The sequence below is a fragment of the Pelobates fuscus genome, chromosome 3 (genome assembly GCF_036172605.1).
Source record: "Pelobates fuscus isolate aPelFus1 chromosome 3, aPelFus1.pri, whole genome shotgun sequence".
In the NCBI taxonomy this organism is placed as follows: domain Eukaryota; kingdom Metazoa; phylum Chordata; class Amphibia; order Anura; family Pelobatidae; genus Pelobates; species Pelobates fuscus.
The window spans coordinates 295,099,260-295,343,304 of record NC_086319.1 but is presented as its reverse complement, the minus strand read 5'-3'; the positions used below and the strand labels follow the sequence as shown (position 1 = coordinate 295,343,304).

General features: G+C 41.6%; 3 protein-coding genes and 1 pseudogene across 4 annotated transcripts; 1 reads left to right on the top strand and 3 right to left on the bottom strand.

Moving 5' to 3' along the window:
• Positions 1-2,973: 2,973 nt before the first annotated feature.
• WDR76 (WD repeat domain 76) lies at positions 2,974-17,537 on the bottom strand. Its single transcript, XM_063448697.1, has 13 exons — positions 17,397-17,537; positions 15,855-16,157; positions 15,160-15,249; positions 13,502-13,560; positions 10,048-10,177; positions 8,854-8,955; positions 8,698-8,744; positions 8,195-8,348; positions 7,247-7,405; positions 5,689-5,906; positions 4,484-4,636; positions 3,975-4,028; positions 2,974-3,590 (listed from the first exon to the last, which is right to left on the bottom strand). The coding sequence occupies exons 1-13, from the start codon at positions 17,463-17,465 to the stop codon at positions 3,335-3,337; spliced, it is 1,794 nt and encodes a 597-aa protein (XP_063304767.1). The 5' UTR covers positions 17,466-17,537; the 3' UTR covers positions 2,974-3,334.
• Positions 17,538-30,069: 12,532 nt separating this feature from the next.
• Positions 30,070-77,715, bottom strand: BLM (BLM RecQ like helicase). The gene is made up of 22 exons (XM_063448696.1): positions 77,630-77,715; positions 75,203-75,300; positions 74,268-74,866; positions 64,874-65,024; positions 64,570-64,652; positions 63,719-63,848; positions 62,731-63,338; positions 58,543-58,731; positions 56,233-56,351; positions 52,795-52,908; positions 52,598-52,696; positions 52,361-52,509; positions 50,608-50,714; positions 50,220-50,380; positions 49,355-49,550; positions 48,563-48,753; positions 45,900-46,038; positions 43,949-44,148; positions 43,243-43,441; positions 42,461-42,583; positions 41,393-41,585; positions 30,070-30,226 (listed from the first exon to the last, which is right to left on the bottom strand). The coding sequence occupies exons 2-22, from the start codon at positions 75,295-75,297 to the stop codon at positions 30,085-30,087; spliced, it is 3,987 nt and encodes a 1,328-aa protein (XP_063304766.1). The 5' UTR covers positions 75,298-75,300; positions 77,630-77,715; the 3' UTR covers positions 30,070-30,084.
• Positions 76,087-105,204, top strand: LOC134601782 (uncharacterized; annotated as a pseudogene).
• Positions 104,166-180,678, bottom strand: RASGRF1 (Ras protein specific guanine nucleotide releasing factor 1). Of its 2 annotated transcripts, XM_063448694.1 has the most exons (27): positions 180,376-180,678; positions 170,600-170,706; positions 167,165-167,312; positions 155,986-156,075; positions 147,241-147,494; positions 146,692-146,771; positions 146,273-146,466; positions 145,968-146,077; positions 145,493-145,611; positions 141,657-141,817; positions 123,660-123,717; positions 123,308-123,444; positions 122,164-122,246; positions 121,544-121,792; positions 120,386-120,756; positions 120,140-120,262; positions 119,670-119,840; positions 118,770-118,876; positions 118,343-118,455; positions 114,508-114,568; positions 114,208-114,317; positions 113,614-113,698; positions 113,214-113,411; positions 112,272-112,351; positions 110,326-110,443; positions 108,787-108,855; positions 104,166-105,581 (listed from the first exon to the last, which is right to left on the bottom strand). In XM_063448694.1, the coding sequence occupies exons 1-27, from the start codon at positions 180,622-180,624 to the stop codon at positions 105,489-105,491; spliced, it is 3,738 nt and encodes a 1,245-aa protein (XP_063304764.1). In that variant the 5' UTR covers positions 180,625-180,678; the 3' UTR covers positions 104,166-105,488. The 2 variants fall into 2 exon arrangements, with proteins under 2 accessions (XP_063304764.1, XP_063304765.1); XM_063448695.1 differs by lacking the exons at positions 146,692-146,771; positions 155,986-156,075; positions 167,165-167,312; positions 170,600-170,706; positions 180,376-180,678 and having other exon boundaries at positions 147,241-147,321.
• Between the last annotated feature and the right edge of the window lie 63,367 nt (positions 180,679-244,045).

Below are 244,045 nucleotides of genomic sequence, written 5' to 3'. Positions count from 1 at the left end.
TGAAGGTACAAACCAAAAAACAAGGAACCCTGTCAATGATCCCAGCACCTTTCAGACTAAAGTGGAGGTTCTGTCCATAGGCTGATGGTGGCACAAAGGTAATTGATACCATTTTTCACTACACATTGTTCTGCCTTTGGGACTGATATTGTATGTATCGTTATTGTAACTCCTTAATCACGCTGGCTGCCCGGGCCACATAATGTCTAACCCAACTTTTACAGCAACCAGCACATACTTCCACAAAGACTCAGTAAATGATAAAGTGTGTTAAATATGTATATTATATGACCAAGAGATAGATGGAAAACAACTGCAAAAAAAAAAACTAAAAAAAAAAACTTACTCAACACATAAATCTAGGTGAAGATTTAAATAAGGCAAACAAATGAAGGATAGTAGGTACCACCTGTGGCACTGTAACTAGGAAATCGCGTCCAATATTTGAATAAAAACACAATGCATTAATGAACTGAGGAACACCTTGAAAAAAAAAAGTAGAAACCCAGAGAATATGCAAGTTTCGTTTACTAAAAGAATCTATGAGAACGCTCCCTTAGTCTCATGTTTCAGTAGTAATTTATACACTTAACTCAGGTGGAAGTATAACTGCTGGATATCAAAGGTCCCTCCAGGTAAGAAATACAATTCATTGCACTAGCATAATATATTGATGAAACCGGTTTGAAAATGTGACAGGACAGACTTATGCGTACAGTAACCACCATATACGGTTACGCTAAAATATCATTGCAGCAGATGGTACAAAGATTAAATGAAATGTTCTATAAATGGTCACTGTGTCGCACTTGCAGGACTTGTACTTACTTAAATGCAATGACACACTTAGATTGGCAATGGTAAATTCCAAGATCCTGTACATTTATTTTTGAGACCGCAGGTTGGTATGTTTTTTTGTTTTTTTTAAAGCACTTTTTTTTTTTTTTTTTTAAACAATTACAACAGGTAGTTAACCCTCATAACAAACCATATATTAAAGGAAAAATAGAGGCATTTGCTTTAACATCAGTTACTCCCTAAGATTTGTAGCATGCTTTAAACTACATTCACATTATACAAAGTAATGTAATAGAAATGAGCAGCTGTCAATTAATTTTTATCGACCTTTTGTTTTCCAAGTGCAAACATATATTAATGGATCAGGAAAGGTTCATACTTTCACCCAAGTTTAGGAATATAAACATGATAATCTTAGTTACCGTATATACTCGAGTATAAGCCGACCCGAATATAAGCAGAGGCCCCTAATTTTACCCCAAAAAACTGGGAAAACGTATTGACTCGAGTATAAGACTAGGGTGGGAAATGCAGCAGCTACTGGTAAATTTCTAAATAAAATTAGATCCTAAAAAAATTATATTAATTTAATGTTTATTTGCAGTGTGTGTATATAATGAATGCAGTGTGTGTGTGTGTGTGTGTGTGTGTGTGTGTGTGTGTATGAGTGCGTGTATGAATGCAGTGTAGGGATCGACCGATATTGATTTTTTAGAGCCGATACCGATATTCTGTACATTTACCATTTTGGAAAATAAAAACTATTTCTAAAGGTAAATGCACAAAATATACATGCCATGTGTAGTGAATGCAGTGTGTTTAGACAGGGGAGCTGTGTGTGTTTGTGTAGTGTGTGTGTTGTGGATGCAGTGTGTGTTTGTGTAGTGTGTGTGTTGTGGATGCAGTGTGTGTTTGTGTAGTGTGTGTGTTGTGGATGCAGTGTGTGTTTGTGTAGTGTGTGTGTTGTGGATGCAGTGTGTGTGTAGTGTGTTTAAATAATGCAGTGTGTTTATATAATCACACTGCATTATATACACACACTATACAAACACACAGTGTGTTTGTGAAGTGTATGTGTATATAATGGAGTGTGTATGAGGGGGCATTTTTTATTAAATATTTTTTTATATATAAAATTATTATTATTTTTTTATATTTAATTATCATTTATTTTTGTTTCCCTCCCTGCTTGTTGCCTGGCCAGGGAGGGGGGATATAGCAGTCCCTGGTGGTCCAGTGGCATTAGCTGAACTGTGGGGGGGCGGGCAGCAAGCGCTGACTTACCTTGCCTCCAGCTCCCCAGTGTAAGTCTCGCGGCCAGTGTAACGCTCTCTGGCCGCGGGTCTCGCGAGATTTACACAGGGGAGCTGCTGGCAAGGTAAGTCAGCGCTTGCTGCCCGCCCCCCCAGGACCGCCGGGCTTGTTATGAGCCTGGCGGTCCTAGGAGGTATTATCGACAATATCGGTATCTGAATTGGCCGATACCGATATTGCCGAAAATACCGAATATCGGCCGATTATATCGGTAAAACCGATAATCGGTCGATCCCTAATGCAGTGTGTGTGTATGAATGCAGTGTGTGTGTGTGTGTGTGTGTGTGTGTGTGTGTGTGTTGCAGAGCCATGGTGGGAGGTGGGACATTTTATTATTATTTTTTTTAATTATTTTAATAAATTTGTTTTTATTATTATTATTAAAATATTTATTTTAATTTTATTATTATTTAAATGTTTTTTTTTTTTTTCATCCCCCCTCCCTGCTTGATACATGGCAGGGAGGGGGGCTCTCACTCCCTGGTGGTCCAGTGGTGTGCACTGTGTAGGAGGGGGCTGGCAAAGAGTTTACTTACCTCTCCTGAAGCTCCTGTCAGCTCCCTCCTCCTCCGCGCCGGTCCGGTCAGCACCTCTGTCAGCTCCCAGTGTAAATCTCGCGAGAGCCGCACTATGACCCCGCGGCTCTCGCGAGACTTACACTGGGAGCTGGCAGAGGTGCTGCACGGACCGGCGCGGAGGAGGAGGGAGCTGACAGAAGCTGCAGGAGAGGTAAGCACTCGCTGCCAGCCTCCAGTCTGTATTATGGCAATAATACAGACACTGACTCGAGTATAAGCCGAGTTGGGGTTTTTCAGCATGTGCTGAAAAACTCGGCTTATTCTCGAGTATATACGGTAAAAGGAACACACCCTGATGGATTTTTTTTTTTTTTTTTATCATTAAAACACCGCTTGGCATTTTATTTATGAATTAAAACACAAAATCTTTATCCAGGAACATCCACTAAAACTATATATCAGCAAGCATAAAACGGTATGCTTTTTATGGTTTAACATGTAAAATAAAAGAATAGGCAGGGCTAAAAGTAAGGGAGCACCCTACAACATTTTTCGCTCTTACAGTTATGAATACCTGTCTACGAGTTATTTCTGGATAGTTATTTAAGGTTTATTTACACCAGACAAGCTCATAAAAAGCAAACTTGGTGTGTATTCATCTTGATGGAATAAGGATTAATGTGAAAAAAATAAAGTTTCTTGTGTCAGTCACAGAAGATATGCAGTCTGCCACTGCTGTTTCCTCCAACTAACAAATTCCTAGTGGGATGCATGGCATTGATAGAGCACACAGAGCCAAGGTATTCAGAGTCCTGGAAGGAGTGTAGAAGGTTCCCATTCTCATGGAAAACCGGAATCTGCCTGGGCCTTAACATGCTGCCAATTACAAAGCAGTCTTCCTGCTTGGGATCCCATACTGCTCGGAAACGGGTCAGCCAGCGTCCTGTATTGTTGTTATGCCTGGAGGAGATATGAAGGTTGATCAAAATTGATCTTAAAGGAGCTTTAGGCTGCCAAAGCTCCGGGGGATATGTCAATGCTTACAATAGTTTACCAAATACTGTGAAGGGGGCTTAGTTAGTGACAATTGATTAGTGGTGCTCAATGGCCCCTGGAGCTTTTAACATAATTATTCTCTTTTCTTATCATTCTATGTTGAACCAATGATTGAACTAACAATCTGGTCTGAAACGTGAAGGCTGCTCACTTAGAAACAACGTAGGGATGTTAACACTAATAAAAGACTATCAATGCTGGCATAAGGTCTTTATAAACTGAATTGTGATTCTAGAATAATATGCTATACATGTGCTCTCAGAACTTGTAAATGGTAGTACACCTTACCTGAGTGAAGTAAAAGGAAGAGCCACTGAGCTCAGACTGGAACTGTCATACACCCTGCAGAGAAAAAAACAAAATCAGACTGCTGGTTAATAAACCTTGTGTATGGCACCGAATGATCGAGGATGGGACAGGAGCAGTGTAATCAGAAAACCACACGATTTCCTTCTTTCTTGTATTAATCACTTCTTCCCTATGCCCAGTACCCTCCCACATTCACAGGCTAGGTCAATGGTCCTGTTCGCTGTATGACCTTGGTTCACCACCCGCCTCCACAGTTAACTGGATTTGGCTAAGCCTTCATACTTTATATTATATTGTTACACAAATTGTTTTCTTTCTTGATGATATTTAGTTTATTCTCTACATCTGCCATTAATTTATTATCACATTTATAAAACAAAAAAGCACTTGTATGGATCTACAGTACCGGCCTAATCCACAGGTAATAACCACAATTAATAAACACCAAGATTATTGCTCCTGATTCAAAAAAAAAAAATTGCCATTACCGTATTAAATCATCGGCACACGTGGTCAAAATTCGGTTGCCCGTCACGGGAGAGAAATATGCAGATGCTACACTTCTTGTGTGACCAATCAATGAGAGCACTGGCTGTGTCGTCTTCTTGTTGAGCTTTCGGACATCATAAATACAAACATCACTACGAAAAAAGAAAAAAAAAATCACTGTCTACAAGATCCAACATTGGGGGCAAATAATCAGTGCAGCTGCATAGTCTGCAGTAAAATGTTTCAACTTATATTACAATAAAATGTCACAGATTTCACAGATAGATGCCTATACTAAATCTGGCCTTGGCAAATAAAAGATTGTGCACACTCAGCAGAGAAGGATTGTTGTATACAGTTACCAGCTGGAACTTCCTGAAGGGCACTGTGTATGTAAAATTGGAATGATTACGGGATTGGAATCAGGTTACTGTCTCGATGCTGCTGCCAATTGCTTATGTGACGTGTGCACAAGCCAGACAGACCTCCACTTCAACAGGCAAATGTGTCTTGCATTACACTTTACACCCCCATACTTAATCTGAATTTACACAGCGATCTAATAAGTAGCATCAGAGAAAGAGATCATACTTCTAACAGGGTCTCTTAATAATCAGAACAGCCACGGTGTTGTCAGTAATGAACAGAAGTAATCACAGAACTAAAATAATCAGAAAGGACACTGAGGAAATGGAAGGATATTACAGTTAATACTAAAACAAGGTAATAGAGTTTGCCAAGTCACTATTATTCCGTCAGTTTGGTCGTGCTTCAGACTTATAATAAAAATAACCTAGATTGCGTTAACTGTATTAGCACTGCCAACGTCATGGTTCAGTTACAAGCTGTGAAGAAATACTAAGAAATAAACTGAAAAATCTGTGCAATGCATCCAAAGCTGCTGCTCTACACAGAAGAGTTCAGTGTATGAAAAAAAATATAATTCTACTCTACAATCCTCTATGTATGCATGCATCTTTCTATAACTGGTGCCCTGCATTCTGCCCAATATTTGCCACCCCACTTTATGATTTCTGAGGAGCCCACAAACAGCTCTCCAACATCAAAGATGGGTGATTATACACAAGAACAGCTCTGAAAGTTTAAAGTGGACTTAATTATCTATTTTCTTGGCTTCTATAAAAATAGTGTTAAGTTTAGAGACTCTTTAAAGACCTGTTGAGAATTAAACAGCCATTCTTACCATGCCCCTGCTACAACACAAATGTTTCTGTTTACAGGATGCACATTCACAGTGCGGGCACTCTTCATTCCTAGGCTTGTTCGATGTTCATAGGATGTTCCTGGCGTTCTACTATCCACAAGCGATAAATGTGCATCCCAATGACTGACCAACAAGACAGAGGCATCTGGTGACAGGAAATCAAATGAAGAAAAAGAGTCTTCTGCATCTCGGTAAATCTAGAAAATAAGATAGTAAATCTTAAGCAAGAGAATCAAGTTCTGTTTAAACATATTAAGGATTCTCGATTCCCATCGCTGTAATAACGCAGCTTTGTCGACATGGCTGTCTTCTCTGGTATTTGCTTGTTGGATTGAAAGAGATTTTGTATTAATTTGGTTATTAATGGATTGCACCACAGTCCATTCATTTAACTCCCTGCAAGCCTTGCAGCTCAATAAATCTTTCTGTATATTCAACTGAAACACTTCATACAACACCTGTCTGTCTATGTCCATATTTACTCTTTGATTTTATATAAACATCCTACACTGCCTGCCTGTACTCAGATACTCCACACACGATGCACTTTAGCATGTTACTTGTGACAGTTTATACAAGTGCTCCGGCACAAAGGCTTCTCAAAATGAAGAATTTCCTGGCACAGATGAAAAGTGTGTGCCAGAGAAAGAGGGGAAGACTTGCACAGGCTGTACACACCAAGTCTACATCTTTTGCACACAGTTATTTTTCCCCCATGTAAGAAAAAAATAAATGAATAAATGCATGCATGTTTTCATTGTGGTACATCTACTACATAGATACATAGTTATTTTGTCATCCAAGAGACACCCAAGTATTAAGAAGGAAAGATAATTGTTCATCTAGAGATCATACAAGATGCTAACATCACAAGCCTTGTGTGACTGGGAAGGTCTGACACCATGCACTTGCCACCTCCAACATCCATTCAGACATGTGTTGTTTGGGGGAGGTAGTTTTAACTTCATTTTCTCGGTCAAAGCCCCCTCCTGTGTTGCAGAAGAGGGTAAAAACCCTATTCAGTCACTTACCTGTGTAGGAAAGCATTATTCAATGCTTTCCTAATGGAGTTTTGGATGACAATGAACATCCCCATGCATAGCGTGAGGACTTCTAGGTGGACCTTTGGTCGCTTAACTGACACTGCAAGTCCTTCTAGGTGGGGTTAAACCCTAGCAGCTAATTATTGCATTTTCTAAAAAAAAAAACTGCAATTATTACCTGCTTAGGGTTAAGGGACCTGGGACAGTGCACCCAGACCGCTTCAATGAGCTGAAGTGATCTGGGTGCTTATAGTGTCCCTTTAACCTCAAAAAACAAACACAGGTTTGAAAAGACTTTTATGCTTCCTCATTTTCCAATTATAATATACTTTACTATTTTAAATTTAGTGAACAGTTGCACATTTAAAAAAAGAATTAGAAGATCCTAGAAAAATCTAAAGGATTAGATAAACGTGAATCAGACGTTTATGGAAGTTTGTTTCCACTGTGAATCATGTAGCAGGCTATTCTGAACACAAGGTAAGTGATCTTACCTCTTCAAAGACCAAGCGGTTTGCGTCTCCACAGCGTACTGTGCCATCATAACTGAGTGAAAGCAGGTGTGCTGAATTTGAAGGGGAAAAGTACATGCAGCAAACGGGTCGGGAATGAGGGGTAAATGCATACGCTCCATCATCATGAGACTGGTGATTCTGCAATGAAAATTAATATGGGCATTATGCAGTGTTGGCAACAGTGAGGATGGAACACATGCACATTTTGTGAATCAGAAAAGATTTGCAGGACACAGGAAGCTGATAAGTGATTACAAAGTTCATGGAACACTAGACATAATATATGATGACATTTCTGCAATGTAAAGGCTGCTAGAACTAATGAAAAATGCATGCACTGAAAAATAATCTTAAAAATATTGTAATAAAAATATTTGGTGACACTGTGTAAGAGAAGGTGTTCAAATATTTCCACCACACAAGAATGAGAATATATTACTATTTTGCCTAAGATAAGGAGGTCATAATTATGTGCTAGTAGAAATTTGAACATTAGTCAGTGTGGAATGAAGGTGTCTTGAACTAGTCATGTAATCAATGGGACTGGCTTGAATAGGAGGACAGATATAGCTGTAAACTGGCCTAACCAATGCAAATGTCTTCTGAAGATTTTCTTCCAACATTTACTGGACTTAAGTTCCCATGATTTTTTTATTTTATCTGTAATATTGTTTTATATTTATTATATGGTCTTGTAATTTGTTATATGTGTTTTGGATAATATAAATACTGTAATGCACAACATTTCTAATCCAAAGTGGTCTTTAGGCTCTAGTATCCAAATCAAACCTTTAATGACCTGGTCTATTAAACCTTTCATGCTCACACTCTCCCCACTGTCGCAGCTTGGCAAAAAGTTTTTTCCATGACAATTATCAATTGGTATCACTTATTAAAGTCATAAAGTGCTGTGGAAAAAATACTCACTGGGTTCCAAAGCCCAACTTGACCCCATTTGTCTCCAGCTGCTACAAGAATTTGGCTTTCAGATGGATGCACAGCCACAGAAAAAATACGGTCGCGAACAACCTTTGCAACTCCATTATCTAATAGGGACATGCTCTTCAAACCAGATACGTATCTGACGGACCAAAAAGAAGGAACCATGTAAAAAGGCAAAAATCAAACATATTTAGTAATGTTTGCCTGTTTCTGGTACGCTGGCTGCTAAATGTTCCCATTAGGTTGAACACCACAAAACCCAAGTAACGTTAAAGCCGATTAGAATATAAATGCATTTTCTGATTCCTCTTAACTCAACACAGATACTAATACTTGCAGTTTAATAAATTAAATGTGAATAGGCAATATGACAACATAATGTTGAAGGATTACTAGAAATGTAACAGTGTGCAATTCACAGTTATTTCTTTTTTTCTATTTGTAGTCTTTTGCAGGTTAAACCATGCTATAATAAATCATATTCCCACCTTTTAAAGTCTGCAGATTGTGTTGTCTTGGAACTGCCAGTGACCTCCTGCTTGATTAAACACAAATGTATTATGCTTAGATGATTGTAGTATGCACAAAACCAGAGATAACTGTTAACAAACAGAACAATACAATTAGAGTAAGTAAGAAATAACCTGACTGATAGAGTCCCATGTCTTCACAAAGTTCTCAAATGTGCCACTGCCCTCCACGAAATTGATTGGCATCATCTCGAGTGGACCAGGAGGCTTCATAGGCTTAACAGATGGTAAACAGAAAAAAAAAGGAATTAGATAGAATGCCCAGCATATATAGAAACAAACATGGAGAGAATTGACAGGAATTCACAGTGAATTTCAAATTTCAAGTGGCACTGTAACATTAGGATTACAAACAGTGTTCTAGAGTTCTCACTATTTAGGCATCATGCACTCCGGTAAGGGGTTAAATAGATGCAGTTTACTTACATTAAACCACACAGCACGCTGGTGCCCCACGGCTGCCATGCTTGTGCACAGTAAATTGCCACGCTTCACCAATCAAATACACTCTATGAGATGAAGTGGACTGGGTATCTTTAGTGTCCCTTTAAGGCCAAAATTGCCAAATTTCCAGTTCAACTATATTGATCTCACATGTGAAATTCTCTTTGATAATTTTCACTTTAGTGAATAACCCTGAATATATGATCGCAAAGTGCATACAATAATATACATTTTGTTAAAATGCTGTGCAATTGGCCAACTAGTTTTATCATATTGCAAGATATCAAGAACACTTAGGTCCCTTCTTCAGACGTAATACTATACAAATTCCCTGAAGCATTAAGTACATATGCACATTGCCAGCAGACATAAAAAAAATAAACAAAAAGAAAAAATATAATTCACGGTTGTCCTAGTCAGATGTGAAGACCATTTATCATTACAGGCCAAAAGTAAGCCACACTATAGAAAGCCAGTTTTTATAGCACTGCATTGTTGCCCTAACTATTTTGTCCTAATAGAAGTCTACATTTTATTCAGCTGGATGTCCTGAAGTGGTGATGATTCTCTTTTGGTCATTATTTAATAAACTTCTGCAATGCGGAGTGATATGCAACCTAATAAAATACTCAGATTACTCCTACCAATCAATATATGAAATTTGCAAGCTTATCAATCACAATGCATTTGCAGCACACAGACGCCAAGTTATCAATGTGCCATAAACCTAAAAGACAACTGTGTCGCTACACTGCAGTCGACAATACCTTGTAAAAGCACTCACATGTAGTGATGTTACAGCGCCCTCTAAAGGGTATTATGATAATACTACCTTATTCAGTCTTACAGTGTACTGTTACTCACATGTTCTTCCAATAATACCGGCTCTGGCATCTTTGACTGCTCTGTGTTATTAGTAAGTGGATTATTAATTCCTTGCAGTCTTGTGGAGCGGCGTCTTGCTGATTCCTCTATTATTTTTACCTTTTTCTCCCTATAAAAAAAATAATAATTTAATGGATTTCATAGATTCCACCAACATACCTATCTTTACCCATTGACTGCTTCCCTCCTCCCCAAAGTGGGCTCTGTGGGTGCATACCTGCCACTTACATTTGCCCTGTGGAGCGAACAGAATCAGTAAGAAAACCTCCTTAGCTCTCTGACAGACAGTCAGGGTGGTGCTTTTGAATTTAGTTATAAAAGTGTTGATTTTATATAATAATCAGTATCTTTATAAACGGCAATTAAGAGCTGATGCTCCTGGCACAAAGCACTTCAGCAAGCTTGAGTACTTTATGTTATGGAGTATCCCTTTAAATGTCTTGATACTTTTGTACAACTTTCTCATAGGACAAACATGCAAAGAATATCAGAGAAGTGTGTGTTAAATATTTAAACTAAAGTAACGAAGTTGGAGAACAAAACTAATACTTTAGAATAATTGATTCTTCCTCAAGATGCCCTGTGAATTCAGACTACAGCTAACAGATGGAATTTGAAAAAAGGTCTTCCAGGTACTATTTAGCAAACAAGAAACCCAAGCATTTTATAACAATACCAGCCTTTATAAAAAGGGACACGTAGCACTATATTACTTTAGCTTAATTAGTTTTGGTGTTTGGATCGTGCCCACGCAGTGTCACAGGTCACTTCTCTGCCACTTAGGAGTTAACTAACTATGCTTATGCAGTCATCGCCACACCTCCCCTCGTTGTGACACACAGCCTACTCCTACACACTTCCTGGCAAAAAAGTCTAGTTTTTGTTTAGTTTCTCTTACTGCAGTGTGTTTAATTTGCAATTTCTTGTTCCCTGCTAGAGCCTACAGCAGACTTTAGTGTGATCAAAGTTCAATTACTAGTGGAGAAGAGAGGAACTATAGTAAATACACTATGCTGTAACTTGCCTGCTAAGCCAAGTGAGGTTGAGCAGCAGCTAGACAGTCTGACCCAATATGGCTGTTCAGCCGGGGGGGAGAAAATCAATATACATAATTGTAAAATGTATAATCAATTTTCATTAAATTTAATAAAACCTACAAAAAAAGTGAACATTTGATGAGTTTTCTTTTTAGAAGGAGTTTATTGGACAACTCCTCTTGCAAATGCACTTGAACATAAATTAGTCTTGCTCTGGGGGGGCGGGGCCTGACAGCAGAGCGGAGCGGACGCATGTTGCCGATGCTCCTGCAACTTCACACAAATAACGCCAAATCCCACTAATCTGAACCAGCGATCCGACTTCTACCGGTTTCCAAGCGACTCAGGACACCAAGACCTACGGGATGATGCCTCTCCCGAGGTCATACACCCGAGTCCCGACCATACTGCCGCTGAGGCCTACACATGAGGTGGACGCGGGGGAGACGGCCGCTCTCCCGCCGCCCCAAAGCACCGCAAGGCACAGGCGAAATCCCTGTTTCCCCCCCCCCTATGGACCGGCGGGGGTCATCCCGGTCCCCACCAAGCTAAGACCACCACCATACATTATACCTGTCGAGCAGAGCCGCAGGGTGCAATCCGGATGGCAGAGGGTATAACGAATCCCACGCCAGTAGACCACCTAGCGATCACGCAAGCAAAGCTAGACCTGATCTTCAACAGATTTTGGGCGCAACTTGCAGCGCGACAAGCGAGTGCACTAACCTCAAACCAGCACACGACAAACCCAGCACCTACCCAGACCAGCCCGTGTGAACCCGCGGACCGCCCCAAGCTACCGAACACCCAGACAAACCTGCTACAACGCAAGAGACCGCGGGGACCACGCAGACTGATCACCCTGCAGAAGATCGCTAAAGCCAGTGGTAAGCACAAAGCGGGGAGACCCCACAAGCAGAGGGTGCACCAAACACATACCAAACCACCTCACACAAGCAGCAGAGTCCTGACCAGACCCAAAGATGCGCCTCACGGTCCAGAGCTTTGCCCACAACGACGGGGACGCGGTACTGAGGGCCGCCCACAATGCCTTCCCAGGCCGAAGACCACATGGAGTCAGACTCCAAGGCACCGACCACACCGCCGGAGGCTTACCCGCCGCTGGCGGCGGCAGAACATCCGAGCCCCACATGGCGCCCGAAGAAGGGACGACCCGGCCTCTCTGAGCAACCGAGTCGGTGGAATACAGGTGAAGGCCTTCACAGGGGCCTGGAGCTGGCAGACAGCTGCCACCAGTCTGCACCAAGTCGTACCCCTGTGGAATTTACCAGTTGCCGAGGCCGTCTTTCCCACCCCTCAGACACGCACGACGGCTCTACCCAGCAGCGGGATAGGCTGAACTAACCCCGCTAACAGACTGTCTCACTACCACCACCCCTGGTTAAGGACTGTTGGGACATAACCTGTTCGGCTACACAACCTCCCTTGGCTGGACTTCCGTTTGTAACCTCACTTCTAAGTTACCTGTTGGTTTTAGTAATTAGCTATAGCATGCATATAGATAAAGCGACTAGACGAAGCGTAATGTTGAAACCTTATTGCTCAACGGTAGGCGAATGGACAAGCTCTTTATTTTATTATATTTCACTTTCTCTTAGCGTATGGCAGACTTTTAAATGACACCCAGCATTATTGAATGGCAGGGCATGTAGACTGACGATTGCTTGCATAGTTTCACTAGCTATGTAGAAACTTGTGCCTAGTATATAGCATCTAGTATTTTCACATACACGTGCAACGAGTTATATATCAATGGCTACGTATTACTTTCATGTGTTCACATTAACCGCTCTGCCACCTGCTTAACTTGCATTTACTGTTAAGTGTGTTTAGTCAGTCATGTAGGCCTAATTGTTTCTCTTAATTTGCTCCCCTTATGTAACAAACGTGTACCGCTAGTTAACCAGTTTAGTGAATCTCGCATGCAGTGATATTTATGTTTAGATCAATGTATATTGCCTGCCTTACTCACGTGTGACTCGTAACACTTGACTTGTATCCTGCTTTCCATTAACTGTTTAGTTCGCAAACTTAACATATCCACTGTCGTCACACTTGCATAGACAACGTATTACTGCTTAGCTAAGATTCATATCACTGTCTGGGATAATGTGCCTGAGTTTGTGGAGCTTACCAACCTTGCTATTTATTTATTTTTACTGTTTTACTTAAAAAACAAAAATGAGGCTGTCGTACACTGGAGTTGATGTACCATTGCAGATGTATATGTCATGTGCTTACTCTCTAACACTCCTTTCTCTTCTGTATTGTACCTTTATTGCCTCAATAAAAGAAAGATTGACAAAAAAAAAAAATGAGTCTTGCTCTATTCGCTCTGTGGTACAAACATTAAACAGTATTAAAACAAAACATACCTTTTGATTCCACTAGTCTTTCTTCGATTGTTTGGGGAAGAACGGAGAACTGAAGCAGACTAGAAAAGATTAAAAACTAAATAAATAAAATGCAAATCAATGTTATACAATTAATGAATTTGTGCCCTTATACCAGAAATTGGATACAGATTTACTGGTCAAAGCAAGGAAACGATTTTAAAAATAAATAAACTCAATATCCTGATTGACACATGGAACAGTGATGGGGAACATTTGGAACTCGTGCCAAAACGTGGATGCAGAGGCCTCTTTGCAGTCACATGAATCAAAGGTATGCCACATTGAGAGTAATCAGGACTGGCTCTCCTGTAAAGGCCCATCAGCTGGGTGGGAGCAGTGTGAGGCCCATCAGCTGGGTGAGAATACAGTTAGTTACACTGATTGCCCGATAAGGTGTGGGCAGCACTATTTATACTAATTTCAGTTTTTACATTGTCCTTCTGCAATGATAGGAGGGGCTACCCTTTAGGTAATGCTATCATGGTTGTCAATCACAAATAGAAAATACATTTCCATATTCATACTCAGCAGTGCCAATGAAAGAAGCCCTGTTTTATATTTGCTTAAAAATGTACACTATGACCAGATTATATCTCTGATTATTCTACATAGTATGTGAACTTTAGGTCATTATATCTGAAGCATGTCCAATAAGCCAACAATCAAAATAATCTCTGTATATTCTGTTTACATTGAATCCACCACTCACTTTGGTCACGTGAGTTAAATAGGCGAAAAGAGACTTGCGTCCATAAAGTTCAGCCTTCCTCACATTTGTTTTTTGCAGTTGATCCAAAAGAATGCAAAAAAAAAAAAACAGTTTGAAGCACTTCCAATTTTGCAACCTAGGAAACAAATTCCTTCTTGACCCCAGAATGGCAGTCAGATTTATCCTTGGATCAAGCAGTTATTACTCTACAATGAAAGAGTATATCCTTGAATATTCTGTTTTTGCAAGTATGCATCTAGTAGCTGTTTGAACATCTGTAGGGACTCTGATAAAACTTCAACATCTGTATTGTTCTTACAGTAAAAAAATTTTCCTTTGCCTTAGACGAAATCTTCTTTCTTCCAGTCTAAACGCATGACCTTGTGTCCTATGTAAAGTAAGGTTTGTGAATAGATTTCCACACAATGGTTTGTATTGGCTCCGCATATATTTGTATTATGTTATAATATCCCCTCTCAGGCAATGTTTTTCTAAACTAAATAGGTTTAAATTTGTTAACCTTTTTTCATAGCTGATATGTTCCATTCCTTTTATTAAATTTTGTAGCCCGCCTCTGCACTTTTTTTAGTTTCTACACTCCGGGAGGTTAATCACTGAACACCAAATTATGGGAAATTCAAACTGTTAAAAGTCATGCTTGGGTTTTTAAAACTGAGTTTCCGATATATCATAGCTCTGTGTTTAATCAATTAAGTCCTAGGTGACAGGGCAACAGAGCCAGAGAAAAGATATGGCCTCAGGAACTTTAAGAAACTGAATGTCAAGCACTCATTGTACTATGTTACACCATTCCTTAATTTACATTGTTTGGAGATTGGAATGGCATATATGTATTTCTCCACTTCACCCCAGATTCTCAAATAGAACGATACTTAAAAAGAAGTTGAACAAAATATGAAATACAAACCTCAAGCAGTTTTAAAGAATTTAAAAACTTGGCATTTTCCTTAATGTTTTTCAGCCTTTTAACTTCATATGGAGAAAGGCCTAGCAGCTCCTGTAAAGACAAAACTAAAGTATAATTACATGGGAGGAAACAAAAGCCATCATATATGCACTCACCTGATCATGCATACATTATAAGGGTGCTGCTTGGGCCAATTCATACAACATTCAAGATCCATGGGTTACACGGACGTTGTGGCAGGCTTATGCAACGTATGATCATACACTGTAACTAAACCCTCATTATTTTTTGCTTCGGTTAGGTGTTTTTAACAAAACTAAGCTATGAAATTGCAGTTTAGTGAATGAGTGAGTGCACTGGATCTTGTATGTTGTATACACACACGGAATGTTTTTTTTTGCTTTTTTTTTTATGGTTTTGCTCCCTGCTCTGAAATGCACTTCAACTAGGAAGTGGTTGTGATATCTTAGTTAATCCATAGTCTTGGTTGTGATATCTTAGTTAATCCATAGTCTTTCTGAAACACGGATGACGCACTGCACAATCATGAGAACAACCCTCCATACGAATGAGTGAGTGATGGTTATAGTGCAGCCACTTTCATTTGGTAGCATTTGCTCAAATCACACATTTTTCTCATGCAGAAGAAATGAATGTGGATTGGGAATGCTTGACTGAGAGGTAGCAGCGTTTACCTGATCAGACTGTTTATCATCATTAGTTTCCTGCGTGTGATCAGAGTGCTCATCACTGCTTCTTTCTACTGTGTGTGGAGTTGTGTTGGCTGAGGACTCTATTGCTACTCGAGTCAGCATCACAATTGGGTGCGCTCTTGCAAAACACTGTTTCTTCTCTGGGATGTCTTCCTCTTGACACTCTAAATGCCGACTTCGTTTTTGCCTATAATTCCATTTTTTAGGAGGTGATAATGCACTGCTTTCACAGTTTGATTCCTGGGATGCATGCTCAGAGATTTTTCTGTCAACTGGTGTAGTTTCCTATAAACACAGTAACATTTAAATAAATAAAAAATACTCTTAATTCTGCACGAGATTGGATTATTACCATCTCGTATTACCATTACATAGGTATAAGAATATAGCATGTATAATATTCAACTGGCAAACTGCACGCGATTGCTTTATAGAGACATTTCTGGAAAGAATGTATTTTTCTTTATAATTCAATATAGTAAAACATTACATTTGGCACTCTATTTCGAGTCTCCGTTCCAAAGTTTGTCAAATTTCAGAGCAACTTAAAATCACTTACTAGAATAGCTCTTTAAGCGTTATAGGATGAGACTTAAAGCTGCAGCAATTTCTGTAAATTAATTTGACAGTGAGAACAGGGTACTGTCTGCTCATACCCTGTGCAGTGATGATAACCTAATATGATGACCCTTTAAAGCCGAGTATTAAAGTGAAGAATAGGTGACAGCCGTTAGACCAGATACAATACCCACTATTACTAAACCTACCCCAGACATCCCCGCACCCCAGAAATGCCTGACTCTAACCCCCGCACCCCAGAAATGCCTGACTAACCCCCGCACCCCAGAAATGCCTGACTCTAACCCCCGCACCCCAGAAATGCCTGACTCTAACCCCCGCACCCCAGAAATGCCTGACTCTAACCCCCGCACCCCAGAAATGCCTGACTCTAACCCCCGCACCCCAGAAAGTCCTGACTCTAACCCCTGCACCCCAGAAATGCCTGACTCTAACCCCCGCACCCCAGAAATGCCTGACTCTAACCCCCGCACCCCAGAAAGTCCTGACTCTAACCCCTGCACCCCAGAAAGTCCTGACTCTAACCCCTGCACCCCAGAAAGTCCTGACTCTAACCCCTGCACCCCAGAAAGTCCTGACTCTAACCCCTGCACCCCAGAAAGTCCTGACTCTAACCCCTGCACCCCAGAAAGTCCTGACTCTAACCCCTGCACCCCAGAAAGTCCTGACTCTAACCCCTGCACCCCAGAAAGTCCTGACTCTAACCCCTGCACCCCAGCAAGTCCTGACTCTAACCCCTGCACCCCAGAAATGCCTGACTCTAACCCCTGCACCCCAGAAATCCCTGACATTTAGGACAATGTCTCCGCTAATAAATACGCTGTGACACTATGCCTGTCAATACATAACACTGATACACAGCTTTACCCTGATGTAGGTACACAGTCAGTCTATAGACAGGGCAATGCAGAGCCCTGTGAGTTATATCCCCACGGTCTCCTTTACCTGCTGCTCCTGTAAGGTCTTCTTTCTCCTACCCATCCTGTCCTGCGGTGGGGTACAGCTGGCACTCATGACAAGTGACGGTATTCCAAACTCTCAGCACAAACCTTTTTCGCGCCACACTGCTTGCATAACAGCGCTAGTTCGGGCGGATGTGACGTCAGAAGCCTGCCTGGGCAGGAAGAGTATTGGCGGAAGAGAGTGTTAGGTAACAGTCATAGACATAGAATACTATAGAATACTGTGTCTATGGTAACAGTGCCAGAAGAGAGGGAATGGTTACAGCTCAGGAATAACTAACCAGCACTGACACTGACAGAACTAGTACTTGCCAGCTTGTTTACAGCATATCAATTATACATACAGCTGTTATCATGTGTTCCCAATCAGTAAATATAAATTATATGTGACCAGTGGAGGATCTGGCAATCATATCAGGATTATTTACTAATGTATGAATTGTTGGAACTTCCTTAAAGCGTATCATTATATAAAGAGGTTCAGGTCACATGTTCACTTCCATAGGGTGACTTGTAATTTGAACATTTCTTATTTTTGCTAGGTATTTAGGGCTCAAACTTGACTGGGTTGACTATTATGGCTTACAGTGGCTAGTAACTTTTAAGGCCTGGCTAGTAGTATAGAACTACAAATTTCCAGCCTTGATAAATTAATAAAGGAATATATTTCTTCTAAGTATATAATAAGCAAAATATAGCTTGCACTACAGTATTTACCAGCTTGTGTGTACATACCTGCATCATATATTATAACATTACTGCTATTAGTGTATGTATACAGGTCAAATTTACTGTCAGTGTGTTATTGTCAGCCTCATATGACATAGCATAATTTTTTATTGCAGTGTCTTCCACCAACATTGGCACACTTGGTAAATGTGAGCAAAAAAAGCTGTGAAAATGTGTCTTTATTGTTTAGCCTTTTGATCTTTTGTTCAAAAAATACACAAAATACCCTGTTCTCATGGATATAAAACAATTGCAAAAACAACACAGGTTTAAAAAAAAAAAAAAAACTTTGTAAAATATGTGTGTCACAATTAATGGCACACATATGAATTCATATGAGAATAAATATTTGAATTATATTCCCATTGATATAATTTTTTAGTACACATGGGTGACCAGGAACTGGAAATTGTTCAACCATGACTTCCTGTTTCACATGGGTTTAAATACCCAAAGGCCAAATTGTGCGGTAACACAAAGGCCAAATTGCTTTAGTCATTCATCACAATGGGCAAGACCAATGGAATATGGCTGTGATGTGCGGGAAAAGGTTGTCGAGCTTCACAAAAAAGCAAGAGCATTGAAAATGCGTTTTTCCACAATCATGGAAAACATTAAGAAGTTTAAATACTTTCCTAGTGGTCAAAAATAACATCATCATAAATAACCGCTATTTGCAGGGCAAATATTTATAAAACTATATATTTTATATCATTATAAAAGTCAATTGTTTTATAAATATATTATTATTATTATTATTTTATTATTTTATTATTTATATAGCGCCAACAAATTCTGTAGCGCTGTACAATGGGTGGAATAACAGACACATAATTGAGATCAGACCACTGGACGTACAGGAACAGAGGGGGTTGAGGACACACATATATATTTAGTGTTCAAGTAGAGATTGTAGCCTTATTAGTCCAGTGATGTAGATGTAAAAAACAGATAACATTTGTATTAAAAAGGTATCACAAGATACAAATTTTATCTGTTTTTTTATCTACATATATATTTTCTATTATATGTATATATATATATATATATACCAGCCAACATTTGTAATGCAAAAGAAAATTTTATTATAAAGCTGAATAAAGAACACTTCTGCCAAAGGCAGAACTAGAAGCTCTGGCAACATCCAACCGGTAGTGATGAATAAATGTATTAAAGTACATCCAGGTTGCTGCCGAACAAATGCGGTCAGGGAAAACATTGGCTGCAGCTGCCCAAGAGGAGGCTAGAGCTCTAGTGGAGTGAGCCCGAAGACCCAAAGGGATAGGAACTCCAGATGCCTGGTAAGCCTGGGGGATGGCTGATATGATCCAACGCCCAATGGAAGAGGTGGAAGACGCTTGTCCCAACTTGTGTCCTGATGGAATGTCCTGATGTAATAACAAAAAGTCTGAGGATTTTCTGATATCAGAATTACGTTGTATATAAGTAGATAAACAACACACTAAATTCAGGCAATGCCATCTTTCCTCTATTTCTGATTAAGGATTGGGAAAAAAGACTGGAAGAACAATGTCCTGATTGACGTGGAAGGAAGAAACAACTTTAGGTCCAAAGACTGGAATAGTCCATAGAATGACCCTATCTTCTTGAAAAATCGTCTTTAAAGTCAATATAGCCATAGAAATTCCTTTCAGAGGTTCAAAGGGAGGAATTGATAAAGCCTGAAGAACCAGAGTCACATCCCAGGGAGGTGCTGAGGACTTAATATCAGGATCAAAGGTCAGTTTCTTGTCCAAAAGAATGGAGAGAGCAGAGATCTGAACTCTTAAAGAACTCATACTTAGACCTTTATCAAATCCATCCTGTAGGAACTGCAGAATGTTGCTCATATTTGGAGTTTGAAAAAGGAACTTTGTGACAAGTACACCACTCACAGAATATACCCCAATGATAAGCTGACGAAGTAGACGAAGGGTATCCGTGACAGAGGCAGAAAACCCCTTGTCTAAGAGTCGTTGCCTCTCAATTTCCATGCCATCAATCTCAACAATTAGGATGCGGCATGGAATACCAGACCTTGATGAAGCAGCTGAGAATGACCCGACAGATCCAAAGGAGGTTCCTGGGATAGCTTCTTCAGAAGTGGAAACCATGGACGTCTTGGCCAATGGGAATGATCACAATGATGATCACTGGTTCTAGATGAATCCTCTTTAATAGAGGAAAAATCAGAGGGGTTGGGGGAAACACATATCCCTGGCTGAACCTCCATTTGCAGGGCAGGGCATCCCTGTCTTCTGCCAAAGAGTCGAAGAACCGCGAATAGAACCTTGTTACCTTGTTGTTCAGGTTAGTTGCCATGAGGTCTACTTGAGTGAGTTCCCAATGTTGAATGATGCTCTGGAAAACCTTTGAAGAGAGGGACCATTCTGTTCAATTCAGGGTTACTCTGCTGAGGAAGTCTGCAATTTGATTCATTTTCCCTGGTAGATAAACCGCCTTCAAGCCTTCCAGGTTCCTTTCTGCCCAAGCCATCAGAGGAGAAATCCTGAGAATCCTCATCAACTGTTTGCTTCTTGTTCCCCCTGATGATTGAGATAAGCCACCACCGAAGTATTGTCTACCCTGACCTTGACCCATTGGAGATTCAGAGAGGGGAATCTGAGAAAGGCTTGGAACACTGCTTTCATTTCCAGGACATTGGAGGGGACATTGACTGTGACTCCAAAGGCCCTGAATGTGAAGAGAACCCAGGTGTGCACCCCAACCCGATCTGACAGGCAACTGTAGTAATTGTTATCCAATGAATGTGGCCCGAAGGAAAACTGAGGAAGAGATTTTGATCTTCTAGCCACCAAGCTAGTTCTTTCTTTACCTTTGAGGAAATTAGGATCTTCTGGTTAAGATCTTTGTTTAAGAATTAACACCCTGACACTAGCAAACCGTTCATATCAGAGGTAGAAGCTTCTGAGACAGGGGTAGAGGCTGTCCTTTCTCAGAGGGAGAGTCAGGATACCTTTTTGCATCCTTGTGGGTTCTTTTCTAGAAAGTTGTCGCCAGCAGAGCGTAACTATGATATTGGTAACAGTTAGTGTGACGGACCACCTGGCACCCGACTGGGTACCTCTGTCAATCACTGCTTCCTAGTACTTGCGAGCACCATAAGCACCGTACTGGAGCACCATAACCACTGCAAACCCCACAAACCGCCTCAGCTTGGTTGGGGTCTCGCTGTCCTCCACTCACCCTGGTCCCAAGACCAGGATTCAGCTAGACCTCTCCTAGTCCAGAGAGCAAAGCAGGCTGCTCTTACAAGAGCAATCGTTGTGATCCAAGGGACTATAGTGATTATAGCAATCCCCAGAGTGAATATAGCTCTCCAATCCCCGAAACATGAGCCTAGACTTCATGAAGGATAAAACTAATCTCTTTAATGGCAGACACAACTGGCCTTTTATGCAGGTCCCCATGCAAGGGGCACTCCCCTTGGACCTGAGAGTAGACTACAGTAAAAACATATACACATACACAATTACATTGGCTGTCAGGTCCAGGAACTCCCATACAAAATAGGTCAATCCCTCCCCTATGCCTGGGAGATAATTGAGTCAAGCACTGTATTAAACTCAATTATCTCCAGGAACAAAAAACACATTTTTACAAAACCTCAAAAATACATTAAAACACACAAAGTCCCCACAAGTTACATCCCCTGATAGCCCTGATCTTGGTGACCAACATAGATCAGTTCAGGGGTTCAGGAATTTCCTGGAAGTCATAATTTGACCAACCCGCCCGCCCGCCCAAAACAGTTCCAGAGAATCAGGGCTTGCGGTCAGTCTAGTTTGGAAGTTTAAAAAAAACAAACAAACAAAAAAAACTACCGAACAGAGTCATTAGTCTTACCCTGGACCTTGCTCCCCTTGTTCGTGGGAACGTTTCCACCGAAAGGCACCTTTATAAGTGTTGTAGAAACTAACGCAGGCGATGCTGAAAGTCCACCGGTGTTCGGGAGTTTCTGTGTCCATTTTCAGTTCCATGAGATTTATGCCCAAACACCGCTGCCTGCGTTGGCGGGAACAAGATGGCCACCACCTTGTGGTCGTCCGTAGGAATTGTGGCCACCCAGACGAACACTTAGAACACTGCGGTGGAAATTGCTACAAAGTAGCAATTAGGCTCAACAAGCTCCAGGGTGGTCTCCGGTTCGTGCAGCTGTTCGGTTCCCGAACCAAATATAAAATTCCACGAACCAAGCCTATTCACAAAAACGTGGCATACATTGGTGATGCTAAAAGGCTATCTTCTAGACTAGTTAGATGGTCATTGTTCTTGTAACGGTTTAACTTTATTATCACGTACAGACTAGTTCCTAAGAATGTTAATGCTGACGCCCTATCTAGGCAATTTGACTTAGAGGCAGCACAAGAACAAGAGACCTCTTCCATTATACCACCTGAATGTATCATTGCCTCCATGGTTCTTTCCTTGTCTTCTCCTCTCCTTTGTGCTATAATGGCAGCCCAGACTCAAGCAGATAGTGATAAACCTCAAGATAGGTTGTTTATAACATTACTGGAAAGAAAGGAGGTGTATTAATAAAATGGTGTCCGCTGTCTCTAGATCATTTTGGTGGCCATCTCTTAGAAAGGACATCAGAGGATGTGGAGTCGTGTACTATTTGTGCGGTTTCTAAGGGTCCCCATAAACTACCTTGTCTATAACACCATCCTAATGATTGTTGACTGCTTTTCTAAAATGGCACACTTTGTTTCGCTCAATAAAATACCTTCTTCCCAAGAGCTGGTTCATATTTTTATACGCGAAATAGTCATATAACATGGTATTCAGCTAAATATTGTGTCAGACAGACAGTTCCCAATTTGTGTCACGATTTTGGAGAGCATTTTCTAAACATTTGGGTATATAATTATCGTTTTCATCTTCATACCATCCACAAACCAATGGTGCGGCTGAGCTAGCTAATCAATCGTTGGAACAATATTTGAGATGTTTAATTAATGGCACTCGGGAAAACTGGTCGGATTTGTTACTATGGGCTGAATTCGCCAGAAATAATGCTACCCACTCATCTGGACATAGTCCATATTTTGTTAACAGCGGTCGTCATCCTACTGTCCTCCCTGCGGTGTTCTCTGACACTGCTATTCCCACTCAGGATGACCATCTCACATGTATTTGTAAGACAGCGGTCTCCCTTCATTCCGGTCCAGTCCCAATCTCTCTAAAACTGAGCTCCTTGTCTTTCCTCCTCCTAATACTGATCCTCCTCTTTTGCTCTCCCTTCAAGTCCATTCTTGCAAGTGTGCTGTCTTGGCGTCATACTTGATTCTAGGCTCACATCCAGTATGTTGCCAAATCCTGTAGATTCAAACTTAAAAACATAGCCCGCATCTGCCCCTTTCTTACAAAAGATGCTACCAAGGAGCTTGTCCATGCTCTAGTAATTTCCTGCATGGATTATTGTAACCCTCTCCTGATTGGTCTTCCCAACAGCCGTATTGCACCGCTACAGTCTGTAATGAATGCTGCCGCTAGACTGATTTTCCTCTCTAGTCGGTTCTCTCACACCTCACCCCTCTGTCAGTCCTTACACTGGCTTCCTGTATCCTATAGGAGTCAATTCAAAGTACTAATTCACACCTATAAAGTACTGTACAATTCTAGCCCCGCTTATATCTCTTCACAGATCGATAGGTATGCCCCTTCTTGGTCTCTCTGCTCTGCCCGTGACCTTCTCCTGTCCATTGTTCGCACCCGTACGGCCAACTGACGCTTGCAGGACTTCTCACGGGCGGCTCCCTTCCTATGGAATAGCCTGCCTACCGCCATCAGACTCTCCCCTAGTCTTCACTCCTTTAAAAAAAATGCCTTCAAACCCATCTCTTTAGGAAAGCTTATGGCCTCCCAGAGTAACCTCTACCTTACATACCTGTCTCTTGCACTCTCCTAAAGGGCAGCACTCTATTCTCTCCTCCAGATCTGCTTCACTCTCACCTTATTTGATTGTTATTTCCTGTCCTAATGTGTTTTACACTCCACCTCCTATAGAGTGTAAGCTTGTTTAAGCAGGATCCTCTTCAACCTATTGTTCCTGTAAGTTTTCTTGTAATTGTCCTATTTATAGTTAAATCCCCCCTCTCATAATTTTGTAAAGCGCTACGGAATCTGTTGGCTCTATATAAATAATAAAATAATAATAATAACTGGAACTGTTATGAATCAACCTGGAAGAGGATATGTGTCTACATTGTCTCCATGCACTGTGAAGAGGATGGCTTGAGTAGCCAAAAAAAAATGTCCAAAGATGACAGCTGGAGAATTGCAGAAGTTAGTTGCCTCTTGTAGTCAGAAAGTCTACAAACCAGAAAGTCTACAAGTCTTGTGGTCAGAAAGTCTACAAACCAACATCACCACAATTTTTTTGGAAGGGTTTCAAGAAAAAAAGTATCTACTCTCATCCAAAAACAAACTCAAGCATAATCAGTTTGCCAGATACTACTGAAACTTCAAATGGGTTCGGGTTCTACACAAAAAAGAGATTTGTGGCAATAAATACCAGAGATGGGTTTGGCGCACGCATAGAGGTAACCATATAGAAAAGTACCTTATGCCCATGGTTAACCATGGTTAACCTTTTTCTGCCAGCGGGCCTGGACATTTTGTTAGGATATACAACTTCATGGACTCTATCAAATATCAACATATAAAAATGAACACCTGACTGCCTCTGCCAGAAAGTTTAAAATGGGCTGTGGGTGGATCTATCAGCAGGACAATGATCTAAATCATACATCAACATCCACACAGTAAAGGCTTACTGACCACAAAATGAAGGTCCTGCCATGGCCATCCCAGTCCCCTGACTTGAACCCCATAGCAAACCTGTGGGGTGAACTGAAGAGGAGAGTCCACCGGCATCTACCTTAAGATTTGAAGGACCCTGAGAGATACTGTATGGATGAATGGCCTCAGATCCCTTTACATGTGTTCTCCAACCTTATCAAGTATCGTAGGAGAAGACTCAGAGCTAGCACAAAAGGGAACTAGGACTAAAAGGGTGCTGATAATTGTGCCACACATATTTCAGAAATATTTTTTTCTTAATAAACCTCTTTTGAATTTGCAGTTGTTTTATATCCATGAGAGTTGAGCTTTGGTGTATTATTTTTTACTGTCATATTGTGGCTGTACCAGAGTGATGTACTAACTACAAGTGGACAGGTAGCCTCTTAAATACAAAATGAGTATGTACCTCCCATCATACTTTAAATTGACCCAAAGTCCTGCAACAACTACAAAAAACACTCAGAGCCAAGATATAAAAAATCTTTATTAATATAAGGAGGGAAGTCTGTACTGCCGCTATTCAAAGAAAAAAAATAATTCACGGTAAGTAAGAATTTCTGCTTTTTCTGTCTTATAGCGGCAGTACAGGAGGAATTAAGCAAGATCCCTTAGACAAAACAGGATGAGTCTAATCAAGCAAAGGCCTCTTAAAGCAACTTCTCCCCAAACATACCTCCTAACAGGTTCCGTCTATAAATCCGAACAGGTGGGAAAAGTTTAAAGGGAGTGTTGCCAGCAGTGGGAGCTGTGTCATTAGTGACACCCACAATGGGTGGGGTCACTCAAAAGAGAGTGATAGCCAAAAAAGGGACTGCCTGTCACCTCACAAGCAACCTGACCAGCAGCAGGACCATGCAGGGAGTGCTTCTGAAGCACACTACACGGTTCTAGTCCCGCTGCACAGCTTGAGCACGTCTAATGATGAGCTAGTGCTGTGCTTCCCGGGGACAGTCCCCTGTCTCCAGATGCAGGACACCTTGGAACTAAAGCGAATCGTGGGACTTTCCTGCGGGGCAGTTAGGTTGTCGTGCCCAAATGATGCTTCAGCTGAGAAGATATCTAGCCTGTAGTGCCGTAAGACGGTGTTAAATGAAAACCACATAGCTACCCTGCAGATATCCTCTGGAGATGCTATTGCCCTTGTGCAAGAAACCTTAATGTGTGAAGATTATAGTGGACCTTTTGAGTTGTAGGTCATGCTAATGGTGTATTTTAACCACCTAGCAATAGTAGCTTTAGAGCTTCCTTGCTTTTATTAGAACATTGGAAATGAATAAGAAGATGATCTCATCTGATGGTCTGTACTCCGCCATCTTGGTAAGGTAGATGTCTAGTGCTCTTATGACATCCAGCAGGTAAAACAAGCTTATTTAGGAGGAGGAGGAGGAGACTGGCATATTGTAGGAAGCACAGATTGAAAAATATGGACTTCAGGCAAGGCTGAAAGTGTACCCCACAGTCCTTTTTGTCAATGTTATTGCAATAGGAATGGCTGTTTTTAAAGACACCATGTAACGAGAGACTTTTTCCACACGGCGAATCACATGCATTGAGCATTAGAGGCAAATGCTATGTAGGAGAAATAAATCTATCATGCTCTTCCCCCCATACCTTCCCCCCCCCCCCCCCCCCGCTAAAAATCAACCTTGCAGTCTCCATTATGTTAATCAAGTGCTCTCAGGGTTTCTGTTCAAATTCTCTTGTTTTCGAGGATCTGTTTTGCAAGTATTAGCTCCCAAAAGCTTCCTCTTGCCATCAGCTTTAGTTCCTGAAAACAAACCTTGATTGGCTCTATACAGTATAATGGTTATCACTGCTATCTCTGTTCTCATCTTTTGCAGGATTCTTGGCACCAATGCTATTGAAGGGTAGAAATATGGAAGAGCCTCGAAATGGAAGTGAATCATTCTCCTTCCTGCCTTGATAGCAGATCTTGTGATTTTTCTTGATACAGTAACCATGGGCACATGTATGTAAGCATCTTATAAATCTAAGGTGGCCATATAATCTCCCTTCTATAGCATCAATGACTGACCTGATAGTCTCCACCCGAATTCTTGATATTGAATGCATTAGTTTATTTTTTATTTTATTTTTATCCAGAACCGGTTGAAAGGTCTTTTCTGGTTTCTGTCCACAGGAACTGAACATTTAATTGGGAGGTATAGGTGGAGTTAAAAAAACTGGGAAGCAAAATACGTGACGGAACGTGACAGACTAGCGACAACCTCAAGGCAGGAAACGGACACTACACTCTCACTAATTATACTTAGAAACCGGATGTTGAGCTATACAGATATCTTTCGGTTAAATGGGAAATAGCATTGGCTTCCTCCCCACATGGGTTCAGGAACCTAGAACACTAGCCAAAGTGAAACTAAAGCCAAACCTGTATTAAATACCAAAGAGATGAACACCTTCAAAATTAGATATCTCAGTGTCTATACTCACCAGCCTGCATACAACTTATGTAAAACCGTACATTGTAACTGTTACCTCTTGTTCACAAGATTTATTATTACCTACACCTATGCTTTCTGTCATCACAAAATAAAGAATAAAAAAAAAAAAAAACTGGGAAGCTGGTTTTCATAAGAACATTATTTTGTAACCATTTCTTATGACGCTCCAACCACTATTACGATTTCAGTGATTTGTGAAGTGGTCATGATGGTAGGAGTCTAGATGTACAGCAACATTGTACATCCATAAATATATTACCTTTTGTGCAGGGGCTAGTTACACTCCCAGCACAGATAACTTTGGCAGATTTGAACTCTGTTCATATTTTACATCGGTTGCCAGTGCATACAACTTCACCTGGCAATGAAATGCATGTAAGTAAAACACTTGCCTACAAATTCCATTAGGGTATAATGAGGTAAAAAAAACAAAAACAAAAAAAAAACCCTCATGATTAAAAAGGTTTATAGTAACTCTTTAAGACACAAAGGTTTTAAGTTGTCTGTTCTCAATGTTGAATGAAGGCTTGTAGTCTTCCTCCCACCTTCATTTTGGCATTGTAATGTTCTGAGCGTCTGCTTTGTAGCTGAAGTGCATAGGTCTATGGGTCTAGTATGTTATTGCTGCCTATGAAAGTTACGAAACTGATAATTGTACGGATTGATCTTTGCGAACAAGGAAAAAAAAAAAAACTCTTGTTCTACCTGCTCCTTATGTGATGTGGTAAAGCCTTCTTTGTCTCTGACATTTTCTTGATGAGATTTTTTAAGTGCAGCACTAAATAGCTTATTTATTTCAAAGGGAAGCTCATATAAGGCAGTTTTAGATTCTGTGTTGGTTACTCTTGACTTGGCTATACAGGATGTCTTGTTACTGATGAAGGGACACTAAAACTTGCACACAGTTTTAGTGCTTTGTCTGTCATATCACATAAAAATTAATTAGCCATTCTGATGTTTTTCAATAACTGCCCAGAATCTTTCTCTAAGTCTCCAGTTAAGAATTCGTCAAGAGACTGGAGCCAAGCATTCTCGGCCTCAGCTATAGAGGCCCCTGAAATAAGGGTTCTGTTGAAATGACTGGAATACCCTTCTGCATGATGTTTCTACCATGGGATCTCTGAGACCTGACACTTATCCAATGGGGAGAGAAGTTGTGTTATCATCACATCCACTTTTGGCAGCTCCTCCTAGGCCTCAGAAGCCTGTAGCTTAAAACAATTGCTGAAATTATTTTGAAGCAAACTCTTTTTTTCATTCTCTACTAATTAGGCTCAAGAATTTAAGATGAGTAGGGAAGCCATTTCCCTTTTTGCCTCACCTTCTACCACAACCAAAACTACTTTTCGTAAACTTGCTAATTTCTTCAGAAAATCAGTATCAGAATCCTTACTGGATACTGATGTAATATCACTGTGAGAACATTCACCCAATGAAAGCTCTGAAGGCGAGGGAGACCTACTTCTTTTTCTACCTTCATAAAACTACGAAATAGAGACAGTTTCTAGTTAAGGAATGAGTGCATATACTTTTGTTTAGAGTTCTCCAAGGCTTCTGCAGATTACTAGCAACATACTTTCTTCTTACAACTGTAATTTAATTGTTGATTGAGGTCTGGTAACAGGAGGATGCAACCAAAAGAATGAATCAGCACACCTATGTATTGCAGACCTCAGTGTAACCAGACCTGGGCCCCTAATCCATGCAGTAGACAACAGTATAGGCCAGGCACGCAGCATTGGTGCTGATTGGCTGAGAGCGGTCAGTCAGTGACTTCGCATTCATTAAACTGGCTTGAAAAGATATGTACCTTTTTCAACAACCTCTAGGTAGTGGTATGCGTCAAGGTAACATCCACATGAATGCCAGGACCAAAGGTTTCCAGCAGAACATTGCCCAGAGCATTAAACTGCTTCCTTGCTATAGTGCACCCTGTTGCAATGTCTTGCCCAAGTAATCAAAGTACACACCTAGGACATCCACCTTATCTAAAAGAAAAAGTTATTCATCATGCCAGGCAACCTCCTTCCATTGCTCTTTGATCCGGTTCTGACGATTATGGTGGTGGACAAGGATCATCATGGGCACTCTGACTGGTCTGCGCCTATGCAGCCCCATCTGCAATGTACTGTGTGATTGGGCCAAACAGTCTAGTCTTTGCTCCCCATGTGCATCAATGAGCCTTACCACTGTTGCTCTGTTTTTTCTTCCTTGCATAACCTTTTGGTAGGCATACCAGGAAAACCCCCCACAAGACTTGACGTTTTGGAGATGCTCTGAACCGTCTTGTAGCCATCATCATTTGGCCCTTGTCAAAGTAATTCAGATGTTTTTCGCTTGCCCATTATTCCTGCTTCCAACACATGAAATTGAAGAACTGACTCTTCAATTGCTGCCTGATATATGCCTGATGTATCCCACCCCTTGACAGGTGCCACTGTAACGATATATTCAATATTATTCACTTCACCTGTTAATGGTATTAATGTTGTGGCTTATCAGTGTATGTTAAACATACACACCTTGTGAGAGTACTCAGGAAGTAACTTTATTTAATTAGATGTAGCTTATTTATTTATATAATCTGTAAAAATTAACACTATTTAATACAACAACAAAAAAATGTACAGTATAGGAAAATATGCAATGCTATAACAAGGAATAAGCAGGTTTTAGAAAACGGCGATTGTTCTGAGGCATCGGGGGTGCCATAAACCCAGGTCTTTTCACTGCTACTGGCTTTGTTCCGTTGTAAGATCCATTAAATGAATTGTTCCTGTTTGAAGTGGTGCTACCAAAACAGAAAGAAGGATTAGAACAGTTTTACCTTGAGAATACTTAGACTTCTGATCAATACATAAACAGGTTTATTAACCTCTTAGGGACAAAGCTTCAATTTACTTGTTTTGTACTTAAAGGGACACTAGTCCCCAAAACAACATTAGCTTAATGCAGCAGTATTGGTGTATAGAACATACCCCTGCAGTCTCACTGCTCAAATCTCTGCCATTTAGGACTTAAACCCCTTTGTTTATGCAGCCCTAGTCAAACCTCCCTGCATGTGACTTACAAAGCCTTCCTAAACACTTCCTGTAAGAGTCATCAAATCTTTACACTTCCAACATTGCAAATTTTGTTTAATTTAGAATTTCATATCTCCTGCTCTGCTAATAGCTTGCTAGAACCTGCAAAAGTCTCCTGTATGTAATTAAAGTTTAATTTACAGAGCAGCAATACATCTAATTGAAAATGAAACCACTTCTTTTCATGCAGGCGATGTCCGTCACAGCCAGGGGAGGTGTGGCTAGGGCTGCATAAAGAGAAACAAAAATGATGTAACTCCTAAATGTCAGTGAATTGGGCATAATCTATACACAAAAACTGCTTTATTAAGCTTACCGTATATACTCGAGTATAAGCCGACCCGAATATAAGCCGAGGCCCCTAATTTTACCCCAAAAAACTGGGAAAACTTATTGACTCGAGTATAAGACTAGGGTGGGAAATGCAGCAGCTGCTGGTAAATTTCTAAATAAAATTAGATCCTTAAAAAATTATATTAATTGAATATTTATTTACAGTGTGTGTATGAGAATGCAGTGTGTGTGTATGAGAATGCAGTGTGTGTGTATGAGAATGCTGTGTGTATGAATGCAGTGTGTGTGTGTGTATGAATGCTGTGTGTGTATGAATGCTGTGTGTGTATGAATGCTGTGTGTGTATGAATGCTGTGTGTATGAGTGCAGTGTGTGTGTATGAGAATGCTGTGTGTATGAATGCAGTGTGTGTGTATGAGTGCAGTGTGTGTGTGTATGAGTGCAGTGTGTGTGTATGAGAATGCTGTGTGTATGAATGCTGTGTGTGTATGAGTGCAGTGTGTGTGTGTATGAGTGCAGTGTGTGTGTATGAATGCTGTGTGTGTATGAATGCTGTGTGTGTATGAATGCAGTGTGTGTGTATGAGTGCAGTGTGTGTATGAATGCAGTGTGTGTGTATGAATGCTGTGTGTGTGTATGAGTGCAGTGTGTGTATGAGAATGCTGTGTGTATGAGTGCTGTGTGTGTGTATGAGTGCAGTGTGTGTATGTGTGTGTGTAATGCAGAGTGTGATGCAGAGCCTTGGTGGGGGGTGGGCATTTTTATTTTTTAATTATTTTAATATTTTTTTTGTTTCATTACATTTTTTTATTATTATTATTTTTTATTTTATTATTATTTTATTATTTTTTTATTTTAATTTTTTTTATTATTATTAATATATATACATTTTTTCGTCCCCCCTCCCTGCTTGCTAGCTGGCCAGGGAGGGGGGCTCTCCTTCCCTGGTGGTCCAGTGGATGGGCACTGTGTAGGAGGGGGCTGTGGGGGCTGCAGAGAGATGTTACTTACCTTTCCTGCAGCTCCTGTCAGCTCTCTCCTCCTCCGCCGGTCCGTTCAGCACCTCGGTCAGCTCCCAGTGTAAATCTCGCGAGAGCCGCGGCTCTCGCGAGATTTACACTGTGAGCTGACAGAAGAGCTGAACGGACCGGCGGAGGAGGAGAGAGCTGACAGGAGCTGCAGGAAAGGTAAGTAACATCTCTCTGCAGCCCCCACAGCCCCCAGTCTGTATTATGGCAATGCAAATTGCCATAATACAGACAATTGACTCGAGTATAAGCCGAGTTGGGGTTTTTCAGCACAAAAAATGTGCTGAAAAACTCTGCTTATACTCGAGTATATACGGTAAGTTGTTTTGGTGACTATAGTGTCCCTTTAAGGACACAAGCACATTTTTTGCTGTGTGTATCAAACTGAAATTTCCACATTTCTCACTTATTGCACCAAACATATCATATACCATTTAAATAATAAAAAAGGGATTTCATTTGATATGACATACACATATATACATTTTCTTTATTTTAGAAAAAAATATATTTTTTCACAGTTTTGGCAATAATAATATTTGTATATTTAGTGCAGCTTAAGAAAATTAGTTAAAAGTAAATGCATTTATTTGTCCTGATTTCCAGAGTACATCATATGTCTAGGATTTAAGTGTATTCTGTTAGTGACAGGTCATAAAATGTGGAGATTTTACAATTTGGAATGTTTGTCTTTTAGGTTTAATAATCATTCCATAAAACAAGATCGCCACGCAAAGAATATATTTATATATAGTAGACATCAGACTTTTTACCGGATGGTAGTTTGACACTTCCTAAGTAGCAATTTAACTGCCAATCTCTGCTGCTCTCTGATTTTTAACATACATACAACAAGTATTAATGTGTATTTTGTAAATCTGCTGTTTGCTACTCCAGTACATATCCCTATACTATGTTCAGCTATGTATCAATGTATGTTTTGGCCACTATCCTGTGGAGCTACATGCCATATAAGAGACCTGACCATTTGAGTTTTACAAATAGAATTTTGACGGATTTGATGGGCCAATGTCTCATTGTGACGCACTATAGCAGTTTGTTTAAATTAACTCACACAGGCCAATCATTTGTGAAAGTAGATAGAACAGGGTATCTCATATGGTGTATATTGTGCCTTAACACACTGCAATCTTTTCACCAGTTTATGTAAAACATTTTTTCCCATAGACATTTCTTTGCCGGCATTTTGCAAAGAAATCTGGTATGTGCCACTGATCAAACCCCCCCAAAATATGCCCCGCAATTAATTTGAATAAAACATGCTACAAATGTATGCCTTTGCCACCGTCTTGTGAAGTTACAGTGCTATATGAGACCTGACTATTTCAGCTTTTACAGCTAGGATTTTGATGGTCTTATTTTGATTAGACCAGTCTGACAGTTTAAATTAGCCAATAAATGCATACCATTTGTAAAAGTAGACACCACAGGGTATGTCATATGTCATTTTTTTTTTTTTTTGCAGTGCAGGATTATGTATACATTTTTAATAAACATTGTAAATGTTAAACCAAGATAAAGCAGTGGTTTGTCATACAATATCAGGAAATAGTGCACTGTTTTTTTTTATATATACGTGACATGGTAGATCGGTATGTGCCAAACGGTTAGTCATATGAACTAATTACAATTAGATTGAGTCTAGTGACAACATTATAGTTGAATGAGAATGTGGTACCCACAAGAAATATTAATCCTAAATATTGAGCAGGCTAGATGACTGGCTGGGTGTAAAAATTAATTAAACAAAAAGTATGCATGCTGAGTAGGTCAAGGTACAGGTAACTGCTAGCTGTAACAGCAATAGTTGTGATTACAGTCAATTACTTAACTGACCTGACTGGCTACGATGCAAGCGTGTTTGGTTACTAGTATGTTAGGTCAAGTGAGCATTCAAAATAACTGTGAAGGTTAACGTCAGCTTTTGGGAGTCTATTAGTAACAGGAGTCCACCACTTTAAATGTGGTTTATAGAGTCCTCTGTACCAGCGGTGACACGTTAGGGCGTCTGCAGGCAGTTCGGGTCTTCGCCTTCTCTCATCCGATGCCCAGTCTGTGGGGTGGTCGCTGATCATGTTGGAGCAGACCGTCTTTCTGCTGCGAGCTGTTTTCTGTGGGAGTGTAGGGCTGTTCTGCATTTGGGAGCCATGTGGCGTCTCTGCTCGATGTTCCGCCATCTTGCGGGGCTGAATGTGTCTGGTTTCTGTTAGTTTGGGCACCGTCCTCTCTTTCCCTTGCTGCTTGCTTATCGCAGTATATTCCCTACTTCCGTGGGACGGCCGGCGTGCATTTCTTCGTGTGCGCCGCTTCTTGCGGGGGCGTTGCTTTTTACGCCCTGCCGCCCCGTGGTGTCGGGTGTTTGGTAGGTCTACGGGAGCTGGTTTGTGGCGTTGCCGGTTCAGCTGCGGGCCGGACAGGCTCTGATGTGCCCTTTTGCCGTGTTGCCAGTGTAGCCCAGAATCTGGCGAAGATGTGGTCAAGTCTTGCCTGGGATGCTGCAAGATAGGCCTCTATTGTGGTGCTGCTCGTGTTTCCCGCCATCTTGGGTGCCGCTTCGTTGCGCTGCCTGGTAGGCATCGAGTGCAGAGGTGGGTAGCCTCCTGGGACCGGGATAACCCCCGCCGGTCCATGGAGGGGGAGGGGTGGGGGTAGGTAGAAGTCTGCAATGCTTAGTGGTTACCAGCGCTGGGGAGCGGCCGTCTCTCCAGCGTCTGGCGCGCTTGTAGGCCGCAAAGGGTCCCAACGGGCTCCGAGTTTGGTATCATTCAGATCCTCTCGGTCTCCCCCTTGTAGCTGGCTAGTTTGCCGGTAGATTCCACAGCGTGGCTGCATGTAAGTGGTTTTTTTTTGGAAGATGGGTCTATGGTGCATTTTGAGTCATTTTAGAATCTTATATATTTAAATTACTCCATGAATGGAAACCATTTGCAAATGTGGAGATCCGTCAAGTGGACTTTCACATGGTGTATTTTGAGCTTTATTGAGCCATTTTTTATTTTATTTTTGAAAGTTCGTAATAATTTTTTTTTACATACACATTGTATTTTTTGCTGCTTTTTTTTAAATTTCTTTATTTTTGCGGTCAGTGTTGGCAAAGTATAATATTACAATTGTAAAGCGTAAATCATCAATGCATACAGGGTGGTACAACATTCACTCCAAAAGTATAAATACAACCTTTTTGTTATATATATATATATATATATATCATTTTCAAGTCCCTGCGTGTCAGTGTAAATAACCCTAACAGTGAGTCAGGGGGGTAGGTACACGGCTTTGTGTGCCTGCGGCTTGACAGAATAATGTGCTGACTGCATGTTATGCATGTGGCACTGGTTTGGTATCAGTTTTTGTATAAAAGCTTAGCAGAACTTATATCTGCGGCCGACTCCGGCCAGGAGGGTATGTAATAAGGTTCAGGACTTAGGTTGAACGTGTGCTGAAGCATGTACGTCTGTAAAGGGGCAACTTAACACAGTCAAACTGGCTTGTGGGGGGGTGGTTACTAACTAGATCAATGTGCAAGTTAGATGCTTGCGGAGCCAGGGTGTGTGGGAGACATAGTCTAAAGTTTAACTATGTAGAGGTAAAACAATAATGCGTTTGGCAATACTACAAGCCGCCCTAGACATCAGGTAGGAGAGTCAGTGGTCTCTGGTGCTGCCCTCCTGGACACAAAGGGAGTAATTTTTTCCACTGTCCAAGATGGTGTCGCGTTCGTCTTAGCGGTCTCTGTTGGTTAACCTAAGGAGTGGAGGAAGGTCGGTGCTTTCGAGATGTGTATCAGGAGGTGCGTCCTGTCGTTTCTTTCCGTTATCAGGTGGTGCTGGCCCCTGTTGGGGATGGAGTGTTCTTGCAGTAGTTATGTAACTGGTTTGAGCGCCCTTCGCCAGGCAAGGGTAGTTCTGGAGAGGTCTCTGTAAAAGGCTAGGTGAGCTCCCTCAAAGGATACCGTGGGAGAGCTTTTAACGGCACCCATAAGGGTCCCTCGGTCTGAGTCCTTTGTAAATTTTAGCAATATATCCGTAGTTGCGTCCTTGGGTGCTGTGGTAGCCTTTAGTAGCCGGAAGCAGGTATCTAGCACCATCTGTTTGGCCTGTTTTGGCGGCAGGAGTGTGGCGATGCGTCGCCTGCAGTAATGGGATAATTCTGTATTTGAGATGGTGTCAGGGACACCACGTATTCTCACACTGCGTGCCTTAGCCCTGTCTTCCATGTTAGCCAGTTGTGCGGTCAGATCGTCACATTTCTTTTGTACTGAGCCAAGAGCAGCATCTGTGGCAGATTGTGCCAGTTTGGTGCCTCCCATGTCTCCCTCCACTGCTTCCACTCTGCTGGTAAGTGTGGTGACTTCTTCCCTGATTAGGGCCATATCTGCCTGGAACATGGCTTTGATGTCCTGCCTCAAGGCTTGTATGTCTGCCTTAGTGGAGGGGGCAGAATCCCCCTCCCCCAGAGATGCCCGGGGCACGGAGCGTACTTGGGATGCATTGGGAGGCAGATCCTGGTGGCTGTCGTCGTCTGACAATGCTGTGGAATAGGCCCCAGCCGGCGCCATCTTGGAAGCAGTTGGCCACGCTTTTTATTTTTCTTCCCCATTTGTGGAGGAGTCCAGGGAGCTCCACTGGGTCCTTTTAGGTAAGGTAGCGGCAGGGAATAGCCGCGTTAGTCGGGGCAAGCTCTCGGAGCTCCACTTGGACACGTCCGGCTCGATCGGACGCTGGCTCCGCCCCCCCCCCTTTTTTAAATCTCATGCGTGCCATTGTAGTACATTCTCTTAAAGCGGCACTGTCATGCCGAACTTACCTTTCCTCAATCTCTTCCTCTTCTCCCCCTCTCTCAGGATCTGTTATTCTTTTCTTCCATTCTTCTTTAGTTTTCTTTAAAATCATAAGACAAAGTAGGGACTCTGTCTTATGGAGGATTCCTCCGCTTGACCAGCTCTGACCAGCGGAGGAGCAAAGTGTGCTTCATTTCCGCTGGTCAGAGAAATTTTCCCATGATCCCTAGCTTTCCTCCCAGTTCCCACAATGCTTCCTGTCAGTATTGCCGAAAGTCCTGTCACTTAGACAGAACGCCGGCAAAACTGCCGAATTGCATCCTAACAGAATGAGAACAGTTTCTCCATTGGTGTTAGGATGCAATTCGGTACTTTGTTCGTATCGGAATTTCATTCTAATGAATGAAACTCCGATCCTATTCATTGCTGTGGCTGCATCTTGCAGCCGCTTAGTAGATAACTCCCTAATTCCCACGGTATCAGGGAGCTATCTACTAAAAGGCTGAAAGACCTGAATTGGTCCTGAAGCCAAATGTACTAATACTAAGTAAATATTACTTAGTATTAGTAAATAATATGCCCCTACTCGCTATACCGCGAGTAGGGGCATGTCTAGTAAGCAGTGAAAAAAAAAAAAAAAACACCTAATAACCCCCCCCCACCCCCCTGCGCGGGGGTTAAAGATGGGGGGACCTACTGTCCTCCCCCCTGGCCCCCACCCCTGCGCGGTGGGTGGGGCCCTAATAAAATAATAAGGGGGGGGACCTACTGTCCTCCCCCCCTGGCCCCCACCCCTGCGCTGTGGGTGGGGGCCCTAATAAAATAATAAGGGGGGGGACCTACTGTCCTCCCCCCCTGGCCCCCACCCCTGCGCTGTGGGTGGGGGCCCTAATAAAATAATAAGGGGGGGGACCTACTGTCCTCCCCCCCTGGCCCCCACCCCTGCGCTGTGGGTGGGGGCCCTAATAAAATAATAGGGGGGGGACCTACTGTCCTCCCCCCCCTGGCCCCCACCCCTGCGCGGTGGGTGGGGGCCCTAGTAAAATAATAAGGGGGGGGACCTACTGTCCTCCCCCCCTGGCCCCCACCCCTGCGCTGTGGGTGGGGGCCCTAATAAAATAATAGGGGGGGGACCTACTGTCCTCCCCCCCTGGCCCCCACCCCTGCGCGGTGGGTGGGGGCCCTAATAAAATAATAAGGGGGGGGGGGACCTACTGTCCTCCCCCCCTGGCCCCCACCCCTGCGCTGTGGGTGGGGGCCCTAATAAAATAATAAGGGGGGGGGGACCTACTGTCCTCCCCCCCCTGGCCCCCACCCCTGAGCGGTGGGTGGGGGCCCTAAATGAACCCCCCCCCCCATCAAGGTGACTAGGGGTCCCAAGCCCCTAGTCACCCCCCCCACCCAAAACATTCTATCCCCTACCTACCCCCCTCACCCTAAAAATAGTGAGGGGGGAATAAAATAACTAACCTGTAAAAAAAAAAAAATTAAACTTACCATTTGACGTCTTCTTTTTTCTAAATTCTTCTTTCTTCAGCCCCCAAAAAAGCCAAATAAAAATCCATCATACCCGTCGCACTTTAAAAAAAAAAAAAAAAAAACGAGCGCAAAAAAAAAATTAATCCATGTTCACCCATGGAGGGCACGCCGCGTACTGAGCTCCGCAGGGCGGATCAAGGCTTATATAGCCTTGCCCCGCCCTGCAATTAGGCTTAGAACACACTGATTGGTTGGTTTAAGCAAATCAGAGTGCTCTGTGTCATTTTACACAGCGTGGGAAAATTCAAAAGAACTTTCCCACGCTTGTAAAATGACACAGAGCACTGTGATAGGATGGATTTCAAGCCATCCAATCACAGTGCTCTGTGTCATTTTACAAGCGTGGGAAAATTCCAAAGAACTTTCCCAAGCTTGTAAAATTACACAGAGCACTGTGATTGGATGGCTTGAAAACCATCCTATCACAGTGCTCTGTGTCATTTTACAAGCGTGGGAAAGTTCTTTGGAATTTTCCCACGCTTGTAAAATGACACAGAGCACTCTGATTGGCTTAAACCAACCAATCAGTGTGTTCTAAGCCTAATTGCAGGGCGGGGCAAGGCTATATAAGCCTTGACCCGCCCTGCGGAGCTAAGTACGCGGCGTGCCCTCCATGGGTGAACATGGATTAATTTTTTTTTTGCGCTCGTTTTTTTTTTTTTTTTTTAAAGTGCGACGGGTATGATGGATTTTTATTTGGCCTTTTTGGGGGCTGAAGAAAGAAGAATTTAGAAAAAAGAAGACGTCAAATGGTAAGTATAATTATTTTTTTTACAGGTTAGTTATTTTATTCCCCCCTCACTATTTTTAGGGTGAGGGGGGTAGGTAGGGGATAGAATGTTTTGGGTGGGGGGGGGTGACTAGGGGCTTGGGACCCCTAGTCACCTTGATGGGGGGGGTTCATTTAGGGCCCCCACCCACCGCTCAGGGGTGGGGGCCAGGGGGGGGAGGACAGTAGGTCCCCCCCCTTATTATTTTATTAGGGCCCCCACCCACAGCGCAGGGGTGGGGGCCAGGGGGGGAGGACAGTAGGTCCCCCCCCCTTATTATTTTATTAGGGCCCCCACCCACCGCGCAGGGGTGGGGGCCAGGGGGGGAGGACAGTAGGTCCCCCCCCTATTATTTTATTAGGGCCCCCACCCACCGCGCAGGGGTGGGGGCCGGGGTGGGGGCCAGGGGGGAGGACAGTAGGTCCCCCCCCTATCTTAATTTAGGGCCCCCACCCACCGCGCAGGGGTGGGGGCCAGGGGGGAGGACAGTAGGTCCCCCCCCTATCTTTATTTAGGGCCCCCACCCAGCGCTCAGGGGTGGGGGCCAGGGGGGAGGACAGTAGGTCCCCCCCCCTTATTATTTTATTAGGGCCCCCACCCACCGCGCAGGGGTGGGGGCCAGGGGGGGGAGGACAGTAGGTCCCCCCCCTTATTATTTTATTAGGGCCCCCACCCACCGCGCAGGGGTGGGGGCCGGGGGGGAGGACAGTAGGTCCCCCCCCCTTATTATTTTATTAGGGCCCCCACCCACCGCGCAGGGGTGGGGGCCGGGGGGGGAGGACAGTAGGTCCCCCCCCCTTATTGTTTTATTAGGGCCCCCACCCACCACGCAGGGGTGGGGGCCGGGGGGAGGACAGTAGGTCCCCCCCCTTATTGTTTAATTAGGGCCCCCACCCACCGCGCAGGGGTGGGGGCCGGGGGGGAGGACAGTAGGTCCCCCCCCTTATTATTTTATTAGTGCCCCCACCCACCGCGCAGGGGTGGGGGCCAGTAGGTCCCCCCCCCCCTCCTTATTACCATTTATGTTTTTACAGTGAGCAGCCACAGGCTGCTCACTGTTTAGTGGACATGCCCCTACTCGCGGTATAGCGAGTAGGGGCATTGGGGAGATTTTAATCTCCCTTGTGCTATTATGGGGGTCATATTGACCCCCATAGCGTGAGGGGGGGACCTGGGGGGCTTATGAAGTGGTGGGGAGCACAGCTCCCCACCGCTTCTGTCTTTACATATTACAAGGAGGGAGCTGCACGTCGGTAGCTCCCTCCTTGTAATAAACTGATCGAACAAACGAACACTGATACTCAGTGATACTCAGTGTTAGTTTGTTCGTCTGATTTTTTCTATTCATTCGTCTGTCTGATGAATGAATGAATAGGTGAAATTCCCGTTCGCATGTCCAGGTGTTTCACTGGGCATGTGCGGGAATCTCACAGTCTGTCTAGTGTGGGTAGATGACGTGTGCCACAGGGACTTCACCTACCCACACAAAGATGGCGGCGCCCTGAATAAAGATCGGGGCAGAAGATACAGATTTAAAAATAGGTAATCTGGGGGGCTTAGGGGCATTTGGGGGTGACTAGGGGGTCAATTGGATGTAGTGGAGGCGGGAGGGGGGTTAAAAAAAAAACGGGATTCGGCATGACAGTGCCGCTTTAACTGTGCTTAGTAATATCTCCTCAGTACAACATATCCCATATTTATACCTTTGCAAAGTATCAATCTTAATCCAAACCAAATCATAAACCCTACCCTAAACACTATGCCTAACAGTAATTCTAACTCAAACCAAAGTAATACTGTTTGACGGATTCCCTTTGTTGATGTCTGTTTCCCTTGCTGGCCATAATCATAAACCGAATCCTAATTTTAAACCTAAACAGAAACCTAATCCCAAGATTTTCCCTCTGCTAATATCAGTACAGATATTTGCGAATTGAGTCCTAAGTGAAAAGAGTAAAGATTAGTGTGTTCCCACCATTTACTGGCTCTTTTCAACATGAAGGGAGATCCCCATGGAAAATATGCAATGCTATTACTCTGTAATCAATGCTATGCAACTGGCAAAGCCCAGCAGCAATCAAAAAGGTATGTTGCTAGTAGAAAGATCCGGGGGGTCCCCACAAACAAGCTGCACACAAATAATCATTGTGGCTGAGTGCGATCAGCTGCGTTGTTCTTATTTGATTTAAAGGCCGGAATGCAGCACTCACTTTGAGGGGCTGCAGATAACAGAGTGGAGGTATACATTTACACCAGCTCTCCCTGATGTGAGCAAGTATTTAACAACTCCCAAGTCCCAATTTAAAGAACTACGAGCTGCATACAGCTCATCGATCAGCATGGGGCCCACAAATTCTGTCTCCAGCTGTTAGAGGGGAGTCCTCAGGTATCAACTACTGACATCGGGTAGGTAGCATAGGAATAAGCAAATGTTTAGCTTACCTTTTGGCTCGAGACTGTTGGCCCTCTCCTCCCGTCTTTCTTTTCTTAGACTTCCTAAAGTATGGGGCATTCTTTCTCTTTGTACCTTTAGAGTTGAAGTATGAAGAAGTTTCACTTCTTCCTCCACCATCATCATCATCACTCCAAACCCTCCTTGATGTGCTCTGTGTGGTCTTCTGGGGAATATCTTCAGCTGAAGGAAAAATGTCAATGAATGTCTTATGCAAACGTGTTTTACTTCCTTTTGTTATAACCAGATTGTTAAGAACTTGAAACTATATTTGCAAAAAAGAGGAAGCGCATTGAATTAAATGTACAACAAAGATATATAACTGTACTACCCTACCATCAGTGTGATACATACAGTAATATTCAATAGTCATGTGAGCTTATTGACACATAATGTAATACTAGTTGGATTGGTAATTCAGAAGAAACAAAAATAATGTAACTCATAAGGTCAGAATACCCCCTTTAATTTATATATATATATATATATATATATATATTTATTTATATATATATATATATACACACACACATACATACATATACACACACACACACACACACACACACAGCCACTTTAATGCAGGAGTTCATACAATTATGTATCACCTTTGCATTTAATAAAAGCAACATAAATTCTTATTACAACTCCGTATAGCTGGTATAGGCAAACTTCAACACTCCAGATGTTGTGGTCTACATCTCCCATGATGCTTTAACAATATTATGCCAACAACAGTATTATGGGAGATGTAGTCCACGACATCTGGAGTGCCAAATGTTGCCTACCTCTGCTTAAGAGTTATTCACATTTCCTTTCTAAACAGAATGGGTGACTTAGATGGAGAAAAGTATAATCTTTAACTTTAATGTGTTAAATTGTTCTAGAAAATTGCAATGTTGCAGCCTCGAGGTCCCCAACATGTGGCGAGATTAGGATATTTGACTAGACTATTTCTTGGTCCCATGGTTACACCCATTTCTTGGTCCCAAGTTACACCCATGGCGTTCTACAGAAGGTGAAACAATATATACTCAGAAGCAGGAAAAATACTATACCTGGAAGGGTCCATTCAGAGTACTTCTGGAGAACCTCCACAAGCTCAGCTCCATATTTCTCCAGTTTGTCTTCTGTAACTCCATCAATCTGCAGTAACACATCTGGCTCAGAAGATAAGGACTCTGCAATACACAAAGTATAACACAATATAACCAAAATAATGCCGACGTGATGCGTTGGATAATTCTAATATAGTGTATGCATATGGAAAGAGACACGAAGGGGCTGGAGGGGAGCAATGCAGCAAAATGGATCTTCGCCTGTGCAGCCATAAATCCTTGTGCCGGCCCTGAGTACATACCTTCCCCATATGAGCAATATTTGGCTATGATTTTAGACAGGATTATTAAATTTAAAGCACAGTATCAGTTTTGTCATATTTGAGGATACAAGCCTTTAATATTGCCTTGTTTTACATCAACATATTTACCATTGTCCGACTGTTTAAAATGTGTAGCTATTGTTTTACAAAAACATTATCTGATAACCTACAATAAAAAAAATAAAATCTAAAATTTGAACAAAAAAACAAAACCCAAATAATACAGATAGGACAATTAAGATAATATACCTAATGCAGTATTACATTGTAACTTCAATGTTTTGTTCTATTGGAACTACAGACTATAGAGAATGTGGAAGTGAAATATAATGGGTTGAGGAAGAAAGGCTGGGTCCAATATTGTGTGAAAATCCTTCAGTATACGTATTTCACACTATATTAACATCTGCTAAAAACACAGGAAGGCTTTCTAGCCAACATTTCTTTTGAGACATGTACCTGCAATCCGCCTTATAGTGCCCGTGTTGAAGATATTGAAGTAATGTACGCCAAATATTTTGCCCAGACGCTTACAGAGTTCAGTAACCTCTTCCTGGCATTTATTCACCATTTCTTCCCTCTTAGATGTGTTCACCACAACCACTGACTTTTGCTTACGTAAGCTGCTGCTGGAACTCTCTGTGTCTTGGAACTCCACCTAGCAAAGGGATAGGGTAATGTTAATAGTTTACATCAATCAGTGCTATGACAAAGCTAATATTTATGCTCAGCATGATCAGACTACCTCTGAACTCAGACATCCTTGGAATCCATCAAATGCATCGTATTTATTAATTCATTTATACTGTTTTTTTTTTACATGCCAAGGCAAAAATGTTACACAACACTATAAGTCTGAGGGTAAGAGAAAGAGAATAAAAAACACACACAAAAAAAAAAAAAAACACACCCCAATTATTATCCCTTCCATTTTTCAACAATTTATCTCACTTCATTCACAGACGTCACGTTTATTAATAACATTTTTCTTTCTTTTCCCCTCCCCTCCTACTTTTTCATCTCTTCATTATCACCCTTTCCTCATTAGAACTCTACCAGATACATATTATCTTACTTGTTCACCACCTTTCCCCCCCTCCTATTAAGAAAATACAAGACAAATGCATCTTTATGTTACAAATATTATATGGTTTATCAAACGCACCTTACTAAATCCATTCAGTACTGCCTGAGCCCGCTCTCCTACTTTTACATATGCCACTGCCTGTTCATGTGCTGTAATGAACAGCTCTTCATCCAAGATTCTATCCAGAACAAGTTTACGGAACAAGCGTTCAGCATTGTGTCGTGAATAGGCAGCTCCTTTGCCAAAGAGGTCTGTCTGTACCTTTGCAGATTTACTCCCTGTGGTAAAGTAAAAGCAGAGGACCTTTTAATTTGGAGATAATCTTCAGGCAAGTGTTCGTTCTGTATAGTTGTGTTAAAATAATCACATAATTGTTATTAACTGAAGGTATATTTACTTCTTGTTGATAGCATATTGTAGGTTTTGCTTTCATATTATGAAACATTAAAATATTGTAAACAAAATAGACTACTGTGTAAAAATGGATAAACAAATAGGGGAAACGCTAACTATTACTGTCTCCAAACTAATCAATATTACTTATTTGTATTCCACTCCAATTGTTGTGCAACAAGTCACATGTTTTATAGTTAAAACACATACTTATTGATAACCATAAATCACAAAAAAAGTTCATATTTATTGTATAATTAGTTACCATTAATGTGTAATTTTTTATTTTCTGCTTACAATTCTCTCACATTTTAAAAACACGCAACCACCACTACCCCTCTCAAGAGATACTTCAGGCTGGATATAAACTTTACACCTTTTCCAATACCTTCTACACCAGGGTTAAGCGAATCTCTTGTTATCATGATAATCCACACATGCATTAGTTCTTCCAGGGCTTACTGTGTTTTTAATATAGTAGAAAAACACTAAATGTCTGTCAAGGTGCAGATTCACATTATCTTTATTTAAGAAACAAGACCTCTCATTCTATCCTCGGTCCGTATTCTGTCCTGTAGGAATGTAGCTGGTATGTGTGCATGTTACATAGTTACATAGCTCAAAAGAGACTTGCGTCCATCAAGTTCAGCCTTCCTCACATATGTTTTTCCGGTTGATCCAAAAGAAGGCAAAAAAACCTAGTCTGAAGCGCTTCTAATTTTTGCAACAAACTAGGAAAAAATTCCTTCTTGACCCCAAAATAGCAGTCAGATATCCCCTTGGATCAAGCAGCTATTGCCCTACTAATTAGAAATTATATCCCTGTATGTTATGTTTTTGCAAGTATTTATCCAAGTGCAGTTTAAACATCTGTATGGACTCTGATAAAACCACCTCTTCAGGCAGAGAATTCCATATCCTTATTGCTCTTACGGTAAAAAAAACACTTTTCTTTGCCTTAGATAAAATCTCCTTTCCTCCAGCCTAAATGTGTGACCTCGTGTCCTATGTATAGCCCTGTTTAGGAATAGATTTCCAGATAATGGTTTCTACTGGCCCCGAATATATTTGTATAATGTTATCATATCCCCTCTCAGGCGCCGTTTTTCCAAACTAAAGAGATTTACATTTTTTTTAACCTTTCTTCGTAACTAAAATGCTCCATTCCTTTTATCAATTTTGTAGCTCGTCTCTGCACTTTTTTTAGTGCCATGATATCCTTCTTTAGAACAGGTGCCCAAAATTTTACAGCATATTCAAGGTGTTGTCTTACCAGCAATTTATAAAGAGGCAAAATTATATTTTCATCCCAAGAATTCATGCCCCTACTTATACATGACAAAACCTTACTAGCCTTAGCAACTGCAGATTGACATTGCATATTGCTGCCTAATTTGTTGTCTATGACAATTCCCAAATCCTTCTTGTGTGTGGTTATCCCTAGTTCACTACCATTTAGGGTGTAAGTTGCTTGTGCATTCTTAGCCCCGAAGTGCATAACTTTGCATTTCTCATGTACAACCCTAAATGAAAATTATCGTAATAATACGCCTATTTTGGCTACGGAAATCAATGCTTCTAGTATTCACAACCATTGAAAAGTGTCTCACCATTGTCTTTACTCTATGTTACTTACCAAGAAATATATCCACCATCATGTTGAGGGTCAAGCGGTTGGTAGCATTCCTGCCTCTACCTTGTAGAGAGGAGCAGTGATTTTGGACAAACCTGATAATGGGCTTTACATCTTCTGACACATCTCTTGATTTGTATTCCTGAACAGCACAAGAAGAGACAAACATTATAATAAAATAAATACAATAAGTGGGTGGGGAAGACAAGAAACACAACACACCCCTCCGCACAAAGAAAACCAAAACACTTATAGAAATATTTGCACTTAAAGGGATACTATAGGCACCCAGACCACTGCAGCTCATTGAAGTGTCCCGGGTCCCTTAACCCTGCAAAGATAAATTTTGCAGTTTTCAATAAACTGCAATAATTACTTTTGCGGAAGAAAAAAAGATAGAGGGTAAGGGCTGCGCTAGTATACAAGAAATAATATGGTAAAAATTGAATATGCCAAAATGAATAAACAGCAATAAAAAGACCTAGGTATAATAGTCTCTATTAAAATACCATAAAAAAAAGTAGATAAAACAAAGTCCATCCAAGTGTTTAAAATGTTCAGTAGAGATTAAATAGTAAAATGTTCAATAAAATACATAAAACAGTCTCACTGGTATATGGATAGGGTATGTGTACAATCCTCAGGAGTTGATCCGTCCCGGTTGTAGGTAATCCGTATATGTGAAGATAAAAAAACACGACAAGCTTCCAATGGTATAATATTGTAGCTCTGAAGGTAAAATAAATAAAAAGGAGGATAGTACACTCACATTTGGTGGAGCTAAGGCCAGCTCTGGGATGAAGGGCGCTTAGTGCTCTCAGTAGGAAAAGTAAAAGGAAAAAATAAAATAATTTTATATATTTATTATATTTTATATTTTCCTTTTCCTACTGAGAGCACTATTGCTGTTTTTATATATATATCCTGTGGAGTACGACGGAACCAAAGTCGGACGGACAGAACCACTTCTCCAGTATATCCTCTAGCGGGGATTATACCGCTAAGCGCCCTTCATCCCAGAGCTGGCCTTAGCTCCACCAAATGTGAGTGTACAATCCTCCTTTTTATTTATTTTACCTTCAGAGCTACAATATTATACCATTGGAAGCTTGTCGTGTTTTTTATCTTCACATATACGGATTACCTACAACCGGGACGGATCAACTCCTGAGGATTGTACACATACCCTATCCATATACCAGTGAGACTGTTTTATGTATTTTATTGAACATTTTACTATTTAATCTCTACTGAACATTTTAAACACTTGGATGGACTTTGTTTTATCTACTTTTTTTATGGTATTTTAATAGAGACTTTTATACCTAGGTCTTTTTATTGCTGTTTATTCATTTTGGCATATTCAATTTTACCATATTATTTCTTGTATACTAGCGCAGCCCTTACCCTCTATCTTTTTTTCTTTTACCTTACCAAGGGTCGTGAGGGATTCCCTTTTAGGGTTGCAGCTTACATCCTTGTTACATAGCGCAGACTCTCTCCCCCCCCCCCTCCCCCCCATTTAATTACCTTTGTGGGTTAACTCTACAACTTGTGGCTGTCAACCAGACAGCCACTAGAGGGACTTCCGGATCGTTAGGCAACTCCTGGTTGCCTAACGGAGGCTGGAGGTCCTCATTCTCTGCATAAGGACATCCAGCATTACATGCAATCACATATAATGCGAGCACAGTCATTTTTAACCCCTTCTGCACTACAGAGAGGGAGGGGGGCACTATAGGGAGCTGTAGTATCAGGAAAACAACTTTGTTTTCCTGCCACTATAGTTTCCTTTTAAATTCTACTAAAATGTATATAAAAGTGAACTGGTCATTTGCAAAGGAGTAGATGTCAAAGCCCCCTTCAGTGAACGTATATAATACATTCTGTTAAAGAAATAGAATGAATGCTATGCATATTTGAAATTTTAATATTTAAAAGCATTACCTTTGTTAAAATAAAATCTTACAAGCAAAGTAAAAAATGCGAAATAGTAAAATTATTACTAGCAATTTTCACCTGTTATTTCTCCAGATGCTTTGAATAATTAATGTCCATTCCTCAATATTATTATGTATAGAACAAAAATGACACTCTAGATGTTTCTTGGCAGGGTTGTAAATTACAAAAGTACATGTTATTTAGCGAAAGAGTGACATATTTAAAGTATTTATTCAACTGAAGAAGAAAAACAAATACACAGTGGAACTTTATACAGAACAGTAATGCTAACCATATTGCATTAAAACACATAGGTGGAGAATTATCAAAGTGGTGCAAAAAATTTAAAGGGAGGAGTCCTGTTGAAATGTGCCTGCTGATTCCACTGGGTTCCATGGTTACAGAACCATTTTAGGAACATTAAAGTACTTTTTTTTTTTTTTTTTTTTAAAAAGCAGAACACTTTGATAAATCTCCCCCATAGACTCGATTATATTCTCAACAAAATTTGTTGTTCCTGTGTTTAATCTTTACATCAATTGGCATTAAACAATTAGTAAGCACCTAAATCCAGCCTGTGGGTGGAGCAGCTGGATATGCCATGTTCTATCTATTTGCAGATGTAAACACAGCAAAGCCATGATGGAAGAAGGAACATCTTTATGTAACTATATCTTGGATAAAATGTATATGAAAATGATACTGTCAAAACGCTTGTGTTTCACCTTTGCCATGCTGCAGTTGTCACATGCCACCCTTGGGTGCTCTTTACAGAAGTTTGGATTGAAGCTGGTTTCTCCAAAGTAAGCTAAAAGCTGCAGCCTCCGACACTCCTGCACATTCTCACAATAATGCACCATGCTGTAGAGATTGTTCAAATGGGTCTGCTTTGTTTGGCTGTTTCCTTCCTTCTCCACTGTTAATAAATGAGAAATAATTCATTATCACCCACCACAGGCATGCCCAACCGAGTGATTAGAAAGGAACTGTGAGAAATTTTATATAAACAATTCATACAACACTGATTATACAGACTTAAAAATGTTCTAACAGGTAATTAATAGAGTTCAGTAATGCTTCGTTTTATTTCACATTTGTATTTTCAAGTCACGTACCATAAAATAAACTATTTTATCCAGATTGGCTTTAACCCCTTAAGGACACATGACGTGTGTGACACGTCATGATTCCCTTTTATTCCAAAAGTTTGGTCCTTAAGGGGTTAAACTCCTCAAGCCAATGTGCAGAGACATTGATAACTCTTTAAATTCACTGACTATATCCTGCAAAGAGGTAACATGTAGATAAGCTCAACCTGCAAGCTTCTAATAATGGTAAGAGATGTGATATGCTGTATAGGTAAATTAATTATATTAATGCATTGTAATACACAAAAGTCTGCACCAACACATCATCATATATTTTCACTAAGAATCTGCAATATTTTAACAGGAAACAATTGGAAACAAATAATAAGCATAGTCAGGTCATAATGAAAGGAAGCTTATTTTATTAACTCTGTATCATTCGGCGTAACCGTGTAACATCACTGTAGCTGTAAAACAGAAGGCAATGGGACATCTCTCCGTCTCGGCCAGCTCTTCCAGACTCCTGATAATATCCTTCCACAGACTTGGGTAGTGAGGCATGAATGACATATCGTACATCTGGCTTATCAATACCCATTCCAAAGGCAATAGTTGCACAGATCACCTGCAGGTAAAACATGATACATTATTGAGGATATTGACAAATATATTTGTTTAAGTCAGTAATGGGGGTGCAATAATTCCTAGCAGAAGGTCAACTTGAACATTATAATGTGCCTAATTTATAAAGTGCCAGGCTATATACAGGCCTGATTGAGTTGACCAGGAACAAATGTCAAGTTTCTGTATCAGAAGGCAGGGCTATCAGTTCATAAGGATAGTACATGGGATGGCTTCCATGACAGGGGAGACACAGCAGCCACTGCGGCATCCAGTATGGAAACTAATCTTCCAGGTAACTATAGTAATCAAAAGTGTAATATCACTAATTAATAAATATAAAAGTAAGTAACTAAAAACAATAAAAAGCACTGAAGCCTGGCCACTAAGAGAAACACACCATATAACTCCAGGATTAGTATAGCACATCATTCCTCCCTAACGAAATATAGTATAGGCGGTAGGAATGGAACGCCGGGAGGTTTGTTTTGTGACTGTGTGGGTAGTCACAATTCTTTCAGACTCAACTGCTTACGGGATACCTACCTACATTAACTATAATATATGTAAAGTGATTTAACTTAAAACTTGTCATTAATGGACAATGTAATCATTTCTAGTTGTTATACTTTTGTTTTCAGTATAGATATCAGAATTCCTTCCAAAAACCCACCTTACAGTCATCCTGATTAATCCACTTATGCTGCACATAGTCTCTGTCCGGGTTCCGGAGACCAGCGTGATATGCCAGGGCTGCCAAACCTTCCTTTTGCAAGGTGTCAGCCATAGTATCACACTCATTTCGTGACAGGCAATAAATTATTCCAGACTCATCTAGACAAAATAAGCATAGAATGCCATTATTTCTTCCCTTGTATACAACTTTGCCCATTATTTCCATAAGAACAATAAAAACAAACATCTTCCTTGCCAAAACAAGGCATTTTAATATTATGGAAATCCATTCAGTATTGCATAATATTATAGTAATTTGCATATTTCATCTGCCACAAACCAAAGTAGCCAAAATACACTATAGGACTTAGGTCACAGTCACTCACTGGGATGGTATTTCTTGATCCATTCTACACAGTCCTGAGCCACCTTCTTAGGTTTTTTGGGCAAGACTTCATATTTAAGATTGTCCCTGTTAAAGCTCATTGAAAATCTAGAAGAAAAACAAACACACACATACTTGGAATCAGGAAACGAGGACGGCTCATTTACTTTCTAAGTCACTAAAGCATAACATTTGGCATAATCTGCCGCCATTGCTGAGAATTTTATTGATGCTCACCCAGCTGTTTAAATGGCCAAATATTGGAAATGTTGACCACAGCAACTGAATTGTCAACATTTAGTCAGCATTGCTCCCGTTTCTGCCTAAAACTTGAAATTTATTTTAAACAGCTTTTAAATTCTATTTTTTTCAGAAAATAACAATAACCATATACAAGTCTCATCTTTTGTAATTTACTTGGAAATGTTGACAGTAAAGCGCTTTACTTTAAGGAATTTAAAAAAGGTTTGATTACAAGTACTAGTCAGCACTGCTTACATTACAATCACTGGTATTTATATTTAAAAGCAGACTTTTCACTTATCCACCAAATGTAAGTGGAACAGAACAAATGTCCAGACATGGCCATCAGATTACTGGTGTGTAGTCAAATTACTTCATATGTAATCTCCCATTTCTTTTTGCGTTTTCTTTCAAATTTGTATAATACTGTTGGTGATATATGACTATATATATATATACACACACTTTTTTTTTATTTTGTGGGGGGGAGGGATAATGTTAACTTAAAAGAATTCTGTCTATGTGCCTGGGGTTTGTGAAACCGTTCCCTACGAGGAGGGCAGCTGGTAGAGAATGAAGGCAGATGGTCGGCTCTGAGAGAATGAAGGCAGCTGGCTGAGGGAGCATGCAGGCGAGCAGCAGGGTAACAGTGATCTTCCTGCTCTGCTCCCTCTCGCGCCCTGCAGTGATGCCGGGATATTATGTCAATTAGGCCCTGGCATCACTAAGCGTGTTAATTAGCAGATCAAGAAGAGCTTTAAGATGACAACAGACACTCTGGACTCCAGGGAAAGGATCCACTCTAGCTCTCCCAAAGGTAGGGAAGCTGGGTGGGCATAAATTTTAAAAAAATATATAGTGTGTGAGTGTGATCTGTCTGTCTGTATCAATGTTAGTGTATCTGTTTAGGTGACCAGCTTCCCTCCGATCGCATGGGAAATGTGTTTTTGCTCCCCTTTTTTTTCACGCTGTGTCTGTCTTGTAGCATCTGGCCTCGTCTCCATGGTTCCATAATCAATTTTGATAATCTCAGCTAATCCAAAATTTCATATAGGAAAGCATTGGGAGGCTATGGTGCATGCACTGCAAAATGCCATGCTGCACTAATCAGCATCTCCTCACAGATATGCATTAAATCAATGTATCACTATGGGGGACATTCAGCATCTCCATGCCGTGTGCACTGGACTAGGGTGCACCTCTAGTGGCTGTCTGAGTGAATGTCATCAGAGGTGTTACTAGGCAGCAATGTAAACACTTACTTTTCTCTGCAAAGGCAGTGTTTATATTGAAAAGCCTACAAGAACAGGCTATAGATACCAAAGCCACTACATTTAGCTGTAGTGGTCCTGGTGACTATAGTGTCCCTTTAAGAATTGTATTTTGTTGCTGAAAACAAACCTTTGATAGCTTTTCTTTTCTTTTAAACAAGCCTTGCTCCTAACTTTTTTTTCAAAATTAAACTTTATTTGGTTACATAGTTATTTGCACAGTAACAAGGTCCCACTTACATCTGAGGCCTGGTCATCTTTAACTGGTTCAGGATATCCTTCTGTACCCGGGGATTGGCAGTGGCTGTAAGAGCCATTATTGCCGTGGAAGGGAATTTCTGCCTTAGCATATTTAGTCGCTTGTAGTCTGGGCGGAAGTCATGTCCCCACTAAGACACAAGGAATCAATATTACAAATAAAAGCAGCCGATAATGTAGAAAGTGAATTCACAATATAGGACTCTACACTAGACTTACCTGACTGACACAATGAGCCTCATCAATGATAAAACGGGACAGCAACTGACGCTCGTATAGATTTTGCATTGTAGAGATAAGTCTTGTGCTTGCACATACCTATGAACCCAAAGAAAACATCAGACAAATAAGGGACATGTAAACCATCCCTGCAAGACGCCATGCTGCTCACTGCAAGATATTAGATACATAATTACCTTCTCTGGGGTAACATATAAAAGTTTTATAATGGGATCTTTCTTAGAAAGTTGCAAGTATATGCTAGCAGCTTCTGCATCGGTCTTATCCCCTGTGAGATACGTAGCAGGAATCTACAAAATAAAAATTATCTTTAGCTTTGGAGTTCAAAATGCCAACATCAAGTATGAGCACAATTTATACTATAACCCTTCTTCATGTATTTACATCAAATATTGTGACAAGGCCATGAAGCTTCTGAGAACACTTGCAGAGAATTAAGAGAGCTGTAGCCCAGCAACAATCTATAGGGCCAAAGTTAGACGCCAGTGCTCTAAACCACAGGCGAACAAAAGGTTGATCAGCTGTTGCCAAACTACAACTTCCATAATTTTTTGCATTAAATTATTCTCAAATAGTTTGCCTTCTTACAAGTGGGGGATGCCAGGACACTCCAACATCAAGCCGTAGTGTTATGATGGTTTAAGTATTCTTAAAAAAACACAAAATAAATGTAATACACAGGGTTATGTATAAAGTGTAATTATGAGACAAAGGTATATATATATATATATATATATATATATATATATATATATATATATATACACACGCCCACACCTTTCATCAACATTGCAGAATTTCACTATTTTTTCCAACTGCCACACTGATATTTAAATGGTTAAAATGTAATTGCCACTGTGCAGCCCCATATGCAACAAACTGCAATGCACTGTGTGTTCTTAAACCTTTCTATTGTCATGCCGAACTTATCTTTCCCTAATCAATTCTTCTTCTCTCCCTCTCTCAGGATCAGTTCTCCGTTTCTTTCTATCTGCTCTAGTTTTCTTTAAAACATAGTAGGGACTACTTTGTCTTATGTATTTTTCCTAGGCTTGACCCACATCCTGTGGGTCAGAGAAATTTTCCCACAATACTCACCCTTTCCTCCGTGATCTCGCGATGCCTGCTTTCACTATTCACAAACGTCCTGTCATTTAGACAGAATGCAGGCGAAACTACCGAATTTCATCCTAACATAATGAGAACAGTTAGTTCATTCATGTTAGGACAACATTCGGTACTTTTAGCTCGGTTCGAAATTTAATTTGAATGAATAAAATTCCAATCTGTGCTCTGTCTGCATTTTGCAGCCACTTAATTGATAGCTCCCCAATTCCCACGGTATTAGGGACCTATCTACTAAAAGACCAAGATTGGTCTTTCAGCCAACTTTACTAATAAAAATTACTTATTAAAAGGGATGAACCGAAATTTCGTCTGCCAAAATTTTTGGGCGAAAATGGGCCTATCCTGTTTAGACCGAAAACGGGTCAAATTTGCAGAAATTAAAAAAAAAAATTCTTTAAATATTTTTTATTTTTTTTTGTAGTGCATAGTTTAACATACGACGGGGAGAACGGAGGAAAAAAAACACTATGGGACGACACACTCTCTCTCACTAAAAAAGAGGGAGGGGAGAGAAACATTAAGCAGGGGGGACCACTAAAAGAGAAGGGAGGTTTTTCATATTAGATTGATTAAATTAATTAAAAAGTCTAATATTAATAAAATTTTAGGAAAAAAGGTTTCGGTTTTCGGCCAAAGGAATCCTGGCCCAGAATTTTAATTTCGGTGCATTGCTACTTAGTATTAGTAATTATTCTGCCCCTACTCGTTATGCTGCGAGTAGGGGGCATGTCTACTAAACAGTGAGCAGCCTGTGGCTGCTTAGTGTTGTAAAAAAATAAAGAACCCCCCCCATAAATGGCCCCATGGTGTGGCATCTATTAACTAGCGGGGGGACATAGTGCACTGCGAATGGAGGCTATTCAACTAAACACAGGGTACATAGGGTCCCCCTTAGCCCCCACCCGCCGCTTATGGGTGGGGGCCCTAAAAGACAAATGAGGGAGGATTTTTTTTTTTTTTTTTTAACAACAGTGAGCTGCCACAGGCTCCTCACTGTATAGTCGACATGCCCCTACTCACAGCATAGCAAGTAAGGGCATTTGGAAGACCTTCCTAAGCCCCTCATAAAGTGAGGCAGGACAAAGGGGTTTTAGGAAGTGGCCGGGAGCACAGCTCCCTGTCCCTTCTATTTTTACATATTACAAGGATGGAGTTGCGCCGGTAGCTCCCTCCTTGCAATAAACTGAGCGAACGAACAAACCAACACCAATATTCGGACAATAGCGAATGCCCACGTGTTTAACAGGGCATGCACGGAAATTTCACCGCACTATCTAGTGTGGGCAGATGATGTATCCCACAGGGACTTCATCTGTCCACACAAAGATGGCGGCGCCCAGGACGTAGGTCCGGGCACGAAATGAAGATAAAAAAATAGGTAATATGGGGGGGAGGGGGGAGCACTAGAGGCATTTGGGGGTGAGTAGGGGGACAATTAGATGTAGTTGAGTCGGGAGTGGGGTTAAAAACAACAACTGGATTCGGCCATGATAGTGCTGCTTTTCAGAGCAGTTTAAACTATAGCAGCTCTTCTGTGTGATGGGACCAGATGGGCTAGACTTTGCTCTTAATGTGCATTAGTAAACCTTGTGTGCCCATGACCCTGCATCTGGCTCACCAGTTGTCCTTTCTTGCACCACTTTTGCTAGGTACTAACCACTGCATACCAGGTACATTCCACAAGACTTGCCATTTTGGAGATGATCTGATCTAGTTGTCTAGCCATCACTATTTGGTCCTTGTCATAGTCATTCAGATCTTTTCGCTTGCCCATTTTTCTACTTCGAAAACATGACATTCAAGAAATGACTGTTCACTTGCTTCCTAATTTATCCCACATCTTGACAGGTGCCTTTATAAACGATATAACCAATGTTATTCAATTCACATGTCAGTAGTTTTAAAGGACCACTATAAGCACCCAGACCACTTCAGCTTAATGAAGTGGTCTGGGTGCCTGGTCCAGCTAGGATTAACCCTTTTTTCTATAAACATAGCCGTTTCAGAGAAACGGCTATGTTTATATTAGGGTTAATCCAGCCTCTAGTGGCTGTCTCATTGACAGCCGCTAGAGGCGCTTGCGTGCTTCTCACTGTGAAAATCACAGTGAGAAGACGCCAGCGTCCATAGGAAAGCATTGTAAATGCTTTCCTATGAGACTGGCTGAATGCGCGCGCGGCTCTTGTCGCGCATGCGCATTCAGCCGAGGAGGAGGAGAGTTTCCTGCCCGGCGCTGGAGAAAGAGGTAAGTTTAACCCCTTCCTCTCCATCCAGCCCGGCGGGAGGGGGACCCCTCAGGGCACTATAGTGCCAGGAAAACGAGTATGTTTTCCTGGCACTATAGTGGTCCTTTAACCCCTTAAGGACACATGACGTGTGTGACATGTCATGATTCCCTTTTATTCCAGAAGTTTGGTCCTTAAGGGGTTAATGTTGTGTCTGATCAGTGTATACATATGAACTTTGTATAGAATGACATTACTTACATCCAGAGAGGTTAGCTTTTGAACCTGATCCACTATCAGTGAACGAAGGGGGGAGATCACTATGGTAACTCCAGGGGATACACAGCCTGGCAGCTGGTAACATAGACTCTTCCCACCACCTGGAATAAGGACAGCGTGTCACATAATAGTAAAAAACTCTGTGCATTGCTGGTTAGAAAGTCAGGAGCTCATTCAAGTGCTGTGTTTGTAAAAAAAAAAAAAATCATCAACATTCTAGCAAAGCAGATGTCAGATAGGTCTACTTGGCATGAGAAATACTGATACTTTAGACAATTATTTCAGCCCCTGATAGGCTTCATCAGAAAAGTACAGTTGAAATATCTATACGTACAGTGAGCAAGGCATACGCTTCCCTTTAGACTATGATAAAATTATATAGTATAATCCCCTCACATGGGGTGGGGTGGGGTATTTGCTGTGCTATTCAACAGCAGGTGAAAGGAGCCTTCTTTAACATGCCAAGATCTCATTTTCTGAATGAGCATACGCTAAGTTTTTTTTTTTTGTCCAAATTCTAAAGTGGTAGCCCAAGCAACTTGCCTGTCATTACAATTTAGTTATCCTGACACAAAATAATTTCAATTTAAAGAGTGGAGCCCCTACCAAGAGCTTGGTGCAATGACAGGGCTTTTTGCTGACCTTTATGATGTGGAAAAATTATCTCTGCTAGAGTCACAAAACAGCTATTTTTGCCTTAGTTTCCATTTGCATAAATTCTGAGTCTTGTGACTCATGCACAGTCCTCCCACAGTCTCCCTCTATTTCAAAGTGTGTGTGTTGATTGTGTATCGTGTGTGCTGACTGCATATGATGTGTGTGTGGTTTGTGCTGGCTGAATGTGACGTGTTTGTTGTGTGTGGTTGTGATACACATATACCCTGGACACAATGCATGTGTAGCCTGTCCCAAACTCTTTCTGTCCATTAACAGCATGTTGGCTGCCAGGTTATGATTAGACCTGAGCATTAGGAGGAGCAGTTGCCACCAGTGAGCTGCAGCCAGTCCTGGTAAGGCATTGCTGTGTGGTCCAGTCTGGCTCTCCTAATGGTAGAGATACACCCCTGCCAGGCACAAATTCCCTTAAGGCAGCCCTGCTAAAAGAATAAAAACAAAATCTTCCTGCCCGGCCCCCAGAACTGCATTTGATTGTGCATTCAGCCTTCTACCATGAATCTTAGAATCATAGGGAGATCAGTTGTTCCCAGTTCAGTCTCCATAAGAAGACATGCTTTAATGTTCTGAGATTTGATTGCATACCATTAGTTGCTTTTTGTGTGCTTTAGATTCTGTCTATATATTATTTGAAACAATCTCCAGTGTTCTATTTGCCTTATCTCATATTTCCTTCTTTATTGTTTGATGCTGTGGTACCACCAAATTGAATATGCTACTATTGGTAGCCAGTAATAAGAGGAAATGTGTATGTGTTTTTGGAGATTAAGAAAGTAGAATGAAAACCACAGGGAGGTGAGCTATTTAAATGTTTCCTTTCCAGCCATAACTGAAATAAATGAAGTAGGAACCCAGCTGTCCATGATGCCATGGATTATATTAAGAAAATTAAAAATTACAACAAGTACAAATAAATGTATTTTACTCATTAAAGGAACACTATAGAGTTAGGAACAGAAGCGTGTATTCCTGACCCTATAGTGTTAAAATAACTATTTAGGTCCCCCCTTAAATATAGAAAAACACACCTTATTTCCAACGCTGCGAAGGTCAGCCGGTGCAGGCTCTGCCCCCAATCCGCCTCCTTCTATCACAATCAAAATGGATGATCTCAGCCAATCACAATGCTTTCCCATAGGAAAGCATTGAATTGGCTAAGATAGTCAATTCTGATGATCTCAGCCAAAGGGCAGACCCAAATGTCATCCTGGCCAATAAGCATCGCCTCATAAAAATTCACTGAATCAATGTCTCTCAAGGAGGAACTTCTGTGCCTCCATGCAGAGCGTGGAGATGCTGAATGTCAGTGGTGCACAGTGTGCAGCACTGTCCCAGGAAGCACCTCTAGTGAACGTCTGAGGAGTGCCCACTAGATGTGTTTCTAGGCTGTAATGTAAACACTGCATTTTCTCTGAAAAGACAGTGCTTACAACAAAAGGCCTGCAGGGACTGACTATATTCATAAGAACATCTACATTAAGCTGTAGTTGTTCTGGTGACTATAGTATCTATTTAATTTAGACATAGCCAATATACCATACAGCAGAATGACCAAAGTATTCACTATTCTTTTGTGAGAGACATCAGAACAGTTTTGACATATAGAAGATTGCTTACCTGTCGGCATAAGAATAAAGCAATCCTCTCCACACAAACACGCATTGATGGCCTCAAGCTGGTTAGTACGGAAACGATGCAACCCAAATTTCTTGTGGAAAATCTTCATCATTTCCTTGGAATGAGGAAAGTTGAATCCTTTAAAACGTTCATGAGCCGAGTTCTTCACTTCTGTCTTTAGTAGAGAATCTAATGAAAAGATTAAACACAACGTGCTAATTGTTAGCCTAAGTGTAAATCACAATAGCACCTCAGGCGACATATATTTTACCCCTATGGAAGAAATATTTCTGTATATTCATATATTCAAATATTCATATATTCAAATATATTCAAATTAAATGAAGGAATCACATTCTCTGTATTTATTTGCATTCTAGGGTAACAAGCTAAAGTTGCATTATGCGTAGAGCTACTACTTAAGATCCTACTAGAGTACAGACAAATATATTAGACCGTTTATTACAACTCTTATTGGCAGATACAGATATAAATAGGAACCCCTTAGAAAAGCTTTATCTGTACTCTAATAAATCAGTCAAAGCATTCCACAATGATGCTGGCCGATCTTCATTTCAGGGCTTCCCTCATCTGTGCCAAATTGAATGGTGATTAACCACTATTCTAATTTTGCCAGTTCAAACCTCTTGGGTGAAGGTTTAATTCTTGAAATTACTGACTCAGTCACTTATTCTTCCATGATCAATAAGATGTATTTGAATAAGTTGGGCAGTTATAGATACAGCAGATTAGATAAACAGAGCAATAAAAAATTACCTCATGTCACAAAACCTTGGTTAGACTGAAATTTAGTTACAAGGCAGTTCAGTGCAGCATGCTGAATTTGCAGTCATAGATGTCAATTTTCAGACATCTTAGCCCTGTGACAATGGCAGTATCTTTCTGGAAACATTCATCAGACAAATGTTTACCAGTGTTATTGTTACTTGCATCACTTCAAATGCAATTTCTTTTGTATTGAGGAAAAGAGTGGTAATAAATAGGCAGTTGAAGGCGTTCACTAGTCATGCCAAGTTACACGTTCTGTGGTTTTGTACAAGCATTTTGTGAACCAGTGGTTGTACTTTATAGTCAAATTATGGCCTATCTTTGGTTTTGCATGATGAGTGCACAGGGTGGATTTGATTACAATCAAGTCAATTTAAATCACTAGTCAGTAAGACCTGATTTAAATCATGATTGTTAAACCTAAAGACTCATTATTGCTGGCTGTTATTTTAATATTTGCAACCAGATAAATTCATATTTAGAATAATATCTTTTCAGATTAGTTTAACAGGAATATTATTTATGTTATTATTTATATAGTGCCAACAAATTCTGCAGCGCTTTCCACTGGGTGGACGAACAAACATGTAGTTGTAACCAGATAAGTTTGACGCACAGGAATAGAGGGGTTGAGGGCCCTGCTCAATGAGCTTACATGCTAGAGGGAGTGGAGTAAAGTGACACAAAAGGTAAGGATAATATTAGACTAATGACAGTTGCAAGAGAAGAATCAGTCGGGAGATATTAACAGTTTAATTGATACACTTTTATGAAGAAGTGGGTTTTTAATGATTTTTTGAAGGAGTGGAGACTGGGTGAGCAGCTAATGGAAGAGGGTAGTGAGTTCCACAGGAATGGTGCAGCTCTCGAGAAGTCTTGAAGGCAAGCATCAGAGGTGGGAGTACAGACAGAAGATAGACATAAGTCTTCAGTAGAGCGTAAGGGCCTAGACGGGACATACTTGTGTATTAGGGAGGATAGACAGGTGTGAGTAGCGTTACGTAGAGATTTGAAAGCAAGAAACAGAATTTTAAATTGAGCCCTATATCTTACAGTAAGCCATTGTAGGGACTGACAGAAGGGTGAGGCGTGGCAGGTGCGGGCGGACAGGAAAACAAGCCCTGCCGCCGCATTCATTATTGACTGTAACGGCGCAAGTTGGGAGAACGTAAGACCACTGAGAAGCGGATTACAGTAATCTAGGCGAGAATGGATAGTGGAATAGACCAGCACTGTAATCGCATCTGGCGTTAAGTAGGTTTGGATGCGCGCAATGTTTTTGAGATGGAAGCGGCAGGATTTTGCCATAGACTGAACATGAGGTGTGAAGGAGAGGTCGAAGTCAAAGAGAACACCTAGGCAGCTAGCCTGCGTGGTGGAGCTGATGGTAGCACCGTTGACTTGGGGGGTTGGGGGAGGAGACAGATACAGGAGTAGCAACACTTGAGGGAGGAAAGACCAGAATTTCAGGCAAGGATTGCAGTCCAAAAGGAATCAATATTGATATATCTTTTGCAGATGGGGAACTTTGCTTTAGTCATATTAGGAGAGGCCAGACAAATGGCACTCAGGTGACCCAGGTAAGTGTCACACCGTTTGAAAAATGGGGAAGGTGGGGAGCTTAGGGGTAAATTATGAAAGCTCACAATTTAAGAGAGAGAGCTATTCATTATCACTACCCGATCTATCAATTAGAAACATCAGGTGCAAATTGCATTTATAGTGGCTATAGCACAATTGTACTAGGATTTGTTAGATTATACGCACAATACACTCTTTAAATAAAATTATCCATAAATAGATATCATCCATCTGTTAAGCGGGCTAGTATGGAAGTGGAGGAAAAAACAAACAAAGCCTAAGGCTTTTGATATCTTCTACGATGATGCCAACAACAATTCAACAGATTGTGTATTTACACTGAACTACAGAAAATATTAGTGAACTTTTGTGTGTACTATACACACACAAAAAGATCCAGGGATACTCATAATTTATATCATGAGCACTAGACATTGCAATTTTACACTATTTGGCTCATCTTTTAAGAAAATCTGTGCATTTGTTAGCAGTCCTAATAGTATAACCTATACATGATTTATATATATATATATATATATACACACCGTATATACTCGAGTATAAGCAGAGTTTTTCAGCACATTTTTTGTGCTGAAAAAAACCAACTCGGCTTATACTCGAGTCAATAGTCTGTATAATGGCAATTTACATTGCCATAATACAGACTGGGGGAGAGGGGGGGCTGTCAGAGCTGTAACTTACCTTTCCTGCAGCTCCTGTCAGCTCTCTCCTCCTCCGCGCCGTCCATTCAGCACCTCGGTCAGCTCCCAGTGTAAATCTCGCGAGACTTACAGTGTGAGCTGACAGAAGAGCTGACCGGACGGCGCGGAGGAGGAGAGAGCTGACAGGAGCTGCAGGAAAGGTAAGTTACAGCTCTGACAGCCCCCCTCCCCCCAACTGAACTGCCAATGACACTGGACCACCAGGGAATGAGAGCCCCCCTCCCTGCCATATATCAAGCAGGGAGGGGGGACGAAAAAAAAATATATAATAATAATTAAATAAAAAAATAATAATTAAAAAAAATAACAATCTAACAAAAAAAATAAAAATAATAATTAATAAAATAAATAAATAATATAACAAAAAAAGATTCAAATAATAAAATAACAATAATCAAAGTGCCCACCCCCCAACACATACACAAACACACACTGCATTCATACACACACTGCACTCATACACACACACTGCATTCATACACACACTGCTCTCATACACACACACTGCACTCATACACACACACGCACTGCACTCATACACACACACGCACTGCACTCACACACACACACGCACTGCACTCACACACGCACTGCACTCACACACGCACTGCACTCACACACGCACTGCACTCACACACGCACTGCACTCACACACGCACTGCACTCATACGCACACACTGCATTCATTATATACACACACTGTAAATAAATATTCTATTAATATTCGGTAATTTTTTTATGATCTAATTTTATTTAGAAATTTACCAGTAGCTGCTGCATTTCCCACCCTAGTCTTATACTCGAGTCAATAAGTTTTCCCAGTTTTTGGGGGTAAAATTAGGGGCCTCGGCTTATATTCGGGTCGGCTTATACTCGAGTATATACGGTATATATATATATATATATGTATGTATAGGTATAGGTTAATATGATTTCTTTCTAAAGAAACAAAATGAAGGCAAAATAATTTTTTAACAAACACATTTTATGTTTCCCTTTATCTGGTTGGTGTACCTGCCACTAAATCATATCACTGCTGTTGCTGGTTATTAAAATAATGATATGAAATATAGAATACCTAGACCTGAAAACTGACCTGAAAGTCTGGAGAGGGAAGGTGTGTCCAAAGGTTTTACAGATAAAGTTCCAGGCTTGTTTATTGTATCTGCTTGTGCCTTTTTTATTGGAGGGTGCTGTGAAGCAAGAGCATGACCAGCAGGAGTTGCTGTTGAGCTTTCTATGCATAGGACATCTTCATCAAAGTCTTCAATGTCAAAGTTATCAATATCAAAATCAAGTTCACAATTGTCTAGTGGTTGTAAGGGGGAAATGGCTGGTCTTGCACGTGTTCCAATGCTGCTCGGTTTCTCATTTATTGGTGTCATACATGTGTTATCACGGAGATCAAAATCTGGGAATTTGAAGGAATCCTTTGTTCTGACATCTCCAGCTTGGAAGGAGATGGATGTCTCACATTGCTTTGGATGAGAAGTATTGACTTGTCCAACTTTGTTTTTGCTTGGCTGGCTTGTGGAGAAGAACTTAAATAGCTGCCCTACTGTTCCCTTTGATGAACTGTCTTTATGAATACTGGACAACGAAACTGAAGTGTCTGAAGAGACCTTACATTTTGGGGATGATGGATAGGAGCTTTCTACAGCAGGAGATTTAAAAACAGAATCAGCTGACGACAAAAGAAGTTTCCTGTAGAAATGAGAAGAAGTATATGATTAAAAGGAGTAAGAAAAAAAAAAAAAAAAGGAAAATGTTACGATGCTGGGAAAAAGGATCACAAAATAAATCATTGAGTAATAGGAATTTTTAAAAATACTTCAAAATTTAGAAAACAAAATTGTTTCCAAATTCTTGTTTTTATTATACAAATAAAATTAGAAATACATTGCACGAGAATAAAATAGTATGGGAAAATACAAATCTTTATGTTTGCTAGCAATGTATAAATGGAATTACAAGGTATTTTAATGAGCTAATTAAGCTTTTTGTTTTTTTCATGACATGTTATCTTTAAAACAAACATGTTCTGATTCACTTTGACTTTTGGCAATAAAATGTATTATACACACCGTTTATCCCTCTGTTTCTGCAGATTCTTTCCACAAGAAAGAGCACTCATTTCTGATAGTGAAATTGTATCAACTAGGTCACATATCTCCAACATCACAGCCCAGAGTTGAGGAGAAACATTGTGCCGAACTGAAAGAGAGGCAAAAAACATATCATGTTATTATGTTAATAGAATCTGCTTCATGCCTACTTCTTCAGCAGAAATGTTTTCAGCAGTATCCAGGAGTTAAAGGAACACTATAGGGTCACCATCTAGCCTCTTGCCAAAATATAGTAAAATCTTACTATTATTCTAGTCTGCCGTTGCTGGCTCTGCCCCTGACTGCTTCTGAAACTGCCTGCTGTCATTATAAGAAGTGGTGGTCTGAGCCAATCACAATGCTTCCCCATAAGATTGGCTGAGACTGTCAAGGAGGCAGATCAGGGGCAGAGCCAGCACAAGCCAAACACAGCCCTGGCCAACCAGCATCTCCTCATAGATGCATTGAATCAATGTATATCTATGAGGACCTCTAGCAGCCATCTGAGGACTGGCCAGTGGAGTTATCACTAGGCTGTAATGTAAACACTACATTATCTCTGAAAAGACAGTGTTCACAGCAAAAAGCCTGAAGGCAATGATTATACTCACCAGAACAAAATGTAGTAAGCTACAGTTGTTCTGGTGACTATAGTGTCACTTAAAGCTTCTTTATCAATGTCATGTGCAGACTACATTTTTGTTAATAAATATCTCATTATTGCAACTACCAAAATAGAAGCAAGAGAGTGGAAACGTTAATGAAGAACCACTTGTCTTTTCTTTTTCTGGGGGAGTAGCACTGGGAATGTAATCCATTTCCTGTCTTACCTTGAAAAGTGCTGTGGCCATGTTCTTTCTGTTGATCTACTACATGCATAGTATCAGAAGACACTGTCTTTTTCTTTAGTGTACTACGGGAGAAAAACAGAAAACTAAATATACATACACATACAAGTACTTGCAAAGTTACCAGATAATCAAACACCTCCGTAATATATTTTACCAAGGATGATAATGATTCAAATACACCTTCTCTATGTGTCTGCTGTGTTATTCATGCTTGAAAACATGCTCATAGCATTTCAACTCACATAGTTTTGTTAGAGCTATTTAAACTTGTTAATTTGCTTACCCAATACAAACAGGGGGAGATGACACAAGAGTGTGTGTGGGAGATGGTGGAACAACATCAGCTTCGCAATCATCATCTGCAACAAATACTTGTGCCAATTCCTCTGGACTACACTCATCTGTAACAGTAGAGGGATCATGCTCCAAGCATCCTGAAAATGAACACATTAACAAAATTACTACTTTTAGAGGATAGGATGTCAAATGAATCCACAGTATGTTTCACTAAATTGAACATCACTATATAGCTTTTATTACGAAGCCAGGATGAAGGATTAAGACTAACAAGAATGCTGCAGGATTTTTGGTAGACTTTCGTTTCACAATATCACAAACATGGCAATGTGTTAACCCTTATGAATCTTTATCAATCTTGATAAATGGCACATTTCAGATGTCAGTCATTAATAAAGTCCCAGGACAAAATGTTGCTATAACCTGGTAAAGAAATGTCTAAAAATCTTAAAACGTGACTGCTGCATACTCTTTATTAATAAACATATCAGCTTAAGGTATGAAAATATAAGAATTTGTGGGGCGTGGCCTGAAGTCCGACCAGCATGGACGTGTGAGTCCCGAGCTAGCCCGCCAGCATACCTCAATGGGCCGCACGAAGAGAACGGAGACCCAGCAGACCCCCAGGGCAGCACCGCCATTGGGACCGATGGACGGGTTCCTTCAAACCCCGCAGGGACCGAGCCGCAAGGCGCACGGATCCAAGATGGCGCCCGTCTCCCCAGCTTCCTCCTGCTCGGAGCCCGAACAGCCTACCGTGGCTGATATCGGGGCAGAAATCAGGAGACTGGCAGCCAATATGGTCACAAAGACCGACCTGCAATCCCTGACTGCCATACTCACAGCTTCCCTCACGTCCGCGGTCACGGCACTGCGCACAGATATGGAGGCACAGGGAGGCCGCATCCAGGCCTTAGAAACCCAGGCCCAAGAAGCACAGCGCCAAACATCAGCTGCAGACACAGCCCTGACAAGGCAGGGTAGCATACTACTAGCACTGCGCAGACAAGTGGAGGACCTTGATAACCGGGGTGCCGGAAGGTGAGGGGACGGAAAATGTGGAGGAGCTGCTCACTGCGCTCTTCCTCCAAATTCTGGGGACAAACACACCGCCAGACATACGCTTCGAGCGGGCACACAGGGCCCTGAGACCCAGGATCAGGGATGGGGACCCCAGAGACATTGTCTGCTGCTTACACTCATTTCCCCTTAAAGAACGCATAATGCAGAGGGCCAGGACCCGGCCCACATGGCGATATCAGGAGGCGGAGGTCTCCCTGTACAACGACCTCTCCCCTACCACGTTAGAAGCCAGACGTGCCCTCAGACCTATTACTACAGCACTGAGGGAACGCAATATCCCATACAAATGGGGCTTCCCGTTGAGCATCCAAGTGAGACACCAAAACGAATGGGTCGCTGCACGCTGGCCGGACGAAATACCGCGCTTTCTCCAAAGGCTGGACCTCCCGCCCATAGCAGTACCGGACTGGATACTGGAGCCGCTAGACCGGGAACCCAGGACCCAGAGGCAACCACGGAACACGCGGAGGGGCCCCAGAGAGAACCGGACGCACGATGCGCCCCCACACCTATCCAACCCGGAGGAATAGCCGTACCCCGATGACACCGACCTCGGCACTACGACGCTGCTCGAGAACCGGTGGTTTGGATACGAATAGTTGCCCACAGCATTTCTTCACTGCTCACAACTTCCTGATCCAAGGCGAACATTTCACCGGGTTTGTTGGGGTGAACACACACCTTGTGACCTCCACGTTTTGGGGTGGGGACCGGGAGGGATGTAACATATTATTGATCACAGGGAATGGAACCAATGGTCCCTGATTTGAAAGGCCTGCCTGCCCATGCTTACTACCACCCTATACCACCTTTCCACAGCTTATGGCCCAAGGGGGTGGCACCTACACAGGACTATTTTGGGAGGTGGGAAAGCTTGTGATAGCTACATGGGAAGCCCTCCAGGGCTGAAGAATCAAGGGCCGGCTCACCTGGCTCAACCTATTGCCATTCCTCCACTATGCCAGCTCAGGAGACTGACCCGGTGATACACAACCTTGTCGACAGAGACATCACAAGCAGGAGGACTCGTACCAACAGGTTCAGGGGGGGACGGTGAACAATGTGTAGACAAAGCATTATGGGTCTGTGAGTGGAACGGGCGGGAGGGCGAAACACACAAGAATGTATAACTGTGCATGGGGAGTACCATAGAGCCAGCAGTACCCGCCTTTTCCCCAGGCCCTGCCCAATACCCTGTGGACAACACGACATACACGGCACACCGAGACACCATCCTACCCATGCTCCCGACCCCAAACCTAGACTCCCTGACCGAGACTGAATATGACACCCCTGACCACTACTTTGATTAGATGCGCTAAGTTACCCAAATCTCCCAACCGACTACGCTCAATTACAATACTGATAGCCGCTGGTGACCCTAGATAGGGCCCACTGATTACACTAACACGGGCAAAAGACATTCAAACGCTCTCATGGTGGTGGCACACCCGTTGGGTAATCTTGGACTCATGCACCTAAAAGACATCTAGACAACACATCCTTATTTGGTAATAAAAAACAAGGACACAACCACTAACCCCCGACAAGTTCGCGTGAACAAACCCAAACCACGGGGTGTCGGTAGTTGGAGGCCCGTTGGACACCTCCTGACAGGCCCGACTGCCAGCTGCTGCCGTGGTCACGTGAACCAGCCCTCCCAGGAGGGACTACCGACACCCATCTTTCGGTGCCATAACAGTCTCCCTCTGGGGACGGGTAACTCATCTCTACCTATTACCCCCCCCCCCCCGCCTGCGCAGTCGTGCAGACGGGGATCTCTTCCTACCCCAACTTAACCCCATATCTATACCCTGCTTCGTCCTCCCTACGACTCTGACCCAGCTTCCCCGCGATTACCCCCCCCCCCCAATGCCATAGTGCCCACGGAACTCACACGGGGACGGGGTACAACTCGGGGGGCAGACTTCGCCTGGAAGTGCGAACAAGCCGTAGAAGGCCACAGCAGACCACTCACGCACACCACAAATGGCATACGTACCGTATCCTTTCCGTGTTACGACTATGAACTGCAGAGGCTTAAATATCCCGGAGCGCAGATCGCAGCTTCTTCGGGAACTATCCTCTAGACACATTTTGATTGCTTTCCTACAGGAAACACAATTTAAGGAAGGACATGCTCCTCAGCTGAAAAGCAAACACTATCCCAACGCGGCCCATAGCAATCATCCGACTGCTCGTAGGGCAGGTGTGGCGGTCCTCCTCCATGCTAAACTACAGTTCCGGGAAACGGAACGGATGGTCGACCTTAACGGCAGATACCTGTGTTCCTTAAGGGCGATATACAGGATCGTAGATACACATTCGCGATGATCTATGTGCCGAATACCAACCAATCACACTACATACGCAAAACTCTCTCCAGACTCTCCTCATTCACAGAGGGCACGTTGATAGTTGGCAGGGACTTCAATGTACCCCTCATCCCCTTAACGGACTCATCCATGGGACACAGCTGTATCTCCCAAGGAGCCCTCCGAAGTATACAGAAATCACTTAAGAACCTCAGGCTAGTGGACTGCTGGCACGCAATGCACCCAGCGGACAGGGAATATACCCACTACTCCGTGATACATAAGCGCTACGCGAGGATCGATTATATCTTTCTCCAATAGGAACACCTCGACGCCATCCAAAAAGTAGACATTGGATCGGCAAGCTGGTCAGACCATGGACCTGTGACCCTACAAATGGACTCCCCCAGGGTACGCCCATCCACTTGGACATGGAGGCTTCAAGACTCTCTGCTTTTAGGAACAGATCACCGAGGAACTTCCTATTTCACATTAAACGCCACGGACGAACTATCCGCGACAACGATATGGGAAGCCCACAAAAGTGTGCTCAGAGGCACGCTGATGCACTTAGCCTCTAAAAAGAAAAGGGAATCCCGAGGACATATGACGGAACTATTAACACGCATAAATACCCTTGAACTACAAAACAAACGCTCCCACCTCGAAGAGACATATAAGGAATTACTGGAAGCCCGAAGATCACTGCATACCCACATAACTCGATACTACAGTTCCCTACAACGCTCGAAGGCCTTCTTTTACCAACATGCCAACAAAGGGGGGAGGCTGTTGGCCAGAATGCTTAAGGGACCTCAGAGCATGACCCAGGTCCATAAACTACGAACATCAGATGGCACGACCACGCAATTCCCGGATAAAATAGCGTCCGAATTTCGCTCGTTCTACGCCTCGCTGTATAACATCCCTAGACCGACACTCCCGGAGGAGATGGCAATCAGACGGGACAGAATAAGGAACTACATTGCATCACACGTGGGGACACGACTGCAGCAAGGTGAATCAGAGATGTTGGATACACCGATCATGGAAGCAGAAGTGGCGGGAGCGATCAAGGCCGCCAAAACGGGCCGTGCACCGGGCCCTGATGGCTTTACCTTGGACTACTATAAGAAATTCCGAACCATATTGCTCCAGAATCTTACCAACGCGTTCAACTCTCTGGTAAACGGCGCCCAGTTTCGACACGAGTCCCTGGCGGCAACTATAACGGTCCTCCTGAAACCGGGGAAGGATCCCGAATTATGCAGCAGCTACAGACCAATCTCACTGCTGAATGTAGATGTGAAGCTTTTTACCAAAATCCTTCCGCCAGAATTGGGAGAATACTCCCAACACTGGTCCACCCAGACCAGACGGAGTTCATCCCCGGGAAGGGAGGCAAGGGACAGCACCCCTAGAGTACAGTCCATACATCACCTGGTGAAGAGGTCTAATGATAAGCTCCTACTATTGTCAACGAATGCGGAAAAAGCATTCGACCGGGTCGACTGGACGTTCCTTATGGCCACGCTTCAAGAAATGGGCTTCGGGGAGAACATGATTCAATGGATTGATGCGCTATACCGATGCCCCAACGCGAAGGTGAAAGTGAACGGAGCACTTACCGACTCCTTCCCGATTCACAACGGGACGAGACAGGGATGCCCACTCTCCCCCTTGCTCTTTGCCCTGGCCCTTGAACCGTTCCTAGAGGTAGTGCGCAATTCAGAAAACATCCCGGGCTTCAAAAATGGTAATACAGCACACAAGGTAGCTGCATACGCAGATGATCTTCTATTTTTTATCACGGACCCGGAAGTGACGATGCCCCACCTAGTCACCATGATCGCAACCTATGGAAAGGTCTCGGGATTCAAACTGAACATGAATAAATGCGAAGTACTCAACATCAACGTACCGACAGCCCAAGCAAACGCATTGAAAAAACAGTTCCCATTCCGATGGTGCGCAAACCACATGCGATACCTAGGCATAGCACTAACCAGAGACCTAGGTGACATGTACCGAACGAACTTCATACCGCTGCTGCAACGAATACAACACGATCTGAAAACATGGGCATACCCCCACATATCATGGTTCGGCCGGATTGCAATACTCAAGATGAATATACTACCGCGGCTATTATATCTATATCAGACGATCCCGCAAGCCCTACCGACTGCATATTTCACATCACTTAGATCCGCGATGGTGAAGTTCGTCTGGAATGGGAAACAGGCAAGGCTCTGACAAGAAGTCCTATGCTTACCTCGAGCATGGGGGGGGGACTGGCGCTCCCTGACTTACGCAAATACCATCCATCATGCGTCAGTTCTACAACGTGTCCTGGAATGGCATACCCAACCGGCACACAAACAATGGATCGACCTAGACAAGAACCATATAGGCCCCTCCTTCCTGACATCAATATGGAACTCGAAAAGGTTGCCATGGGTGACTCTGGAACCGACCTCTACTGTAGCGCAGACACTGAAAGCGTGGGATACCATCAGGAGAGCCCCTCACGTGTCTCGAACACCGAGCCCGATGATTCAGGTACAACATAATCCTCAGATAGGAGGAGGGCTGCCGCCGACGGCATTGACCTTCCTAGGAGAGGGAGAATCATTTCCCATACATAGGGTACTAAACAACACAGGCATGACCCCCCTGAGGGAACTATTGGAGGGCAACCAACCCACCAGCTTACAAACCTTCCGTTATATGCAATTCAGATCATACTATCAGACACTCCCGGGCAAGGAAACGCTGCATCGGGACTTACCGTATATACTCGAGTATAAGCCGACCCGAATATAAGCCGAGGCCCCTAATTTTACCCTAAAAAACTGGGAAAACGTATTGACTCGAGTATAAGACTAGGGTGGGAAATGCAGCAGCTACTGGTAAATTTCTAAATAAAATTAGATCCTAAAAAAAATAATTATATTAATTGAATATTTATTTACAGTGTGTGTATATAATGAATGCAGTGTGTGTGCGTATGAGTGCAGTGCGTGCATGAATGCAGTGTGCGTATATGAATGGAGTGTGAGTGTGTGTGATGCAGAGTGTGTTTGTGTATGTGTTGGTGGGGGGTGGGCATTTTGATTATTGTTTTATTAATTATTATTTTAATCATTTTTTGTTATATTATTATTTATTTTATTAATTATTTTTTTGTTATATTGTTATTTTTTTTTAATGATTAATATTTTTAATATTTTATTATTATTATGTATTTTTTTCATTCCCCCCCCCCTCCCTGCTTGATACATGGCAGGGAGGGGGGCTCTTACTCCCTGGTGGTCCAGTGGCATTGGTAGTTCAGTGGGGGCGAGGGGGGCTGGCAGGGAGCACTTACCTCTCCTGCAGCTCCTGTCAGCTCCCTCCTCCTCCGCGCCGGTCCGTTCAGCTCCCTGTCAGCTCACACTAAGTCTCGCGAGAGCCGCACTATGACCCCGCGGCTCTCGCGAGATTTACACTGGGAGCTGACCGAGGTGCTGAACGGACCGGCGCGGAGGAGGAGGGAGCTGACAGGAGCTGCAGGAGAGGTAAGTAAACTCTCTGCCAGCCCCCAGTCTGTATTATGGCAATGTAAATTGCCATAATACAGACACTGACTCGTGTATAAGCCGAGTTGGGTTTTTTTCAGCAGAAAAAATGTGCTGAAAAACTCGGCTTATACTCGAGTATATACGGTAACATGGTTCGAAACACTCAGCGATTACAAAACTACCCTAGATAAGGCAATTTCCCTTCTGTACCAACACATGCTAGTGGGACACCTCACCAACAATGACCAATTCCGCAGACGCTGGGAACACATGCTGAATACATCTTTCACCGCGGCCCAATGGGATAAGATCCTCATACTGCACCATAAATGTTCGTCGAGTTCCCAATATCAAGAAACCAACTACAAGCTTCTCTCATTTTGGTACAGAACACCTGATAGCCTAAACAGGATCTTCCCGAATATACCTGACACATGCTGGAGATGCGGAGATGAACGAGGTACACCACTACACATATGGTGGGACTGCCCACTCATTAAGCCATTCTGGGAAGAAGTACAACAGAAAATAGGGGAAATTTTAGGGACGGAAGGAATCCTTAACGCAGAGGCTGCCCTCCTATACTCCACACCAGACCCCATAGGGGCATACAGGAAAAGCATCCGTAGACACCTGCTGAACGCAGCCAATGCACTGATTCCACTATACTGGAAACAGACGACTATCCCCACAATAACGCAATGGATAGAACGAGTAGAAGAGATCTATAGAGCAGAATCGATGCAGGCCACCCTTATGGGTCTCGAGGACAAGAATGTGGAGAGATGGCGCCCATGGCTACTTTACGTAGCAGACCAAAGCACAGACAGAAAAGACTGTCTGCCAACCCGAGGAACCCCTCCGGATGGAGATTGAGCTATGTTACGATCCACGCGATGCCATGGGCAATGGGACCCCTACCCCCCCACCCCACCCTTCCTTCAAACCGCTGTCTTTTCTTCCCCACCCACCCCCCCTCCGTATCTCCCTCTTTTATCTCTTAATCATCTTTACTTTAAGTTCTCAGACAACGATTCATTAACTATTCGAATAACAGATGTAGCACACCTCAACCCGAGATTGCTAACGGATGCATCACACACTCACATTCACACATCAGACTGGAGGCAAGCACCTCTACCACGACAAAACACGAACAAGAAACACTCCTACATAGCAACTGATCACTAAATTCAGCCCGATTACCATAACCACCTCTTTGGGGATGAGACCCACAGGCGGCAAGGACATATCAAAAGTGACCAACAGGCTGACACAACATGCAAACTGTAAGACTACCTATTTTTTAAGCCGCAACTTGGTCACCCATATGTCTACTCTAACGTGTTCAGCATGATCTAACACCATTTCTGTATAATACACACTGTTACCCAATTGTTGTCCATGCATTCTTCGCTGGGACCTGCGTGTCCTCTATATTATGATTGCTTGTTAAATCTAAAGTTACATGTTATTGTACATTGATCAGGACATGCTCTGAAATGTCTATGTTTGAATAAAGCCATTGTGAAACGAAAATATAAGAATTCAAGGGCCAGCAATGGTTTCAGTGTTATACACTATGGATACTGCTTAAACGCCTCTAGTGGCGCTTCCGGAATGCTACCAGACTTTTTGTCCAGTAACTGACACTGGACGTCCTCACGCTCTGCATGAGGACATCCATCGTCAGCTATTTCCCCATTGATTCAATGCTTTCCTATGGGAAGGGCCTAATGCACTCAGGCGGCATTAGCGTCCCCTCGTGGAGCGGCGTTGGTGGCAATGGAACCGCGACCCAGCACCAATGGACATCGGCTCTGTGATCGGGTAAGTAAATAAAGGGTTTTTTACACGTTATTTACTCTGGCAGGGGGAGGGGGCAAAGGGAACTATAGTGCCAGGAATACAGCTCTGCATTTCTGGCACTATAGTATCCCTTTAAGAATACAAGAAGGGTGAATGATTAAAAGATGCACAGATAATAATGTATTGATATTTCCATCGACTGCTATAAAATTGATCGTTTCTGTACTATTAACAGGAACTGAATATGCATATTCTATAAGCTTTACACATATACTGAACTTATCCAAAAGTTTAAGTTGTGTTTAAAGGGACACTAACAGCTAAAAAGTTTAGCCAAAAAGTAAATCTTTATTTTCATGAAGACTGTGGGTCACAGCCAGATGAAGTGTGAGCAGCGCTGCATAAACAAAAATTATTTAACTCCTAAATGGCAGACAACTGAGCCGTGGCACTGAATGAGCAAGATCTATAAACAGAAACTGCTTCATTAAGATAAATTTATCTGGTGTTGATATAGGATCCAATCATAGCACTTAAATGTGCACAAAAACCACAGGCTAGTTTATTTTCGCCTAACAAACATTCCCAGTTATTAAAAAGCAGCACTGACCTGTTTTATTTTTCACAGACCCACAGTAAACCAGTGACTGGTCTGTAGTATTTGACTTATCAGCAGGTAAAGACTTTGGTGCTTGAGAAAGTCCTGTGGAACAAGTACTAGAAAGTTTTGTGGAGTCATCCTTTGCGGTATGTAATGTCCCAGAATTAATGTTTTTAGGACAATTCACAACTTGAGCTTTGGTGCATTTTTGTGCTGATTTGCCAAGTTTCCCAATGTGTGACTTTGGAGAAGCAGAGGTGTCAAAATCTATAATATCATCCCATTCATCTATGCTCAGATTCAAACTATTGCAGTCTATTTTCTTGGAAACTTTTTCTCCTTGTCGGAGGCATTGACCGTTTACAGGTGTACTTTCCAGAGGTATATGATTATATAAAGGCTCGGGCCGCCTTACACAGGCTGGAGTGAAGAATCCATTTGTGTCACCTTGCTCCTTCAGCTTCTGTAAACCAGGGGGATTCTGTGTTAGAGAATTCCCCTGTGTCACATTTACATTATTTTCCTTTAAGGCTGTATGTTGCTTTGCCTGAAGTAAGGTATTTGATAACGATCCATCTGGAGAGGTCTTCTTTTTAAAGGTGAACACACTAAAATAAAGTAAAAAACGGTTAATATCAAGTGCATAAAGGCTATCCTAAAACAGGAGCAGATGTCTGAAGATGCAGCATATCAGCGTTAAAACTGCTTATCCATATGTTGTTGTTTTTTTAATCTTACTTAAAACTTTATTAAAGCTCGAATAAGAACATTTTTATTCAAGATTTATGAAGCTGAAATACTTTGTAGGCGACAGTCCTGCATCTATCACTCACTGTTGGGGTCGTGAATTTGAAGTTAATTTTGAATTTACTTTCAATTCCTGACAATTCTCATTTATTAAATAACACTATCAGTGTACAAGCTTGAGGGATTCCTGTACCCACCTTGGTTTTGGCTTCTGGAGGGAAAGCTTGTTCCCAGTACTCTTTGAGAACAGTTCCAGCTGTTTCTGGAGGTTGTTTTGAGGAAGAGCTGCCATGCTCTGAAATACACAAAATACCACATATATTGAAACCAAGATATGTTAAATGAATAAAGAATCAGATAGGTGACACGAGTTGAAACAATGCTGCATTTGACAGCATATTATTTTACAAAAACATTTACACAGATTGGGCTTGTTTATGGAATATAATATAAAAATGAAAAATTGTGTAGTAAGAAAAAAAAATTAGCAAAACAAATTAACACTCTGTAGTTATAAATAAATAAATTTATTCATAACACTGGTGTGGTGTTAATTCGCTGGGACATCTTTTCTCCCCAGTACCTGAGAAATAAAGCAATTACTTCTAACTCAGTGGCAAGAGGGTCTTTTTGCCCTTTTCCAGTCCGCCTCTGGGAGATCTCAGGTGATGATCTACCAGTCAATCCAAATTGTTCTCATAAAGAAGCATTTTGTTGCAATTACTGTGTCAGCAAGAGAAACATCATCTTCTGCTTTTTGCTATAGTAGAAAACAACCAGGAAGAGCTCCCGTTGTCTGATTGACACCCTGCAAGGTGCAATTTCGGACTTTTATAAAAATGTTTATTAAAGGGTTTTTCCAAGCACCATGACAACTTCAGTGATTTGAAGTGATCATTGTGCCTGAAGTCATAGTGAAATGTTGCACATACAGACAATAACCCCTCAGTTGCTGGAGGTATAACTCCACCTCCTGCAGTTTAATTTGTTGCGCAAAATGACAGTCATTGGCTGAGAGCAGTCAGCTGATGCTCTTAGCCAATGAATGTTGAGCCCTGCAGCTTCCGGCTTCTGTAAAACAATGTCACTGGACCACCAGAGAGCATCAGAGCCGTCTCAGGTAAGGTTGCAAACCATTGCTAAATGGTTTGCCCCATTACTGGGGAACCGAGCCAGGGTGTTCCTGGCATCATAACCACTACAGTAGGCTTTTAAGTAAGAGGAGACACTCAACTCCTAAATTCCTTCATCAAGCTTGAGTGGTTTCAGAGTGTGGAGTGTCCTTTTACCTTTCATTATCAAGTAGAATACCAAAAGCAGAAATGTGTGATGATGAAAAGTTATTCCTGAGAGTTCAGCCTACAATGTATGGTACCAACACAACAAAATAATCAGATACCTATACACATGACTTTTATGAGGTGTGTGTGTGTATATATATATATATATATATTGGTAATAATCCGGCATCTTGTGCCTTGCATATTGTCCTTAAACTTTAATTTAAACCACACAGACCAATTTTACTTGTAGAGCAAGCATACAGTAGTTTTATAGTGTACAAGTATTATAAATGCAGAAATATTAATTTCACAGGCATTTGTAAGAAAGCAACAGAACCATGTGTAAAACATTTCTGTATGTAACCATAATATCACTTGAGAGTATTTGCCACTGCCTGTTGAAAAATAACTGTATATAAAATGAAGTGCACGCTGATATTGGAAGCCTAATTCCTTTGTCAATAGCTGATCTTTATTGTAATTCACTTGAATTCCCAGAATTCTCACATTAGTGAATAATCATGTATGTGGTGCAAAACCGAAAAGCAACTATTCTGTTTATTAATCTTACATTAAATAATTTTATTTGCAAGCCTAGCATGACATTCACAATCCCATTAGTGTTCAGAAACCACATTGGTTTAACAGTGATTAGTCCATATAAACTTACATGTATTTATTGTTTAAGTCTTACCACATCCACACCTATGTAAGGTGATGCGGTTTATACAGATTTGATTGGGTGGGTGAATATATGACAAAAAACTTTGCTCATTTTGCAGTAGACACCGAGAGGTTTTACACTTGACAAGCAATTGGGGGAATCCAATGTGTAGGTCAAAGTAGCTTGGATATCCAGTTTCAATAGTTTTTCCTAAAATGTTCAATTCACTCAATCAATCAATGTCACAATTTCTCTTGCCATGCACAACCCTGACAGTTATGCCAAGGCTTGTCCCTTTAAGTGTCACCTGATCACCCTTAAAGCAGACCATGGTTTGCCACACTGCATTTTATTGAAGGACCTGTATGTAAAATATAAAGTGCACCATGAAAATCACCATTCCCGCCCTGCAATATTCAGAGTTTATTAAATTACCCAAATAAAGGGACTGCGCCTGTTATGTGTTCTCCACCACACCCCGTGTTCAGGGTAGCAGAGAGCAGTACAGCGGGGTTATTATAATTTATTATTATTATTATATTTGACATGTGAATAGACGGACATGGCAGGCTGGTCCCTCTATAAAGCCATAATGGAGGGTGTCTCAGCAGCTTTCTGGGAATAAACACGGTGACATAATGGAGGAGGGACAATAATTATCGGTTCGGTTGTTTTACCTCCAGCTTTATCTATTGCTATCCCATTCCGGTCGCCGGGACTCCGGCTCCTCGCTTTCAAAGAAATCTCCTTCACGGAAACATTGGCGCCACAATTCTATCACAGAATCTCATTGGCTGAACGGGGTTGCCTTGGTAACGCGCCACGGGGTCGGCGCGCCTTAATGACGTTGTTTCTGCACAGTCTCCGAGTGCTACTAGAACGGAAACTAGCGAGTGTCTTCGGTCTCAAGTGGGCTCCGGAAACATGGCTTCTAGAAATAAAGAGTGTACTATAATAGCCAGGGGCTCCGACAAGATGGCTGCCACAAGAAACCTCAGTTAAATGTAGATGGCAACAGTAGCTGGCTGGCTGGCTGGCAGGCAGATATAGCACACAGTTAGGGTCACCCTGTTGCTGTATAATTCACATTTCTTTTTCTCCTCATGTTTCACACTCAACTTCATTTTTATTTCTTTAGCCCGAGCGTTATGGAAGGCTCTTGCCATAGAGAATGAATACCTCCCAAGTGTCCCTGATTAGGAGAGACAGTCTTTATTTTGTTCCCAAATCACCTTTGTCCTCTTTAATGACCCTGTTGTTCTGGGAGCACTGTTGGAACATACTCCTGTCCTTGGTGACCACCAGAATTACCTGCCATGGTCTTACAGTTCTATCCTGACCAAGCCACGTTCTTTCAAGTACTTGGAGAGATTCTTGATAGACAGACAAGGGAGTCTGCTCAGGAAAGTTGAGTCCAGGGTTTGTATCATTAATTAATTACCAACCAAATATTGACAACTACTAACTAACATCATGAACAAGCTCGTGCATACCACATTGGTGAAAGCATATAACCAATCATTGATATAAAACGTATCTAGGTGACATTGCTAGATGGGGTGTCTTTAGAATAGGAGGATGTAGAGTAGGGCCTCCTTTAGAATATTATGAAAGTGATACCGGAGAAACTGACGGAAGCCAAGCACAGAGAGATGGACACAGGTTTCTTCAGGAAGGAAGAGATTCTTTATTGGATCACCGATCGGGACTCAGAGGGACTAACGTCACCAAAATACAGCAAGTTCTGAGCCCCGGACAATAGTGCAGGCTCCTTATATAGGCATATAACTCCTCCCATATTAAGCTCCACCCGCACATTCTCTTAACCAATCAACACAAATAAGAATTAACTTCCTGTTTGACCGCATGGCTTGTCCAGCACAATGGAGGAGGGGGAATACTATATCCTGTATTCTTGCACATGCTCCGTACACTACTGATCGTATCTTGCCTCGTGCAACCAACTGATCGATACGTCAGCATATGCACGTACACATGCCACGTGGTAATCTCGGCCTACTAAATTTATTTTTACCGAGATTCCACCACATTCCCCCCTTTGATGCCTCTTGATATTTTACAATTACTTGAGGCATCACTTAACCTTAGTTTGCATACACCTCAATTTACCTTGAACCAGACCAGACTTATCTTATGATGTGAATCTTTTAACACTCATCTTCCTGCATTGGTTCTCCCTGATCTAAAGCCTTATACTTATAAATCGCCATTATCTGTGCAGCAGCCTTCCTCTCTGCTATACTTCCTATCAGGCTTTGCACAGACCTAACTACTAGGGGTATAAGACACGGCAGGAGTAGACACAACATTAAAATCAGTAGGACTCCACCTACCACTGCCTTAAGCCCTCCAAACCACTCATACCAGCTACCAAACCAACTACTTGGATTGTACCCTTTCCATACCTGAGTAGGCACATGCGCTAGTTTAACCATATGGCTAGTAAGCTCAGCTATTGCTTGCCCTTCGTCATCTATTTGAAGACAGCAATTGCTCAGGTTAAACTTCCCACATACACCTCCCTCTACTGCCAAAAGGTAATCCAAGGCTAATCTATTTTGGTAGACTGCTGTCCTCATCCTGGTGTTATGCTTCGCTAGAAGATTGAGCGCTTGTGATGTCTCATTAGTGATAATCTCAACCACCGCCTGTAATCTTATAATACGGTTGAGCATATAAATAGGGGTTCTGTAACCAAAGGTACCATCCTCAGCCCACGTGGCTGGCCCATAATAATCTATGATACGCTGGGGAGGCCATTCATTATCTTCCCAGGTGCCTATCTCTATGGGTCCCCTTTTCTTCCTATGATTCACATCATACACTTTAACACCTAAAGTCTCACCTGTTTCAATCGGTAACAAGAAGAAGGATGGTTTGAGCATACCCAACACACATGCCCCTTCCCAGTCCTGTGGCAACTCCGAATAGGCTTTCTTACCACAGATCCAGTACAAATTTGCTGGGGCTCTCCAGGTAGATATGATGGATAAATCAAACCACACATCCTTTAAATTGGCGTATCTAGCAAACGGGTTAGATGGTTCTGAGACATTTGAAGCCGACCACCAAGTTGTATTCTTTGTATCATCATCATAAGCTTTTTGCCCTAGACAAGTTAATTCTCCTACAGAAGTATTATACATTATTCCTTTCCTTGCTATGCAAACATAACCTATGATGGAGGTCTTTAATCTCCACTCAGATTTACCTCTAACACTCATATGATAATCGGCTTGTGTAGATATTAATTGGTCAATTGCCTCAGAACCGGACATTACCTCCTTTGCTTCCCAAGGCCATTGGTCTCCCATGTTAGTACCTCCACACACATAGCAGTTGGTAACATTAAGACTACCGGCAATACTTTCGGCTAAATCGATGAACAGGTTTTTAGCATTATGGGGGATCTTATTATCTATAATCATCTCTTCATAAAAGGAATGGTATACTTGATGAGTTTGGGAGGATACCGTATCAGTCTCTATCCCTATAAACAATAATGTCCCAGGATCTAAACCCGTCCCGTATATCTGAAACCCAAATAAATTGCCATATTTGTCTAAGAACTTATCGGGGTTATTTATAAGTATATGGATGGGATTACATTCCATAGACTTACAATATGGGCTAGTCGGCAACTTAGTCACTATCATGTCTTTATCTACTGTCTGTCCCCAAGTCGCCCACCCCACACAAGACCAATATGGGCAAAAGTTATAGTCTTTATTTGGGCATCTAGGACTTACATATTTATTTTTACTACTGGGACAAATATATTTATCATTAGACCCATACGTCCTCTCCCATCTAAGATCCCCACATACATTCCACGGCTTTCTACCACTCGATATCGCTTTACACGCATCAAATAGCAGAACACCCGAAGAATGTACGGATTCTAACACCGTCTTATTAATTAGGGTCCCCTGAGGATCTCCATTCCTGAGAGTCAACCAAATTGTACGAGGTTGATACTCCGGACTGAAGCACTTAGGTTCTCCTACTCCTAAATGGCACACACTATAGTCTATATTTAAGTATCTACATCTCGATACATCTCCTTTACACTCGTATTGTGAATGCCAAATTAGGGTTTGGGAAATATGGTTACCTGTTCTCGTAGTCTTAATGCATACCTCACAGCTAGGAGTGTCGGTACCTCTACCTTCCTGAATATAAAAACACATATAAATAAACACTATCAAAAGCACATCTTTCGCCGTCATCCTCAGTCTTCGTCCGTGCGATGGCGCCTCAGCTTCCAGGATGTGAGGGCTGCAGGGAATGGAGTTCTGCTCGTCTTCACAGGTGTCCCTTCGAGACTTTCCTGGCTTATACACTATGTGTTGGTAAGCGGACAGGCTTTATTATGGCCTTCTCACTCACACACCTGTAACAATAAAATTTGTAATCCACACGATTCCTCGTTACTCCGATTGAGTAGTGCGTTTTAACCGGATCTTGCAGGGATTCTCTGGATCTGCTGTAACTTGCCAAGAATCAACTGCTGCTGGCTTAACCCTGGAGTGATGTATCCACGGAGTCACTTCGGCTACTTTTATCGCTGTAGGGGTAGACAAAAGAACAACATAAGGACCTCTCCACTTGGGCCCTAACGGTACATTATTCCACTCTTTAATCCACACTTGATCTCCTGGATGATAACTATGAACAGGGGGATAAATATTCACAGGTAATCTATCTTGTACCCATTTCTGTACCTCCTCCATAGTCTTACCCAACTCTACAACCTGCTGCCGGGTAATTCCTTCTCCCAACTGACTCAAATCCCCCCTTAAGTTACCAAGTACGGGAGGTGGTCGCCCATACATAATTTCAAAAGGAGAGAGACCCATCCTTCTGGTAGGGGTACTGCGGATTCGCAATAGAGCTATGGGTAAGAGAACGTTCCACTTAAGTTGGGTTTCCTGACACATTTTAGCCAACTGGTTCTTTATAGTTCTATTCATTCTCTCTACCTTACCAGAACTCTGGGGTCTATATGCAGTATGAAGCCTCCACTTTATACCAAGCATATGAGTCAGTTGTTGTAGGCACTGATGAACAAAAGCTGGACCATTGTCCGATCCTATAGAACAGGGTAGTCCATATCGGGGTATTATTTCTCGTAGCAGGAATCTTACAACTTCTCCTGCTTTCTCTGTACGAGTAGGACATGCTTCTACCCAGCCTGAATAGGTGCACACAATTACCAGCAGGTAACGATGTCCACCCGATTTAGGCATCACTGTAAAGTCTATTTGTAGATCGGACATGGGGAGTCCCCCCATAAACTGGACTCCTGGTGGCTTTACTGGTCCTTGTCTTGCATTATTTTTAGCACACGTTACACATCTTCGTACAATGGCCTGAGTCAAGTTGGACAATCTTGGTATGTAGAAATGTTTTCTGAGAGATTCTTCAGTACTGTCTCTCCCAGAATGTGTCCCGTTGTGATAATTTTGGACAATTTCTACCGCTAGTGATGCTGGTATGACTATTCTTCCATCTTCTAGCTGATACCACTTGTTCTCCAAATACTTTCCCGGTTCAGTCTTTAACCACTCCTCTTCTTGAGCTGTATAAACTGGAGTCCATTGGGACAGTGGAGTTGGTATAAGAGCAGCTATATGCCCCACATACTCCTGTCTTCCTGATTCAGCAGCACGCTTAGCTGTACTATCTGCCATCCGATTTCCCTTGGTTACATCACCATCTCCTCTCAGATGCGCTCGACAATGTATGATACCGACTTCTTTCGGCTCCCACACTGCTTCCAATAGTTGTAGGATTTCAGCTGCGTATTTGATTTCTTTGCCTTCTGAATTCAGTAGTCCTCTTTCTTTATACAAGGCTCCGTGGGCATGAGTGGTTAAAAACGCATACTTAGAGTCCGTATAGATATTCACTCTTAAACCTTCAGCCAATTGTAACGCTCGTGTTAGTGCTATTAATTCTGCCTTTTGTGCTGATGTTCCTTTCGCCAGTGGCCGAGCTTCTATCACCTTGTCTATTGTTGTTACTGCATATCCTGCATAGCGGATCCCTTCTTTCACATAACTACTGCCGTCGGTATAATATTGAACATCGGGGTTCTGGATGGGAAAATCACGAAGATCTGGTCTACTTGAGAATACTTCATCCATTACTTCCAAACAATCATGTTGACTTTCAGTAGGTTGTGGCAAAAGGGTAGCTGGATTTAAGGTGTTTACAGTCTCTAAATGCACTCTTGGGTTTTCACACAACATTGCTTGATACTTGGTCATACGGCTGTTACTAAACCAATGATTTCCTTTGTAATCCAACAACGTCTGTACCGCATGTGGGACTCGTACATAAAGTTCTTGACCCAGAGTGAGTTTATCGGCTTCAGCTACTAACAGTGCGGCTGCAGCTACTGCTCTTAGACAAGGTGGAAGTCCGCTGGCCACTGCATCCAATTGTTTAGACATGTAGGCAATAGGTCTTTGCCATGATCCCAAGTACTGTGTCAATACTCCCACAGCCATTCTTCTTTGCTCGTGTACATATAAGTAGAATGGTCGTGTGTGATCAGGTAGACCTAATGCTGGGGCACTCATCAAAGCCTTCTTCACATCTTCAAATGCCGTTTGCTGTTCTTGGGTCCATAAGAAGGGGTCGTGCTCTGTACCTTTGATAGCTGCGTACAGAGGTTTTGCTAGTATCGCATAGCTGGGAATCCATATCCTACAGAAGCCTGCTGCCCCCAAGAATTCTCGCACTTGTCTTCTATTCTTGGGTATTGGTATTTGGCAGACAGCCTCTTTTCTCTCTGGCCCCATAATCCTTTGACCTTCAGAGATATGGAATCCCAGATACTTGACAGTTGGCAAACACAACTGAGCCTTCTTTCTAGACACCTTGTATCCTGCCTTCCAGAGAATGTGTAGTAGATCGTGCGTTGCTTGCTGACAGATTTCTTTTGTAACTGCTGCTATCAACAAGTCATCTACATATTGTAACAAGACACACTCTCCTGGGATGGACTCGAAATCCAGTAGATCTTGACTTAGGGCTGAACCAAATAGGGTAGGTGAATTTTTAAACCCTTGGGGCAGTCTTGTCCAAGTCATTTGGCGTTTTGAGCCCGTTACAGCGTTCTCCCATTGGAAAGCGAAAATACATTGACTTTCTGCGGCAATTCGGAGGCAAAAGAAGGCATCTTTGAGATCTAAGACTGTGAAGTAAGTAGCCCCGCCCGGAATTAAAGCAAGCAGGTTATATGGATTGGGTACAACTGGATGTATACTAACAACCGCATCATTGACTGCTCTCAAGTCCTGCACAGGTCGATACTCATCTGTACCGGGCTTTTGAACAGGCAGCAATGGGGTGTTCCAGGGGGAAGTACAGAATTTTAGGATACCATACCGTATGAACTTATCCAGATAGGATTGAATGTTCTTCTTAGCCTTCTGCGGGATGTGGTATTGTCTTAGGCTCACTGGATAAACCCCAAGTTTCAGTTCAATTTTTATAGGTGGAATATTGCGGGCCAGTCCTGGTGGGTTGTTCTCTGCCCAAACTCCTGGTATGTTAAATAATGTCTCATCACTCCTAGGGTTTTGGCTAGTCAACGCTGTATAAAGTCGCCACTCTTCTTCCTTTGGTACAGATAATGTCATGATACCTGAAGGTCCATTAAACTTTAAAGATGTTGTTCCATTTGGTAGGAACGTAATCTGCGCTTGTAATTTTGACAGCATATCACGTCCCAGCAATTGGACTGGACATTCAGGCATATAAAGGAATTGATGTTTGATTACGTGGCCTCCCAATGTACAGAGTCGACTTTTAAGAACCGGTCTTTCAGCACTTCTTCCAGTTGCTCCTATCACAGTAATAGAGTAATAGTCCTTCCAGATGGAGGAGCAACTAGATTAGTCACCACTGAATGTTCAGCACCAGTGTCGATCATGAACGCACTCCTTTTCCCCCCTATTGATACATCGACCATAGGCTCCGCTCGACCAAGGGGGATGGAGCCCGGTCGGTATCAATAGTCCTCCATGACCGTGTCAGCCAATCCTACGAAGTCCCTACCTTCTCTATCGCGGGACCTTTGCGCTGCTGGAATATACCTGTCTTCCCTAACACTTCCTCTGTTCCCATTACTCCCTCTATAACCATTACTCCCTCCGGGGCCTCCTCTACCTCTCGCTCTGCCTCTAAAGTTTCCGTAGCCTGCCCTGGGTAGGTCTCTCTCGTACTGCTCTCTTTGCGGACATTCGTTCCTCCAATGCCCTTCTTCCTTGCAATACGCGCACTGATTCCTACTCAAAGGCTCCCTACTCCATCTACTATCGCCTCTATCTGGGCCCCGTCTATCTACGCCTGCGATCGCTACCGCTAGCATATCAGCCTTTTTACGCATCCTGCGCTCTTCCTCCTTCTTGCTTTCTGTTTCCCTATTCATATAAACCTTATTCGCTACCTCCATTAGTTGGGTGATTGACATACCTGCAAACCCTTCTAACTTTTGTAGCTTGCGCTTAATATCTCCGTAAGCTTGGCTGACAAAGGCGGAGTTCACCATTCGGGAATTATCTGCGTCTTCCGGATTAAAGGGGGTATACAAGCGGTATGCCTCCAATAATCGGTCATAAAAGACACTGGGCGCTTCATCGCTTTTCTGAATCACCTCAACTGTCTTCGACATGTTAATGGCTTTCTTTCCTCCGGCTTTCATGCCAGCAATTATAGCGTCTCTATAGGCTCTGAGTTGAGCCATATCAGCACCATTTACGTTCCAATCGGGATCGGTGTTGGGATAATGTGTTGCGGCCCATGCTGATGGATTGGCTTGGTTTAAAGTACGGGCTTTATCCTCTAGTGCTTTAATGGCTGCTTGATTTATCCTTGTCCTTTCCTCATTGTTAAATAAAGTCATTAATAACTGCTGGCAATCAGCCCATGTCGGGTTATGTGTCTGTACTATTGAGGTGAACAGATCAGTCATAGCTTGTGGTTTCTCAGTATACGAGGAATTGTGGGTCTTCCAGTTTAAAAGATCGGTTGTAGTAAATGGGACATATACGAAGACAGGGTCAGCGTGTGCCATTTGACCTGCGGCATCGATATAGGCTGACCCGGGATTCAGACGAAGAGGCATCTGATAGTGCTTTAATTGTTGGGCACCGGTCAACTGTCGGGTCTGTATGGGGCTACGTGGAGGGGCGTCAGTCATAGGTTCCAGTCGGGGAGAAATAGGGTATGGGGATGTGGGAGCTTGGTTTTGGGAAAAGGTGGTAAATAAAACACTTCGAGTCGAGCTAGATGAAGCTTGACCGGAAGTCTGAAGTGGCGCCAAATCAGGATATTCGTTTTTAATGGGGGTTGGTTCTGATTCCGGAAGGGGAGATTTAGTACGAGGGGGGGTGGATCCTGTACTGGAGGAGGAAGCGGAAGTGGATGGGGGTAATGAGGGGAGGGCTGCAGGTCTTCCTGCATTTGCGTCACTTCCTCTTAACGGAAAGTAAGGGGGCGGCATAGGGATCTCGGACTCAGGGGGCGTGTCCAAAATGGGCCTAACACCAGTCCTAGTGGACGAACAAGTCCTAGCTACCATGAGGTGACATTGCTCCTCGTGGCATGTCCGGAGCCATTTTGGCGAGTCATTTACGGCCTGTCTCCAACAATCAACATAAGGAAACTGGCCGTAAAGTTCAGGCCTACCTGATACAGCCACGTGTAAGCGCTGTACCAGAGTTGGATCCAAACTGCCACGTGGCGGCCATGCCGCAACCAAAGTAGGCCACTCCCTAGTACACAAAGTGACCAAACGTACAGGAGACATTTTAACCCCAAAATCACAAGTTTTGAATCCCTTTTTAAAATTCTTCACCATACAACCTAAGGGATCCGGGATCGTTGTCTGCGACGCACCCATACTTAACAATGGAACGTCGTCGACAACGAATACTATACACGCGTACTTATTCAACAGTCACACCCGTTTCCTCTGGCAACAGCACCACGTGGTACGGTTACCAAGTGAAACGTACACAATAACAATAAACACTCAGGGAATTCCCGTACACACACAGCTGCTACACCAGTCACTATATAATCAATATTATGCCCTTTGGCGTAACTATACAGTCACCCACGCTATAATTCTCTATATACGAATTACCCGTCTATAACACACCCCAGTAACATCGTCTTTTACAAATAGCGGTTACAGTACGGTTAGCATAGGTCAAAGCACAAGTTAAGGTCACAATACAATTATTAGTGGTTATGGTGTTAAACATGCAATGGACGACAATGATTAGTACTTATATACAGTGTCAGTAAATATACAGGGTTATGGTACCGTGCACTATAATACAGCAACACACTATTAACACTCTCGCTAGACGGCTGAGCTCGCGCTATCTAACAAGATATACACTTTACTAAACAATCGTTAACACATTTACAATTCCCAACTAAACTATTGGCCAGTACCTTGATGGACTACCTAAAACTATATACACCCGTTTTGGTTAGCCACACTGCCCAATCACCACATATAGCGAGCTAGAGAACCGAATTTACACAGGCGCCTCTTAGTCGCACTATCAAAAGTCTAGTGGGTTCCAAATTTACACGCCTTCCCACTTAGCCCAGATAGGTTGAGAGCTAGCGATCCGAATTTACACAGGCGCCGCTTAGTCTCCCGGTCCCTCCGACCTAGCGAACGTAATATACACCCTAGAACGCTAGTCTAGACAAGACACCGGTGTCCGGCTAGGGCTATTTACACCAGGACCCCGCCTGACTAACAAAATCAAACGGTCTGACTAAAGAGCGTTCGATCGAGCGGTGCGCCTTCGCTCCTTCCCTCCGACAGAGGGGGCAGATACACAGATTCAAAACCCCTTTGGGCCTACCGCACAATCGGTATACCCCTAGTGGGTCCTGCCGTCTAAAACAGCAGTTGTCTTACCTCCTCGTTCCTGAACCTGAGTTCACACTCATCGACGGGGACACCCCAGCACTTCTCACGTAGAGGCCGATGATCTCCTGGACAACAGACCAGTGGCGCCGAGACGAAGGGAGGTCCACGCAGAAGTTCAGGGGTGCAGCCGTAGAGAACGTGGGCAAAGATAGACCGTCTCACGCCTCTGCCTCTCAGCTACCGTTGAACGATGAGCTTCCCGGCCAATGCACCAAATGATACCGGAGAAACTGACGGAAGCCAAGCACAGAGAGATGGACACAGGTTTCTTCAGGAAGGAAGAGATTCTTTATTGGATCACCGATCGGGACTCAGAGGGACTAACGTCACCAAAATACAGCAAGTTCTGAGCCCCGGACAATAGTGCAGGCTCCTTATATAGGCATATAACTCCTCCCATATTAAGCTCCACCCGCACATTCTCTTAACCAATCAACACAAATAAGAATTAACTTCCTGTTTGACCGCATGGCTTGTCCAGCACAATGGAGGAGGGGGAATACTATATCCTGTATTCTTGCACATGCTCCGTACACTACTGATCGTATCTTGCCTCGTGCAACCAACTGATCGATACGTCAGCATATGCACGTACACATGCCACGTGGTAATCTCGGCCTACTAAATTTATTTTTACCGAGATTCCACCACAAAAGAACAAATATGATCATGTGCTAAGACTGCGTTTGTGACGTTCTGGCATGGTCAGGTGCAAAATTTCATATTTGATGTTCTTGCAATGTACATGGCTGTTAGTGTTTAGCCAACCATAAGTTAACCTTATCAAGCAATATATTGTTGTTGTGTCTGAGTGCAAAAAGAAACCTTTATTAGACCCAGACTGCATGGCTAATTACAGACCAGTATCGAACCTTCCATTTCTGGGGAAAATAATTGAAACAGTAGTGGCAACTCAACTGGAGGCCCATCTTTCAAGCTTGAACATCTTTGATCCTTTCCAGTCAGGTTTCATATGCCGGCACAGCACCGAAACAGCGCTAGTCAGAGTGCTAAATGATCTACTTATGGCGAGAGACAAAGGTGATTGCTTCATCCTAATCCTCTTGGATCTCTCAGCTGCATTTGACACCATTGACCATAGGATTTTAATAGAGCGCTTGCAGCACATCTGTGGTCTAGGAGGCACAGAAGCTCATCGGCACCAACAGACCTGGCCTGAGGAGTTCCACAAGGATCCATCTTGTCTCCCATGCTATTCGCAATTTACTTGCTACCACTGGGAGACATCACTAGGCGACATAGCCTAAGGTATCATTGCTACGCTGATGACACACAACTCTTGTCTTCTCCTTTGCTCCAGATACCACATGCCGCATCAACAGTTTCTTAGCAGACCTCATAGAATGGATGAATGCTAGTTGGCTTAAAGTGAACCCGGACAAAACAGAGTTACTCTTGGTGACGGGACTCCGGGCAACAAAAAATTCCCATGGTCACACAACTGTCCTGGAGCTTGGAGGCTCTGAACTCATCAGTTCATCACAGGTACGAAACCTCGAAGTGCTGATTGACTCTGGACTCTCATTTAAACAGCAGATTTCCTCCGTAATAAAATCTGCCTACTTTCACCTGAAAAACATAGCCAGGATACAACACTTACTTCCACCGGATGATATGCCAACATTAATCCATGTATTTGTATCTTCTCGGCTAGATTACTGCAATGTACTTTACTTGGGCCTCCCAGAAAAGGAACTCCATCACCTTCAGCCCGTACAAAATGCAGCAGCCAGACTACTGACCAATTTAACCCACTCCTACCACATAACACCTGTTCTCCACTCCCTGGATTGGCTTCCAATTAAATGGCGAAAATATTTTAAAATTGGCCTGCTAACCTTCAAAGCCTTAAATAATCAAGGCTCACAGTACCTGAAAGAGTTCCTTACACCCTACATTCCATCCCATTCACTTCAGTCAGCAAGCAAATCCTTACTGTCAGTGCCAAGAATAAAGACAGACTCAGGTTCCAGGGCATTCAGTCACGCTGCCCCTACCTTCTGGAACTCTACCGTGTGCAATCAAAAAATACAAAAAAGCTAAAGACCCACCTCTTCCATCAGGCATTCAGTGCGCTCATCTGACCTTCAGAAACTCCTAACTTTTTTATGTCTTTATGTTTGTATACTTGTAAAGTGCTCGGAGTCTCACAGGGAGAAAAGCGCTATAAAAATTGCAAATTATTATTATTATATCAGAGCTCAACAGCAATAATACAGTAATAGGTCTTTAAATTAAAATAACTGTGTTTAGAAATCAGTTGATGTAAATAAGATCATTTGTTCTTGTTCTAAAATACATTTTACTTGCATCAATTGTTATAAGTAAGTTATATAAAATCTTACAGAACAACCCTGACCACACCCATAAAAAAATAAAGTGACCTCATTTTCCGCTTGAAATGTTATGTTAGGAGGCAGTGGAGGCTCTAGACATGCAGGCATAGGCAACCTTGTATATGTGAGTGTCTGTGCATCTGTGAGTATGTGTGTGGATCTATGTGTTTGTGTGTGCCAGTGTCTGCGCATCTGTGAGTGTCTGTATGTATATGTGAGTGTCTGTATCTGTGTGTATCTGTGAGTGTCTGTGTAATATATGCGAATGTCAGTCTATATGTGTGTGGATCTATGTGTGTGTGTGCCAGTGTCTGTATCTGTGAGTGTCTGTGTATATATGTGAGTGTATGTGTATCTGTGAGTGTCAGTATGTATCTGTGTAAAAAAGTTTGTATCATTAAACTCTCTGTTGTTGTGTTCTTAAAAAAATCTTCGCCATCACTGCCCTAGTGTTTCCAAACACTGTTGGCGGCAGTATGAGGAGACTGGAACTCTCTGGTTTGGAGAGCGTTATATTACCTGTGGACTCTAAATTACATATATGATCCCTCTTTTCCTGAAAGGGGCATTATTAAACAACTACCCATCTACAATATTATTATATGATAGGAAATTAATATTTTTTTTTCTTTTTGACATTAAAAGCTTTTGTTGCCAGAAATTGGAAGAGTGACAAAGTTCCTATTATAAAAACGTTGACAGGTATGATACAACATATTTGCCAAATTACATTTTTGGCTGGGCTTATGATCCCATGTCAGTATTTGGAAAAAAATGGGGTGCAGTTTTGGAAGGAGATGGCCAAAGATGGGAATAACTTGACATTAGACATTCAGGGCTGAGTTAGCTGTGAAGTCATATATTATCTTACATGGAATTTAGGCTCCTGAACTAGAATTAACCAACGGTGAGGTAACATACTTGGTCAGGTTATGTTTCCACTTAACCTGCAATTTCTTTTGAATTGATACCTGTGACAGACCTCTCTGTCTTTGAATTACTTTTATTTCCCCTTTGGTTCCTCTGTTTGTTTGGCTATTTCCCTGTCTGTACGGTCTCTACGCTTTACTACCCTTTTACCGAAAGAACTGCCAAATGGCCGGCCACCCAGCGTGGAAGTGTGCTGCTTGTTAACCTCTTGGCCTCATTAGAACGTTGTGGTTAACCGCAGACACTTCCTAATTGTCGAAGGTCGGCTGGGTGGTCGTCGTTCGTATGAATGAACACTTGGCGGCGGCCATCTTGGACATACGAATGCCCAGCGGTGTTAGTCGACGATTCCATGGAACTGAAAACTGACACTATTTTTACACGAACACCGCTGAAGCCGCAACCTCCCTTCATCTGTTCTTCCGTTCATACGAACGCTATACTGTTCGGTACTTTTCCATACGAACAGAGTCACCCCAGATAGCTATCCCATGGAGCCCATTCGTATAACGAAAGACTATGTGAAAGACTTGGGCTCCATGGCGATTGAACTGTATGTATCCGATCTGAGCGCCATTCGGTAATATTGTGCACTCAGATCCAGGCTATCTGGGGATGCGTTGAATGTGGGGATTCTGTTCAGGAGTTTTATAATTGTGTATTTTTATGTATTTTTGTTATCCTGTATAAAATGGAGGTTATGCTCTATCCTCGGAGATAATTGAGTTACTTCCCAATTATGTCCAGGATTAAGAGGAGGGTCCTGTACTGTGATTGGTCACTGTAATATTTTGTCACAGTTTTCCACCAGGTCCCCTATGGGAGTGTCCACCTGGTGGGAGACCTGCATAAAAGGCGGGCAGGTAGCCCAGATTAAACAGATTCTTGCTTGACTCGTCTCGTACTTGGGAGGATTTATTTGTGCATTTTCCTGTTCGGCTGTTTGGAGTGTTCGGTAGCTGATCCTGCATTCGGGAAGGGAATATCTTTGGTGGCTTTAACCCTTTTGTATCTGGGGTGCTGTAACAATACCTAACAAGAATATTGTAGAAATGATGATTAATTTGAACGTAGCACAAAGGCAGAAAACTCCACACTGTATTTAAGCAGAATGGTCATAATCAAATGATAGTACTTAAAGGGACACTATAGTCACCAGAACAACTACAGCTTAATGTAGTTGTTTCGGTGAGTATAATCATTATATGCAGGCATTTTAATGCAACACTGCCTTTTTCACTGCATTGCCCCTAGGGACACCTCCAAGTGGCCATTCCTCAGATGGCCACTGGAGGTGCTTCCTGGCTTAGTGCTGCACAGTAGGCAGCACTGCTGTTCAGTGTGCCCACGCTCTGCGTTTGGCCTGCACCCCTTGCCAATTTTAACCAGTCCAATGCTTTCCCCATTTGCCAAATTGGTTATGCTGCCTTTAAGACCGTATGGTAGCCCAGGAATAAGAATTACCCCTTTGATGGTATACCATTTGCAAATGTAGACAACCCAGGGTATTCAATATGGGGTATGTCCAGTCTTTTGTAGTAGCCACTTAGTCACGAACGCTGGCCAAAGTTAGCGTTTTTATTTGTTTTTTTTTTGTTTTTTTAAAAACTGCACTTTTACTGGTGATTTCATAGTCATGATACGTTTTACTGTTTTGAAACACTGATCTTTGTGTTCAGCGAAGCCTCCCGAGTATAACAATATGTACAGGTTTTATGGTGTTTTGGAAAGTTACGGGGTTAAAGGAACACTATAGTCACCTTAATTACTTTAGCTAAATAAAGCAGTTTTAGTGTATAGATCATTCCCCTGCAATTGCACTGCTCAATTCACTGTCATTTAGGAGTTAAATCACTTTGTTTCTGTTTATGCAGCCCTAGCCACACCTCCCCTGGCTTTGATTGACAGAGCCTGCATGAAAAAAACCAAAACTGGTTTCACTGTCAAACAGATGTAATTTACCTTAAATAATTGTATCTCAATCTCTAAATTGAACTTTAATCACATACAGGAGGCTCTTGCAGGGTCTAGCAAGCTATTAACATAGCAGGGGATAAGAGAATCTTAATTAAACGGAACTTGCAATAAGGAAAGCCTTAAAAGGGCTCTCTTTACAGGAAGTGTTTATGGAAGGCTGTGCAAGTCACATGCAGGGAGGTGTGACTAGGGTTCATAAACAAAGGGATTTAACTCCTAAATAGCAGAGGATTGAACTGCTTCATTAAGCTAAAGTTGTTCAGGTGACTATAGTGTCCCTTTAAATACGTTCAAGATCTTGAAAAAGACCCTTAGGGGTCGAAACGTCGATTGAATAGATGCGTTACACTTTGCTGTAAACTTTTTTTCACTACATTAAAATCACCGAAAAAAGTCCTTTTGAGTGCTCCTACTTCATCTTTGACCATATATATATATATATATATATACACACACACACGTTTTTATTTCGTATATATGTATTGTGATGGATCACCCTGTCCCTGGATTGTAATCCCTTTATTTCATTACCCTATGGGTTCGGGACATTGCATTCTCCTTAGTTTTATTTTGATTTCATTCTCCTACCGAACAACTAGACCACCCGTATGTGGAGTGTGTCACTCATTAACCTCTATCACCTCCTTAACACTTCTAAAATCACAAGCGTTTTAAGCGGTCGGCTGGGTGGTCGCCATTTGGTATACAAACACGTGGCGGTGGCCATCTTTAGCCGCGGACACATATAGCAGTGTTTGGTCTTCGAGTTCATGGAACTATAATCGGACACTCGACCTCGCGAACACCGCTGGGACTTCCATCTCTACATACGTTCAGCTGGTTTCGAATGAGAAGAGCGGTGTTCGGTGGGAGCAGGCTCCCAAACAAGGAACATAGACTGAGCCTACCCATGAACCCCTACGTTTGGTATTTTGACTGTATTGTGTATTCCCGAAAGAGGCCGACCGCACAGCCTGATTTCATGGAACTCTTTTGGGCAGGAGCCTCGTGTGCGGTTGGTCAAAATGTGACTTCCATGGAGATCTCGAATCCCTGAACCGATCTGGGTGATTTGTGGATATGTTGGTCAACCAAATTGGGGCTATCAGGGGATGTAACTTTTGTGGGGTTTCCATGGGTTTTGGGGGTACTGCTAAAATGTATGTTCTTTGTGCCTGGAGATAATTTAGTTAATACAGTTCATGACTCCGTTATCTCCCATGCACAAGGGAGGGATTATCTTATTTTGTATGGGAGTGTCCTGGACCTGAGAGCCTGAGAGAGAGAAATTAATATACACTTACTAAAAAAAAAAATGTATTAAGACACGGGGGCTCTTATTATGCTGCACTCTTTCTTTATTTCCCTCAGCAGCAAAGAAATATAACATTAAAAAAAAACATCAAACACACACACATATATATATGTATGTATGTATATATATATATATATATATATATATATATATATATAAATATCATATCAGAGGCCAATCTTCCTAGCTTCCTAGTATCAGAACATCCAATTAGCATCCAGTCCTTGGCATAATAGGCGGTAACCATTAGATCACTTCTGCTTTCTTTGCTGCTCCCTCAGTTAAGTACACTGCTCTCATAGTATCTTAACAGGGGGGGGATAGTTATATACTACTGTTTATATATTAACGTTGTGATTTATCATCATTTTATGTAATTATTATTTCATTGTTATTTTCATTATTTGCATTTTATTTTTATCATGGTTAATATTTATTCAGTATTGCTAATTCTAATTGTGTAATTTGTTTTGTTTTTCTATGCTTTTATCTTTGCCCCCTGCTCACTTTAAGTAAACATTTTGGGGACTGAGGGGTTCTCCTCTACTTACTCTGTTTTATATTTTACTTATTTACCCCGTTTATTTTCCCTAATGGTTACCTTTCTTTCACGTCCTTTCGCTACTTTTTTCTAGTTAGACGCAATTCGCGCATGCATGTCGTTCGGTAGTTTTTACCGTTCACGAGTTTGGTTTAATTTTTTTAATCCTGCGAATGATCTTTTGGGGTTTTAACCGTTCGGTTGTTTGCCTCTGTTTGCGTGTTTTTGCCCCGATCCACGCGTTGTGCGCAGTTCGGTACTTTTGGACGTTCGTTTAGTCTATTGTTTAACAGGATTTTGATGCGAACAACTGTTCATTAATATTCGTTTCATGAAAATTTCACAGTTCAGTGGAATTTCGCACCATTTTACCCGATAACTTTACCCTTTTCCTGTCTAAACCTTGTTGGGGTTTAGCAGTTTTGGCGAACGGATGGCTCTTTTTCTCTCTCTCTGCGTTATTTCTATAACTGAGTTTATTTTCAGCATTTTCTTCCCTTGTGGGTTAATCAACCCTATTTTTAGGTTTCCCTATTTAATTACCACTATTACTATATGATATTTATCATGCAGTCTGACAGAGATTTGTCCATGACCTCTGTGTCGCATGCGACCCCTCAGATGACGCCACTGGGGAAGGGGTTTTCTCCTCTGAAATTCCTGCATCTGCAGACATGCAGGTGCTTTTGGACGCCTCAATGTCAAGATCTATGACGCCTTATGCCTGCTATGGGCGTGATGTCGACCTCTTTGTCGCAAAACATCACTCAAGCTCTTTTACAGGCCCAACAGTCAGCTCAGCAGACTGTCATGTTGACTGCCACGATACAGGCACCTGTTCCACAAGGCCGTAAAGCTACGGCCAAATCTAAACAAGGATGGCGCGCAAATACCACAGCGCAAAAGAGCCACTAGCCGGGCAAAATCGGCTAAACTATGGAAGTGGGCTAAAGCCCAGCTTGATTCGTCTGAGTCTGATCTCAGCGACATCGAGGAGGAGAGCGATGAGTCCATAATGGACGCCTCAGACTACCAGTCTGAACCAGACTCCACCGGTGCAGGGGGAGAGAAGACCGCCTCCTCTCACAGCACCTTCCCAGCTACAGTTTCCGGGACCCAGGTAAGTGTGTTGGGCTCTGTCGACGATGCAAACATTTTGGATCCTCTGGGTTTACCCGTTTGATCCAGAGGAATTAAGACCTCCACATTCAGCGTAGTAGTGACCTTCTGAACATGTGGTGAGATAAATCGCCTCTAGAGTCCGTAAGCCCTTGGACAAGGCCACATGGAACAAGTTTCAGGCAGAATGCCCTCGCCCTACTGTCCCTGATGATGCGTGTAAAACGCCAAGTGTAGATCCAAATTGTTCAGTTTTTGGGGAAAACCGGATGAAAACCCAGAAAGGGTTTGAAATTCTCATTGACCCACAGCCAGGATAAGGTCCTGGACATTTTAGGCCCTGCTGCCAAAATTTTTGATGCGGTCGAAGACGACTGGGATTTGGATCGAGGCACCATCTGTTGTTTGATCCAACAGATTATCTGCATGGTTGGCAATGTAAATACTGTGCTGGCTACTGAGTGCCGCAAGCCTAAGCTGGTCAGGCCAAAGGGTTACTTTTCGGTGACTCTTTTGTTAAAGAGTTGGGGTCATTTGTATACACGTTTACGGCTTTGGATAAACCCCAAAGTAATCTGAGAAAAAAAAAAATTGCGGGGGCCGGAAGAGGAAGGAGCCGTCTGTCCAGCCATATACAAAGAGGTTCTTACAGAGAGAACCAAGGCTCCTGTTCAGGGCGAGCTGGGTTCCAAGAACACACAGCTACATCAGCATTCTTCCCACATAGGAGCAGACCCTGGGTCGCTAGGTTGCATTCAAGGAGCTCCTTCTGGAAGACAACCTTATGGTAAGTGTCAACACTCCCCCCTTTTCCCCTTCTGGTAGTAGGAGCAGACTAATGCATTTTTCTCATGTGTGGTCACATCTGACGTCAGATGCTTGGGTCCTTCATGCCATGACAGGCTATCAGATTTTGTGTCACACCCAGTCCAAACCTTCCCCCCCCAGGGGAAATTGTTTTTTGCCATCAAGATGCTCTGCTTGTATCCAAGAAGATTCAAGAATTAATGCGCAAACAAGCCATCACAGAGATTCCAACCCATACCCAGGGTTATGTTGGCAATTTCTTCCTGGTCTCCAAAAAAGGTGGAGGGGTGAGCCCAGTCATACACCTACAACAACTGAACAGTTGTGTGTCCTACCAACAGTCCCGTTTGGACTGTTGTCAGCCTTGTGGTGCTTCACCAAGATAATGAAACCATGGTCGCCCTATTAAGGAGTTGAGGCATTCGGCTTTTCATCTACCTGGACGATATCCTCATTTTAGCTCAGCCAGCCTCCTCCACACACATCTGACATTCTGACGTTACTACAAAACCTCGGTTTCCTTATAAATTGGGAAAAATCTGCATTGGCTCCTTCCCAATGTACCAAATTCCTGGGACAAGTAGTTGATATATAACTCTTCAGACTCTACACTTACCGACATCAAAGTTGGTAAATATCAAAAAAGAAATCAGACATACGTTGGAGGTTCCCCAACTATCCCTCAAACATTTGTTGCGAGTCAGACTCCTAGCAGCTTCCATCCAAGCCACATTCCTGTGCCCTCTCCATTATCGGGCACTTTAACGACTACAAGCCTCTTACCTCAGAGGTGGACCGTCATACGAAGACATGGTGACGTTAGACAAGGAAGCAAAGGATGAGCTTCATTGGTGGCTTCTCCACATGGAAGCCCGGAATGGATGCAACCCCAGACCTGACCACAGAATCTGATGCAAGCTTGCGTGGTTGGGGTGAGCGTTGTGGAAATATCTCCAAGGGAAGCAGATGGTCAGATCTAGAATCCACCCCACATATCAATTGCCTAGAGCATGGTTCGTCAACCTGGTCCCTACCGCCCACTAGTGGGCGTTTCAGGATTCCAGGTGGGCGGTAGGGATTTCCAGGTTGATCGGGCGGGCGGGTGCGAGCCGGCGGTGACCATTTGCGGCTCCGGCCCGCCCGGTAAACCGCTGGGGCTGCCTTCCAAAGTGTCCATCGGGTGGCCCATGCTGTCAGGGCCACCCGATGGATGCGGATTGTAAGGGGGCCCGGTCAGCGCTGGGCGCTTTAACAGCGCGACCGGGCCCCCTGTGATGACATCAGAGCTGGGAGGAAGTGATTCCCCGGTCACTCCTCCCAGCTAAAACTGAGAGCCGCGCGGGAGGAACACCAGGGAGTCAGAGTGGGAACTCTGACTCCCATCCACCTGAGCCACCACTGGACCCCAGGGAAAGTCACCCTCCTGCACCTTAAAGGTAGGAAACAGGAGGGTGACTTAAATATAATGTGTGTGTGTCTGTCTGTATGTGTCTTTGTATGTATGTCTTGTGTGTGTATGTGTCTGTCTGTGTATATATGTGTGTGTGTCTGTCTGTATGTATGTGTCTTGTCTTTGTATGTATGTGTCATTGTATGTGTGTCTGCATGTGTGTGTGTCTATGTATGTCTGCATGTGTGTGTGCATGTCTGTTTGTATGTGTGCCTGTCTGTATGTATGTGTCTTGTGTGTATGTGTGCCTGTCTGTGTATGTATGTGTGTCTGTATATATATATGTGTGTGTGTGTGTGTGTCTCTGTCTGTCTGTCTGTGTGTCTTGTCTTTGTATGTATGTGTGTCTGCATGTGTGTCTTGTCTTTGTATGTATGTGTGTCTGCATGTGTGTGTGTCTATGTATGTCTTATGTGTGTGTGCGCATGTCTGTGTGCGCATGTCTGTATGTGTGCATGTCTGTTTGTATATGTCGTGTGTGTGTATGTGTGCCTGTCTGTGTCTTTGTATGTGTGTCGTGTGTGTGTGTGTCTTTGTGTGTGTGTGTGTGTGTCTGTCTTTGTGTGTGTGTCTGTATGTGTGCCTGTCTGTTATAGTGGACTATAGTAAGTGGGCTACTTAGCTCAGCCTTCCTACTGGGCATTGCTATAAGGACGGTTAAAAAAAAAAAAAAAAGGGGGGGAAAAAGGTGGGGAGGGGAATTGAGGAGGGAGAGGAGATGAGCTGACGCACAAATGAGAAATCATATTATGCGCAAACAGAGAAGTCGTCTGAATATCACTGAAAGAGACCTTTGTTTGTTCCTTACGAAAATCGAACCAGATATCAAATATTTAGTCTCGCAGCATCAACCTCAAGGATCTCATTAATCACTAGTAAAGGTAATTTCAATTTACTTTATTGTTTTCTCATTAAACGTTATAAAGTTAAAAACCTTATAAACCTGCATTAAGTAGAAATAAAAAGATAAATGTACGTACATTTATTTTTTTTAAAAACACCCTCCTTTCTTAAAAATATTCTGCATTTGCGCGAAAACTGGTGGGCGGTAAGGAAATTTTTTCAACCAAAAAGATGCATTAGTGGGCGGTAGGTAGAAAAAGGTTGACTACCACTGGCCTAGAGCTTCCGACCAGATCCTTTGCTGTACACAGCCTCTCTCCGACTCACTCCCACTGCACAATCCTACTGAAGATGAACAATGTTGGGCAATTTATACACAACATTTCGGTGACAGCGGAATATATCTCTGGCCTCTCCAACGCCACAGCAGATTGGTATTCCCGTCATATCGAAAAACTTCAGCGATTGGAATCTGGACCCTCTAATGTTCCAGAAAATCGCAGACTTGTGGCGACCTTTGGTAATGCCTCTCATCTGAATGCTCAAATCCCTCGTTTTTTCAGCAGGAGACCAAATCCGATGGCTCTGGCAACAAACGCTTTTTACCAAGATTAGTCTATGAGAACAAACTATGCCTTTCCCTCGTTTGCAATGATTCCACATTGCCTGCTTCAACTACTTCGCCAACAGGGCATGTTGGTTATTGTGACCCCTAAATGGCCGTCACAAACGTGGTTCCCTCATCTGTTGGAGATGACTGATTTTCCTTGCCTTCTCCCATTGTACGATTCTCTCCTCCAAGACCCAGATGGGCAGTTTCACCCACTGATCCCCCCCAGGGCCTTCTATGTCTTGTTGTGTAGCTGTTTTCAGGGGACCTTGGTCAATCCCAGGTGTTCCGCAATCTACTCTCTGACTTCTCGAGAATGCATGAGCACCCGGCACGAGGCAAGCTTATAAGTCTGTTTGGAATACATGGAATGGTTGGTTCCTGGAAAGAGATCTGGATCCCCTATTGGCTCCTTTAACATCCATCCTACATTTTCTGACTTCTCTTTTTTAAGCAGGGAAAGCATACCGCACGGTTAACCTTTACTGTTCGGCATTTTTTTAGGCACATCTAGGCATTGATGGAATTCCTATCGGACGAATTCCCTTTGTCTGTCGCCTCCTTCATTGAGTGAGTTTTCCCCATCCTCCTTTACCTCGCTATTCTTCTCTCTGGGACAATATTCAAGTTATGGCTTTCTGGAGTCATGGGCAGACAATGGATTACTATCCCTCAAACAACTCTCTGCTAAATTAGTCATTCTCTTTTGTCTAATCTCACAAATTCTCTGATGTACGTGCTCTTGATACGGACGCTCTTCATTTACTCTGGAAAGCATTGTTTTTGACATCTCTAGAAGGACCAAAATTTCTTCCAAGTCTGTTCTTTACCTGGGTTTTCCAGAGAGACCTCTCCTTTGCCCTGTGGCATGTTTACGGAATCCTCTAAAACATCAATTGTTCATCTCCTTCCACAAGCCATACCTTCCAGTATTCTCTCCTGCACTGGTCGGCATCGATACTTCCATATTCTCTCCCTATTCGGTGCGTGGTGCTATGGCTTCTAAAGCTTCGGCAATCGACTGCCATTTAGAGGATATTTTGCAAACTGCCGACTGGTCATCTGAATCTACATTTTTAGATTTTTATTTCAAATCAATTCAACATTTTGCAGGAACGGTCATTTCATAGCTTTAAACTTGAATAATAGGAGCCTCCGTGTCTTAATAATATTACCAGATTTTACTATTTCATAACGTAAAGTCATGATTTTATTAATGACACTGAGGCAAGTATTATGCCTCCTGCCCTTCCCAGATGACATACTGGCTGGGTAAGTTGTTGCTTCACGGTTAGTCTCAATGATGCATGTTGACCTATGCAGGTTCTATCAAATGTGGGTTAATCCTCTACAAATATTTTGAATACTATTATATGAGATATATATATATATATATATATATATATATATATATATATATATATATAAAAAAGAGAACAAAGTCTGTCCACACGTGTATGCATACATACACAGATATCAAAACAACAGTAGAAAAGAATAATAAACTTTATTGAATGAAAAGACATTGGAGAGATCCTATCCAACCTTACCGACTGACATCTACCTTGGGTGTCATTACCACCCGCCCCACTACACCAACAGTTGGGCTTGTGTTATTTTAACACTTACCTTTAGATACTACGATCGGGTAAACGATTACCCGACCCTCTACACCCTAGCACTTACTCACAGTACCTCGTCGCCGACCGAGGCACATTACAGGTTACTGCAAAGCACCCTATGGGTACTATTTAAACCTCTAGGCATTCTATCATTGAGACAACCTACGAGGTATTCCACTAATAGGCTTAGGATACACCCTACCCTTATCCTCCTTCCACTCTTCTTTACTATACCTGGTACCCAAGAAGGCACCATTCTTTTATTTTACTACCGGAGGGTACATTTCACAGTGCACCACACGACTAGGAGGGATCCTGGTTCTCTATTGTATTACCTGCCACCGTACAGCCATATATGACACCTCAGCCCTAACTCTATTCTACATGCTGGAAGGTCACGGGTCCATAATACGGCTAAACCTGCATGGTGATTTTTTCGTGTACAAATGGACACACGTATCCCTGCAGAGTGATCCCCGTCACTTTGGTAGAAATTGTTAAATAGCTCTAGTGTATATAATGAATCCAGCCCCTCTGCAGTCCCATTGTATTTCAAGGTTTTCTTTTTGCCCATGAAATAGAGGGTTAACTAATGAATCCTATCTAACCTAGTGTGGTATTTGAAATTACTGTATCCTCTGTAATTACAGGCTAATCACTGTGTTACTCGCTCAGCTCAGATTTACATCATTCTCTCTTCTCTCTCTCGGCAAGAATCACATTGCTCCGAGGAGTACTGAGGTGTTATCTGTAGCCATGGCGCTTTGACATATATATATATATATATATATATATATATATATATATATATATATATATATTATTTTTTTCAGTTATCCTGTGTCACTACTGCAAGACCCTGCAGCTAGCGATCCCCTGTCATTACAGGCACACTTCATTAAGGTGCTCGCCCCGCTCAGATACATACTATCACGTTTGTCTCACTCGGCAAGAGTTACATTGTACCGAGGAGATTCAAGTTGTTACCTTAAGCCAGGCACCATTAGTGAAGTGTTCGCTTTGCTTAGATACAGTCTATCAACTCTCTCTCTCTCGGCAAGAATTTATTGCACCGAGGAGCTAATTTTGAGTGGTCTGATACCTCTCTTTGCAGTGGTCCCTGCTATTACTGTAGTACCCTAGCTAGCGTTTTCCTTATTTTAGGAAACTATTTTTTAACTACCCAGGTGCTTTTGCATCGGATATCTCCCTCTCTCCCCCCCTTCCCCTTCCCCCTTTGTACATAGTTCAGTTTTTTGTTTTTCATTCAATAAAGTTTATTATTCTTTTCTACTGTTGTTTTGATATCTGTGTATGTATGCATACACGTGTGGACAGACTTTGTTCTCTTCTCTTTTCCTCATTACCTAGGGTTAACCCCTGTTCTGTCCTCTAGGACCCACTTCTCTCTGGCCATTTTTTCTCCTATACTTATATATATATATATACATACATATATATTTATATTATGATTGATGTATATATGTGCTGTAAATTACGATGCATATATCCAGTTACGGCTTGGATATTACCGCACTTACTGCCTCTTGTGGATTTGTTCTCTTCATGGTTCTGGATGTTCTGTCTTTCTTTGGGATTGCAAGAAAGAGGAAGTGATCTAATGTTTACCGCCTATTATGCCAAAGGACTGGATGCCGATTGGCTGTTCTGGTTACTAAGATAAACCTCTGATGTTATATATATGTTTGATGATTTTTTAAAAAAGTTTTATTTGTTTGCTGCTGAGAGAAATAAAGAAAGAGTGCAGCATAATACTCTCCTCCGTGTCATTAATAAAATCATGACTTTACGTCATGAAATAGTAAAATCTGGTATTTAATACACATTTGCTGGTAATCTGGCAAGCACAATGTTTGGACCAAATGGTATTAACTTGAAATTCTTACATGTGTAATGAACAATCCACTACAATTAAGTAATTCAGTGTAGAAAGTGAGACAGAGATGGTCTTGACTTCTATTGTCTATTGCATCTATTGTCTACAGTCTGAAGGTTCTGGATATTTTAAGTGGCACTGTCACTTTTTAAAAAAATGGTTAAATGGTGCATTTTGTCCCCCTTGAAAAGTTGATAAGGAAAAGTAAGGCCAACCTTTCCCTAAATAGAACCTGTAGGTTGACAAATGGCGGAGGTTTAACCAAGCTACATGTCCTTTGTCAACTTTGTAGTTGGCTGGAAGCTCTTACCTTCTTCCAGAATTGAATCATTTCCATCACCTCTCTGTGTTTACACTTGCGGGATCCCAAGAATCAACACAGTGCAATGCAATGAATAGGAGGGATGGAGACTTCCAATGCAGCAGAGACATGGTTGGACTGGCGGAAGTTGAAAAATGGAAAGTTACACCGGCCCAAGGTAACTGACAAGCATTGGGGGCAGGGGGCAAAATAAATACCATGGGACAGGGAGGAGAGAACATGACAGAGACACTTTAATTACTTCACTGATTTGTTCGAAAATGAGCTATGCAGTGTTAAGCTTTCTAAAAAGATAAACTTTTGAGTGTCTGCACACTCTGAAAAGGCATGCACTGCGGGGAGCTGCAATCTGTTATTATATCTTGATAAGATGGAGTGATTCATACTCTTTTAAGTTCATTTCCATCACAGACACAATAAGGAGACTCGGTTGGTGGTAACCCTGAGATAAAAGATTTATTAGTGAGAGGTAATTAGGAAACACTTAATTATACAAAAAATAAAGAAAACAAAATGTAGCTGCAAATTTTCGTCTAAACCAGCCACCAATCCTGGCAACAGAACCAACAAATTGTACTTAGAAACCATTGTCCTACCTGCTTTACTAAATTCATCTCACCAATAATCATGTTGAAACCAACCCGTATGTGAGCTACAGAATCGCTCTATAAAACTTGCATCGGTATGCTATATCCTTTTAGTTCTACGATAGGCAGCTCTCTAGATGTTGCTCAAGAACAAGCTTCATGAGCCTTAGCCAGTGTGTATAATTCAATGTCAGACAAGCAACATGAATCATAGCACTGCTGTAAACGGACTGATAATATGTCCCATTAAACCCATCTGGTCTTCCTCCTTAAACCAGCTTTACTTCCATAATCAAACCATATGTGGGTGCCTTCCCCACACATCCAAGACAGTAACTTTTATTCTGTAGAGCAGCTACTGGACCTAGCCCATGAATCAGATAAAGGGTGTGTGATCTCTTCACTGAATCATTTGTGCATTTTTTCTTTTCTTCTGACAGCAAAGATTCCAAACTACTATTTGTTCTGGATCTACATGACGCAGCTGGAGCAGGATCCAGAATCTGCAGAGCTAGCACTATCTGAGGGGGACACATGCTATGCCAAGCAGAGTTCTACCCAGACTGATCACTTCATGGGAGGTGTGCTGTTAGTGTGTAGCAATAAGATCTCTTTAATTGATATTTTGTATCTTCCACTCCTGAGGAAGAATAGGGTAACCTCACTTGTGCTCTCTGAATCAAACTGACAGTTACTATACATTAATTACTTCTTTGTTAAAACCTAATTTTAAGAGACCTGCTCCATGAACCACTCCATTCAAGCATAGCTGATGATGAAGGATGTTCGCACAAGGTGGTCGCTGGTTTGGTGATGAGCTGCTGCAAATGGACACACTGCTCTGATCTCCTTGCATTTGCAGTCAATAGGAGACAGCAGTAGCAGTTCAATCCTGCCCCACACACAGGGAGGCGGAAGGACAGTGGATAGTGCTCCGGTTGAGAATTATCTCAGTCTCCACCCTGTTCCTCTTCCTGGGAGTGTCTTTGGGGCAAACTGGGGCTGAGGGGTAGTGTGGGATCTCCTTCAGGAGCAGTTAGGATTTTGGGATGGATGGAGACACAGACATCTCTGCCTCTGTTTGGTGACCCCTGCATAGTGGGGTCTGGCGAGAGGCGTGGGGGGTCTGTACAATATGATACAGGCAGGGGATTTGCACCAAAAATTCAGGTAGGGAGTTTTGGTTCCAAACGGAGGGAAGCTTCATAAAGGCCCTCTTCATCCAGAACTGATGAGGAGTCCAGGAGATACTGTGTAACCTGTGGAGAGAAGGAACAATCTCCATTACAATAACATAAATTTTTCCATGAAAGGTACACAGTACATACGTGGTGTTTCTTGTAGCTACAATCATTTGATATTAAAAAAAAAAAAAAAAGTATGGTACATGGTACAAACAGGTTACAAGTAAAGAGTTACTCCAAGAATCATAACCTATACAGACCGCTGTAGTGGTTGTGATGCTAGAAGCCTTGGAGCAAACTGTTTTGCAATGATAGCTATATGTGTCTTTGTGTATGAGATTACTGATGTGTGCCTGCACATGCACAAATATGGCAATATGGATCTACAGCTCCCACGAAGGACAAAGATGTGACCAGTCACAACCAGGTATATTGATGTTGAGACACCGATAATAGAGAAAATGTGTGATCCCCAAGATTATCTACTGGAAGGAGAAGTCTGCCATTTGGGTACTTTCAAGTGACAGTCCTGAGATGCAAAAATGGTATTTCCCGTAATCCACAGATGAGCAGGAAGTATATTTTGCTCCTAATTTTGAGAAGCCTTTGTATATCCCACTCCTTGATATACTTTCTGCAAAATAAAGAAAGCACCATGGACTATCCATTACTTCTGTCTACTTATTTCTCACAATCAGTGAGTGTGCTGATGATAGATGCTGTGTGAAATAGCATCTGAGGGCTTCAGGCAACAAGGACAACTGGTGGCTGTGGTTCGTGGAAGTTGTTTTGTAGATTGATAATGCCATAGTATTGCTCAGCAACTCTCTAGGACAGGTGTAGGCAACCTTTGGAACTCCAGATGTTGTGGACTACATCTCCTTTAAATCTTTGCCAGCATTGTGGCTGCAAGAGCGTTATGGCCCTCTAGGGGCTATATCAGATGTTGCTAGTGCAAATTCTGTATTAGTAATTTTTGAAATATAAGCCATGATTTACCTAACTTTTGTCATCATGGTTGAGATTGTTTCTGGGAACCCCAGCCCTGATGCCTGTTGTATGGGTTGACTGGCCAGGTTGGGCTTCCTACTTTTTAATGCCAGTTTCCCGAGTCATAACATTAAGTGTGCAGCTTCTAATTGGTTTATTATAGGAAGTTAGTTCGGTGTCCACTAATTTGATACATTTCTGTCCAGTTTGTATGTTCATTGCATTTCCTTACCTTCATTGTGTGCATGATGATGGTCATTATTGTTACTGCAATCTCAGCTTTATATTTACACATTAGGTGTCTCTATATAAGCTTGCAGTGTACTTTCATATCAGTGCATGGCAATTGTTTTGCATCAATTATTTATTTTCTTGGGGGAAAGGGGGGGGGGGGGGGGTCAGTGGGTCCACTGAGAATTTGAGATTTCTGTTCTTAAAGGCACCTGAGATGTAATGTAAACCCAGCCCTCGAGGTTTGAATGAATAAAGCATCACAATGAGAGGCAGAGAAAGACTGAAACTCGGTGTCATTTTGTGTTTCTTTGTTTCTCTGTGAAACCTCTTACAGGGTAAGAGAGTGACATTGAGGCAGAGAAAGATATGTAGAAAACTACAAAAGGGAAAGACATAAAATTACAAAGATTGAGTGATCAGGAGTACTAGGGTAATTGTAAAAAAAAAAATAAAAAAAATTTTTTTTTTAAAAAAAGAGAGAGAGAGCGAGAAAGCAACCGTTATAGTGTTCATATATTATGAAAGCAACCGTTATAGTGTAGTCAATGGTGGAAAGAACTCTCCTGTCATTATAACGGGAAAGTGGGTGGGCATTATAAAACAAGAAGTATTAGCTTTGGTAGAGAATTGGCAGAGCTGTCAAAAGTCACTGGGCATGATCAGCTCTGTTAATTGGTTTGCTCTGCCAAGTGTCCCTGGAATTTTCTGAAATGTTGGCAGTTAAACTTTGCATGGGTACATTTCCATTCACGTTTACGTCCTTTGACATTTATTTTTGGAAAAAAAACAAGTATATAAATATTATATGGTTTATTTGCTAAATAATACATTGTAGTGAATTGAAAGCCACATTGCAAAAATCTATAGCCTCAGTTTTGTAATTCAATTTATAATACTTTACAATTCAGTGTTTATTAAAGAGACCCTTGAGTTTAGAAACCCCATGTACCATAACCAATACAGTGTGCTGTAGTGGTTATATTGCCAGGATTCCCCTGGCACAATCTGACAGTAACAGTCAGACCATATTAGAATGTGTTGACACTTACCGGTCTCTGCTGGGCATTTCGCTGCTTCCAATCTGAGCCGGTGTGACAAAGCAGAGGTTCATACTTCATCAGTTGAGATCCATCAAAATTTGGTATGAGTTATTGAATAGTGTTAAATCTTCGTATGAGTTATTGAATGGTGTTAAACCTTCATATGAGTTATTGATTAGTTTTAAAACTTAGTAAGTTATTGAATAGTGTTATATCTTCGCATGAGTTAGTATGATACTGCGGAATTGTGAGCTTAATCATAACTTAACCATAACAGCTCAAATCACTCGGACTACTGGTGTTGGTCAGACAGGTTTAACAGCTTACCACCAGATGGTACCTAGGAACTACAGGCACTATAACCACTTCAGTGTTTTGTTGTTGGTTATGGGGCTCATGGTGTCTCTTTTGTAAATTTAGTCACTGAGCAACTTGCTAAAATTTATTGTAGGATAATTTACAAATATGGGTCTTTAGTATATTTTGTGCATCATGTATATTGATTTTGTTGCATTTAAAGTCACTTTTTGGGAAATGATTTTCTATTCATTTTATAACAAATTGTATAAGCACCGTAATGGGTCAATTAAGAATTAAATGGGTAAACTAAGAATTAACTTTTAACCCCTTAAGGACACATGACATGTGTGACATGTCATGATTCCCTTTTATTCCAGAAGTTTGGTCCTTAAGGGGTTAAACTTGTCTCGTGACATGTTTTGCATATCAGTAGATTGAAACTGAACCGTAAAGGAAATTTACATTCATTTTTGTATTTTTTTTTTAACCCCTTAACCCCTTAAGGACACATGACATGTGTGACATGTCATGATTCCCTTTTATTCCAGAAGTTTGGTCCTTAAGGGGTTAAGGACCAAACTTCTGGAATAAAAGGGAATCATGACGTGTCACACACGTCATGTGTCCTTAAGGGGTTAAACAAGTCAAACTCTGTTCATATTTTCATTCAACATCAGAGCAATTAAGTTAAATCGAAAATCACATGCCTGAAATACCTTAGGCTGGTGCTCGATCTTATAAGAAGTCTGCTGAAACTGACGAATCTCACGAATAATGTGTGATATCTGAAACCAAACACAAAAACAGCATTCAGCATACATATATACACACACACACACACAGAGTGCCTAATAACATGCAGATCTAGTACCTGGCAAATATGAGTTCCTTTTCCATAGCAGTGGTTTTTAAAGGGGGCTGGAAGGTACTATGCACTCACAATCTCGTCTATAGCACTCCCATTTAATTATGCATCTGTGTGTGTGTCTTGGATTATGTATGTGTGTCTGGGAATGTCTGTGTGAGCATGCGTTTGTAAGTCTGGGCTCTGTATATGCATGTATATGTCTTGAAGACAGCACCTCATGCCACTTATTTGTAACAGTCCCAACTTTGTTAAGAATTGTGCACTTAATTTGCAAGTCAAACTTGATTTGCACTAGATTGAATAAAGTGTATTTGTAGTCTGATGCACTTACTTGTATGTGATGTACGAGTTTATATTCGATAAATGTCTCAGTCAGATGTAGATGGTAGGCTATATAGTCGTATCCTATAATATCAAGGGCACTATTGTGTATTGACTATATGTATTGCTGGTCTGTTACAGTAAAGAGTTAGGGATTATATTAGATATTAGATGTATTATGATATTATCTGGACTGTTATACGTTTTACAGAGTTACATTCTCTGTTTAATTGGATTTTTATTAATCACTACTGTTTCTGATCAGGTGCCAACTTTGGTTCATTGTCTTTGTATGTGCACTGTACAAGGATAATAAAGTTGAATCTAGACTAATCAAAACTAAGGTGTAATCATGTTCATCACAGGAGACACTCTCATTAAACTTGAACTTAATTTTGCTTAATGGAAAGTAAAATGGTAGCTAAAGCATAGAGAGGAGCTTGAGAAATACTCAAAGATCTGAAAATAATGAACTTATAGAAGGAGGAATTTCCTGTCATAATACTGTAATAGGGGATAAAAAAGTGATTAAGAGCTTCAAAACGACTTCAGTAAATGTTAAAACATATTGTTGTATACATACATTAGTTGAATACTCCAAGACAAAGCTCTGCCTGAAATTAACTTTTTGTAAAGTTTGCCCTGGGATATGCAGGTGATGAAAAACACTACGTTTCAGATATAACTTTTTGGTACTATCACTACTTTTAATAATGTTTAACTGTATGTTGCTGGACAGTGCCCCACCACTGGAACAGAGCTACGCCATGCTGATGAGCCCAAAGAGTATGAAACTGTGCGAGCCATAGTTAGTCATTTAGTCTGTTCCGATAGTAACCCATTTATTGTCATAAAAAGCTATAAATTAACATAGCATATTAATCCCAAGGGAATCTGTATAAACCGGAGTAAAAAATCTAAAAAAGGCAAGCCTGTTTCATTACTTACATATTCCGCGTAATATTCATTTTGTGACAATAATGTAAACATGATCTTTGAAAGCTGCTGTGCAATATGCATGTGATGTGCAACAGTGAATGGGGTTTGTATTAATACTGTATCTCACCATCCTCATCTTGGAGAAATTAACCAGATCATCCTCTGTGTAATTTGGTGTCCCTTCCTCGATGAATGCCAGATCTGTCAGGTACATTCCCAAATAGGGGACACATGGAGGGTCACAGCTGAGAATACAGAAAAATACTCAAACATAACAAGGATCGGACACCAATAATACTCTCTCAAGTAGAATTTAAATTTGAATGATACAGTTACTTCCCGGTTAGTTCAATATACAATGGTCTGCATATGGTAAGAACATGCTGTAATGTCATCTGGATAGTTATGTTCTTCAGATATGTCACAGTTTTTAAGTACTCAATAACAAAATTAATTAATGTTGCAATGCTCAACAGCGAGCCAGAGGCAGATATAGCCTCAACATGCTTGACAAAGAATTCAGAGTACAAATTAATTAGAACATTTTGCAAAAGCTCTGTAAGTGTTATCTCACTCATCATGCAATATGATCTTTCTGTATTGTAGTATTTGTTATATGATTTTATGTGCAGTAAAAAGTTTATATAAATTGCCATTAGGAATACTGTGTCTGTACTGTATAGATATGTAGAAGATTTCTGTTTATACTCTAGACCAGCGTTTCCCATTGGTGTTCCGCAAGAACACAAATGGGATTCTGCCGTAATTTCGCCAAACAAAATGGCTGCCGTGATTTCATCGCTTAACAAGGGCCCGGTCGGGTGCAGCGGCCCTTTATGAGCACGTCCGGGCCTCTGTAGTATCGGCCGGCTGGGAGGAATTGACAGCACTTCCTCCCAGCTTCACAGAGTTGATGCCGCGCAGTAGGAAGGGAGGAGGAGGCTGGAGACGGCTGCCCAGAAAGGGAGCAGCATGCATGACAGAGGAGAGGCTGGAGTGAGCATGCAGCAGCTCACTCCTATCAGCCTCAGCCAACATCACCAGGACCACAAGGAGGGTGACTGATGTATGTCAGATTGTCTGTGTGTATGTGTCACTGTGTGTGTGTATGTATGTGACAGTGTGTTTTCATGTGTATATGTGTGTGTCAGTGTGTATATGACAGTGTGTGTATCTGTGGGTCAAGGTTTGTGTATGTGTCACTGTGTGTATCTAAGTGTGTGTATGTGCAAGTATGTGTATGTGTCACTGTGTGTATCTGAGTATTTGTGTGTCAAGGTGTGTGTATGTGTCACTGTGTGCATCTGCCAGTATCTGTATCTGAGTGTGTGTGTTCATGTTTGTATGTGCCCTTGTGTGTTTCTGTGGGTCAAGATTTGTGTATGTGTCACAGTGTGTATGTGAGTGTGTGTATGTCAGTATTGGTGTGTTTGTATGTGCCAGTGTGCGCATCTGAGTGTGTGTGTGTCAGTGTGTGTATCTGTGTGTCTAGGTCTGTGCATGTGTCCAGGTGTGTAACTTTGTTTATATGTCAGTGTGCATATGAATGTGTGTGTATGTGCCAATGTTTTTATATGTGTGTCTGTGTGTTAATTTGTTTGTGTATGTATGTACGTGGCAGTATATGTGCATACATCCCAGCAATCAAACACCAACACAACAAGGGAGGATTTATTGATATAATGTTACGCAAAGGAAGATTTGATGTAAAATTCTGTATAGATATTGTTTTATTAGTTACTATATATTCTATGCAAGATGATATTATTGTAATGTGGTTCAATTAGATACACAATACTCTATAGTAGAGAAGTGGTTGATAGAACAATATTATCCTCAATCTACATATAAATAATCAGATTACTAAAATCATTTTAGTGATAGTTTGCTTATTTTATTAGTTAGAGACTTGCTTTGCTAAGCAAATTAATCTTACAACATTTGTCAAAGACAGTTTAAAGTAACAGCATCTCATAGAAAACATTTGTATTTCTCCCAAAATAAAACACTGCACACGTACTCTGCGTTTTATTAAATTAAATTAAACATGTGATTTTTATTTTCCGAACTTACTTCTTAAGGGCCTCTCTCAGGTTCTTAAATCGGCCTTCTGAAGATACCAATTTCTGAAGCCGGTCAATTAACGTTTTAGTCTGGAGGAATTATGATAGGAAAAATAGAATTATAAAGAGTTTAATAACAGGAAAACTTCAGTCTGAAAAAAGAACAGGGCAATTAAGAAAACAGATATGCTGCATGTCTGAAGGATCCTAATGACATCAGTTGGTAGACGTTTTTATTACATTCTCTGGTGAAGATGAATTTATAAAGTTGGTACAAAACATACAGATCCAACAGACAGACCTGCATATTTTATCAATGGATAATATTGTTTGGCATATTGTTGTAGGTAAAGATTAGATGGTGTTAGATGACTATACAGGTTACCAAAAGAGGGCAAATAAAAAGTAATGTTATTTTATTATAAAAACATAATTTTAGTGGCAACACACCAACAGGCTTCTAAAATCCTTAATCTGTAATCATTAGCTTTACTGACTTCACTTACCCCATAATGACTAGGAGTTAGAGACAAGTCACACTCCCCTCGGTTTGACCTATTGCTTATGCTATGTCAGCTGTAAACAGGCATCTTAGATATCTTCCAGAACGTTAGCCCACTACCTACATCGAATCTCTGTCTACTTCCCAACCTCTCGGTTGTAGTTTATTATGTCAACCTTTTGCCTTGCCCCATGATATTCCCTGTATAATCTAAAAGGAAAAGTTACCTTTGTTGCTCCTTGTGTGTTTCTGGAAGTGCTTGTGTCACTATGTTTCCTGATATCCAGGTACCAACTCCTGCCTGTTGTAGGCAATCCATATTTTTTTTTGTACTTGTAACCTATTTGTGTAGCGACTCCTGCCTATTCCATGCTATTCTTAATGTTCCATACGTGTTACTGTCTCCTTACTGAGGAATACATGTTTTTATTTTTAGAGCCCTGTGTGTACCTGCTTGGACACCTTCATCCAGGTACGCTTAAGCCGAAAGATAGCACTGCGGTTTAATGAGGATGTAATCTCTAGAACTGCATTGTAATTGTGAAGACATCGACAGATATCAGCCACCGCCACCCACTTTTCAATGATACTACTACGTGTCATTGGCTCCTCGTTCCGCAGAATTTCAGTGGCAATCAGGTTACTCATCTGTGGAATATTACCAGATGTATGATTATTATCCTTGTAAATACTATTAGAACATATCTTATTGGTAATGCTCTGTAATTGCTTTGAAACCTCCATTTGAAAACAATATCATCAGCATTTTTATTGATATATATTTCATATGCAATATCTCTAGCCTGTAAGTGAACTCTTCCCATAGATCTTGTACAGTCTTGAAACTCACGTGATTGAAGTGTTTGCTGGTGTTCATGATATAAGGGGTCCGCTCACACTTGTCAGCTTTCATCCAACCCTGACCAAAAAATTCCCTGTTGGGGCAAGATAAAAAAAATAAAAATATTGTATGCAAAGCATGTGTGCATGAAGCATGAAGAATGCCTGATGCACATGGGAGTGGAATGAGAGATGCATTCTGTATGTGGGAGGTGAATGAGAAATGCCTAATGTGTACACAGGTGTTGAGAAAGGGATGCACAGTGCATTCAGTGTGGATTTGAAGGATGCATGATGCAAAGTGCAGCTAAATGATTTAATGGAGGACAGACCATAGACGATAATGCTTTATTAGTATCCTACAAACAATCATATTTTTGTTTTCTGTGAAAACAGTGTATGTATGATATTATTTAAGTGTTATGGATGGTTGGAATGGTGGGCATTAAGGTTGTAGAAAGGATCAGAGAACTGGTAATTGTGTATGCAAAAGCATGTACATGGGGTTTTATGAGAGAAGTCATCGTGCACATAAACTGGGCAAAGTCAATTATTAGGAATAAAAAAAAATGCAAAGTGAGAATTAGGGGCATGTGCAGCTTACTCATATGGTATCTTTCTGAAGATCAGGTGATCCAATAATGTGAGTTGCTCAGCAATCTCAAGAGCAGATAGAGACTCAAAAGGTTCGACTGGAGTCACTGTTGACTGTGTCTAACAAACAATATAATACATAACACACATCTGTTTAATGCTCCAACATAATGGTTCCAAATAAAGTATAGAATTATAAAAGAGGTCTACCACTTAGACACCCCCCAACATTGTATTCCTAGAGTTTTTAATATTGTCACTCTGTATCCTACATATCCCTAACATGATACAATATTGTTTTTGAACTCACCATACGCTCAATTTCTTCCAAGGTAACCAGGCTGTCTCCAGGATCCTCTTGAGTCAAAGTGCTAAAGATTAAATATTCGAAGTGTTAAAAACATGAAATACTGAGAATACATAACTGTGTGTGTACTACAGAGTAAATAACAGTTTCTTTAGTTTGTATATGTCCAATTTTCTATTTCAATTTAACACTGCATACTAACTGGACTTGCAATGAAGTATATGTTGAGGTACATTTATAAATATATACACTGTAACTTGTTGGCTTCAAGTGCCTTGCTTCCATTGTCTATGCACACTCGCCATGTGTGTTACTTTTTATTTCTGCCCCCAAGGCTATTCTCTACAAAAAATTCAAAATGATTTTCAGATTTAAGGTCAAACGAGCTGGACTGGAAGCATGGCTTTGGAAGTTTTCAGCCTAGCCATTCTGACCCTGAATTTAAATTTCTCCCTGAATTCTCACTTTATTGAATAACCCTGTATGTGTCTCGGTGATAAATCTCTCATCATTTCTTTTCTCTGTGCTCACTAACTCTCTGGTCAGTCTTCTAAGTAGATATAACTGGCATTATTTAAACCTTAACACAGCACTCGTTCCATAGGATATTGTACAAGGAGTCAACCGTGCATATGTCCTATATTTCTGAGAAATACTAATCTTCAGTCTAGAAGTGATATTTGTCTAAAAATAAATATTTATATTCCGAATGTGATTTGGGTTTATTTAATTAGTATAATATAGGTCACTAGTTTACCCTCAGTTTTACTGAAAGTAACTTTAAGATTCATTAAAATGTAAATGACATTGAGAGCCTATCAACCTATGTTCTGTGCTTTCACTATTACAAGCTTTATTTAACGTCTGATGAAGTGAACCGACAGTTCACAAAACGCGTAAGGCTTTACGGCATCTAGTCTCAGTGCAACGCAGGCATGGGACAAAGTGGAACGCACGCAAACACCATCTCCAAGCCGCCAGGAGGGAGGACAATTATCGATCCACTTCAACACCACATCCCAGAGATCCTGTTTATCCAATCTATACCTGATAAAATTTCACTTATATTGCAGTGAAGATCCTGCCACTTTAGATCTATCACTGTGATCTAATAGTGGCTTTTTACATCTTGTACATTTTAATACTTTGGATTTGTCAGTACTATATTATCTGAGCCTCTCAGAGATACCACAGCTGTATATCTAGCTGTGATCCTCCTATCCAGGCAAACAGATTACATTGTGACTACATTCTGTCTATAAAGACTCATTTGTATTAATTTCTCAAACTTTTGGACTGTATCCAATTATTAAGCAATATTCATACTGTGTGTAATGTTAGATCTCAAATGTGGGTTTTATTCTACAATTTCACAATTTTATTTGCAATATATGCTGTATATTTTAGCTGGCTTCACTTCATCTAACTACAGGTTTTAGATGCCTGCAATATACCTTGCATGTTTTAGCTGTTTCTTCACCTTATTTATCACCTGCGCCTTCACTCCAATCATACATTGTGTAACGGTTTATTTCACATAAGGTTCATTGTTAATTAACTTCTTGGAAACTGCATTCCAATGCACTTTGCTTGGTAACAAGTTGGTGCATTTAAAATCACAAGTAATTAAGATAACGGTAATCTATGCCACCTTCCTATATTGGGCTAGTCATCCTGGGCCGCAAGTGTGATTGTCTTAAAGAAAGATATTACAGATTTTTTCTGATGTAAGACTAATAACTAATAGTGATGTCGCGAACATAACATTTTCGGTTCGCTAACGGCGAACCGGGCGAACCGCCATAGACTTCAATAGGCAGGCGAATTTTAAAAACCCACAGGGACTCTTTCTGGCCACAATAGTGATGGAAAAGTTGTTTCAAGGGGACTAACACCTGGACTGTGGCATGCCGGAGGGGGATCCATGGCAAAACTCCCCCTGAGCGGTGGGTGGGGGCCCTAAACAAGAATAAGGGGGGGGGGGGGACCTAAAGTCCTCCCCCATAGCCCCCACCCCTGAGCGGTGGGTGGGGGCCCTAAACAAAAATAAGGGGGGGGGACCTTTTGTCCTCCCCCCTGACCCCCAGCCCTGAGCGGCGGGTGGGGGCCCTAAATACAAATGGGGGGGACCTATTGTCCTCCCCCCTGGCCCTGACAATAGGTCCCCCCCCCTTATTTTTGTTCATGGCCCCCACCCACCGCTCAGAGTGGGGGGCCAGGGGGGAGGACATTAGGTCCTCCCCCCCAATTTGTGCTTAGGGCCCCCACCCACCGCTCAGGGGTGGGGGCCAGGGGGGAGAACATTAGGTCCTCCCCCCTTTTTTTACTTTAGGGCCCCCACCCGCTCAGGGAGGGGGGACACTTTTTTATTTTTTTTGTACAGTGAGCAGCCATAGGCTGTTTAATATACATGCCCCTACTCGCGGTATAGCGAGTAGGGGCATAATTTACTAATACTAAGTAATCTTTACTTAGTATTAGTAAATTGTCTGAAAGACCAATTTAGGCCTTTCAGCCTGTTAGTAGATAGCTCCCTAATACCGTGGGAATTAGGGAGTTATCTACTTATTCATTCCTATCATTACACTGACTGGCTAAGTAACTTGCATTTTATATGAATGTATGTTACTTGATTGTTGTAAGTGTTGCATTATCAGGGAGGATAATGTATAATAAACACAGGTTACTGGCTATGGGGGGGGGGATAATGTATAATAAACACAGGTTACTGGCTATGGGGAGATAATGTATTATAAACACAGGTTACTGGCTATGGGAGGGATAATGTATAATAAACACAGGTTACTGACTATGGGAGGGATAATGTATAATAAACACAGGTTACTGGTTGTGGGGGATAATGTATAATAAACACAGGTTACTGGCTATGGGAGGATAATGTATAATAAACACAGGTTACTGGCTATGGGGGAGATAATGTATAATAAACACAGGTTACTGGCTATGGGGGAGATAATGTATAATAAACACAGGTTACTGGCTATGGAGGGATAATGTATAATACACACAGGTTACTGGCTATGGGGGATAATGTATACTAAACACAGGCTACTGGCTATGGAGGATAATGTATAATAAACACAGGTTACTGGCTATGGGAGGATAATGTATAATAAACACAGGTTACTGGCTATGGAGGGATAATGTATAATAAACACAGGTTACTGGCTATGGGGGATAATGTATAATAAACACAGGTTACTAGCTATGGAGGATACTGTATAATAAACACAGGTTACTGGCTATGGGAGGATAATGTATAATAAACACAGGTTACTGGCTATGGGGGATAATGTATAATAAACACAGGTTACTGGCTATGGGGGGATAATGTATAATAAACACAGGTTACTGGCTATAGGGGGATAATGTATAATAAACACAGGTTACTGGCTATGGGGGATAATGTATAATAAACACAGGTTACTGGCTATGGAGAATAATGTGTAATAAACACAAACACAAAAAAAAAAATGAATGCAGCTTCAGAATTAATCTAAATTGTATGCTGTCTAGGAGGTGGGAGGATCTGGGAGGGAGGGTCTGCTGCTGATTGGCTGGAATGTGTCTGCTGACTGTGAGGTACAGGGTCAAAGTTTACTCAATGAGACGAATAGGGGGCGGACCGAACATTGCATCTGTTCGCCGTCCGCAGCGAACGCGAACAAGCTATGTTCGCCAGGAACTATTCGCCAGCGAACCATTCGGGACATCACTAATAACTAAGAGTTCCATATCAAAGTGGGTCCCTCACCAATTGATATTCCTACTTCCCTCCTACATAAGCTAATAGCTCAGAGCTGGATGTGTGTCTTACCGAATAATATTGGCTGCTGCCTTCCTTTCTTGGGCCAGTAGCTCAGGGTTGTGTATTACCTCCTCAAGAAAACAGATCACTTTGGTCTTCAGCTGTAGGTTTGTCTCAAAATCCTGACAAAAACATAAAATACATACAGACACAACTATAAAATATGACAATACAGAAATACACCAGCAAGTAGAAGAAGTGGGATCAAGTTGAGATTATTTTAAAGGTGGATGAAATGGGTAGAGATAAATGATTAAAGATGTGTTGGTAGGGGATGATATTCATTTTTGTTGGAAACTAACGGTGTTGGTAGGCTGTTTGAAAATTAATAAAACGGTGTAGGTTGGAATGTATATTTGCATGCAAAAAGGGTATTCACATGAGTTATTTGCATGGGTGAAAGAACTCTGTGCCACTTCAGGGGTTCTCAAGGTACCTGTGCATGTTTAGACACCCAGTGTCTCAGTACATTCAGCACACGGTTTGTCGCTGCTCTCCTGATTACAAATTCTTTGTCTCCATTCCTTTGATCTGAAGGGAAGCCTGCGGCATACACAAATCACAAAAGCTCACACACAGAAGAGTTATAAGCGAAGCTGGACAGTTCATTCATCACGGGTTGCGCTTAAACACAGGGGATATGCTACTCCAGGGTGCATGGCGACAAGGAATAGCTCCTCTACTCTTATAGAGCTCCAACTAATTCTGAATTCTATCACTATATCCTGCACTTTCTAAACCATTTGCATCTGTTTGTCCTTTCATGTATTCGCTCATAAGACACTATACTTAAAGGACCACTAATGTCAGCCAGGACATTTTTATCTCAATGGAGTGGCCTGGGTGCATTGGTCCTGTAATTTTAAACTGCAATGTTTATCTTGAAGGGTTAAACAACCACTGCAACAACTGAGTAAAACTCCATGTTGCAGCCCCCATAGGAAAGAATTGATTCAATGCCTCCAAATTGGGAAACTTGGATGCATAAGGCATTGGATTGTACTGTCGCCGAAGGCTATGCCTCCTCCATTATGTCGCCGGACAAGAAGAGGTAAGCAGCGCCAGGGGAGCTTCTGTGCTGGTAAAAGGAAAGAAAATTAAAAAAAATTATGGAACACACTTGGGGAGGACCTCTATCAATAGGTTCAGGTACACTAAAGCGTTAGGAATACAGGTTTGTATTCCTTTAATTTATATTTAAACCTTACATTTTTTATGTATCTAGTTCCTTCCCACCAGGTTTACCTGAGCAGAGACACTGCCAATCTCAAATGCTTTTAACATAACACGCTCCCTTCAGAATTTGTGCACCTCGTGTCTTTTGAATCTCCCTTACCTGCTGTGGCCAAAGACATCCTCCTGTATGTCTCCTTGGTGGGAGTACCTTCATTTGCACCAGCAGTTGCAATAGCGAAGGCAGAAGCTGCTGATAGGTTGCTGCGGCTGTTGTCATGTTCTCGACAGGAAGTCATCACAATTCCATTGTTGTATGAAAAGAGTGTGAAGTCTATGCAAGGAAGAACGAGCATAAAAATTAGTCAAACATATTACTTTTGTAAAAAGCATTGTATATAAAGTGACTGTGCAAAATAGTCAGTTTCAAGTTTCCGTAGTTTTTTTATATAATTTAAATTAAAGTTTAAACAGAAATGGTTTTGAAGGGTGAAATCATATGAGCAGAATACAGCAAAAGAAATAAAAGCCAGTTTTTAACTTTTACAGTTCATTAGAGCTTAATAGGGAATGATCTGTAAACCACATATGTTCAAACTGACATCACAACACCATGTGAGAAAATAAAATAACCTGCAGAGTTCCGGCTTCGCTGAGATATTGGGGTGGTTGGAGATCGGGTGGGCGAAGTATCTGTTTCAGCCTCATCACTGTTTTGTTCAGTATCTGATTCTACGCGGCCAGAAACTTCAGAGGCTGTAAGAAAATTGGTAATTTTCCAGAATTACCATTTTCTTCAATTTTCAAATATGACCCCACTAACTTATATTTTTTCACCATCACCTTATATTTCCCTTCCACACAATTATTTAAACTTACTCTGTTTTTGTAGCACAGGCTCCTCATCTCTTTCAGCTGGTGGTTCCTCTCCTTCTCCCACCTTGCTGGGGAAACTCCCAGACACGTAGAGCTTATTAATGTCTAGGGTGGTCTTGCTATAAGGTGGAGGTGCAGGACTGGAATTAGAATATCCATTAGGTGAGCTTCCAAGAGCTGCAAGATCTAGAGCTTTTCCACCAGTGATAATAGGAATGTTGAGAGATAATTTGCGCCTGCGGCTTGGTGAAGAGGACTTGGTGATGGACAGGGGTGGTGGAGATGAGAATTTGCGGGTTGCTCTAGGAGATTTTGGGGGCTCACCATACAGAAGCTTATTGCTCTGATTGCTGGCAAAAAGAAGCTCCAAAGACCTGGGAAATGAAAATGAAATAAATAAATAAAAAGCATACTTTTAGTAAATGTAAGATAAGATCAATGTGAGATCACTATCTATATAAAAGAGAGCTCGGTGTGAGAAGACAAGTGTCCATGCTTGATAAATGTAATTTTAAGACAGTGATACAATTGAATCTAACAAATAATTCTCTGTTGAGAGTGTTACATATGACAAAATCATTTTCTATCAGCTATCATGCAAAACAGAGTTGTCCACGTGCAAGAGAGAACCTTGTCTGAGATCTGTCTGTGAGAGTTTCTACGACTGATCGCCATCCATGTGAGAACAACTTTTGTTGCTCAGAGAGTTTTCTGCATGAAATAGAACCCAATCTGACAGATAACGTCCATGAGAATAATAAATATCTTACAGATGAGTGTCCATGGGAGAGAGGGATGACTGACGAAAGAGGGTCATGAGAGGACAAGATAACTAACAGATTTGGGTACAAGAGAAGTAGTGATGTCTGACAGATAACTGTCCACAAAGAGGGGAAGCATGATTGACATGTGACAGTTCTTGAGGGGATGATATATCTTATAAATTAGTGTTCATGTAGGTAGAGACAGCTTACAGATGGAATATCCATGAAAGAAAAGACAGTGTACAGATGAATGTCCACAGAAGAAGAAATGAGAGCTCAGTGTGAGTGCTCTCAATGTGAGAGGTTGATGCCTGACAGATAGCTGTCCTCCATTTAAGAGAGTGCTCTGATTAAAAGTTGGACAGATTAAAGCTCAGATTAATAGAATATTCCTCACCTGGCTGGGATGGCACTGACTGGTTTTCTGTAAATAGCTATAAGCTTATCAAGAACGACATCTGCACAGGTGAAAACCCTGTACGAGTGCAAGAACGTGTTCAAGAAGTCGATGCTCAGAAAACGCAGATCTGTGAGACGTTCCAATAATCTCTCGACACTTGCATAACGGATCTGGAGAACCTTGCATGAATTCAGCGTCTTACTGAAGCGAATATCTACATCGTCGCAGTACAGAGTGCTGTCAGACCTGGGGAATGATGCAGTATGTTACAGACTTCCAAATTATGTGATCAGTCCGCATTAAAACAATGCATTGCATCGGAATTCATTAAAACACATTTACAATGCAATAACACGAGTTTAATATCTTATTTTGATCGATTCAAATCATATCTAAAATAATACCAAAATATTACAAGTGCTTTGAATCTGTGGTTCTCAGGTGATTTATTCAAACCCTGCTGGCTGCACAGATAATGAAAAAAATAAACAGCAGAGACAAATGGCCATATTGCTGCATGAAAGTAGTGGTGGTGGTAATTAATATTTGACAGCTCACTTAAAAAAATACTTTAAATGTATGGTGTAACTTGCAATCAAAATTTCTGCCCAACTTACTTGATCATCTGTGGTACGGAAACTTTGGAGTTCTCCTCAAACGCGTTCATCATAAGCCCATTGCACCGAATGTTATCCACACACTGGAGGAAAGCGTACTCACAGTTAGAAAGCACTCACTGACACAAATTAGTGTTCCACCTATTTTAGAACCTACAGTCTTAGCCTTGATTTAATATTGTTGGATCAGCTTTTTAAACAATTTCATATTTTTGGATAACCTTTTAAACCATTTTATATCATCTATGCAAAACATATATGAAAAACATCAAAACATTGCAAATATTTAAATATTTTTTGCATAATATTTTATTTTTTGAATGCTTATCCAACAATACTAAATTGAGGACTTGGCTCATAAACAGGTTGAAAGTTGAAAATGGACTTGGACGAGAGAACAGAAGGCAGAACTATGTTACATGGAATGATAGCACAAAAGAATAAGAAATGATTATTCATCAGGGCTCTCTAACCCAGCCTTCAAGACTGACATTATGCTTCTTAAAGCATAATATATAGCGAAGAGGAACTGTCAATTCCTTAAACACAGCATCGTACAAATAGGAATGGACATTCAGAGTAAGTAGGGTAGGGCACAGTATCTACAAGTGGAAGTACTAGTAGGAGTAACTCTAATGGGGCCATAAAGTACTTCAGTGTCCATTTAGTTTAACCCCTTAAGGACCAAACTCCTGGAATAAAATGGAATCATGACATGTCACACATGTCATGTGTCCTTAAGGGGTTAAAATGAAATCTAATTTGACAGGAAATCTTAGTATGTACACATGTTAAATGTGAAGTAGAATATGGATTGATACTAAACCCCCTTGAAGAATGCCATACAGAGCTGGACGTATAGAGGAAACCTGCAACGGAGTGCCTCCATTGGGAAAAACACAGAGTGCAGGGCAATATTTAGACTAAAGAGAGTACAAAGCAAAAATCTGTAAACAAAGAGAGCCAACGTGAAAAGTGGAGAACGTGAAATACATGATCTGTATACGTCCGGTATACAAAACAAAGGAGAGGAAGCAGATTATGTGTATAATGATAATGTGTCTAAAATATCAACTACACACAGTTGTGCCGTAGTGTTATTAATGGTGTTGGGATGATGGGAACATGATTACACTATGGTGACCTGGCTGATGTCGCTTGTCCAGGCTGCCTTTTCCTGCCTGGATGAGGCCAGGAGTATGACAACAAAAGGCGGAGAGTCTTTAGGTTCCACAGAGATCTTAAAGTCTAGGTGATCACCATCCTGTGTCGGGGGTCTAGCTGTAAAGGGAAAGTAGGTGTAAAAAAAAAAGAAATACAAAAGGTGACTGGAAGGAACTGAAACGGATTAAAAGTAGAAGGATGAAATGGATTTTGTTTACGGAGGTATCTACTGGCATGGGTAGTAGCATGACAAAGGGATTGGGTGGTTGGGAAAATTATGGATGCTTTTAGTAAAAATTAAGATTATTTGATTTTCAAAGGTGTATACGAACTGTCATCATCATCTTGATCCTCCAATAATGTGCAATCAATGAGCGATATTACTCCATTCTACAATGAAAAAAAAAAAAAAAAGTTGCCGTTTCAGAAAACAACATACAGAAATAGACGATTTCTGCCAATGTGTGATAAATGTTATAATTACATAAATACATCTAGCATTCACATATCGAATTTAACAGTATACCAGTGTACAAAGTCATGTGAAGGAGGGCTTCATCTAATTTAAGTTGTATGTATTATGTTGATTTTTCTTCCAATTTGTTACAATTGTTGTGGTGCAAATGTGTGTACTATTTAGTCATTCTTCTTCCAGAAGGCCATCTAAGACCAAATCAGAATATTAAGTAGCTTCCTGGGCTTTAGTTCTTTTTTTGTTTAATCTTCACTATAAGTAACTTGACTAGTGGCTTAATCTAGCCACGAATCACGTTATACAACACGGGTAGTCTGTTAACATACTAAAGTGTAACAATCGATTTTAAATAATCCATGCATTTACATAATAATAACTTAAAACACATAATTTTATTATTGTGAAAACAAAAACAGAATGCATGTCAGCACAAGGCAGCCTTCTAATCAGACTAATCCAACAACCAGGGAGTGCTATCAGAAAACGCAATTACTAAAACAGACATCCAGAAAACAGGCCATCATCAATGGGAACTATGCAACAAACTGAGATATGTTCACAATCACACCGACATTTAATAGTAATTGCAATACAATTCAGCAATCACAGGTAACCACTAACGAGAGAAATGCATCTGGCAATTGTTGGCCAACAGCAGTCAGTGGCATCCAGTGAATAGAATGACCCACCAATTACAAATGTTCATCATCCACAGCCAACAATCAGGGCTCAAACAATCTAGAAGCAAATTAAACACGCAAACTGGCAAGGCATCACATAAATATCCATCAGGAATAGGGATTGTGAAGCATTTTGTGAACACCATAAGGCTGATCCTGTAAAGAACCTGACGTTGAGAACTCATTAATTACGAGGCTGATAAGCTAATTCCTACCTTAACCATAATCACGACAACCAATTTACACGACATTCCAGGTGCTTGTGAATTCAAACAATAGCTAAAAAGGGCTTCGTAATCATCTCAATTTCTATGCAATGTTAATATAAAACATAAAACCTTATGGAACAGATGTTAAAATCTCTGAGATAAAACCATAAAGAGAACATTTCACAGATAAGGATTCTCATACAGGAGGTTACTAACATGTTCTAGAATGATCTATTTTTGTATTTAATAAAGTGTTATAGATTGGCTGCCCCAGTCATGACAGTCACTTATGGCAGTTTCCAATCTATTGTACTAATTTTCTCACCTCACTATCCTTTGCCAAGAACCTCTAATAACTGGCTGGCAGTGAATGTTGATACTGAGGGTTCAAGCCTCTAGCCTTATTAGGCCTGAGCATAGCAATGTCTACTATCCCAAATAGGTTTGCAAAGGTTTTTTAGAAAGCTGAAAGTCCATATCAGGATATGTGTCTGTTCACAATTTCAGATTTTAAATTTGCTGGGTGAATTTATCATTTTAGGGCAGTTAAGTTCCCACCAAGAGACATCTGATACTTTATAATATTCAATTGCCTAATATGCATATATGTGACCAAAAAACAAAAAAGTGGAATGTGCTTAGATCACCAACCATATATATTGTTTAATATATATATATATAACCCATTATGGGTTCACGGTGGGTGTAATGAGGTTGTTTGATGTTAACTTAAACATAGTTGTCATCCAGGGACCTGATTAAAGTATCCATCGAATGCTCCCAGTGATGGGGACTGCCATCACAGTGTGTATTTCACATTACTAGTACTCATAGTGGTTTTAATATTCAACATGATTTATTTTATTTAGTTATTCATTTCCTTCCTTGAAAACCATCCTCCTGGTTTTGTTGAGTTTCTGTGTGGTCTCTAGTGTCCCCTTTTAAAGGAAACCAATAGTGTCTCTTTTCTAAGTGTCAATATTTCAGTGTTATCACTATTATATACTTGAAGTAAAATGTATGGGTTAGTGCAACTTGCAACTCTCTACCCTTTGCTCTCTAGGCCAGGTATGTGCCTGCCACATGCCTGAGAACCGCACGCACTGCATAGTTCTAGCCAAGGATTGGTGGGAGCATAAGAGAATAGCTCAGTATGTCTAAGGAGCACATATAAAAATATGTGGCGAACCTATGACTGGCATGCCAACACAGAGGCCAGCTGTGGCACGTTTGCCATAGGTTCACCATTGCTGCTCCAGGCTGTAGATATACTCCCCAGTGATCTGTATTGCAGAAAACCACAATTGAATGAGATGACTAAATAAAGCAGGTTGATTTATGATAATCCAAGAAGTTCTAAAACTATCACAGGAAAAATATTACTCTAAAATGCTTTTTAACATTGTGCATATCTCTCACAGAGATGCTAATTTGTATTTAATAGATTGACTAAGGAATATTTGTGTTTACAAAAATTAAACAAATATGCAGTAAACCTTAAACCTGCTCTAGGCAAGCACAGAAATCAGCACGTCCACTAAATAACATGCAAAGTAGTGAAAAATCATGTTGGCCTGTTCCAGATCGCATAAATCACCCCGAAACACTGTTGCAGCACATATGGGTTTTATACATTAAATATCATTTTTAACAAACTGAGACCCAAACAGAAACATTTAGGCAGCAACAGCGATTATACCCGAGTTCCCCCCACCCCAGCCCCCCAAGGTCATCTATTCTTGCTTTAGTCGTTCCTATTTTCTCCAAAGTTTTTTTTTTTTTTAATTCTTTATTTTTGATGTGCGGGTGGTTACAGAGCATTGTCATGCGCCACAACAGCGTTCAGTAACATAAAGATACATATAGGATAAACAGTGGCATGATATACTTGCACAAGTTTTCTTTTTTGTAAAACATGTTAAGCTAAGCAGTTTTGTTTAAACGATAGTAATCTATGTGATATCAGGTTAGCTCCAAAACGAATATTACAATAATAATGCTAATAATAACAATGCTAATAATAAAGCAGGCTTATATGAGTCGAGAACGTACTGAGTGTTGAGCAGGCTCATACTATTAATGCCTTTAAAATGAAGATGTAAATGTACAGGCTACAACAACGTTTAGGTAGCAATTGACACTTAGCTAACATATGGCATCAAGTACAGGTTTAGCAAGTCTAGGGACGCTTAAGGCGAAGTCATTGTGGTTTTAGGTGGTGCGGTATGGGTGTCTGAGAGACATAGTGAGGGTATTGAAAGGTCGTCGAGTTAGAGGTCTCATCATTATATTACGTTTAGCAGTGAAGTTGGGTCCCTCTCAGTCTCAAGCATGATGTGCCGTGTCGAGTGATAAAGCATTAATTGTGTTGTATCCCTACCATAGTGTATGTCTTATCTGTGGGGCACGATGTGAGATAGACGTGCAAAACTCCCTGCGTTAGTGTGCGCCTGTTCCATGGAGACGGTCCGCGCTATCTGGAGGAAGGCAACCCTGGCCTGTAAACCCCTAAGAAGGATATTATGAACCAAGGAGCTATTTGAGGCTAAGGTCGAAAGCCAAGGGAGGGTGTAGTGTCGTGTGAGCCCTGTGCTGGGTAATTAGCTGTGGGCTTGCCCGGTGATGTTTTTTACAATGCCCCCTTACACCTAGAGTAGTATTATGGCATTAAAACAGTCAAGCATAATACTATCTGCTGTTCCGGCGTTTGGGTAAGCGTGGGTAGCGATTCGTAGTGAGGTATTCATTGCATGCAACGGTACTGAGTTTGCAGGAGGGAGTATGGCTAAATTGTGTACCCCGGATTCGAGGTAGGCACAAGTGTTAAAACAGATTTACTTTTTGGCTAACCGATGCTAAGCTATATCACGGTACCAATTCCACTATCAGACTCGTCTATGCCTCGCTGGATAACAGTATGAGATGCTCGGGTTGTCGGGGCCAGTGCTTGGTGCTATCAGAATGCCCATCTATCGGTGCCACTAAGGGAATGGGTTAGGCAATGCTTAAGGTAATAACAGATAACAAACCACATATATATAAGGGCCCAAGTGTCTCTGGGTGATCAACCAGTTTGCAGAAGAGCTTCAGGTAACCTGCTCTTCAATCTGGCTGGTATCCAGAATGCGTTCAGCTGTCGTCCGTCACTCGGTGCCCCCAATGTATTACGGAGGGTAGTCCATTCCATGGGTAGTGCGTTCAACAGTCCATATTGTCCATGGAACAGCGACAAGTGGGAGAGAGAGAGATGCAGATCTTCGTGTGGTTTCACGTGTGGCTCGGTGACGGCACCGCTTGGGCAGATCTTCTTGGGACAAATGTTGCGGAGGTGGGCGGTTCCAAGCATGGATGTTGGCGGGTTTGTTGGGCTGCTGCAGTGCGTCCTGTGAGAGGCCCCATGCCGCCAGGTGCTTTCTTGCCTCCGGTAGGTCGGCTATGAGGTAGGTTCTTTCGCCATGAAGCACCTGTAGTTTGTGGGGTGGGCGCCACTGATATTTTATGCTGTGAGCGCGGAGCAGGGTGGTGAGTGGTCTGAATGCTGCGCGCCCTGCCATTGTTCCCCGGGACAGGTCCGAATAGAACGTAAGGGACATGTCCTCGAATGCATATGGTGTGTTTCCCCTGGTGGCTGCCATAAGCGCCATTTTGTCTTGCCGTTTTTGGAACTTAACTATTACATCCCTGGATGCCGACACTGGGGCTGTTGTGGGTTTGGGTAAACGAAATGTGCAGTCTATGTGTATTCCTTTGGCCTGTTTCGCGGGGAGGATCATGCTTACCGAGCGTCGTACGAGGTGGGGCACCTCTGTGTCTGGAATGGAGTCCGTGATTCCCCTTATCTTAAGGTTTTGGGCGCGCCGTGCGTCTTCTATTGCCGCCATTTTTTGTTCCACCTGCAGGTGTTGTTGTTGCAGGGAGACCACTTCATGCTGCAGCGTGGTAAATTGTTGTGTGTGGCTCATGGAGTCCCTCTCCACGGCACCCATACGATCCGACAGGCCCTGGATGTCCTTCCTCATATCCGCCATGTCAGCCTGGATGCCCCGTTGGAGCTCCGCAAACAGGTCCTTCATTTCGGCCTTCGTGACCGGAGCAGCATCTGAGTGCATCTTGGGTTGAGCTTGCGGTCGCGCAGCGGGTATGGCTACCTCTTCTTGGTCTGAGGTGAGACCGTCAGAATTAGTGAGGTCGTCCGCATAGTCGGCATATTCCGCCATGTGAGGCTCTAGGGCGCCATGTGCTCTCCGCCATAGATCCCCTATACTTGCGCCAGGTCGTGGCATGTCCGATTTGAGTTTTTTGTTCTTTTTGCCCATTGCTGCCGTGATTGCTGGGGCAGTTAGCCTGTTTCTGTTGAGTTTGAGGGGTAATGGATGTTGATTTTGCCCGTATAAATGCTCGTTTTCCACGGAGCTCGTTTGAGTTGCAACCGCTCGCTTAGGGGGCGTCTTGTAACCCGACTTGCTATGTAGTGTACCTTACAGTATGGTGTCTACTGCTTCTCCTCCCTGTACGAGTTGTGTCCCTCTTCCTTCCCCTCTCGCTAGGTCACTCGTACCTCCTTGTCAGCCCTCATATTTCTGGCGGGGGCTATGTGGTAAAAGTGTTGGACTTGAGGAGTCAATGGATGTGGATGTGTCTCTGAGTAGAGGATTTGGAGTTTTTGTTTTGTTTTTTAATAAATGCAACTGGCGGTTATTAACAAACACACATTTAACATTAATGTTTACTGCAATACTTATCACCAACCTCAAATAAATCATATCCTTTATTATTATAAAAAGTGGTGGATGTGGTAGTTAATGATTGTCTTAAGAATCACCATATAAATCCTCTATTTTAATATTTATACACTTAATATAACATACATTTATATTGGTAAATGATGAAGGGCAGAGGAGTTATATGGCTTAAATCCATTGCCACTACTAAATGACATTATCTCATTTGCGAATTATACATGCAGATTCATTTTCCACATTAGAATTCACTTGTGATACTGTTTCACTGTATTTACAAAAGCCTTGCAAGTTATTTCGTCATGAGATACTGAGCATCTTCATTATCACACTGAAACACAGATTTATTATGTAAGGTAATTAGGATGTTCATGAGAAATGTTCACAGAGGTTAATAAGTGCAGTGAAACAATGTCATGCACAAATATAGCAAATTATAAAGGGGTATTGCAGGTGAATTTGAATTCAGATGCTCTGAAATGGACAAGCATGCTATATTACCTTCGCATATACCCCATCACCTAACTTAAAGAGGCACTCTTGACCCCATTTTATGAAAAGTGCTGATTTCAATTTAAATTGGCACTTTAATAAATTGACCTTGTCACACCCCCTTGACTTTCAAGCAGATAACTGGTCCAATTACTTCCTGGTTTGTTTAGATCAGTCGATCTAAACTCAAGAGGCAGCAATTGCCCAGAGCACCTGCCTTGCAAAGACTTCTCACTGAGCTGCATTGGGAACTCTGTGATTGGACAGCCACAGAAAGTCTGGGCTGATAAAGAAGAGGAGGGCTAGCAAAGGCTGCAGTCAAAAGATTTGCAACTTTTGCAAGTTGTTTTTACATATACCACCAGTGTAAAAAATGTATAATTAAATGCATGCATGTTTTTATTTGTCTACTGGTATATCTGTTATACACACTTTATCTTTTTTTTTTTTTTCATTTGAGCAAAGAAGTGTCCCTTTAAACCTACATACAATTTTCATTTATGACTATATTTATAGATTCCTTACGAAGATCCCTTGTGGTTGCATAATACTGACTTCCCTTTTAGTTGTAATGATGGCTGAGCGTCAGTAGAGCTGACTTTTTAAAAATACACATGGAAATACATATTTAGGTTGTAGTACATGCAATATTTATTTTTTTTTTTAAATTCTTTATTTTTGTAGTGCAGAAGCTTCGTACAATCACCTGTGAGGTACCCCAACGGCAATCCTCCAGTGCATTACAAAACATTTAAACACAGAGGTACAGGATTGATCTTGCACATTTTTTATAAGGTTGAGTTTTGCGGTAGACGGTATCGATTGTCATTACTTAAATATATGCGCAACATAAAATAAACTAAAATAAACTAAATTGACGTCGCTTAACTTTCTGCTCTTGGAATAAAATTGAGATGCTGTGTCCAGCGTGATGGTAATTATACCAGCAAACTAGTGTGGTTGCTTCCATTTTGTGAGTTGCTTATTTGAATCATGAGTCAAAGTTAAACATAACTTTAGGTACAGGCTAGGCAAGTTATGGGGTGAATACGACATTCACGATAGTCCCACTGTAGGACCAAAGTCCAGCTTTTTACTGACATCCCCTCAAAACTTTGCTATTAAACATAGATTAACTATGGCTATAACTTGAGACCATATTATTTTGTAGGTCGTTTTTGTCTAGAAGCAACTATATGCTAGGCAAACTTGTCGTGTGGGGAACAATTATATGCTAGGCAGACCTTTCCCGCCTAAAACAGTGACATGCTAGGCAGACCCTTCCCGCTTAAAATAGTTATATGCTAGGCAGACCGTTCCCACTTAAAACAGCCATATGCTAGGCAGTCCTTTCCAGTTTAAAACAGTGACATGCTAGGCAGACCTTTCCAGTTCAAAACAGTGACATGCTAGGCAGACCTTTCCCGCTCACAACAGTTATATGCTAGGCAGACCTTTCCCGCTCAAAACAGTGACATGCTAGGCAGACCTTTCCCGCTCAAAACAGTTAACTGACTAGTCATTTTCGCGTTAAACAAAACTAGTGGGTTGTTACGTTGCTATATAGTACGGTCATATAGTAGTAATAACAGTTGTATAGTTATATCATGAGGATAAACAAATGAACAGGACATTATGCTAGCAAAGCTTTACACTGCTATTATATATGCTGCACTATAGGAAAGAAACATTTTTAAAAAGAAAACACGTAACAATTAACAATACTAGGGCTGTCCTATGCCAGTACATGCAATATTTAAATATAGAAAGCAATAAAGTGGAAACCACCTTCACAAAAATGATAAGATACAACCTGAGGAATATATCCAAAATTGGAATATTCTATATGGATATGTTATACAATCTGGAATGATAAAAAGTGTATATCATAGCGTAACACAGTAAGATAATGATAATAAAATGTGGAGTAAGTAATGCACTCACAAACAAAAGTGTAAATCAGGCCTCTCACCCCCCCTGGGGTATATGTAGTATGGGACTTGATAGTAGATCCAGATATTAGAATGTCTTCAGAGATATGGGAAAAAAAGGACCATACATAGTGAAAGTACGTAAAAAAATATCAAAAGAGAATTTATTGGTACACTTACAGACATAAAGTGGTAGTAAGCATGTCTCCACTCTCAGTGGAACTGGAAGGCAGAATAGTAGATACCAGACACAGATCCAATCGGAGTAGCAGAGTACAGGAACAATAAAAGGACTATAAAACAAATAATATCAAGAAACAGTCCGAAAAAGTTCAATATCCAACGCGTTTCGTCCGTGGTAAATGGAGGACTTCTTCAGGGATATGAGTAGATTCGAGAATGTGGGAACTTTTATATCCAATTCAATCTTCCTTGATGCCGTTCACCGGCAGCGTGTGTTCCACACTGGAACGCAGAGTAGTACTTCCTGTGACGTCCATCCGTCTGAATTGCGCATGCGTGATCGGGGAAAGAGTTCTAAACATATTGAAAGAACCAGTACCTAAATGCGCATGCGTAGGGATCTAAATGATAGAGAAAAATATATACACCTGGCGGAATGTCGCCAAAGAGATTAATGGAGAATAAAGACCAACGAAAAAATGGCAAATTATCGCAACGAGATACAATTATGGAAACAATAAAACTATATATACTAGTATTATACAAGAATATGGGTAAGCAAAAGGGCAGACAGATGGGGCATGGAAATCCCAATGCCCCAAATGGATGCCACAATGCCAATCACCACATTGGTGTATAGATCCAATACAATGCTCCTAAAATGACATAGTACAGAGCATAAAATAACCCATACAAATAACAATATGTTTAGAGTCATAGTATGGGCATATGGAACAGGGTGGACCAGCCAATGTAAACAATAACCACAATCCCAAGGTACATTAATAATGACCTAAAAAGGTCAAAAATACAAATTGATAATAATATTAAAAAACAAGAAACATAAAACCCAAGACGAGAGAAAAAAGGGAATACCTATAATACTACATACATAATAGCTGAATCGGATTAAATTAAACCTGACAAGTCTATTTCAGCATTGAGACCATAATGCAGTGTTTTAAGGGTGTAAATCCAAAACGCTTCCTGGCGTATTAATTCTTGTAGTTTATCTCCTCCTCTACATCCTAATGTGATGTGATGTAGAGGAGGAGATAAACTACAAGAATTAATACGCCAGGAAGCGTTTTGGATTTACACCCTTAAAACACTGCATTATGGTCTCAATGCTGAAATAGACTTGTCAGGTTTAATTTAATCCGATTCAGCTATTATGTATGTAGTATTATAGGCATTCCCTTTTTTCTCTCGTCTTGGGTTTTATGTTTCTTGTTTTTTAATATTATTATCAATTTGTATTTTTGACCTTTTTAGGTCATTATTAATGTACCTTGGGATTGTGGTTATTGTTTACATTGGCTGGTCCACCCTGTTCCATATGCCCATACTATGACTCTAAACATATTGTTATTTGTATGGGTTATTTTATGCTCTGTACTATGTCATTTTAGGAGCATTGTATTTGATCTATACACCAATGTGGTGATTGGCATTGTGGCATCCATTTGGGGCATTGGGATTTCCATGCCCCATCTGTCTGCCCTTTTGCTTACCCATATTCTTGTATAATACTAGTATATATAGTTTTATTGTTTCCATAATTGTATCTCGTGGCGATAATTTGCCATTTTTTCATTGGTCTTTATTCTCCATTAATCTCTTTGGCGACATTCCGCCAGGTGTATATATTTTTCTCTATCATTTAGATCCCTACGCATGCGCATTTAGGTACTGGTTCTTTCAATATGTTTAGAACTCTTTCCCCGATCACGCATGCGCAATTCAGACGGATGGACGTCACAGGAAGTACTACTCTGCGTTCCAGTGTGGAACACACGCTGCCGGTGAACGGCATCAAGGAAGATTGAATTGGATATAAAAGTTCCCACATACTCGAATCTACTCATATCCCTGAAGAAGTCCTCCATTTACCACGGACGAAACGCGTTGGATATTGAACTTTTTCGGACTGTTTCTTGATATTATTTGTTTTATAGTCCTTTTATTGTTCCTGTACTCTGCTACTCCGATTGGATCTGTGTCTGGTATCTACTATTCTGCCTTCCAGTTCCACTGAGAGTGGAGACATGCTTACTACCACTTTATGTCTGTAAGTGTACCAATAAATTCTCTTTTGATATTTTTTTACGTACTTTCACTATGTATGGTCCTTTTTTTCCCATATCTCTGAAGACATTCTAATATCTGGATCTACTATCAAGTCCCATACTACATATACCCCAGGGGGGGTGAGAGGCCTGATTTACACTTTTGTTTGTGAGTGCATTACTTACTCCACATTTTATTATCATTATCTTACTGTGTTACGCTATGATATACACTTTTTATCATTCCAGATTGTATAACATATCCATATAGAATATTCCAATTTTGGATATATTCCTCAGGTTGTATCTTATCATTTTTGTGAAGGTGGTTTCCACTTTATTGCTTTCTGTTTTCTACTATTGGTGTTTAGTGAGGTTCACCTGGAACCACTTTCAATTTAGCAGCTCTATTGCTTATGGTTAGTGGGTATACTACTGTCTTGTCACTTTGAATATTTAAATATATATGTGGATTTCCATTTGTTTGAAAACTATGGAATTCACAAAAATTAACACATGTATTTCATTTGGCCATTGAGGGCATTTTGGTGAGACATTGTTTACCCTGGACCTGTCAAGTTGGGCACGTTTTTTAATTACAAGTTTCATTAGCAAATTGGATGGATCATAGAAGAAATATATGCATGTAATTTTTTTTTTTTAATTCTTTATTTTTGTTGTGGAAATATTTCCACTTTTACAATGTTAACATATGATCATACAGTACATATGGATGAAAGATAAACGCAACAATACATGACGGTACACCTGAGTCTTAATTGGTTAAACACGCTATCAGCATCAGTGTAAGTGATAGAACACATAGGAGGGTACACTTTTATGTTACGGGTCTGTGTGTCACGCAGGCTGCCCCCGCGGATACAAGGTGTGCCTCATGCTACGGCATCTAGATATTCCCTGGGCTTAGAATATTCGATGGCTTCATATCTTATACTGGCAGCTCCATCTATTTGGGGTGTGTAGTGTAGTTAAACGCTCTAACAGCTCGTGGGAGCTTGAGAGTGTCGGGATTTAGTGGATGTGCCAGTTGTTCTACCGGGTTTAGGGCGTGCGGCTTGGCCTGTCCAATCCGCAGCCTGACTATTTGGTTCGACATATAGGCCTCCCTAGTGGGCCCATCACAATCCATACGGTGGGACACGCTGGCCCTCTGCTTAGGGCGGAAGGTCAGTGGCCGTGCATGAGAGTTTACAAAGAGTCAAATTGGGACTTTCCGTTGGTAACCCGTATATATCTAAAGGTGTATTATATTGATTGGCCGCATCAACCCCCATGTGATATCGTGATAGGTATAATACAACACTTAGTATCAGCACTTATACAGGTAGAATATACAGATTGGTGTGTTACTTCATTGGGACACATAACATTTAGGTACATGTCTAAATAGCGCTTGTCCTTAGCTCTGGTGGAGTGGGTGTAAGCACCATGGTGGGTCATGTTAGCTGCCCCCATATGGTCAAGCCATGTATGTCAACAGCTCGGTATAGCAACTTAAATGATACCATAATTAGACCCCTTCATGGTATGCATAGAACAACTCAAACGAGAGTAAAATAATTCTGTTAAACATTTCTGATTCTGCGTCCTATCATGCTGCCTCACATTAGGCCAGATAATAAATACCCCTACTGGTAACAAGTGTGCGGGAGGTAAGAGCTTTGAGGGAAGCCGTGATAGTGTAGTCATGGCTTGTCGGTGGGCGTAGTAGGATACATGCGGCTAACTTGTAAATAAAACAACTAAATAAAAAGGGAACGAATTGTGTGAAGACTGGCCCTGTAGAAATAACTGGCAGGTTATATGCGTTGCTTGCAATAATCTCGCCTGGTATCAAATAACTATAGGTGAACATCTATCGCCAGGTGAAGCATATTAAATAAAATGCAGAGAAAGCAAGTGCTTATGCAGCATTACGAGAGCAAACAGTGCTTAAATTATGTAATTAGGACCAACTGGGTCTGTGATTGAGAAGGCGCACCCTGGGTGCGGTATTGCTCTGTCCAAGCGTCTCGGGTCAACCGGGGGCAATTAAAACCGGAGTACAGTTATTAGTCTGCCATCATACGTGTACTTGTGGTCGCCCATCGCTGTTCAAGTGGTGATGGTAGCATATGGGTCCGGCGTGAGGCCTTGTGGGACGAACGGGACTGTCCTGGCTGGATCCCATCTGTGTTGTGGAGATGCTTGGGTCTTCTGGCCTTGTGGTGTAAGGGAGTCCATAGTGAGGCCCAAGGAGCGTAGGAGTGGTGTCGCATCGCATAAGTCCCGTATCTGATGCGAATCAGGTCCCTGTTGGACTGTGAGGGTGTGAGCTGGTCGCCAGCGATAGCTGAGGCCTTTTTGGCGGAGTAGGGTGGTGAGTGGCTGAAGGGACCGTCTCCAAGCCAGGGTGCTGCTGGAGAGGTCTGCATAGAAACTTAGGGCCTTGCCATCATACTGTGGGGGCGTCTTACCCCGCAGGGCGTCCAGAACCGCCATTTTGTCTGAGCCGTTCCGGAAAACGACAATGGTGTCCCTAGTAGACCCAGCGGGTGCCTTTGGTGATATGGGGATCTTGAAAATGTGTTCTGGTCGAATGAGCTCCGCTTGTGCTGGTGGTAGAATCATTGCGAGCAGGCGTTTGATGGTCTGTGGTAGGCCTGCATCTGTGGCGTCTTCTGGGAGCCCCCTGAGTTTCAAGTTGTTTCGCCGCCTGGCATCTTCGTTCTTGGCCATGCGGTGGTCCTGGGAGCGTTGCTGTAGCTGCAGCTCCTTCACGGTACGTTTGAGTTCTCTAATGTCTTCTGTGTTCGTGTCAGTGCGGTTCTCTATTGCAGTTAGGCGGCTTGTCACCCCCTTTAGGTCCCCCCTCAGTGCAGAGATTTCCTTGTGGATGTTGTTGTGGTGATCCGCTAGCATTTGCTTAAGGATCTCCACTGTCACCGGTGTGGGGTCCTGTGTGGTGTTAGTCGGTGGTGAGGGTCGTCCTGTTGTGTGGGTTGGTAGGTATTCCTCACCTGAGAGATCATCGGAGAAGTCCGAGCAGCCTCCGTGGAGTGCCGTCATGTTGGCTTCGTTTGCGCCTCGGGCCTGCCGCCACATGTCTCCTATGGTGAGTCCCGGGTTGTTTTTCCCCGGGTTTTTCTTGCCCGTTTTGCGACCCATGTTGTTAGAGTGTGGGCCGGTGGCATTCGCTGCGGTCCGGTTGCTGGGTAGAAGGGCGTTCGCCCGGTTCGTCTCGTTTGGGCCTAGGAGCCCTAGAATAGTGCGACCGCTCGCCTTGGTTGTTAAGCTCCGCCCTGCATGTAATATTTTAGCTGACACTTTGCTTGCACATTAGTAAATCAATCAGAATATTTTTAAAAGTCAATGCAAATAGGCCACTATGGAAACCAGCAAATAATGTGTGAATTATATTGGGTTTTAAAAAAAGAGTCTGATTGGGCCCTCGGTGACCTGCACCCCATGACATCATCCTTATTAAATAGTAGAGAAGTGGACCTAAACTGGTCAAGTGAAAAAGGGCGCCCCCTAGTGCATAACTATACATATGTACAACGAAATTATAAAACGTAACCTTTAATGGTGGCTGTAATAAAAAACTCTAGTAGAGAGTTTAAGAAAGAAAATAATAGTGAACTTAAAATAGGAGGATCAGTGTCTAGAAGGGGATAAATATCCTAAGGGTATCACCTAGAGGATATAGAGCTAGATAAAGCTAGAAATCCCCCCAACCTGTATAGTCCGTCTCTCAACAGCAATCCCTCCTGGAATTACCAAAATATAAATGAGCCGCTTCTGTAGTCACTATGTACAATCCCTATATACAGTGCTTGCTTGTAGCAAAAAATATGTGCACACTTAGGAAAAAACTGTAACAAAAAGTAGTGATAGAAGGGGTTCACGTGATCAAAAGCTAGTCTGAGTAAAGTAAATAAAAGGATACATAGTGGCAGTTTGCATAACATCTATTGCAATACTGTCACCAGGGGACGGAAAACAAAAAATGGGAGGAAAAAACCTGAGATCTAGTAGACAGCTCTGTGAAGAGACTGACCAGCAATGTAAATTGCAGGATCTGACGAAAGGTTAATAAAATCCCCGTCACCCACAGTTACCCCGTCCCCTTATCTAAATCGTACGAAGTTCCAATGATACTGAACTGGCTAGCTGATCTTACAGAGAAACTAAACTGGTCGGTGTCCAAACTTGAACTATCCTTCCTACTGCTACCTAACACGTGTTTCGGCGCTGCTAAACGCGCCTTCGTCTGAGGCTAAACAGTGGGTCAAAGCAACGGGAGCTCCTTAAATATCCCACTACGTTTGATTCATGCTGGGAGTGTGTGTACCGCGTTCGCGCCAGAATTGGCCGATCGCGGGTGAAGCCCCGCCCCTGGTGACGATTCCTCCTTTGATTGGTGAATGTCTGGTGAAAGATGTTATAGATGACGTCCTGGTGGTATGGACGGGCACAAGGGAATGGTTTACGTCCTTTGTGGAGAGTCTGAACTCCAACGACCTTAATCTAAAGTTCACGATGGAAATAGGGGGATCATCCATCAACTTCCTTGACTGTACGTTTAGTACCTCTCCCAAACAGACCATTGAGACAACTTTATTCAGGAAACCCACCTCAACCAATACAATGCTGAGGTGGGAAAGTCACCACCCGACAACATAAAAAAGGGGCATCCCTATTGGACAGTACCTCCGTTTGAGGAGGAACTGCTCAAGTGAAGAGGACTTCATCATCCAAGCTAAGTCACTTAGGATAAGGTTTAAAGAGAGAGGATACCCTAATCGCTGTTTAAAACAAGCATACCAAAGAGCGCTACACAGCAATAGAATGGAACTCCTCAAGGATAAACCTACCCCCACTGAACAAGCCCCTACCCGGTGTATTGTGAATTTTGATTCAGGTTGGGACCAAGCAAAAAAGATAATGAGTAGATTTTGGCCACTCCTATCTCAAGACCCCCACCTTAAAGGGACTGTGACCCCGTATGTATCCCTCACAGCTCGTAGAGGTAAAAACTTAAAAGAATCATTAGTGCGTAGTCACTTCTCCTCCACAAAATCTGGCCCCAATTGGCTATCTGTACAAGGCACATACAAATGCGGCAAGTGCGTGGCGTGCAGATACATACAAAAGGATTCCAAGCACCTCACAGACTCAAGTGACCAGGTGGTCTGTAATGTCAAGCAGTTTTTTAACTGCAGTACCAAGGGCCTGGTCTACCTCTTGATATGTGCATGTGGCCTCAGATACGTGGGCAAAACGATTCGCCCCTTTAAAAGACGTATCATGGAGCACGTACACTCAGCTAGAAACCAGAGGGACACCCCTATAGCAAGACATATAAGAAATCAACACTGTGGGGATCCAGGAGGGGTTAGGTTCGCAGGGATTGAAAAAGTGACCGTAGGTCGCAGGGGAGGTGACCTGGACCACACTCTCCTAAAAAGAGAGTGCTACTGGATCTACAGATTCAAAACGTTGGCCCCCAATGGGCTAAATGAGGGGTTCACTTTTACCCCCTTTATTGACAAATAATAACACCAGGAAATCATACTTTTATAATTGTATTATTTATGAACATATCAGTTATTTAGACTGTATATATCTTACTTTATTCACTTAATTTTAGCCAAAGCATCGGTGAATCTCCGAACCCCACATACGCATGCTGGGCTACAATGTAAGGTTCTATATCCATCTAATGGCGTACAATAATAGTCCCTTGACCTTAGGACTAGCCCAATATTGATACTGTGGTGTCATGTTCATGGGCACTATAGTTATTGTGCAGCCACCAAGTCCCATCGGACACTATTTAATACCCCCCCTCCCCTCCCCTCGGACTCTTTTACTGGGCAGGATAACCAATATAAATCCGAGAGTGGGGAATCATCTACTAGACATTGACCCAATACTCTAACATGTAGCTGTTTTGGTATCATAACCAGTATAATCACCACTACTTAGAGTTTGGCTCAACTTAAGTCCATGATTTAATTAGGACCCAACATTGGAACCAGTGACTATCGTGACTGTGCTCCACTGTAATAGATGTATAAGCCCTACAAATTGGATGTCTGTTTATACACTCATTCTAACCTGTCGATGATGTTTTTTCACACCCTGGAAATGTCTGCCTGGATATGATGTGTCTAACTCAATGGCCGTGTGAGATCGGCACATACATGGTTAACAGACACACCGTTCTTTCACCAGACATTCACTAATCAAAGGAGGAATCGTCACCAGGGGCGGGGCTTCACCCGCTATCGGCCAATTCTGGCGCAAACGCGGTACACACACTCCCAGCATGAATCAAACGTAGTGGGATATTTAAGGAGCTCCCGTTGCTTTGACCCACTGTTTAGCCTCAGACGAAGGAGCGTTTAGCAGCGCCGAAACACGTGTTAGGTAGCAGTAGGAAGGATAGTTCAAGTTTGGACACCGACCAGTTTAGTTTCTCTGTAAGATCAGCTAGCCAGTTCAGTATCATTGGAACTTCGTACGATTTAGATAAGGGGACGGGGGAACTGTGGGTGACGGGGATTTTATTAACCTTTCGTCAGATCCTGCAATTTACATTGCTGGTCAGTCTCTTCACAGAGCTGTCTACTAGATCTCAGGTTTTTTCCTCCCATTTTTTGTTTTCCGTCCCCTGGTGACAGTATTGCAATAGATGTTGTGCAAACTGCCACTATGTATCCTTTTATTTACTTTACTCAGACTAGCTTTTGATCACGTGAACCCCTTCTATCACTACTTTTTGTTACAGTTTTTTCCTAAGTGTGCACATATTTTTTGCTACAAGCAAGCACTGTATATAGGGATTGTACATAGTGACTACAGAAGCGGCTCATTTATATTTTGGTAATTCCAGGAGGGATCGCTGTTGAGAGACGGACTATACAGGTTGGGGGGATTTCTAGCTTTATCTAGCTCTATATCCTCTAGGTGATACCCTTAGGATATTTATCCCCTTCTAGACACTTATCCTCCTATTTTAAGTTCACTATTATTTTCTTTCTTAAACTCTCTACTAGAGTTTTTTATTACAGCCACCATTAAAGGTTACGTTTTATAATGTTGTTGTACATATGTATAGTTATGCACTAGGGGGCGCCCTTTTTCACTTGACCAGTTTAGGTCCACTTCTCAACTAACACATGTATGTGAGGGTTACCCCCTGTCTTGGTCGCCCCTAGACACACACCCAGTTGCTTCCCCTTTGGGGTACCCAACTACTCTATTTACTTATTAAATAGTAGCCTGTTGCAACAGCACTGATCTACTTTCCCTGCTCCATTTGGAACATGCTGTATTACAGGCAGACGGTATGGGATAACAGTTATCATTATATTACATGTGTGCCAGAGTAAGCAGGAAAGAAAGCATTTGTCGTATATAAGTCCCTTCCTTGCTCCATCCTGTCTGTCTTCGCATATCAAACCCAATCATGAGACGGGGTAAAAAATGCCACATGCATGCAGGGAGATTTCATCTAATTCGATCCTACTTTTGGAGACTTACCTTGGTGAGATGCAATTTTCCTCCAGAACTGCGTGTACAGATCAGAAGGTGTTTGGAGAATAGGAAACACTGGCGCTCTCCTTCCTTCTTTAAAGATAGAGATCCAAGACGTCCCCTCGTCACCCTGCTCTTCTCAGACATAGGGACCTGTATTAAACATCCTGAGAAAATAAGAAAAAAAGAAAGTTTAATCAGCTTAAAATATACAGCAGTTTTTCTATGTTACCATTACATTGATATGTCAAAAACATGTAACTTCAGCCAATATCAATGACTTCGAGTCTTAGACAAAGGCTTTTGAATGCCACTTTTTTCAATATTTGCAATACAAACAGAGGCAACATTTAATGACAGAATTCAAGGAGATTGGATGTGTCTCCAGTCAGTACTGCCAACTAGGCCTCACAAATGAAAGAATTCAGCACTGATGAACATTTTCATAGAGAAAGTCAATTTGGAAAGATTTGTTGTTGCGTGTTTAAAAGCCAGCAGGGATTCAAGATTTTTTTTCAAAAACATTTTTAAATGCGAAGTCGTTTTGTGTATGATGGAGCTCATGGAAGCTGTGTTCATCTGAAATGACTGTCTGACCTCCTCGCACCAACATATCGAAGCTTTTTGACAATACTTTTACCATTATTGGTTTTGTAAAAGTTTAAACAATCAAAATCATTCCAGTAAAGATTCCAACAATCTTTATGAAATCATTAAAGACACACTCTACCCCTGCAGAACGCTGTGCTGGTTATAACAGTAGCATTGCTCTGGTGTCATTTAACAGTAAGTAGTCAAAACATATCAGTACAGTATGACAACTTACATGGGTTAAAGTGAACTGGACGCATTGCAAAATTAGCTCAGAGAAGGCCAGGTACAGTTTTGTAGTCCGTAGAGAACCAAGGTCTAGGGTGCAGGGGTACAAACCAGTGATAATACTAACCAGATCAGGGACTACAAACAAGTCAGGTAATTCAAAGAGTATAGAGAATATAAGGAACAACATACTGACATAAAAACCTGAGAAAATTGTGCACTGATGATTCTGAAAAGGACATTTCAGTAAAGAGGTAAAATTATCACATGGTGTATTTCCAAATGGGTGTGGGTTGCGAATGCAAACTGAAGGTACATGGATCACAATGTCAATCCATCAATAAATTGTAAAACAAGAGGGCTGCTGGCATAGGGGAGGATAGAGGAGACTTGAGTTTGATAAACTAACAACACTCCCAGCAGACAACCAAGACAGAGGTAATGTGACAATCCTGTCTATATTGCAATGTTTGAAGACATCACAAACTTTCTATGCCATAGGTTCCACGGCTAAAGGAACCCAGAGAAAAGGAAGGATGCTTCATTCAACACAAACAGGTCCACTAGTAGTTCTTCTGTTTGAACTGTGGTTTTAATATTGTGAACCATTATTTGAATGTATCCTTTGAGTTCTGGTTTAAAAGCGAATTTCAATAAAAGTAACCTTAGAAATATACCCTTATTTTGTTAACTTTTGAAGATAATATTTTTTTGCCAAATTTCTTACTTCAGCACATAATTAGGAGATTGCCTGTAAGAACCACATAATGACAGAACCTTCCCAAGCTTATGTCAGCTGGCAAAAATAAGATCTGGCAAAGATGAATATTTTAAACATAATTAAACATTTCCAGCATGTGTACTCCAAGCAGATTCCTAAATTGCTTATATCATTCAGCAGGATATCCATCTGGACCTGCTGCTTTGTGTGATTGCATAGAATCAGTAAGTTCAATTGTTGTGCAATGCTGCAAAATATGTTGGCACATTAGAAATAATAATAATCTTTCGACTAGTACGGTAATTGGTCTATCTATACATAGGTTTTAATATGGTGACAAAGGAGGATAGTTCATATCTTTAGTGTGCATATATATTCGTTAACAAGCTTGACTGACTGTAGATTTGGCATTATAAGCAGAGAAGGACACCAAGTAGTCGTAGGGATTGTAATTCTCACTTGGAAACGGTACAACATATCTAAGACAAGTCAATGCAATTAAAGTAAAGGTATAGTTACAAAATTATAATTTTAATGCAATTGAACAATATAGTTTAAAGTTAAGCTGATCCACCATCTTTGATGGAGCATGATTTACGCACGAAAACCACTTTCATTGAATTAAAGTGGTATTGGTGCTTAGATAGACGCTTTAATGAAATTTTATCTGTGTTATCATTTTTACAAGCAGGTAGACTTTCAGAACCTTGGTCGGAAACCTAACCCCATATATATAACCCACCTTTTGAAAAATGATCATGGTCTTACATTGTTTCAAATTGTATTGCCTTTTCAAAAAACTCACCTGTTTTAAGTGTGAGGAATGCCGATATTGAAATCACTCTTTTTTTGGTAATCATTCTATGTTTATTGTGTGTCAGAAAACTGTATCCAACTCCAAAAGTTCAGTATTGGAAATACAGCTCATAGCACATTAGAAACAAGAGACACATACTGTATAATATAAATAAAAAGCAGGTAATGATACAAAGTGAAACATGGTGGGTATATTATTGTATGGGGGGCAATATAGGGTACGGTCTTATACTTGGTGAGTATTGTTCCGAGTTTAGTAGAAGTTACCTGTTCTAGGAAATGGGAAGGTGTGTGTGTTTGGGGTGGTGGGTAGGTCAAGGCATAGAGTTTTGGAACACTCTAGTAGTTGGGGGGGGGGGGGGGGGGGGGTATTGGACATCAGTAAACAAGGGCAGTCTGTGTAGTTTTGTCTCTTTCGGTCTCTTTTCCTCTCCCACTCCTTGTATGTGTCTCTCTTTAAACAGAGAGTGTATGAAGGAGAAAGGATGTGGGAGTTCAGTAGTTTGTGGAAGGGTGAAGAAATGTGTGGGATGGGAAATGGTATGTGTGTGGGATGTGGAGACATGCTGAAAAAGCGGGAGGGAACAACGAAGGTAGAAATGTATTCAAAGATATTTAGTATGCCTAAGACTATCACTTCTCTCTCCATCAGGTCAACACATTGGGCTCTTTGACACTCTAGATCTGTAACTCTCCCTACACCTCTCTTCAAAACTTTAACCACATTAAAGGGATACTCCTGACCCCTAAAGCACACATTAGGCTCTTTGACACTCTGCACTGTGTGCTTTAAATAAGCAATGACTGGATCTGTAACTCTCCCTACACCTCTCTTCAAAACCTTAACCACATTAAGGGACACTCCTGACCCCTAAAGCTGAAGTGCTTTTGTGTGAAGAGTGTTTTTTTTTCCCATTTAACAAAAAGCACAGGAAAAAAAGCATATAAATTGGTACTTTTATACATTAACCTGGTTACACCCCTGTCTGTCAATCAGAGAACAGCTTCTCTTACTTCCTGGTTTGTTTAGGTCAGTGAAGCAAAATTCAAGCTTAGAGCAGCTGCCTTTCATTGAGCTGCATTGGGAAGTCTGTGATTGGACAGCCACAGAAAATCAGGGCAGGCGAAGAAGGCGAGGGCTTGCAAAGGTTTCAACAAAACATCTGCAAGCTGTTTTTAAATATCCTTCCAATAAAAAATACATGTATGTTTTCACTGGAGATATATATATATAATTTGGGCGCAGTGGTGTGTCCTTTTAAAGATAAGCATATTGTCATGATGCAATTATGTCCTATAGAAGGGATCAGAGATAACACATATGAGTTTGAGATTTCTTGAATTTCCTAGGTGTTTAATTTTAAAGGTCCTTAAATGATGCACTGTGGGTCTACTATGTGCTCCAGCAAACATTTTGGTCGGCCTCTCTCAACTACCTGATCTTATGCTTAGCTACTCTATGTTAAATGAATGCTAAATACTTTACCTTGCCGCACAAAGGTCTGACTTGTATCTAATAAAATCTCACAGCCTTCGACAATCATCCTCTCAATGGCCAGATTTTTACGAATATTTTCTGTTTCGCTGACTTCATCATGCATTATTCTAGAGGGGAGAGAGAGATAGAAACAATTGGATGAAATATCCTTGTCTACTGATTTACACAAACTATCTTTCAAAACACACTCCTGCATTTAAAAAGCAATATCAAATGTTTTAGGTAGTCTTGACTGTGGCATTTCTGTTTTGGCTTCCATTTGCTCATTTACTTTGACGTTCAATGGGTTACAAATGGGTGTTAAAAAGCCAACCATAGGATTTTTATGTTTCCATGTTAAACATTTTAGCTCCTGCCCTGTAACCTTGCAACTCATGTTTAGCAGCCTCTCTTCCACAGATAACAGAGTACAGATTAAATGATTGGGCATACACTTCATTTTCATCTATATCGGTATTCTCACCTTGACAGCTCCTCCAGTTTGGATTTGGCATATTCCAGACTATTTCTTTCCACATGCTCGTGAGGTGTATGAGCAAGCAGTTCGTGCAGAGTGAGGATGTATCTTGGGATCTAGCAACAAAAAGACAGAGTTTTGACTTAGGAAATCCACAATGTTCTTCCATATTTTGATTACATATTATTGTTTTCTTCTGAGCAAGGCTGGGATATTTTCTATTTGATTGGAAATTAATATCACACATTACAAATGTACTCTTCTCCTTTTACTGCTGGACTGGTTTAATATCTTTCCTAGGTGAGAGATACCTGAAACATTGGATAGGTGAGGAAGGTCTCCAGAGTGCGCTCCTCACAATCTGGCTTGGCTTCATAATGCTTTAGTAGTTTGTCAAAGTCTCGGTTCTGTTTACAATGAGCCAGGATCTGAAGACTGTACTGATGGTTCCTTACAAACTCCTGATAGATGTTCAGCATTGGCAGAAGGATGTCGAAGAGGTCAGCTGAGGAAAGAGATAAGAAAAGCATTGTAACATCATGACTGGAAGAGTGTGTGACAGAAACAGAAAGAGACCACTATGTCAAAGATCACAAACAGGACACGGCTAAGGAACATAGAGACATTAGCACTGTTAAAAGAAGCACAGAGAATGGTGCAGAGAATGGCAAGATATTGATACAATGAATATGTCGGACATGGTGACTGGGAGAAAAAAAATTATTCTCACACAACACCAGGGTGGGCCAGCTGGAGATTCGTGCTTTCAGCCCTTGGTAAAAGATCTGGTGCAAAAACATGATGGTTTCACTGTAAAAGAAAAAATGCCAAAGATTACAAGGGCAATCTCTTAACAATGCCATTGGTCCAGTGCTTCTTGGATACAGATTTACAGTGTTCTTTAATAAACATACAGGCTGTGGACATTCCTGTGATGGAACTCATAGAACATGCGTTCCATCGCACCACCTGTTACATCAAATGTAAACCCTGGGCATAGTCATTGGTTATTGTTAGGATTGCAATATCCACCATGTTATCAGGACACACACAATTAATAGCACCACACGAAAAGTGGAAATGGGGCCCTGTAGTCTGTATAATGTATATTCTGCAGGATTCCTCATTGATTCATGCAGCAACTTCTGAAATCTGCATACCACAGGACAATGCTTTTCATGTGCTGTCCAGGAAAACATAGTGGACATGACAACCGTAGTTACAATGTGAATAGTGTTCTTCTAACCCAAGTTAGCATTAGCCAATTTTCAGCAGTTACCTGTTAAGGAAAATGCTGCTGACGTCGTCGTGTGTGATTGGTGGTTTCTTAGAACTAGCTGCCATGCGCAGTGGTCGCAGGAAATTGTTAACCAGTATGTGCAGCTGCTGAACGTACTCCGCCTCAGCTTCTAGCATACTAAACACAACCTGGTTCCTCTTGCGCATGCTGTCTGCATGGGGAGACCTTGAATAATCCTGGATTATGCTTTTCCACTTCCTTCGACACAACCAGCCACGCAAGAAACTTTGCACCTGATGAAAGACATGAATGATCAGACAGTGACTGACAACACATTTATATAATTTAATAAATTTACCACTCAATGGCCTCTTCACCATATTGTCAATTAACAGTTTTAAAGGGTAAAATTTATACTCAGCCTATACCCTGCAATTGAATATTTACATCTGATGTTCCTTCAGCTCTGTAATGACCTTGCGCTACTATGAAAAGCTAAAAGTAATGTAAAGTAAAGTAAAGTACACCATCTTCAGGTACCAGCTATTTCATTAAGAGTGCCTTAAAGTACATTATTCTTTATCATCAAAATGCTATTATTTTTCTTTTTAAGGATACAACAATGGGGAATTCTGTCCTTTTATGCCCAGTAACTTTATGGCATTTAATATGTAAATGACAAGGTTTCGACACGTAAGAAAATACACATGATCAGCTGATAACGGATCTTATGAGGTATGCAATGAATATCAGGGTTGCATCATAGGGGGAGAGTTACAGAAGCATTCAAAAAGAAAAGATAATAAGCTGGTGGGGAAGACATGGGGCACATTATTGCATTAGATAATGTTAAAATAGAGATATCCTTGTTTATAGTGTTAAATAAAGGGTGGATATTTGGAATACTGTTTGGGTTTTGATGAGGTCTGGAGAATTTCCTTTTCTTGTCAGTGTGTTTATTTTTTATTTTTAATTTCTTCTACATCTATAGGCAGGTCTGGTTCAGGTAGATATAAATATACAGGTCTCCTTATCTTGCTTCTTTCACGATATACGTTTCATATTCCATATTATATCTTGGAATTACAATGATTGAGGGAAGGGAGAGGAGAGGGAAATTAGTTTTATTATAATGGATAGCTGTAAAATACAACAAGTAGTGTCAGATTAGTAATATATTGGGTTATGGCTTTAGGGGTTAGGGTGGTCATGCATTCTAGTCAAAGTTGACAGTATTGTGGATTGACATAGATCGATTTTGGGCTAGAAACTCAGAATGCCGTCTGGTCTCTGAAGAGTTTGGAGGCCTTCCTCCTCTCGCTAGGGTCTCTATTCCTGCAATTATAGGCAGGTCTTGTTCAGGGGGCTTCTTATATATGTATGTATCTATATATATATACGTTTCCCCACTGGATTACCAAGAGGGGGTTTGTTCCCTCTCTTGAAGTATTTTTTATGTTTTTTGTACTTTATATTGTAAATTTGTATTTTTTTTGTTTTTGTTTTTTCTTTTGTTTTTGTTTTTTCCTTTTTCCTTTTCTGAGACTCGATTTGGGGGGTAACCAGGACAATAGGCGTTATGATGGCACTTAATGTGATATCATGGAATGTCCAGGGTTTGAATTCACCACAGAAAAGGGGAGCGGTCTATAAACTTCTAAATGAAAACGATATTGACATTGCTTTTATTCAGGAGACACACTGGATTAATCCCCCAGAGAGACTCTGGAAGTTTAAGAAATTCCCGTTGATATTTTCTTCTAATATGGAGGGAAAAAAAAAAAAAAGAGGCACGGCTATCATAATCTCTAGCAGAACTAATTTTGAAATGATACATCTAACTGGGGATTCAATGGGAAGATACGTAATACTTATTGCAAAAATTAATGGTATTATATATACTTTGGTTAATATTTACGCACCAAATTCGTGCCCAGGGGACTTTTTGGATAAACTTATGGAAAAGGTTGATGAACTAGCATGTGGTAACATCATTATTGGGGGAGACTTCAATTGTGTATTGGACCCAGCACGGGATAAAAGCCATAAAAATGTTAGAGATTATAAATCTGTAAATACCTATGTTTCAGATCTTTCTAAATTTCTAGATAGGAACTCTCTATTTGACTGTTGGAGGACTTTGAATCCTAGTGAGAGAGACTATACCTTTTTTTCGAATGTCCATCAGACCTATTCTCGAATTGATATGTTTCTGGTGAAAGCCGGGTTTCTAAGTTCTATTATTAAATCCAATATTGGATCCATAGTTGTATCAGATCATGCACCAGTATTCATTAAGGTTAAGCTAAAAGGTGGTCTTAGACCAAGGACAAGGTGGAGACTTAACGAAAGCCTCCTGAAATCAGAGTGCAACATTGACCTTTTGTCATCCGAAATTGAAAACTTTTTGATTACCAACGATAATGGGGAAGTTTCTACGGCTATGGTATGGTGTACCCTTAAAAGCTATATAAGGGGACTATTGATTAAACTTGGCTCTGAATCTAAAAGGAAGAAGGCAGAATCTCTGCAAGAGTTAAGAATAAAATTGGCAAATCAGGAACGTTTAAATAAAGATATGATGAATAAAGACTTAATCAAAGAAATAGCTAAATTAAGGGAAACTATTAAAGAGAGAATTTACGATATGGTCAATAAAAATATACTATTCCTTAAACAAAGATGGTACCATAACAATAACAAAATAAACAAAGACCTTTCTAATAAAATTAAAAATAACCTCAAAGATAAATCTATAAAAAAAATTGTCTTAGGTGATAAACATTTAGTGTCACCAAAGGATATTGTAAATGCATTTGCGGAATTTTACAAATCCTTATATAACCTGGAGGAGGTAGGGAAGAGCAGAGAGGAAATGGATACATTTCTGAGTAGTCTTAGATTACCAAAAATTAACCATAGAAAGTTGGAAATGCTGAATGCCCCATTTTCACTATCAGAAATAAACGAAGCAATAGGTAAGTTAAAATTGAACAAGGCCCCAGGCCCAGATGGCTTTTCAACAATGTTTTATAAAACCTTTTCTAGACTCATTTCCCCTATTCTTTTAGAGATGTTCACGAAGGTGTCTGCGGATACCCCCTTCCCAAATGAGATGTTATTGGCTTCAATTATTCCAATACCCAAAGAAGGGAAAGACCCAACACTTATTACTAACTATAGACCTATATCTCTTATTAATTTGGATATAAAGTTATTCTCTCAAATCTTGTCCAATCGATTTAAAGAGGTAATTGGAGAACTGATTGATGTTGATCAGTCTGGATTTGTGCGAGGGAGAGGTACTACAGATAATACACGTAGAATATTTAATTTAATACATAGAATAAATGAGCATAAATGGGGATCTGTCATTATGGCCCTCGATGCTGAGAAGGCCTTTGACAGAGTCAATTGGAGATTCCTCGACTCTGTCATGGGCCAATTCGGCTTAGAGGGTCAGTTTAGACAAAAAACTATGTTGTTATATAGGAGCTCTACAGCTAAAATAATTAATTCTTTCGTTGAGTCGGACCATTTTGAGGTCAAAAATGGTACTAGACAGGGTTGCCCTTTGGCTCCCCTGCTATATATTCTTACAATTGAACCCTTGGCCACCTTGATCAGACAGGATAATAATATAAGGGGGGTTAAGTCTCTTAATGGGGAAACCAAGGTTTCCCTTTTTGCAGATGATGTACTCCTTACCTTGACGGATCCGATGGTCTCAATTCCATCGGTATTGGATGTTATATCCATCTATAGTAGTTTCTCAAACTATAAGGTCAATATGAAAAAAACTCAAATCTTAGCCTCTTTTTTATCTGAGGCTCAGAAAGATCATCTGACTGCACATTTCCAAATCCTATGGGCAAAAGACACTATTGGTTATTTGGGGATTAAAATATCTTTTGATATAGAGAGGACGATACAAACAAATTACGATAAATTACTAAAAGACTTGCAACAATTGGTAGACAAATGGAGGAAGATTGAGTCCTCATGGATAGGAAGATTAAATATGATCAAGGCATTCCTGATACCTAAACTTGTTTATTATCTTAGGGCAATTCCTTATAGACTGGGGAAAGGTATCCTTAATCGTTTTCAAATCATGATTTCCAAATGTATTTGGGCAAATAAACCACCTAGGATAGCTTTTGACACTCTTCGAAGGAGCTATCAGAAGGGAGGAATAGCATTTCCAGATGTAGATAAAATCCATGAAGCATGTATGGCGACTCATCTTTTACAGTGGCTAGACATGGAACAGGGATATAAATCGTGGCTTACTTTAGAACAGGAGGATAGCCCTAGATATAAACTGTTTGTTCTCTTTTGGATGGGTATGTTGAATTTGGGTGATCTGGATACCAAGTATCTTTCGAATCGTATATTGGTAGATATGATCAATACCTCCAAAATCCTAAATAAAAAATTGAAGCTAGAAGATAAATTATTATATAGGGTTCCATTAGTGGTCCTACAATATACAATGGATAATATAAATGTCCAATCTTGGACACACCTAGGTATAGTGAAGATCTCGGATTTGTGGGATGGACTTAAACCCATCCCATTTACACAATTGCAAGAAAAGTATAATCTTCCCCCTAGAGATCTCTTTCAATATCTAAGGATTAAGAATTTTCTATTATCTAGGACCATACTTAAGGACCACAATGTTAATCCCCTTATTGTATTATATAAAAAGAAGGGAGGGATCTCTAGATTTACTAAATTGCTAGAATCAATGGAACAAGATTCTCATGCTACCTCTTTTGTTAAATGGGAACAAGATATTGGGGAATCCTTTCCACTTTTGGAATGGACCAATGCTACACTCCTAGTTAAGCGTTGTATACATAGCGTCTCTCTCTATGAAACACACTTAAAGATAATATATAGGTGGTACATGGTACCGGCTAGATTATATAAAATATCATCTGTATATTCTAGGAACTGTTGGAGATGTGGAAACGAGGAGGGTACTATATATCACATATGGTGGGAGTGTCGGGGTCTTAATAATATAAAAATTCAAATGCTTGGCTTTATTAATTCTATTTTTAGGGAGATAAAAGAAATTAGCCCTCAACTCTTTCTCTTTAATATTGGTTTCCCTTCGCAAGATAAATATCAAAAATACCTTTTGACCCATATATTTTTTGCCATTAAAATATGTATAGCTAGGGCCTGGAAATCCTCTATCCCATTAATATGGCATAATATTATGGAGCAAATAGATTATCAGTACAGGATGGAATCAAACCCCTTTTTTGGTACTAGAGATGTGGCCAAACTATGGTCACCCTGGACAAATAAACAGAATATATGATAACGGATTGTGCTTCCCCCATATCGAGTCTCAGAGAACGTAATATATTTGTAGTCTAAATTATTATTATTTTTTTTTTTTTTTTTTTTTTTTATGTTTATCAATATAACAGCTATACCATGGAAATTCTTGGTGCGAATTCCATCAGATAGCGGTTGGCAGTGGACAAATGTAGCGCGATTGCAATATACATATGTGTATGATGGTTTTCAATGGAACACTGCACTTTCTTTGTGGAAACCTTCGGTGTTTAATTCTACATAGTGTCTATATTGTAATATATTGCCAGCATATGTATGCCTTCAATAGTCATGGTGTGTTTTTTTTTTGGTTATAAATTTTTTTTTTTTTTTTTTTTTTTTTTTTTTTTTTTTTGCTTGTTTAATTTGTCGTGTTTTAACATATATCGTTGTGTCTGGCTGTTTCAATGTGCTGGAGGATTGCCTTTGGGGTACCTCACATGCAATTGTTAAAACTTTTATACAATAAAAAGAAAAGAAATAAAAAAAAAAATAGAGATATCCTTGTTTTGATATCATCAAATTGAAATCAAGCCAACCAGGCTGCTGCTCAGTTATTGGTCCTATCTTCAGAAGAAGTAATCACTTCCTCCATCACCTTACATTATTCAAACTTATAAGGTCAACTTTAATCAAATGTTTAGAGAGACAGAGTTTGTATGTAGCAGTAGAAATCGAGGTATGCTGTAGGAGTGGGTCTGGTGTTGTGTGTTGTTGTGTGTGTTGAAGCCAAAACAAACAGTTATGAGAACCCTAAGAATTAGCAAAACCTCAGTAGCCTGACTTTTGGTTAGTCCCTGTTCAGGTATCAAACATGTTTTTGCTTACTTGTACCATTACAGAGAGACTCTACACAAACCACATATCAGACTGAACCTGCCCACAAGGGCACAAGATACACAGTAACCTCAGATGATAATTTATGGGGTTTTTTGGACTTGTCAGTGAAGTGTAATTGATATCTCTCTAGATCACCATTTTAGTTTAGGGAGACACTAAGCAAATGCACTGAAATAAAAGTAAACATAGAATATGAGAATCTTATTCATTATTTTATGTGTCATTTGACATAAGGGTTTGAGACAGGGAGTTATGCTGTAGGAGGGGGCCTGCTGGCATGATTTAATTGTCATATACCATTGACAAAAATGGATGAGAGAGTGCAGTCACAGCAGAGGTATGTGTCATATGTAGTCTGCCTGGGCAGTTGGGCAAGTATTTCCCACTTTGTGGCCAGGGCCAGTCTTAGGGGTGTTTGAGCTGTGCAGCTGCACAGGGTGCCATGGATCAGGGGGCGACATGTGGCCGACACAGCTCACACATGGCCGGCTGACAGGAGTGCAGGGGGAGCTAATTCAGGTACCCGGGTGGAGGATTAATTATTCTCCACCGGGACTATGAAAGAAAATAGGAGGTCGGCGGGGGCGGAGCTTGCGAGTAGTGAAGGCAGGATTAAATGGCTGGGGAGGCGGAGTTAAAAGCTGCTGCTGCACAGCAAAGAGTTCCTGCTTCCCCAACAACTAGGCTACAGGAGCTGCCTGCCTCAACTCATCCCTTCCAGCCATAATGGAAAGGGGTGTGTGTGTGTGTGTGTGTGTTTGACTGTCTGCCTGCCTGTGTGGGTGTGTGAGTGTGACAGTCTGCCTGTGTGTGTGACTAACTGTGTGTGTGGCTGTAACTGTGCCTTTGTGTGTGCCTGTATGTGGGACTGCAACTGTGTGACTTCAACGGCTTGTGTGACTGTAACTGTGCCTTTGTGTGTGCGCGACTGTCTGCCTTTAACTAAGTGTTTGTGTGTGCCTATCTGCCTGTGACTGTGTGTGTGACTGTCTGCCTGTAACTGAGCGTGTGTGACTGTCTGCTTGTCTCTGTGACTGTATGCCTGTAACTTTGCATGTGTGACTGTCTGCCTGTAAATGAGCGTGTGTGACTGGCAGCCTGTAACTGTGTGTTTGTCTCTGTGACTGTATGCCTGTAACTTTGCATGTGTGACTGTCTGACTGTAACCGAGTGTGTGTGACTAACTTTGCATGTGCGACTGTCTGCCTGTAACCGAGTGTGCGTGACTGTCTGCCTGTAACCAAGTGTGCGTGACTGTCTGACTGTAACTTTGCATGTGTGACTGTCTGACTGTAACTTTGCATGTGTGACTGTCTGACTGTAACTTTGCATGTGTGACTGTCTGCCTGCAACCGAATGTGCGTGACTGTCTGACTGTAACCTCTGGACTAGGAAAATAGATATATCACATACTGAAGCTAAATCTGACCTGGATTTTACAAAAGATGAAAGACTGATCCTAAATATAAACAAAATATTCTCAGTCTTTTCTGTAAAACATAAATTACATTAACCAAATTGGGCAGGAAACAAATAGCAAAGTCCCATTAGAATTTTGCCCCAGCTAACGTTTAACCTAGTATTAGATTGAAAACCTCTCAATTACATCTCTCTTCAAAGCAATAACATAACACCATTAGGGCTCAGTTTATTAGAAATTATGGCTGTATCATTTAGCAGAGAAAAGGTCTATATGAGAAATACAGTATATAATGCGGTCATTGAATATGACTTTCAATTTAGGATATGCAGCACAAAACATCTCAGTAATAAAAACACATAATTAATTTTGTTGCTCTGATGTCATTTTCAATTTTTATACTTTAAAAGAACAAAAATTATTATTGTCCAAATCCAGACAGACATACTCTTTACCATTCTTGCCTGGTTCATAACTACTACTAGGGACACTGAAGGCACTGTAAATGCTTTATCTCACAGAAGTAGTTCTAGTGTCTGAAGTCTCCTGATGCCATTATTCCTCTCCTGATGCCATTATTCCATTCTTAATATTTTAATGCTAAACAAGAGTCCCCTGCAGTCAACCCCCTCTCTCCTTCTTTGGGTAATGAGGAAGCATTAGCGTGAGCTGCAATAGTAGGCTGTGACTGGCCGAGAGTGTCAGCTGACTGCTTTCAGCTTATCACCACAGCCATTACTGGTATGAATTGGTATGAACAGCAGGAAGCGCGCAATCTATGCCTTAGCCATACCTCAATGGGGGCTGGGCTGTGGGAGGCCAGGGACCCTTATTTAGTTAAACTGCTCAAAAATTATTTAACACTGAATGAAGGGACAGTGCCAGAGGACTCCAGGCACTATAACCAATTCAATGAGATGAAATGGTCACAGTCTCTACAGTGTGCCTTTAAGATATACAATTATAAATATTTTATAAATAAAAGAAAACGCAATGTTGTCTACCCGATAAAACACTTTGAAAATAAATTACTTTGTTAACATAGATTATTACGGTGTAAAAAAATACACCATTCTCAATTCCTGTCACATACGCATAGTGTTATCTAAAGACAGGGCTGGTGGGAGTTGCTGAAAGGTCAGCATGAGATGTGTGCATTGGATTACCTTCTTTATCTTCTTAAGGTCTGTATCATCTGTTGAAGCTGAGCTTGGTGTTGATTGGATCCTCTCATTGTCTTTCAATAATGATGCAATCTGCATAAAACATTAATTAGTTAGTTACTCGAGGTCTCCAAAGCGCGTCCTGTATGTTTCTACCATCACCACATAATATCGAGAGCACAGGACGTGACTGCACAGAGAGAATAGATATCCGTACAGGGTCTTTCTCTATGAATATTGTCTGATATTTACAAAGTATATGGTCAGTAACTCGGGACTATTCTCCAGTTGAGGTTCTCAGAGAAGAGTCCTTAAACAGAAAACATCATCCCACTTCACTGCTAGCTTAAAATATTTATTTAATAATAAAAATGGTGACTGCTGCCACCCATGGTGCACATAAAAATATTTACTGGAAAGTAACAAGTAGTACTGAATATTTTCTTCCAGTTGGACTGGTCTTCTAAGTTGTACGTTTCTGGACCTCAATTTGTCAATTTTCACTGTACACATATCTGACAATACATTTTTATATCAAAGCTCTTACAATGTCCTTTAGATTGGAAGCTCTAGAGAACTGAGCCCTGAATTCCATTTGTTTAAATTGAGTAGCTTGTTGATGCTTGCAAATTAACAGATGATAACAAAGATGAGCAGCATGTCACTGTGTGCTGTGGCAAGGTCAGTGCATAATGGAATACACCGGGAGTGATTTGGTTAATGTTCTGATGATGAAAAACAGATTAATATGAGCCGGAAACTGTAACTTCATAAATATTCAGATTTTCCCTCTTTTATTATCAAACAATCCCCATTAACACATCAAAGTGTCAGCAGCTGTGACACAGACATCTCATCCCAGTGACAGCCTCCCCATTATCTACAAGGTATACAGAGTGGGAGGTTGTTTAGAAAACTCAATTCTGGGGCAAAGTTGGTAAATGTTGACTAATCAGCAGGAACAGTCCACTGTTTCCATGGTGACTGCTCCATATTTTTAGATCTTTGCCCCAGAACTGTTCTTAATAAATAACTTCCCAACACAATCACTTAAATGTGACATTGTTCACAGGCTCAGTAAAATTGCTTCCCAATATAAGAAGAAAGCATGGCTTTTGGAACTTTAAATGAGGGGAAAAAAAATGGCAAACTGTTCATTGTTTCAGGCATTGGATTTAACAAGAATTCAGATATTGGGTATATTACCAACTATATTTAGTGACAATTCCCTGGTCTTCTTTTTGAGAAAATAAAGCCCTTTACATCATTACATCATCACTTGATCACTTAGTAGATGTAATCCTTAATCCTTCAAAAATCAGCTAAACAACTGCTTGTTGGTTAAACTAATCTGAATGCCCTCTGAGTGAGACCTTCATTAGCATGGTAGTAACTAGTTAATTGCAGATCTGTGAACAATGAGGCACCGTAAGCATCATGAGGAAGGGGAGCAATCTGCAATGGGTGTTTGCTACTGTCCTAAACCGTTGCTTGTCCGTGACCATAGCTCAACATTAACAACAATTTTATTTTCAAGCAAGAATCTAATATCTTGAAAACAATATCTTAATTGTGGCCCAACCTTTTACTAACTATCTTTGAAAAACAGGAGAGCGCAATCTTAAAAAGTAAATATAAATATAAATAAAAATATATTAGCAATATATAACCAAGCAGCTAGACATAAAGCAAAATTCCTTAAAGATCTTGCCCTAAATATCGTTGGAAAAATATATGAAAAGATGTCAGCGCTACATACGGTAGCCTTGCAATAAGGCAGCCTATAAAGGATGTGTAAAAAATCAAACTGGTCTCTGTGAATAAGTGGTATACATATAACAACACCTATATCCCACAGTAAGTTAGATTATACACAAAAAAATATATAAAAACTTGCTTAAGAGTCCATAAATGTTCTATAAGGGAGTCTTGCAGGGGTTAATCTTGTGTTGTAGTAGAAGATGTAACATCAAGAAATACACTGTAGCTTTTTCCGTAGATAGTCTTTTTAAAGGTACTATCTACGGAAGAAGCTAGAGTCTTGCTTACCTCCGCGTGGCAAGTGTGGCCTGGTGCTCACAGGGCGGGAGAGGCGGCCGATCTCCCGATCCTGGGATGCCCAGGAGCAGCTACTTCCCGGCAGGAGCTCCGTTACCCCCCCCCCCCGGTCCACCCCTGAGAGGCTGTCTGGAGCTAATGGACGCACAGAGCACAGCCACCCAGGCTGACATACTCATCTGCGACTCTCCCAATATGGCGGCAGCCACGTGTCCTCCTGGTAGCTCCACCACAGCTAAGCAAAGCAGTCCCCATTAAAATCCACCAACGCAAAAGGCGTCGAAGACGGGACCGGATGTCACGATTCCGGGAACCAAACACGCTAACACACACACAGAAAAGGTGCAGTACCGGACCTTAGAGTGGCCAGGCTAAGCACACAAAGAATAGTCAGGAGACAAGCCGAGCAGCCGCCCGCGGTATCCTGACATCATCACTTGAGACAGTGCGAGGGGAAACGGGCCGTCCGAGGGGACGAGAGAACCGGTTACACAGCAAGGGCTTCAAAAGCGAGACGTTAAACGTGCTCGGAATACGCATGGAAGGAGGCAAGTCCAGGGAGTAGGAAACGGGGTTAATCCTACGTAACACCTTGTAGGGACCAAGAAATCTGGGAGCAAACTTCATCGAGGGAACCTTGAGACGGAGGTTCCTGGAGGACAACCATACCCTATCACCCGGAGCATAAGAAGGGGCCGCACCCCTACGGCGATCAGCAAACTTCTTCTGAGCAGCTGCTGAACGAGACAGCGCAATATGGACCTGATCCCACATCTTCCGCAAAGAGGCGAGGTGCTGGTCCAAGGCGGGCATTCCCTTGTCAGAGAACGCACTGGGAAGGACAGAAGGCCAAAACCCATAAGCAACCTCAAAAGGACTTAAGCCAGTAGACGAATGAGACACCGTATTCCTGGCAAATTCAGCCCACGGAAGGAGGCGAGACCAGTCGTCCTGGTGCGCATTAGTGAAGCAGCGCAAATACAATTCCACAGACTGATTAGCACGTTCGGCTGCACCATTAGATTGCGGGTGATAGGATGAAGTGAACGACAAGGAGACCCCCATCTCAGTACAAAAGCCCCTCCAAAACCGAGAGACAAATTGAGGGCCCCTGTCAAATACGATATCCTGAGGTACCCCATGCGAGCGGAACACTTCCTTGGCAAACACCTGAGCAAGCTGAATCGCAGAAGGCAGTTTCTTAAGCGGAATAAAGTGCGCCATTTTAGAGAACCTATCCGTCACAGTCAATATCACTGTCTGACCATCAGAAGGAGGAAGGTCTACAATAAAATCCATGGATAAGTGGGTCCATGGTTTCTTGGGTACAGATAGAGGCATCAGTAGACCCTGGGGTCTCACATTAGGAGACTTACACTGCGTACAGACCCAACAAGCCTGTACAAAATCCACTACGTCTCGCTTAAGTGAAGGCCACCAGAACTGTTGAAGGAGGCCCTTATAAGTCTTGGTAACCCCCGGATGACCATCAGTTTTGGCGGTGTGAAATAAAGTTAACAACTTCTTTCTGTCATTTACTTTAACGTATAGTTTACCAACAGGTGTCTCAGGGGGTGCTTGGGTTTGGTATGTCTTAATATTATCAAGGAAAGGAGACGAAACAACCAAACGGGTAGCAGCTGTTATCTGAGATGCAGGTACAATAGGTTCAGGAGTTGGGTTAACAAATTCTAAAGGTTCATACTGTCGAGAGATAGCGTCAGCTTTGGCATTACGGCAACCAGGTCTATAGGTAATAACGTATTGGAAGCGCAAAAGAAATAGAGACCATATAGCCTGCCGGGCAGACAACCTTCTAGCATCAGCTATATAGGAGAGGTTCTTATGATCTGTTATAACCATAATTTTGTGTCTAGAACCCTCTAATAAGTACCTCCATTCCTTAAAAGCTAACACAATAGCTAATAGTTCCCTGTTCCCAACATCGTAATTCTTTTCTGGATCAGACAACCTTTTTGAAAAGTTACAACAGGGATGGAGGGGTTCATCATACGATAACCTCTGTGACAGTACTGCTCCCACACCCGATTCAGAAGCGTCTACTTCCATAACAAAGGGAAGAGAAGGATTAGGGTGGTGTAGCACTGGAGCAGAGGCAAATGCCTTCTTGAGAGTTTTGAAGGCCTTAAGGGCTTCAGGAGTCCAAACCCTAGGGTGTAGACCTTTTTTTAGTCAGCTTCGTTATAGGGGAGATAAGTGGTGAAAAGTTTTTTTATAAATTTCCTATAATAGTTAGCAAATCCTATAAAACGCTGGATAGCCTTAAGTCCTTGGGGAAGTGGCCAGGACAGTATGGCTTCCAATTTAGCAGGATCCATACTGAAACCCTGTTCAGAAATTATATATCCTAGGAATTGCACAGAGGTCTGATCGAACAAACATTTTTCTAACTTACAATAAAGTCCGTTCTGTAATAACTTTTTAAGCACCATCCTAACATGATTATGATGTGACTTCAAATCAGGAGAATATACAAGTATGTCGTCAAGGTACACCACGGCACAGACATGCAATAGATCCCTAAGGACATCATTTATGAGGTCCTGAAACACAGCAGGAGCATTACACAGTCCAAAAGGCATGACCAGATATTCGTAATGCCCACTAAGCGTATTGAACGCTGTCTTCCACTCGTCATTCTCCTTTATACGGACAAGGTTATAAGCCCCCCTGAGGTCTAATTTAGTGAAGTACTTAGTTAACACGATCAAACAGCTCAGTGATGAGGGGGATAGGGTAGGCGTTTTTAATCGTTATATTGTTCAGAGCCCTGTAGTCTATACACGGTCTCAAATCGCCCTCCTTTTTTGCCACAAAAAAGAAACCAGCACCAGCAGGTGAGGAGGACCTTCTAATAAAACCTTTACTTAAGGATTCCCGTATGTACTCCTCCATGACCTGGTTTTCTTTCTCAGAAAGAGGGTAGACCTTACCCCTAGGAGGCATAGTACCCGGTAACAGGTTTATGGCACATTCATAGTCATGATGTGGAGGTAGCTTATCTGCCTCCCTTTTTTCAAAAAACAATGCAAGGTCTGCATATACAGAAGGGACAGAAACCGAAAGTGGTTTAGCCGTGGGCACGTTGAGTAAACAAACAGGACGTACATGAGCCATACAGTCTCGTTGACAAGATTCCCCCCAGGAGAGTATATCTAAACAACCCCAATCAAGTACAGGGTTGTTTTTAACTAACCAGGGAAAACCCAGAACGATGGAAGCAGTAGGGGAGTCAATTATTTGGAAGGTTAACCTTTCCTTGTGCAAAGCACCCACAGACATAACTATTTCTTGGGTTTCATGGGTCACCAGAGGTTTCTCAAGTGGTCTACCATCTATGGCCTCAACGGCCAAGAAGTGGCCTTTTGGATCAAAGTCAAGGCTGCGGTTTTAGCAAAGTTCTCATCCATAAGGTTGTCTGCCGCACCTGAATCGATCAAGGCTTTGGTTGTTATAGTGGTTTTATTGACCAAAAGAGAAACCGTAATAAACGGTCTGGAGATGGACACATGAGGGGACAAAGTCATAACACCGGAGGCCGACCCCTCTCTAGGCCTTAGGTGCTGTAGTTTCCCTGTAACTTAGGGCAGGTATTACAGTGGTGCCCCCTCTTTCCACAATAAAGGCATAACCCCTCCCTTCTACGATACGCTCTTTCAGCCTCAGTTAACCCCGTAGCACCCAATTGCATGGGTTCGGGGGATGGTTGCCTAGGAGCGGGTAATGCTAGTAATGCAGTACTGGGTAGAGCAGGTAACACCCGTGTATCCATCCGTCTTTGATTACGCCTCTCTCTAATACGGTTATCAATAAGAATTATATAGTCTACAACATCATCCAGAAGAACAGGCAATTCCCTGGATGCTATTTCATCTAGTATGTAAGCGGACAAACCCTCCTGAAAGGCTGTTACGAGGGCGTCATTATTCCAAACCACTTCAGCTGCTAGAGTGCGGAATTCGATAGTATAATCCGCTACAGATCTGTTACCCTGTCGGACCCTAAGCAGAGCTTTGCCAGCAGAGGCAACCCTACCGGGTTGATCAAATGTGCATTTGAAAGCTGTCAAAAAATCTGCAAAGGACATAGGAGACGTATTCTCCCACATGGGGTTGGCCCATGCTAAAGCTCTCCCGGACAAGTGGTTTATCAAAAAGGCAATTTTGGATCTGTCAGTGGGATAGGAACGTGGATTCATCACCAAATGGATATCAATTTGGTTGAGGAAACCACGACACAATGCTGGGTCACCGCTGTAGCGGCGTCATATGAACTACATGAGCAGGAACGGGTACCGGAGTGGGAATGGGTTCGGGCACAGCAGCAGCAGCCTCCTGAACGGCCGGTTGCAAGTGTGCTGTACGAGCCAGTATGGTTTGTAAAGCTTGAGCAAACTGATCCATACGGTGGTCTAAACCATCCATTCTAGCCTCCTGATTAACTAGGAGCTGCGGAATGTCAGCAGGTTCCATTATGGCCCTGTTGTAATGTCACGATTCCGGGAACCAAACACGCTAACACACACACAGAAAAGGTGCAGTCGCGGACCTTAGAGAGGCCGGGCTAAGCACACAAAGAATAGTCAGGAGACAAGCCGAGTAAGGGGAACCAGAAGACAGAATAACGAGAAACAAGCCGAGGTCAAAGGTTAGGAGAAAGTCACAAAGTCAGATAAACAAGCCAGAGAGTACGTAACCAGAAACACAAGTTCAGTAGCAATACTAGCAAGCAAAGACCACAACAGGGCAGAGAGGAACAGGAAAGGCAAGTATTTAAATTCATAGGTTAATTCTGATTGGATCATTTCCAATCAGAATTAACAATCACACGTGGGAGATATCTAGACCTCCCACTGTGATTAAGGCACTGTGCCTTTAATGCCGGGTCAGGTGGCTGACCCCGGCGTTTATTAAAATGGGCGGTCTCCCAGCGTGCAGCATCATGCATGCTGCCGCTGGGGGACGTAGAAGAAGACGCAGGCGGCATCCATGGCTGGGAGGATGCCGCCCGCCGAGCGCATGCCTGGAAGGGGACCGCGGAGTGCCGCGAGCGGACTGCAGCCTCCCCTCGCAGCCGCCCGCGGGATCCTGACACCGGAGGCACGAACAGAAATGCAGAGCCTGCCCCACGTCAAGCACTCGCCTCCACCTTAAGCCCCCACAATCCCGCACCGGACGTGAAGCACCACCGGGACAGATCCGACCACCCGACAAAACAAGCTTCCACCACCTCAAACCGCGAACCCGGCACTCAGCCAGAGACTTGCCTTTGTTGTTCCAGGTATCAGGGACTCCCAGGGTCTGCACCTGGCACCCAGAAGGGATTGGATGAGCACAAGCAGTAAACAGCAGCCTGCCAAGCATGTCCCACTATAGCCGATCCTCCACACCATGCCTTTGATCACATGAACTGCTCTCTGCACATCAACTAATCGTAAAGTAGCAAGTGTTTAAACATGTCATTATTTCACCTCCTAAAGAGTTTATTGTCGTAGTTCCTTACATGCCTTTACCTTAACCGTTCATGTATTATGTTATTCACTAGTCTCATCTCATGGGGCGACTCACACTTGATTTATAACTAGTGGTGGAGCTGCTGATATAAATACACAGTTGATAACGTGCAAGCTTTATATATATATATATATATATATATATATATATATATATATACACAAGGGGGATATACATATTATAGAGCCCCTTCTACAATTTAGGCACTGGCTGCCCACCCCCAGGTGGCTAGTGTTTTCCAAGCTCCTAGCCATTCCTCCCAATAAAAACACCCTACCTACCCTTCCCCACCATAAACACAGTAATGTAAGCCTAATAAACTAAATTCCTGTTAAAAATAATTATAATGGGGGCGGGGCCGGACCGCCGAGCAAGACGGTCGCATGTCAGACCAGCTCCTGGAATTCAAAATAAAATAAGCATAAAAATGAGACTTTTGGCATAAAAAGCCAACCAGCGTCGGTGGTCCTCATTGGGTGGAGAGTACCGGACCCAGGGTGAGTCTGGCCTGATGGGTTTCAGTCCCCTGGAGGAAGAATCCTCACTGGTGCAAAAGAGGCCTACTCCGGCGGTGAGTGGAGCAGACGGCCGCTGCTCCGCTATCCTGCCCATCGGTGCTCAGCCAAGGGCCAGACCCGTTAGGAAATGGCCCTGTTCCCCCCCCTCTCTGGACCGGGGGGTGTGATCCCGGTCCTCACCCTCGGGCCCCGACCACCCAGGGCGCAGCAGCAGGGCCGCCCTGATCCGACACCAAGACACAGCAATCAAGATGGCGGAGGCCATATGTGATGGCGCCGAGACCGGATCAACCACAGGCTACTCACCAAAACCGTCATCGAGGCTCAGAAGCAGCCCACTCCGCTCCCCCCTTCAAAGAACGTACCTTCGGGCCGACCCGACAAGAGGCGACACTTTAATGAGGGATTCCTGCCTGATGCACCTTTACAACAGGGCTGCAGCGTCTGATGACAGCCCGACCACAAGGAGGCAACAGCGCATATGAACTCTTCATGCTGCAGATGGAATCCATAGGCAACGCAGCTTACAGCTAGAAGAGGGCATTTGCTGCAGGTTCCCGGGATACCTGAGATGTCTGCCGCCACCACGTTGTAACACTTAGAGGGGATCGGCTGAGCAGCGGCACACGAGCAGAGCCTGCCAGGCATTCACCTTGCTACAATTGGACTCCCTCACCTTACCTCATAACATAAGACCTGCATTTTACATGCTAGATAAATGTTCAGTAATGGTCTGTAACCTGATATTATTTCAGTTTACTTTAATTCCTACAGAGTTCCTACAGTGTTTTTTGACAACCTACACGGCATTGTATTAGACCACATGCCAGCATACCTTGAGACAGCAACCCAAACCTGTGTATATAAGGCATTACACTGATGGTTTACTTTTTTGTCTAAAATACGCTATTACTGAATTCAAGCAAAACAGCATCCTATCTAGCAGGAAAAGCAATGTTATATATTATGCAGCCTTTGTTTCTTTAAAATGAGATTCTATACTGAGCTCTTAATGTGGGTAGGGAAGCAGACTGCCTGTCTGTGTCTCCTCGTTTGTACTCATGCCCAGTTGATGTTAACTCCTTTTAATATTTTGCTAACGCAGTATAATTGTTGACCTTTTCATTTTTTTTTTTTTTTTTACCTGTTACTCGCCACGTCTTGTTCATACGCTTTTCTTTCATAACTGTGTACAATCATAAGACGTGTATGTATTGCCTGACTAACTCTTTACCTAAAAATGTGCTAAAACCTAAATGTCATAACTGTAAAATGCTGTAATATCACCAATCTTGCATATGCTATTGTGGCATTGCGAGATACTTATGTTCACTCAATCACTCAAAAATAAAGAATTTGAAAAAAAAAAAAATATATTATAATTATGTTAGGTGTCTTCTATCTTTCTAAAACATCTTGTCTTCAGCCCCCAAAAAAGCTAAATAAAAAAACATGAACGATTACAATAAATAAACGGACCAAATTACTAAAACAAACTAACAAACTAACAAAAAAAAGTGATACAAAAATAATAATACATCTTCAAAGGTTAGGTGCAGACTGAGCATGCATAGCAGAAAAACCCATATAAGAGTCTATGTCAGGCAAGTCTCACTTTTGTCAAGACTTGCCTGGGAATTTTTCCCAGAGGGAGTGCCCAATAGCCAATGGGTCCCTCCACCACTCGCCACCAATAGGTCCACCTCATTCATTTTATTTAATAGCCCCGCACTGGACATGCAATAGCTGCTCACTGTAGACATGGCATGACGGTTGGGGGCATAAGGGAGGATTTCAATCTGCCTTATATTAATATTGGGGTCATATTGAGCCCTATAGGACTAATTTATTATATTCCTCACCCGTGGCATTGGGTAGGGGATCATGGGGGGATTTAGAGGTGCAGAGCTCCCTGATGTTTCTATTTTTAAATAACCAAATTGCATGGAGGATATTTTAAGAAAATATGACAAACGTGTGACGCAGTGGTATCATACACCTGCTCAGCTTCATACTTTTTTTCCTACAGTGAGTGATATGTTAGAGGTGTGGAGGGAAGGGTGGGGGGGGGAGAGGGGAGGGGAGGGGCTTGACTATGGAGCATATTTGGTTGTTCTGCAGGTACATCCCCGGGTTCCTGGAATCAAGTTATGTCCACACTTAAAGAGGTTCTTCCTGTCCCTTAAACACTCACCCCTTCACAGGTTACCCTCGGTTGGCCTAAATCATTTAATGAACACCATCAGCAGAGCCTATTATGGTTTCTGCTGAGTGAAACAAACAATCTAATCCTAGTATACAGGATCAATCTCAGGTCCCATCTGTAGAACAGTGGATTACTAGAGTTGACGATACCAGTAACTTGGAGTTCCTGGTAGCTCCATTGGTCAGCTAAAGCAATGAGGCAGGGTTATATGAAATTTGGCATCTTTGGCTGACATTCTGGTCACAGCAGCTGAGTAATCAGGAGGAAGGGACATAAACTCTACTGGCAACTCCACATGTCACTCCTACATCACCTCAATTCACTTTAAGGCATTAGGTTTGTCGGGTTTACAAACACATTGTATTCATTGAATTTAAAGGAACCTTTGGCAACCCACAAGTAACACGCTCATCGCCACTAAACTCAGAATTTTTACAGGTCTGCACTAACTAGATGGCCCCATAGCTATACTCTATCTATGTATGCATTTATCTTTCACACTATACTCCACAGAGAGAGTCACTGTTAATACACTAAGGTGAGTGTTTGCTCTACTATGTGCCATTAGTTATAAGGGAAACACAGCATAGACCACATGTTACTTATTGCTCTTATAAGGTCACACCAGTTATGTGGTTTTCTTTTTGCTTTCATGCGTATTCATCCGAAAATGTATGTTCAAGTCTATTAGATGGAATCCTTGGACTTTTCTAGCAGTTATTTGAGAACCGTTGGGTAATTTTGAATGTACTGTGGTGGGTTCTATCCTATTAAGAACAGGTGATGGTAATAAGAGAGAATGATCATTAAGTATTAATGGGAATTCATTGACATGAATGTTTGGCATTATTAACCATTTTTCTCACCTCAGATTTCAGGCGTTCCACCTCTACCTCTCCATCTTCAATCTGCTGTCTCAGCTGCTTTGCCACCTTCTTCTCAGTCTCTACTATTTGCAGTAAATGTAGATACTTTTGCATCAATGCTTCATGCTCGGTCACCAGAGTCTTGTAGCTAAGAACAAGGAAGCAGAATTATATAGCAGGTATAGCAGTTTCCAATTGGGTATTTTAATTTCATCATGGGAAGAAACAGAACATGAACTATCTGACTTAGAGAGAGATGATAGGATTGAGTGCAGTGAAGTCTGAATCAGTGTCCAGAAAAGTAATGTTGGTCCAGGCACTCAAGTTAAATCAAGTGAGCAGATTTATTTAAACAGATGCAAAGCAACGTTTCGGCCCACAACAGGGCCTTTGTCAAGCTGTTGTGGGCCGAAACGTTGCTTTGCATCTGCTTTAATATATCTGCTCACTGGATTTAACTTGAGTGTCTGGACTATCATTATGTTTCTGCAAATTGCATTCGGAGGATTGGCCAATCTCAGGCCCGGTTGCACCCTGGGATCCAGGAGAGTGCTGTATCCATATTGGTAATTATATTGAATCAGTGGCCAGGCATCAATCAGCTACTATTGCCGTAGTGCTTGTATGATATGCTAAAAACTTTACACACACAACTAAAACCCAAACTCAGTGTTCTACAGCAGATACAATGGGATCAATATATTAGTTGGAGTCGACAAAAAATTGTGTTTTTTTTTTTTGTTTTGTTTTTTAAAATCAAGCTTAAATGTTATTCAGTAGATGGCATAACTAAGTAGCACTTTCATAATAAAACAGACTCCGATCAGAACAAAACTGCTCAATGAAAAAGTCAACACCATTATCAATGTAGAAAATGTAGTTTCTTAGAACATGGGATGACAGCTGTAAAATGCCAGTTATTTTATAGAAAATCCTTTAGTAGGAGGGACCGCAGTTATTATACCTCTGTTTTATCATGGTCAGTCAGGCTACTGAGCATGTACTGAGGCGACATTTGATGAACAGTACTTGGAATGCAGTCGAGGAACTATCTGTATGAAATGCACTTTAAACAACAAACTTGCAGACTAACTTCTGAGTGGATATTTAATGACATACATTTTCAGATGCACCAACTATGACATTGAATCTTTTATTCTATTTCATATTGTAAGCACATATTAAAAAGATTTTTGTAATTTTATATAATCAAGATTGCCTTATTATTTTTGCTGCTCTCAATGGTTATTAATGGTACAAGACACAAAATGGATTTCGTGTATGAAGATGTATTTTTTAGACATAGCTATTGTGCTCAGACCGCGCTGGATTTCTCTCCCCGATTAGTAGCTTTTGGTATTCATCTTCTCAGTCACCAACCCTAAAAATCGTCCACAAGTTCTGAGTTCACTGATTATAGTCTAAGTGTTTTGGCAGGTCCTGTTTTGGAGTGTTCAAATTTCTAACTGCTTTGACAGTAGAACATCTGTAAGCAGTGAATAGTTCAGTCCAGTAGCATCAAGTATAGTGAATTTATTCCAAATTTATTCCAAAAGTTTGGAAGATGATGGTCTAGTCCTGGTGTACCGAGTGTACTGAATGACATACAGAACTCCAGACAGTGGTGAGTACTCTGAAGTTGTTTCAATATCAGTGAGTGTAGTCAAGCATAGAATGTATTCTAAGAGTATTACAATACCATAACACAGGTGAAAACCTCTAAGGGGATTAAGTACAGTTAAGGAGGTCAGAGAAGGAGCTGCTCTTTCAAGTACATTTTGTGAAGGCCAGAAAGATGAAGAATGATGAAGTGCATTTACTATTGTCCATAATTTCCAAAAGCACTAATTGTAGTCCAGCTGTACTAAAATAATAAAGGAGTGTATAGCCCATGAATTACAGATTTGTTGAGTGTAGTTCATAAGTTAAGAGTACAAAAGACTTAGTCATGAACGTTCAGATACACTGGAAGTAATCCAGTAGTTCTATGTGCAATAGATATAGTCCAGAAGATCCGAGGACAGTTCAGATTGTATTTCCAGTAGTTCTTGGGGCCATGTGTTGTGGGTGAAATAGATCCTTACCTTTGATTGTATTTGTTCATAAATGCAAGGTAATTATTAAAAAGACAGCTATTCATGCTATATACCGTACTAAACGGGGTCAATTGCAGTGGGAAGGAATCGCTGTCCATGGTGCTGAAGACAGTTTTGCTTGGCACATAACTTTTAACCAAGTACTCAGTATGCTTAAAGGAACACTATAGTCACCTAAATTACTTTAGCTAAATAAAGCAGTTTTCGTGTATAGATCATTCCCCTGCAATTTCACTGCTCAATTCACTGTCATTTAGGAGTTAAATCACTTTGTTTCAGTTTATGCAGCCCTAGCCACACCTCCCCTGGCTATGATTGACAGAGCCTGCATGAAAAAAAACAACTGGTTTCACTTTCAAACAGATGTAATTTACCTTAAATAATTGTATCTCAATCTCTAAATTGAACTTTAATCACATACAGGAGGCTCTTGCAGGGTCTAGCAAGCTATTAACATAGCAGGGGATAAGAAAATCTTAATTAAACAGAACTTGCAATAAAGAAAACCTAAATAGGGCTCTCTTTACAGGAAGTGTTTATGGAAGACTGTGCAAGTCACATGCAGGGAGGTGTGACTAGGGTTCATAAACAAATGGATTTAACTCCTAAATGGCAGAGGATTGAGCAGTGAAGCTGCAGGGGCACGTTCTATACACCAAAACTGCTTCATTAAGCTAAAGTTGTTCTGATGACTATAGTGTCCCTTTAAGAAAATTAAAGGGATTCTATAGTGCCAGGAACACAAAGGCGTTTTCCTGACACTATAGAATCTTAAAGTGCCACTCTCCCTCGCGCCCCCCTCCCACGGCGTTGAAGGGGTTAAAACCGCTTCAGTGACTTACCTGAATCCAGCGCAGATGTCCCTCAGCCAGCATACAGTTTTTTTCTGAAATTATAGCTTATTATCACAGTACTCCCCTCCCCACTGCCTCCTAACAAACTGCACGGTTTTGTTCCAAAGAAACAAGGATTTTGCTAAAGGTTGACTGAGGGTTGGAGTGGTTGTAGGACCACTTCTCTATCTCTTTCCAGGACCTAGGTTGGGTGCTTGTTGCACAATTGCTGCTCTTTCGTTTCATTGTGTCAGATGCTCTATGTGCTGTTTGGGCACAGCAGATGCCATGTGTGGTTTTCCACGCCACATGGTCAGTGGGTGTAATATGGGCACAGTGAATGTAACATGATCTATTTCATTTATATATTTATTGTTTGCTCTAAGTGTGTTGTTTTGTCTCAGCTGCATTATTTTGTTTGAGGCCCAGACTGAGCGGGTGGTGTGTGTATGTAATCTGGATGCAGTGGGTGTATTATATATGAGTCGGTGTAGTGCAAACTTTACCTGGCACGTGATATTGCTGTCACCCACTCATCGCAATCCTTTGAATCCTCCGTCCGGAGCTCCAGCGGCTTCTGATTCTCATGATTAAAATTGATGATAAAATAATACTGTGAAAATAGAACAAGACCAGCAGAATGCCAGGAATACACAAGGTTATAATTTAAGTGAATACAAATCACAATAAAAACAAAAACACATTCTGCATATTACCAAGAAAAAAAAAATCAAAACACAAATACAGAATAGACACCAACTGCACACTAAAGATACATGAATAGGATCTGCAGTACAGGACAAAAAAAAAAAAATCACATGTATTTATTTGTATGTACATAGTGTAGGTGTCATCAACAGAATACAAGGGTAGTAGGAGCAATGGTTCTAAGCATTGCTTCTTGACACTGACTAAACATCTACAGATTTATTGGAACAACAATTCAATTAAATCATTAAGACAGCTTTAAAGTAATTATATACTAGCATACAATGTGTCACAATGCTAGATTTCCAGCTGTTTCATTCTTAAAAAGCATCCGTACATGTGCAAAAATATGCATAAATATACCAAAATCAAATAAACCCAATATACATATACGCCTATACACATAGAAAAATGGCATGCCATTATTAATATATACTAATAGGTACAGTGGATTACAGCTCACACCGATGTGCAAGGTTCGTAAATACTGGTAGTATATCCTATCTTATATATAACACAGCTACAAGGATGGGGTAACTGAACACGGAAGTAGATAAGCATTTCCCAGCTGATGCCATAACATTGATTCTCTATGCCTCCCACTGCACTATTAAAGAAGGCGAAGAATATAATACAAGTGGGATACTCTCATTTCTAATATATTGCAGAGGTGGATATGAGAAAGGTTGAGCACTTATGGGAAAGAAAAAGCACAGAAGATGGTATTAAATGTTACATTTCTTTAAATTGTAGCAAGGCTAGGGTACCGTTAGTCATAGGGCAGCCCATTATATTTTTATATACTAAATAATGTTTAGATTTTATATTTTAGAATTTCAAGAAACAAATGTATGATGCCACTAAGAAGAAGAGAGCAGAAGATAAAAGGTGGCAATCTAGGAAAAAGGTGAAGTATAGATTTGAACACTGTCATGTCAATGCACAAGGAATACCATCATTACATCATAGAGGTGCATATGTTGCAAGGATGCTCATCTAATATTATGTCTCTTAAGTTTCTAGGGAAGCTTGGGAGACAACACACACCTGGTATCCTGACCAATTCATCATACAAATTATGAGTCTGTTCCCAATCATGGTTTGGAAAAAGAAACAGCGCTACGGAATTTGTTGGCGCTATATAAATAATAAAATAATAATAATAATAATAATTATTGTGGTGAGGTTTTGGATCATTTGAGATTTCCAGCATTGAATTTTAGCCAATAATGTTGCAACAAGGAAAATAAAATATGATACGTTGTTTTCTGATTTCTGGCCCTAGAGGCAACTTTTGTATAGTGGTAGGAGGACAGGACAAAGCCATTGTTATAAAGAAGCAGGGAACTAAACTTGCCACATTCCTGACTGTTGGAAATATGTGGAAGTGAGGGACACTTTATAAAAATATCATCATGAGTCTGTAATTGATTTGCTTGTGTTCCCGATTTTGCATGTAGGTACATTTTGCAGGGGTTGCTTATGGGATAAGTGCTCCATAACAGATGGTGATTTATTATGATCATGGGCATATGTATGGCAATATGGAGCTAATAATCTTGGCATATTGAGTGATGCTACCAGCACAATGGTTTTATGTGTTAAAAATACCTGATTTGTAAATATTTGAAAAACTTCCTGAAGTAAATATTCTTCCTATTCCGAAGCTATTCATGACATGAAAGCTGACCAGATCCCCTATCGTGCTAGATAGTGACAATTTAGCATTCCAAATATTAGATGGGCATATGTGAATCTCCTTGTCCCAGGTAGAGACATTTTGTAGACAAGAAGTCCCCCAAAACTGTAGAAGGTTTGGTGGTTGAAAGGAATGGCCAGCAGGGTTTGAGAATATCACATATTCACCATGGTTTAATAGTAGCCTCCTCCTTGTTTATCCACGTTTTTGTATCCAGAGGGGCAACAGAAATAATACACTGGGCAAGTCTTACGGCTATGAAATATTTTCTTTAAATGGCTCAGCTGAGATTCTCAGTCAATTTCCATTAGTGATATTGAGGAGACCAAAAGTTTTGACTGCTTAACATTGGATGGTGCTTGAGGGCTCCTGACATGTCCTCTATGCCCTGACATGAGCTGTAGTAGTTATGGTCCTTGTGGTGCCCCTTTAAATGCCCATTTACAGTATTGCTCAATCTATAACTTTATTGTCTCAATTGCAATTTGCCTTTTAATACATGTCTTGTAATACTTCACTGATGGGTTATATTTTACCCTATGGCTCTTCTTTACCCATTGCTGTCAACTTGCATGAGCATAGGCCACTACGTATCCTACAGCCCTCCCTTTTTATTGCTGAAACAATTAACTATCGATAATCCTCACCACTCACCCTCAAACTATAACTACCACATACTGCTCATAACCCTATAAATACCTTATGCTTCATTCTCTTACAGAATAACCTTATAAATAACCTGTATACCTTTCTTTTACATAATCATTTCTTTTCAATTATAATCCTTTAAATACCCTGTATACCTCACTGCTCTCTTATCTTATCATTTTGCTATATTCCTCAATGCTCTCTCACAGAGGCTTAATATGCTATAAATATCCTGGCACGATCATTTCTCTTCTACAGGCTACCTCATTCTTGAACTATTTTGTACTTTTCACTAATACTTTGCAGATGTTTCATCCTAGAACTAACTCTATACCAACCGATACATACTCTGCTGTAGACAGATTCTCTAACTATCCTGTATGTTTTGACACACTAATAAAAAACTAATCTGGGCTAATTCAGTGCTCTTCCCTTCCCCAATACACATTCATCTCCCAATAACGCCATGTAACTCATTGCACTGTTTCTGAAGTCATAACCTATTAATACCCTGCACAGCATGTCTCAATATTAAAGTACAGCTTTTCTCTCTTTTGCTACATAGGCCCTTAACCTCTTTACCAGTCTGAACTACTTGTGCTCTTCTACTGCACGACCACCATTGTTCTGTAACTACAAACGGTCATGAAAGACTGATCTATTCCAAAAGTTTAATCCTATACATCCCTGCATTAATATTTGCATCTTTACTGCAGGTTACCTTACTCCCAAAGAAGAATAAACTGCAGGGCTTCAAGGTAATCACTATACCTTTGCATGACGAGAAAGTTAAAATTTTTCGGAACACATATTAATTCCTCTGAGTAGAATTCCGGTACTGAAAACCTGCCAGGCAGAATTCAAAATCACAAATTAAAACAAACATGTTTGGCCATTGTGCAGCTTTTTGGTTTGTTATTTAGGATTTCAGGCCCTACTTAGGGAATTCGATAGATTATGGATTGGCCCAAATTCAAACAAATCACAGTTTGGACTGAAAAGAACCTTCAGATCTAATAACCACTGCTGCTCTGCAGGATCTAGTTAGTATAAGCTTTGTTTGTATTGGCAAAATGATCATCTTATTTATAGAAGTAGAACACATGCACTACAAAACTTCATAATAAATCTTTGTACATAGTGTCCCTTGTTTGAATATATATGTGCTATATAAAATACATACAATGGTGGATCACACTTCTTATGGCTTCCTAAAATAAAAACATATAGGCTTTTATGTTTTCATTTTATTTTTTATTTTAGGAAGCCATAAGAAGTGTGATCCACCATTGTGTGTATTTTATTTGCTATTGTTAGAGTGGTTTGAGGGGTCCCTCTTAGGTGGTTACAACAGTTCTGTTGTCGCACTGTATCACTTTTTTTTTTTACTGTATTAGTTACACTTGTTATATGTGCTATATACCCAGTCGTATTTAAAGATATAAATCCTTCATAATACCGAGACCTAGAGTAGATCTTCTACTTACCTGTGTTTACGTCCTGGTATTATATATATATATATATATATATATATATATCACTCTTTACTGCATCTACTATTACGTGTCCCTAGAAAAAATATTCACTTGCCTTAACAAAAATAGCATAACATTTGAAAGGACTATAAGTAATCTTTAAATAGTGCCCCATCTTCATACAACCTAAGGGGCCAGAACATAATGCTAAATCTACATATTATTTATAAAATATTTTACCAGGAAGGATACGTTGAGATTTCTGTCGTTTTCAATTATGTCCTGAGCATATTACATATGCTTAGATAGGTACTCACTCTGCCTGCAATTAAAAGGGACTGTAACCTTGCTCTAGTCCATTATACCTCTTAAACACAGTTTTTATCCATCCTGATCACACTATTCGCTTTCTATATTTTTGGTTTTCATACACACAATTACTTGCCCATTCATGGAGAATGCAGTCTGACCATATCTTATAGTGCTTCCAACCGTGTATTTTACCTCGTTTATCTAAACCCAAATTTGAATGTGTCCCCCAGCTGTATAACCCTGCTTCTGCCTGTCAGATTATATCTTTATTTAAGTAAATACATTGATTATAACTTGATCCAGGATTCTAGAGCAGTGGGAACTCAATGGGATTCAGTTCCTTACTATATTTTCCAAGGGAACGTTGGTCCAATACATTTATTGTTCATGCAGCTATTATATCTTGTGCTTATCCTGTCATGGTTTTATCATGGTCAATTCCAGTCCCCAATGATCTAGAAGTGAATAAAATGATGATTGGGTGTTAATTGTTCACATTTCGGCATCTGACTATTAAACCCAGAGGCACAGCGGAGGTACCTGTTTGATGATGCACAACGTTGGCCTTGGAGACAGACTATCTCTGATGCCTGCATACTGGCCATTGAACAAGCGCCCAGCAGGCTGCTGAAGGGCATCTAAGGGAGCTTGAGGTCTGCACCTTCAGCAGTTTCAGGCTGTGTTTTGCTCCTTGGAGAGGATCAGAACTTTGCTGCAGGTTACCATGGCAATGCTCTGATTCTTCACCAATGCCTGTCTGAAGGAGCACAGCATTACTTATGGTCTGCACCAGATGTAGGTGCAGACTTGACAGCCCACCAGGGATCAACCTTTCACTCTCCCTTAAAGGAACTCTCCAGTGCCAGGAAAACAAATCATGGCAGACAACATATACAGAAGGAAGATATGCAAAGAGGAAGATATGCAAAGTGGAAAAGTGTAAAACCATAGTTTGGTGGTGCATTCATATTACAAGGATTTAGGGTTATTCACTAAAGGGTTATTCAGGGTTATTCACTAAAATGAGAATTATCAGGAATTTACGGGAACACTATAGTGTAAGGATTACAAATGTATATTCTCAAAACTATAGTGTTCTGTAGCGGTTGACTCACCCCCCTCTCTTCCGGAGCACATGAAAGGGTAGCTTTCACTTATCTTTCCTCCCAAGCCACGGTGTGCTCTCTGCAGCTTGTCCTGCCTCCATGGCTGAGATCATAAAGATCACTGATCTCAACCAATCCAAAGCATTGGGTGGTTAGTGCACGCTGCAAAATGCCACACTGCACCTATCAGATGATCTCTTTTACTTGGCTATTTCTCCAGACGTGCCTATATGACTGTCAGAGCAACAGCCACTAGAGGCATTTAAACGCTGCAATGTAAACACTGCCGTTCCTGCAGAAATGCAATATGTGCAGCTGTAGGCTTAAAATTACAAGGACATGTCAACCTGACCACTTCACTGTAATGTGAGAAGTGGTATGGGTTCCAAAAGTGTCACTTTAAGGTCTAAATTGGCTAATTTGGATAAATTCGCCCTGTCAGGTATGCTTCCGGAATGGTTACTTTTGTCCTAAATTTCAAATTAATTTACAATTCTGGACAGCTATCACTTAAATAAATACTGTTTGCGTTAAAGTAATAAGGAGAACTAAAGGGTAATTTTCAGGAGGATTTCCTTTTGATAGGACACCCCAGGACACTTATTGACAATTATTATTGATAATTTGAATATAGGCAGGATAGTTAAGAGAGAGATGTTGTGAGCTACTTAACAGATGGGAAAGAGTGGTGAACTTGAGGAGTTCCCAATTTTTTTTTGGACTTCAATCCTGCCATGATCACAGATTTCAGCAGGCATAGGCCTAGAAGACAAGTGATACTTGAACTCTGACCCTCTAAGTTCACAGCAGCGCAGACAGTATTTACTCCATACATGCATCCTATGTGTGTTTATACAGTGCAATATCTTCATTACTGATGTATACATTCGCAAATTATTTAATACAGCCACTTGTGCAGGATTAGGGCACTCAAAAGCGGCACCCTGCTAAATATGCACATAAACCTAATAATCAATCTAACAATTAAGCTAATTAGGCACAGCAAGAACTCTGCCTCTTCAAAATTGATTCTGACACCCTCCTTGTCTGCATCTTGGATTCTATCTGTTGCTTATTTATTTACCTGACAGTCTAGGCCTCGGCACTGCTTCACCTTGTATAAACCTATCACCACTGTTGCACTGACTGTCAAGGATTATATTAGCTTCCCTTTGATATATACTCTCTATCCATCTATACCCACCACCCCAAAACACACGGCTTCCTGTTACTGTCAGATGTTTGTACCTGCGAATTAGTACAGGGGTGGCCAAAGATAGAACCGTACGTTGTTTTATAACAACAATATCCACAATGCTATGCAGCATTTAAGAAAATACCAAGGGAGTTGTAGTTCTACAGGTGAAGATCTAATCTACGTTTGGCTAACCTTGCAGCAGTGTATAAATTTATTTCCCATGGATACCCTGTTCATTACACTGCAGCAGGCCACTGTCAGTCCAGGCCTTCTGTCCAAACACATATCCCATCTTTACAACAGAGAAGTCCTATCCAATGGCCTGCCAAGAGCAGCCTGGCATCCCTCTTCACATATATCTACCTCTCTGCATATAGCAGCCTGGCATCCCTTATATCTACCACTCTGCATATAGCAGCCTGGCATCCTTCTACACATATATCTACTTCTCTGCATATAGCAGCATGGCATCCTTCTACACATATATCTACTTCTCTGCATATAGCAGCCTGGCATCCTTCTACACATATATCTACTTCTCTGCATATAGCAGCCTGGCATCCTTCTACACATATATCTACTTCTCTGCATATAGCAGCCTGGCATCCTTCTACACATATATCTACTTCTCTGCATATAGCAGCCTGGCATCCTTCTACACATATATCTACCTCTCTGCATATAGCAGACTGGCATCCTTCTACACATATATCTACCTCTCTGCATATAGCAGCCTGGCATCCCTCTACACATATATCTACCTCTCTGCATATAGCAGCCTGGCATCCCTATATTCATATATCTACCTCTCTGCATATAGCAGCCTGGCATCCCTTATATCTACCACTCTGCATATAGCAGCCTGGCATCCCACTAACTATATATATATACACTTCTCTGTTCAAAGCTTTATGCCATACCCTCCATCCATATATAGCCATTTCTGCACACATGCCATCCACTCTACCCACATTCTTATATATGCACCTAGCAGCAGCTATCGAAATCTACCTCTCTGCACCCACCAGCATGACTTCTCCAAAGTTACCTACATATCTAACTCTAGCCACATGTCATCCCCTCTACCCACATACCTTCCTCGATGTACCTAGCGGCATGCTATCCCCTCAACCCACATACCTACCTCTATGTACCTAACTGCAAGTCATCCCCTCTACCCACAAACCTACCTCTATGTACCTAGAAGCCTACCATCCTGTCTACCCACATGCCTACCTCTATGTACCTAACTGCAAGTCATCCCCTCTACCCACAAACCTACCTCTATGTACCTAGAAGCATACCATCCCCTCTACCCACAAACATACCTCTATGTACCTAGTGGCATGCCATCCCCTCAACCCACATACCTACCTCTATGTACCTAGCTGCAAGTCATCCCCTCTACCCACATACCTACCTCTATGTACCTAGCTGCAAGTCATCCCCTCTACCCACATACCTACCTCTATGTACGTAGTGGCATGCCATCCCCTCAACCCACATACCTACCTCTATGTACCTAGCTGCAAGTCACCCCCTCTACCCACATACCTCTTTGTATCCAGCATCTGCATGTTTTCTCCTCTGCTTGTCTGCACAGAGTAGCATGCCATCTCCTCTAACAAAAATATCTACCTCTCTGCCCAAACCAGGCCAGGATACCATCTCCACTACCTATCAGTCCTAAAGAGCTGTATGTTGCAACATGTCATTTTCTCTGCCCAGAATCTACCTACTTGTCTGTCTGATACAGATGTATTGCCCTGTCCATGGATACGACACATAGCATTAATTCAGCTCCTCTACCCATAGAATATGAACTAATTTCCCAATCACCCTAGCAACATGTCATCCATTCTACCCATGTACCAGTCTGTCCAGGACCCTGCACACAGCATCAAATCATTACTTCTGCCAATATGTACCTGTTTATCCATACCCCTATATAAAGCATTAAATCAGCCCTGCCCTCCCCCCCCCCTCCCCCTATAAAGAATTAAATAACCCCTCTGTACATATATATACACACCTGTTTATCTGGTCCCCCTGTATAAAGCATTAAACCATCCCTCTGTGCATATATGTACCTGTCTATTTAGGATCCCTCTATGTAGCACTCTATGTACTATGTACTCGTCTGTCCTGGACCCAGCAAATTGCATTATATCACCACATGTAAAATATACCTGTTTTATCCAGTTCCTCCTCCATTGGATTATATCATTCAATCGGCCCGAGTAATATGTACCTGTCTGTCCAGTCCCCGTGTACACTGCATTATATCACCCCTGGTTCCCATTTGATTACATCACTCCCTGTATCCATGTAATATGTACCTACTTGTCTAAGATCCAGCATATTGCATTATAACACATCCTTCCTATATCCATGCAAAATATAACGGCCTGTCTAGGACATTGTACGTTGCATTATATCACCCCCTCTGCTTATGCAACATATCCCGGTCTGTTTTGGTCAAAGCACATTGCAATACATCACTGCTTCTGCCTATGTAATATATACCTGCCTGATTGGACCCAGCACATTGCATTATATCACCCCTCTTACCATGCAATATGTAATATGTACGAGTCTCTCTTGGACCCAGCACACTGCACTATATCATTCCTATGCCCATCATGTAATAAGTATCTCTCATTAAACCCAAGAAATTGCAGTGGATCACCCCTCTACCCATGTGATAAGCACCTGTCCTTAAACCTAACATACTGCATTAGATCACCCCTCTGCCCATTTGATAAGCACCTGTCATTAAACCTAACATACCGCATTATATCACCCCTCTATCAATGTAACATTTACCTGTAATTTAATCCAGCACACTGCATTATATCACCCCTCTACCCATGTGGTAAGCACCTGTCATTAAACCTAACATACTGCTCTGCCCATGTGATAAGCACCTGTCATTAAACCCAACATACTGCATATCACCCCTCTAACATGAGATAAGCACCTGTCATTAAACCCAACATACTGCATTATATCACCCCTCTACCCATGTGATATGAACACTGCATTATATGTAAGCTGTATGTTCCCAGCACACTGCATTACATGTAATATGTTCCCAGCACACTGCATGTATGACCTGTAATATGTAGTCCGGTACCTGTTTGTCTGGTAGTCCCTTGGCCCCCCGCTCACAGCTGCAGCCCTCCAGCAGGTAGAGCCCACACGGGCGGCCGCTGGACTCGCTCTCGAAGCAGAAGAGCAGGTTGTGCAGGAGGGAGAAGCTCCGGCTCTGCCATCGGCTGTTATCCGAGCTCCTCTTGCTGAGGATCCCCCGGCGGGTGCCGTCCTTGCGGGCGAGCTGCCCCAGGTACACGGCGTGAGCCTCGTTCAGCCGGAGCCTCTGCATCTTGTGGCCTGGGCTCGGAGCCCCGCCTACGGCCCCCCGGGGTGCACCCTCTGCCGGAGCCCCCGCTCCTTCCCCCCCGGTCACCGATACTCCTTCCCCGACACCCGGTGCACGCTCAGCCCGCTCCTCCCCCGGCACGTCCCCAGTGCCCGCAGCCCCTTCGCTCCTCCCCCAGCCCCGCTCCCGGTGCTCGGAGCTCTCCGGCGGGTCCCGAGTCTCCCGAGCTCCGGGCTGGTGGGGGGAGCGAGTCACGTGACTATCCAGCACCGCGGACAGAGCTCGGCCGGAGAGTTGTCACTGAGAGAGCCCGGGCTGGGGAATGGGGAGTCACACACTACCTGGGATTAATTGAAGTACTGCCCGGGGTATGGGGGTATGGGAGGATAACACCCTGAACTATGGAGTTATTAATAACAATAATAATAATAACAATACTCTATGGATGGAATCAGTGATAATAACATCCTGAACTATGGAGTACTACCTCATGGATGGAATCAGTAATAATAACATCCTGATTCTATGGAGTTATTATTAATAATAATAATAATAATAATACTCCATGGATGGAATCAGTAATAATAACATCCTGATTCTATGGAGTTATTAATAATAATAATAATAATAATAATAATAATAATAACAATACTCCATGGATGGAATCAGTAATAATAACATCCTGAACTATGGAGTTATTATTAATAATAATAATAATAATAATAATACTCCATGGATGGAATCAGTACTAATAACATCCTGAACTATGGAGTACTTACCTCATGGATGGAATCAGTAATAATAACATCCTGATTCTATGGAGTTATTAATAATAATAATAATAATAATAATAATAATACTCCATGGATGGAATCAGTAATAATAACATCCTGATTCTATGGATTTATTATTATTAATAATAATAATAATAATAATACTCCATGGATGGAATCAGTACTAATAACATCCTGAACTATGGAGTTATTATTAATAATAATAATAATAATAATAATAATAATACCCCAAGGATGGAGTTAGTGATAATAATGCACAATATATGGAGTTATAATATCCTATAGGTGGATTTAGTAATGATAACACCCTGAACTATGGAGTTATTAATAATAATAATACCCCAAGGATGGAGTTAGTGATAATAATGCACAATATACGGAGTTATAAAAATAATACCCCATGGATAGAGTTAGTAATAATAATACCCCATGGATGGAGTTAGTAATAAGAGTACCCGATGGGTGGCGTTAGTAATAATACCCCATGGAGGGAGTTAGTAATAAATAATACCCCATGGACAGTGTTACTCATAATAATACCCCATGGATGGAGTTAGTTATAATAATACCCCATGGATGGAGTTAGTTATAATAATACCCCATGGACAGAGGTATAATAATAATACCCCATGGATGGAGTGAGTACCTGATGGGTGGAGTTAGTAATAATACCCCATGGAGGGAGTTAGTAATAATAATATCCCATGGACAGAGTTACTCATAATAATACCTCATGGATAGAGTTAGTTATAATAATAACCCATGGATGGAATTACTAATAATAATACCTCATGGATAGAGTTAGTTATAATAATAACCCATGGATGGAATTACTAATAATAATACCTCATGGATGGGGTTAGTAATAATAATACCCAATGGGTGGAGTTAGATATAATGGAGAACAGACTATACCCCATGGATGGAGTTAGTAATAATGGAGAACAGACTATACTTCATGGACGGAATTACTAGCACTGAAGGAGCCCAACCTCAGGTAGCATTTCCCAATTTGTAAAAACCCCTGTGAAACACTATTTCCACCATCATTGTTAGTAAGCAACACCTGAAAGCTGTTCCATCCACTAGACTGCAATACTACAGTGGACCCCAGCACTCCTTATCACCAAGGAGGAGTAGGGAAACTCCCAAAACCATACCTTTGCTTGGTCCCAATCACCAACCCTATGTGGCGAATGGGGGAGGGGGGAGAGGACTAGCATCTTTATCCCTCCCTGTTTGGTGTGCATATCCTGAGCTGAGGTTAACTGCCTAATACAAAAACTGCTTTTCTTGAAAGAAAGCTTAAGAACTTATGGACACGTATGAGCATGGCAGAACTGGCTTATTAATGAAGAATGCTTGGGAGAACTGATAAATGGGGAATGATAGTGCAAGTATACAAGATAAAATATTCATGGGTGGGTATGATAGGATATAATTTAGGACAGGATGTGAGAGTTATTGATGAGTACTAAAGACTTGGGTTAGCACGTGGATAACTCATTCATGGAAGAATAAATAGTTATAATCAGTCAAGATAGAATTCTAGGTTTGGGTGGAAAGATAATAGACCATTAGGAGAATTCAAAGACAGGTGATGATTCTTGGACGAACATACAAGGACATGACAGCCAGAACACGTTTAGCAATGAGTATTCTAGACCAAGTAAGGAATTAGAACTTCTAGCTCACAACTAGAATACCAGGCTATAAAATCAGAATGTTGGGTGGAATTTTTTTTTTTTTTTAAATGCAGCATCTCTGTTGGGTGTAGGAGTATAATGAAATCAACAACAACAAAAAAGCTTTTACATTACTAAGATGCAGTGATCTGTATATAAGATACCTTTATAAGGTTTAGGGCTCAAGCATAGGTTGATATATTTTGAGACATGAAAAGAGACTTTAAGGATTATTTACAGCGACTTGCTAGGACTTAACATTATGCAAATATTGGACCAAAATCGACAAGGTGGAAAAATAGATGAAAATAGAAAAATTGTAGAATGCGTCTGATTCAATTTGAAATCCCCAAGTCAATTTCTGAAAGTTCCCTGTTTAGAAAATAACCCTATTTTTGTCCAGTGGTGTAACTGTACTTCCCCTTTCCTTTAAAACACAAGTAGGTATGCTATGGGCAATAAACTTGTCTTTCAAGCCAATAGCTCTCTTAACCACGAGTAAGACTTTATTATCGAACATACAAGACACTCAGAGATTCTATTAACATCACAAATGCCACTACACATCTATGAGATTGAACTGGTCGGCTAGATTGAACTAGGCTGCAGGGGATCTAATTACTGCAGCCTGATTACTGCTTCATACATCCAAGTCCTAAGTGGTACTGGAGCAGCTGTCTACTGTATGTCTAGGAATTAGCTTTCTGTCCCAATTATCAGATAATAATATATATATATAAATAATTGTATAAAATACATGCACTAAAATCAAATCATTTTGTACATATAATTTGAATAATAAAAAAAAAATTGTAGTAAAACAATATGTTCCAAATATGGTTCCAAATCCACACCGGTGCAAGGCCGATGTTACCCAAAAGCCAATTCCGTATGTGTCTTATAGTAGCTCCTCGCGTGGATGCCTCAGCAAACACTCTTTTAAGTGCTGTGGATCTCCACTGTTGGGTAATGGTTTCATTTTTCTTTCTCATACTGTTCTGATCTTATATTGAGATATTGGGATTATACAATAAAGCCAAAGTTAATGTCCCAGGCGTTCTTACTTTATTTGCATACAAAGTTTTCACAAACAAACAGAAAGTTAAATTCTTGCAGATGCAATGCTTTGCTACCACAATTTCAACAACTAGAATGTAATAACAATAGCAATCATAACTAGACATCAACAATTTATACTGTAACTGCTAGTCTGTTTGATTGCTGTCACCTAATTGACTATGGACAAACCAATAACCACATTCATCACAGCACACTTAGGTGAGTAGTTAGGGAAGAAGATGAGTAGTTAGAAAATAGAGGATATGGTAATGGACAAGGATTAGAGTGTGGGTATAGGCTGAGCTGTTACAGTTAGACGTTAGCAAAAAGTTGAAATACTTACGGGATTATTCAATAAAGTGATAATTGAAAGTGACCTTCAAATTTGAGGCCACAGCAACCAAACTCAAAGCATAGCTGACTTAGAAAATTATTCCAATTCGGTTATTTTAGCCTTAAATTTAAAATTTACTTTCAATTCTTACTTTAGTGTATACACCTGTTAGATAACTTGAAGAGAAGTTAGGCTTAGGGGACAGGGTGAAGAAGTAGGAAATAGATTGAGGAGTAAGGGTCTGCGGAAAAAGCCTAAATTATATATCTACCTACCATGGTACTAGAGTGGAAAAGCCCCCAAGACTAACACAATTTAAAAACACAAAAGTAAAAATCTATAAAATTAGCCGCAATCAAAACAAGGTAAATTAACCAACTAAAAGCAGGTGTAGTAGCAATACTTTATTTCTGTTACCTCCAATCTGCTTCCCAAGCTTAAAATCACAGTATTTCTTTACATTATTCAGAAAGCTCAGTTGGTTAATACATAATCTAAACATGGTTATTCACAAGACTCTGTGTTTTTGTGAATTACTGGATAAAATAAATGAGGCAAAAAAATCTGATCTGGAAAAATTCTAAATGCTTTAGATTGGGAAAATTCAGAGTTAAGTCAATAATCCTGATAGTGTCAGCAGCGTTGTCAGTAATATATCAGTACTTATTGTAAATCAAGATAAACCAAAATAGTAATATACTTGGATAATAATTCATTTTTGTTTCTGATTTTCTGATTACTCTGAAATTTCCTTGTTAATTCTCTGCAATTCCCAGTTTATAATATATGCATACAAAAAGCAGGATTGGGTGAATAGCTGTCACAATTTCGGTAAACGGTTCAGGAATGACATAGTGGTATTACAGTCAGTATTAGTATTGAGTGCAGTCATGTACTGATGATGTATATACTGCAATCTGAGTAGAACTGTGGCAATGCTGCAACCACTGTCTACTGTATAAGTATGTGTCATTTGCAAGAATTAAACCTCATCAACCTCAGGTAGCTTTATTAGTGATGATCTGGGGTATCTCCCTGTGGATCATCGGGAAAAAAAATCAGCATTTGACAGATATCCTATATTTCCCATGACTCTCAGCCAACTTTAAGGCTGGCTGAGGATCATGGGAATTGTAGGTAAGAAACAAACATGTAGGAGCTAAAGTTAACCATAAGTGTTGCAAACAAACCCTGTCAGTCACTGAGAGTTTGTTACCCATCATTGAGCCAAATACATCTCTCACCTCTCGAGGGTTAAATGCTTGTGTTGGGAACAAGCTTACTTTTGCCTCTTCTATTTTAAGCTACTCCTCTGGTTTGTCAATAGAATGTACTGTAAGCGCGCCCACTGTTTCTATGTCACTATGCAATCTCTGCGATGGGTCATGTATACACTAAATATACATTTATTTATATACAGTATAGATATTTGTGTGATAGTTATACTAGATCACTTGGTGCAGGTATGCTGGGTATAGGTGTTTGGGGTGCATTCGATGCATTGCTACGTTTGCTGCTACTGGATGCTGGAATGTACGGATTGGTGCAATGATCAGACTGAGAGACACAGCTATTTATAGAGTCCCGTTGCCTACACACTTCTAGCAAATGTCTCCCAGCATCCTCAGCAGAGAGAGAGAGAGAGAGAGAGGGAGAGAGAGAGGGAGAGGGGGCAAGTGGGAGGAAGGAAGACAGAGGCTGCAGGAGACACAAAGAAATTGTGTCTATGTGTGTATATTAAATATACATTACTACACAAACTATATATATATATACACACACACACACACACACACACACACACACACAACCTCACAAAGGTGAGTACACCCCTCACATTTTCCCCAAATTTGCTCTGTTGCAAGCAATTGCCTTCAAATGTCACAAATGTCAATAAAATCCCCTTTAATTCCAGGTTGTAGCATTACAAAATGTGAAAATGCTAACGTTATATACAACACACTATATAAATGTACTATTTCAATAACAAATGTTCATTGCAAAACTGCAATAAGAGCATTCCCTTATAAATTCAACTATTGTCCTATAGTTCGTAAAAGAACTGTAGAAATTCTCAGATGTTTGGTTCTGGTAAGTTTAGTGTTACGTTGATGGAGTGGATCAGCTGAATTTGGTTACAGCATCCAAGTTTGCTGTAAAAAAATAAAAGAATACATAATTTGCAATGAGTAGAGATAGAATGTTTTTTAGACATTACACAGCACTACTGATAGAAAAACAACTTATTTTCAGTACTATATACTGAAACATTTTCATTGCAGAATTGCTCATGGTCTATTGTGGAAATGGTTACATTCTACTGTAATAGATACTTAAAAGAACACTGGACACCATAACAACTTAATTTCAATTAAGTTGATATGGGCCTGCAGTCCCCAGCACATTCTTATTCATATTAAAGACCTGTCCTCAGGCGGAAGCATTAGCGGAAGCAGTGAGGCGATGACAGTGACTGGCTTAAAGCGAACATCTCTAGCCTTTCCTCGGGATCAGGGGCCAGTGAAAGGCTGAGTGTATCAACGGACACTCTCGGCCAATCACTGCCACCTCATCACTGCTTCCACATTACCCAAGCAGAAGAGGAAAGGGAAGACAATTGCCCAAGGACATATCTTAAGTGATAAGTATTTCTAGGACGGCGCAGGGAGACTCCAAGCAGCATAGCAACTTCATTGAAAGTACGTTGTTATGGTGCCCATAGGAATCCTTTAATCCAAATATAGTGCATGAAGTACATACAATATCTAAAAACAATCATGGATATCATGGCTATTTACTAAACTTAGTACTGATAGAGAATTGATATCTGAATTGCAAAATGTAGGTTAAAATATCTAATATTTGGCCAAGTTGCAGAATCTTTAAAAAAACTGTAATTTTACCGTAACACACACGCAAACACACACAACGCACATGCAAACACACACACACACACACACAATCTCAGAAAAGTGAGTACACCCCTCACATGTTTGTAAATATTTTATTATATCTTTTCATGTGACAACACTGAAATGACACTCTGCTACAATGTAAAGTAGTAAGTGTACAGCCTGTATAACAGTGTAAATTTGCTGTCCCCTCAAAATAACTCAACATACAGTCATTAATGTCTAAACTGTTGGCAAGAAAAGTGAGTACACCCGTAGGTGGAAATGTCGAAATTGGGCCCAAAGTGTCAATATTTTGTGTGGCCACCATTATTTTCCAGCAGTGCCTTAACCCTCATGGGCATGGATTTCACCAGAGCTTCACAGGTTGCCACTGGAATCCTCTTTCACTCTTCCATGACAACATCATGGAGCTGGTGGATGTTGGAGACATTGGCTCCCCTACCTTCCATTTGAGGATGCCCCACAGATGCTCAATAGAGTTTAGGTCTGGAGACATGCTTGGCCAGTCCATCACCTTTACCTTGAGCTCCTTTAACAAGGCAGTGGTCATCTTGGAGGTGTGTTTGGGGTCGTTATCATGTTGGAATACTGCCCTGTGGCCCAGTCTCCAAAGGGAGGGGACCATGCTCTGCTTCAGTATGTCACAGTACATTTTAACATTCATGGTTCCCTCAATGAACTGTAGCTCCCCAGTGCTGGCAGCACTCATGCAGGCCCAGACCATAACACTCCCACCAACATGCTGGACTGTAGGCAAGACACACTTGTCTTTGTACTCCTCACCTGGTTGCCGCCCCACACACTTGACACCATCTAAGTTTATCTTGGTCTCATCGGACCACAGGACATGGTTCCAGTAATCCATGTCCTTAGTCTGCTTGTCTTGTGCATCATCTTTTTTTTGTCAATCTTTCTTTTATTGAAGCATTTTTGATGGGGTACAGAAGAGAAGTGGGAGACGTATAGTTTGATTACAGTAGAGGGTGGAAACATTATCAGCGTTAAACTAGTACATTTCTGGATAACGATGCTTCGCTTTTTTTTTTAAATTATGAACTTGTCGTTCGGGAACAACATAACTGACGTGTTAGAAAGTCAAAGGAATAGCAAAATACAGTATAATTTCCTAGACATGCAGTCAGTAAAAATAGCACGATTCAGGCTGGATTCACTCCAATTTACATTAGCATAGGGGACATAAACACATGTGAATTGTCGGTAGATTAAACTAGAAGTAGGTAAAGAAATTAGTCTTGCTTAGCAAACGAGAATATTAAAGTTTTATGAGGGTCGCCATCTAAGTTTAGCATGCAGGATATATTAACTCAGTAGGCATAACCTAGTTCTGCATTAGTAAACGTACGTGGGTCACATAGGGTGCCCTGACATGCGCCAAGAGGCTAATGGAACATTAAGTGGACGCGTAGCATGCATGGTAACGTTACAGTGTGCGCTGGTAAAATTAAATGTTCGACTGTGAGGGTCAAGAATATAAACATATCCACCGCTCAGGGTGGGTAGTACTATGGGGAGATAAAACTAATGCACCCCCAATCTGCAGCCATATCACAACTGTAGTTGAAAGTACCCGCTATAGGTCTGAGATTTAGATTAGTAACATGCTACTTGGAAATGTGACATCTGGCTCAGCTAACGCCTCCACAAAATACAAATACAACAGATAAAACTTAGGTGCAGTAAATAGTAAAACAAAACATAAGGTTATGCATATCTCTTAGGTAGATTGCTTAGGTAATATTGCGCCAAGTTGTGAGTGTCCGTCAGCTTGTGGTCTGCCCTTTTATGATCGGGATCTAGGATTCATTCAGCCGATCCCTGTCAGTCTTATGGCAGGTGGTGAGCAAGGGAGTAATCGGTAGTTCATCAGCGGAGGTGTCAGGTGGGTCAGCACGGAGGTGGTTGGAGTACGGCGCGGAGCTTCACCCCAGCTCCAGGCTTGAAGTTGGGCCCACACCTTGTGTCCACAGACTCGGATACCTCTCGGGGCCGGGTCTTTCCCGTTGTGGGCGCTTTGGAGGGCCCTGGTGGTTCTCCGCCGCCGGCGGCGGGCGACCCTCCTGCGGTGTGGTCGGCGTTTAGGAGGGAGTCTCCTGTTGGGCCCCTGCCTAGAAGGGCACTCCGCCTGTAAGTGTATGGCGGGTTTGCCCGGGGAACGCCCGCTTTGTCTCACGGCCTCCCGCCTTTCCCCTACCTCTTGTTGGTTAGGTGGTCGTTGTGCCGTCCGCTGCTCCAGTTTTTCCCAAAAGCTTTGCAGCAGGGCATCCAGACGTTCGTGGAGGGGCTGATGGAGAGCAGGCTCAGCGTTTAAGTTTGTGGGCGCCATTTTGTGGAGCACTGTTTGCTGGTTCGGAGCATGCTGTGGAGTATTGTCCCCGTTTGCAGCATTTGTGGGTCGATGATATCTGCTAATAGGGACCGGGATAACCCCCACCGGTCTTGGGGGGGGGGAGGAGGTCCGATACTGCGGGTGCATCATGATTTGTCGTGCTGGGAGAGCGGCCGTCTCTCGCCAGCCCAGTGAGGTGTAGGCCTCGGTCCTCCGGTTCAGCGGTATGGCGGTCATAGTGTCTCGGAAGGTGTCCCCCGGTACCTCTGCCCCAGTGTAACAAGGTAGGGTGAACCGGGGTGCAGGATTTGCGGAATGCACCGTTGAATTCTGCCGTTAACCGTGATCAGGATCCAGAGCTCAGAGTAAGCACGTCTGTGCAGCTCCCCGGTCAGGCTCCCTTGTGCATCATCTTTAGAAGATGCTTCCTTCTGGGACGACAGCCATACAGACCAATTTGATGCAGTGTGCTGTGTATGGTCTGAGCACTGACAGGCTGACCCCCCCACCTTTTCAACCTCTGCAGCAATGCTGGCAGCGCTCATACTTCTATTTCCCAAAGACAACCTCTTGATATGATGCTGAGCACGTGCACGCAACTTCTTTGGTCTACCGTGGCGAGGCCGGTTCTGAGTGGAACCTGTCCTGTTAAACCGCTGTATGGTCTTGCCCACTGTACGGCAGCTCAGCTTCAGGGTCTTGGCAATCTTCTTATAGCCTAGGCCATCTTTATGTAGAGCAACAATTCTTTTTTTCAGATCCTCAGAGAGTTCTTTGCCATGAGCTTGTCATGGCTTATCTGAGGTGGGAGTCTGAAGTGCAAAGATGTTCGCTCACCCTTGCAGATAAACACAGTCCAAGGTGACCAGGTAAGAAGCCACCTGGACTGTGAATCTGTGCAAGGGGGCCTTGCAGGAATAGTGCTCCAAGTCGCAGTACAGGTAAGGACAAACAGAAGAGTAGTTGTGGAAAGGGAAAGCCAGAGGTCAGAGTAAACAAAGAAAAAGCCAAGGTCGGTAGCCGGAAGCAGTCTGGAGAGCACTGGATCAAGATACACAATAACAGGAATCAAACAGCAGAACCAGAGTCAATGAACTGACACTGCCCTCAGAGAGAGGCAGTGTCTTATATCTGGCTGATTAGACATCTGCTTCAGGTGGACTGAGATAGACAGGAGCAGCCACAGGTAAAGTCCAGCCTCCAGTGCTGGAGATAAGGCAAGATCGGACTTCAGGCTAATACATGAGCTGAATTGTGGCTTAGAGGTAAGACAGCAGGATTAGGACACAAAAAGGCCACAGCTCAAATACCCTGTCTGGCACCTGTGGGGTGGCCACACCTGGCCGTCTGGATGGCACGGTGCAAACTGTGACAGAGGTGCATGCTGGATTACCAGCAGGGCCGGCCTTAGGTCATTTGGCGCCCTGTGCGAAAAGTCTTCATGGCGCCCCCCACCAAGTTGCCTGTATCCAGTCACACAAACAGTTACTGATACCGGAGAAACTGACGGAAGCCAAGCACAGAGCGATGGACACAGGTTTCTTCAGGAAGGAAGAGATTCTTTATTCGGTTCACCGATCGGGACTCAGAGGGACTAATGTCACCAAAAACAGCAAAGATCTGAGCACTGAATACACAGAGTACATTCCTTATATAGCATTGTAGCTCCTCCCACAATTAACTACGCCCACACATACCCTTAACCTATTCAATGAATAGAGTCTAAACTCATCCATCCGGTCTAACCACGTGGCTCATCTGAAACAAAGAAGAGGGACGCGTAATTCCAGTTCCTACATTCTTGCACATGCTCAGTACAGTGATGACAGTATCTTAGCTACGTGTAACTAACTAACTGATACTACAAACACATGTACATACATATGCCTTGTGGCAATCTTAGCCTGCTAAACTTTTATTTTACTGGAATTACATCACATTCCCCCCTTTGATGCCTCTGATATTTCACAATTACTTGAGGCATCACTTAACCTTGGTTTGCATATACCTCAGGTTACCATGAACCAGACCAGACTTTTCTATGATGTGAATCCCTCAACACTCCTCTTCCTGCATTGGTTCTCCCTGATCTAGAGCCTCATATTTATATATGGCCATTATCTGCGCTGCAGCCTTTCTCTCTGCTATATTTTCTATCAGGCTCTGCACTGACCTAACTACTAAAGGGATCAAACACGGTAGGAGAAGGCACAGCATCAAGATTAGCATGACTCCCCCTACCAATGCCTTGAGTCCTCCAAGCTGCTCATACCAGTTACCAAACCAACTACTTGGATTATACCCTTTCCATACCTGAGTAGGCACATGCGCTAGTTTAACCATATGGCTAGTAAGCTCAGCTATTGCTTGCCCTTCATCATCTATTTGAAGACAGCAATTGCTCAGGTTAAACTTCCCACATACACCTCCCTCTACTGCCAATAGGTAATCCAAGGCTAATCTATTTTGGTAAACTGCTGTCCTCATCCTGGTATTATGCTTCGCTAGAAGATTGAGCGCTTGTGAGGTTTCATTAGTAATTATCTCAACCACCGCCTGTAACCTTATAATGCGGTTGACCATATATATTGGGGTCCTATATCCGAAAGTACCATCCTCTGCCCAAGTGGCTGGTCCATAATAATCTATAATACGCTGGGGAGGCCATTCATCATCTTCCCAGGCGCCTATCTCTATGGGTCCTCTTTTCTTCCTATGATTCACATCATAGACTTTAACTCCCAAAGTCTCACCTGTTTCAATAGGTAACAAGAAGAAGGATGGCTTGAGCATACCCAACACACATGCCCCTTCCCAGTCCTGTGGCAACTCCGAATAGGCCTTCTTACCACAGATCCAGTACAAATTTGCTGGGGCTTTCCAACTAGATGTGATAGATAAGTCAAACCATACGTCCTTTAAATTGGCATATCTTGCAAACGGGTTAGATGGTTCTGAGACATTTGAAGCCGACCACCAAGTCGTATTCTTTGTATCATCATCATACGCTTTTTGCCCTAGACAAGTTAATTCTCCTACAGAAGTATTAAACATTATTCCTTTCCTTGCTATGCAAATATAACCTATGATGGAGGTTTTTTTATGTTTAATATTTCTTTATTGTTGGAAAAAAAAATTCCTTTTCAATTACACTTATTTTTTTACATACATAGACAGTACCATCAGATATTTCATATAAATGTATACATACTTCTACAGAAGATTATGATATGATCTAGGTAGCCTACATCATATCCCTTACCCTGATGGCATCCAAATTTAACATAACATAACAAACAATACAATACTTGGGAGCAGGAAGTAGTAGAAATTAGCTAGTTGTCTAGGCCGATCTTAAACTTTAGATATCATATTATCAAAAATGCTGAATGTTTTTTCTATGATTAATATAAAACTCAGCTCAACTTTACAATTCAACTTCTGGTTACCATACGAGAGCTATATCCTATGTCCCCGTAGATAGCGTTAAACAATATTTAGATAAGGCAAGAGAGGAAGAGGGAATCAGATCAGGTGAAACAGTCTTTAATTTTCGATAACCACTTTTCTAGATGGTGTATATGTTTGCTGTTATTATTAGAGAAAGCAACCCCTCTTTCCATTTCAAGCTGATATAATAATTGGGTTATAAACTGTCTATTATCGGGTGTATAAGTTTGTTTCCAAGATCTTGCTATTAATATCTTCGCCGCTATAAAAGAATGTATAATTAATATTAGTTGGTCTTTTGGGAATCTATTCCATCTCAGGTGGAGTAACCCCGTGTATGGGTACTTTTTAACTTTAATATTAAAGAACTCTAAAAAAGAGTAGATTGAGTCCCATAAGTTCGAAATTTTTGGGCAACTCCACCATATATGTAACATGTCCCCTTCATATTTTTGACATCTCCAACATAGAGACGAATTGAATGTAGATATTTTGGCTAGTCTCGTTGGTACTAAGTACCACCTATGATAAACTTTAAAGAAAGTTTCTATTAAGTTTAAACAGTGTATATATTTTCTTAGAACTTTCATGGGTATACACCAGACCTTATCAGTCAAAACTATGTTGAGATCTTTCTCCCATTGTTTTTTCGCCGTTGGGTGGATATCTAAATAAACTTGTCTGATCAAATCTGTGGCCAGGGAACATATCGATTTTGTTGTTTCTTTCTCAAAGATCTTATACACTAAGTTGTTTAAATCGTTCTCTCTTTTTAATAAAGATTCATTTATAAATCCTCTGATTCTAAAATAAGAGAATATCTCTGTATCAGGGAGGTTTAATTTTAATTTAAGATCGTTAAATGGCATCAGCTTTTTATTTTGAAGGAGATCTTTGACATAGATCTCTCTTTCCGATCTCCATTTAGAGAGATTCATATCAGGGATAATCCTTTCAATAACTCTTATGTTTGCTCCTTCAATTATCTTAGTTGATATCTTGAGTACTTTTTTAATTCGATGCCATTCTCCGATCAAGTGGGATACAATCATAGAATTAACTTGCATTAAGTGTATATTATAATTAGTTCTATCGTCCCAAATCATAAGCGAGAGATCTTTCTCAGTTATCCTTGTCGATTCTATCCGATACCATGGTTGTTTTCTTGAATCAGTGCTCTGAAACTTGTATATATGGGAGATTATACTAGCAGCATATATGTCTTTTATTAATGGGAGGGCCATTCCTCCTTGATTGATTTTTTTTGTTAAAATTTGGGATTTTATTCTTGGTGTTTTCCCTTTCCAAATGAAATTGGAAAAAGAATGTTGGAGCATGTCCAACCATGGTTTCGGAACTTTCAGTGGGATCATGTTGAACAAATAAGTCCATTTGGGAATAACATATGCTTTTACTGTGTTAACTCTTCCCCACCAAGAAATTTCTAAGGGGCGCCAACTCCTTAAAATCATATTAGTATGTTTAAGTAGTTTTAGAAAATTAGTTTCTAATATATTCTTAGGATTCGCCGTAATCATAATTCCCAGATATTGAAATTCTTTTTTAGTCCAGTGAAAATTATATTTTTCTTGGAGAGAGGCTAAAACACGGAGATTTATATTGATTGATAAAGCTATTGTTTTTTGGAGGTTTATCTTATAGTTAGAGACATCCTCATATTTCTCAATTTCCTTCATTAAGTTAAAAAGAGAAATCTTCGGGTCTGTTATTGAGATCAATACATCATCTGCGTATAGGCATATCTTAGCTTCTACGTCTTCAATTATCACACCTCTTATTCCCTGATTTTCTCTAATAGATAAAGCTAGTGGTTCGATTGAGAGAACGTACAACAGGGGTGACAATGGGCATCCCTGTCTTGTTCCATTGTTGATATCGAACCATTCAGAGCATATATCATAGCCTATTATTCTCGCAGATGGACCTCCATATAAAGCCTTGATCGCCTGTGCTATCCATCCCTCAAAGCCAAATGCACTCAAAACCCTGTTCATATATCCCCATCCGACCCTGTCGAAAGCCTTTTCTGCGTCAATCGACAGGGTCAGAAGGGGCGTGCCCGTTAAATGGGCATATTCAAATAAATCAATAATTCTGCGAGAATTATCACTTGCATGACGACCTCTAACAAATCCTATTTGATCTATATGTATTAATTCAGGGAGTATTAAATTAATTCTATTTGCTAATATTGCTGCATACAATTTGATATCTATGTTTATCAAAGAGATAGGCCTATAGTTTGTTATTTCTGTTGGTGATTTATTAGGTTTCAAAATGGGTTTTATATTGGCTCTCAATAATTCCTGGGTTATTTTACCAGAAAAGGCCATCTCATTAAACGTTGCAGTCATATTACGAACTATAGTTTTTTTAAATAATTTGAAAAACAGGTTTGAAAACCCGTCCGGGCCCGGAGCTTTTGATGATTGTAGATTATTTATAGCTTCTTCTACTTCTAACTGTGTTATTTTTTTATTTAATTTTTCTTTTTGAGTCAAAGTAATTTTAGGGAATTTTATTTTATTTAAATAGCTTTCTTTTTTTTTTTAAATTCTTTATTTTCAGTTTTGGTGCAACATTTTGATCTTAACAGATAATCATAGCTTTCTATTGCCTGCTCTGTAGGTGTATGTTGGAGATTGTATAATTTTTCATAATATTTCTTAAATGAGTTACCTATATCTTCTGGGGACAACAAGACTTTTCCGTCATCTACAATTTTATATATCTTATTTTCCATTTTGTTTTTTTTAAGTCGATCAGTCAGTAATTTGTTTATTTTATTGCTTCGATAGTAGAATTTAGTTTTAAGTCGTTTTAAATTAAGTTCTATTCTTTCAAGAATCTTTTGATTTATCATATTTTTGTATTTTTTTATCTGATTAATTATGTCTTCTGAAGATTTTTTATTATTTTGCGCTTGTAATTTATATAATTGTAGATAAAGTTCAGATATTGGTGCCCCCCTCATTTTTTTTTCATAGCTAGCGAGCTTTATGAAATAACCTCTGGTGACAGCTTTATATGTACACCATACATTTTGATTAGATGTTGTTTCAGGGAGATTTTCCTTAAAAAACAAATCTGAAAGATTCTTTATGTATTCAATATTTTGTTTTTTTGCTAATAGGAAATCATTCAGTTTCCATGGCGAAAAATCTTTCTTCCCATTTTCTTTAAATTCTAAAATGAGAAGATCATGATCTGACCATGTATTAATTTCAATTTTGATTGTTTCTAATCGTTTTAAAAGATCCAAATCTCCCCAACACATGTCTATCCTTGCTGAGGTTTTATGTGCCGATGAAGTATGGGTATAGTTACGTTCATTAGGATGAAAAATTCTCCATAGATCGAATATATCATTTTTTTTTGCCAAATTGTTTAAGCAAGCTGCTTGGTTAGCTAGACTTCCATCTATACGTTGCCCAAATTTTATTTGTTTATCTAGTTTAGGGTCTGATACACAGTTAAAATCACCCGCTATCAATAGTATTCCTTTACGAATTGTTTCTACTCTTCTCATTATTTTCGATAGATATCTTATTGGAGCTTTATTTGGCAAATAGATGTTCAGTAAAGTATATTGGATCTCGTTAATCTTACCTATCCATATAATAAATCTCCCTTCTGTATCACTTTCAGAGTAATCACATGAGTAATTGATCAGACTGGAAAACAATATTGCAACCCCCTTTTTTTTTTTTATTTGATCCGAGGCTTCCGCAATAATTTTAAACTTTTTATAGTTCCAATAGTGATTATCTTGTTTTTTCCAATGGGTTTCTTGAATAAAGGAAATTTGAGCTTTTTCCTTTATTAGGGTATTATATAGATATGCTCTTTTATTTGGGGAATTGAGTCCTTGGGCATTTATTGATATCAATTTTAGCATTTTTATTGATTAATTTCTAACCGATCCCCTGTAAACTAGCGATTCCCACAAACCCTTACATTTTCTGCCAAGTATATGTACAACTACATTTAAAAACAAACAACAAATAACTCAAGATGCTAAAAAGCATCAGACCTGTATAGCTCCTGCCGGTTAAGCAGCACCTATATATTGGAATACAACAAGATTCCAACATCAAAGTATCATATAGATACCCACAGGGAGGGAGTCCTTATTGGAGATACTAAGGGACAATATATAAAACTAGAGAGAAGAGGAGTAACCTTATCTTAAAATATTTTCATAGACTGTATTTTGTAATCTTATTATACAACGTTTCCTATGGCATAGCCCAATAGCTTCTAGTGCCTAATTACTTCAAAGCATTTTTTTTTTTTTTTTTTTTTTTTAATTTTTATCATACCATGGATAATTTCTGTGCTATAGTACTTTAACATATCTTAATTTCAAATGCCCTTTTCTTGTGCTTACAGTACGTGATATCTAAGAAATGGATAATTCCTCTTTACATACATATTTTCTAGTGGTTTCTTACATACATTGCCTGTGTATAATTTCATGTGGTGGATTACACTATGTTCCGTGTTCAATTTCTCAAATACCTTATATCTACTATGTATATCATACAATATTATATACTCCTATTACATACTCTTATAATCCTTAATATCTCGCGCTATGTTCCACAACTTCGCAATGATCAATTTACAGTGCTCAATTCACCGTGCAAAATTCTTGTATTATATCTTATACTATTACGTTCCACTGTAATATGTGATTACTGTGAGAATACCCCCTAAATATTTTCAACAAAACAATTCTTGAAGTAATTAATACTTAATGATCAATTACGCTAAGTCCAATAGGCCTATAAAGACTTTGGTACATACTTTTTTTTTTTAGTGTCTTTCCAAGACCATCTTATTAATCTATTATGGGATTGATAGTCCTAGTGAAGTAATAAACCGCTTGTAGTCTATGGCTGATGTTCTGATTTTACAGTCTCTTATTTTATTTCCTCTTTTTTTTTTTTTCCTTTTCATTTCTCTTCTTCTTTTCTTTTTTTTTTTTCTTCAATTTTCCTTTTTCCCCCTCTCTCTTCTTGCCCATTTTCTTTTCATTTCACCATGTGTCTTTTTTTTTTTCTCTTTTCTCTTTCTCTTTTCTTTCTCCTTTCCCTCTTGCTCTTTTATTCCTGGTCTTGTCTTTCACTTTAGTTTCGCTTTACTTCTCTATATGTTGTGACAGCCATTCATTGGCTTTCTCGAATGTTGTGAATGAAATCCATTCATTATGGTAATATATTTGCAAGGAAGCAGGATGTCGCCATCTAAACCTCAGATTGTGCTTTATTAACGTTTGAAATATTGGTGAAAAATTTCTTCTTTTAGCTCTTGTGTGGTAAGAGATATCAGGAACGGCGAATATCCCTTTAAATTTTTCTTCTGTTGATCTGTTGTTTTTTAAGGCAAACAAAATTTGTTTTTTCGTGTCATATGAATGAAACGCCACTATTACATCTCTTGGAGAGTCATTCTTGATACTTGTAGGCTTAAAGATTCTATGGCATCGGTCCATTATTAATTCATGAGGACCTAATAATAACTTGAGGGATATAAACAGCTCCTTCAGAAAATCTTTCAATTTATCGTTTGTTATATCTTCTGGGATATTTCTGAATTTTAAATTTGTTCTGCGGGCCCGGTCTTCTAAGTCTGCTATTTTAGTTTCCAGTTGCTCCAATTTGAGCTCCATTTCTTTGTGGGACTCTCCAAAGGATTGAATCTGAAGCTCTGTGTGATCTTGCTTATCTTCTATTGTTTGTATTCTAGTTAATACTTTAGAGATATCGTTTTTAAGGTCACTGGAATTTTCCTGGATCTCTTTTTTTATCTGTTTTAAAGCATCATCCAATAATGATTTTATAATTTCTATAGTAATTGTCGATGTTTCTGTAAGTGGCAAAGTTGTATCAATAAAGGAATCTGAAGAGAGGTCTTCGTTAATACCTTGAGTTTTTTGAGGAGAAAAAAATTTAGAAAGTCTCTTTTCTTGTTTTGAAGATTTCTTTTCCATTTTTGATGTTGCTTTGAGATCCTGCGATCGTTTGGAAGCCATTTTTTTTCTTTTTTTAAATGAGAAATAGAGGGGTTTATCCTTTAAATTCGGGGTTTGTTTTCCACGCTTATATTTATATATTTTTTTTTCCCCCTTTATTTATTTGTTTGATATTTGTTTGTTTGAAACCAGGCTGCTTTTCTAACTTACAGTTTTTTTTTTGTTGTTTTTTTTTAGCAATTTTTTTTTTCCTTTTTTTAGCAGTTTAGGTGATATTCCCAGTATTTTAACAGTTCTTTATCAGTTTAAGTGGCAGTTTAGATAGCATTCCCTTTGAATTCTCAATTTCTTTCTGGTCCTGTTCTCTCTTTGTTGGTAGAGCAATACCTTTGGGAGTTATATATGGAGTTGTATTGGGAGGAGGCATATGATTGATTATTGGGATATGGAGGATATGGTCTCTTTTATTTTATCTTTTCCACTTTTGCTTCCTCTTATCTTATCCCATTCTTTCCCTCCTTTCTTTGTAACTTTCTTCCCCTCCTCCCCTTTATTTCTCCCTCTCTTTTTCGTTTCTTTTTTTTTTTTTTTTTAAATACCTTGGAATACCTTCACAGGATGACTTGCCCCTTTGATTTCTCATTCAGCGATCTCAATAAGATAAGCGGTATGCAGCCAGATCAGACCCGATATGCTGGGCTATGCTGGGAGCTTTATCACTGCTCCTCCGTCGGTGGTGAAAGAAAACTCCGTCTCTTACCACGCGGTCTCACCGGAACAGCCACACCGAAACAGCCACTCAGATATCCAGGTATCGCCGGACAGACAGAGAGAATAAAAGGTAAGTAGAGATTATTTAGAAGCTGGCCGAGCCGAACACCATTGAAAATGGTTTTATCCCGGGCAGTATTTTGAGCGGTATCATGCTTAGCTTAGCGTGGTCTCAAGCAGCAGCTACCTCGCGCTGATCATCTCCGACGGCTCCCTCCCCCTTACGGTTCGTACACCTTCCGGTCTACGTCATCACGTCATCCACTCAGATTTACCTCTAACACTCATCTGATAATCAGCTTGTGAAGATATTAATTGTTCAACTGCCTCAGAACCGGACATTACCTCCTTTGCTTCCCAAGGCCATTGGTCTCCCATGTTGTACCTCCACACACATAGCAGTTGGTTACATTAAGACTACCAGCAGTACTCTCAGCTAAATCTATGAACAGGTTTTTAGCGTTATGGGGAATCTTATTATCTACACTCATCTCTTCATTAAAGGAATGGAATACCTGATGAGTTTGGGATGTTACAGTATCGGTCTCTATCCCTATAAACAATATTGTCCCAGGTTCTAAACCCGTCCCATATATTTGAAACCCAAATAAGTTACCATATCTGTCTAGGAATTGGTCAGGATTATTTATAAGAATATGGACTGGGTTGCATTCCATAGACTTACAGTATGGTTTGGTAGGCAACTTAGTAACAATCATATCCTGGTCTGCTGTCTGTCCCCAAGTTGCCCACCCCACACAAGACCAATATGGGCAGAAATTATATTCCCTATCTGGACATCTAGGACTTACATACTTATTTTTACTACTGGGACAAATATATTTATCATTAGACCCATACGTTCTCTCCCATCTAAGATCCCCACATACATTCCACGGCTTTCTACCACTTGATATCGCCTTACATGCATCAAATAGCAGAACACCCGAAGAATGTACGGATTCTAACGCTGTTTTATTTATTAGCGTCCCCTGAGGATCTCCATTCCTGAGGGTCAACCAAATTGTACGAGGTTGATACTCTGGATTGAAGCACCTAGGTTCTCCTACTCCTAAATGGCATACACTATACTCTATATTTAGGTATCTACACCTAGACACATCACCTTTACACTCATATTGTGAATGCCAAATTAGGGTCTGGGAAATATGATTACCTGTTCTTGTAGTCTTAATGCAAACCTCACAGCTAGGAGTGTCGGTACCTCTACCTTCCTGAATATAAAAAGACATATAAATAAACATTATCATTAGCACATCTTTCGTTGGCTGCATCCTCAATCTTCGTCCGTACGATGGCACCTCAGCTTCCAGGATGTAAGGGCTGCAGGGAATGGAGTTCTGCTCGTCTTCACAGGGGTCTCTTCGAGACTTTCCTGGCTTTTAATAACACGTTGGTGAGCGGACAGGCGTTATTATGGCCGTCTAAACACTCACTTACCAATCTCTGTAACAACAATAATTGTAATCCACAAGATTTCCTTGTCACTCCGACTGAGTCGTGCGCTTTAACCGGATCTTGCAGGGATTCTCTGGATCTGTTGTAGCTTGCCAAGAATCTACTGCTGCTGGTTTAACCCTGGGGTGATGAATCCACGGACTCACTTCGGCCACTTTTATAGCTGTAGGGGTAGACAAAAGAACAACATAAGGACCCCTCCACTTAGGCCCTAATGGTATATTATTCCACTCTTTAATCCACACTTGGTCTCCTGGATGGTAACTATGAACAGGGGGATAAATATTCACAGGTAATCTATCTTGTACCCATTTCTGTACCTCCTCCATAGTCTTACCCAACTCTACAACCTGCTGCCGGGTAATTCCTTCTCCCAACTGACTCAAATCCCCCCTTAAGTTACCAAGTACGGGAGGTGGACGCCCATACATGATTTCAAAAGGATAGAGACCCATCCTTCTGGTAGGTGTACTGCGAATACGCAACAGAGCTATGGGCAAAAGCACATTCCACTTGAGTTGGGTTTCCTGACACATCTTTGCCAACTGATTCTTAATAGTTCTATTCATTCTTTCTACTTTACCAGAACTCTGAGGTCTATATGCTGTATGAAGTCTCCACTTAATACCAAGCATATGAGTCAGTTGTTGTAGGCACTGGTGAACAAAGGCTGGACCATTATCCGATCCTACATAGCAGGGTAGTCCATATCGGGGTATTATTTCTCGTAGCAGGAATCGCACAACTTCTCCTGCTTTCTCTGTACGAGTAGGACATGCTTCTACCCAGCCTGAATAGGTGCACACAACTACCAGTAGGTAGCGATGTCCACCAGATTTAGGCATAACTGTATAGTCAATTTGTAGATCGGACATAGGGAGTCCCCCCATATACTGAACTCCTGGTGGCTTTACTGGTCCTCGTCTTGCATTATTTCTAGCACATGTTACACATCTTCGTACAATGGCTTGAGTTAAGTTGGACAATCTTGGTATGTAGAAATGTTTTCTGAGATATTCTTCTGTACTATCTCTTCCAGAATGCGTCCCGTTGTGATAGTTTTGGACAATTTCTACCGCTAGTGATGCTGGAATAACTATTCTCCCATCTTCTAACTGATACCATTTGTTCTCCAGGTACTTTCTGTCAGGATCGGGTCAGGGATCCAACACGCAGAGTACAAAGAGTAGCTGATACGTATACCGGTCCTTAGAATGGCCGGACTAACGTATAACTACAATAGAATGGTCAGAGACAAGCCGAGGTCGAGGAAAACAGAAAGGCAGGAGAGTAAACAACAAAGCCGGGTCAGAACCAAAAGACAAGTGAATAATAAAGCACTGTGTGACTAGGCGGACTAGAACCACGACAGGGCGATGAGTGAATGAGAGAACCACCGTTAAGTATCCTGGCTAGGGAGAGGAGACACGCCTCCGGCGAGTCCTGATTCGTCTCCCGAGATTTGAGTGGCAGGATGTTTCGGGTTAGCGTCATGACGTCTACCTCCGGTCCTTCTGTTATAAAAGGAAGTGACTCCCTCGCGGCCGGCGTTAGCAAGACCGAGTGAACCGCGGGAGACCGAGGAGACATGGCGTCCGGACGGATAACCTTCTAAGTCTCTACCTCTCTCAAAGGTAGAGACTCCAGGTACCCTGACAGTACCCCCCCCCTCAGATACGCCCACCGGGCGGAAGGAGCCGGGGCGAGATGGAAAGCGGGAGTGAAATGCCCTGCGAAGACGAGGAGCATGAACATCCTCTTGTGGTACCCAACTCCTCTCCTCAGGACCATATCCCTTCCAGTCAACTAAATATTGTACTCGTCCCCGGGAGACACGAGAATCAATAATGGAGTTAACCTCATACTCCTCCTGACCCTCCACCTGAACAGGGCGCGGAGGGGCGATTGTGGAGGAGAATCTGTTACAGATTAGAGGTTTCAACAATGACACGTGAAAGGAGTTCGGGATGCGTAAAGTAGCTGGAAGAGCTAGACGATATGCCACTGGGTTAATTCGAGTCAAGATCCTGTAGGGACCAATATAACGAGGAGCGAATTTCATGGAAGGAACTTTAAGACGAATATTCCTAGTGCTCAACCACACTCTATCGCCTGGAACAAAATTCGGAGCCGCCCTTCTACGTTTGTCAGCATGTTTCTTTACCAGTACAGAATTGTGTAGAAGAATCTGTCGAGTCTGATCCCACAACTTCCTCAAGTTGGCCACATGGACATCAACCGACGGCACTCCTTGGGAAGGAGAAACCGGGGGAAGAATGGATGGATGAAAGCCATAGTTCATGAAGAAGGGACTTGAATGCGTGGAGTCACAAACAAGATTGTTGTGCGCAAACTCTGCCCAAGGAATCAAACCGACCCAATCGTCCTGGTGTTCGGAAACAAAACAACGTAAGTATTGCTCAATCTTCTGGTTAGTTCGTTCAGCAGCTCCGTTAGACTGAGGATGATAGGCGGACGAAAAATTCAATTTGATGCCTAATTGAGAACAGAACGACCTCCAAAAACGTGAAACAAATTGGGAGCCTCTATCAGAAGTGATCTCAGAAGGAATCCCATGTAAACGAAAAATCTCTTTAGCAAAGACCTCCGCCAATTCAGGAGAAGTCGGGAGTTTAGGCAAAGGTACGAAATGTGCCATCTTGGTAAACCTATCGACTACGGTGAGGATAACAGTGTGTTTTTTAGAAACCGGCAGATCCACAATAAAGTCCATTGCCACACAGGACCAAGGTTTGTCAGGAATCTCCAGCGGTTGTAGAAGGCCACAAGGAAGCGTATGCGGTAGTTTGGTTTTAGTACAGACCACACAAACCCCGATAAAATCCTTAATATCCTTCCGTAACGACGGCCACCAGAAATCCTTGGAGATCAAAGAATACGTCTTGCGGACACCCGGATGACCAGCCACCTTACTCTCGTGAAGACACTGTAAGAGCTCCAATTGAAGTTCAGGAGGAACGAAAAGTCTGGAAACCGGAGTCAGTCTAGGTGCCAGATGCTGCAAGTTCCTTATCTGATCAAGTAGCGGGGAATGAACTTTGAGAGTAGTGTTAGCGATAATGTTACACTTGGGTACTATAGAGGACAAAACCGGCTCAGATACGGCAGCAGGTTCATATTGGCGAGATAAGGCGTCGGCTTTAGAATTCTTAGAACCTGGCCTATATGTGAGTACGTAGTTGAAGTGAGTGAGAAATATGGACCAACGAACCTGTCTAGATGATAGTCGTTTAGCCTCCCCAATATAGGATAAGTTTTTATGATCCGTCAAAATAGTAACAGGATGCAAAGTACCCTCCAATAAATGTCTCCACTCCTTCAAGGCCATTATAACCGCTAGTAGTTCCCTGTCCCCAATGTCATATCTGCTTTCAGTACCGGACAATTTTTTGGAAAAGTATCCACAAGGATGTAATGGTTTATCTACACCCAACCTTTGGGACAGAACAGCACCTATACCTGTCTCAGAAGCGTCTACTTCGAGTAGGAAAGGTAGAGTAGTATCAGGGTGAACTAAAATTGGTGCGGAAGCAAACAGCTCTTTGAGTGTCTCAAAAGCCCGAAGAGCTTCAGTAGACCAATTCTTAGTCTCAGCCCCTTGTTTGGTCATGTTAGTGATGGGAGCAATGATAGAGGAGTATCCCTTAATGAAACGTCTGTAGTAATTAGAGAAACCAATGAATCTCTGGATAGCCTTGAGACCCTGAGGTAAAGGCCAGTCTAGTATGGATTGGAGCTTCTCCGGATCCATTTCAAACCCTTCCCCAGAAATCACATAACCAAGAAACGTAGTTTGGGATTGGTCAAAGCTGCATTTCTCTAGTTTGCAGTACAAGCCATGCTGAAGAAGTTTGTGTAAAACCCTCCTGACTTGCCTGTGGTGAGTCTCAATATCCCTGGAATGTATAAGAATATCATCAAGGTATACAATTACACAGTCATCTTGAAACTCCCTAAGAACCTCATTAATAAGGTCCTGAAATACTGCCGGAGCATTGCAGAGACCAAAAGGCATTACAGTATACTCATAGTGCCCATATCGAGTATTGAATGCAGTTTTCCACTCGTCACCGTCGTGGATTCTCACCAAATTATAAGCACCTCTAAGGTCTAACTTAGTGAAAATTTTAGAACTTTTTAATCGGTCAAAAAGCTCGGTGATCAAGGGAATCGGATAAACATTTCTGATGGTTATCTTGTTAAGACCTCGGTAGTCAATGCAAGGTCTTAAAGAACCATCCTTCTTTTTAACAAAAAAGAATCCAGCCCCAGCAGGAGAGGAGGATCTTCTAATGAACCCCTTGTCTAGGTTTTCACGAATATACTCTTCTAGAACTAAGTTTTCATTCGTGGACAAAGGATATACATGACCCCTGGGGGGCATGGTACCAGAAAGTAAATTAATTTTGCAATCAAAAGGCCTATGTGGTGGTAAGGTATCAGCCTTTCTTTTGTCAAATACTGCCTTTAAATCTTGATACAAGGACGGTATCTGTACTTTGGTAGAGTCAGTAGCGTTATTAAGTGGGTTGACACTACAAAGAGGTGACACTTTCTTTAAACAACTCTCTTGACAATTCTGGCCCCAAGAAACTATTTCCCCTGATCTCCAATCTATAACGGGGTTATGTTTCTTAAGCCAGGAGTATCCCAGGACTATGGGAACAGAAGGGGATGAAATGAGTAGTAGGGATATTTCCTCCTTGTGTAGAATACCAATAGTTAAGTAAAGAGGTGTGGTCTCCCGGGAAATCACAGGCTCAACTAAAGGTCTACCATCAATGGCTTCAACAGCCAAGGGTGTCTTCCTTAACTGGGATGGGATAGTGTGTTTGGTGAGAAACTTTTGGTCGATAAAACTCTCAGCAGCGCCGGAGTCTATCAATGCCATAGTTTCTAAAGTTCCCTTCTCCCAAGTTAAAGAGACCGGTAATAGGAGTCTATGTTCTTTGTAGTTATGAGTAGAGGACAAAATCGAAACACCCAAGGTCTGTCCTCTAGAGAAACTTAGGTGCGAGCGTTTCCCGGACGGCTGGGACAGCTCAAACGTACATGACCTCTGAACCCACAATACATACACAGTCCCTCTCTTCTCCTGTACTGTCTCTCCTCCTCTGAGAGACGAGTAAGGCCTAACTGCATAGGTTCTGAAACCTGTGGATCTTTGGTTTCAGCAACTTGAAATGATGGTACTAGTCTAGAGAAAGATTTAGCGGTTCTATCTCGAGTATTCTGTCTCTCCCTTAGGCGTTCGTCAATACGGGAGATAAAGGAAATTAAGTCCTCCAGATTCTCGGGAAGTTCTCTTGTAGCTACCTCATCAAGTATTACATCAGATAATCCATTTAAGAATACGTCTATATAGGCCTGTTCATTCCATTTTACCTCTGCCGCCAAAGACCTGAACTCTAGTGCATAATCCACAAGAGTTTGGTTGTCTTGTCTAAGGCGCAACAGTAATCTGGCTGCATTGGCCTTCCTGCCAGGAGGGTCAAAAGTTCTTTTAAAAGCAGCTACAAAGGAATTATAGTTATAGACTAATGGATTATCATTCTCCCACAACGGATTCGCCCATCTCAGAGCTTTCTCAATGAGTAAGGTAATAATAAATCCCACCTTTGCCCTATCAGTAGGGTATGAACGGGGCTGTAGCTCGAAATGAATACTGATCTGGTTCAAAAAGCCACGACACCTCTCAGGGGAACCAGCATAGCGTACAGGTGGGGTAACTCGGGAAGAAGCACCTACAGTAGCTACCTCTAACCCTGAACCCACAGAAGAAGCAGAAGTGTTACGCCTCTCCTCAGGTGGATTGATAGGGCGAGACAGCAGCGCCTGTAGTGCCAGAGCCATCTGATCCATCCTATGATCCATGGCGTCAAACCTAGAATCAGGAGAACCAAGCTGACAATTTGTACCTGCAGGATCCATGGCCCTGTCGTAATGTCAGGATCGGGTCAGGGATCCAACACGCAGAGTACAAAGAGTAGCTGATACGTATACCGGTCCTTAGAATGGCCGGACTAACGTATAACTACAATAGAATGGTCAGAGACAAGCCGAGGTCGAGGAAAACAGAAAGGCAGGAGAGTAAACAACAAAGCCGGGTCAGAACCAAAAGACAAGTGAATAATAAAGCACTGTGTGACTAGGCGGACTAGAACCACGACAGGGCGATGAGTGAATGAGAGAACCACCGTTAAGTATCCTGGCTAGGGAGAGGAGACACGCCTCCGGCGAGTCCTGATTCGTCTCCCGAGATTTGAGTGGCAGGATGTTTCGGGTTAGCGTCATGACGTCTACCTCCGGTCCTTCTGTTATAAAAGGAAGTGACTCCCTCGCGGCCGGCGTTAGCAAGACCGAGTGAACCGCGGGAGACCGAGGAGACATGGCGTCCGGACGGATAACCTTCTAAGTCTCTACCTCTCTCAAAGGTAGAGACTCCAGGTACCCTGACACTTTCCAGGTTCAGTCTTTAACCACTCCTCTTCTTGAGCTGTATAAACTGGAGTCCATTGAGACAGTGGAGTTGGTATAAGAGCAGCTATATGTTCCACATATTCCTGTCTTCCTGATTCAGCGGCACGCTTAGCTGCATTATCTGCCATCCGATTTCCTTTGGTTACATCACCATCGCCTCTCAGATGCTCTCGACAATGTATAATACATTTTTTGGTTCCCATACTGCTTCCAATAGTTGTAGTATTTCAGCTGCGTACTTGATTTCTTTGCCCTCTGAATTCAATAGTCCTCTTTCTTTATACAACGCTCCGTGGGCATGAGTGGTTAAAAACGCATACTTGGAGTCCGTATAGATGTTTACTCTTAAACCTTCAGCCAATTGTAACGCTCGTGTTAGTGCTATCAATTCTGCCTTCTGTGCTGATGTTCCTTTTGACAGTGGCCGAGCTTCTATCACCTTGTCTATTGTTGTTACTGCATATCCTGCATAGCGAATCCCTTCTTTCACATAACTACTGCCGTCTGTATAATATTGGACATCAGGGTTCTGGATGGGAAAGTCACGAAGATCTGGTCTACTTGAAAATACTTCATCCATCACCTCCAAACAATCGTGTTGACTTTTAGTAGGTTGCGGCAAAAGGGTAGCTGGATTTAAGGTATTGACAGTCTCTAAATGCACTCTTGGGTTTTCACACAACATTGCTTGATACTTAGTCATGCGGCTGTTACTGAACCAATGATTGCCTTTGTAATCTAGCAACGTCTGTACTGCGTGCGGGACTCGCACATAAAGTTCTTGACCCAGAGTGAGTTTACCGGCTTCAGAATTTTAGGATACCATACCGTATGAACTTATCCAGATAAGATTGAATATTCTTCTTAGCCTTATGCGGGATATGATATTGCCGTAGGCTCACTGGATAAACCCCAAGTTTTAGTTCAATTCGAATGGGTGGAATATTGCGGGCCAGTCCTGGTGGGTTGTTCTCTGCCCAAACTCCTGGTATGTTGAATAAGGATTCATCACTCTCAGGGTTTTGGCTAGTCAACGCTGTATAAAGTCGCCACTCTTCTTCCTTTGGTACAGATAATCATAATACCTGAAGGTCCATTAAACTTTAAGGATGTTGTCCCATTTGGTAGGAACGTTATCTGTGCTTGTAGTTTTGATAGCATATCACGTCCTAGCAATTGGACTGGACATTCAGGCATATAAAGGAATTGATGTTTCACTACGTGGCCTCCCAATGTACATTGTCGACTTTTAAGAACCGGTTTTGCAGCACTTCTTCCAGTTGCTCCTATTACGGTGATAGTTCTTCCAGATGGAGGAGCAACTAGGTCAGTCACCACCGAATGTTCAGCACCAGTATCAATCATGAATGCACTCCTTTTTCCCCCTATTGATACTTCGACCATAGGCTCCGCTCGGCCAAGGGGGATGGAGCCCGGTCGGTATCAATAGTCATCCATGACCGTGTCAGCCAATCCTACAAAGTCCCTGTCTTCTCTATCGCGGGATCTCTGCGCTGCGGGATAATATCTATCTTCTCTTACACTTCCTCTATTACCATTACTCCCTCCGGGACCTCCTCTACCTCTCGCTCTACCTCTAAAGTTTCCATATCCTGCCCTGGGTTGGTCTCTCTCATACTGCTCCCTTTTTGGACACTCGCTTCTCCAATGCCCTTCTTCTCTACAGTATGCGCACTGATTCCTACTCAGGGGTTCCCTATTCCACTTGCTATCGCCTCTATCCGGGCCCCGTCTATCTCCGCCTGCGATCGCTACCGCTAGCATATCCGCCTTTTTACGCATCTTGCGCTCTTCCTCTTTCTTTCACTCTGATTCCCTATTCATGTAAACTTTATTAGCTACCTCCATTAGTTGGGTGATGGACATTCCTACGAACCCTTCTAACTTTTGTAGCTTGCGCTTAATATCTCCGTAGGCTTGGCTGACAAAGGCAGAGTTTACCATTCAGGAATTCTCAGGGGCTTCCGGATTAAAGGGGGTATACAAGCGGTATGCCTCCAATAATCGGTCATAAAAGACACTGGGCGGTTCATCACTTTTCTGTATCACCTCAGCCGTCTTAGACATATTTATAGCTTTCTTCCCTCCGGCTTTCATGCCAGCAATTATAGCGTCTCTATAGGCTTTTAAATGAACCATATCTGCGCCATTAACATCCCACTCGGGATCAGCGTTAGGATAATGGGCTGTGGCCCATGCTGCTGGATTAGCTTGGTTTAATGTACGGGCTTCTTCTTCCAGCGCTTTAATGGCCGCTTGGTTTATCCTAGTCCTCTCCTCGTTGTTAAATAATGTCATTAGTAATTGCTGGCCATAAGCCCAAGTAGGATTATGCGTCTGGACTATTGAGGTGAACAGGTCGGTCATAGCTTGTGGTTTGTCGGTGTACGAGGAATTATGGGTTTTCCAATTTAAGAGATCGATAGTTGTGAATGGGACATATACGAAGACTGAGTCAGCATACACCATTTGACCTACATCATTAAGGTATGCTGACCCGGGAGTCAAACGAAGTGGCATCTGATAATGTTTAGGTTTTTGGGTACCGGTCAGTTGTCGGGTTAGTACAGGGCTTCGTTCAGGGGCGTTGGTTAGGGGTTCCAGTCGAGGGGTAGTAAGGCATTGGGATGTGGAAGCTTTATTGTGGGGAAGGTCAGTGAATAAAATATTCAGAGCCGGGCTAGAGGAAGCCTGACCGGAAGCTTGATATGGCGCCAAATCAGGATATGTGGGTTTAACGGGGGTTGGTACCGGAAGGGGAGGTTTAGTAATGAGGGGGATGGACTCTGAGCTAGAGGAGGAAGCGGATGGGGACAACGGGGAAAGGGGTGTAGAACTTCCTGTATCACTTCCCCTTGAGGAGAAGTAAGTGGGCGGCATAGGGATCTCGGACTCAGGGGGCGTGTCCAAAATGGGCGTAACCATGGCCCTAGTGGACAAACGAGTCCTGGCCACCATGAGGCGACATTGCTCCTCGTGGCATATTCGGATCCATCTTGGCGAGTCGTTCACGGCCTGCCTCCAACAATCAATGTATGGAAACTGTCCGTAAAGTTCAGGCCTACCTGATACAGCCACGTGTACACGCTGTAGCAGATTTGGATCTAAACTGCCACGTGGCAACCAAAGTAGGCCATTCCCTAGTACACAAAGTGATCAAACGTGCAGGAGACATTTTAACCCCAAAATCACATTTTGTAAATCCCTTTTTAAAATTCTTTAACATGCATCCTAAGGGATCCAAAATCGTTGAGTCCGACGCGCCCATACTTAACAATGGAGCGTCGTTTCCAACGAATACTATACACGCACTCTATTCAACGGTCACACCCGTTCCCTCGGCAACAGCACCACGTGGTACAGTTACCAAGTGAAACGTACACAATAAAAAACACTCAGGGAATTCCCGTACACACACAGCTGTTACACCAGTCACTAAATAACTGATACTATGCCCTTTGGCGAAACTATACCATCACCCACGCTATAATTCCTATATATGAATTACCCGTCTATAACATACCCCAGTAACATCGTCTTTACAAACAGTAGTTACAGTACGGTTAGCATAGGTCAAGTACAATTTAAGGTCACAATACAATTATTAGTGGTTATGGTGTTAGACATGCAATAAACGACAATTATTAGTATTTATATACAGTGTCAGTAAATATACAGGGTTATGGTACCGTGCACTATAATACAGCTACACACTATTAACACTCTCGCTAGACGGCAGAGCTCACGCTATCTTACAAGATATACACGCTACTAAACAATCTTTAAAACATATACAATTCCCAACTAATCTATTGGCCAGTACCTTGATGGACTAACTAAAACTATCTACATCCGTTTTGGTTAGCCACACTGCCCAAGCACCACATATAGCGAACTAGATGGCGGAATTTACAACAGAACCCTCTTAGTCTATCTACTCTATCAAAAGTCTAGTGGGTTCCAAATTTACACGCCTTCCCACTTAGCCAAGATAGGTTGAGAGCTAGCGGACCGAATTTACACAGACGCCGCTTAGTCTCCCGGTCCCTCCGACCTAGCGAACAAATTGTACACCCTAGAACGCTAGTCTAGACAAGACACCGGTGTCCGGCTAGGGCTATTTACACAGAACCCCGCCTGACTCCAAACCAAATTAAACGGTCTTACTAAAGAGCGTTCAATTGAGCGGTGCGCCTTCGCTCCTTCCCTCCGACAGAGGGGGCAGATTCCGTACACAAATAACCTCTTATGGGCCTACCGCACAATCGGTATACCCCTAGTGGGTCCGCCGTCTAAAACAGCGGTCGTCTTACCTCCTCGTTCCTGAACCTGAGTTCACACTCATCGACGAGGACACCCCAGCACTTACTACGTAGAGGCCGATGATCTCCTGGACAACAGACCAGTGGCGCCGAGACGAAGGGAGGTCCACGCAGAAGTTCAGGGGTGCAGCCGTAGAGAACGTGGGCAAAGATAGACCGTCTCACGCCTCTGCTTCTCAGCTACCGTTGAACGATGAGCTTCCCGGCCAATGCACCAAATGATACCGGAGAAACTGACGGAAGCCAAGCACAGAGAGATGGACACAGGTTTCTTCAGGAAGGAAGAGATTCTTTATTCGGTTCACCGATCGGGACTCAGAGGGACTAATGTCACCAAAAACAGCAAAGATCTGAGCACTGAATACATAGAGTACATTCCTTATATAGCACTGTAGCTCCTCCCACAATTAACTACGCCCACACATACCCTTAACCTATTCAATGAATAGAGTCTAAACTCATCCATCCGGTCTAACCACGTGGCTCATCTGAAACAAAGGAGAGGGACGCGTAATTCCAGTTCCTACATTCTTGCACATGCTCAGTACAGTGATGACAGTATCTTAGCTACGTGTAACTAACTAACTGATACTACAAACACATGTACATACATATGCCTTGTGGCAATCTTAGCCTGCTAAACTTTTATTTTACTGGAATTACATCACATTACAGGTAGACAGTCAGACACACTCAGTTACAGGCAGACAGTCACACATGCTCAGTTACAGGCAGACAGTCACAGAGCCAAACACACAGTTAAAGGCACACAATCACGAACAGTTACAGGCACACAGTAACACACACAGTGTCAGGCAGACAGTCATACACACTCTGTTATAGGCATGCAGACACTCACGCACGCTGATAGGCACACAATCAGTTAAAGGCAGAAAGTCACACATACAGGCACTGTTATAGAGTCACTCAGACAGACAGTCACACACACACACACACACACACACACAAGGGAGGCCGTCACAGGCAGACAGTCACAGGCAGGCAGACATTCACACAGACAGTCACACACAGACAGGCAGTCAGACAGACAGTCACACACAGGCAGGCAGACAGTCACACACCCACACAGGCAGACAGTCAGACACACAAGGGAGACACTCACAGGCAGACAGTCACACACAGGCAGGCAGACATTCACACAGACAGTCACACATGCACATACAGACAGACAGTCACACACATGCAGGCACACACACACACACACACAGGCCGACAGTCAGACAGTCACACACACAGGCCGGTAGTCATACAGGCAGGCACACATAGGCAGGCAGTCAGACAGTCACACAGGCAGGCAGTCACACAGACCGTCACACACACACACACACAAGTCGACAGTCACGCAGGCAGTCAGACAGTCACACACAGGCATGCAGAGACAAGCAGACAGTCACACATATGCAGGTAGTCACACAGGCAGGCAGGCAGAGGCAGGCAGACAGTCACACACACAAACACACACACAGGAAGGCAGTCACACAAACAGGCAGGCATGCAGACACACAGACAAACAGTCACACACAGGCAGTCACACACACACACACACATATAGACTTACCTCTTGCCATTATGGCTGGAAGGGGGAGTGGATGCAATTGGTTGTTGTGGAAGCAGGGGCTCCTTCCTTCTTCCCTCTTCCTGTGCAGGGGCTTTGGGTAGGTATTAACCCCGACTGCGCCTCGCGATAAGCCCTGCCCCCGCCACCTCGATTTAAAAAATAAAATTTATAGACCCGGGTGGAGAATAATTAATCCTCCACCCGGGTACCTGTTTTCGCTCCCCTGCTCCATGGCGCCCTGTGCGGCCAGACAGCTTGCACACCCCTAAGGCCAGCCCTGACTACCAGTGACCAGTGTGAGAGCCACCTTGTAACACTAACGAGTCACATGACCCCAGGGAGGAAAAATGGCTAATTGGGCCCAATTTGGACATTTCCCCTTAGGGGTTTACACACTTTTGGTGCCAACGGTTTAGACATTAATGGCTGTGTGTTGAGTTATTTTGAGGGGACAGCAAATTTACACTGTTATACAGGCTGTACCAGGGCTCGAGTCCTGCAGGAACGCGTGGGAACGGCATTCCTGCACTTTTTTTTACAGCAGTAATGCCGTTCCTGCTGTTCCTGCAGGCACTCAGGGGGCGGCTTTGCCACCCCCAAATGCCCCCAATGTTCCCCCTGTCATGGGGGGAGCCCAAGAGGGGGCCTGATGGCCAGGGCCGGACTAGGGATACGAAGCAGCCCTGGAATAAAATCTATGCCAGCCCCATAAGTCATTGTGCTATGTAGGGTGTGTGTATATATATATATATATATATATATATATATATATATATATATATATATGTGTGTGTGTGTGTGTGTATATATATGTATGTGTGTATATATATATATATATATATATATATATATATATATAGGCAATTGAAATAGTTGGCTGCACTCTCGGATTTCCTTAAAACTTAACTTTTATTGAAATATTCAAGAGAAGATCAACGTTTCATCCCCTCTTGTGGACTTTCATCAGGATCATGATAAAAGTCCACAAGAGGGACTGAAACGTTGATCTTCTCTTAAATATTTCAATAAAAGTTACGTTTTAAGGAAATCCGAGAGTGCAGCCAACTGTTTCAATTGCCTGGATATATATATATTTATATATTGATACATTTCTTCTTCTAATTCAAAATATTAGTTCTTTCAGGGTAATTAAATTATACAGTAAAGCATACGCACATGCAGACACAGACAATCTTACTGATGCACACAAATAGGCTCATTGACAGACACTCTCAATGACACACACAGACAAGGTTACTGGCACACACACAAATTTAGTACAGACAAACTCTGATACACACACAAGCTTACTACAGACAAGCTCACTGTCACACACACACGCTCACTACAGACAAGCTCACTGGTACGCACACGCTCTCCCTACAGACAAGCCCATTGACACACACATGCTCCCTACAGAAGAGCTCACTTCTGTAACACATAGATTCACTACAGACAAGCTCACTGACACACACAAACTCACTAGCAGACGCACACACACAGAGGCTCCCTCACTAGCAGATGCGCGCGCACACACACACACACACAGAGATGCTCGCTCGCTCACTCACTAGCAGATGCACACACACAAAGGCAGACAGTCACTGACACCGAGGCAAACATCCACACATACAGAGACAGGCAGACAGTCACTGACACCGAGGCAAACATCCACACTTACAGAGACAGGCAGACAGTCACTGACACTGAGGCAAACATCCACAGATACAGAGAAAGGCAGACCGTCACACACTCATGCAGACAGTCACACGCACGCAGACAGTCACACACACAGGCAGACAGTCACACACACACAGGCAGACAGAGCCACACACACACACAGGCAGACAGAGTCACACACACGGGCAGACAGTCACACACACGCAGACAGTCACTCACACAGGAAGTCACACAGACAGTCACATGCAGACAGTCACACACACACAGGCAATCACACACATAGGCAGTCACACACACACACAGTCAAACACACAGAGGCAGACAGTCACACACAGACAGTCACACACTCACAGGCAGTCACACACACAGACAGTCACACACACAGACAGTCACAGACAGACAGTCACACACACAGGCAGTCACACACACACAGGCAGTCACACACACAGACAGTCACACACACACAGACAGTCACAGGCAGACAGTCACACACACAGGCAGTTACACACACACAGGCAGTCACATACAGACAGTCACACACACAGACAGTCACAGACAGACAGTCACAAAGACAGACAGTCACACACACAGGCAGTCACACACACCCAGGCAGTCACACACACAGACAGTCACACACACAGACAGTCACAGGTAGACAGTCACACACACAGGCAGTCACATACAGACACACTGACCTGCTTCTTACCTCCACATCCCTTGGAGCTCCTGGAGGCTGGTTGTTGGGGAAGCAGGGATTCCCTCCTGCTTCCCATGCTACAGTCAGCCAGGCCCCGGCCGCACAGCAAGCTTCGCCCCCGCTGCACGCTAAGCCCCGCCCCCGCGGCACACTAGGCTCCGCCCCCTCCTCGATATATATATATATATTTTTTCTTCTTTTTTTTTAAATGATCCCGGCCGGCCATGTGTGAGCTGTGCCGGCCGCCTGGCTCCCCCTGCTCCCATGGGACCCTGTGCGGCCACACGCTCACACATGGCCGGCCGGCATCACAGGAGCCTAATCACTGATAAGGGCTGTCAGCCCAGCCCCAGGTGCCGCGGCCCACCGGGAAATTTCCCGGTATCCCGGTGGGCCAGTCCGGCCCTGCTGATGGCCAACTGATGGACCCCCCTAGCGGGCACCTCTCTCCATATCAGACGCGACGAGGGAGATGTGTTCTCTCTGCTCCCTCTCGCCATGCGCTGTTTGCTGATGATGGGAGTCGGAATATGATGTCATATTCCGGCTCCCGGCATCAGTAGACAGCCCGCACGGCAAGAGGGAGCAGAGAGAACACAGCTCCCACGCTGCATCTGATATGGAGACAGGCGTCCGCTTCACAGGACCCCAGGGACAAGTCCACGCCAGCTCTCCAGGTAGGGAGGCTGGGTGGACATTTTCTAATTTAAAATATATATATATAATTTGTGAGTGTATGTGTGTGTGTGTTTGTGTATGTTTGTGTGTGTGTGTGTGTGTATGTGTGTGTCTGTGAGTGTGTTTGTGTATGTGTCTGAGTATGTGTGTCTCTGTGAGTGTATGTAAGGTAGTTAACCAGATGTTTTAAAACTACAGCTTCCTCTCCTGCAACTGTCTAAAATAACCTACTAAGTACCCAGTGAATACTTTTCCAGCAACCTATTTCATTACCACTACTTATACGGTACTCTTTGTGTCACTATACCTCATTCCCTCTAGCATGTAAGCTCATTGAGCAGCCCTCAAAGCCTCTGTCCCTGTGCGTCCATTTGTCTGGTTACAATTACGTGTCTGTTAGTCCACCCATTGCACAGCGCTACGGAATTTGCAGGTGCTATATAAATAATAATAATAAAATAATAATAATAATATGTGTGTGTCTGTGAGTGTGTTTATGTGTGTGTCTGTGTGTATGTGAGTGTATATGTGTGTGTGTCTGTGAATGTATGTGTGTGTGTGTCTTTGAGTGTATGTGTCTGAGTATGTGTGTGTCTGTGACTGTGTGTGTGTCTGAGTATGTGTGTGTATGTATGTGTGTGAGTGTGTATGTGTGTCTGTGAGTGTGTGTCTGTGTGTGTGTGTGTCTGTGAGTGTTTGTGTCTGTGTGTGTGTGTCTGTGAGTGTCTGTGAGTGTGTGTGTGTGTGTGTGTGTGAGCGTGTATGTATGTGTGTGTGTCTATGAGTGTGTGTGTTTATCTGTGTGTGTGTCTGAGTATGTGTCTGAGTATGTGTGTGTGCACGCGTATATATATATATATATATATATATATATATATGTATATATATAGAAAAAAGGGGAAAAACCTTGCACTCCTACTTACAATATTAATGACCCGGTGCTCGATTGCACTATTCAATATGTATAAAGGATAATCAGCACTCCCAGGTTTTGTAGAAAAACAAACTTCTATTTATTCCGAAATGACATTTCGGAATAAATAGAAGTTTGTTTTTCTACAAAACCTGGGAGTGCTGATTATCCTTTATGTATATATATATATATATATATATACAAGTGTATATAATTTTTTTTTTGGTGGGGGGGAGGTTAATCTTGGGTGAGTTCCCACACTTTATTCCCCAGGACTGGACCCCTGGACTGTACACTTACTACTTTACGTTGTAGCAGAGTGTCATTTCAGTGTTGTCACATGAAAAGATATAATAAAATATTTACAAACATGTGAGGGGTGTACTCACTTTTCTGAGATTGTGTGTGTGTGTGTGTTTGCGTGTGTGTGTGTTTGCGTGTGTGTTACGGTAAAATTACAGTTTTTTTAAAGATTCTGCAACTTGGCCAAATATTAGATATTTTAACCTACATTTTGCAATTCAGATATCAATTCTCTATCAGTACTAAGTTTAGTAAATAGCCATGATATCCATGATTGTTTTTAGATATTGTATGTACTGCATGCACTATATTTGGATTAAAGGATTCCTATGGGCACCATAACAACGTACTTTCAATGCAGTTGCTATGCTGCTTGGAGTCTCCCTGCGCTAGAAATACTTATCACTTAAGATATGTCCTTGGGCAATTGTCTTCCCTTTCCTCTTCTGCTTGGGTAATGTGGAAGCAGTGATGAGGTGGCAGTGATTGGCCGAGAGTGTCCGTTGATGCACTCAGCCTATCACTGGCCGCTGATCCCGAGGAAAGGCTAGAGATGTTCGCTTTAAGCCAGTCACTGTCATCTCCTCACTGCTTCCGCTAATGCTTCCGCCTGAGGACAGGTCTTTAATATGAATAAGAATGTGCTGGGGACTGCAGGCCCATATCAACTTAATTGAAATTAAGTTGTTATGGTGTCCAGTGTTCTTTTAAGTATCTATTACAGTAGAATGTAACCATTTCCACAATAGACCATGAGCAATTCTGCAATGAAAATGTTTCAGTATATAGTACTGAAAATAAGTTGATTTTCTATCAGTAGTGCTGTGTAATGTCTAAAAAACATTATATCTCTACTCATTGCAAATTCGGTATTCTTTTATATTTTTTTACAGCAAACTTGGATGCTGTAACCAAATTCAGCTGATCCACTCCATCAACGTAACACTAAACGTACCAGAACCAAACATCTGAGAATTTCTACAGTTCTTTTACGAACTATAGGACAATAGTTGAATTTATAAGGGAATGCTCTTATTGCAGTTTTGCAATGAACATTTGTTATTGAAATAGTACATTTATATAGTGTGTTGTATATAACGTTAGCATTTTCACATTTTGTAATGCTACAACCTGGAATTAAAGGGGATTTTATTGACATTTCTACCATGTATGATACATAACACTTCAAAGGTATGCCACAAAACGTGCTGACATTAGTTTGTTCCATGTTTAACATTTGAGTCTATACTTGGTAGAACCACATTTTTTCCACACATTCCTTTTGGCAAATTCCAAACAGGTCCATAAAGCCCACTTTTTACAATCCACCTATCACTGTTGCTTTATCTCAGACTTTTTTTTATAGCTATCTGGTCTTAGTGATACCGTTTATTTATATATTCTCTATAACAAAATCTGGGGCTTCCTGGAAATAGGTGGATTAATTCTGAAATCAAATCACACTTTTAATTACGTATTGGTGGAATCCGGTCACCTACTTTGTGACATCTGAAGGTAATTGCTTGCAACAGAGCATATTTGGGGATATTAGAACAACAGGGGTAATTATTTATGCAACCAACAAAGGTCACCCAGCAATACTTTATCTTAAATTTTACTTCCTAACACAGTTCTAACTAAAATGTTTTGTTTTGAGTAGTTTTGTTTTTAGTCTTCTTTTGAAACTTTTGTTGTACCAAGATGAAATTACAGTTATTGCAATCAATTTTGGGTCACTTGCATGCCAAATAATGCACATTTTGTCACTGGGTTTTTTTTTGTTTTGTTTTTAGCTATTGTTAGAGTTCATCTTCTTAACTATATTAAGATATCTTGACATGTGATTTATGATTATGAATGTGATTTATGATTTGCTTGTTTGTTCATTTGTTTTTGTTTTTTTCATCCACCCATCGTAGGGATAATTGTGGGGCACATTAAAGCGGCACTGTCATGCCGAATTCCGTTTTTTTTTTAACCCCCCTCCCGCCTCAACTACATCCAATCGACCCCCTAGTCACCCCCAAATGCCCCTATGCCCCCCACATTACCTATTTTTTATTCTTTATTTTCTGCCCCGATCTATATTCAGGGCGCCGCCATCTTTGTGTGGGTAGGTGAAGTCCCTGTGGGACACGTCATCTACCCACACTAGATAGCCCTGAGATTCCCGCACATGCCCAGTGAAACATCTGGACATGCGAACGGGAATTTCACCTATTCATTCATTCATCAGACAGACGAATGAATGAATAGAAAAAAATCAGACGAACAAACTAACACTGTGTATCAGTGTTCGTTTGTTTGTTCGGTTTATTACAAGGAGGGAGCTACCGGCGTGCAGCTCCCTCCTTGCAATATGTAAAGACAGAAGCGGCAGGGAGCAGTGCTCCCCACCACTTCATAAGCCCCCCAGGTCCCCTCCTCACTCTATGGGGGTCAATATGACCCCCATAATAGCACAAGGGAGATTAAAATCTCCCCAATGCCCCTACTCGCTATATCGCGAGTAGGGGCATGTCCACTAAACAGTGAGCAGCCTGCTCACTGTAAAAAAAAAAGGGTAATAAGGGGGGGACGGGGGACCTACTGTCCTCCCCCGCCGGCCCCCACCCCTGGACGGCGGGTGGGGGCCATAATGGGAATGAGGGGGGACCTACTGTCCTCCCCTCAGGCCCCCACCCCTGGGCGGCGGGTGGGGGCCATAATAGTAATAAGGGGGGGGGGCCTACTGTCCTCCACCCCCCGGCCCCCACCCCTGGGCGGCGGGTGGGGGCCATAATAGTAATGGGGGGGACCTACTGTCCTCCCCCCCCCCGGCCCCCACCCCTGGGCGGCGGGTGGGGGCCATAATAGTAATAAGGGGGGGGGACCTACTGTCCTCCACCCCCCGGCCCCCACCCCTGGGCACCGGGTGGGGGCCATAATAGTAATAGGGGGGGACCTACTGTCCTCTCCCCCGGCCCCCACCCCTGGGCGGCGGGTGGGGGCCCTAATGGTAAAAGGGGGGGGGACCTACTGTCCTCCCCCCGGCCCCCACCCCTGGGCGGTGGGTGGGGGCCATAACGATAATGGGGGGGGACCTACTGTCCTCCCCCCGCCCCCACCCCTGGGCGGCGGGTGGGGGCACTAAGTAAATTCCCCCCCCCCCCCCCATCATGGTGACTAGGGGTGCCCAAGCCCCTAGTCACCCACCCCCCACCCAAATAAAAAATGCCCCTACCTACCCCCCTCACCCTAAAAAATAGTGAGGGGGGAATAAAATTGCTAACCTGTAAAGTAAAATTAAACTTACCATTCGACGTCTTCTTTTTTCTAAAATCTTCATTTTCAGCCCCAAAAAAGGCCAAATAAAAAACCATCATAGCCGTCGAACTAAAAATAAAATAAAAAACCCGAGCGCAAAAAAAAAAACCAGACGAAAAAGAAAAAACCCGAGCGCACAAAAAACAGTAGGTCCCCCCCCCCCTCTTATTACCATTATGGTCCCCACCCGCCGGCCAGGGGTGGGGGCCGGGGGGGAGGACAGTAGGTCCCCCCCTTACTACTATTATGGCCCCCACCCGCCGCCCAGGGGTGGGGGCCGGGGGGGGGAGGACAGTAGGTTCCCCCCCCCTACTACTATTATGGCCCCCACCCGCCGCCCAGGGGTGGGGGCCGGGGGGGGGAGGACAGTAGGTCCCCCCCCTACTACTATTATGGCCCCCACCCGCCGCCCAGGGGTGGGGGCCGAGGGGGGGGGAGGACAGTAGGTTCCCCCCCCCTCTTATTACCATTATGGCCCCCACCCGCCGGCCAGGGGTGGGGGCCGGGGGGCAGGACAGTAGGTCCCCCCCCTCCCTACTACTATTATGGCCCCCACCCGCCGCCCAGGGGTGGGGGCCGTGGGGGAGGACAGTAGGTCCCCCCCCCCTTTATTACCATTATGGCCCCCACCCGCCGCCCAGGGGTGGGGGCCGGGGGGGGGACAATAGGTCTCCCTCCCTTATTTTACTTTACAGCCCCCACCCGTCGTTTAGGGGTGGGGGGCAATATTTTTTTTTTATTTTTTTTTACAGTGAGCAGCCACAGGCTGCTCACTGCTTACTAGACATGCCCCTACTCGCGGTATAGCGAGTAGGGGCATATTATTTACTAATACCAAGTCATTTTTACTTAGTGTTAGTAAATTTGGCTGAAAGACCAATTTAGGTCTTTCAGCCTTTTAGTAGATAGCTCCCTGATACCGTGGGAATTAGGGAGTTATCTACTAAGCGGCTGCAAGATGCAGCCACAGCAATGAATAGGATCGGAGTTTCATTCATTTGAATGAAATTCCGATCCGAACAAAGTACCGAATTGCATCCTAACACCAATGGAGAAACAGTGCTCATTCTGTTAGGATGCAATTCGGCAGTTTTGCCGGCGTTCTGTCTAAGTGATAGGACGTTCGGCAATACTGACAGGAAGCATTGTGGGAACTGGGAGGAAAGCTAGGGATCATGGGAAAATTGGTCTGACCAGCGGAAATGAAGCACACTTTGCTCCTCCGCTGGTCAGAGCTGGTCAAGCGGAGGAATCCTCCATAAGACAGAGTCCCTACTTTGTCTTATGATTTTAAAGAAAACTAAAGAAGACAGGAAGAAAAGAATAACAGATCCCGAGAGAGGGGGAGAAGAGGAAGAGATTGAGGAAAGGTAAGTTCGGCATGACAGTGCCGCTTTAATATTTTCTATCATAATATGTCTGACACCATCCATTCACTATGATTTCCAAATAGGTGACTGAATCTTCATAGACTCCTTTTTGCAGTTCCACCTTCTTAATTGTTATGCTATCTACACACATATATACGCAGTTAATTTTCTCCAATACGTCTCTCAGTGTCATATTATTCAGTTCTATAACTGCACAACTCAATGCTTCTTTTTCTCTGTATTTTGACATTCATCCCTTGCATTGCTATTTTTTTACAAAACCAGTTTCTATGCCACACTGTCATCTAAATGTTTGCACGATTTTGCACTTTTACCAACCAAGCAGGCGTATATATTACTCCCTTCGGGGAATACATGACATATTGAAGTTCAGATGGTTGACCTTTCGCCGTATTCTGTTATATTTTCTTCAGTCTCACCCTTATGATTTCACCGATCATTTTTGCCGTATTCCTCATTCCATTTTTATATTCCATTTAGCTGCTAGTTTGTGCACACGTATTATTTTTCAACATAGTACATTTTATTGTTTAACAGTGGCATAACTTTTTTTTCCTCTAACGAAATAGACAACATCCATAGCAATCTTACTTATAGATTGTTATTCAGGGATACAAACCAAATTCTGGAGATTTAGGGACAGACACAGCTCTCCACAAAAACCATGAATATAACAGGATTTGATGGGATACCTATCTTTCTATTTGGAAACAATGAGAGGAATGGCATTGGTCCTGAGGATGTACAGCAATGGAAGAAAATGCAGAGGTCAGTGCCTTTTTTTATTTTAACGTTTACTTATTTTTTTTCTCTATGTTTATTAATACATTTTTTTTTCTAGTGTTAATGACAGAGTATTTAATTATGTTTTAATTATGCCTGGACCCAGGACTGCAGATCTGCACTTTGTCACTCCAAATCCAGGGATGTTACCATCTTCTCAAACAAAGATTTATGGAACTATACTATACTCACCTTTATAAATAATACTCAAATGCATATTTTGAACCTTCTTACTACTAAATGCATTGTGGCGTTTCTTTAACAAAAGTGTCCATTGCCACTTAAAACAGAAAGATTAAAATTGTGCAAGAAATCACTCTAGTAAACTCTGCTGCCACTTTACAATGTTAAATCTTCCTTCGGGCAACATGAGATTGTGGAGATTGTGTCAGCCTTTTAACTCTCCCTGAATCTCTAGTTACTCCTTGCTCATATGCTCTCCAGACCTGGATAGTCCTCACACTGAAGGCATATCATTCATAAATTAAGTGAACACAAATATATAGAAGAATATAAAGATACCCTTAAATATCAATAATGGATCAGGAGACGATTGCGTCAATAATCTTACTACTTGAGTTAACAATCTATAACTCGCATTGTATAGGTTTGTAAGATGGTCAGTTAGGACCATTCTTCACTACCACTGTTGTTATGGTGCCAGAAGTGCCCTGACGCTCCCCATTGCAAATAGACAATCTGTTTTAGAATGTTTAGACTTCCTGGTGGAGTCCACCTGTCACTGCTTCCCATCTCCACTATAGCTAAAGGAGAACCAGAACACTATTGCTTACCAGCTTCCGATAACTTTTCTTCGATAAGCTCTGCACCACTGGACTTAGCTCAGACAAAGAGCCGTAGTGGAGGCTAAAACTGTTTGCCTACTTACATTGGGAAGGTGTCATGGCACTCCTAACAGTGCATTATAAGCAATACATTGTGCTGCTTGGAGTGTTTTTTTCAAAAAATACCACTACTAGTGGGTTACATCCACCCAACACTCTGACCTATCACTTTACTCACATTCTCACATACAGTTTTTATTACATGATCTGTCCCTCATGAAACCAATCTTTAACCCCTTAAGGACACATGACATGTGTGACCTTTCATGATTCCCTTTTATTCCAGAAGTTTGGTCCTTAACCCCTTAAGGACCGCTGATGGTTCAGGACCGTCAGCGGTAAAATGTGCGTTTGGACCGCTGACGGTCCTGAACCGTCATAACGGTCAGGGGCTACTTACCTGATCGCCGTCGGGCCCACGGCGGCGATCAGCTCTCCTCCCGGTCCAGGGGGACTGCCTGTCTGCCCGGGAAGTCCCCCCTCGGCAGATCAGGACCCCACGGCCATGTGATCACTCGATCACATGACCGCAATAGGGGTCCATGTGTCTGCCTGCAGGGGGACTGTCTGTGCTGACAGGCAGTCTCCCTGCATCTGTAAAATCAAAAATAAAGTGTAAAAAAAAAAACAATCAGTGTAAAAAAAATAAAATAATATGTGTATATATATATGATATATCTACATGTATTATATCTATATATACCTATATATAATATATGTATATATATCATATATATAATGTCATACTAAGTGTATTTTTATATTTATATATACGTGTATTAATATAAAAATACACTTATATTTAAATTACACACGAATATATACAATATATATAATAACTATATATATGGTATATATATATTATTATAAAATACAAATAATATGTTAATAAAAATAAATAACAAAAAATAAAAATAATTTTTAATAATTAAAAAAAATTATATATATATATGCAATTTTATTCTAACAGTATTTTGATATTGATATATATATATTTATATCAAAATACACTTAGAATGTAATGATATATATATCTATGTATAAATAAATAAATAAAAATAATACGAAATATACATATGTCCACATACATAATTACATAAATAATTTCATAAATATACACGTAGACATCAAATATATAAATATGTATATATATTAAAATTCTACGTGCATATTTATGTAATATTTTTACCTAATTAAGTAATTTTAATGATTGCAATTTGAGGGACCTGCCTGCCAACCCAGGCCAAAAGTCCAGATAATTTAATTTGCTAGCGCTGTGTTTAACCCTGTAACTTTCTATGATACCCTAAATCCTGTACATGGGGGTACTGTTTTACTCGGGAGACTTCGCTGAACACAAATATTAGTGTTTCAAAACAGTAAAACATATCACAGCGATGATATTGTCAGTGAAAGTGAAGTTTTTTTGCATTTTTCACACACAAACAGCTCTTTCACTGAGGATATTATTGCTGTGATATATTTTACTGTTCTGATACACTAATATTTGTGTTCAGCGAAGTCTCCTGAGTATAACAGTACCCCACATGTAGAGGTTTTATAGTGTTTGCGAAAGTTACAGGGTCAAATATAAGGCTTGATTTTACTTTTTTTTTGTTGAAATTTATCAGATTGGTTAGGTTGCCTTTGAGAGCGTATGGTAGCCAAGGAATGAGAATTAGCCCCACGATGGCATACCATTTGCAAAAGAAGACAACCCAAGGTATTGCAAATGGGGTATGTTCAGCCTTTTTTAGTAGCCACTTAGTCACAAACACCGGCCAAAGTTAGCGTTTTTTGCATTTTTAACACACAAACAAATATAAATGCTAACTTTGGCCAGTGTTTGTGACTAGGTGGCTACTAAAAAAAGACTGGACATACCCCATTTTGAATACCCTGGGTTGTCTACTTTAAAAAATATGTACATGTTAGGTGTGTTTCGGGGATTTATGACAGATAACGGTGTAACAATGTCACTATTGATACATTTAAAATATATATATATTGAAACAGCAATTTCCTACTTGTATTTATAGGCCTATAACTTGCAAAAAAAAGCAATAAAGCATGTAAACACTGGGTGTTTTTAAACTCGGGACAAAATTTTGAATCTATTTAGCAGTTTTTTTCATTAGCTTTTGTAGATAAGTAAAAGATTTTTCAAGTAAAAGTCCAAAAACATGTTTTTTTTTATTTTTCACCATATTTTATTATTTTTTTAAATACAATATATGACATAATATAAATACTGGTATGTAAAGAAAGCCCTTCTTGTCGTGAAAAAAACAATATATAACTTGTATGGGAACCGTAAATGAGAGAGCGGAAAATTACAGCTAAACACAAACACCACAAAAGTGTTAAAACTGCTCTGGTCCTTAACGTACAAACATCGCAAAAACAGGCTGGTCCTTAAGGGGTTAAGGGGTTAAATATTATTGTTGTTCAAAATGCATTCTTGAGTAATAGGTATTATTCTAGAGTTCATTAGTTACGTGCAATTCATAGAATGAAAAGGGCATTGGTGGTATGCTGTTTGACCTAATTTATTTTTAAAGGAATGCTATGCTACTCTATGCATGATGTATAAGACTAAAAGGTATGTGATAATGTGCCCCATACAAATATACTGATAATAAGTTTTAATTTTCTTTATTTCACTTGATTTTGTAAACAAATTCTTTATTTTAAGGCTTTACAACAGTATGGTTATACATCAAATAGGTAGGCATAGAGTTTTCATCAATACAAAATGAAATTTAACATAGTAACGTAAGGTGTAAGAATAGGCAAGGTTACACGATGCATGGGTTCACAAGTTGCAGAAATTGAATGATACATTTTTACAGCATATTGAATGTACACTGAGAGTTCCATTGTGTGGGCCTCCTGCAGCCCTAGTGGATGTAAAGGTGTCACTATTGCCTAAGATGCATAAAGGTGTTATTTACATCTAACAGGTCCGAAACAAGGCTCGGTTAGTTGATAACTAAACTAAAAAAATGTTTTTTGTTTTTTTTTATGTTAATCTTCTTTCCTTGTGTCAATCTGTCATTCCATTTTAATCGTGTTGACTAAAATCCCCAGTAGATTTAGTCGACTAAAACTAGACAGCAGTGTTAATTTTGGCGGCAAATTCCAATTTAGTTTTAGTCATAGTCTTTTGACTAAAAAGCTATTTTAGTTTTAGTGGTATTTTAGTCATCTGATCTGGTTTTAGTTTTAGTCTAAAATTGTTAGTCGACAAAATTAAGTAAAAAGTAAAGTTCATACTGTTTAAGCTGAAAACCAACCATTTATTCTTCAGTGTTAATGCTGTTTCATGGGACTGTGTAAGATCATTACATTATATTGTAATCAATACCTTCACCAGTAAAGTCAAACATTCCTCTGCAACGCTTCCATTAAGTCCATTTTTATGTTGCATCCACCTCTGTAAAGACCAAATATATTACTGTAAACCAGACTTAAACCAGCAGAAGTGATGCCACAATGGTGCATTCCAGTATGTGAGGTGGATAGAATCATTACCCCCATATCCACTAGATGGGAGTATTGAGAATGATGCTTTTACACTATGTGTCAGTGTCAGACAAGGATACTTTACTTTTAACCCTTTACTTGCAAATGATGTATCAGGACCATCATAAAACAATGTCCTAGGTGATGGGAAATGGATATCACCTACATGATCACATCCTGCCAATATTTTCTGCCTCCATTCTCTTCACTGTGATCTTCTCGTTAAAATAGGCAGTAAAATAAACATATGGAGAACTGTAACCAAAAAAGTTTTAAAAATACAAACTAAATGTTTGCACTTTTATGATCCTAACTTATTGGTATTTGTTTGACCGGTACTGAAATACTTTTAAAAATTCAAATTACATTTTTGATGACTGTATTTAGCTGATTGGTGCTTTGTTACCCACAGTCAGTGTTGATGGTGGGGGTTGGCTATAGGGGTTCAGTTTCCAGGTATAGGGCAAGAATACTGTCGATTACCAAGGTGCCAGCACTTAATATATCTGATAACAAAAACAGCCAATAGCCAGAGCTAGAAAACCCAATTTGACAATCTTCTAGGTGTGCCCCACAATACACGAATAGTAAACAACAAAGTTCACTAAATTCCAAAATAAAAAAACAAACAAAAAACCAAAAAAGTGATACTGGGTCAACACAATAGAAACATCACATGTTGTAAATAATATATCCACCTTAAATATACCAATGTAATATCACATGAAGTACATGATCCACAAGGTCCTATAACAAATCAATTCACACATGCAAACAAAACAACCATATGTATATATCCCCCTGTTCAGTTTGCAAAAGAAAAATGTTCTTGTGTTCTTGTGTTCTTGTGGTCACTCTCAATAACTGAAGACACAATACTCTTCAATGCTGTGTATCATGTAAAAGATAAGAAACTGACATAGTGTAATACCATTTAGTAATTGTGCAAAAAAGTGATTTGTCAAAGTGATCTATCATCACCTCCTTTCTAGTTTAGGTATATCACTGCCTTAGAACTGGGAAACTCAAGTTATATCCCAGTCGGACCACCTTACTAGTAAGATATACCTAATACCATCGATTGTAATATTTTTTGAGAAGGGCCTTCATCTCCCCTTTCTCTAACTGGAAAAGGCTGTGGAATAATTGCCATGTAAATACTACTACTACTACTAATAACAATAAACACACAATGCCCTCTCAAGAAGATTAGAATTCTTAAAGTTTCCTCAATCCACAAAAATATCCACAGTCATTAAGTAAAACCTACACCCGCTGGTTATCTTATTCACTCCTTACAAATGTCCTATTAAGATAGTTAGCAATTCCCATTTACTTTAATGTATTTATTTGAACATGTGTGCGTTTAATTCTATCCTTGTGCATAAATGTGTCTGTATGTATCTATTATTTATCTGTCTGTGTAAGAGTGTGTGCATGTTTGTCTGTATGGCTGTATCTGGATATATGTGTCTCCAAGTATGACTGATAATTGTGGTGTTTGGCACACATCTACAGTGCCTTGCAAAAGTATTCAACCCCCTTGGCATTTCTTATGTTTTGTTGCATCACAACCTGGAATTAACATGGATTGTTTGAGGATTTGCATAATTTAATTTACAGAACATGCCCACAACTTTGAAGATTCTTTTTTTTTTAATTGTGAAGCAAACAACAAATAGGACAAAATAACAGAAAAGGTCCTTGAGCATAACTATTCACCCTCCCTAAAGTCAATACATTGTAGAGCCACCTTTTGCGGCAATCACAGCTCCAAGTCGCTTTGTATAAGTCTCTATAAGCTTTTTTTTTTTGTCCATTCCTCCTTGCAAAACTGCTCCAGCTCCTTCAAGTTGGATGGTTTGCCATTGTGAACAGCAATCTTTAAATCTGACCACAGATTTTCTATTGGATTGAGGTCTGGGCTTTGACTAGGCCATTCCAACACATTTACATGTTTCCCCTTAAACCACTCAAGTGTTGCTTTAGCAGTGTGTTTGGGGTCATTGTCCTGCTGGAAGGTGAACCTCCATCCTAGCCTCAAATCACGCACAGAGTGGTACAGGTTTTGCTCAAGAAAATCCCTGTAATTAGCACCATCCATCTTTCCTTCAACTCTGACCAGTTTCCCAGCCCAGGCTGCTGAAAAACATCCCCACAGCATGTTTCACTGTGGGGATGGTGTTCTTTGGGTGATGGGATGTGTTGGGTTTGTGCCAGACATAGCGTTTTCTTTGATGGCTGAAAAGTTACATTTTAGTCTCATCAGACCAGAGCACCTTCCTCCAAACATTTTGGGAGTCTCCCACATGCCTTTTAGCAAACTCAAAACGTGCCATTTTGTTTTTTGCTGAAAGTAATGGCTTTCTTCTGGCCACTCTGTCATAAAGCCCAACTCTACGGAGCGCATGGCTTATTGTCGTCCTATGTACAGATACTCCAGTCTCTGCTGTGGAACTCTGCAGCTTCTCCAGGGTTACCTTAGGTCTCTGTGCTGCCTCTCTGATTAATGCCCTCCTCGCCCGTTCCGTGAGTTTTGGTGGGCGGCCGTCCCTTGGCAGGTTTGCTGTTGTGCCATGTTCTTTCTGTTTGATTATGATAGATTTGATGGTGCTCCTGGGGATCATCAAAGATTTGGATATTTTTTTATAACCTAACCCGGACTTGTACTTCTCAACAACATTGTCCCTTACTTGTTTGGAGAGTTCCTTGGACTTCATGGCAGTGTTTGGTTAGTGGTGCCTCTTGCTTAGGTGTTGCAGCCTCTGGGGCCTTTCAAAAAAGATGTGTATATGTAATGACAGATCATGTGACACTTAGATTGCACACAGGTGGACATCATTTCACTAATTATGTGACTTCTGAAGGTAATTGGTTGCACCAGAGCTTTTTATGGGATTCATAACAAAGGGGGTGAATACATACGCAGATGCCAATTTTTTGTTTTCTATTTCTAAAAAATAGTTTTTTTTTTAAATTCTTTATTTTGAATTTTAATTAGTGTACGGGTACGGGGTGGGGTTACAGAAAGAAGAGTAGGGGGGTAGTGGTTGTGGAACAGGTTTGCATCACATTCAGGTACTGTACATAATATATTGGTTGTCCACGTGCAAGTGGAAGTTGTTCCGTAACATTGTTAACGTATTTACATGTTTGGTATTCTCTTTCCTTCTCGTGGTAATTTGCATTCCTATGTCCTCTAAGGTTTGGGGTGGGGTACAGAAATAAAGAAGATGGGGGGAGGAGTGCCCTCTCGTAGCGGTATGTTGCTTACATTCTGAGGTGTTTAGCGTATCTTGGTCCTGTCTTGTGGTCTGTGTGCCCTGTACCTCTTGGTTATGGGCCTTGGGTGCTGGGTTATTTACGACTTTTATCGTACCTTGTCTTTTTGATTTGGTTTGGGAGATGGAGGTGGGGGTCGGGGGTTAGTGTGTGTCGTCCTGAGTTTCCTTTTTGATTTTTCTACTTTGTCGTTGAAGTGGGTGTGTTGCTGGAGCTGTTAGGTTCTCTTGTTGTCGTTGGGCTTAGGTGCGTACTTTTTGGTTGTTCTTGCGTGGCCCTACTATCGGGTGTCTGTATAGATCTGGGTGGGGGTAAAATATGAGAAGAGAAAGAAAGAAAGAGGAGAGGAAAAAAAAAAAAAAGAGGGGGAGGGGTGCAGGGGGGTGTTATCGGCTTGGTGGGGCTCCTCGTTGGGGGGTTCTGTGTGCCTCGATCCTAGATGTGGTGGGCCTGTGGTTTGCTCAGTGTGCGCCGATGGGGTTCGGGTATTCGTAGAACCATGGGTCCCAGATTTTGTGGTATTGTTTAGTAGTATCGTGTAGCAACGCGGACAGTTCGTCCATTTTAATTGTGTCTGTTATTTTCCGTCTGATTGCCTCCATGGTCGGTGTTTCATTGCTACCCCATTTTTTGGCTATCGCCGTCTGGCTGCTAGTGCTATTCTTGCTGTCAGTTTGTTTTGGGCTCTGGGCATATCAGCGTGTGGTTTCGATAGCAGCCAGATCCAGGGTTTTAGTGGGATGTCTGTGTGTAGGATTCTAGAGACCATGGTTGCTACCTGTTGCCATATTTGTTTGATCGGGGGGCATTCCCACCATTGGTGGAGATAGGTTCCTTTCTAAAAAATAGTTTTATGCATATATTTTTCTCATTTCACTTCACCAACTTAGACTATTGTGTTCTGATCCATCACATAAAATTCAGATTAATAAAACATTGAACTTAAGGCTGTAATGTAACAAAATAGGTAAAAAGTCAAGTGGGGTGAATACTTTTGCAATGCACTGTACTTCTGCTTTGGGTTCTACTCCTTGGGTAGCTTTTAAACACCCCTGCCCGTAAGAATAAATCTTTCTAATTATTTCAAATTAGTGAGTGACTATTGGAAAATTCCTAGAAATATTAATATATATATATATATATATATATATATATACAACAGTAAAAAGAGCTAAGCCTGCCACCCATTGTCATGTTGCAAGAGCCTGTAATTGCAGCGTAATTGGGCTGGCTAATGTGAATTCTTTGTATATTTCTGTGGACTGATGCTCATTTATCACTCACTCCAGGTCCATGAATGAGTAACAGGATTGGTATTTGGTTCTGCAGCTCTGCAGAAGCTAGATGCTTTTTAGCTGCCATCATTTGGGGTCTGTCCCCTGGTGGAGAGGCAAACCGATGAAACAGTTTTCCCATTACGGAGAATGGAGCATGCTGTATTGGTTATGATGCTTGCAGTAACCTTTTAAACTATGATTCAGGAATGAACATATGATTCTGGTCCACCGTAGGTCCATTTTAGATAAAAATGCATCCATCATTGTCTTAACCCAATTCTGCTTCAGTTTGTATGGTTAAATTTACTCCTCCCCAGATTTGAGAAATCACAGTTGATCATCCATTATAAACACCCTAAACCTTATCAACTATTATTTAGTTGTTTAAACTCTTCTACTTAGAACACAATTCAATTCTTCATTTTCCAAATCTGCTCTTTGTTGTGCATTAGTTCCTTTATCTCTTGATTGTTTGTTAGCAGATTACTGGGCTCCTTTGTTTGCAAGCCTTTGGACATGTTGCCAGGCCTGTCCTGTGAGATTGTTAAAAAACTAGATTGCGGGATATATCTATATCTATATCTATATCTATATCTATATCTATATCTATATCTATATCTATATATATATATATATATATATATATATATATATATATATAAAAGGAAGGACAAAATGAAGCATCTTTCATTTTTAAGTATGTTCTGCAATTTATATCTAATGGTCCGTGAGTCATTGCATGGTATGTACCTTTTTCAGGCTCTTCCAGTTAGCTTTTCATTGTATGTGTGCTTCAGTCAGCCTTTTCCATTTGTGTGTTCTTACATGGTGTGTTTTTATATATTATATATTCAAATGCACATATATGCGTAACGTGATCATTAAAGTATCTTTGGGCGGTCATGAGAAAATAGACACCGACTGACCATAGAGCAGTTGCACCAATGTAGGCCTTGGCACATACCAGTGATATCATGAAAGTGCTCACTTCTTTCAGATACACAAAAAATGGAGAAATGTAAGTGTAATTCATTCACACTATTAATGGACATCTCTTGCAGTCCAGGCTCCAAAATAGGAGTCAGTGTGACAATGTGAATAAATCTACGAATAGCTTATTTACTAAACTAAATTATGTCAAATTGAAAAGACAATAGCAAATTTTAAGCAAAATAGTGTAGAGTAAGGAACATTTCTGTAACTGATTTTCTAGCTTGTATTTTCCCTTTCATGTGTCCATAACCCCCAGTTTTAGGGAATACACCCTGAGTAATATATGCTAAGAAGATATTTGCATTTCTACATTTTTTTTGGATACAGTGCTTTGCCTCTACATAGCACCATATGCTGGCATTTTATAAATAAATGCTAACAGTGATGATAATAATAGATTTATTGCAGACACCATACAGATCTCTATCAGGTCTCGACCCCCAATAAAACTAATGATCTGCTCCATTTTCTTTAAGCATGAGAGGATCCAGTATGTGTGGTTGACGGATGAATGGAGCTTCCACATGACTGCCCAGAGATGTCACATGAACGCACACCACTGACCTAATGTTCACACAGTCCCTCAGAACAGACATACTCAGGCAGAAAAGTGCACACACATTTACTGGCACTGGTGTGTTTTCACACACACAGACACATAACAAACTGCTTGGTAGACTTCCGACATGAGATATAAGATGTAATTAAATAAGTAAAACAAGAAAGAGAAGTTTATTCTTTGTAATGGTATTTATAGTCACCCAGCTATTATTGGCCTACATCGCCAAACAAGTTTCATTCAGTGACAGTCTGCAGATGATTGCAGTTTTAGTCTTGAAAAGGTTTATTAACTTATAACTTTAACACAGTAAAGGAGTTTAGGCATGCGTGGGATAGGCATAAGGCTATCCTAGCTATAAGATAAGGCCAGGGACTAATGAAAGTATTTAGAAAATTGGGCAGACTAGATGGGCTGAATGGTTCTTATCTGCCGTCACATTCTATGTTTCTATGTTTCTATGTTTCTAACTAAACTGTGGTGAGTTGCAAATCACATATTCCCCAAGATTAGGAGATTCCAGCATGGGGTGACAATTGTAGGGGTAGAAGTCATATTAGCGGAAATTGCATGCCTGCTGGTACTGTACAGATGCAGAGAACTGTATGAGCATGGGTATGTGCAGAGTTCCGCAAAATATTACTGTGCACGCACAAAATAACAAGCAGAGTTTAAAGTAACTTTATCAAGTCTTCCAGAGAAGTTGTATACATGAAATATAACCCAACTGGTATCAGAAGGGCTCATCCCAGGATAGCATGAAAATCGATATATAAAATTTGTGAAGAGCTTCATTAAAAAAAATCAGGTCAGTTAATTATATGGGAAGAAGCGTGCTATGCGCATGTTTAACTCAAAATAATCCTGAGCTGCACAGAATAGAAAAACTCAGAAATAAAACCCATGATGCGGATGCAGTGGATTCCATTTGGCCATGTGAATAGATCAGATAGGAAACTCACGTGGCCCTGAGATACCTAGAGCTCGGTATATTTTGGCCTAAATTATGTAAGTTGTCTACTCATCAGAACTCACTGCTTAGTTTATAAATACCCTAAAGTGTACCAATTAAATGTCCTCAATACATTATAAGTGAATTAATCTAGTATTAGGGTCAAACAAACAATTTTTTTTTCACCGTAATTGTACATTATGCAAAACAACAATAATTTACACAAGATTTTATATTTGATTGATTAGACATTTCAAATAACTGTCAAGCAACTATTACAGAAAAAAGCACACTTTGACATGTTTGGTGTGCACTTACCGGACCCTTAACACTTTGGGCAGAGTAACTGTCTGCCCCTCCCATGGTGGGTGCAGGTAACAGGTGTGTTTGGGAGAGGGAGTGAAACTGAGCCGGATGAGCTTTGGCTATCCAGGTGCAGGTGTCACATCGATATGGCACTGCAGCCTTGACATGGGAGGGGATTTTCTGCTTGCTTTGCTCTGTGTGCACACATCAGAACTACGGCTCCTTTCCAAAAAGGGTTTAACCTCGCAGTCTATGACATGCACCAGATGCTCTGCAGTTATTTTATGCCAGAGGCAAAGGCATGGTTCGGTAAAGTACGTAAAGCAAGTCTCTAGAGCACCTGTGGATAATCACCGGCCAGATTCACTTCTATCGTTAATATAGGTTACATGTGAAAATGATGTAACTATTTAAATATGTACGTATATATATATATATATATTTTTTTTTTTTTCAGAATTTTGAAACACTAATATTTGTGTTCAGTGAAGTCTCCCGAGTAAAACAGTACCCCCCATGTACAGGTTTTATGGTGTCTTGGAAAGTTATAGGGTTAAATATAGTGCTAGCAAATTAAATTCCCTATACTTTCGGCATGGGTTGTCAGGCAGGTCCCGCTAATTGTAATTAATTAGGATACCTAATTATGTAAAAATATTACATAAATATATGTGTAGAATTAATATATGTATATATATACATATGTGTATATATACGTATATATATATATATATACATTTTTTTTAATATTTTTATTTATATATAGGTATATATATAGTGACATATACGTATATATTTATGTATATAGATATATATATATTATTTCGTTCTACGTGTATTTTGATATAAATATATATATATTAATATCAAAATACAGTTAGAACGAAATAAAACAGATCTATATATTTTTTTTTTTTTTCTATTGATAATTTTTATTATTTTTAAGAATTGGGATACAGAAGATAAGAGGGGAAATGGGGACAAAAATAAAACAATACATTGTACAGAGCTTTCCCTTTGCCATAGTAAAACAACCGACTGATATCATATATCTTGACATTTGGGAATACGTGTTAGTCCTGTTCTCATAATAACAATAGTAAATTAAGTGTCTTAAGCCCTATGTATCCTGTTCTAATGTCCAAGAAGCATAACTTTACAGTTTTTATTAAGTTTAAGGGGATACAGAAGGAAAGCAGGGGAGGGGGTTGTTAGTACCTTATCTAAGGTTCCTTCATCTTGTGTACATTTTTTACAGTTTGGTACGTGTTTGCTCAACATAGTTGCGCAGTTTAACAGCTCAACTGCACATCAGTCCCCTCTGCTCTACGTTTCAGTCACATGCTGCCTGTCCTGTGTAATACGATGTGGGCATCTCCATACCCTACAATAGGGGAGGGGGGGGGGAAACCAAGGGAGGGGGGGAGGGGGGGGAACCAAGGGAGGGAGGGGGGGGACCAGGGGGAGGTGTAGGTTCATAGTGGGTGGTTTGACACTCCCTTCATGCATGCTATATGTCGTAAGTTCGACCCTCTATGTGCGCAGGTACCTATTATCACTTAGGTCTTCCGTGGACCTTTCCCTTGGGCTATTAACTGATATTTATGCGGTCCCGCTATCAGTCCCTCACGGTCTTGGTCCCACACAGAGGCACTCCACTATTTGTGGTATTGACACTACACCTTGACAATCTAAAAACACAAAATAACAGACTGATAACTGTAAACTATTTACATGTGGGTAAGCTTGCCCGGATCAGGGCTGCTGTCACTTCATTCTCTAGTTTTATTTTAGCTCGTTCCCTGTGGGAGTGGTGCGTGTGGTATGACCCGAGAACTGGATTTTCTCACTCCCCTTCCTGTCCCATTGCTAACACCCATTTTGCGTGGGCCAGAACGGCCTGTTTGTTAGTCGTGGTTTGTCTGTTCAATGCCTTTTCGTATACTAGGTTTTTGGTTATTTGCTGAAGCAAAGCCTCCCTAGTGGGTGTTTGTGTTTGTTTCCAAGCTCTCGCTATCAGAGTAGCGGGTGCTACCAGAATGTGGAACAGTACCCGGGAGTCCGTAGTTTTGTATTTTTCTAGTCCCATGAACAGGAGTCCACACTCTGGTGTGATTCTGACCTCTCTGCCTAGCGCTTTTGAAGCTATTCCCTCTACCTCCCTCCAGTAGTTGGTTATATTAGGACACCCCCACCATATGTGGTACAACGATCCCTTCTCCCCTTCACATCTCCAACACCTGTTGGAAGTGTTTGGGTAAATTTTTGCCAACCTCTCCGGTACCATATACCATCTGTACTGAAGTTTACGTATCTGCTCTAAGTGGGCTGCGCAGTTTGTCCTCTTTTTGTGTGCCAAAAACGCTCTTTCCCATTCTTGGTCCGTGCATATTTTCCCTATGTCTGTGTGCCATGCTAGTTTAAAATTGTCTGCGGTCTTTGTCGTCTGTTGGGTCAATATACTGTAGAGGCTGGACATTAGTCTCTTGGGTTGTGTTGTGGCTACGCATAATTGTTCTATGCGTTTGGCTATGGCCGTGTCAGTGTCAATTGTAGAACCTAGGAGCATAGATTTTACCTGGAGGTATTGGAAAATGGTGTTGTGCGGTAGGTCGTATTTGCGCTGTAGGTCCGGGAAGTCCATCAAGTTCCCTTTGTCGTACAACTGACTAATTATTGTGCAACCTTGTGTAGTCCATGGGCGGTAGTCAAACGTGGGGTTTGCTAGGTGTAAACTGTACAAAGGGGTCGCTCTTGCCCACTTCGTAGAGTCCTCCCATAGTGACCTGAAGTTATCCCATGTCTTAAATAAGAGTCGGGTGGTGGGCGGCACCTCCTGATGCACTATCCTGTGTTTTTGGGGTATCCAGAAGAGGTAACTCAAGCCTCTGGGACACGCCCAGGTAGTCTCTATGTCCAGCCATTGTGGTCTCTCCTGTTTTGCGTGGGCCTGTATGACTGTGGTCAGGACAGCCGCCTTGTAGTATTGTTTCACATCTGGCATCCCCAGACCCCCCTGCGCCTGCGTTTTGCTTAAGATTTTCGCTGGCACTCTGGCTTTTTGGTGTGACCATATGAAGCCCATTATGAGTTTCTGCAGCCTGTCTAGTTATGAATTCGGGACCTGGATTTGTAGGGTTCTTATCAAATACTGAAATTTTGGTAATACTATCATTTTAACTGCGGCTATCCTGCCCATCCATGACAGGTACTTTCCTTCCCAGCCCCTTAGAGTGTTCTCTATGCTTTTCAGCAACGGATCGTAGTTGGCTGTCAATAGGTCTGCCGGAGCTTTAGTGAGTTTGATCCCTAAAAAAGTTAGGTGGTCCCTCCTCCAATCTAGTGTGTAGGAAGTTTGTAGTTGCTCCATCTGATTATTGGTGAGTCCTATTCCCATAGCTTGTGTTTTTGTGATGTTTAATTTATAGTATGAGTGTTGTCCGTATATGCGTATTTCTTGTAGCAGGTTGGGGAGAGAGATATGGGGTTGTGTGAGTGTCAGTAAGATGTCATCCGCAAATAAGTTGGTCGTGTATTCCCTTTCGTTAATCGTGATGCCATGTATGTCGGGGTTGGCTCTTATCCTGGCCGCTAGGGGTTCCAGAGCCAGCACGTACAATTGGGGCGATAGAGGACAGCCCTGCCTAGTGCCATTTGTTAGTTTTATGGGCTCTGAGAGGAACCCTGAGTTTAGCACCTGCGCTCCCGGGGAGCTATACAGTGCTTCTATCATTGATGCAAACCCCTCTGGAATATTGAATTTTTGTAACACCGCGCGGAGGAATCGCCAATTCAGGCGATCAAAGGCCTTCTCCGCATCCAGTGAGACCAGTAGGCCCCCTTTAGTTTGTCTATGAAGGTGATGTAAGATATCTATTACTTTCCTCGTATTATCCGATCCTTGCCTTCCCTTGACAAAGCCCACTTGGTCGCTATGGATAATGGAAGGCAGGACTGCCCCCAGTCTAAGTGCGTATATTTTTGCTAGTATTTTGGCGTCAGTGTTTAGTAGGGATATTGGCCGGAAGTTCTGTGGTGTTGTAGGCTCCTTTCCTGGTTTGGGTAGTGTTACTATGTGCGCCTGTAACATTTCGGTGGGTAGGGTTTTGGTTTGAATGGCCTGAGTAAAGCTTTTAACCATATATGGAGCTTTTGGAGGAATTTTTTATAGTAAGTATTGTCTAGCCCATCAGGTCCCGGGGATTTTCCTGAGGGCAGTGATTTGATTACTCCCCCTATCTCCTCTATGCTCAAGGGCTTTGTGAGTTCCTGTTGTTGTATGTTGGTGAGGCGTGGTAGTTTTAGTTCAGTTAGGTAGGTTTGGATATCTTGCTCTATTGGTTGTGGGATCGAGGGGTCTAATTTCAGGTTGTATAGCTTGGCGTAATAACGCGCAAATTCGTCGCTTATGGCTTTTGGCGTGTATAATTTTTGTCCTGTGGTTGTTGTGAGGTAAGCTATCTTTTGGGCAGCTCGTGTGGCTCTTAGTCTGTGCGCTAGTAACTTACTTGCTTTGTTGCCCTGTGTGTAATGTTGACATTTCAGACGTTGCATAATACGTTCTGTTTGCTCTAATGCTTGGTTGTTGAGAGTTCTAGTGATTTGGAGTATGCGCTGTCGTTTGTCCTCGGTTGGGGAGATTTGGTTCTGGCGAGTTATGTCATACAATTCTTTCTGCAAGTTAAGTGTAGCTTGCTGTGCTCTTTTGCGGAGGTACGATGCCCGCCGTATCAGGAGGCCCCTCACCACTGGTTTGTGAGCCATCCAGACAGTTGTGGATGAGACGTCCGGCGTCTCGTTTTCCTGGAAATATTGGTTTAGTTGGGTGGATAGCTCTGTTACGAACTATGGGTCATGGAGGAGTGTGTCATTGATTCTCCAGGGGCTACGATGTTTGAAGTCGTATAGGTCTTTCATTTCCAGGAGTACTGGAGCATGATCCGACCAAGTGATATGAGCTATGTCACATGTTATGACCTGATTTAGGTGGGTGCCCGATATGAGAAACCCATCTATTCTGGAATATGAGTTATGGACGTGTGAGAAATGCGTGTATGCTTTTTCGGAGGGGTGTGACATTCTCCATGTGTCGTAGTAGTGGTGGGTGTGTAGGAGAGCCTGAATGGCTTTGCTTTGATGCCTAAGGGTCCTGTATCTACCGCTAGGGCTGTGTGCAGTCGTGTCCATAGCCGGGTCAAAGACATGATTAAAATCCCCGCATATCAGTGTTATCTCTTGTTTTATTTGTGTTAGGGTTTGACAGATCTTGTGCAGAAAATTCCTTTGATTTTGGTTTGGTGCGTATATGCTGGCGATTGTGTACTCAATGTCATTGAGGGTCCCCACTATCACTATGTATCTGCCCAGTGCGTCCACGTGTTGCGATTTTAGTGAGAAGGATACATGCTTACTTATCAATATGGACGCACCTTTGGACTTCGTTGGGGAAGTAGAGTGAAACTGGTGTGGGTAGTCCCTAGCCAATACCTGCAAGTGGTCATTCGTACGGAAGTGGGTCTCCTGTAGACAGACCACGTCCGCACCCTGTTTCTGTAGTTCTCGGGCTAGTAGATGTCTTTTCGCCGGGATATTCAATCCCCTTACATTATGTGTGTATATTTTCATGTTGGATCTAGCATGAATGGGTGTGCTGAGTATTGTGAGTGTCTAATTGTTGCGCGGTGGCCCTCTCCTCCCAGTGCTATCAAGCGGAGCTGGCCAACCTCGTGTGTCAGTGTAATTGTTCCACAGGGCTTTTGGCGTAAGTTGGGGTTTACGTTACCTCTATTGCCTGTATAGGCTCGTGACCCCTCCAGAGTGCAAGTGGGGCCGCCCACTCGGTCCCCTACATAGTCCTCAGCGTTTTGGGCAACTTGCCTCATTCCGCTGAGGGTGACAGCCTGAAAACAAAACCAAACATTAAAGAAAGTATATACAATAACAAACATTGCTTTGCCTATGGCTAGGCACTTCCTAGAAGCGCCGTGGGGGGGTAGGAACTTTGTGCTCCTAAGCCTAGAACATTGTGCGCTCCGTGTAGGCCATTTTGTCTAGGGCATTTTTTTTTTTTTTTTTTTATAATTTTTTTTTTTTATATTTATTTCTTTCTTTCTTTTTTTTTTTTTTGTTATTTTTTGCGTGACTAATCTAGTGTTAGGGTGTGTTATGATACACCTCCTCGGGATCTCAATCCCCTCAAGATCAGGTTTCCCTTCAGTTTTTTTTTTTTTTTTTTTTTTTAAGTAATTATTTATAATTAATAAATAGGCAGTCGCTCACCCCTTTGTCCTTGTTATCTAATAAAAAAGACTTAACCTTGTGATATCAATGGGATAGGCTCAATATCTACATGGGTGATAACATAAACATGGTTACTGCATTAATACTTGCGGCTCGTCTTAGCATTGTCCAGTAATCTGTCAGTGGCTATATGTCCTTGCTCTTTATGAATGCTTGGCCCTCTTCCAGTCCGGTATTAGCCTTCTCGGTTCCTTTTGCCTGTTGTTCTGAGATGTAATTGCTATACCCCAATCTTTCAGTAAGCGTGTGCCTTCCTCCGGAGTGAAGATGGTTGTTGTTTTCCCTGCTCTCTGAATTAGCAGTTTGACTGGATATCCCCAGCGGTACACGATTCTCTGCTCCCTGAGCGCTGTGGTGATTTCCTGATATTCCCTCCTTTTCCTGAGCGTGAAAGCCGAGATATCTGCAAATAGCAAGATATTCTTGTAGCATTCTGGCAGGTCTTTGCGGGTTCTGCTGCTCTTTAAAATGGCCTCTTTGGCATGGTAGTAGTGCATGCGCACCAGTATATCTCTGGGTGCATCCGGCGGTAGGAATTTGGGCCTCGCTGTCCTATGTATGCGATCAAAGAGTAGCGTATCTTGCGGCATGTCTGGCACCAGTGCCCTCAGATATGCAGTGATATGTGCCGTTAGATCTGTTATGCCCACAGTCTCAGCCACCCCCCTCAACCTTAAGTTGTTTCGGCGGCTCCTGTCCTCCATATCAGCCTGCTTTATCTCCTGTGCTGTAATGCGCTCCGCCATGTGCGCTAGTTTGTCCTCCATTTCATTGTATGCCTCCTCAGCACTGGTCATTTTTTCTTCTAACCGCGAGGTTCTGGATCCGAGGTCTCCCAGCTCCCTGCGTAGGTCTCCGATAGAGGTCTGCACACTTTTCATTATCTTGGCGGACATCGCGTCCAACATACCCTGCATTATTTCTGGTGTTAGCAGGCTCTGGTCAGTACTCGCACCTACAGCTGCCTCGTGTGTATCGTCGGCGCCATCTTGGTTTCCCGCCGACTGGGACGCTTCTTTGATCGCGCCGTGTTTCGGAGCGAAGAATTGCGCCTTGTCCACCTTCTCCGTTTGTCTCTTCGATTTAGTGTGAGACATAGTCCTTTTGTCAGCTTGTTTTTGCCAATTATATGTAGGGCAATTGCACCTTTTAGGCCTTTTGGCACGGAGCTGCCGTTACATGCGACTTCTCCCTCTGAGGTTCAGGCCACGCCCCCAGATCTATATATTTTTTTATAATTTATTTGTAATAATTTTTTAAATTTTATTTTTTTACGTATTTACATTTTTTTATATTATATATAAATATATATATAACAATAATTATATATATATTTAATCAGTATCAGTCTACGTGTAATTTGATATTAATTTATATATATATTAATATTAAAATACACCTAGACTATGTGTGTGTATGTATATGTGTAAATATATACTTAGATCATATATATATATATATAATATATATATATATGATCTAAGTATATAATTTTTTTTTTTGTTACAATTATTTTAACATTTTTTTATTTGATTTCAGCCAGCAGGGGGACTAACTGTCATTACAGGCAGTCCCCCTGCTGGCAATGCACCAGGCAGCTATACCGGGCATGTGATTGTGAGGTCCTCGCAAGGGGCTCCCTGGGAGTCCCCCCAACCGCGATCGCCGGCGTGGGGTCGCCGGCCACCGGGTAAGTAAAAAAAAACGGAGGGCGTACAATTACGCCCGTCGGCGTTTAGAGCCGCTTAAAAAAGGAAGTAATTGTACGCCCTACGGTCTTAAGGGGTTAAAGGACCACTATAGGCACCCAGACCACTTCAGCTTAATGAAGTGGTCTGGGTGCCAGGTCCATCTAGGGTTAACCCTGCCTGATGTAAACATAGCAGTTACATTTGGGTTAATCCAGCCTCTAGTGGCTGTCTCATTGCCGATGACGCATTCAGCCGATGACCTCGGAAGAAGAAGGAGAGTCCCCAGCACCCAGGGAGCACGGCACTGGAGAAAGGTAAGTGTTTAACCCCTTCCTACCCCTAGAGCCCAGCGGGAGTGGGACCCTGAGGGTGGGGGGGACCTATTAACACTATAGTGCCAGGAAAACGAGTTTGTTTTCCTGGCCCTATAGTGGTTCTTTAATGGATGGTAGTAGAGAAGTCAGATAAGTGATTGAATTATGAAGGACAAGGCCTGGAAATGTAGATGAATGTAATGGTGTTTGGAAAGGAGTGGAGAATATTTAAAGACAGCACCGATGGTGCAACCTGTAAAGTGGAGATAGTGGAGGGAGAACCTTGTGGCAGTTGAGAAGATGGTGCAGGGATAAAACACTTTTATTTTATTTGTTATTTGTATTTATTTTATATGTCCCTGCAGTCTCATTGC

Bases quoted from the DNA above. Each gene is read 5' to 3' on its own strand.
- BLM (XM_063448696.1), bottom strand. From the start codon at position 75,297: ATGGCAGCTCTTCCTCAAAACAACCTCCAGAAACAGCTGGAACTGTTC. The intron at 46,039-48,562 runs GTGAAACACAAG...TGTGCTGTTCAG, and splicing joins ACAACTGCAGCATGGCAAAG to GAATACAAATCAAGAGATGT. The intron at 44,149-45,899 runs GTAAGTAACATA...ACTTTACCACAG, and splicing joins GATGGTGGATATATTTCTTG to GGAGTAAATCTGCAAAGGTA.
- RASGRF1 (XM_063448694.1), bottom strand. From the start codon at position 180,624: ATGCAGAGGCTCCGGCTGAACGAGGCTCACGCCGTGTACCTGGGGCAG. The intron at 118,877-119,669 runs GTAAGGGAGATT...TGTATGCCGCAG, and splicing joins GATGTCTTTGGCCACAGCAG to GCTTCCCTTCAGATCAAAGG. The intron at 112,352-113,213 runs GTACACACAGGG...TAATTCCTCCAG, and splicing joins GGATGAAGGTGTCCAAGCAG to ACTAAAACGTTAATTGACCG.
- WDR76 (XM_063448697.1), bottom strand. From the start codon at position 17,465: ATGAGTGCCAGCTGTACCCCACCGCAGGACAGGATGGGTAGGAGAAAG. The intron at 13,561-15,159 runs GTTTGTATTTCA...AATCTTTTCTAG, and splicing joins ATTCTTTAAAACTGCTTGAG to TCTGCTTCAGTTCTCCGTTC. The intron at 8,956-10,047 runs GTGAGTAACAGT...CCATCTGTTAAG, and splicing joins CGGTATTATTGGAAGAACAT to CCTATGAAGCCTCCTGGTCC.